The 273517-nt window shown below is 50.5% G+C and overlaps 4 protein-coding genes, 1 long non-coding RNA gene and 1 other non-coding gene across 12 annotated transcripts; 2 read left to right on the top strand and 4 right to left on the bottom strand.

The window, feature by feature from the left end:
- The first annotated feature begins 15321 nt into the window (after window positions 1-15321).
- CD40 (CD40 molecule) lies at window positions 15322-25444 on the top strand. Its single transcript, XM_015237763.3, has 9 exons — window positions 15322-15461; window positions 18777-18855; window positions 19129-19254; window positions 19516-19662; window positions 20022-20115; window positions 22753-22814; window positions 24370-24456; window positions 24573-24601; window positions 25157-25444. Exons 1-9 carry the CDS (start codon window positions 15411-15413, stop codon window positions 25301-25303), a joined length of 822 nt encoding a protein of 273 aa, XP_015093249.1. The 5' UTR covers window positions 15322-15410; the 3' UTR covers window positions 25304-25444.
- Window positions 23603-23675, top strand: TRNAV-AAC (transfer RNA valine (anticodon AAC)). Its single transcript has one exon. It is a non-coding gene; the product is annotated as a tRNA-Val (tRNA).
- Window positions 25445-63453: 38009 nt separating the features above from the next.
- Window positions 63454-183661, bottom strand: CDH22 (cadherin 22). Of its 2 annotated transcripts, XM_072944316.1 has the most exons (12): window positions 183376-183661; window positions 132336-133001; window positions 123002-123296; window positions 109965-110084; window positions 100835-101002; window positions 96027-96220; window positions 93146-93399; window positions 84403-84539; window positions 73983-74104; window positions 73748-73865; window positions 67657-67908; window positions 63454-64731 (listed from the first exon to the last, which is right to left on the bottom strand). In XM_072944316.1, exons 2-12 carry the CDS (start codon window positions 132600-132602, stop codon window positions 64178-64180), a joined length of 2481 nt encoding a protein of 826 aa, XP_072800417.1. In that variant the 5' UTR covers window positions 132603-133001; window positions 183376-183661; the 3' UTR covers window positions 63454-64177. The 2 variants fall into 2 exon arrangements, with proteins under 2 accessions (XP_072800417.1, XP_072800419.1); XM_072944318.1 differs by lacking the exons at window positions 132336-133001; window positions 183376-183661 and adding an exon at window positions 124592-124654.
- An 18199-nt stretch (window positions 183662-201860) lies between these two features.
- Window positions 201861-203190, bottom strand: LOC140687305 (uncharacterized). The gene is made up of 2 exons (XR_012061505.1): window positions 202945-203190; window positions 201861-202396 (listed from the first exon to the last, which is right to left on the bottom strand). It is a non-coding gene; the product is annotated as an uncharacterized lncRNA (long non-coding RNA).
- Window positions 203191-221993: 18803 nt separating this feature from the next.
- SLC35H1 (solute carrier family 35 member H1) lies at window positions 221994-234063 on the bottom strand. The gene is made up of 10 exons (XM_006202467.4): window positions 233976-234063; window positions 230059-230411; window positions 229305-229455; window positions 228301-228364; window positions 227537-227609; window positions 226832-227000; window positions 226662-226745; window positions 224200-224375; window positions 222919-223048; window positions 221994-222582 (listed from the first exon to the last, which is right to left on the bottom strand). Exons 2-10 carry the CDS (start codon window positions 230176-230178, stop codon window positions 222455-222457), a joined length of 1095 nt encoding a protein of 364 aa, XP_006202529.1. The 5' UTR covers window positions 230179-230411; window positions 233976-234063; the 3' UTR covers window positions 221994-222454.
- Window positions 234064-235635: 1572 nt separating this feature from the next.
- Window positions 235636-273290, bottom strand: ELMO2 (engulfment and cell motility 2). Of its 6 annotated transcripts, none has more exons than XM_072944319.1 (21): window positions 273206-273284; window positions 261874-262000; window positions 261522-261562; window positions 261001-261073; window positions 260423-260473; window positions 257109-257290; window positions 255417-255516; window positions 254185-254336; window positions 251852-251930; window positions 248648-248698; window positions 244534-244656; window positions 244117-244251; window positions 243460-243564; window positions 243258-243366; window positions 242692-242828; window positions 241396-241559; window positions 241167-241279; window positions 240871-240978; window positions 240059-240141; window positions 238349-238426; window positions 235636-237195 (listed from the first exon to the last, which is right to left on the bottom strand). In XM_072944319.1, exons 2-21 carry the CDS (start codon window positions 261949-261951, stop codon window positions 236995-236997), a joined length of 2163 nt encoding a protein of 720 aa, XP_072800420.1. In that variant the 5' UTR covers window positions 261952-262000; window positions 273206-273284; the 3' UTR covers window positions 235636-236994. The 6 variants fall into 6 exon arrangements, with proteins under 6 accessions (XP_072800420.1, XP_015093244.1, XP_072800422.1 ...); XM_015237758.3 differs by having other exon boundaries at window positions 261874-261997; window positions 273207-273282; XM_072944321.1 differs by lacking the exon at window positions 257109-257290 and having other exon boundaries at window positions 273206-273290.
- Between the last annotated feature and the right edge of the window lie 227 nt (window positions 273291-273517).

The raw sequence follows: 273517 nt of genomic DNA on the forward strand, positions 1-273517 counted from the left end.
CCATGAAACCCTCTGGCTCTAAACTTCATGATTCTTAAAAATAGTTGCAAAAAGTAGGACAAAGAATTCCTGAATATCCTTCACCCAGATTCTCCAAATGTTGAGCATTTCACCTTATTTGCTTTATAATAACTCTGTTTCTTTGTATTACCTAATCCACAGTGTTAGATGAAATACTTAGTATCTCAGTATTATCTCTATAGTATCTTTGTATCATCATGCCTATTATTTGAATTTCACCAGTTGTCCCACTAATGTTCATTAGAGCAAAAGAAACTATTTTTCTGGTCCAGGATCCAGCCTAGGGTTACATGTTGCCTTTAACTTTCAAGTCTCTTCTGTCTCCTTTAATCTGCAACAGTTCCTCAGTCTTTCTTTGTTTTTTGTGACCTTGACTTTTTTGAAGAGTTCAGGCTGTTTATTTTATAGAACGTCCCTCATTGAGGCTTGTCTTATATTTCTTCATTGTTAAGTTCAGATTATACACTTTTTGGCAGGAAGACACAGAAGTGATGCTCTGTCCTTCTCAGCCAGTAACTTTCTTTTGACTAGAACCCTCTGCAATATTACATGCATAAATGCATTTTTTTCCCCAGGCTGAAGGGCTAATATATCTTATTTTCAAATCTCAGAGGAGTCACCTGATCAAGAAACTCTTCATTCCTCTTTGCTGGTCTTGGTGGGGGTCCTTGGCCTCTGAGAGAGGTGAGGAGAGAGGCATTGAGAATGAGGGCAGACAGGGTTGCCACTTAACACAACAGGCTTCACAACATCCCTCTCCCTGGCCCACCCTGGACCCAAACTCTCTGTTTGGGGAGTTTACCATTTATGAAGTGGATCACAATCAGACTGTCCCACATCCACAACTCCACTCTACCACTTCCCAGCTGGGCCAACTTGAGCTTGTTCTTTAACTTCCCATGCCTCATTTTCTTCATATGTAAATTGGGGATAAGAATAGAGCATACCTCATACGGTCAGTATAAAGTAAGTTAAATGAAATGAAGTAGCACATATCACTCATAAAGTTCTTAGAATCATGTCTGGCTCACCACACGGACTCATCAGCTCATAGATCTCATGTAGGTTCATTTTATGACACCATAGTTTTTGTCTTTCTATAGGTTTGCTTGTGCTAACTGCTTGTTACACCATCCCTAGAAAATAGAAGCCCTTGGGTTTTCATGGACTACTTTGTTCATAGGTAGAATAAATGCAATAAATGTCACTGGAAGTTGATCAGTGAGTCCTTGTTCTTCAGGACACTTGTGGTGGGTGTGGAGGGGACTTTGTTTGTGGTTATACAGAGTCTTAACAAAGCTAATAGCTTCTCAGAGGAAGATTCTGACAATAAAGTGGATCAGAATGGGTCTGGCCCCACTTGGCAAGTGCTGTTGTATGTTGAAAGAGTTGGCTCAAGAGCAGCAGAGCAGTCACTAAGGTCCCTCGCAGCCTTCAGGGACAGCCTCCATGACAAATCCATTCATATCAGGATGGCTCCATACAACCATGGTAGTCAGAATAATGTCCTCCAAAAGATGTTCACATTCTAATCTCTGGAACCTGTGACATATTCACAGGTTATATGGCACAGGGACTTTGGAAATGTCACTAGACTAAGGATCTTGAGGTGGGGAGATAATCCTTGATTAATCAGATGGGCCCACTGCTATCACAAGTGTCCTTATAAGAGGGAGGTAGGAAGGTCAGAGTCAGAGAAGAGACATGATGATGAAAGCAGGGGCAGGGGAGAGAGATGGAGTTGGAGATGGATATAGAGAAACAGAGGGAGAGGGGGATGAGGTGGGGTGGGGAGAGAGAGAGAGAGATGGGAAGATGTTACTGCACTGATGGCTTTGATGATGGAGGATGGGCCATAAGCCAAGGAATTCAGGAGGCCTTTAGAAGCTGGAAAAGGCAAGAAGACAGATTCTCCCCTGGAGCTTCCAGAAGGAACACAGCCTTGCTGACTCATTTTTGACCTTTGACTTTCATCCCTCCAGAAAAATTAATAAATATATACTTTTCTTTGCTAATTTTACTATGATTTACTTTCCCTCTTTTGATAACTAAATCTTAAATTAAAATTGATTTTCATGTATGATGTCATACGTAGGTGCTTTTTGGTATCACTTCTTTATTATATAACTCTCTTTTCTTTAGGAGGATTAAATTAAGGGCTATTCATTGTTTCTGTAATATCTCTGTTTCTATTTGAGGAAATTCACACGGTTTCAATTATTGTTACTCTAGATGGAATATACTTATTTTATTTCCAGAGCCCTGTGGAATATACTTGCGAAAACATTTAAAGATAATTATCTTTGATGTAAGTAATTGAATCTTGTTTATGCTGCTCAGATGACTAGGGAATCTGATTAATGCCCCTCTTCCTTTGAAATTCTCAAAGGATCCATCTCCTAATTTGCCTACATAGGTTGGGGTATAGAAATAGAATATAAGTAATAATAATCATAAAAAAAGGTTAAGGATAACATCAGAGAGTAGCTGAGTCAATGGAGATAATGATTCAGTGAGTCTAGGGTAGAACTTGAGAATCCACATTTTTGTTAAAAAAAAAAAAAACTCTCCCAGGTTTGCAAACCATGTGGCTAGGTAATTAAAATTGCAGAGATAACATGCCTAAAAGCTATTTACCGTATTTCAGAGTCCCTCACAAATAACCCAGACTGAGAATGTTAAATCCCTCTTACGAGGGTTAGAACTGGATAACTGGCCAAGTCAGTAGAAACAGACTCTGAAGGATGAGTGAATGTCCAGATTCCATCTTAGTGAGGTAAAGCAACCATGTTATCCTTGTTCGTACTTCCTGCGAATCAGGAAGTTGGGAAGGGTTTGTTTGAGAAGGTCCAGCTCAGAGTTAGTCTGACAGCAGGGGACAGAGCAGCTGCAGCTGGCTGGGCATCTCTCTTTCTTCATGTAGTCTCAGAGCCTCTCCACATGGTCTTGTCACATGGGCTAGTGTGGGCTTCCTCACAGCATGGCGGTCTCAGAGCACCTGTATTGCTTCAGTGGGGCTCAGGGCTCTGAGAGAGTGGCTGAAAGAACCAGGCAGGAGCTGTATTGCCTTCTATGACACAGCCTTGGTAGTCATATAGCCTCATAAGGCTGGCCAGATTCAATAGTATCCCTTAAAATATTCTCCCAATCCTTTTCCTACATTTTCATCCCCCTTCCTCCCTTCTCTGCCACTTCTTTAACTAACTTCTATTCATCCTGACGGTTTTGATTTAAATCTCATTCTTTCTTCCCATTCAGAGTAGAGAGAATAGCATGGTAGCTAGGAGTGCAGACTATGGATTAAGACTACTTGGGTCCAAATCCTGGCTCTACCATTTGCTACCCGTGTGACCTTGAGTGTGTCACCTAACCTCTCTGTGTCCCAGTTTCCTCTAGTGTAAAACAGAGATAGTGATAGGACCTATCTCAAAGGATTATTGTGAATGTTGCTGATTAACATACCTAAAACCCTTGAGCAGTATCTGCCAAGTACTGCCCAATAAGCATTAGCTGGTAGTAGTTTGTCAGCCTCTTGCATACCCTTACAGGATGGTGGATTTCTGTCTTGAAATTACTTTTTCAATCAGAGGCCATGCAATGGGATTTGAGGAAAATTTTGGGTTACTTCCTAATCCCACAGCTGAAAATAAGGGGTGCTAAACATAAAGGAGGGCCCTTTAACTTGGGGTTCATGAACTGGGAAAAACCTACTTCCTTATTTTCATTTACCTGTAACTGAAATTAAGTATTTCTCTCAACTAGGAATATAGTCAACAAACAGCAGTATTAGCAGAGCCTGCTATGTTGTCTCCAATAGAAGTCGCAGATATTTCATCTCACATTACAGTTATTGCAGATGTCTTGAATTATTGTTTACACTCATCATTACTTTGAAATTATGTAAATTTTAGACTTGCCACCAGATCTTATTACTTAATCCATTAATAGAAGCACATGCAGTGCTATAGCACACATTTGTCTTTTTAATATTTTGATGAATGTATTTCAATATAAGTGGTTTCATTTATAACTCTATTTATCATATTTTATGCATTTACAAACATTTTTCTGAGAAGTTTCCATCAGCTTCTCCAGATGGTCAGAGGGGTCCACAACACAAAAAAGCTTAAGAATCCTGCTCTAAAGAAAGTAGATAATCACTTTGACAAAAATTGTAGCAATATTTTTTGATCTGTCTCCTAAAGCAAAGGAAATAAAGGCAAAAATAAACAAATGGGATCTAATTAAACTTAAAATTTTTGCACTGCAGAGAAAACCATCTATAAAATGAAAAGACAACCTACTGAATGGAAGAAAATATGTGCAAATGATATGACTGATAAGGGGTTAATATCCAAAATATGTAAACAGCTCATACAACATAACATTAAAAAAACCCCACCTGATTAAAAAATGGGCAGAAGAACTGAATAGACATTTTTCCAAAGAGGAATGCAGATGGCCAACAGGTACATGAAAAGATGCTCAATATTGTTAATCATCAGGGAAATGCAAATCAAAAGCACAATGAGGTATCACCTCACACCTGTTGGAATGTCTATCATCAAAAAGAACACAAGAAACGTGTTGGCGAGGGTGCGGAGAAAAGGGAACCCTCGTACACTGTTGGTGGGAATGTAAATTGGTGCAGCCACTATGGAAAACAGTATGGATGTTTCTCAAAAGACTAAAAGTAGAACTGCTATATGACCCAGCAATTTCACTCGTGGATATATGTCTGAAAACCCCAAAAACATTCATTAAAAAAGATACATGCACCTCAATGTTCATAGCAGCATTATTTTCAATTGCCAAGATACAGAAGCAACCTAAATATCCATCAACGAATGGATAAAGAAGATGTTTTTTATATATACAATGGAATACTACTCAGCCATAAAAAAGAATGAAATTTTGCCATTTGCAAAAACATGGATGGACTTGGATGGCATTATGCTAAGTAAAATAAGTCAGATATAGAAAGACAAATACTGTATAATATTACTTATATGTGGAATCTAAAAATTACAACAAACTGGTGAGTATAACAACAACAACAAAAAGAAACAGACTCACAGATATAGAAAACAAACTAGTGGTTACCAGTGGGGAGAGGAAAGGGGGAAGAGCAGTATAGGGGTAGGGGATTAAGAGGTATAAACTATTATGCATAAAATAAGCTACAAGGATAAATTGTCAATACAGGGAAAATAGCCAATATTTTATAATAACTGTAAATGGAGTATAACCTTTAAAATTTATGAATCACTATATTGTACACCTGTCACATATATTACTGTCCATCAGCTATACTTCAATTAAAAAAAAGAAAGTAGTCAATGACTGGGTTGAGAAGCTCTCCTCAGGGCATACTAAGGTGAGTCAGTCACTGAGGACTGTATATATATCCTTATTTAATCCTTGCAACACCCTGATAGGTAGATAGGTATTACTATCCCTATTTTATAAATGAGGACATTGAGGCTCAGAGGAATGGGTAAATTACTCGAGGTGACAGAACAGTATCCTAGTGGTGAAGTCCATGCTTTTAATGACTTCAATATCTTGTTTCCTGTATAAATCCTCTTAGTCCTTTCACTACCCTGCAAAGTAAGTATCCTATTCCTCCATTTTACAGATGAGGAAACTGAGACTCAAACAGGAGAAGTTATTTTATTCTGATAGTTAAACAACATGGATTAAAATAGGATTAAAACCCATGTCTGTCAGGCTCCAAAGCCCATGTGTCATGTGTCCCACTGTGCCCCGAGGAGTTAATTAAAGATGCCATGGAAATACAGCCTGGGAGAGTTGATGGTTTATCAGATACATGACTCAGGCAGACCTTCCCATGTCATCTGTCAGGATTAGACGGTTTGAAAGAGACTACTTATTGCTATGGGATTACAGAGCAGTGTGGGGAACGTCTTTGTGGATGCGAAAAACATACTGACACTTGGAAAACTCCATTAGCTGCTATCGTCTAGACAGTTAAAAGTAGGAATCAGGAGATAAAAGAATACTCAAGTAGGAGGTTCTGTATTGAGCTCATACTGAAATGGAAAGAACCATTATTTTGAAACCATTAATGGTGAACTTGGTAAAGATCAAAGTAGTCTTGTGACTTGTAAATCTAATGAAATGAAAATGAGGCAATGGTATGTTTTATAACTATTGAGGATCTGAGAAGCTGGAAATTATCTCAGTGTGAATACTGTAAGGAACAGGGAACAATGGAAGCCATCCAGAAAAGGATCTTTATTCAGCTTTATTTATAGCAGGCATTCGTCTTGTCTTTCAACCAGGGGATCAAAAAGGAGTTTGTTTCACCTGGCTGGGTGTATGAAAATACAATGATTATCATAGTTCCTATTGCTTCCCTCCATAGAACGTAGCATACAAAAAGGAGGGAAAGGTGGAGAGTGCTATGAAGCTGAATAGCTGGGGCTAGGAAAGGTGACAGGAGGAGAGAGAAAACAGGGGAAGAAGAAAAGAACTAAGATTCTTCCTACCATTGCTGAGCCCCCATTCTCTAGACCTGAGCTCTCCAATATGGTAGCCATTAGCTATACGTGACTATTTACATTCATTATGAGTAAATAAAAAATCCACTTCCTCAGTTGTACTAACCACATCCTAAGTGTTTAATAGGTGCAAATAGTTAGTGGTTACCATACTGGATGGTGTAAATATGGAATGTTTCCCTCACTGCAGAAAGGTCTATTGGATAGCAATGATAAACATCCAATTCTACCTATTAAGTCTAGGAGAATTCAAAGTCCAGGACAAGCAGAACTCCATAACTGTAACATCCCCAGCCCATGGGAAGACAGAAGAGTCTTCTGAAGTGTGGGACGTAAGAGTGTCAGGTTCCTGGTGACTGGGCACACGTATGCTCTAGGGCTCAGTTTTCTAATGTCGATGATTAATACAAATTTTAATGGGATATTATGAGATAATTACAAAATTAATTTAATTCTTATGATAACCATGTGAGCTATTAGGTCCATTTTAACAGAGAAGAAGTCAGAGATTAAAAACGGGCTCAAGGCCACATAGTTAGAAGTGAAACCAGGCTTTGGACTCAGGCTTCTGACTTCAGAGGCCACATTCCTATCCATCAAGCTACGCCACTTCCTGCTGCTAGTTCCTCATATGCAAATGAAGTTGCCTCAGTTGGATTCTCCCAGAAACAGAAACTGAGACCGGGAGTTAAGTGCAACTAGTTCATTTGGGAGGTGGCCCCAGGAAGTACCTACAGATGAGTGGGGAAGTGAAATAGGGAGAGGAAGAAAGCCATCCCAGGGTGGATTAGTGACTAGATTACACTGTGGGATGTGGAGCTTTATCTGGGTGGGCAGGACAGTGTAGAACACACACCTCTCAGTTGTCCCACCTAAGGAACAAGGGAGCTGGGATGTTCATTCACCAACACCTTGTCATTGGTAGGAGGCTGCTGTCAGTGGCATTAACTCTGGAACTTTTGTCCTGATCCCCTCAAGAGCTAAACATACTCCTGCAGCTATAAAAGGTCCCCCAGGCAGAAGGCTACACATACTTAAAGTAGGGAACAGGCACATATATATGGACGGCATGCGAGTAGGTTACCAAAAAGGCGCTACATAGGAGATTGGATTGAATGCTCTTTCTATTCTAACAAACTAATGACTAGCTGAGCTTGGCATCCGTATTTTTACATCATAAAATCTGAAACCATAATGATTAACAGTCTGCCAGAAAATGTTTACAGGAAAAGCCTGGAGGTACAATTAGACAGCTGAGCTGATTTTCAACATCGATGACAGAGGAAAGGGTTAATGTTGATATCCGAAGACCTCTTCACTAGGGCTGGGAATTTGTCTAGTCAGTAGTATAACATTTAACACGTGACACATAGTAAGTACTCAATGAATATTTACTGAACGAATAAATACATGAATGAAACTGACATAAAAAAGACAATTCAGTAAAATAGTGGACAAAGAATATATACAGTTCATAGAAGAGGATAACCGTTTGATAGGCTATTTCCTAATTATTAGTGAAATTGAATTGATAGGCTGTTCAATTTCACTAATAATTGGGAAAATGTAAATTAAAGCAACACCCAACAGATTGTCAAATATGAAAATTAATGATAACATCTAGTGACGGTGAGAAGGCAAATTTAAGGGTCCCTTCGTATATGTGAATTTCCCAATTTTTTGGAAAGTATTTTGAAAATATCTGTTAGCATTTACAAGATGCATACCCACAAATTCCACTTCTAGAAGTCTGTTCTATAGAAATTAAAGCACAAATACCTAAGCACATGTGTATAAACATGTGTGCTGTTACAACGTGCTTTGCAGTGGTAAAAACTTGGATGCAGGCTAAATGCACATCAACAAAAGAATAGTTGAATCAATTGTGACAAGTCCACACCATGGAATATTACACAATTACTAAAAAAAAGAATGCATCAGGTCTGTGTGTACCAGCCTGGAATGATTTCCATGATATATGGCTAAGTGAGAAAGTGACTGCAGAAAAATGATTAAGATTTCTTTTTCTATGAAATGAACAAATGTAACCTTAGATGTGTAGAAAGATACCTACCAGGGGAAAGTTAAGGGTAAGAGGATGAAAAGACAAAGAAAAAATAGATATTTACAGAAGTGGAAATAATACTTATGGTATAATGTTACAGGTAAATATAAAGCAGAAAAATTATCTATGATATCCTTGAGAAAGAAAAATCTGATGGTATACGTGGACAAGGAAAACAAGGTGGTGTGTACAAATAAAAACATTGATTTAATTTCAGGATGGGGCCATAGGTAACTTTTTTGGCCTGTTTAAAGTGTCTGCTTCGTATATATATCAATAGCAGGAAAGGTTTGATTGTTCATTGGGCTTCAACTATACGAAAAGATGCAGAATTGTATTTCTTCATCCTGATTCCCAAACTTTATTTTTTCCCCCACCAATTCACTGAGAAGACGTGGCCTTCTCATAGTTCCTTCCTCAAGGTTTGGCATTTCTGAAGGCAACAGATTTTTGACTTTTAAGGATATCTTCCCTACATCATTGGGCCAAGATACCATCTGCTTCTTTTGGTTTTGGGGTCTGGTGTGTGCCCAAACTAAAGAGGAGGAAGGGGAAAGGAGAAAATGCCTTTCTGTGTGGAGAACTGCAGCTCGTGGTAAGTGTTCTGAAGGACACTGTAGTGCAAATGGGCTGTTTTGGCTGCTCAGTATCTGAACATCCTTCTTATTTGAAGGGAATGGGGCGAGGGCAGGACCCACTGAGAAGGCCAAGAGGGCACAGATGTCTTTCCTACATTCTGGGAGCCAGAATATGGGGTATCAGCCAAGCGTGGTCACTCTGTTGCCCCTTCCCAAGACTCTGAGCTTTGAGGGAATGATGCTCAAGTTCAGGGTCAGTTTAGAGATGATATCAGTTATCTTCTGCTGTGTTAGAAATTACCCTGAAACTTCGTGACCTGAAAAAACAAATATTTCTTATCTCACTGGATATCTCGGTCAGGAATCCAGGAGCAGCTTGGCTGGGTGGTTCTGATTAGGCATCTCTCACAAGACTGCAGTCAAAGTGTCAGCTGAGCTGCAGTCATCTGAGGCTTGACTAGGGCTAGAGGAGCCACCTCTAAACTCTCTTATGCAGCTGACGGCCAGAAACTTTGGTTTCTTGCTATCCAAGTTTCTCTAGACAGCCTAAGTATCCTCATGACATGGTAGCCAGCTTCCCCAGAGGGCCTGATGGGGGAGAGAGAGAGAGAGAGGGAGAGACAAGGGGTGAGGAAGGAGAGGCAGGGAGGAGAGAGGAAGAGAGAGAGAATACGCAACAGAGCACAGAAGACCGAAGCCTCAGTAGTTTTTAAAACTAACCTTGGAAGTGACATCACTTCTTGTTTCTATTGGTCACACAGACCAACAGTGGAGTAATGATGGAACTACCCAAGGATGGAAAGACCAGGGGAGAGGATCACTGAGGGCTCTTGGAGGTGGGCTCACACAGAGCTGGCTTGTAAGACCTGTTCTGTAGAAGTCTTGACTATGTCCTGCCTCCTTCAGTCCCTGCCTGAGTTTGGTTCTTCAGCCTTCCCGTCAATTCTGAGTTGCCTGATACACTTACAAGAATGTTCTCTTCTATTTAAGTTCACCAACATTGTCTTCTCTTGCTTGCAATGGCAACCCTGACTAGAACAGGTGCTACAAGAGAGGACAGCAGTGGGGAAGGAGGGTTGGTAGAGGAGGAACTCACTTTAGATAAAATGATCAGGGAAGTCTTCTCTGAGGAGGTGCCATCTCCCCAGAGACCTGAATGGTAGAATAGTTAACAGATGAAGAGTAGGAGGAGAGGCATTTTCAGGCAGAGGGAGCAGCCCAGGCAAAGGCTCTGAGAGGGGAACTGAGAGGCTTGGATGTCTAGGGTGTAGCAAGCAAGTGGGCAAGTGAAGGGAGAGGTCAGCAGAAGCCAGATCACACAGGATCTTGAGGTCATGGTAAAGAAATTGGATCCCTTCCCCCAGCCAAAACCTTCTCTTATTCCACACATCAGAATCCAAGAAGGCTGAAGACCAGCCAGACCTGATGTCTCCTTGTCTAGGAATCAGGATCAGCCAAGTCAGTGAGTGGCTTTACCCGGATCATGATAAAGAACTTCTATAATTTGAAGGCTCACTCATCTGTTTTGCTGGCACTTGGAGTTTCCTTAATTTCTGGCTGGGTTCTTTCCTAAGTTTCTTAGTTCCCTCTGATAAATCCCAATCCAGCTCTGCTGAGCTGAAGGGAAAGATTTTTGTCCACACCTGGGCCTGGGGATCCCAGCTAGAGAGCCCAGTCATCTGGTGGAGACTGGCAGTTACTTAGGACAGCGAGGGGACGAGTAGGTGGATTCTGATGGATCCCTTCTGTCTCGTTATTTCATAGTCCCACATTTACTCAACAAACAATTGTTTAGTATTCAGCATGTGCCTGGGCTCTGTGTGGGCCTCAGGGTACAAAGATCCTCTTTTCTAGGAATCAAGTTACATGTGAGGGATGCCTCGGTCCAAATATGATTGAGTGGGAGTTCCCTGTTACTTAGGAGTTGGCCCACAGCCAAAGCCACAGGCTCTGTGTAGTCTGCATTCCAAACGGGAGCCAGATATTTTCCCTCCAAGGTTTACTAAAGGGGGAAAAACTTGTCCTAAATCTCCTAGCCAAAATCTCACTTTCCTTTTCCTTGCACATATAATAATCCTGGGGAGAGAAGAGTTCTTTGGTTTTATTGAGGAGTACAGTGTTTGTGGCAGAAGACAGTGTCCCTCTGTAACTGGGAGTCCCTCATGGATATTGAGGGGTGATTTCAAGAAGGGGTTGCTGAAATGCTGTACCTCACTGGGGGTCTACTTGGTAGTGAACTTGCTGATGTCCCCCTATGCTTATTTTGCTTATTTGAGCCGGGGAGAAGAAATGGGGAGGGGGAAGGGCGAAGTGGAGCAGCAGGCCAAGACATGTGAGTTTCTCAGGGTCAAGTGGACACTGCAGTGGTTAGCCAGGCTCTCTGGTATCCTACCCAAGCAAGCTGACTGCTGATCAAGAGGGTCCCACCAGTGGCAGGAGCCCTGGTGGTGGGGTGAGTTAGGAAAGCTCAAGTCTGAGCCAGACGCCCCTTGTCAGAGAACTGTGCAGTGCAGAAGCCCCTAAGAAACTTACTCATGTGCCCCACGAGAAACCATGTCTGGCACTCTGGGGTAGCCAGGAAAGCAGGGTCAACCAACAGGGAGAGGGCTATTCCAGGGGGCTGCTCCCACTCCATCCTCCCAAGTTCAATAAGAGGGAGGGTGCTTGGGCATGTCTCCCAACCAATCCATGCCTCTCCCTCCACCTTTTATCTAAGCAGGTGGGAGCAAGTCAATTTTTAGATAAGTAAGGGAGAAGATAAAATGAGATTTAAATTGAGTTTGAGAATAAAGCTTTCAAGGATGGAGGTTTAACAACAGAAAGTGATCCAAAAGTAATGTAATCTGCCCAGGATGTCATTAAGGGATGGAAAATGGAGATTCAACACAGCAGGGCTGAAGGCAGAGTTTAGGGGGGAAGAAAGCTTCATTATTATGTCCTATTGTGTTGAATTGCCTCCATACACTGGTTCTGTGAGTAAACAGAATAATTCAACTATGGTGTGGTAGGGCTGGAGTCTTACTTAGGCAAGCAGCTCCAGGGTTCTGAGAGGGCTTGGGGAGGCAGGTGTGCACATCCCAGGCTGGCTGATAGAGAGGACTTTCCGAGAAGGGGCACCTGAGCTGAGCCTTGAAGAATGAGAAAGAGTTGGTCTAATGAAAGGACAGTGGAAAAGGGTTTTCCAGGCAGAGATGCCAGCATAGTCTGGGGCAGTAAGTTGACAGCAGGAAGGACGGTTAGAGAGGCAGGCCAGGAAACCCACGGCCTTGAGGCCCTGGGAGCTTAAGGAGTGAGGGCTCTGGGGATTTGCTTCAGACCTGGGAGCAGCACGATTGGGTTTGCATATTAGAACCATCTGGTAGCCAGATCCTGGCAGTGCTGCGGACTTGACCTCCAGGCACGCTTCTCACCTGTTCACCTTGGCCCTGGGACCCCTACCTCCCTACAAAGGCCATTTCCTCTGTGATCCCAAAATCCTGGGTCCCCAATGTTTGCAATGTCCTTTGCCTTACTCCCATCACTGAAATCCTCCTAGTTCCACTCTTTGAAGAAAGTCTGAAATATTGCCACCCTCCCCCAAGTCATCTTCTGTCTTTCCTCCTCCAGCATACTCTTCTCAGCCCAAAGAGATTTTGTGCCTTCTTTGGGCCCATGCCCGCCAGCCCATGTCTCCTTGGGATGTGCATACACTAAAATATCTTCCCTTTATCTCATCTGGTCTTCGCCCCATGGGGCAACACAGAGGCTACTATTTATTCCTTTCACACATTAATTTAAGCTGCCTTAATTGCTGCTATGATATGTTTTATATAATATAATTAATGTTTTAATTCTGTGTACTTGCTTCCCAAGGCAGTTTTATGAAGGGCCCAATTTTAGAATCAAGCAAATAAAGAATAAGTAATGGCTGAAGTTATTATAGCAACGCCCCTCCTCTCCACCCCCACCCCCCCAGAATTAAAACTGTGCTTGTTTTTTCAAAGTGGGCTAAAAAGGGAAAAGATATTTTAATGTTCTCTTCATCCCAGGCATGCTGGTGTGGCTTTCATGAAGTTCCCTGGTCTCTGATTTCAAGTGTTCCTGGACTACTGGTGTCTGACTACCAGTTTGAGGTCTGTGTTGAGACAACCCATTTTGTACCTCCTTCTTGATGGAGACTGTGCTTAGAATGAGAACTTATGGAACCTCCTCACTTATTTATTCATTCAGCAAATGTGTCTGGGGGCCCAGGGCTGAGATAGATTCAGTCCTGCCTTCAACAAGCTCATAATCAAATGGGGCCAGGCAGATGGGGGTGACAGCCCAGCATGCTAATGATGTGGGAATACAGGAGGGTGGGTTAAGATGGGGTGGAGTATCTACCTCTGTATCAGGGAGTCAAGAGGAGACAAAATTTAAACTGATCCCAGGAAGGAAAAGGGAAGAAGGAAACAGCAAGAAACAGTAAGAAAAAACAATTGTGAGTTTGGAAAGTGGGGAGAAGGTGAGCATGGTGAAGCCAGCATGCGTGGGCAGATGTGGTAGGGTGTGAGTGTGAGGAGGGTGGAGCCTGAGTGGAGACTACATGCTGCACCATCCTGAAGGTGTAGTGGAGCCCAAAGAGGTTTCTGTAGGGTTTTGGGGACATCTCATAGGACAAGCCTTTATTACTTTTCCTTTTTTTTTTTTTTTAATTGAAGGATAGTTGATTAACAATGTTGTGTTAGTTTCCGGTCTACCATAGGGGAAAGGGGAAGGTAGGGATAAATTGGGAGTTTGGGATTAGCAGATACAAACTACTATATACAGAATAGATAAACAACAAGGTCCAAAGAGGTTTTTAAGAGGGAAGTGCTCTGATCAGACCAGATCCTACAAAAGACTGCAGTGGTGTGAACAACCAGACGGGGGTGGGGTGGGGGAGAAGAGAGAGAGAGAGAGATCACTGGAACATAGTACTGGCTCAACAAATACTTATTGAATGAGTGAGGATATTGGGACAGCCCAAGTGAAAGACGCTGAGCCTCTGAATTAGGGTAGCGGCAGAGGAGATGTAAAAGAGGGGACGGATTCCAGAGGTAGAATCTACAGGTCTGCAAATGTGCTCTTTGTGATTGGAAGCCAGGAGAATGGGGTTAACAGCCCTTTTTCTTTCCTCCTCCCTGATCTGTGCAGCTTGGCCTTTTGGCCCAGCCCAGAAATTTAGAGTTTGGAGATTAATTACCCCAATCGCTGTCTAGTTCAAGTTCCTCAGGTTTCATTGAAGAAAACTGAGGCTCAAAGAAACTCAGTCCACAAAGGCAGAGCCTAGACTAGAATCCAAGTGTTTCCTGCTGCAGAGCAGAGAGTGTTAACTCTGGTTCTAGAATGGCTTGGAGGCCCCGAACTGAGGAAATACTGGGTACAAGGGTGTGCATGTTTCTGCAGAAGGAGGGGGTCCCCAGTCTCCTAAGATTCTTAAGGGGTCCTACGTCCCACGAGAGGCTGGTCTACGCTAAGTGCCTGTCTCCAGGGCACGGATGTGAACTGGGATGGAATAGAATCTGATGGGGATGAATAGATGGATGGATGGATGATTGGATGGGTGGGGCGCCTGGGACTCTGCACCCACGCTAGGGAATTTCCTTTGAAAAGAGAGCGAAACTGTAAGCTGGGAAACATTTTTCCTGGAAATGTCTCCCCAGTCCTCCTCCCACACCCCAGCTGCGGCCTTCCCGTTTTCTGGGAACTTCCTCAGGCCCCTCCATCCGCGGTGGGAACGCTTTCAGTTCTGTCGGAATTGCCCGAGGCGGCGGGGAAGAACCATGGGGGGGGGTCTTCCCGACACCCGGGGGGGGGTCTCTCTCCCTCCCCTTCGCCCCCCGCCCCATCTCCGAAGCGGACTGCCTCCTAGCCCACTTAAGCTTGGCCTTCGTAGTCCCAGGGGACGCGGAGTCCCAAGAAGGGCTCTCCTTGGGGTCGCGCCTCCCGGTTGTCCCGCCCGCCGCCCCCACGCCCCCGCCTCCGTTCCCCCCACGCAGCGCGTCCCTAAACTCCTGGGGGAATCAGACTGCTTGGGAGTGTCCTGGGGGAAATCCCAGGCGGGAGAGCCGCCGGGAGCGCAGCCCCTCCAGCGAGCTTGGCAGCGATTGGGCCCCGAAGACCCCGCCCCCTTCCTGGGAGGGCCCACGGGCTGGGGCAGGGGAACTGGTAGAGGCCCAGTCCCGGCGCCCTCTGCTCCCACCGCCTGGTGCTCACCTCGCCATGGTTCGCCTGCCTCTGCAGTGTCTCCTCTGGGGTTGCTTTTTGACCACCGTGAGTAGAATTTCTGTTCCCACCAGAGGCGAGAGTTTGAGATTTGAGAGTAGGGAATGGGAAGAGGAGAAATTCTTCGCGGGAGGGGACCTTTCAGCTGATTTTGGTAGGATGCGAGGGTGGGTGGAAGCTGGGTAAGGTACCACGGGTCCTGGCTGAATGAGGTGGGCTGCCTCGCTCTCCTCCCAGATTTGGTTCCCAGGTAGCCCACATAGGTCACGTAGTGGGGTCACTGCAGGAAACGTCCCTAGCTGGCAGGGATGGGATTGGTGTTTTAGAAGCCTCAAGCCTCTATCTGGTCAAAAGGCTTGAGTCTGGGTCTGCCTCAGAGGCTGGCCGAAAACAGACCGATGAGGGCTTTCAGAAACGGAAAGAGAGGCCAGATAAGGGAAGAGGCGGGTCTGGCCAGATTCCTCTCTCTTTCTTATTGTGGACAGATGCCAGCCTCTGAGTGGTTATCATCTCGTTTCCAGCTGGGGCTGCCTTTTCCCAGGGCGTCCTGTGGGAACAAGGCATGAGTGCAGAGGCCCAGGTGCTTCTTTGAGAAGGCAAGGAACTTTTAACATTCCCACCCTAGCCCCAAATCCTGGGTGATCCAATTTAGGAGGAATACCCAAGGCTGTTTCTATGCCTCTGTGAATTTAAGATGTCATAGGGGACTCTCGGGCGAGATGAACAGTTCATGGGACCATGAAAGGGTCAGGACCAGGGGTTTCTCTAGGCACCATAAGGGCTCAGACATGCCCAGCCAAGCATATCTCCGGGATTTTCAGAGGTCCGCACTTGACTCACTTTTAGTTAAAAACGTATTTTTGTAGTTCCTCATTCTGGAGGTTGGGAATCCCCCTGAGTACCTGACACTCTCATCCCAGCCCCTCTGGTCTCCCCCTAAGTTTCAAGGATTGTAGTTTCTGGCACGAAGGCAAGGTAGGAATGACACATGAAGTTGGGAGGGGGGTGGCAGCAAGGGAAGAGAGTCCATGGGGTCTGCTTTGGTCTCAGAGCTTTTCACTCTAAGCCATGGCTCTTAGGGAGAAAGGACGCAGAAAGAGGGCAGAGCTGGAGAGAAGAGGAAGAGGGCTCTTGGAGGAGGACTGGGGGAAAAGCCAGGGGAGGTAGGGTGAAGGGTGGTCTGTGCCTTTCAAGAGAAAACTTACAATTTTAGCTCCAGGTAGAGGCCAGGTGGGGACAATAGCTGGGGCTATTGACTAAAAGCTTCATCTATGTCAGTTTCCGAGCAAAATGCTTTACATGCTCTCTGGGGCTGATTTCTTTCAACTCCCTCATAAAGATGAGCAAACTGAGGTTCAAAGAGAGCAAATGTCTTGCCCAAATTCTCACAGCTAGGTGGAACCTGCATGTCAGTCTACATCTGCCTGATTCCTGAGCCCGCCTCTCAGATGATGAGTCTCCAAGCCTTGACCCTGAGCTTCTTGGTGTCAGCAGGATTGAAGCTGTGATGTGGGAGCTGGCGGTTGACAAATTTTCAGAGGGGGAGCTGTATTTCTCATGTGTTTGGAAAATGGCATACATGACTTTTCATTGTTCTAGGAGTGTGGTGGGAGGTTGCAGAGGGCTGCAGGGAGCACATTCATGGGATGGTGCGTTGTGATGTGATGGTAGGAGCAGCAGCCGGTTCCATTTCCTTCCCTACCTGGGGTGATATGCATTTCTGTAAGTAATCTGCCCACCCATGCTGAATGAGGGCCATCAATTAGGTAGGATCCTAGATAGCCAGCCAGTTAGCCAGGGTGCTAGGTATCCAAGCTGATACTCACCAATGTGTGATAATTAAGGGGGGAAGGGTATAGCTCACTGGTAGAGTGTGTGCCTAGTATGCACAAGATACTAGGTTTAATCCCCAGTGCCTCCTAAATAAATAAATAAACCTAATTACCTCCCGCCAAAAAAAGAGATTAAAAAAAAGAATAAACAGATCTTTAAAAAATTTTTAAAAACACAAATGTATAATCATTAAAACTGCCATTTTTTGAGCACCTTACTGTCTTCTAGACACTATGCCAGGCCATATACATCTATTCTTTCTCATCTTCACAACCTAATATGTGGGGCATATTACATATATGGGGGTATTACTCCCATTTTAGAGATATAGAAGCTGAGGCCAAGAGAGGCAAAATAACATGGAAGTGTTACAAAGTCAAGACTGGCACCTTAAGCTATTTGACTCTTAACCCTGTGCTCTTTTCACTGGCTGTTCTCAAATTGTGGGATGATTTTAGGGAGCACGTGGATGTAGAATTAACAGCCTAGGTTCACTTTCCAGTTCCGTTTAAAATCCTTTTTATTTTTTCAAGGAGGAAGTCTCTGGAGCTAGAATATAGTTAATACCTCTCATTCGCCTGCTAATCCTTTTTAAACAAAAATCAGGAGCAGGCCTGGGGTGGAGGGTTGTCAGCAAGCAAAGCAACCACCTGAGGTTTAATAACATTGTTTTGTTTCTGTTGAATTTATTTTTAGAGTTGCCTTTTATTTAGGAGAAGTGATACTGGCTTTTCTCTTGGGACAATGATTTGAGGTTTACATTGAAAATAAATGTATTTAAATGAAGAAGAAGTCATTAACAGCAGGGGTGGTACTTGGATGTAGTAAAAATCGTGCAGGTGAGGCCCAAGTTGATGGTGAGAGGGAGTATTGAGACCTGAGTTCTCACCCATATTCTATTACTGTGTGACCTTGAGCAAGTGACCCTGCCTCCTTGGTCCTTATTCTCATCATATGTAAAGCAAAAGAGTTGGATTTTGTCCTTCTGGCTTCGCAATCTTGGCATTTCATGAGGGATGGGTCAGATAATCAGATGATGAGGGGCTGGAGGGAGAAAACATGATGAGGCTTGGAGAGGGGAAGGGGCTAGGAGCAGAAGGCTAGAAGGAAGAGGCCATGTGCTAAATATAGCCCAACCAGAAAGCAGACCAGCCTAAGCCAGCCAGCCTCAGGACTCCAGCGGAGGTACTGGAGTCCTCATGTCCTTCAGGTCTTGGGGAGAGGAAGGACCCAGGAGTCAAGCCCAAAGGGAGATCTGTAAACATATATTTTAGTTTATATTGTGAGGTTCCAGTGAAATTACTTTGTAAAATACCAGAATGACTCTCTGGGTGCTTTTATAATCATACCAGTTGGCAGTTTAGTTTAAAACAAACACACCAAGTAATACGTAGGCTCCATTTTTCTGCTTTGGACTCTCACTTTCACACAGAAGTTCTAACCTCTGTCCTGGCTGATTTGCACCTTCCTGCCAAGGAGGCTACGGTGGAGATTTCAAGATCCCTTCAAATTGCCCAATTCTGTTTTTAGGTCCACCCAGAACCACTCACTAAATGCAGAGAAGACCAATATGTAATAAACAGTCAGTGCTGTAATCTGTGCCCACCAGGTGAGATGCCAACCCTCTAGCCCCATGTGTCAATTGTAAACTCATGTCTTAAATGACCCCTGAGATATCCCATCCCTGCCCTGGGATGTTCTGGGGTCCCTCTCTGCCTACCCAGAACTAGGGTTCCTATCTCTTCTATGTCCCCCACCAGACTGTGTAGGCTGGAAGGGTCCAAGACTGTCATCTTTGGCTCCACCTCCCCAGCCTCATCAGTTTTTGATGTATCTGACTCATGTGTTGGCTGGAGCTACCTTCATTTCTGCTGTTTTCCAGGAGAGAAACTGGTGAATGACTGCACAGAGGTCACCGCCACAGAATGCCTTCCTTGCAGTAAAGGCGAATTTCTAGCCACCTGGAACAGAGAGAAACACTGTCACCAGCACAAATACTGTGACCCCAGTGCGTGGGCTGCTGGGGAAGGGGCACTTGGGAGCTGGGCTGATATTCCAGCTCGTTCCTGACAGTGTAGCCATTCTGTTTTTTTAAATAGCCAGGGTCTGTTCTGATTGGTTGGAGTCTGGGTTGTCTTGGTTGTTACCTAATTTATTACCATCCCTACTTGGAAGAGGGTCTAAGAGAAAAAGAATAGGAAGTGTGAGGAGTGGGCCCCCGAGCATGGCCACCAAAGGGTTCCCATCCTCCCCGCCCATCTCTGCGCAGACCTAGGGCTCCTGGTCCAGAGGGAGGGCACTTTGAAAACAGACACCATTTGCATATGTGGAGAAGGTCAACACTGTACCAGTGACACCTGCGAAAGTTGCACCCAGAACAGCTTGTGCCTCCCTGGCCTCGGGGTCAAGCAGATCGGTAAGTGGCCTGTCCAGGAATCAGCTCTAGCGGCAGGAGAGAGAAGGCGAGGGCCAAAGGAGAGGGCCTGGGCAGTGGGCACTCGGCCCTGGAGATGGAGGGACCAACCTACGTTGATATCTCCACTTGAGTGGGTGGGAAATAGAACCTTTTCCTTCCGCCTCCTGCCAAGGGTATCTGCCTTGGGAAGGCAGTGGGAGAAGCCTTCCCAGGGGCTGCGGTAGTTGGGGGAGGGTATGTGTGGTGGGAGGAGTGTTTAGAGCAGCACGCTCTTCCTGTCCTGCCTGGCCACCTGTTCCCTTGAGAGCCAGACAGGTAGTCCACTGTGATGATGAATGCCTCCTCCTCCTCCTTCCCAGCTACAGGGGTCTCTGATACCATCTGTGAACCCTGCCCGGTTGGCTTCTTCTCCAACGTGTCATCTGCTTTTGAAAAGTGTTACCCTTGGACAAGGTATAAGGGCTCATCCCTTGTGTTTCCTGCCCCAAGAGGAGCATGGGACCTGCTTCCCTTCTGTCTGGCCACCTGTCCTTCAGCCCCTGCTCCCTATGTCTACACACACTCATACACCTGCAGAACTTCTAGAGTGACCTCGTGGCCGACCACACGGACACTTCCCAGCACTTTCTTGCCTCCTCTCTCTTGGTGGTGACAGACACCGTTGATCTCTGATCTTTGGTGAAACACTCCCTTCTCTGGGGGTACTGTGACCTCTCTTCCTCTTCTTGAACTCCTCCTCTGCTCCTCTTCCCTCCTCCTTAGCCGGTTCTCTAGGACTTTGTTCTAGGCTCTACTCCCGCGTCACTTTGCCTGCCTTCCCTGGGGTCTCACCCACATCCATGGCTTCAGCTACCATCTCCCTCAGATGGGTCCGGATCAACATTTCCCTTTTAGACTTGTCTCCCGGGTCCCAGACTGTTGTATCTAACTGCCTAGGGTACACCTCCACACAGTGACCCATAGGCACCTGCCTGTTGCTCTCACTCACTGTGAAAAGCACGAGCATAACTCTGGGCACCTGTTCCAGGATCCTCCCACTCCAACTTCCAACCCCGAATCAGTCACCAGTTCCTGTCCGTACGGCCTTCCAAATGCTTGGGGACTCCTCCACCTTCTAGCTCCACTGTCACCACTTTCATTCAGGCCTCAACGTTGTGGCCTGGATGATGCCTTGGCCTCCTCACCGGCCTCTCTGCCTCTGCTCTCTTCCCTTCAGGCCACCAAAGGGTTCTCCATCCCTTCACCGAAGTGAGTTTTCCACCATTCAGTCTGGTTCACAGCACTCCCTGTTTAAAATGCTTCATGGCTCTCTGTGCCTTTAGGATGAACCCCAGACTCCTGGCTGGTGCCTCTGACCTTCCAGCTCCATTTCCTGACCTCTTCCCACATCCCGCTGCTTGCAGTCCCCTCAACACACTGTTCATTCTCTTGCACCAAACTCTTCTGCCTGGAGTGCCTTAAACACATGCCTGATGTACTTTTCACATTTAATTTGAAAAAATGAATAAGACAGGTGTGAGGACAGAAGGCACAAAGGGGCCTATAGTGGTATGTCTCCGATCCACCTTGGCCCTCAGCCATCCAGCAGCCACTGATCTTGTGTGTCCTTCCGGAAATTCTATGCACAAACAAATAAATGTGTGCACATGCAAACATATTTTTCACACAGAGTAGCATCCCATATATACTTTGTTATTTGTTTACTGTCTGCCTTTCTTTGGTAGATTGCAAACTTCTTAAATGAGACTTGACCTTTTTTTCTTCCACGGATGCATCCCTTATGCCTGGAACAGTGCCAGGTGCATAGTAGGTGCTCAATGAATCTTTACTGACAAATATTGACTGAAAAGTGGCAGCACCTTGGTGTAATAGAACCAGAACACTGGGTTCTGGCCTCACTCAGCTTAGAAAGGGTGTGACCCTGTGGAAGTGTGACCCTCATCTGAGCCTCAGTGTCCTCATTTGGAAAATGGGGTATGACTTTCATCTCACAAGGCTCGAGGAAAAGCCACATAAACATGTTTGGTAAACACTTAAGTACCTTTCTCATGTGTGTGCTTTCTTTGAAGCTTCTCTTTCCCCCGCTTTAGATCTTTTTTTCCTTTGTTATGTCCTTCTCGGTCCATTTCTTCCCATTCCTCCTGGCACCACCTTGGCCCAAGTCTTCGTCATCTCATGTTTTGGTTCCAGCAGTGGCCTTCTGACTGGCCATTTTTCTGTAATTTTTCCTCCTGGGAGCTCTCTGGCCACCTGAGTCCTCTCACAACTTGTCATCTGCTTGGATGCTGACATAACCCACTGGCTGAATCCATTTGAAACCTTCATGGCTGATTATCAGTGATCAGGTTCTAAAGACCCAATTTTCCATAACTCCCTAACACTATCTAGCACATCATCCTCCTAAACCCTGCTCTCCTACTTAGCTAGAATATACTGCTGCCCTAAATTTTACATCCCTCAGGGCCCACTCAGATCTAACTTCCCCAGGGAAGTCTTTCTGGACAACCTTTAAACCAGAGATTCTCAACTGAGCAGTTTTGTCCTGCAGGGGACATTTGACAATATCTGGAGATATTCTGGTTGTCACAGCCAGGGAGAGGGATGCTGTTGGTGTCTTTTGGGTAGAGGCCAGGGATGCTGTTAAATATCCCCACCATATAGAGGACTGTTTCCACTACAGAAGAAGAATTATGTGGCCCCCAAATGTCAGTCATGCTGAGGTGGAGAAGCCCTCACCATCTCTCCAATCCAGCTATCAGGGATTCTGTCTCTTCTCTGAACAACCCCCAGTTCACTTTAGCCCATATCACAAAGCTGGGCACTCATCAGAGACTCTCCGATTATCACTCCTTCAAGATGCACAATACTCTTTTCTCTGCACTCACAGGTTCCATAAGAACAGAGTCTGTGTCATTCCCATAATAACCAGCACAGGAGGGTGTGCACAGAATATGTGCTTAGTGATCCTGGACTTGCTGGATGTTGGCTGTCTCCCTCTGGGGTTGGAAAGCTTATGTTTGGGGAAACTTAATGTCTCTTTCTCTGTGTGTGCGTGTGTGTGTGTGTGTGTGTGCACGTGTCTGTACACAGCTGTGAGAGCAAAGGCCTCGTGGAGCAACGTGCAGGGACTAACAAGACTGATGTCGTCTGTGGTAAGTCCTGGAGAATGGGCCCTCACAGCAGGTGAGGAAGATGGGGAGCTGAGGGGGTGACTGGGGCCCCCAGAAGCACTGATGGGGAAAGAGGGAGGGAAGGGGAGGCAAGAGGAGGAAGAGTTTGGGGTTGTGGCAACCAGCTCTGTCAATTATCTGTGGAGGCTGAGCAAGTCACCTCCCTCCTCTGAGCCTCAGTTTCCTCATCTGTAAAATGGGATATCACCACCTCCCTTCATAATTTGGTGTAAGTGCCTGACATGGGTTCTGGCACCTTGGGTGGTCCATCAGTGCTCTTCTGCCATCCTGCACGTCATGGGTACTCTCAGGGCCTCAGTTTTGACTTTAGAACCAGGAGGCTGGCCTACAGCATAGATCACAGACTCAGATAACTCCAAGGGCTAGGCAGGGTCATGTTAATGAATGAAAAAGGTCAGGAAAATACACTCTCTTTGCTTTTCCTTAAACATCACTTTCCTCTTGGCAGGGCTGGGACTAGTGAGGTGAGGGAGGCACTTACCTTGGGCACAGTAGTTAAGGGGGTGCCAGAAAAATGCAGTCATCAAGATAAATAAAAAATGCATCATCAAGATAAATAACAGTTGATGAAGTATTTTTTAAAAAAATCAAAATTAATGCAAGAAATCCATAATGAGCAAAAGAGCAAAATTTTAAATAAAAACAGGATCTCCAACCCTGCTCTTGTACAACCTTGCCTTACTTGCCTCACCCTAATTCCGGCCCTGGTTCCAATAAAACTTTATTTAAAAAATAGGCAGCTGGAGGGTGGAGGGTATAGCTCAGTGGCAGAGCATGTGCTTAACATGCACAAGGTCCTGGGTTCAATCCCCAGTACCTCCATTAAATAAACAAAAAATAAATAAAGAAACAAACCTAATTACCTTCCCCCAACAACAACAAAACAGGCAGCTGGCCTGTGGGCCAGAGTTCGCTGATGTGATTTTTCAAAACATGACATTAAAACATGACTTAATCTTGATTACTGAGTTTTTTGGTACCCTCTTAAATTTTGTCCCAATGAGAGAGCCTCACTTGCCTTACCCTAAACTCTACCCTGTCTCTTGGTCTTTCTTTCATCTTCCTGTTTAGAATAGATACTTAGGTACAAGAAATACTTTCCTTTCCCCTCCAAAGGCGACAGTAACAAAAGCAACAATGTAGACATAAATGGTGCTGGGTCTTGGTATTGGGCAAAGAGTAGGGAGGCATGGAGGTACTTGTTACCCCCTAGTTCTGGCCAACGAGGGCCAGATAAGGCTGGATCTTCCAAATTTCTAAAAGAAACCAAATATCCAGATTTTTAAATATGCAATCTCCCGATTTTAAAATGTTGGCAGATATTTTTTTAAAATTAAAAAAATAGTGTTGGTCACACCAAAGACATCTGCTGGCCGCATTTTCCCTGGGGCCAACTTTTGTAAACCTCTGATGTAGACGAGCTTAGACACGGAAGGATTTGGGAGTTCAGCAAGGCACAGTAACTCTGGGAAGGGGCGGGGTGGGGAAACCATTGCTGAAGTCTCAATTTCTCCAGGTTTCCAGCATCGGATGAGAGCCCTGGTGGTGATCCCCATCACGATGGGGATCCTGTTTGCTGTCCTGTTGGTATCTGCCTGTATCAGTGAGTCCCCAGGTTGGGGGGTGATGGGGAGGAGGAGCAGAAGGTACAGTAGAACCGGCCACCGTTTCCTGATCTGGCCTCACTAACTCCCCAACCCATTTTTGTTTTCTCTCTAGGAAAGGTGGCCAAGGAGCAAGAGACTAAGGTAGGTCACCCCAGGGAACCGGCTCAGAGTTTTGGCTAACTGGAGAGAAAGGCTGATTCATTGTTGTCTCTGGGGCAGCAAAATTGATTCAGGGTCTGCATCTGTGGCCAGCGGGGTGGCAGCAGAACTGGCTACTCTCCCCCTGCCCCGCCATTCCTGTGCTCCAGGGTTCCTCCTATCCACTCCCTCAGCACCAGCCTCTGTCATCTCCAGAGCTCACCTTCCCACAGAGCCGCCCCGGCTCCACTGGCAATATCTGACATTTGCGGTTCTTTCATGGCATTCAATACGTGGGGGAACCTCGTTTTGGGGGACTTGGTGTGGGGGGGTCTACGAATGGGTACTAGAGGGACAGCTCCTTGAACCCACTGGCTCCCACTATGGAAGCTTCTTGACAGCCTCGGCATGGCCAGCAGGGGGCAGGAGACACTCATGAAATCAGCACTGACATGCCTTTTGGGAAAGGGGGAAGGGGCTTGGGGTGAGGGGTGGGATTGCTTCCAGGGAAAGGCTCAGAGGTGTTGCGAGGGGTAACCCCAAGCCTTGTCTCCCCAGATCCTCCACCCTAAGGCTGAAAGGCAGGATCCTGTGGAGACGATTGATCCTGACCCCACTCCAGTGCAAGAGACCTTACACTGGTGCCAACCGGTCACCCAGGAGGATGGCAAGGAAAGCCGCATCTCTGTGCAGGAGCGAGAGTGAGGCTGTGCGTGCCCAGGAGCATGCAACATGGGCACGTGGCCGGAGAGCCTGGGGCTGCTGCAGCGGTGTGAGGGCAAGGGGTTGGCAAGCCCCTCTCTGCCTACACCCCTGCAGTCCAGAAACAGTTCACCTCCGGGAGACTCTCACCCCAGCCCTGGAGCCCATTCAGTCTCCCAGTTTGCTTTCAAAGATGGAGACAAAACTTTGGGGGAGACCATATAGTAATATCCACTAAACCTAACCCAGAGATACAGTGCCTACAGATCTAACGGGTGGCTTCTGTGAGCCCAGGAGGCATATACATGAATATCCATCCATCCCAGCATTGTTCATGACAGTGAGCAACTGGAAACTGCTTAACTGTCTATCAACAGGGGACTGGCTAAATAAAATTGTAATATATTTATGCAACAGAATCTTGAAAACACTGTCGTGGGGTGGGGGAAAGCAGGTTGAGGAATGGTTTATTTTTTTTAAAGCACTTAACCCAAAACGGTATGATATATTGTCTCTGGATAAATGTGTATAAACATAGTATATGTTATATATGTAAGTGTAACAAAGGGGTTCTGGAAAAATACACAGAATATGCTCAGCTCAAAGAATTGTCATGCCTTGGTTGGGGAAGAAGTGTCCGGGGGAGGGTTGGTTAAAGAAAGATTTGACTTTCCCATAATGCTTCATTTTCCCCCCCAAAAGGAGAGTGAATTCACACACAGCTTATGTAATTAAAAAGTCATCAAACATGTAAAAAGAAAAATGGGGGTGGACATGCTGGGTGACATGAGCTGCTTAACATGCTGGTAGGCTCACAGAATTAGATCACTTTCTGAGAATAAATAAGAAGGTCCCCAGGCTGCTGCCCCTCCAGGGCGGTTTCCATGTGCACTAGCACTTGGCACCGTGTTTGCAAAGAATTCTTCCCATTTGATTCGTGTTCACAGCAACAGCCTTCAGGGCAGGCAGGGCCAGCATCCCTCCCTCCCTCCCTCTCTTCCTCCCTCCCTCCCTCTTTAACGGAGGTGGGAATGGAGGCCCAGAGAGGTGAAGTGACTTACCTATAGTCACACAGCAGTTCAGGATGTTGCAACTCAGAGCTCCCCACTCCTGGTCCTGTGCTGCTTCCCCCAGACCCACCTGCTCTCCGGAGCCTACATCTGTAGCCTCTTCCCTGGGAGCTCCTGGGCCTCCCACCTCCTTCGACCTCCCAACTGCTGCAGGAGCTGCTGCTTCTTGGTCAGATGGCGCCCCCTTCCCCCCAAGCAGTATCTTAGGATAAAAATAAACCGTCCTGTTCTCTTTTCCTGCTGTGCCAACTGAGGGGGAGCCTAGCCAGGAGGAGCAGCAGATGGAGTGGGAGCAGAGGGGAGGGGAGGAAGGTTGTAGGACGAGAAGGAGAAGGAAGAGCGAGGCGAAGCCCCAGCACAAAGATTCATGGTGAAGATGAGGCCGGGCTGCTTTAACCCTGGGGTCTCACCCTTGCCCCTGTGAGAAGCTGCTCTGGATTTTCTCAACGTGTCCTGCTATCTGGAGGGTGGGGGTGGAGAGGGCTTGTCCCCAGTGGAGGTTGTGAGGGCAGCTAGGAGCCAGGAGAGGGGCACCTGGCTTGGCAGGCTGCCCGGAAGAGCTTCAAGGACCATTTGGATGCACCAGGGGGAGATGACTGGTTTGGAAAGCAGGACAAAGCGGTGGCATTGTGCGGTTGGGGGAGGGGAGCTCGGGGACCTCACATTTATCTCCTACCTAGAGTCTAAATGCTGGTTTTTCTTCTGTATGTGACAGTATTGTGGAAAGAGACAAAAGACCCATCTCTGCCACCTATTACCTGTGTGACCTTGGGCAGGTCACTTTCACCTTTCAGCGTCACAATTTGCTCATCTGGCAAATGGAGACAACGCCTGTAGCAGATGCTCCTTTGTTTTCTCCTAGGTCATTGGTTCTCAACCTGAAGCATGTATCAGAACCACCTATAAGAGTTGTTAAAAGACAGATTGCTGGGCCCCACCTCCAGTGTTTCTGATTCAGTAGGTCTGGGATGGAGCCCAAGACTGTCTAAGAACTTTCCCAGGTGATGCTGATGCTGCCGGTCCAGGGACCACCCTTGGCATTCACATTTCTAGATAAGCAGCCCGTTTCCTATTGCAAGCGCTTGGCATTGCTTGCCTCGGGGCTTTCCTTGGTTTAAAAACATGCTTGGTGCAGGCGTGGGCCAGATAAGATATACCTGGGGGCAGCTGGTGCCCTGAATACTCTCAACCAAATAGGAGTGAAAATTGAAGGGTAAATGCCCCAGCTTCCTTGCCCTTAGAAGGGACAAATCTGAGGTGTGCTCTACACTGTCTCCCAGGTTCCTTAGAGGGATGGAACCACAGGCACCCCTCTGCATGGGCTTCCTTCCATTCCCTTCCCTTCCCTGTCTCATTCCTCACCGCTCCACTGATGCTTCTTGGGTTCAACTCCTGAATAAACTACCTGCATTCCTGCTTTGTTACAGAGTCTGCTTTTGTAGAAGTTCCCCCTAAGAGTTAGCAGAGGTCAGGCATGAAAAGGTACAATTTTGTGTGTCTTGGTATCACCGACAAAGGAAAAGGGTTATTCTTGGCAGTTGTAGCAAGTTCTGGGTTCTCAATGGAGCTCAACCAGGAACTTTCTGTGTGACCTTGGGAAAGTTGCTCTCTGGTTCTGAACTTTTTTCCCCTCTAGATGTGATGAAAGTTTGGTCCTATGGGTTCTAAGGGTCTTGTCAATTCTAAAAAGAAGAGGATGAGCCCACTGTTGTAGGGTCTGCTCTGGCTGGTGGATGAATGGGTGGGTGTGAGGTTCACGTAAGCCAGAAGGTGGCGCCAAGTTAATGTCTGAAGACCCTGGCGGCTGGTTTTTGCAGATTCTCATTTCTTCCCTTGGCCATCAGCCTGAGCCTCCTGTAACCTCTAGTCTACAATTTCATCCGTTCCCCAGATCGCCCTCTCCACTGCTTCCTTCATTTAACAAGCATCAGCTGCATTCCTACTGTGGCCTCCCCTCGAGCTAAGGTTGTGCAGTGACACCACTATGAACGCAGATGAACTGAGTACTCACTGTGTGCTGGGCACGGTGCTAAAAATTTCATATGCATTTCTGAATCCATATGACACCTCTGCATAAGGCAGTACGGTATCTTCTAATGCCTATTTTACAGACGGGGCTCAGAGGCTAAATGACTTGCTAAGGTCCAAAGAATTAGAGCTGGAATTTGCACCTGACTAGGTTGATCCGAAAGCCTGTGGTTCCTACCCACTCACCAAGTAAAAAAAAAAACCAGACATGTTATCAGGCCATTAAAAGACAGTGTGCCCAGGGCAGAGGAAAAGCCCAAGGCAGGAACAGCCCATCTCTAGGGCATGGGTGGCAAACACACCAGTGCACAGGAGCTAAAAAGTGAGGCAGCCCAGTTCAGGAGGAGTCAGGACGGCACAGACTGGCAAAGTGGTGAGGCTCTGCCCATCTTGGGGTGGGGGCAGCATCTATGGATTCCTTCCAATGGCTGCCATCCAGGAATGAGATTTGTGTATTGCTGGGAATCCAGATTTCAATGTGAAATCTCCCAATGTTTAAATGCTACCAATCCCCCAATTAAAACTCCGTGAGAGCCCAAGAAAGCATGTCACAGATGACTGGAATTAAAAGAGATTGGGAATTTCATTGTATCTGACACTTTTGTTTTCTATATGGGGAAACTGAGGCCTTGGAAGTGTCCAGAACCGAATTAGGCAACATACCTAAACAGGTAGTCTCTTTTTTCTGCACCCCAGCTGGGAGGCTGGAGAGAGCTCCTGGGGGTTAGGCTCTACCCTGCAACCCTGGTTAACAGGGCCTAAAGCATTGACGCCCGCCTGAGGACTGAGGGGCTGGGGCTGAGCTGGGTGAAGATGTTCTCTTAATTCTAGGACACTCCCCCATCCCAGTCTCCCAGGCATGGACTCATGTACCCTCCCCTTGAGCCTTCAGGGCGCTGCAGTCGATTCCTTGGGCAGCAGAAGTTAATTAAAGACTCTGCCCCGAAGGATTTCTCTCCCCAAGAGTGATCCTGGCACAGAAAATTACAAACCCACCTACAGGGGTGGGGAGATACAGTTTTAATTTGTAAAAAAAATTTTAAAAAGAAGAAAGAAAAAGAAAAAATAAAAACCCATGCTGTGGTTTTGGAGTCTGGGGGATGGGGGAAGCTCAGGAGGGGGCTCCTCTGGGACAGGTGGCACTCCTGTGGGGATGGGCTCAGTAAAGTCAGTGAGCAGGTTTTGCCCAAACAGACGGGGGGGGGCAGTGAATGGGGGACTGGGGGTGGAGGGCCCCTCTCGTCTATTCCAATCCCCTCTCCCAGTCCCTGAGACTCTCTGCCTCTCTCCCTGTCGACTGGCACATCCCTGGCACATCCCGCTGGGCCTTGGCACCCAACTAGTTCCCTGCCTCCTCCTCTCTCCAGGACTCCCTCCCACCCTCTGCAGTCTCTGCCCATCCCCTCCCATCCCTGCATTCTGCGTAGCTCCCTAACCAACCACCTCCTTTCCCTTCTCCCAGCCCTTCCACCTCACCCTTGTTCTCTTGAATGCATACTATTGTTTTGGCTGATCACGAAAGTCACACCTAGCCATCACACCTCGCCCCCCAACCAAGCAGCACACAGGAAAATAAGCCCACCTTTAGCCTCCCCTCCGCCCCTGCCAACCACAAGCTACAGGTCTTTCCAGACTTGTTTTCTGTGCCCAAAATATTTTCTAAACTTGAGCTATTATTATATACACTGTTTTGTAAGCAGCCCTCTTTGCTTGGCTGTATACGCAGACATCTGCCAATAAATATAGATTAACAACACGCTTTTTAATTGCTGCATAGGATTCCATTGTCTGCCTAGAGCCTGATTCATGTAAGGGCTCCATATTGATGGACATTTAGGTGGCTTCTCTGCCCTTTTCCTCTTGAGTCCCTTCCTGCTTCCAAGGTGCCTACACCCTACCCTCCTGCCTTCCTCCTCTCCGCTCCTCCCCAGCATCCAGCCCTCTCCATCCCCTCAAAGCCTTCGGCCCCCTGCGGCGGGGGTAGGGGGTCACCGGTGTTTAACAGTTGCTCCCCGGTGTCAGACATGTGCCATCTCATTAGTGCGCCTGTCCCCCCAAGTGAGGCAGGCAGGAGCCACAGTGGCAGCAAGAGGCCTAATTGAATGTAACTAATTATTCACTCCCTTAAATGGGCCTGGGAGGGACAGAATTACTCACTCTGAACTGGGGAGACAGGGAACTGGCCGGCTGGCAAACAGATCCTGGGGCCTGTGGAGCCAGCTCTCCTTGGAATACTAATTAGGCGGGGGGGGGGGGGGGGCGGGATCAGGATCAGAGCTGCCTCTCCTGTCCCCCCTCCCATCTGGGAAGCCAGGGTCCCAAGGAGAAACCAGTTCTTGTGTGGATCTAATTGCAGGCCTGATCCCACCCTGGACCCTGGGAAGGGTTAATGGGGGGGTGCCCCCCCCCGGGGGGGAGATGAAATGCTGAGCCTTCAGCCTGAGGAAGGCAGGGGGCTAAGGATTCATATGGAGAGCGGCAGGAGGGCACAGCAGTGCCTGGAGGGGACAGCGAGAAACCCCAGTCCCACCTGGAGCTGAGGTGACCCAGCCGGCTCCCAGGAGGGTCCCGGTTGCTCCTGAGCACAACCAGGGCCAGACCCCGTGCTGAAGACCGATGCCCGCAGCCCTCACCGCAGCCCTCCTGGGGTGGGGGTGGGGTGCGTGTTCTCCAAGACACTGAGGTCCAGAGAGGGGAAGGGATTCCTCCCCAGTCAGAGAGCCGGCAGCGTGGGACAGCGCCGGGGCTCCGTCCTGTCTGGCTACCAGGCTTGAGCTCCTAATACTGAGAATGACCCAAATCTCATTCCCGACAAATTAAAATGTCCGTGGGGTAGGGGGTGTGATGGTAGCAGTTCAGTCTTCGGTATATTTTTAGAGATTTCTGGTGATTCTAACATTCAACCAGGACTGAAAAACCACTGATTTAAACCTTAGTTCCCTGAGTCTCTGCTCTGGTGGTGGGCTGGGGGAGGTGAAGGAAGAAGACCTGAATGTGGCCCCAGGTGGGGGTCTATTCTGGGCAGCTCCTGGAGGGCAGAGGTGAAGCTATGGGGAGATACAGAAAGGCGAGGGCAGGGGTGTGTGTGTGTAGCAAGCAATGATTCTGCCATTTATGTGCAGGCACTTCTCACACATTATCTCATTTGATCCTGACAACAACCCTTTGGAGGGGGTATGGTTATCCTTGCAGCTGAACCAGATGAGGCTCCGAAAGGTTGAGTAAGTGGCCCTAGGAAACACAGCACAGCCAGTATCCAATTTCTGGCTCCTCTGGATTCCAAATCCCGTGCTTCTTTCTCCTATGTGGTTTTGATTCTGCTATCACGTTTGTGATCTCTTCTCCAGCAGGTGTTAGTGTGGGCGTGCTACTATTCTGCGTGTGTGTGTGTGTGTGTGTGTGTGTGTGTGTGTGTGTGTGTGCATGCATGCTTTTCCCTCCTGAAAGGGGCTAGCTGTTCACAAGCTTCCCACTCCCCGCCCAGCGCAAAGCCTCCCGCTGACAAGTGAGAGGAAGGAGGGGGCATTAGACCGGCTCCTCGCCCCCTTTCCCCTCAGCCAGCTCCAGTGCCCACCCAGGAGACGGCCTCCCCTTCTGGCTGGGAGCTGGTGAGGGGCAGGGGAGGGTGGGTCGTCCTGCATAACAAGTGATAATCAGCCTTGCTTGTAATGAATGTAGAGAGAACTCTTGGCAGTTCTAGGCAGCAGGGAAATTCCCCGTTTCCCCTGAAAGTGCTGCCCCCTCTCCTGTCCCCAGCAAGGGTGACAGGAAAAGGTGGGTGAGAGCCCATTAACTCACCTGCCTCCATCTACCCTCCCCAGGGGACTTCATGGGGGCTTCATAGCAGGGCAGCAAATTTATGAGCCCAACAGAGATTCCCCAATCACCTTGCTGGCTCATCCATCTTTCTGGAGTGAGGGATGAAATGAAATTATCGTGAAATAAATCTACAGATGATGGAGGGACTAGCAGGATGGGGCAGCAAGGGTGCCAGCGGCAGAGGAAACTGGGGCTCAGGTGGGAGGGCCACTGCCACTCTCCCTTGGCCAGACCCAGAGAGGGGACTGCTGACCTTCCTTCCCTTTGAGGTCTTTGTGGGGCGGCTCTATTCCATCTATTCCATTTCTCCAACTCTCCTTTGAAGCCGCCTGCCCAATAAGACTCTTACCCACAGGGCTGGATGCAGGACCCTTCGGCTGTGAGGAGGCCCTGAGTCACCTGTGCTTCCAGACTCCCACAGTCAGAGAGAGAGAGGCAGGGCAAACTGGACAGGAAGCTGCATCGGGGGAGGGGTTGGGTCCAGGGTGAGAAGTAGGGGCAACAGAATCAGGGTCAGGACTGTAGTCCTGGAGGATGCTCCACATCTTTAGTTGCTGACCTGTAATCATGGGCAAGGAACAATGAGAAGGGACCTCAGAGGGACAGGGTCCTTGGAGGCCCCCTGCTGTGCCAGGTGTTAACTCTTCAGTTTCTTGGAATGAGGAGAGAGTCAGGGAGGGGACAAGTGGGTTGGGGTTACTTGAAGAGCTTGGGGCAGCATCAAGTTAGCAACATGTTTGGAAGTACAGTTGACCGTTGGATAACGTGGAGGGTTAGAAGTGCAGCGGAAAATCTGCATACAACTACAGTTGGCCTTCCATACGCACAGCTCCTAATCCAAAGATTGAACCGATCCTGGATTGAATGGTACCGTAGTATGCATTTATTGAAAAAAAAATCTGCATATAAGTGGACCTGTGCAGTTCAAACCCGTGTTGTTCAAGGGTCAAGTCAAGTTCAGTATTTTCACATCCCCTACAGCAGGATGGTGTGTTTCAGCTGAAAAGGGCAAGGGTTTGAGGCAGCAGGTCTCCAAAGCCCTGTGCTCCCTCTGTCTTCTCTCTGGCCAGCAGCACCTGGGTCCGTTCCCCAAAGACCTGTGTGACTGACCGCTGGTATTTGGGCCATTGAGTCAGGGGGTGAGCCCAGGGCTGCAGGGCACACAGGGACTCGTCCAGCCCGGAGTGCCAGAGCCCTCTTGCCTCCCCTCCCACCCTCCAGCTCTCAGGGGACCCCTCCATGCACTGAGGCAGAAGAGGACGCAGCCAGCCGACTAGGATGTGATCATCTGGTCTCCTGAGCAAGGCCAGCTCTTCTTGTTGGAAACGGTGTGTGTTAAGGCTCTGGGGTGGGGGGGTGTCACAAGGCAGGATGGGCCCTCCTCCCTCCCCCGCCCTGGGCCTCCCATCTGCCAGGAAGGGGCACAGCGACTTTGGGGGATGATAAAGGCCAGAAGCCAGGCCATCAGCACCTATTGATGTTTTGGGCCAGGTGGGGGGCCTGGTGTGTGAGCGCAGCCCCGAGGCAGCGGCGTGGGGGTGGGAGCCAGACACAGACGCTCTGGAAATGAGATTTGCGTTGTTATCTGCGCTCGCTAGGGCTGAGGGCCTTGGGCATTAACTAACCCATCCATGGAGTTAAGAAGTGGGGAGGGGCCTGGCAGCAGAGGGGTGGTGGGAGCTGAAATAAAGGCTGGAGCGGAGGGAGCACCTGCTGGAGTGTGTGTGGGTGTCCCTGGGTGGTTTATATTTGTGCCTTCTTGTCTCCCAAAGTGTGTGTGTGTGTTTTCCTGGTTAATGTGGACGTCCTTGAAAAAGATGTGCTCTGCTTCCTGCTCCTGTGTTGATATTTCTTTTGTGTGTGTGTGTGTGCACAACCACACACTCCCGGTGGTTTTGTTTGTACATGCCCCAGTCACACTGCACCCCAGCCTCCTCGGAAGCCTGCAGACCCAGACACAACCTAAATGACAGAGCAGGGGGTGGGGGGTGGGCAGGGCACCCAAAGAGCCATCTGGGGAGAGCTGGGCCCTGGAGGCAGCACTGGCCTGGCAGGGAACAAAGGGACAATCAGTTGAGAGGCTCTGAGAGCACTGGCTGATTGAGGAAGAGGAATTAGTGAGGAGCCTCCTGGGGCCCTGCAGGGGGGTGGGGGTTGGGGGGGCCCTGGCATCCTGATTAGGGAGCAGGTGCAGCTGGGTTCACCTGAGCCGCAGGAAGGCAGGCAGCCTGGGGCAGAGGGGGGAGCCCAGGGATGGGCCAGGGACGAACCACAGCAGGGTCTAGGCTGAGGACCTGGACTGGCAGCCAGGGTCCCCGGGGATGGTGGGGACAGACTATACAGAGCAGATATGACCATGACCCTAGCAGCTCCCACCTACCCAGAGCTCTCGGCGGGCCTGGTGGTGGACTGAGCATCTGCCACTCAATCCTTACAACCCGGAGGCAGGTTTTATCATCAGCCAGCCTCCTAAATGAGGAAACAGATGCTCAGAGTGGGCAAGGGATGCTCATCCAGGTTGGCTTGACCTCAGAGCCCTCCTTCTATCTTTATGCACCATCCATGCCAGCCCCCAGCCCTCTGCTGCCTCTCCAGTGGGGAGAAGTTCTAGGGAGACAGACTGTAGGGACAGAAAAAGAAAGATTTACGAATCAACCTGACAGCAAAGTAGACTGCCCTGGGAGGTGGTGAAATGTCCGTCACTGGAGGTATGCAAGGAGTGGCTCACTAACAAAGGGCTTCCTTCAGAGACAGGAAGGAGACATTTTCTCCATCACTGTAACACGAACTTTATTCAGAGCCCCTGGGTTTGAATCCTTACTATGTGACCTTGGGCCACTTGTTAGCCCTCTCTGTGCTGCAGTTTTTTCATCTGTGAAATGGAGGGGTTTGGGGATTGAATGGCACATAGTAAGCACTCAGTAAATTCTAACATTGTGTGTTAGGTGTGGGGCAGAAAGGGAATGGGTGGGGGCTTGCGGGGGTCAGAGAGAGCTGGGGGAGGAGGTGGGACTTGGGAGGAACAGAAAGCAAGGTGGGAATGTAGGTGCTGGCTCTGAGACTTGAGGGGTTAAGCAGTGGCTTCAGGGGACCTCCTGACAATCTCTAGGTTCCTCTGCTTTAGTCTAGACCTCACATCTCTTTTCAGGGCTCCCTCCCTCTCTGCTCTTCCTGCCCAGTTTCTCCTTCTCTAGCCCATTCCCCAGCCCGCCAGTTTGACCATGTCACCCCCTTGTCCACAGCCTTCAATGACTCCCTTTTGCCTGCAGAAATGGCTCTCCATGTGCACTAGGAGAACCCAGGGAGGTGGGGGTCTTAGGTGGTACATGATCTGTGGTCCTTTGGGAACTTTCCAGTTCTCTTTCAATGCCAAGGGGGACATTTCAGTTTGGTAGTGGTTTGTCTTTCACACCTTTTACCAAAGAGAGATCAGGCTCAGACTCCGAGCCATCAGCAAGCAACTGCCTCTGTCAGAGCTCAGTAACATGGATGTGTTTTCCAACAAGATTTCAACAACCATTTCCTTCTTCTCAAAACACCTCTCCTCTTGGGTCCTCAACTCCATGCTTTCTTCTTTGCATCCTCTTCGCTAGCTGCTCTTCCCCAGTCTCCCATTTTAGATTCTCCTCTAGGGCCAGTGCTCTAAAGCTGGTGGGCCATTGGCCCCCTTCTTCTCTCGGGACTCTATCCAGTCCCATGGACTTCAACACCACCAGTGATTCCCGAATCCATCTCTCCAGACTCAGAGAAATGTCCAGATGCTTTCTCGACATCACTACTTGGATGTCCAATAGGCATTTCTCCTTAAAAGTCCAAAATGGAGCTTGAGTTACCCCCACATCTCTGTCTCCACTCCTGCCCTCCCTGTTGAGGAGATGCTTAAACATCTAGGAGCTATCCCTGGTTCCTCCCTCTTCCTTGCCTGTCCTATCCAATCCATCCAAGCCATGTCTGTCAACTTTACCTGCCGAACATATTCTGAAACTGTCACTTCCCTCCGTTGCTTCTTGCCCTGGCCCAAGCCATCATCGTCCTTTGCCTGCCTGTAACAGTAATCTCCGCACTGGTCCTGCTGCGTCCACCTTGCATCCCCACAATCCACCACACTGCTGCCAGAAGGGCTTTTAAAAACAGTCCGATGATGTCTCTCTACTGCTTGAAAGTCTCAAAGGGGATTCCCGTGTGCTTACAAAAACCCAAGTCCTTTGCTCTGGTTTATTACACCTTGTATTACCGGGGACTTTTTCTGTCTGTTTCTCCCACTTCATCCCATATGACTCTCCCTGTCACCCACTCTGTTCCAGGCACACCAAGCTCGGTTCCATTTATTCCCTCAGTCCAGGAAACTTCTCCCCTTGATCTTTGCAAGCTCAATATCTTCTCTTCCCTAAGCTGTCAGCTTGAGGGTCACCTCCTCAGAGAGGCCTTCCCTGACCATCTAATAGCCGAGTCATCCCCAGACATGACTGCATCTGTCTCTTCAAGCACAGCAGAGCATGGGGTTTTTTTTATTTGTTTCCTTTGTTTGGTTTTTGCTTTTCTCCATATAATTAGAAACCAAGAACTTTAGTTAGTAAAATGCTTGGTAGTAACTTTAACGGTCTGGTTCATTGCTATGCCCCCAATGCCAAGAATAGTGCCTGGATCATTGGAGACGATTATGAAGTTTTTGTTTCTTGAATTAATGAATTGTATATATTTTTACAATCACCTTTGATTTATGACAGCTATCACTGTCCCCCCCCCCATTTTTGATAGTGCTATAAACTTTCCTTGTAGGAATAAAGCAAAAACGATCTTATAAAAGACTTGTATCCAGAATATCTAAAGAACTCTTATAACTCAACAATAAAAAGACAAATAACACAATTGAAAATGGGCAAAGAATTTGAATACACCTTTCTCTCCAAAGGGAACATACAAATGGCCCATAAGCACATGAAAAGATGCTTAACATCATCAGTCATTAGAAAATGCAAATCAAACCACAATGAGATGCTATTTTAAGCCCATTAGAATTTAGCTACTAGGATGGCTAAAATGCAAAAGACAATAACAAGTGTTAACAAAGATGTTGGAGAAACTGGAATGCTCATCTATTTCTGGTGGGATTGTAAAATGGTACAGCCACTTTGGAAATGGTTTGGCAGTTTTTCTTCCTCAAAAATTTAAACATGGGCTTACAATATAACCCAGTAATTTTGCTCCCAGGTGTATATCTAAGTGAATTGAAAACATTCATCCACATAGAAACTTGTACATGAGTGTTGACAGCAGCATTGTTCGAAAGAGCCAAAAAGTGGAATCAACTCAAATGTCCATCAACTGATGAATGTGGTATATCTATGCAGTGGAATATTATTCAGCAATAAAAAGGATGGATCTTAAAACCAGTTTGATAATTGAACAAAGCCAGTCAGAAAAGGTCATATATTATGATTCCATTTATATGAAATGTCCAGAATGGGTAAATCCACAGAAATAAACAAACAAACAAACCAGATTAGTGCTTCTCAGGGAGGCTGGGGTGGGGAGGTAAGAAATGGGAAATGACTGATAATGTGTACAGGATTTCTTTTGGGATGATGAAATGTTCTGAAATTAGATAGTGGTGATGGTTGTACAACTCTGAGTATGCTAAAAAAAACCCACTGAAATGTACACTTGATGAATTTTGTGCTATGTGAATTCTATCTCAATAAAGCCATTATTGAAAAATAAAGTAAAAAAGTGATCTTTGAAAGAAAAAAGCCAACAGTAGTACAGAAACACATGGATCTCTGGCAAAATCATGGGAGAGGAGTGTGAGAGATTGAATTTGGCTTATAGGCTTACAAGGATAAAGTCTAGACATTGTAGTTTAACATTCAAGGCTTAACTCCAGCTTTGTACACTGCTCTTCTCCTTAATCTGGCCACATTGGGCTGCTCCCTATTTCAGAAACACTTAGGAATCTTTCGAGCTGCCTTGCCTTAGAAATCTTGGCCCCTGACTGGGATGCCCCTTCTCCTTTTTTCTAGCTGGTTTAATATGATCCAATCAATATCGCTGGGATTGATAGGTACTGAGGCACATGCCAGGCCCTGTCTGGTGCCGGTGATACAGTGCAGAGGAGTGAGACAGACACAGTCTGGGCCCCAGGCTGGCTCCCAGACAGGATGAGGAAGACAGAGGAATACGGGGCAACAACCAAGCTGGAAGAAGAGTCTGGGCTGCAGGGAGCACTGGGGCTGCAGAAATGCAGTGGAAGGAACTAACACAGCCTGAGAGATCCAGAGGGGATGGAGGGGATGTTTCAGCTGTGGAGCTAAGCCTGGCAAAGAACAGGGGGAAGAGTGTGGCAGGCAGAGGGAACAGACTGGACGAAAACCTCAGAACAGAGTGCAGCAGTTTGGAGGGAGTCACCAGAAGGTGGATGTGGTTGGAATGTAGCCCCGGAGGTGGGGAGAGGCAAGAAATGATCTTGGAGAGAAAGTGATCAGGTGACCGTGGTCAGGGCCCTTGCTGGCCCTGCCAAGGACTCTGGGTTTCTAATTTCAGAGCTCAGTTAGATTCCCCACTATACAATATTATGGTTATTTTTGCTTCAAATCACTGATCACCCCTGGCATTACACATCCATCTGTTTACTGCCTGACCCCCTACTAGAAAGGACACGAACTTTGTGCTGTTCACTGCTGTGTACTCAACAGCCAGAACAGTTCATGTAGACGCTCAATAAATACTTTTCAAGTGTATGAATTTACGTGCCTGTCTCCTCTGCTTAACAGTTATTTAAAGTTAGGGAATGATTGGATTCATCATCATGTCCTCAGGGCCCAGCACGGAGCGTGGCACACACATGCTGCTTAATAAACATTTAGAGAACTAAGTGATTGAATGATTGTCTTCTCCGATAGGCTACAAATCCCTGAAGGCCAGGGACTGCCCGATTTATGTCCCCAGTGCCCAACACATTGCCTGGCAGAGAGCAGATACGGAATAAAGATTTGTTGCACTAAATCAAGAGTCTCCTCTGGATGGGGACTCTGGCAAGCCTGCTGTGAGAGCTAAAACATGCACACCTTCCACGACACTGGCCCCGGGGCAGGCAGGAAGGGGAGATTCCCCAGCTGTCAAAGGGTCTCAGGACCTGGGGTCGCCCTGACAGGATCAGCTTGGATGTGCCAGGTAGCCAGGGAGACTGGGGGCATCAAGGTGGGCTTCCTGGGGATCAGAGACCAGTCCCCCTAGCCCCACCCTCCTCTGGTGGCTGGCAGGCAGCTCCACCAATGAGGTGTGAGTGCAGCTGCGGGTGGTGGTGGGATGGGACAGATGGTGGGAGACAAGGAAACCCCCATGTTCTCCTCCATCTGTTACATTTAATTGACTTCCCGCAGAAAGAAAAAAAAAAACAGTTGCAAGGATGAAATTGCTAATTAAAAGGCCCTCTGATTAGATAGACAAATATTTACCAATTATGCCTGACCCTGTCTGTCCCTCTTATGTCTGCAAAGTCCCCCAACAGCACCATGGCTGCATGACACCCAGCTGGTGGCTCTTCCACCAATCGTTCTCCTGGGGCTCAGACTGGCTAAGGGTGAAAAAGGGTAGGAGAGAGGCAAATACTGACAGATAGTCATTCAACAAACACAGTGCCTATTGCACATTCAGGCTCAGTGCTGCACCCCAGGGAGCCAGAGCAGGATTTCCACGCACAGTTCTTCAGGTTGTGTGCTACACAAAGTTTCATCCCTGGGAGAGTGGGGCTCCACTTGTCAACCTGGGACCCCTGGTACCAGAGGAAAACGACTTTTCTTCTTTTTTGGCACAATGGGCCATTAGCTCGCCAAGCTATGTGCATGGGAACGTGCCTGCTTTTTCCTAATCCACACAGAATGGGTTAGTAACAGCTCTATAGAGATGAATTCAGTTCCTGAGTCAAGGGCTCCTGGGAGTGGGGGAGAAAAATATACCTATGAGGAATAAACAATCATTTAACAAACATTTATTGAGCACCTAATGTTTGCCAAGCACCATGTTAGGTGCTGGGGGTGAGAGAGATGAGTAATATACAATTTCTGCCCTCCAGGAGCCCGGTCTACTTGGAAGAGATGGATATACATCCCTGGGTCTGTCTTTTCTATTTTCTTTTCTTTCCTTCATCCCAAATAATCTTTAGGAATGCCTGGGAGATAAGAGAAATAGCTCTGGACTCACGTGGCCTGCATTCGAACCTTGGCTCTACTAGGTCCTGGCTGTGTGACCTTGGGCAAGATACCTCACCTCTCTGGGCCTCAGGTTTCCTCTCTGTAAGTTGGGCTTAATATTGGTAACAGCATCTTGCATTCTTATAATAATCAAATGAGTTAATGCAAATAACTCATGCCTGACACAAAGTATGTGCTCAGTAAAAGTTAGCTATTGTTATTATTATTATTATTATTATTATTATTATTATTATTAAGTCCTTCTGTGTGTCTCTTGAGAACACAGAGCTGTCAGTTCAGTTTCCTCTCCCCTTAGAACTCACAGCATGGCACACACACAGAGAAAGGCATTAACCTACACAATCTCACATGCACTCAGGCTGTGCTGAAAGAAAGCTGTGCCGGCAGAGTGTGGTTCTAGAATGAATGAGTCTTAGTTTAGAATGGGTGGAGTTTGTCTTAAATCCAGGCTGCAGAAATGGCACGATGGCCCGCTAAGGTCATGAGCTCTCCATCACTGGAGGTATGCCAAAATGAGGGGTTTGCCACAGAGAGAATCCCAGCTGTGGGAGGAAGGCAGCTCAATTCCATCAGGCAGACGCTGGTTTGGAGCGTGACAGCCCCCTCCTGGGACAGTGGGACAAGTTTTCCAGGACCAGCTGGGCAGGCCTGGAAGCCTGACACCAGGCCATGTTCTGGGGGTCCATTTCACCAACAAAGGGACGGCCAGGCTTCCCTCCGTGCTTGTCTGTTCATTCGCTGGGGCAAGACCCTGAATGTGGGGACTGCAGGCAGAGGCAGAAAGTGGCAACCTCCCACAGGAGGCCCACATCGGGGTGGGACAGAGTTGGGATGGCTCAGTCCTGAAGGGGTGACTTGGAAACCCCCTCTGCTGTGTGACCACTGTCTACTTACTCCCTATCTCAATTTCCCTACCCGTAAAATGGGAAGAAAACGAACCAGAAAAATATCAGTGTCCAGCCTGTGTTCCCCTTCTCCCATTCCCAAATTATAGACAGCACATACTAAGTGCCCACCGCATGCCATGCACTGGGCTAAGCCTGTTGCGTGGAGTGTCTCATTTAAATTTCACATCAACCCAGGAAGCAGGCACTATGATCGTCATGCCCACTTTACAGATGAAAAAGCCGAGGGCTTAAGAAGTAAAGGAAGTTGTCTAAGTTCACCTAGCATGGAAACGACAAAGCCAGGTCCCAAATTCAGGCCTGGCTGACATCGAGGCCTGGGATCCCAGTAACTCTGTCCTCCTGCCCGCCAGTCCTGCTAGGCTCCCCAGCACGGCCCCCACCCTATGCCCCATCCCTAGGAACGCGCCTCCGCTCCCTGTCCCCCTTCTGAGCTCATACCATGAAAGCCCCATACGGAGCCGTCTACTCTAGAGGGATATATATTATCTAAATTTGATAAGACAACTTAATTTCACTCCGTGTCTGTTACCGGCGATAAAACCAGGAGACTTTTATGACCCAGCGTCCTCGGCAAGATTGTCAGGAACTTATTATACAAGGTCTAACTGGATTTCTCTCTGCAGATGGCTGGGAGCCATAGGCTGGAACGCAATTCGGCAACACATTTGGGGGAATAAATGCAAAATGCTTGTTCCAGAGGCTTAGATAAGGCAGCAGGCCCCTGAGCTCCCCAAGAATCGGATCTGCCTTTCCAAGGCCCTGAAGGGTGATTCAGGGAGGATTTGCCCTGTTGGTGGAGGAGGAGATGATGGGTTTTCTCTCTCCCTCATCTCTTCATCCTCCTCACCCAGGGAAGGAATGTGGGGGCACCTGAGACTTGGGGTTCAGAACAGCAGTTCTTGGCGAGTGCGCAGTTCAGGGCATAGATGGGGGTAAGGAAGGGGGATGAATAGGCAGTGGAGGGTGAGACCAAAGATAAGAGGATTGTGTGCACTGAGAGAGGAGTAAAGGATGAACAAAAGGATGAGGAATTGGGTGGTCTTCACTAGCTGCCCAGGATCCTCCCAAGACTCATTCCTTACAGCCCTAAGATGCCTGCTCCTTCCCAAATGCACCTCCAGGGCTGGGGTAGACCCCCGCACACGGGGCTTCTAAACAGACTCCATCCCTCGGATGCAGGGTTCACATGCTTGGGCTCACAGACACCCTGACAGTTTAAGGTTCATTATCAGCACATCCCACATTCAAAGCTCACGTCCAAATCTGATATCTCCTAGGCTTGGGCTCACAGACCAACCTGGGGTTCAGCTCAGTCTTGATAACACCAAATGCAGATCTACAGCCTCCCAAACCTGTAACTTCACGACTGGAGTCAGTCCCAAGTTCAGAGTTCACTCTCCATACCAACATTCCCCAAATGTGGGCTCAAACACAGATTTGGCACAACCCTAGATTCAGACATCTCCCCAAACTAGAATCCAGCCCCAAGCTTGGGCACCCCAGCCTTGGGCTACCGCCAGAATTCGAGGGGTCGCCTTCAGATTCAGGAAGCCCCGCTGCCCCAAACAAGCCCATATAAGCCTTGGGGTCATGGCAGGCCCTGGCTCTCCCGCTGCCCACCCAGGTGCAGGGAAGCTCTCTCACTGGCAGTGACTTAGGAAGCAATGACCTGGGACCATTTCTATTAGGCCAGGGAGGCAGCTGAGATATTGTCATCTGTCACCCAGCCCCCTGATGCCCTTATTTATCTTCCTTTCAGTGGACTCGGGACTCCATTAAGGGAAGTCTTGTCTCATCTCTTCAGCCCTCTCTTGCCTCCTCTTCCATCTAGAATCCTCATCCCAGCTGGGCCTTTCACCTCCCAGTTTTTGGAGGGAAGAGGGCAACATTTCTTGAGCATCCTCAGCATGCCAGGGCCTGGCATGACTGTGATCTCATGGAACCCTCACCCCAACCTTTCAAGCTAGATTTTTATCACACCAATTCTAGAAATGACAAAACAGAGGCACAGAGAGGTTAAGTCACTTGTCCAAAGGCACACAGCCCTGAAGGCTGGGAGATTTGTCTCTGCCAGGATCCTGCCCCAGGATTTGGGAATGCCCTCAGGCTTTGGGGCTTGGGGAGGGGTACTGTCACCTATGTGGGAGACAGGCTGGGGTAGGGGGTGGGGCACGGCTGTTGTCACTGAGCCTAAGTCTGTATTGTCTCCACACTGGCAAAACAAATTATTTCTGGCAGACAGGAGAATGGGGGTGGGCGAATGGGAGTGAGGGACACAGCAGTGAGATCAAGGGCACTGGTAGCCAGGGCCAGTCACTGTGGGGATGTGGTGGTGGCAGGAGCTGGCCTTTGCCAGGAGACAGTGATAAATGTGCTGGGTCCCAGCTGCAAGGTGCTTAAGAGCAGAGATCCAGTTCCTACGTGTGTGTGTGTGTGTGTGTGTGTGTGTGTGTGTGCGCGTGCGTGTGTGTGTGTGTGTGTGCGCGTGCGTGTGTGTGTGTCAGAAATCACTGCCTCCCTGGAGAAGCCAGGATCAGGGCTGCCCCACCCTGAGTGAAGGCCAGGAGGTCCATGGGACCTCTGGAATACTAATGACCTCTGGCAGGCCCTGCAGGATGCAGAGGACAGGCCGGAGCCTGCCTGTGTCCCCCTCCTCAACTCTGCAGTTTCCTGCAGGATCCAGAGTGGGCTTGAGGCTTGGACCAGGATCTGGGGCTTAGCAAGAGCCTGGCCGCAGTGAGGAGCATGTGACTGTTGGAGCCAGGGTCTACCACTTCCCAGCTGTGTGACCTCAAGCAAATCATTTCACCTCTCTGAGCCTCAGTTACCTATCAACAGGTGCTATGATGCTAATCTGCGGGGTGGTGAGGGTTAGAAGGTACACACCAAATGCTCATTCAGAAAATGGTGTTTTATATTATAAAGGGGTTACCACGCATGCCCTCTAACAGGCAGGCCCTGAAAATTGCCTCCACGGGGGATAGAGATGGAATCCAAATCCCTCAACTGAGAGTGGCTTTTTTTTTTTTAAGAGAAACAAGTAATATAATCCTCAAAGGATTTTCTCTCTTCCCTCTTAAAAAAAAAAACCTAATATCTTCATTTCCATCCCCCCTTTTAAGCTAATTTGTGGAAAATTAAAACGGGGAACTTACAGTGGCTGGCATTTTAATTGGATCTTGTCTGGCGTCCTCTCTAGGATTCCCTGATTAGCTTCCTCTGTGAAATCCTCCGTGCTCCATTTAGCAGGGTTCTGGGCAGGGCCTGGGACAGGCAGGGCAGAGAAGAGGGCTGCAGGCTGGCGCCCCAGAGGCTTTGAGGTCAGAGCGACCCAGGTTGAAATTTTGGCTCTGCCCTCAATGGCTGTCCGTGCAAAGGACTTGCAGGCTGCACCTGTGTCCTCATCTGGGAACCGGCCTCACCCGAATGACCTCACTTGGCACACACAGATCATCAGTACACGGTGTTTCCTTCCTCAATCCACCTCCAAGATGGCAGAGCCAGGCGGGGGGGGTGAGGGGGGAGCTTTCATGGCGGGTTGTGGGGAGAAGAATGGCCATCCCACCCTGCCTGTAGGCCGCAAGGGCAGAGCTTTCTCCTGCATCCATCAGCCATCCAACCTCCGATTAAAAAGATAGTTCGCTGCTTTTCCCACTTTCAGGGCTTTGGATAATACTAATACTGTTTCTTGTGTTCTAACTTCCCGTCAGAACTATTTTGTCCTCATGACAACCCAAGGAGGAAGGGGCTATTATTATCTTCCCATTTTGTGGATGAAGAAAACAGAGGCTCAGAGAAGTTAACCTGCCACACAGCTAGTTCAAGGGGCAGAGCCAGAATTAGAGTTCGGGAGGTTTGGGACCCAAAGCTCCCTCGACCAGCCTCCGTTTCCCAGTTTTGGATTAAAGTGGGTTTCTCCCAGCCCAGGGTTCCCAGGGGCATCCTTCCAGGGCTCAGAACGAAGCCCCCTGGGCTGGCAGGAGACCACGTGGAGGAGAGAAATCCCCAAAGCCCGCAATCCCCCTCCCAGCAAGCCCATCCCCAGGCGGGGCTCCCTCCTCTGCCCAGCTGGGGGTCCCCGCAATCAGCGCTAATCAGCCCCAGATAATTACTCAGTCCGTAGGGAGGTGAGCGCAGCGGCGGCTCAAGGAGGGGCTTGCTCAGTGGGACGCTGGCACAACTCTTCCTTTCTGGGTCTGGGTTTCCCTGGCTACACTTTGGCGTGGGTGAAGGCTGTAGGTCTTTGAAATGCAGGAGAAAGAGGCTCCCCGCCCACTTCAAGGAAAGCTAGGATGCACACCTCCCCACTTGGGGTGTGGCCTCAGCCCAGCTGTCTGGATTAAAACCTGGGCCTGCCCTGAGCTGCTGGGATAACTCATTTAACCTGGTCAACTCTCACTTTTCCCATCCATTAAATGGTGATAAGGTACTGACATCTGATGAAAATGATTGATAGGAGCATTCAGTATGGTACCTGGAACAGTTCTGGAAATATCATAAGTGCTTAGTAAATGGAAGCTGTGGTTAGGGAGCATTTTACTTGCATTATCTCGTTGAATTCTCAGAACAACTTGGTGAGGAAGGCAGTCTTCCTGAAGGGGAAACTGAGTCTTAGAGATAAGAAACTCCTTTGCTCAGGGGAGCTGGTGTCCATTCACTCTGAGCATTGAGTGGACACTTACCCTGCTCCACGTCCACTACTGAAACAAACAAGCAGCTCCCACCCTGTTGGGGCTCCTGTTCCAGCAATTTGAATTTGATCCCCCTGGCTTTCTCTGGGAGAGACATCTCCCCACCCTCTTGCAGCAGCTGCGGAGGAAATAAGGGAGGGGGGGTCCCGGCTAATGGATATCCTTGGGGTTTGGGTGCTTAATGATCCCCCTTCCCCTCATAACCATCTCATGTAAATTTCTTTTATAATTACACTGAAAGCTATCAAACTATCTAATTTAATTTCTTTGCGAAAATAAATAGCTCAAGTGGCCCTAGGTACCGGCATAAATACTTCAGGCAGAACAGTACGGGATTGCTGCTTGTGCAGGCCTGACTGGCTGCAATACACACTTCATAAGTACATATTTATTGGGCCTGGGTTCCCCCCCTCAGAAGAGGCAAGGATTCTGCTGACTCAGCCAGAAGGAAAGGAAACTGATTGGGGCCATAGTGGTAATGTGGAGGAGGAGGGGAGGGGAACGGAGGGAAAATATGCTGGGTAATTAATTATCCATCTTTGTACATCCATAACTTTTTATTAAACAAATATGCAAATACTGCCTATCGGCTGCCTTTGCCTGGGTCTGCCGTGGGGATGACTGTTAATTTGCAGCTGGGCCCATGGGAAGGAAGCCTGTTCGCAAAGTGGGTCAGGGCCGGGCCAGCCTCCCCTCCCTCCTTCCCTTGCTGTGGCTCCCTTGGTCCATTGGGTACAGCATCATTACTCTGATTTGCTGACGCAAGGCCAGTGGCTCATTCCATCCTCATATCACCCCTCGATATTTCTACCTTTCTTCTCTGCTGCCAGTGCTCAGGGTCAGGCACCACCTTCTCTTGTTCTGGCTTCCTTTTCCTTCTTCACCCTCATTTCCTGTCCTTCTCCCTCTTGGCTAGTATGCCTCAGCCATACTGGCCTCCAACCAAACCCGTTCTACCTCAGGACCTTTGCACTAGTGGCTTCTCTCCCCGGAAGGCTGTGTGCCCATGGCCAGCTTTTTCTTGTCATCCAGGTTTAAGGTCGATATGGCTTGTGGGGTCACTTTGGCTTCTGTGCTCCTTTGCTTTATTATTATTTTTTTCATAACACCTATCACTTGGGTGATTTTCTTTTTTATTAGTTTTGTAAGTTTATTATTTTCTCCCACTAGAATATGACTTCCAAGAGCCTTGTGTTATTTTTGCTGTATCCCCAGTGCCTAGAATGGTACCCATAGTTGGCCCTTGCTGAATATTCACGACCTGAATGAATGAATAAAGGAAGGAAGAACCTCCTCACTCCTTTCCTTGTCCCCAGCCACCCTCTTCCATCCTCCACACCATTCAGGATAGTCTTTTTAAAAGACAAATCTTACTATGGACAACCTTCCATGGCTACCTAGTTCTTTGGAATAATAGCCAAGATCCTTTACCTACCCCTTTACGACCAGGCATCTGTTTACCTTTCCAGCTCATCCTTTACCGCCCAACCCTCTTCCTCCTGGGCACACATTGACCTTCCCACAAAGAACCCATCTTCCATGTGAACCTCAACACAAATTGTTCCAGCTGCCAGATCTCTTCAATCCTGCAGATCTCTTCTATCCCCCTCTTTGCTTGGCCAACTCTACGTTGTCTTTTGCTTCTCAGATCAGGCATCTCCTCCTGCAGGAAGGCTTCCTGCTTAATCTGTTCTGCTTTCCTCTGTTGATGTACCTTTCATCTCACTCTCTTACTTCTTTGCTTCTCCCTCTAGATGGAGAGCCTCAGGAGGGCAGGGATGGTGTCTAATTTATCATCTCTCAGGCAACAGTCGTGGAGCTGGAATATTAACCAGATTCTGGATTAAGAATGGATTCTGGAGGCAGCCTCCCTGGATTCACGTCCCAGCTCCTCTATTTACTGGCTGGGCTGGATACCCAGTAAGATGGCCCCCAGTGGGGTGGTGGCATCTGGTATTTGTGCCTTTGTGGAGCACCTTCTTCTTGAGTGTAAGATGGACCTAGTGACTTGCTTCTAATAAATACAATACAGCAGAAGTGATGGAATATCACCTCTGAGAGTAGGTTATAAAAGGATGAAGGCTTCCATCTTGGGCACCCTATCTTGCTTGCTCTGTATGAGGGAAGACAGCTGGCCTGTTGCAAGCTGCTCTATGGCCCATGGAGAAGCCCATGTGGCAAGGAGCTAATACCTCCAACCAATAGCAGTGAGGAGCTGGGGCACCCTGGTATACTGTATCTGGATTCCTGACCTACAGAAACTGTGAGATAACAAGTATTTATTGTTTCAAGTCATTAAGTTTTGGGCTACTTTGTTACACAGCAGTAGATAACTATTGACTGGGTGGTAATGGGCAAGGTACTTGAGCTTTCTGTGCCTCAGTTTCTATATCTGTAAAATGGGGCTAATAACCATCCATCTTGTAGGATTATTGTGGGGAGTAAATGAGTTACTTAGAACAGTGACTGGCATACACTGAGTGCTGTCTAAGTGTAGCCATTATCATATTCTCAGCACTTTGGAGGTGCTTAATAAGCAGTGAACAGAAATAAACATGGTAAGAATAATAGTTACTGCTTATTGTCCTCTGGGCATGAAGTTCTAGCTTCTCGAGATGGCACTCAGGGCCTTTTATGATTCCTTAGACTCCTGCCAGCTTCATGGCTGGGGTGCTAGCCCTTTGTTCAGCTCCACATATCATTCATCCTTACAACATCCCTGTGAGATAGGGACTATTTTACAAATGCAGAGACCAGGGTTCAGAGAGGTTAAGTAACCTGCTCAAGGCCACACAGCCAGAACAAGATTAAACTAAGTTTTGAATTCAGGAACATCTGGCTTCTGGTTCAGCTTATATCTGTATGGCCTCAGTGCCTCCCACAGGCCTGGCATAAAGTAGGAAATGGGTACATGGTCACTGAACTGCCTGCCTGCCTGGATGAATAGTGCCCCTTCCTCTACCTCCCATTTGCCAGCTGAAAAAGCAACAGAAAAGCTCACCCCCGCCAAGAGAATTTGGAGAGCAGTGCTTAACCCAGAGGACTGACTCACCAACGGGGCCCTGGGGCATCAGCCCAGCGACCCTGCTCGGTGGCTTGCTCTAATAGAGGAGGAGGAGGCAGCAGGAGCCAGCAGGGAGAGCTGCCCATTAGCCCTAATTAGCAGCCCGTCTGGAAAAGAGCTTGGGCTGAAATTAAGATGCTGTCAGTGGGTCCCAGCTGGGTCATAGCAGAGTGGCAGCTGCAACATTTCTAGAGCCTGAGCTTGAAACACTCAGCTGGGAAGTCCTCTCTGCCTGATTCCACCTGGCCCTTGGGAGGCAGCCAGACTCTCTCCCAAAGAGACAATGATGACTGAGACCCCCGCATGCATCCAAGCACTCCCAAAGCCCCCACTGCCTTGGTTATCTCCATGGGTCCTCTCACAGTTCGGGGAGATGGTAACTCCATACCCATTTTTCAGGAAGAAACAGAGGCCTTGAGAGTTTTAATAGTGTGCCCAAGGTCACACGGCTAGGAAGTGGCAGAGTTCCAGGGGGCCCTTGAGCCAGCGCCCGGAGTTCAAGGTTGAGGGTGGCTGGGAAGGGGAGATCCTGACTAGGGTTTGGGTTGGGGGAGTCACCAGGAGGACAGGGGCCAGTGCCTGGGCTCCAAGTCATTATCTTTAACTCCACCCCCTCTTTGTCTCCCAGGGCCGGGCAGAGGTCCAGGTGCAACCCACTTTGTGGGAAAAGACAAGTTATGTAGAAGAGGTGGGCTGGGTTTGGGGGTAACATAGGGTGAAAGAACAGGAAAACCAAGTGTCAGGAAGGATCCAGCCTGTCTCCAAATCTCCGCTTCCTCTTTTAAGATGCTAAGAATAAACCAAGATTTAAAATCAAACTAAAAGAAAAATCACAAAATCCCTAATGCTGCCTTCCAAGAAATCAATGGCAGTGATTTGTGTAGCAGATGTGCCGTGGGAAATCCCAGCGGGACGATGCATGGGGCTGCATTTTGCAAGGTGGGCCAGGAGGTGCCTGGAACAAAGGGTACCCCAACCTAGGTTGTCGATGTTATTTGTAATAATAACAGGCAGCATGTTGAGGGCTTGGAATGAACGGGTGTGCAATAAATGGCAGGTAGACTGAGCATTCCCCATCTCGGAATGGCCCTCTGGGAGGTACTGGGCTCTGCCAGAGGTCATGGCTGGATCTTCACAAAGCTGGCGTCCTCAGAGAGGCTGGGATGACTCCCACAGCCAGCACACCCCTGCCTCAGCCTACTTGCCCACCCCGCTGCCAGGGTGGGTTGGCAGTAACTGGCTCCCCAGCCGGCAGGCAGCTACTGACATTTTTTATGGGCAGGTAATGAGCTTTTCCTCCAGGACCTGGGGATATTCTACAAAATTGTATTCGGGTTGGAGAGTGGGAGGGTGGGAGAGTAGGGCCAGGAGGTAAGAGAGCCTCCCTGCCTCTGCCCATCTCCATACCCACCCCCATCCCCACCGCAAAGGAGAGAATCAGGTGAAGCCATCAGGCCCAAATGGAGAGCCCAGAACCACTAGGGGTTGGGCAGAAGGCAGGTTTGTCTTCTCTCTGAGGATTACTTTGTTCTGAACTCTTATCTTGGAGGCTGATTGCCTGGAATTACAGATGGCAGTGACTGTGCTCCCAAGGTCATCCTTTCTTTCTTCCATGCATGCATCTACCATCCATCCACCATCCTTCCATCCACCATCCACACACATCCATCCACCCATCTAGTCGTTCATCTACCTACCCACTCATCCATCCAACAGAGAGTTATGGGGCACTCTCCTTGGCTGGGTAGTGGGCAAGGTAGATGAGGTGGTAGGGTGGTGCACCCGAAAAGAAGTTCCTGTCATTCCTAAGAACATTCGCTCATTCGTCTATTCTAAAGATGTTTACGGAGCTCCTACTATGTGCCAGGCACTGTGACTAGAGGAGATAGAGTGATGACCAAAAGGACATAGTGCCTATGCTCGAGGATGTCACTGAGGATGCCAACCAAAGGCTTTGGGGATGTACTCTGAGGGGTACTCCTGAGAATATAGGTGATGGACCTGCAAGGGCACTGATGATGAACATCGATGGTGCCTGAAAGTCATCACTGATGAGCATGGATGGTACCCTCTGGGTGCTGGTGCTAAGCGATGTGCTCCCAAGGACACTGGTAACGGGCATTGATGGCTGCTCCTATGGCATCCAGCGTGGGCACTATTTCGCTCTCAATGACATCAGTGTTGGGCACTGGGGAGAACCAGTCTTTGCTTCTGCTGGAGATCTCAGCTCACCCTCCCCATTCAGTCTCCTTTTCCCCACTTAAAGCTCCTGCAGGCAGACAGACCTCACGATGACCCTGCAGCTCTCAATGTGATGTGTTGGGGGCCTTCTCATCGTCTCCTCCCATCTGTAGGACCGGTCTCTAAACTGGAAACCTATTGATCCCCTTCCCAGGGATTCTCTCTGTGGCTACAGTGTCATTTTCCACCAAAAACCCTCTTTCTTGCAATTGCTGAGAATTACTTATGAAGAGAGAGAGAGTGTGTGTGTATTGATTACCACCCGTGAGAAGCTCAGGGATCATTTGGAGTAGATTAACCTAACTTTCTTTTGCCTTTTGGGAAGTTGGACTCCAAGTTATTTAAGGAAATTAATCAGCTCATCGGAGAACTAGACAGTCTTCCTACTTCTGTCTCTTTCAGCTGGGAACGTGTCATTTTCACCTGGCCTTCAAAATATCTTTTTCCCACCACCCTGCCTGTATTACCACCATTACAACCCAGTTCAGTTAATCAGGGTCCTCTGCCAGCTCCTCTTTAGGGGACAGGTGGGCACATCTCTGGCCACCATTAGTTTACTTGGCTGGCCTTGTTGCCTGGATCCCAGTCTGGGCGCAACCTCAGAGAGGGCTGGACCACCCCAGGCCAGTCTCCCCTATCCAAGCCCTGACTCAATGCACCTGTCACATAGGAAGGGTCCAAACGCTCCATCCACCAAAAGGCAGTAGCTTCCAGAGGCTTTTCTGTGAGGCTTGCCCATTGATTCTGCAGATGTCCACCCCACCCATCCACTCTTCTGAGTCTCCAGGTGCAGCCCAGGCCTCCTCCTCCCTTCCAGGAAGTTGTCCTAGACTGCCGTTATTTTGGGAACATTTGTTCTTCTTAGAGATGCAGAGAGGGGATATGAGAGAGGGAAAGGCAGTAAGAGGGACTGGGGCGGATTCAGCATCTGCCTGACTCTGTAATGCATCTGACAAGTTCACCGTGTGCAGGTGGAAAAAGCACCAGTTCTGGAGCCAGACAGGTGTTTAAATGTCAGCTCCAGCCTTTCTTGGCTGTGTGACCTTGACCGAGTCACTTCACCTCTCTGAGTTTCAGGCCTGTCATCATTCATATGGGACAACAGTTCCTAACTCTTAAGGTTGTTACAGTTGCAAGTGAGGTCATGTATGTAACATGCTTAAAACAGAGCCTGGCGCTTAGTAGGTGCTCTGCCGACAGCAGGTAGCTATTGCCGGGTCCCACACTTGGAGGGACTCATGGCAGACCCTCTATGAAGGCTTGCTGTATGGTCTGGAACTTCATCTCTGCCTTGGACCTCCATTCCTCTTCTCCATCCTCCTGCCTCCAGGTAGATGCAGACGGGGCAGCCAGTGCCCGGGGGTCTCTGGGAGGAGGGGCCGGGAGTCTCCATTCCTGGGGTCTGGGCTGGGAAGCAGCTCCTTTTCAGAACATTGCAGGCTCTCCCTGACCCCTCTCTGCCATTTCTCTCCTCTTCCAGGAAAAAAAGTTTGAAGTTGAATGGGTCCCGAGGTGGAATATTTTCCAAATGTCAGTGCAATCTGTGGTACATTACTGCTAAATGCGATCATCTCAGTGCCGGGCTCTGAATGTCAGCGCACGGGCCATGATGGAGTGACAAACAGCAGGTTGACAGGTGGGGTCTCGGCCCCTCCTCTTTTAGGAAGTCGCTTTGGTTGGGGAGGGAACCAGGCTATCTCTGGGTTCAGCAGACGTGGACTGTGGGCCTCTGAGGGACACGCAGTGGGCCAGTGAGGGTCCTGTATGTTTTGTGTGTGTGTGTGCAGGTATGTGCACACCTGCTCCCGTGTTTCTGTGCCTATATACTTCTTCATTGTCACTGTGTGTCAGTGTGCACATGCTCAGACACCAGGAAGGTGTTCACTGAGCCCCCACTGAGAGCTGTGTATGGCCGTGTATATGTGTTCTCCATCTCAAGGTGTCTGGAACGATGTGCACACATTCATAACACAGACTAGGAGACCGTGTGTCTTTGTGGATAGAGACACCATCTATCTCACGGTGCCTTTATCTCTGTTGTGCCTCTACGTGTAGTTGTGTGTGTACATGCAATTGTGTGCTTCTGTGCATACATGACTGTGCGTGTGTATGCAGTCTCAAAACCTCAGCCTGTGTCTGTGTGTTTGTGTGTGTGTACATATCCAGGTTTGTAAATTCCATCTCTGCTACAAAGGTGGATGGTGAAACCGGAGTTGGGAGGGGTCTCTCTGCCTCGCTGCCCTCGTGGTGGGGTATTTTGGTGGCTGCCTGCTCTGTGGAGCCTGTGATTGGCTGGGCAGGATGGGGATTAAATTGCCTCCAATTACTAGGGAGTGGTGGTGAGCTGTGAGGCCAGAGGGATGGTGCGTGCATGCCAGGGTCTGCCAACCACAACAGAATTAAAAAGTCCTATGTGTGCAGGTGGCCCCTGTGCGGGTGTGTGCGCACAGGAATGCCTTTGTCCATTTGTTTTGTGTCTGTGTGTGTGTGGCTCTAACAGCCTGTGAGAATGCACAAACTGATCTGCATCGTGTGAGATTGGGAGGTCGTAGATGCATCCCTGGGCGTCCATCCATGTGGCTGTCACTGTGTCTGTGTGAGTGACATCTGATGTGTGTGAGTTGTAGTCTGTCTCTGTGTGTCTCCACGGCTGTGAGCATGTGTATATACATGTGTGATTCTTTATGTACGAGGGTTCTGCCCGAGTGTCTTTGTGCGTGTGTGTCTTTGTGTGTGCCCACATGTAGATGGGAGGGGCTTTGGGGCTTCCTCTGAGTAGAGAGTCTGAGAGTGTGTGTGTCTGTCTATGGTTAAATGTGAGGTTCTGAGTGAATCAATAGGTAAGAAGGAAGAGGAAGGGAGAAAACTATGCCCCACCCCACCCATCTCAGCTGGTGATCAGGGTCCCAAAACCGCCTCCCTCAGACCGCACAAGTTTCCTCCAAGCGCGGAGGACCCACTCAGCTCCAGTTAAAGAGCCTGGGGAGGGGTCTGTGGTGACAGTTGGTGTGGAGCCTGGCACAGGGGAGACTATGGGCTGAATTGTGTCCCCCTAAAATTCACACGTTGAAGTCTTAACCTGCAGTACTTCAGCATGTGACCTCATTTGGAAATAGGGTCATTGCAGATATGATTAGCAACTTCAAACTGGAGTCGGATGGACCCCTAATCCAGTATGACTGGTATTCTTCTAAAAAGGGGAAATCTGCATATAAATCAATGAAGTTAGAACACTCTCTCACCCCATACCCAAAAATAAATTGAAAATGGCTTAAAGACTGAAACATAAGACAAGACACCACAAATATCCTAGAAGAGAATATAGGCAAAACATTCTCTGACATAAATTGCAGCAATGTTCTCCTAGGGCGGTCTACCCTAAAAATAAACAAATGGGCCTAATTAAACTCTTAAGCTTTTGTACAGCAAAGGAAACCATGAACAAAAAGAAAAGACAACCTACAAGATGGGAGAAAATATTTGCAAACGATGTGACTGACAAGGGCCTAATTTCCAGAATATACAAACAGCTCAAACAACTAAATAACAAAAAATCCCAAACAACCCAATCCAAAAATGGGCAGAAGAACTAAACAGACATTTCTCAAATGAAGACATACAGATGTCCAATGAAAAGGCACATAAAAAGATATTCAAGATCGCTAATAATCAGAGAAATGCAAATCAAAACTACAATGAGGTATCACCCCCCACTGGTCACAATGGCCATCATTTTAAAGTCCACAAACAATAAATGGGGAGAGTGGGGGGGAAAGGGAACCTTCCTACACTGTTGGTGAGAATGTATTTTGGTGCAGCCACTATGGAAAACAACATGGAGATTCCTTAAAAAAACGAAAAATAGACTTACTGTATAATCCAGCAATCCCACTCCTGGGCATAAATCCAGAGGAAACTCTAATTGGACAAGATACACTCACCCCAAGATGCATAGCAGCACTATTTACAATAGCCAAGACATGGAAGCAACCTAAATGTCCATCAATAGATGCTTGGATAAAGAAGTTGTGGTGTATACACACACACACACACACACACACACACACACACATGCACACACACACACACACAAGGGAATACTGCTCAGCTACAAAAGGGAATGAAATAATACCATTTGCAGCAACATGGATGGACCTAGAGATGATTATACTAAGTGAAGTAAGTCAGAGAGAGAAAGACAAATACCATATAATATCACTTACATGTGGACTCTAAAAAAAAAAAAAAGATACAAATGACCTTATCTGCAACACAGAAATAAACTCACAGACATAGAAAACAAACTTATGGTTACCTGGTGGTGCAGGGAAAGGGAGGAGGGATAAATTGGGAGTTTGAGATTTGCAGATATATGTTACTATATATAAAACAGACACACAACAAGTTTCTACTGTATAGCACTGGGAACTACATTCAATATCTTGTACTAATGTATAATGAAAAAGAATTTGAAAAAGAATACATAGGTGTGTGTGTGCATAACTGAATCACCATGCTGTACACCAGAGACGAACAACATTGTAAATTGACTCTACATCAATTTAAAAAAGAGGGGAAAAAATAAAAAGGGGGAATCGGGACAGAGAGATGGACACGTAGAGAGGAGAGACGACAGGAAGAGACACATCCATCTACCAGCCAAGGAGGGCGGCCTGGCTCTTACGAATCCGTCCCTCACACAGCCTCACGTACGTGCGCCTGCCACGGGCCCACATATTCACACGTAAGGAACCAACTCTGTTGACACCTGGATTTCAGACTTGCAGCCTCCAGCACTTGAGAGAATAAATCTCTGTTGTTTAAACCACATAGCTTCCGGGGCTTTGTTAGGGTAGCCCCAGCAAGCGTATCCAGGGGATGTGAAGTGTAGAAAGCGCTTCTCCATCTAGCTGGCTCCTGCTTCCCGCAGACCCATTACGCAGGCGCTGGTACTGTAATCGGCAGGCTGCCGCATTCCCCCTCTGCACGTGGGATCCACAAGGCTTTCTCCAGCACTAAGTCCTCTGCCCTTGAGGCCTCAGGTCATCAGCCCCTCCTCTGGGCTTGACGACCCCACTACTGCCCCTCTTCCAACCCCTCCCCTGTCCCTGTCTCTTAGCTTCCTCCAACTCTTCCTGACAAGACTGGACTTGACCAACTTACCGAGAGAAAGCATATCTTTGTCTTCCCATATCCCCCCTCTCCCCATCTGGCTCTGTATTCTGTATACAGCAGGTGCCCGCTAAAGGTCTCAGTGAGGGGCCCCAGGCTTTCCGTCTCTTTCTGGGCTCAGAAGTGGGAAAGAGGACTCATCCCCATCGCTCCTTTGCTCACGCCAAGCCCCGGTGTCTGCATCCTGCTCTTACTCTAGACCAGGGCTGAACAAGGTGCTAGTCGGGGGCAGTTCATCCTCCAAACAACCCTATGAAGCAGGTAGTATTTTAGCCCCTTTTTCCAAAGAGGAAATGGGATCACAGGGAGGAGAAATAAGTGGTCTAAGAGGACACCTTAATTCTTGAATGTTTGATCAGGAAGGAACTTTAGACCCAGTTATGTTATCCTTCTCAACTGCCCCCATTTTACAGCTGAAGAAACTGAGGTCCAAGTGGCTTCTCTCCCTTCACCTGCCTCTGATGCTTCCTCCGAGTTCACCCTTGACCTTCTGATCACTCTACCCTCCCTTGCCCTTACGACGTGCTCTCCTCTGCAGAGGAGGGTGACCAGCAGAGCTCTCGTCAGCCCCCCTGTTTCCTGAGCTCCAGCCCTGAATTTCCACCTCCTGTGCACTTGGCCTGCAGGCCCCTCAAACTCAACATGTCCCTCGCCAAACTGACTTCCCATGATCCCTGATCTGAGGCTTCTCCTGGGTTCCTCAGCTCATTACCAACTTCTCTGTTCTTGCCACTCAAGCCTGAAGCCTTTGATCTGCTCTACCTGCCATCCCCACATCCAGTCAATTGCTGACTCCTGCTGGGTCCTCCTTTTAAATATTTCTCATACCTATTGTAGCTGACCCTGTTTATGTCTCAACTTCTCTCTTTCAGATTCCTGTATTGTTTTAGAATTAGGCTTGGCTGCTTGGGACAGAAAATCAAAATAATAGTGACTTCAACCAGTTGTAAGTTTATTTCTCTCTCTTATAGACCCAAAGTGTGGATGTGGGCAGTTTAGGGCTAGTATGGTGGTTCCATGAGGTTCAAAGAAACAAAGTCTCCTTCTAGTTCACTGTTTGGCATCCAAAGGGTCAGCATTGTTCTCATGGTCCAAGGTGGCTGCTTGAGTGCCAGCCATCTCAGCTGTGTTCAGCCAGCAGAAAGAAAAAAAAGAGCAGGAAAAAGAGGCTGAAGGCTTGGGTCAATAGCCTTTTGAGGAGGTGTTCCTAGAAGCTGCCTCTTACCCATTCTGCTTAGATTGTGTTGACTAGGACTCAGTCCATGCAATACATAGTTTTGATGGGGACTGGGATATGTGGTCCTTGTTATAGATGTCCATGTGCCCAACCAAAGATGTGTTTTTCTGATTAAAGAAAAAGGTGAAAATTAGAGCTCCTTACCTCTTCACTGCTCTCCTTCTCTCTTCTTTCATCCTCTAATCTACCCTGAACACAGAAGCCAGAGTAATCTTTCTAAAATCCAAATCCGTACATAGGGCTGCCAGGTTTAGTAAATAAAAATACAAGATTCCACTTAAATGTGAATTTCAGATAAACAATGACACATGTTTTATTTCAAGTATGGCTCAGACAATATTTAGGACACACTCATGCTAAAACAATCATTTGTTAATTGTCTGAAATTCAAATATAACGGGGCACCCTGTAGTTGATCTGTCAACCCTTTCAGCATTTCCTGGACAAGTCAGGCACTGCTACTGTGTCTCCAAGCCTTCAAGACTTTGCTTAAGCTGTTTTGTCAGCCTGGAACGCTCTTCTCTATCTGAGAAGCCCTGTGTATCCAAGAGGGACCATGGCCTCTGTATCTCTGCCTTCCTGGGACAGGGTAGGGGTGAGAGATTATTTCATGAGAGAAAAGACAAATCCAAGACCACACAGCAAATGAGGAGCCAGGTTGCAGTGGACACCTGGACTCATGACTCCCTCCCCAGTGCTCTCTGCGCCCAGCTGGCTCACGTGGGCCCAGCGCTGGAACCTCTGTCTCCAGGAACTTCATTCTCTGAAAGCCCACATCTGAGCCCAGTGCCGCCAGCACACAGGGGGTTAAGCCAGCCTTGGAGTTGGGAGCTGGAGCCCATGGAGTCCTTTCTGACAATAAAGCTAATGAATCCCTCCTTGCCGTTTTCTCTTGCACAATAACATTTAATCATCATTTGCACAGCAGATGAGAAGTTTGAGGCAGATGCAATTCTGCGTGAGTGGCGATTTCTGTGTGTGGGTACCATTCCTGCTGTCCCCAGCACACCTGACAATCTGGGGCTGGGACAGGTGGCTCCCCAGAGGGGGTCTGTGTGCACCCAAGTGCCAGGGCTCTGACCCCACTCATGTGCGGAAGACGGGCTTTGGTGGCACGTGTCTGTGTGTGTGTCTGCTTATGTGTGGAGTCAGACACACATGGCATGGCTGTGGGTGAACCATGGTGGGTCATCCTGAAGGCGCACGTGGACAGAGGTGTTGGGGTGCCTGAGGACACGTGGTGTGGAAGTGGAGGTACGTCAGTGTAGGCAGGCAGACGTGTGGGAGTATCTATCATTGCAGGGATGTCTGTCCTTGGTGTAGATCCAAGCGCTTGCTGGAGGATGTCTGTTTGTTTGGATCCTGTAAGTGATCATGTGTATTATATACACACAGACCTCTGTGCTCACACGTGCATACACATCTATGGGCATCATGTACTTGAATTTAGAGTTTGTAACTGATGGTTCCTGAGGCTACACATATCTTCCTGTGCATGCGTGCAAATGTGCATATGCATTATGAAAGTGTGCTATTAGTTCATGTGCATGGGCACATCTGAGAGGATATGCATATGTGTACCATGCACTTGCATGGGAGTGTCTGGGGACACACATGCTTGTTAATGTGTATGATGCATGCCTGAATGGAGAAATGTGTTGGCTCCTGGAAGAGTATCAGTGGACACACATGTACGTGCATGTAAGAGAACACAGGTGAAGAAGGCACGTGTATGCTTTGTGGACAAATGTGAGTGCATACATGAGAGTGTGTCCTGAGTACGTGCATGATGCGTGGGCCCGTGACCATGCTGGCAGACCTACAGAGGGATGCCCAGTGTGTGTGGCTGGGAGCATGCATGTGGCTGCACTGTGCACCCAGCTAGGAACATGTCTGAAGATAACACACGTGCCTACATCACGTGCTGGCCTGAGTATGTGGGCGTGCTGGTACCCCGGTGTGCGTGCACTGAAGCGTGAACCCACTTGCCTCTGAGTGAGGGCTGACAGGATTACATTTTCCAAAGGCTCAGCGGCCAGTGACAGAGCTGGCCTGAGAGCGCTTGCTGGCAGGAGGTAAGTGGAGTTGCTGATTCGTGACCTGGGGGTGGGCAGCAATGACGGCTGGCTGACGGATGCAGCGCTCAGCCGCCTCCTATGACAGCAGCCGGCTCTCTGAGCTGCCTGAAGCAGGAGGTGGGAGGTTAGTTCTTGACCTGTGCGCTCAGCGCTGGCATCCCACTTCCCTAGTGCCTGCCCACAACCACGTGCAGACACACACACGTTGGTACATAATAGAGATGCAGACCCTGGCTTGGACTGCGGCCTCGGCCCCACCTCCAACTTGCTCCCCAGCTCTGCCATTTGTCTGAAGAGCCTCCCCTTCTCACCAACTGCTTCTCTCCCCCCCCCCACACTCCCCCAGAAACTCCACTCTGAATCCGAGCTGCCCTGGTTCTGCGCAGAATCGTGGTGGGGTGTGTGTGAAATGGTCCTGTTCTTTATAAGCTTGGCGTCCCTGAGCTAGCCCCTCCCCATCTGCGAGTACTGGCTTCCTCATCTGTAAAACAGGGCTAATGATGTGCCTGCTTAAAATTAAACAAGGCAACTTAAGTAAAGCGCTAAACACAGTAGAGTCCACCCTCCATGGGCTTTACCTGTATTAGTAATAATTATGTACAGTGCTTCGAACAGTGCCTGGCATGCAGCAAGCGCCATGTAAATGTGCTGTCATCATCATTATTACCATCATTGTCATTGTCATTAATATCCCTGGTTCTAAAATTCTTGGCCAATTATACACCCATTCTTGCTCATGACCCTGAATGCTCTTTTTATCCTGTACCAATGACGGTGACCAAGATGATGACAATAAAAGATGATTTTTTTTTTCGCTTCACGTTCCCAGATGCCTTGAAAGGAGGGCAGACCTGGTAAAGGGAAGGCTTTTTGTTTTCTGAGCTTCTTGATAGGGTTGGGTGTGCCCAATTAGAGCCTGGAACCAAGGTGGCTGTGCTCTCTGCATGACACAGGGAGAGGAATTGGAGCTCCAGTTCCCTCCAGCTGGTGAGAACCAATGAGACAGGTGTCCAAAGGCTGTGTACGCATGATGAGAGCCTTGTTTGTGACCCTCAAATCATCAGGAAAATGTACAAAGCTCATAAAACACTTGGCATTTGTGGATACCTTGTGGAACTCAGCGAAGAAGCCAGACATACCCATCTCCCTCCTGGGTTGGCTCAGGGGCAGTGCGGGTGCAGGAGCTGGAAGCAGAGGGGACTGAGGAGCGTTCCCTATCCCTCCATCCTCACCCCTGGATCGGCATAAGTCATCAGGAGGCCTGAGGACTGGCACAGGCTGCAGAATGTGCTGGCGAGTGGAGGACTAGGCTCTCCCAGGGCACAGGTGGTGACATCGGATATACCCAGGTCACATGTCCAGTGCTTCCGGGGCCAGGCACTGTGCATGCTGGAGGTGGTATAGATTCTGGGGGCGAGAGTGCCCCTGTTGAATCTTGGCATCTCCACTTATTAGCTGTTAGATCTTGGGCAAGCTACTTAACCTCCTTGTGCCTCAGTTTCTCACCTATAAAATGAGGGCTGCCTCATTGAGTGGGTGAGGGATTAAATGAGTTAATTCACATGAAGTATTTAAAGCAGTGTCTGGTGTGTGGGAAATGCTTGGTTAAGCGTTAGCAGTTATTACTGCATTTTATCCTCATTACAACCTTACGGCGAAGGTGTCCTAGCGCATGCACTTTATGAAGAAGAAAACAGAGTCACAGAGAGGGTAAACAACTTGTCCAAGGTCACACAGCTGGAAAACGGAAGTGCCAGAGGCTCAAAAGGTGAATCTGGATAAATAATGTTTTTTATTTCTGGCAAGATCTTTAACTCTGTGTGACCTTGAGAAAGTCATTCCCCGTGGATGGTGTTTGGACAAGATGTCCAAGGGTCTTTGTGATTCTGTGTTTGTATGTCCCTCTGGATGCGTAACCTGGTTGTAACCTCCCTCTTGGCAGGGTCAGAATCTTTCAAGGCAACTGGCACATGTGGATGGAACGGAGACTTGGAATCAGAGATCCTGTGTTGTCCCAGTTCTGTCCCCTACCAGGTGGGTGACCTGGAGCCAGGCACTTTACTCCTCTGGGTCTGGGCCTCCGTTTCCCTCTCTACAATGGAGATAGCAGTAACCAACCTGAGACTTGTTGGGATTTTGTTTGTGAGAGTTGGGCACACATGGGTGAGAGAGGGGATCACAGTCTCTCCACTGGCCCCCAAGTTACAATACCCATTCATAGCATGTGCTATGGGAACTATAGGTTGTCTCATATATGGATCAGGGACCCAATGTGCTTCTACCTGGGCTGACCACACTAACCCCATATCCCTCAATGCACTTTAGGAGACATGGTCAAGTTGAGCAAAGCATCAAGTTTCTTGACCTGGCCTTCAAGGTCTTTTCCCAGCCCGCCTCCAACCAGCCTTTCCTGCTCACATCTTACTATTCCTCTACCCAGTAATTCAGCCCCGGGGACCACACACCACTTCTGAAGCCACTGTATCTTCATGCTGCCCCCAGCCTTTGCCAATGCCCCTCTGCCTGGAATGCTCTTGCTTGCTTGGCCATCTCGAACATCTCATATTCATTCTTCAAGATCCAGTTGGAGTCACCTCCTCCAACTGGATTTATTCAATCTTTCTTCTGTGTTTCCACGATCCTGTTTGGCTAATTCTGCTACAACTCTTACCCAGTGCATTACTACTGGCTGCTTCTGGTACCCCTGCCTCCAGCCCCCACCCAGTTGGGTCCTGAGTTCCTAGAAGGCAGGAACTGCTTATGCTCTGTGTAACCTGGTCGGGGTTACTCCTCTCTGAGCCTCAGTTTCCTCACCTGTGAACTGGGGCTGACAGTAGCTAACTTAGATGAGACAATACAGGTAAGGCACTCAGGAAATAATAACTATATCTGCATCTGTCACAGTGGACCTTGGCAAATGTGGAGGGAATGAATGAATGCTTCTTGGGAGGGTAAAAAAAAGTAAGGCGAATGAACATTTATTGAGCATTTTCAATGTGGCAGAAAGGCACTGAGATCAGAGCTTAACATTCATTATCTCCTTTAAGCCCCTCAAAAACCCTTTATGGGACTATCATTAGCCCCATTTTACAGATGAGGAAACTGAGGCTTCAGCAGTTAAGGACCTTGATGAAGGAGCCCTGCCTCACAGGAGCTAGAGTTCACAGCCAATCAACGTGGAATGAATGAATCACTTGGGGGGTGGGGTGCAAGACAAAAACCCTATAGTCAAATGGTTTTAGAGCTGGAGGCTTTTAGAGATGACTTAGCCTTAGGGGTCCATGGATGGCAAGACTGCTGGGTTTCTGGGCCAAACAAGATCCCATCACATCCAGTGGTGTCCAACCCCTCCATCTCCCACCAACCCAACCCTCCCACCTCATCCAAGTCCTGGAACTTTCCAGCTTGTCCTCTTTTGGCACCCCTGCTAGGTGTCCTATTCCAGTGTCACCTGAGACTCTGGAAGACTCTCCAGTCACTAGGAACTTCCTTATCCCCCACCTGAAGCAGGAGTGACACCGATAAGACTATCCCCCCCGCCCCGAGATGCTAGGAAAAAGGGGAGAGAGCTCAGATCAGGGAGGCAGATGCTGGGGGATGCTGGGCTTCTAATAACGACAAAGATAAAAACAGTATCAAAGGCTAACATTTATTGAACACCTACTATGTGCCAGGCACTGTCCTAACCACTTGACACGCATGAAACCTATCTTCACAGTTCTTCGAGGTAGGTTCTGTTATTTGCCTCGTTTGACACAGGAGGAAACTGAGGCCCAGAGAAGTCAAGAAACTTGTCCAAGGCCAGGTAGCCAGTAAGTGTCATGGCTCCACTGTATACCGGCAAGGTGTCCTTGGACAGGGCACAGCCACTTCTCAGGTGCCTTTCTCCATCTGTTACCTGCGGGGCTCCACCTCATGGTTTCTATGACAACTAAGATGGTCTCTGTACAGTGTCCCAGCACACAGTAGGCGCTTAGTAAATGAACAGCCTGTCCCTCCTCTTAACTGATGGAGGGTACCTGGGGAGGTATGTCCTCCCTTCAGCAGCGTCCTACCTCCAGGCTTCTCCCCCAAGGCAGGAGGGAGCCACACGGCCCTATCTCCCTGTCTAACCCCAGAGCCACGCGGTGCCCGTTCTCGCTGCAGTTTTAATGATGTTGGTCATAATTCCCGCACCTCTGGGTGCAAGCTGCCCCCATCCCACCCCCAGGAAGGGAGGCGGTCGGGGAGTCTGCCCCCCAACAAGTCCCTCCTCCTGTCCGGCCGCCTTGGGAGGTTGGGAGGGCTGGGAAAGGGGGTGAACAGGGGACGTGCTTTGTCTTGGGGTCCAGTCGGGTCCTAGGTGGCAGGGAGGGCAGGCTAGGAGGCCTGGGCCTCGTCGTCCGGGCGGTGGCCGGCGTAGAGCGCGGCCAGGGGCCGGAAGCGCGGGCCCCAGCTGCTGAGATAGGCGAAGTCCTGCTCGGAGCCCGACGAGCCGCTGTGCAGCGAGCTGAGCGAGGCGGCCGGCGAGTCCGCGCCCTCGAAGGCGTAGGTCTGGAAGGCGTCGTAGGGCGGCACCGACAGGTCCGCGTCCGCCAGCGCCACCTTGCGGCTGATGAAGTCCCTGAACACCGAGAAGTCCGGCTCCGGGCTCTGCGGCCCCTGCGGGAGCGAGTGGCGCTCCGAGGGCAGGTGAGTCTGCGGAGGGCTCCCCGTGCCCCCGCCTGGGCCCCCGACGCCGCCCCCGTCGCTGCCTTTGAGCTCGCCGAAGTCGTACAGGCTCCGCAGCGCCGACATGTCGTAGGCCTCGGTGTCCTGCTCGCCGCCGCCCTCATCATTGTATTTGATGACATTGTCCCGCATGTCCTCGTCCTCGTCCGAGCTCAGGTGGCTCTTGTGGTGGCGCCTGAGGGTGAGGATCAGCAGCACCAGCACTGTGCGGGAGACAGCAAGGGACCAGTAAGGGCCGAGCATCCCCCAGGGCATTCGGGGACCACCCCTTTCCTTCTCCCCAGCAGAGCTGGCTCAGCCTAAATGCTCATGCAAATTTCCTAGAGTTCTGTGCAAAAGAAACCTTTCTCACAGTCAGAACAGAGATGGCTAGCTGGATAGATAGTGAGCTACCCATCTTGGGAGGTGTGCAAATCAAGGCTACATCACCACTGGGGGTGGTGTGGGGACAGAGAGCAGTGTTAAAAGACTTCATGGATGCTGAGGGCTAGACCCAACCTCAGAGGTCTCCACCCTCAACTCTTCGAAGAGATACATCCCTGTGAGGTCTCTCGGTGCTTGGGAGTGGGAAGGGGTCAGCTGTGGTCTGGAGGAAGTAAAATGACCTTGACCCTGACCTCTCTTTCACTCGCACCCTCCTCTGTCTGCTCCAGAAGCTCTAGGCACAGTTAGCCCTTTGAGTCTCAGCTCAAGATATCTCCTTCCCTGAGAGCTCCAGGTCAGGTTCAATGCCATCACCTCCAGGCTCCCCTGGCGAGGGGTTTCTCTAGCACCCTGGCTTGGTCCCCGGACCAGCAAAATCAGCATCTCCTAGGAACCTGTTAGAAATGTAAATTCTCAGGTCCCACCCTATACCTACTGGGTGGGTGCCCCTCCCCACCCTGCAGTCTGTTTCAATAAGGCCCTCAAGTGATGCCGAGGCAGCTCAGGTTTGAGAACCACAGCTCCATCATAGCATAGATCCTGCTGTGTTAACATGTGGGGCTTGCCCCATCCCAAAATACTCAACTTAAATTGCCCTGGAGGCCCCAGGGAAAGTTTCCCTAGTGTGGTGCCTGGTACGCAACAAGCCTATGAACTGTGTTTGTTGAATGAACGACTGAATGAAGTATTGGATGGAGACCCGGGTAAGTACAAGGATGAGCGAGTGAAGGACTTGCCCCTTCTTGGCTTCCTTCACTTGACTTCCAGGACTCTGCATACTCTTCTTCCCCCTACCTCACTGGTAACTTGTTCTCAACCTTCTAAGCAGGGTTTTCCTCTCCTCTTCAACTTCCTGACACCAAATGTCCCAGAACTCAGTCCTTGGTATCCACACTCCCTTTCTTGGCGCTTTCCTCGTCTCATGGCTTTAAATTCCATTTAGAGGCTGACAACTCCCCTACTGCAACCTCCAGCCTGGACTTCTCCCCTGAAATCTAGATGGTACACCCAGCTGCCTCCCCAGCAAGTCCTTGGGGTTGACCAGGACAACTGTGAACTTAATGTGTCCAGATTTGAAATAATAATAGTTCCCTCTTCCCGCCCTCAGTCACCCCATTTCAGTGATGACAATCCCAACTTTCCAGTGACTCAGGGCTTTTAGTCTCTTTCATTTACTGATGAATCCCAGTGCTTAGAATAATTTAGCACATGGAAGGATTCACTGGATGAATAAATTAGGAACTGATAAGCAAATGAGAGAATTAAATGGAGAGGTGGGTGGATGGATGGACAGATATGTACTCGGTACCATGTCAGGCACTGGATTCTTCTTGCTGCTCCAGTGGCCAGAGCCAGCTGCTAGGGCCAGGGGGCAGGGTGCTGGCTCACGACCTAACACGGTGGCTCATGACAGGGGAGGAGGTGGGATCCGGGGACAGGTCGGGCCGGAGGGAAGGGAGGTGTCAGAAGAGAAGTTGGGAAGATGGATGGACGGCTTTCAGAGCTGGAGGCTGGGAGCTGCACAGGGGGATGCCCGTGAGAGCAGATGGTGGGGAGTGCGGGCGGCGGGCGACAGATGTGCCAGGCCTGATCAGCGATTCCGCCCGTCACCTTTAGAGCACTGATGTGCACTTTCTTCGTTTGTGGGCAATTAGGCAGAAATTTGTTTGCACTGCCTCGGAAAATGAAACCGCTGTAAAGTGCACCCTCTGGAAAAAGGGTTTCTGAGCCATGGGCTGGGGAGGGGAGAGGAGGGGGGTCTCTTAGCTAGGAGGAGCCTGCCCAGGGCCTCTGCAAGGATGGAAGAGGTGCAGCTCAGCCACAGGCAGCTTCCCCAGGGGTGGGCAGCAAGGCGTGGGAGGCAGATGAATCTCCCAGGGAACTGAGTGAACAATCTGGTCCTTTCTTGAGTTCCTTGGGCTCTGACTGTTCCATGAAGTCCAGTAATCAGGACTGAGGTGAGGCCTTTCTGCTTCGACAGTGAGAGGAGGCATGGTGACCACCTAAATCCAGTTTAGCTCCTGGAACCTGACCTCTTCATTTGACCTCTTCACTTGAAGGGCTTGACTGGCTGCTAGTGGAACTAATACGAGAGTAGATTTTGCCCTACAAAATGTCTTCAGATTTTACCCCAGCTTCCCCAAGATTTTGCCCCCAGTTTAGATTCATAGCAGGTGGGGTAGTTAAAGGAGCAGTGAATATAGAACAAAAAGACCTGATTTCAAGTCAGAGGACTAACTGCGTCCCCTTTTGCAAGCCACTTAACCTCTCTGAGCCTCAGTTTCCTCATCTGAAAAATGGGGATGATACATCTGGCTGACAAGATGGTTCAAAAGAGCTCTTTTTACTACATAGAGAATTAAGTCCTACATAGAGAATAAAAGAGGACAATAGACATGAGAGAATTTTTTTTAAATATGCCTGCTTTTTAAAAATTACGGACAGTTTCGGCCATGGAGAGAGTGGGCCAGCATGAAACTTAGTCTCCGGTGGGGGTTGACACTGTCTGGAGCTGGTGGTGGGGGTGCTCTGTATTTAGGAGACATCTCATAGGATCTGCATGTTAGAACTCGGAGATCACTCAGGCCAGCCCTTAATTGCGCGGAGAGGGAAAGTGAGACCGTATGGGGGCTACTAGGGAAAGAAACCCAGGGTCCGAGGATGGGGCCCAATTGGGGAGAGGGGCTGGCTCTTGGCAGACTCACCAACCAGGATGAGGACACAGACCAAAAGGGCGATGAGGGCGCCAGGGCTGAGGGAGGCAGCCATGACAAAGGCGGTGGTGTTGCAGGACTGGATGGTGCCGGAGCTGTCGCAGCCACAGATGCGGATGGTGAGTGTCCCCGTGCTGCTCAGTATGGGTGGCCCACTGTCCACCACCAGGATGGGCAGGAAGAACACGTCCTGCTCCTGCCGGTTGAAGCCCAAGTGCTGTGTGTGCACCGCGGCCGTGTTGTCTGCACCAGGAAAAAGGGAGTGGCGTGTGACTTGGGGTCTGGGGGCAGCCTCCCCTGTCCCAGCCACCTCTTGATTCTACTTTAGGATCTGCCTCCCTCTGCCCCCAACTACTGCCTCCCAGCTGACCCCTGGGTTTATTCCCTGATCTCCCCAAGTTCTGTTACCGGCTGTCCCCAAATTCTGCCCCAGCTGCCTGAAGATCCTGTCCCCCGCCATACAGCCCACAATTCTGTCCTTAGCTGTCCTAAGAGTATTCCCTCCTGTCTCAAAATTGTTTTCAGTTATTCCAAGATTTTGTCCCCAGCTGTGCCAAGGTCCTGTCCCCAGCTATTCCAAGATTCTGTCCCCTAGCTGGGCCAAGGTCCTGTCCCCAGCTATTCCAAGATTCTGTCCCCAGCTGGGCCAAAGTCCTGTCCCTGGCTGTGTCAATTTTTTTTTTTTTTTTTTGCCATCTGTCTCAACAGCCTTTTTTGGTTCCAGATTCCACCCCAGCCACCCAATGCATCCTGACCCCGGGGTCCTGTGGTCCTTGGGTTGAGGCTAGCTGGACCATGACAAGTCCTGGGTCATCAGAGAAGACTGGGAACTTGGGCTGCCACCTGCCTTTGGCTGAGGGAAACTTCTGTCAGGAGTCTAGGAGCTGAGCCTGGAGAGCCGGGGGCATGGTCCCTCAGGCCTGATGGAGAGACCCTAGGGCACCAAGGTCTCCTCTCCCACCTCTTTCTTTTTGATGCCTGTGGCCAGAGAGGACAGCGAACTCACATGAGTCATACTCATCGCACTGGGAGCGCCCGTCAGGACTCGGGGGACGGGTATCTGAACGTGGCGGGGTGGGTGTAGAACATGGGCTGGGGGGCGGGTGTGCCCACTTCCCTGCTCCCCTGACTCCGCCACACCTCTCCTGTATGGCTCAGGCCTGCACAGACCCGAGATCGTTTTGGTGGCTGCCAATGGAGTGGTATAGAAGGACTCTGAGTCCAGCCGGCTGCTGCCCCCACCCTCCGCAGCCAGCTGGTTCCAAGAAAGGGGGCCCTGCTTCCTTCTGGGGGCCCAGGCCTCCCTCCTGAGTCCATCTCACCACCCTTGCAGTCTTCAGGCTGGTCTCTCTGGCTTTAGACTTTGACAGTCTGGGCCCCTTCCGCAGTTAACTCAGCTTCTTCCCAACAGCCCTCAATTCAGTGTGCCTATCCTGGCCTCCATGGACACAATGCAGGAAAAAGAGCCTTTGGAAGGGCTGACTTGTGACCTTGGGCACATCTGTGACGTAGATTGGAGGTCCCGCTGAAACAAGACTGGTCGTGGGTTGAAGCTCTTGTGATAGGCACATGAGGGTTCATTGTGTTATTCTATCCACTTCTACACAGATTTGAAAATTCCCATAAAAATATTACAAACTAATTTAGCTGCGTCGATCATGTACTAGCTTGGGAAAGTCACTTAGCTTTTCTGGACCTCAGTTTCCTTACCTGCAACTGAGGACAACAGCATCACAGAGGTGTGAGGATTTAATAGTACAATAATGCTTAGAATAGCTCCCAAGACAGAGCAATTCTCCATGAATGCTACCTGTTATTTTTGTCATGCCCCACCCCCATGGGCTGCACCCCACCTCCACTCTCTGTCTAGTCTGCTCTGCCTTTATTCACCAAGTTCCCGCTAGCTAGAACACCCTCTCCACCTTCTTGCCTGGGCAAATTCCTCATCTGTCATGCTCCAGCTAAATGTCACCTCCTTTCTGTGGCCTCCTTTCTCCGCTTCCCTGGGAAGGAAGGATTTATGGCTCCCCACCCCCTGGCTCTGACTATACAGGTGCCAGGCACACTTCTATTACAGTACTTGTCACATTGTGTTAAGGTAGAAGGTGCCTGTCTCTTCCCTGGCACTGAGCCAGCCTTGAAGAGTGGTGCTTGAATGAACCACATCTTTGAGGGTTAACTGGTGGTCCGGGGTCAGACCCTTGAGCTCTGGCTTGAACTTTAGCCCTTCTGTCAAAGGGTGAGTCAACCCCAGCTGTGACAACATCTGCCTTCCCCTGGGAAAGAGAGGCTCAAGAGCAAGATGAGGAAAAGAAGGGATGGGGTGGGACTCCTTTGCACTGACTGCGTACTTTTGATGCATCGAGGACTGGGTGGATGCCTTAAGTATGTCATGATGTTTAATCCTCAGAACTGTCAAGAGTTGTGACAGTATTCCCATTTTATATACGTGGAAGTTGAGGCTCAGAGAGAAGGGACATATCTGAATTTATCCTGTGAACTGGTAGCCTAGCTACCTTTTCCACCTATCCATCCAATCATCCATCCAGCCATCCTCTACCCATCCATCCATCCTTCCTCCACCCATCCATCCAATAAATCTTTACTGAGTAACTACTATGTGTTAGGCACCATGCTAGTCACAGGGGAAAAATAAAGCAGAGCTAAACCAACTACAGTCCTGGATCTGGCCTTATGGCCTTATTGAGAGACAAATGTTACTCATATAAATCCACAATTTAGTCCACAATTGCAAACCATGGTAAGTGCTAAGAAGGAAGAATACAGGAAAAGTATCTATCAAGAGGACCTGACCCAGTCCAGGAGGTCAGGGGGAACTTTTTGGAAGAAGTGGTATTATTGCTGAGTCCTGAACAATGAGTTCTAGGAGTGGGAATAGCCCATGCAAAGGTCCTGAGGTTGGAAGAAGTATAATACACTCAAGGAACTGAGAGCAGTCCTTCGCGGCTGGAGGTGGGAGGGTGATGGCTACAGTGCACCAAGCAGAGGCTGGAGGGGGAGGCAGGCGCTTGCTATGGAAAGTCTTAGAGGCCAGGGTAAGGAATTTGCATTATTTTCTTAAAGGCAATAGGAGACCATTGATGGGTGGGACTTAAGCAAAGAAGCAACCTAGTGACATATCATCCATCCATTCAACAACAAATACTAATTAAATACCTTCTACAGGTCAGGATTATTCTGGCCCCTGAGGATACAGCAATGAACAAGACAGTCATGGTCCCTGCCCCCACTGAGCCTAGATGCTAGGCAAGGGAGCCTCTAATCCAAAACACAAGAGTGGATGCAGAAGACCAGTTAGGAAGCTATTGTGTGTTTTAGATGTGAAATAATAGTGGTAGTGGAGGCAGAGAGAAGTAGACAGATTTGAAAAATGAGACGCTGGCTCTGGCTCAGCCTCAAATTCCCAAGCAAGAACAGAGAAGGGGAGAAGAGATGTTTGTTTCTCAGGGTTGCTGTCTTTGACCATGGAGCCATATGTTTTGAGAGCTCTGGTCCCTGCTACTCTGTCACTCCGTCAGTGGGAATCCCTGAGCATCATCCCTGTACCCCTTAGCTGCCCTCTTAGGCAGCAGCTGGCTTCATTTGGGAAGCCACTGGCCACCCCAGACCCCTACCCCACCCTTCTAGGCGGGATCTGCGCCCAGCACTGCATCCATCCATCTGGACTGACATACATCAGTGTCAATCCCTGGCTGCAAAAGCAATATTTATAAATCACATTTCCAAACTGGCTACAAATTTGTACAAAGAAACAGATGGGTTGGGGTAGCCGTTTGTCAACCTGGATATTTATATGGTGAGGAGGAGGGGGCTTGGCATTCCGTGGGAAGGGGTTGGGGGATTGGAGGAGGAGCCCTTCCCTGACTGTGCTGACCTCAGCACGCTGCCGCCACCCTTGGTCCTAGGGCTCCTATCAGGTGGTCACACTGGATGGGAGCCCTGGTAGCCAAACCAGACCCCCATCCCTGGCCAAAGAGAGGCAGTTGGGGCAGAACCTCCGGCCCCTGGGGTTGGAAAGATTTCTGAACTTGGTGAGGTCAAGCCAGGACTATTTATGTCTCCTGGGGCCAGCTTAGGATACCATTGCTATAATAAGCAGGCAGGGCAGTACAGGTCATTAAAGTTGTTAAAATACTGAAATAGTTCCAAAAAGATTTAAGTAGCCATGATTCTGAGTCCCCCAAGTCCTTCCCTGCTGCCTCAGCCTCTCCCTCAAGCACACCCCCAACTTTAACACAACCAGGGCACTAAGGGTTTAAAGCTTGGCACAGCGAAGGCTCCAGGGTCCTACTCCAGACTATTTATAGTCAGTGTCCTTCTGATGGGTTATCTGAACTGCACAAGTTGTTAAATATTTTTAATATGACTCCTGGAAATACAGATGGGTCTGGCTTCAGAGGTCACTGAGGAAAGTGGTGTCAAGGTCTTGGGGGTAATTCCAGACCTGTTCCAAGGTCGGAAGGAACCCACGTGATCTGGCTCCTAGTACTTCCCTGACTACATCTCCTCCAGCATTGTCACTCACTCACCCTAACCACGCAGATCTCAAACATTCCAGGCCTGCTCCCACCTCAGGGCCTTTGCACTTGCTGTTTCTTGTACTTGGTTCATTCTTTGTCCAGTTGTCTGCATGGCTCACCCTTTCACTTCCTTTAGATCCGTACTCACTATGGATTCCTTCAGAGAGGCCTTCCTAAACCCCCTTATTTAAAATACCTTCTACTTTTATCTTGCTTTCCGTTTTGTTTAACATATTTTATTCAACACCTACTATGTGCCAGGCACCCAGGGTCCAGCACTAAAAACAAAGTCCACACTATTGTGAAGATTGCATCATTCCTTACTGCTGGCCACTTGTCATCCCCATAATATTATTTATTTGTTCAATTTCTGTTTCCCCTCTGTAGAATGTAAAATGCCATGAGGGCAGGAATTTTGCCTTGTTTCTGCTGTTGCATTTTTGGAACCTAGAATGGGGTCCTGACATGTAGGCACTGTGTTTCTTTCTTTTAAAATTTAATTTATTAAAAAAAATTGAGGGGGGATTAGGTTTGTTTATTTATTTATTAATTTATTTTTAACAGAGGTACTGCAGATTGAACTCAGGACCTCGTGCTTGCTAAATATGCTCTACCACTGAGCTATACCCTCCCCCTCAGCACTGTGTTTCAATAAATGCTCAGTAAATTACTGCTGAATGAAGTTACTGCCATGTTCTAGGTTCTGACAATATACCTTGTTAGCCCACATCTCACTGGGGCCACCTGGCTGCCTGAGGTGGCAGGCATTTTCAGCCCCATTTTACAGGTGATGAAACTGAGGCAGAGCATAGGGTTGCATAGAAAGCCATCAACTGAGCCTAGGCTGGGACCCAGGTCCCTCACTCCCTGTCCCCTGGTCAACATCTCAAAGATTCATACTTCACCTTCTTGCTGAAGGGGAACTTGCAGGGCAGTGCCTCACCATGGGATCAGCTCAGGCTGGGCTGGGCAGTTTGCTTTCAAGGCAGCGAGCTAAGGCAGGCAGCACGCTGCCTCTGAGACAGGTGTGGGTCTGAATCCTGGCCTCACCACTGACTCCCTATATGACCCTTATCCTGTTAAAGTCTCATCATCTGCAAAATGGGGGTGGGTAAGCAAACCACCTCCCAAGGTGACAGTGAGGATGCAAAGAGAAACATGAATGGGTTAAAGCACATTTTAAACAGTAGGGTGGGAGGGCGTGCATGTGGCTTATTCCAGTCTTCACTTAGACCAGGGGCTCTCTCCATCCTGGACACTGGCCCACCCACTCCTCATGCATCCCCTCTCTGGATCTTTCCACTACCATTCTCTACCCTTAGGATGCCACCCCCATGGCTCTGCCAAACCACCTCCTTCTTCAGTGTCTGGCGAGCGGTCTGGGTAACAGCTCTCACTTGGTCCAGACTTTGTGTGATCTTGGACCCAACACTGGCCCCCTGGGTGCCTCAGTCTTTCTATCTGTAATATGGGAAGGCGGCAAGGAGGCCAGGCCCCTCCTTCCACGGATCCTTGGATTTGGTGGTTCAGAGGTAACTCACCTTGGATGTCGAGCAGTGAAAAATGAGGGTTGCTGGGAGCTTCAGGCACCAGGCGAAAATAGAAGCGGTGCCCATTCTGGGGCTCGTCTCTGTCCACTACGCTGATGGTCTGGATGAGCTGAAGGGTGAGGAGGGGGCAGGGAGCTGATGTAAGGCTGGGGCCACTCGGGCTTGAGTAGAGGGTGCCCTGGCCAGTCCTGGCAGCCACCCCCTGTCCCCAGGCTGTCAGCGGTACCTGGCCTGGCTTGGCATCCTCACACACAGCTGCCTCGTAGGGTGTGGCCAGCTCTGGGGGATTGTCATTCACATCCAGGATTCGGATCCTTAGGGAAGCCCGGGATAGCTGGGCATGATTGTCTGTAACAGGAGCACAGGAGTAGGGTGAGAGGCAACAAGTATGAGATCCAGACAATCCCCACCTACTGCTAGGACAAGATTAGGCGGTGGGGTCACACTGAGAGAGAACTGTGGGTGGATCAAGCTCATACTAGGACCAGGACTGAGGACATCTGGCTAAATGGGTCATCATCACCATAGCTGTTACCACCATCACCACCATTGCTATCATCATCACGACCATTAGATCATCAATGTAAACACCACCATTACTGTCACTGTCACCATCACTGCCATTGCCATTAGTAGTGCTGGTACCACTGGCATCACCACAACCGCCACCACCATAATCACCAGTACCACCCCATCACTATCACCAACAGCATCATCTCCACCATTACTACCTTCACCATCTCCATTACTATTACCACGACCACCATTAAATCATTATTGCCACCACCACCATTAGCATTATCATCACCACCTGCACCAACATAACTGTCACTACCACCATCACCATCCTCACCACTATCACCATCACCAATGCCATGACCACTCCTCTGTTACCATCACCATTAGATCATCACTACCATCACCATTAGAATTATCGATACCACTACCCCCCTATCCATTAGTACCACCTTCCTCGTCTCTGCCACCAACACAAACATGAAAGCCACTGCTATCACCACCCTTACCACTACCACCATCCCCCTATTGCCACCATCACCAATATCACAACCATCACCAATAAAATCACTGTCTTCACCATCTCCGCCACAACTGTCATTACCAGCCCCGCCAAAACTGTCATAACTCCCGCCATCATCACCCATATCATCACCACGCCCACTCCCACCCCCAACAACACTATCATCACCATTGCCATTTCCATCCTATCACCATAGAGGGCACAGGGTGATCCTGGAGCATCCTCCCCCATTCTTTCAGGCATGCTGGCACAAATTCGGTGGTTTGGTACAATTCCTACCTCCATACCACAGAAGAGAAACTAAAACATGGGAAAATTTAAAGAAGAGGTCAGCTGGCAACTGAAGTCCCAAACCTGTGCCCTTTCAAGACCCGATCCTGAGAGGGCAAGACAAACCCACCCGAGGAGGGTCTTGGCCAGGGTCCTCAGCAAAATCATGACGTCCCCACTCCTTCCACTGTGACGTCTCTGAGGTTAAGGCCTCTGTCCTGTTAGTTCCTGGGGCCCCAGCATTGTGGGGGTGTGGCACAGAATAGGTTCCAATAGGTTTGCTGAATGAATAAATGAATGAAGCCTGGTAAGGAGCTATTTGGGGGGCAGCCTGGAAGTTTCCAGGCAGCCAGGAGCCCCGTGAGTTTGCGGGGGAGTGGGGCTGGTCTGCCGCCTTTTTCTCTGAACTCCAGGGCCCACTGGCTGCCGACTGCAGCTGCTTGTGTGTTGATAAAGAGAGAAATGGAGATTGGGAGGCAGGTGCGGCCACCTCCTGGGGGTCAGGGAAGGGAACAGGGGAAGGGGGAGTCCTTAATTAACTCAGACCCTGACACCTCTCTGGAGCTCCCCTTAGCCAGGGGCACCTTATCTTCTCAGCTCACCCAGATCTGCAGCTTCAGCGATTAGAGGGGGCTTTTCCGGGGGCGGGAGATGGAAGTCGTGACTGGGAATACCGGGTGAGCTGTTATTTTTAAGAGTGTTTTGCCGGAGAACTTAAACAGCCAGCCGGTGGGTGCTTTCGGGAGGAGGGGAGGAAGGAGGGGAGGAGGGGAGCGTGAGGCCGGTTGCCAGGAACAGGCACCTCTCTCCACACTGAGGAAGAAGGGAGACCGCAGAGTAGTATGCGACCCTCACTGGGCAGATACCCTGCTGGAGGGCTGGGTCCACTGCTGGTGAGACCCCCATTATTGTGCCATTCCTTTGGTTCTGCTGGGTTTCTCCATCCTCTTTTTTTTTTTTTAATTTCCAGTTTTTTGAGACATAATTGACATATTGTATAAGTGTAAAATGTGATGATTTGATACATTTATATATTGCAAAATGTTTACAGTAAGATTAGTTAGTACACCTTTATCTTACATAATTACCATTTTGTTGTTCTATTTCCTCCTTCTAAATGTCACAGGTCATCTCTTGGGAAAGCCCTGAATCCTTTGGCCTGAGTGAGGGTCTCAGATCTAAGGCAGGGGCCAGGGGCAGCTGAGAGGTGTGCCTGTACATCGCCAAAATTGCCACCTACAGAGCTTATCCCAGCGACCTGTGAGTTGGGGGCTGGCCTGGAACCTTTAGAGCTCATGGGCAGGCCCTAAATCAGCATCCTGTGTCCTTGACATCATGGAGGTCTCCAGCCTGGCTCATTAGAACCACCTAGGAAGCCTTTAAAACATACAGATGCCCAAGACTCGGTCTTTGATGGTTTTTTAACCATGCCGGGTGAATCTAATATGCAGCAAGTACTGCAAACTACTGCCCTGGGGTGACTGGCTGGTGCTAGGGGAGGGTCCCATCGACCCTCGCCTCTGATTGGTTTCCTCCAAAACCCTCCTGACCACAGTTAGCATCATTTGTAATAACTGATAATAATGCATAATTTTACCACCTGCAATGTTTCTGGTCTAAAACAGTGACTCCCTCAATTAATTAATCTTCATCTCCGTGCAGGACATTCCAACTTATAACAAACTTTCTTATCTATGAGCTCATTTGAGACTCAGAACCTAGAAAAGAGATCTTTGTAAACCCATTTTGTAGATGGAGAAACTGAAGCCCAGAAAGGGGCAAGACCAAAGCCACAGGTGAGTCAGTGGCAGAGCTGGGGTTGGGTCCTGAGTCTCCCAACTCTATGTCCAGTGCTTGGTCTAGATGCAATGCCAGTGGGCCTTCCAGCTGCCTGAGTATTTGTCCATCCAGCTGCAGCTACTGCTCAGACCCGGGCCCAGGATGACCTCACCCAACGCCCAGCAGTAGGTGCCCTCTCCGGGGGCTGGGCCCCCCCGGGTCCCACCCCCATCTCTTGGCATCTCAGTTCAGCTGACTGACATGCAAATTAGTTTAATTATTTCTTCTTCTAAAATAAATTATATTTTGCAGTAGCTGCAATATGTTGTGTCAGGCAAAATTACATTCAATATTTTTAAACTAATTGATGCAGCCTTGAGGAAGGCTGATTGACAGCCCAGTGCTGAGCAGGCCTGCAGCCTTAACTGATTCCTAAATTAAAATTAAACGTGCTTCGGCCGGGTGCTTCCTCTCTGAGCTGGCTCACCATTAATCTGCAGAGGTGGCAGGGAAAGCCCTGGGGGTCCAAGGGGCTAAGGAGGGTGGGCAGTTCTGTGGGTGCCTTGGGAAGAGAGCAGACTTGGGCCGGAGAGATGCCATGCAGTGTGGACAGTGTGCCTCAGAGTCCCTTATGTGTAACAGATGAGAGATTGGATTGGGCAATTTGAAACAGATTTCTGGTTTTTGCTGACTATTACAGTTTGAGTGCCTCCTTTGTACAAAGGACATAATGTTGAACAAGGCCAACACAGTCTCCTGGTCTAGCGGCAGGGACAGACACCATTCCGGACTGTGATAAGATTTGAGAGAAAAAAGTTCAGGAGTGGGAGGGCGTGGGGCAGGGGCTCCTACCCTGGTGGGGTGCAAGGATGTTTGCCCTGGAGTCAGTGACCTTTAGGCTAAGATCCAACTAGGAAGTAATCAGGTGAAAGGGACAGAAAGGAAATAGTGCTCCAGGCAGTAGAAACAGCATGTGCAAAGGTCCTGGGATGGGAGGAAAGGCTGTAGATGATGAGACTCTGGCTCCCTTCCAAAGAAGACCCTCAGCCCCTGGCAGTTACTCACCTGGTGTCTAGACCAAACTGGGCTTGGAGGGCTGGGGGCCAGCGGGAAGGGAAGAGGGGACGGGGCCTGGCCTGGTGACCCTGTTAGGGCACTCCTAGGAATGAGCTCCTTCCCAGAAGGACGCCAGCAAACATATATCGAGCACCTGGGCCAGGGTCTGTTCTGCCTCATTTCATTTTGTCAGTCACTGTGGGAGGTAGAGATTAGAATTAGAGCTGTTTTGCTGATGAGGAAACCAGCTCAGAGAGGTAAAGGACTTGCCCGAGGTCCCACAGGGAACTATCAAGGGAGCCAGGACTTGAACCTGGGCTTCCAAAGGGGGAGTTTTAACCATCAGATTATACTATTTCTCTTACCATCTTTAGCTGCCAGAGTTCTACTTGCCTCAAGACCCCAAACAAGTGTCTCTGTCTCCTCCAGGAAGCTTTCCTTGACTGATTTCTGTCCTGGGCAATCAGAAAAAAAGCCCAAGACCCACATGACCACAAGCCACCCCTCCCCCGGCCCCATCCCTCACCCCTCTCTCCCTTTGGCTCTGCTCCAAGCTTCCTGCTTTCCCTCCTTCAGATCTTTGTCCAGAGTGACCTCCTTCAATGACCTTATTTAAATTTGCTCCTTGCTATCTGACCAGATACCCCCCTCCCTGCTTTATTTCTCTCCATAGCACTTATCCAATATCCTCTATGCTTTCTCTCACTTAACTTGCCTATTATCTACTTCCCCCACTAGAAAGGAAGCAGAATTTTGGTCTCTTGGGTTTACTGCTGCATCCTAAGCCCCTGTGTGCATGACACACAGTAGGTGCTTCATAAAGTTCTGTCCAATGAATGGATTTCATCATCTGTGGCATCCTTGACTATGCTGGCATGCCGGGAAGGTGATGGGGAGAGGGGAGGGGAGGTGGATTGTGCCCCCTCCAGGATCCCTCCATCCGGGGAGCAGTCTAGCTCTGTGACCCTGTTCCTGCGTCTCTCTCTCTCTGCACCAAGGTTTTCTCATCAGTGAAACAAATGGAGTTGGACTCTAAAGTTCTCCTTGGCTGTCACAGAGAGAGAGAGAAGCCCAGAGAGAGAAGTGAGGCTGCAAGAGTGGAAGTGGGAAGAGAGTGAGAAGTGGGGAGAAGGAGGGAGGGAGGGAGGGGGAGAGAGAGGTGGGGGCAGCTGGAGGGTACCTCTTTCTCACTCACTTGCAGTGTGCCAGGTGGGGGGAGCAGAGCCTGGACCCTCTTCTCCGCCGTCCCCTCAGCACCTCCCCCTTCCCGAGGGAATTAAATTGCATCCAAACACCAGGCTCTGATTAGCGCTGGCCAGCTGGGCAGGAAGATTTATCATCCCAATTACGAGCTGTCCAAGACAAGCAGGCAGGACGGTGAGGAGGCTGGGTGAGTAGGTGGGGTGCTCCGGGGAGGGGTGTCAGAGCTGTTAGAAGCCAATGGCTCGAGCTCCCTGCCCTGTCCTGGTTCACCTCCAGTGGAAGCAGGAGGTTAGTGTGCCCTTTTTTGTCTCTTCGATGATCTGCTTGTCTTCCATGTGGAGATTGGAAGTTTGACCTTGTTGGGGTGGAGATGTTTAGTCCTCCAAAGGGTGGGGGAGGACTTCTGGGTGAATTAGGGGCCCTGGAATTGGGAGGGGGTGGGAGAAAGTTTTCCTCCCTAGTGCTAAGCTGGTTCTGATGTTCTGGGCTGTCCTACAGAGACCTCGTGGACATCACAAAATCTTTCTTCCTGCCAGCATCCGTTAGGTACCTAGGTGGTACAGGATCCTGGGAGTTACCGAGTCCAAGAGGAGCCTAGGCCTGATTTACACACCTCTGGTGATGTGGAGCTCACTGCCTTCTGAAGCCTCCCCTTCCATGCAGGGCTGTGGCATGCCTCTTTCCTAGACGGCACCGTCAGCCTCCCTGGTGCTTCCTCCCGCCTATCCCAGCCTGCCCTGCACCCTCGGTGCATGTTTAAGTCTGAGTCTTCCTGACAGCCTCCCATCTGTTCTGCTTCAGGCTGGCCCCCTCCCACCCATCTTCCCCTATGAACCCGGGGGACAGTCCATCTGACCATCTCACTCTTCTGCCCTAAGTCTTCTATTGGCTCTATGTTGTCCCCTGGAGATGGCCAGCTCCTCATAGGACATCCGAGGCCCTTCGGGTAGAAGCCCAGGGAGCTTCTGTGCATTCACCTCACCTTGCCCGCTCCCACCGCTCTCCAGCCCCAGCCTCTAGCCACACCCAACCTCTCTGTTCTCAGAATAGACAGGAGTCTTTTTGCCTCCAGGTCTTGGCACACAGGGGTCTTCCTGCTGGGAGTACCCAAACCCCCTTTCCCCCACTCCGAGACCCAACTCAGCCTTTGTGCCCTCCTCTAGGGAAGGTTTCCTGCCTTCTTGCCCTCCAGGGTTGGGGGTGGGGGGCAAATCACTCCCTGCACCTCATGAGTGCTCACCACCCACTTCGTTCCACTCTGCATTGTCACTGATGTCTCTCCCTGCCCACCTGTGGGCTCCCGAGGTCAGTGGCCAAGAATTTTTACCATCAGATCCCAGTGCCCAGGCCAGGTAGGTGACAAGAGGCCCTCAGCAGACCCTTTATATAAAGCATTCAGCACAATAATGGGCATATTGTGAATTTCAAATCAACAGAAGCTGCTCTTATTAATAGTTAATAATAACAGTTATTATCCTTCCAGCCACCCAATACGGTACTGTTTAAGAGACGGGAAAACCAAAGCAAGAAGAGGGGGAATGACTGTCCAAAGTCACACAGCTGGGAACCGCACCACTAGAACCAGCTTTTCTCCATCACATCACGCTGCCTTCCTAACTGGGCCGGCAAGCCCATTTCTCCATCCATTCAGGAAATATTTATGCACACCTACTAAGCGCCAGGCCCAGTGTGAATGCTACAGGTACAGGTGAGACCCTGCCCTCATGGAAGGTACTGTTTCCTGGGGAAGAGAGATGAACTAAGTATGCACACAAATTCATATATAAATCACAAATTGTGCTCTCTGGTAGGAAGGAAACGTCAGGGTGCTGTAAAACCATGACTTGGTCCTGGGGTGACCCAGGTGAGGAAGCTTCTAGCTAATCTGGTTAACTCTTTGCTGTCCCAGGCAGCTAGAGACCACCCCTCCAGACCAGCTTGGGGCCTGGAGGAGGGGGCCAGATGCAGCCCCCTGGCACCCCCCTGACCCCCACGCTGACTTTCCAAGTCCCCACCCCCACCTTGTCTCTTTGAAGACTGTCCCTTTACAACTGCCCTTTCCACCGAAGGATTCAGACACAAATTGTACTTTAAATTCAATATCGGTCATTAATATTTCATGATTACAAAACGTTAAAGATAATGTCAGTGGAAGGAGCGTCTGCATGGGCAGAATGGATGACTCAGACGTTCGGAGAGAGGGGAGCTGGCATACTAAGTGGTTTGGGAGTCTTTGAGGTAATCCAGGATGACAGGCGGTGGCTCCGGCTGGCCAAGCGCTGCCTTCTCCGAGGTGCTCGCAAAGCTTGGCCGCTCTGTGTAAATATTTCTCCTCTGATTCTCGTCACCTCATGTTTGTTATGCCCGGAGCAGGTGGGGCGCCAAGACCCCGCCACTGTCCCTTGTTTCTGAGGAAGCCAAATGGATTCTTCAGCAGGAGGGCATGTGCTGGCAGACCCATGGGCATTGCACTTGGGGCCCCAGCTGGCTGCTGGCAGCCCTGGCCCTCTGTGGACTTGCTCTGTGACCTCAAGGCCATCACTGGTCCTTCCTGAGCCTCTATTTCCTCATCTGCAAAGTGGAGATAATAATTCTGTCTTTGTCTCACTGAGATGGCAAGAAGCTGGAGTAGGTGGATTATTTGTGACGTTCCTGGCTTCGTGGCCGGCACCAAAGACATACAACTTGAGGGGCATCTGGGTGAGAGCTGGGCTGTGGAGTCAGACAGTCTGGGGCTGGGAATTTGGACAAATGACTTCACCTCCCTGAGTCTTAGTTTCCTCATCCACACATTGGGGATAATGGCAGAATTGACACCTGATAGGTGGGAAGATTCAATGAGCACATCACTGTAAAGTGCCTCGCACAGATTTGGTGCTTAAGTCAAGTGCACAGAGTCAAGATCAATAGAGCCCATTAACTGAGTACTTACTAAGTACCAGGCTAAGTTATTTCTGTGCATTATCCTATTTAATCCTCCCAGCAGTACTGTGAAGTGGGAACCATTCGTTTTCCCATTGGTTAATATCCCCAGTGAAAGGTGGGCAGGTGTTGTGAATTGCAGCTCAGAGGGGAGTGGTCTTTAGCCCAGCCACCAGTCTTTCCCTTTCGGAGATTCATCTCCTTCCTCACGCCCAGTTGGGGATGGTCAATTTCTGGGGATGGTGGCGGGGATAGGAGTGGGGCCCAGAGAGCCGAGTACTGGGAAAAGGGAAGCCATGTAGCAAAGCTGTGGAGGGAACCAGGTAGACCTATTCTAAATCCCAGCTCTGCCACTGCACATCCTTGGGCAAATCTCCTAATGCTCTGAGCCTCGATTTTCCCACCAGTAAAATGGGTGCTGATCTGTAACTGGTCATGATTCAGTAAAAATATGTGCTACAAAGCATCTAACTCAGAATACCTATTAGGTAAACACTGTAAAATGTTTGTGGGGGAGAGTCCTCCCTCCTCTCCCCCCACCTCTCACCTGTGAAATGGCAGCATTACAGACTTTGTACGCTGCTCTGGCAGTTCTCTGAAGGAGACTCACTGGCTAGAAGCACAATGCTTAACCCAAGAAGGGATCTGCTGGGGTGGGCCGTCAGGTGGTGTGACAGGCTGGTGGGGGAGATGTAAATGTGGGTAGGGAGAGGAGGCATCTCTGCCCAGCAGCCCAGTCATTCCCCCTGGCTGCCCAGGGAGCAGGTTCAGGGAGGCAAGGAGGGGGAGCTCTCTTCCTGCCAGTCCAGCCACCACTTCCTCTCCAGCCACCTTTGTTATCTCCCTTTCATGCGGTGGAGAAGTGGATTCAAAGGCTCCGGAGCAGCAGGCACTGAGGTTTGAGCCAGCTTTGTATTTTCTTTTAAACCAAAGTTGAAAGAGACGAAGGGAACTTCAGCCGAGGGACTTCCTCGGCTGGAAGGGGCTGGTGGGGCCCGGGAAGTCGGAGGTGGCATCAGGGGGAGGAGGAAGAAGGCCACCAGGAGGGCTCGAAGGGGCAAGAGGAGCTTGGGCCCAAGGCATGAAGAGGGGAGTTTGAATGGTGCCCGCCGGAGGCTCAGAGACTCCCGAGTATTCCTGTTGTCACCATTGCTTACTGGCGGCTCTGCTGGCTCCTGAGACCTTGAGAGCTGACAGGGAGGGGGAGCCTGGAGAGCAGGTCCCGGCAGTGGCAGGGGCAGCACTGCTCTGGTTGTGGAGGGGGCCTGGGGCTGCACGCCCCCATGCTTTTAGCTCGTCACCTCCATGGCCTGACTTGTCTGGATCCCGTGTCTCAGGGCCCCCCTCTTTCACTCTCAGCTCACACGCCCCACAAGCTGCACCAAAATGCCTGTGACACACACGCACATACACACTCTTCTAGAAACTCAGGCTAAGCACCTTGGAGTCATCCTTGACCCCTCTCCATTTCCCCCGTCCACATCATCTCATCAGCAGGTCCTGCGGGCTCTAACATCAGCCTGTCTCCCTAAGCTGACCATTTCTCACCTCCTCCAAGGCTATCACCCTGGGCCAGGCCATGGTCTCATCTTCCTGGCACTGTCACCTGTAGCTTTAGCTAAGCCCCTGCTTTCCCCCACCGAGGTCCCCAAACAGTCTATGCTCAATGCAGCAGCTAGAGGTATCGTGTCAGGCAACCTCTCTCCTCTGCTCAAACCTCCCACTGACTCTCACTTCACCTGGAGTCAAGTCCAAACACCCCGCAATGGTTGACCACTTTGCATCCTCACCCCTGCCCTCAGCCAACCACACTGGCCTCCTTGCTGTTCCTCCAACGCACTAGGCAAACTGCCACCTCAGGGCCTTTGCACTGGTTGTTCCCTCTGCTTGGAACACTCTTACCTCTGATGGCAGCATGACTCCCTGACTTTATCGAGATCTCTGCTGAAATGTCTCCTCAGAGAGGCCTTCTACAAAGAGAAACACCCTCTTCCTCCCAATCCCCTTCCCCTGCTTTCTTCTTTCCTGGTTTCCTGTTAGCACTTAGCATCAGCTGACATGCATACACCCTTTCTCTCAGTTAGTCTAGCTTTCCCCCGTGAACGCAGAAGTTTTTCTATCTTGTTCAGGGTTGTATGCCCAGGCTCTATGAAAGGGGTTGGTATGTAGTAGGTGCTCAATAAATGCTGAAGGAAGAAAGCCAGCCTCAAGACTGGCCCTGCCTTTTTGGCTTGGGATCCTTCCCAGGTTTTGTTCCTTCTGATCAGCTTTTGCTGTCCCCTCATCTTTGTCCAGTTGCTTACTCTTTGCCCTGCCCACAGCCCCGTCCCTCAGCCATCACCCCTCCCTCCCACATTCACCCTGCCCCCTGGCTCACCTGCCTCCATGGCCAGCACCGTGATGTTGTGCCAGCCGGCTGTCTCTCGGTCCAGCCCCTTGCCTGTCACAATGGCGCCTGTGTCCGCATCAATATCAAAGATCTGGTCCAAATCCGAGTCGCGGTCAATGGCATACCTGAGGAGGGCAGGGCGGGTTTGACTGAAGGTGGAGCCCGTGCCCTCCACCATACTCCCAAAGAGGGACCACCTGCTTGGGAGACACAAGGAGCAAGAGAGATCCTTTCCAACGGAATGGAAAGGGATCTGGTTTGCATCTCAGTTGCCCTAGGTACCTGCTGTGTGACCATGGGCAGCTCTCAACCTTTCTGAGCCTCACTTTTCTCTGCTGGGTAATGGGGCTAATAATTTGCATACCACAGCAGTTGTGAGGGCTGGAAGAAGGCAAAGTGGCCAGCACAGAGTCGGCACTCATGGACTATTTAATTCTTATGTTTCTGTAAGAGGTGACCCTAGAATTGGGCTTGAGAAAGGGACAGGGACGGCATGCCAGACAGGGGGAACAGAAAGTGCAAAGGGTGGGGAGAATCATTCAGGAAAGGGAAAATGGTGCAAAAGATGGCCAGAACTGGGAAGTAGGGAGGGGCAGCACCGGAACACGGAGAGTGCAGAATTCAGGGGGGTGACGCGGCCCAGGGAGCCAAGGGGAATTTTGAGCAGGAGGGAGGGGGTCAACTCTGCCGCTGTGAGGCTGTCTGGAGGCCCCAGGGCAGGGACAGGGGCTGAGCAGAGGGCAGGGCGGAGGGGTCTGGGGGGATGGCCGCCGGCCCCTCCCCGCCAGCCCAGCACGCCGCGTGCTAATCTGCGGCTTTTCAGTTGCCGCGTGAAAAAGCCCTTTGTTCCGCCTTCTTCCCGGGCCTTTGTGCGGCGGCTCCAGGCCTGAAAGGCCCGTGTCCAACACATGTCTCGGGCGGCGGCGGCCCAGAGAGGCCCCGCCAGCTCTGGCCGCCGCTTCCCCGCGCTGATAATGCGGGCGGGGGCGCCGCCAGGCTTCGAGACCGACAAAGGCCCGGAATGCCAAGCAAGGGCGCTTTGTGCTGCCAGTACAAAGGAGCGTGGTGGGGCGGGGCTCCGCCCCAGCTCTCCCGCCGCCCTCTCCGGCAGGAGAGGGGCCTTCCCCCATCTTCCAGAAGGTGAAACTGAGGCCCAGGTAGGGGAGGACACCAGAAACTGCCTCTACTGGGGACCCCAAACCCCGAGATGACCCTTCAGTAGGGCCCTGGCTGCATTACCAAACCTCTCTGAGCCTCAGTTTCCTCATCTGTTGAATGGGGATAATGGCACCCAGGGGGTACTGACAGATCTGGGGGCAGACAGAGCTGGCTTTGAATCCTCTGTACTTATTTTACCTGTGTGACTTTGGACAAGTCATCGGACCTCTTGGACCTCTGTTTGCTTGTCTGGAAAAGGGGGTGATTCATACTCACCTCACACAGTGTGGGTTAGAGGTAATTTATGGAACTCGGTAACAGCCCTTATTGTTTTCATATTCACTGTTGTGGTGGAGGTGAAGGCTTGTGGCAAACTGTAAAGCGCTGTATCTATGAGTGTAGTGGGCATTACAGTCTGTCTCCTGAGTCCCCAGTTCATTGCTCCTTCCTGTCCCTGAGATGCTAAGCCCACATCCTCTTTGGCCCTGATCAGCCTGGATCCTCCTGACCTGGGTGAAAGTGTGTGGGGAGGTTCAGACCCAAGATAATAATTCCTCCCATGAATATAGGACTGAACAGTTTGTAGCTTCTTTTTTCTTCCAGCCATCCCTCAGTTTGTTTCTTTATGCCTAAACTTCTCTGTGCTGCTCTGTGCTAAGCCCTGGGGATAAAATGGCAAACAAGACAAACAAGTTCCCTCCTTGCCTGGCATCTTGTGTGGCTGATGTGATCTCACCCCATTTTGCAGATGAAGACACTGAGGCTCAGGGAGGAAACCTGCCAATCTTAGGACTACCGAGTATGGTTGTGTGTCCTGCACAAAGTTACCAGGCTAAAGAGGGGAAGTGGCGGGGGAAGTCTAGCCAGTGTTCTGCCCGCCCAGTTGTGTGTCCTAGCCCAGGGAGCATCTTCTCAAAGTGGGGACCTTTTTCCTATTTAAGTCAAGTTTCCATATGGGCTAGCAATAACCCTCGCCAAGGTTGCACAGGGACTGTCACAGAATTGGAATTTGTACCCCAATTTGGGACTCTATGCCCAGAGTTCTTCCTAGTGTGCTGAACCATCCAAAGTGGCAATGCATGGAGCCTCAGGTTCCCTTTGCCCCAAGCCCGACCCTGTCAGATGTTCGGGTCCAGAAGAGGTAGAACCAGATTCTTGAGTGTTGGCTTAGCTGGAAGGAACCATGGAGACTTCCTCCTGATTTTACAGGTGGAAGAACTAAGCACAGGAAAGGGCCAGGAGCGTGGGCGACACGGCCTGGGGCTCTGATTGCTGCACGTGAGGCAGGGCTGGTGGAAGGATGCCCACCGCCTTTTTGTTTCTCCTCCCCTCTCTGCTTAGACCTCTCTCCTCTCTTCTCCCTCCTCCTCGTCCTCCTCCCCCCTCTTTTGTTCCCTGCTAGAGGAGAAGCGGGGGCTGGAATGTAAGTGGAGGCAGCTGTTCTCAAGGCCAGGGGGCGGGGACCATGGGGAGGTGCCATTAACCAGCTAGGGACTTGGGGCTGCCGGTCAGTGTGGCTGGCTGAGCCCAGGTGGTTTTTTGTTCCAGCTCAGGGAGCCAGCGAGTAAGTGGGAGGAAGGGGTGGAGGGGCATGTCGTGTGGCAAGGAGCGTGGCCTGGCAGACATGGAGGGCAGCGGGGGAGGCTTGTACACCTCACATGTAGGTGCATGAGTTGTGGGTCTGGTCTGTGTTGGGAGTGGAAAGCGTGTATATGTCTGTGTGTGTGCGTCTGTGTGATGCTGTGTTGCAGTTGGAAGAACAAAGCTACAAGAGGCAGCCGCTCAGCCCTGGGTCTGGATCCAGGTCCACGATGTCCCTGGACAAGTCACCTCATCTTGAGCCTTAATCTCTAGCAAAATGGAAATAATTTTACTGCTACCTTGCAAGTGGTTGGGAGGATTCAGTGCCTTGCTGAGGGATAGGTGCCTAGCCAAGTTCTAGGAAAATGACTCTGTGAGAACATTGTTATTCTAATTAGCATTTAGAAATGTCTGGTACACAGGAGACCCTCCAACCCAGCATGTGGTCTGTGTGCCGGGGGTTGGGAGGCATCATGTCTGGACATCGGACAGTGGTCTCAGAAGGACAGGAGGCAGCTGTGGGTCTAGAAGGTTCTCTTTGAATCCCATTGTCCTACTCATTTGGTCAGCCATGACCTGGAGGGCAGGAAGGGGAACATGAGCAGGTGTGGGTGGAAGAGCGCAGTGAAAGAGTGTGGGTGTGTCAGTGAGTGTGTGCATATGTGTGTGTGCAAAGGAGGCCTGAGAATGGTGGTCAGGAGATCGAGCTGTGTGACTTTGAGCAAGTCACTTAACCTCTCTGTTCTTCAGTTCCCTTCTCTTAAAAATGGAGCCAATAATAATGCCCACCTCGCAGGGTGGTTGTGAGGATTAGACAAGTACTACCAATAAAACACTTTTAATAGCGCTGGTCATCTGCCACATGATGTAAGGATTAGCTCTTATTCTTTGTTCAGCAAGACTTTGTGCCAGGCCTGTGGAAGGGCTTCACCTGCATGAGCTCCTCCAATCCTTGCAGATAATGTCGTCGCTGCACTGCCATTTTACACTCGAGGAAACTGAGGCTCAGAGAAGCCAGGTGTCTTGCCCTGAGTCCAAAGGGCTGGTTAGTGGCAAAGCCGAGGTCCCCAGCCACAGCTGTCAGTCCAGAGCCCCAGGTCTAACTAAGAGAGCCCTCCTCAGGACCAGCAAGTTCTACCTGCAGCCACTTCCACAAGGTAGGAACATGGAACGCTGCTGTTGTCAAGGTCAGGGTGAGAGAAGAGGGGAGGGTACGTCTTCCTGGCTTGAGGATGCACATGGTTTTTCTCCATAGAAATATGTGCACATATAGCGCACACAGACATGAGAAACATGAAAGTCAGCAGGCTCGCGTGTATCCAGGCTGCCCGGGGCTCCTGAGTCCGGGCTTGTGTACATAAAGGTCTACGTGCAGCAGGGCTGAATGACCCGGCCTCCACCTGAGCTTCTAGTGGGGGCAACTCTTCAGATGCCAAAGGGGCTGCTCCCTTGCCCAAGGGATATCCCCCTCCACTCGCTCCATCCTGTCTGTGAGTCTTTCCCCTCCCCCACCCTTTTTAAAGCACGCACTCAAAGCCCCCACTTGATGTCTAGAAATTTGAATATAGTCAGTACTGGCTGTGGAATGAAGGGGAGAAACGGGTGTCTAGACAACTGAGAAAAATGGTAAAGCCCATTTCCTGAGGGCCTACTGAGTTTGAATAACATGTTTATGATTTTTATGAGTGACAGTCACAGCTAAATGTGCCAGCAATTAACTGTGAGATCTTTGGTGATGTTATAATAAAATAATAATAATAAGTCCTAAAAAAAAAAAAACCTCCAACTTCAAACCACCAAACACAGAACATGATACATAGTAGAAACTTAATACCTATTTTTTGAATAAATGAATGAGGCAGGTGCTACTGTGACGCCCATTTTAGAGATAGGAAAACCGAGGTTTGGAGTAGGTGCAATGATTTGCCCACAATTCTACAACTGAGCTGGGATTCAAACCCAGGTCTTCTCTGATTCCAAAGCCCATGTCCTTTTTGCTGGACCCGACTGTGGAGTGCTGGGAGGAAATGAAATATTTGCTCCCTCTGGTCCAGCGCGGGCTTTCCTGTTTTTGATGTTCAAAGGAGACTCACAGTGGAGCTGGGGCTGGTAGGGCTGTGGCTGGGCTGGTAAATGGCCAGGCTATCTTTCAGGCTGCCTAATCCAGAGATGAGCCCATCTGAGCCCTCTCCTCCTCCTCTCAAAAGCCTTCCAAGGCTTCCCACGGCCTAAGGATAAAGTTCTATACCTTCATCAAGGTCCTTGGCAGCTTGTCCCCAAGTGCCCCTCCCTGATCTCATTTCCCCCTCCCACTCCCCCCTCCCACCGCCATGTGAACTTATCCAGCTGAGCTCCCTGCTCCTGAATTTAACCTCCTGGCTCCATGATTCTGTTCCTGCCACCAGGCCCTCACTATCCCTTCACCCTGGAGTGCCCTCTTCCCATTCCAACCTCATCCTCTTGGTCCTTACTCAGGGGCCACCCCTCCTTGGTACCCAGAGTCGTCGCCACCCCCTCCACCCCGTGGAGCTCCTTAATCCTTAAGCCCCTGCCTTAGCCCATTCAGATCTGTCACTAGATTCACTCACTTGGGATCCCAGCCCTTGCATCAGCCCATGTCCGACTCATCTCTGTGCCTGACACACAGGGGAGGGCATGGCATAAGGTCGGGAACTGCTCTAACGGCAAAGAGAGTCCAAGCATGGATGAAATGACAGGAGGCTGGACTCAGGAAGCAGGTCATCATTGGTTAAATCCCATTCCTTCCCCTGACAGGTTACATACTGACCAAATGTAACATAACAGTATGACACATCCTCCAATCTCTCCAGTGCAGGGACTCAGAAAATTTACTCTGTACACCTGCATTTCTGTATTTCCCAGCTGCTGCTATGCTAGGCAAAATCTCCCAGGATGCCACTTCATTTCTTCATTTCCAGAACATACTGAGCTTGTTCCTGCCTCAGGACTTTTGCCCTTGCTGTTCCTCCTACCTGGAATGCACTGCCTCACATCTTTGTGTGATTGACTCTGTCTTTCTCATTCTGATGCTCATTGGTCAACTCCTTGACCACTCAATCCAAAGTTGTCCCCTGTGGCCCCAGTAGTCCTTATCCTATTATCCTGCTAATTTTTTTCATAGCTTTCATCAGCAATGACCCCTTTTAACCATTTGCTGACTACTTGTTGACTGTTCCTCTCCTTCCCCAAGTGAGGGCAAACTTCATGAGGGGAGGGACTGGGTCTTATCATCACTGTTTCTCTATTGCCTAGATCAGTGCCAGACATGACATGACTAAAGGCGTAGGTGTTGACTAAGTCCCTGAGCTTTGGAACTTGGGAGCTGGAGGATAACCCGGGCTCTGGGCCACAAATGTGGTCTGTGAGGACCCCTTGTCTGGCCTCCCATTTCTACATCTGTCCTCTGTAGACTAGGGACTCCTCCCCGGCACTGCCCTTCGCTGAGTCATCTCAGGCCTGGCTCAGGGCCGGCACGGAGGAGGAGGAGTTGAGTAAATGTTTGTGGTGTTAAATTGGACCTGTCTCAAGCTCCTCACCGCCTCCACATCTGAGGAGCCCCAGGGAAGGGGCGGCAAAGAGAGATGAAAGGAGGTGAAAAGCAGGTTTCAAAGTTGGCCCTTTCAGTGCAGATAAAAGCAGGGGGGAAGGGAAGCCAACGGAGGGAGGAGGGAGAGGACTGAGAAGGGGTGTGGAGAGCAATATTGGAGAGGAAGGGAGCAGGCAGATTGGAGCACCTACCTGGGAGGCCAGGATCAGGCTCTACTCCTGGTTCTTAACTCCCTCTGAGAACCTGGGGAAGCCTCCACGCTTCCCAGGCCTCATTTCCCTGATAAACATGGGTGATAAGGCTCTCCTGGGAGAGATCTGGGACTGAGCTAGAGGCTGACAGAGATGTTTAAAGCCTGGGCCTCCCGACAGTGGGGATGGAAGGGCGGCAGAGGAGTTCAGAGGCGGTGGAGGGCCATTTCTGCCACGAGAAGGGTGGAGACAGCCCAGGAGGCATTCTGAGCTCCGTAGCCTAACTTTAAGGCTGTCAGAATTCTGCCGGCTCATTCCCCTCAGTCTCCAGCAGCTATCAGATCTAGTCTTCTCTGCGCACACCTACCATGCCCTCTGCCTCCACAGCCCTGTGCTTGGAATGCCCTTCTCATATTTACATCTGGCCAGACCCACAAACCCAGCACAGTTCAATTCCCACCTCCTCCAGGAAGTCTTTCTAGATCCCTGAGGTGAGTTCCCAGTCTGGGAACCCATGGGTCGTTAAGCAGAATGGTATCTTTGTGTCCTCATCTAGGGTTGCCATGGAAGGTTGCACAGGCTGCATATAGCTACCAGACAGCCAGCCATTCACACAGACGACCATGGGAATGTTATTCTCATCCATCCCACCATGCCCATTTGCCCCACCCCAGTCTCCTCCTCTGGATCATTTTCTATCTGCCATTCTTCCATCTTGGGCCACAGTCAGGGACTCCCCAACCCCTGCAGTTCCCAAACCCTTTTAGGGCCACTGACAGCGTGGCAGCATCCCCTCCCCTCCACCCGCCTGCCTCCCTCCCTGCTCTTCCCCTCTCTCTGCCTCTGTTTCTGTTTCTTCCCCTTTCTGGCTTTCTCTCCAAGTCTCCTCTCTCTGTTCCCACAGTGCCACGTAGGTCCTTCTGTCTTCAGTTATTCCTGCCCTCTTTCCACTGGCTCTCCTCTCTCTCAGATCACTTCCTCTCGCTGTTGGTCTCTCTTCCTCTCTGTGAGTCTCTCTGTCTCTTTTCTCTTTGTTTTTTACATTTAGTTCATTTGCCATGCGGCAGTGAGTGTCCACCAGGCAGTGGGTGAGGTCCTGAGGATACCAGGACACAGTGGACACAGACAGTGGACACAGACATGCATCCCCACCCTCCTGGAGCCTCCTGTTCAGGGAGGACAAACAAAGTCAGCAGAAAAATAGGCAGTGTGTTTGATGGTGATGAAGACTGATGAGGACAAAGGAAAATGGATATGGAGTCTGGGGGCAGGAGGCTGGGGTGGGATTGACATTTCATAAAGAGTGGTCAGGAAAGGCCTCACTGAGAAGGTGGATCCTGAGGAAAGTCCTGGAGGAAGTGAGAGGACCAATCATGGGGATATTAAGGGGGAGAAGATTCTAGGTAAAAGGATCGGGAGTTGCAAAGGCCCTGAGGTAGAGGAGGGTGTGGTGTATCTGTACAGCTGTGAGGAGGCCAGTGTGGCGAGCAGAACGAACAAGGGAAGGAGGGCAGTGGGAGGTGGCGTCTGAGATGTTACAGTGAGGCCACATCACGTAAAGTCTGAGGGTCATTATGAGGGTCTGGTAAGAGAGCCAGAGAGGTGCCTTTGGAGGGGTTTGAGCAGAGGAGGGCCACACCCTGCTTTACATTTGGGTGGGATCAGTCGCTCCTGTGCTGATGCTAGATTCAAGAGGGGTGAGGACAGGGAGACCAGCGTAGAGGCAGTAATCCAGCCAAGAGAAAGCAGTGGCCTGGACCAGGGAGGCAGCCACGCTGGAAGTGAGAAGTGGTTAGATTGTGGAGATGTTTTTAAAGCGGAGATGACAGGACTTGCTGATGGATTGGAGGGAGGTGTGAGAGAAAAACAGAAGTCAAGGATGTTTTCAACATTTTTGACCTGAAAAGCTGGAAGGATGAAGGGGTGTGTATGTGTGTGTGTGTGTGTGTCCCAGGCTGAGCCCAGTTCCCGCGCTATCTGTTATACCTGGTTCTCCCTCCTTATCCTGAGTCCCTTGTCTCCCTGCAACTGTTCTCAAATGTGTTTCCTTTGTCTCTTTGGCTCCCGGCCCGTTTCTCTGCTTCTCTGTGTCCATCTCTCTCTCTCTCCCCTCCCCCGACCCCGTCTTCTCCCCTTTCTCTCCCCGCCCCGGGCCCCTCCCCCTCTGCCCGCCGTCTGTCCGGCGCTGGCGGGATAGCAGGCAGCAGGCGTCGGCCCCGGGCGGGGGTCTCACCGGACGGGCCGGTTGGCGGCGTCGGGGTCCCGCGCCGTCACCACGCCGACCAGGGAGCCCACCTGCGCGTCCTCCTGTACCTCCAGGAGGCCGGAGGGCGGCCGGAACTCGGGGGGCTCATCCACATCGGTCACGGCCACGCGCACGATCGCCTGGTCGCGGAACGTGCCCAGGTCAGCAAAGCGAGGGTCCACGAACTTGTTGAGGGCCTCCAGGACCACGGTGTGCACGGGCTGGGACTCGAAGTCCAGGCGCTGTTGAGGGAGAGAGGAGAGGGCCGGTGAGTGGCCTGGGATCTGCTCAACACTTCGACAGGACAGATCCCAAGTCAGGGGCAGGTGGGCCCAGAGAGGGCGGAGCTGGCCCGAAGTCACAGTTGACTCCGCAGGGGCGCCGGAGTACCAGGGCTGCACCACGCAGCTGGCTGTCCAAGACCCACACCAACCCTCTCGGGTTACAGTTGGAGAAAGTAAGACCCTGCTGGGGACAGTCTTGCCTAGGGACACCCAGCCAAGGACTGACACCCAGACTTCCTGCTACTGGGCACAGTATGTTGGGGGCGTTTCATTAATTGATTAATGTACAAAGCACTTACTATGTGCCAGTGTTTTAAATATATTGACTCATCTAATTTTACAACATCCACCCCAAGAGGCTTGTATTATTATGATCACATTTTACACATGAGGAAACTGAGGCCCAGAAGGTTCTGTAACTTGCCCAAGGTCACTGAGCAGTTAGTCACTGGCAGAGGCAGGATTCAAACTCAGGCAGTACCGCTCCCAAGTTCCAGCCCTTAAATCCATGAGAGGAAAGGGTGCTGAAACTGCTGCTGACCTGCTGTGTGTCTGTGGGCCATCTGTCTGGCCTCTCTGGGCCTCAGGTGGGAGGGTTAAATGAGCCCCATTCCTGGTATATTGGTGGCAGCTACTAATGTGAGTTGAACCCTGATAAGCCAGGCTGCCTTAGAGCTTTCCTCAGAGATCTAACTAAATCCATGCTGAGCCTTGCTTCTCATCAGGGAGTGCTGGTGGGTGACCCTCTGATGAATGAGCTCCATGGCTCTTTGGCTCTGGCCTTCGAAGGACAATGCCTTAGAGCAAAGAGGAATTGCAATGGTGGAGCCATGGGCACTTCTGTTACATGGCGGGGGAGCCATCTGAGTGGCAAGGGTAACCTTCCCCGAGACCTGCCTTATGTGTAGGGGACCTCTTATACCCCCAACCCCTTCTCCAGCAGCAAAATATTAAAAAAAAAAAAGGAAGAAAAAGAAAGAATGGCTATCTTCCTCCTCCATCCTGTTGCATGGGAAATCAGGATGCAGGGAGGCAAGTGCTGGCCTGGCTTGGGAGTGAGCGATGGGCTCTGGAGCCAGGTCATCAATCAGGCAGGGGCTCTGCTCCCTGAGCCAGCACTGACTCCACAGAGACACCTCAGGCGCCACTGCTGGAGCAGGCGGGAGGGGGCCTGGGAGCCAGGGAGGAGAGGGTGGACATGGGGCAGCCCTGGGGATGAGAGCAAATGCTGTGCTGCGGTCCCCAGGCGGGGTTTGTGGCCTGAGCATGCTGCTCTGTGATGTAGGGCCTCTCTGGGGCTCCAATTCCCCATCTGTGAAATGGGCTCATCTTACAGTGAGGACAAGTGGAGATCAGAGGACTAAAAACCACATAATGCTTAAAAGAGTAGGTTCTGGAGCCAGACTGCCCAGGCCCGTATCCCTACTCTGCTCTGTAAGATACATGACCTTGGATGCACCTGATTGAACTTCTCAGGGCCTCAGTTTGTCATCTATAAAATGGATAATAATAGTACCTCAGAGGGTTTTTGTAGGGATTAAATGAGTTAATACATGGAAAGCAATTGAAAAGCGCCTGGCATATTGTAGACACTTTATTATAAGCATTAGTATCATATTATTATCCTCTGAGGAGTAGTTGAAGAAACTGGGAGTTTTCTCCATCCTCAAACCCTCAAGGCCAGGTAGAGAGTGGGTCATAATGAGCTTATTGAGTGAATGAAGGGCCATCAAGAGCAGATGTTTCTATGGGTCCCAGAGGGCAGAGCCCAGACTGTAAGGAGCAGAATTAGGGAGACAGATTCTGGCTGAATGGGAGGAGGAAGAGCTGGACAATGGCAGGGGGTGCGCATCCCATTCCCAGAAGTGTACAAAGGCCTATGGCCATTTGAGCACCAGGGCAAGGTACTCAGACCTCCCGGGGGAGAGCAGGGTTGGAGTGGAAGGTCTCAAAGGCCTGCACAGTCCAGAGTTGCCAAGCCTGTGAACAAGTCCTGGAAGATGGATTTTTGCTTTTTTATTGGACGTCTGTCCCCTTCCCCTAGGGCTCACTGAGTTTGCTGTTTTGGCTTCTGGCTCCTGGGCTGGCCAGTGAGTGAGGAGGCTGTTAGACTCAGGAAGGAAAGAGCTTTAAAGACACCACACCTGGGTTCACATCCTGACTCTGTTCCTTACAGGTGTGATCTTAGGAAAGCCCCTTTCCCTCTCTGAGCCTCTGTTTTTCCACTTGTAAAAATGGGCATAACATCTTGTGCAGAGGAAAACATGAGGATTAGAGGAAACGATGAGTGTAAAGGGCCTGGTACAGACTTGAAGAAGCACAGTGTAGTGTTTAAGAGCACAGATTCAAATTTGGATTGAATACAACTAGCTGTGCAACCATAGACAAGTCACTTAACCTCTCTGTGCCTCATGGTCTCATTTGTAAAATGGGAACAGCACCATCAGCATTTTCCCAGGTTGGTCCAGGGTCTCTGGAGAGACCTAATCCCTGGAGTGGAGTGGGGTGGGGGTATTTGGCCCCTCAGTGGCCTCCCTGACTCCACTGCCCTGGGGCCTCCCTGCCCCCTCCTGGGGCAGCCATACCTTCTGCACTACGATGATGGCCTCCTGAGTGTCGCTGTCTGTGGTGACCTTGAACACATGGCCGCCGCTGCCACTCTCCTCCCTGAGGTGGTAAGTCATGTCTGTGTTCTCGCCCACGTCCGAGTCCTCGGCCTTCACTCGTCCCACGGCCGTGCCGATGGGAGCCGACTCCTGAATGCTGAACTGGTACATTTCTGTAGGGAACACAGCTGTGAGCAGGGATGGAGGGGCAGTCCCTCCCGCAGCTTCCACCAGTGCTAGGGAAGAGGAGGTGGGTGGGTCTCAGATGGACTCCTTGGAGGGCAGTGTTTTAAAGGACCTCCTGCCTCACCAGCATGAGTGCTGGGGGAGGTGTGTCCTCTGCAGAAATGAGGGACACAGTGCAAAGAAGAGGGCTGTAATTCTGATCCTGACTCTATTCCCTGACTGATTTGGGGAAATGCCTGCAGTTCCTTGGGGCTCAGTTTCCCTACCTGCCCATTGAGGGGACAGAGGAGCACAGTGATCAAGGGTAAAGCTCTGAAGCCAGTCCTGGCTGTGTAATCCTGAGCCTTGGTTTTCCTCATCTGTAGAATGGGAATAATAACAGTGCCTTCTTAACAGCATTGTTAATATCACAATTATCTCAGACGATGATGCATATAAATTGCTTAGCAGAGGGCTAGCACCTGATAGCTACCCAATTAATGGAACCAATTGTATTAAAATGCTGGGGCTTCATGCTGATTTTGGGTTGCTGTTGATGTTAATAATATAGATGCCTTTAATTCCACATATTTATTGAGCATCTGTGATGTCCCAGATGCAGCTGTAGGCACTGGGGTTATAGCAACAAGCAAAACAGACCAAAATCCCAGGGTTCACAATGCTTTCCTCTTAATGGAAGGAAAAAGACACTAAACGATCACATCAGTAAAACATGCAGTATGTCAGATGGTACTTTGGAGAAAAATAAAGCTGGGAAGGGGAATGGGGAGTTCTGATGAAGGTGTGTGTGGAGTCATAAATAGGGTGATCAAGGAAGGTCTCACTGAAAAGATGACATTTCTGCAAAAGTCTGAGGGAGGTGAGGGAGTGAATCAAGCAGATATTTGGGAAAGAGCATTCCAGACAGAGGGAACAGCACATGCAAAGGCCCTGAGGTGGGTGCAATGCCTGGCATGTTTGAAGATGGGCAAGATGGCCATTGTGGCCAGAGGCGGGGAGCAGAGGGGAAACCAGACGGAATGAGGCCCAGGTGGGACACCAACAGCTTCCTACTCTCCTCCCAGAGCCGAGATGAAGGTGAGAGTGATTTGCTAAGTGATGGGCCAGCCCAGGTGAAGCAGGGGCTGTGGAGATGGGAATAAGTCTTCTGGGACCCCCACAGGTCTAGATACCCTGGTGTGGAGTGACTGCCTCTGATTCATTCTCACGCAGCGGTGGGGGGCGGCTCTTGCTAAAACACAAGGTGACTCCTCCACTCCCACGTGTTAATCCTTGCCATAGCTCCTCGCTGCCCTGCGGATGGAGTTGTACAAGCCCCCTTGGCCTGCCCTGCAAGCTGCTTGTTTTGTAGCCCCTGCTGACTTCTGTAGCCCCCTGCCCCCAGCCCCCCAGCCCAGCTTGAGCTTCAGCCTGGCTGAAGTTCTTGTAACTCCTTAAATATGACTTGCTCTGTTCCACCTCTAGACATTCCCTCTCTTTATTTTCCTCTCTGCCTTCACCTCCCTGATTCCCACTCTTCCCTAGTCTCACTGAATATTACCTCCAACAGAAAAGCTTCCAGACCTCCAGGCTCTGCTCCTGTGTGTCCGGGGACCCCAGACTTTTCCCGTTGTAAGGATTACTGCATGTCCCTATCATTTTCTATTTATTCTCTCTCTCTGTCTCTCTCTCTTTCTCTGTCTATCTCTCTCTCCCCTTCCCTCCCTCCCTCCAGGATGTGAGCTCCTGCAAGGCAGGGACCACATCTCTTATTCATCAGGCATTCACAGTGCCTGGCAGAACACCAGGCTGTCACATAAATGAAATGTGTGAGTGACTAGTGAGTGAATGAATGAAAAGGGGCATGAGTTACTAGTATACACTCACCAGATTAACACGAATGAAAGAATCTGACAATAACAAGTCAGTGAGGATATAGCACAGTGGACATGTGCATTTCTTTGTGTGTGGGGGGGACAATTTGGCTGTATTTAGTAAAGCTGAAGAATTTATCCCACAACCCAGCTATTCCACTCCTCTGTATCCTAGAAAAATGCATGCAGAATGACACTAAGAGACATGCAACAATGTTCAAAGCAGTATCCTCCACGATAGCCTCAAACTGGAAACAACCCAAATGGCCATTGACAGGAGAGTAGATAAAGCATGGAATACTCTACAGCAGTGAAAAGGAATACATTCTAGCTACAAGCAGCAACATGTGATTTCACAAATGTAATTCTGAGAGACAAGAAAGCAAGATAGAAATCATTTATATGGTATGATTCCACTTAAATAAGGTTAAAAAACAAATGAAATTAAACTATAATGTTAGGTGATAATTACATGGGTGAATCAACCCTAAGGACATGAAGAAGAGGTGGTATATATATACAATGGGATACTACTCAGCCATAAAACGGGAGGAAGTTTTGCCATTTGCAGTGACATGGATGCACTTGGAGGGCCTTATGCTATGTGAAATAAGTCAGATGGAGAAAGACACATACTTAGGATATCACTTATGTATGGAATCTAAAAAATATAATAAGCTAGTGAATATAACACAAAAGAAGCAGACTTGCAGATATAGAGAACAAACTAGTGGTTACCAGTGGGGAGAGAGGAGGGGGAGGGGCAATATAGGGGGAGGGCAGTAAGAGGTACAAATTATTGGGTTTAAAATAAGCTACAAGGATATATCGTCCAGCATGGGGAGTAGAGCAAATATTTTATAATAACTATAAATGGAGTATAACCTTTAAAATTTGTGAATCACTATACTGTACACCTGTAATTTATATAATATACATCAACTATACTTCAACATGAAAATAAAAAATAAATAACAGCAAGGAGGTAATCATCACAAAAGCAGGTAGAGTGGTTAACTCTGGAGGAAGGGTTGCGGGGAGAAGTTACAATCAAGAAAGGGCATGTGGGCATAAAAAGAATGAAATGATGCCATTTGTAGCAACATGGACGGACCTAGAGATGATCATACTAAGTGAAGTAAGTCAGACAGAGAAAGACAAGTATCATATGGTATCACTTATATCTGGAATCTAAAATATGATACAAATGAACCCATTTACAAAACAGAAACAGACTCACAGACATAGAAAACAAAGTTATGGTTACCAAAGGTAAAAGTGGGGGCGGGGAGGGATAAATTAGGAGTTTGGAATTGGCAGATACAAACTACTACATACAAAAGAGATAAACAAGGTCCTACTGTACAGCACAGGGAACTATATTCAATATTTTGTAATAACCTATAATGGAAAAATATATGGAAAAGAATATATATGTACAATGGAATCACTTTCCTATACACCTGAAACTAACACAACATTGTAAATCAACTATACTTCAATTTTTTTTTAATAAAAGGGGCATGTGGGGACTTCTGAGGTCGTGGTGGGTGGTTCCAGAAGTGTTTGCTTTATAATAATTTGTTGAGCTGGACACTGATGTTTTATGTCCTTCTGCTTGTGTGCTGTATTTCACAATAAAGAAATAATGAACACATGAATGAATAAACGAGAGTCTTCTGGGGGTCCTAGCTTCTCTTCTCTGCTCTGCTCCCCCACCCTGGCTCAGGGCTGGCACAGAGCCTCGTACAGTTGGGCAGAGACTGGGTGTCCCCCACTCCCCACCACCTAGTGCTTCCAAGCTTCCCCATCAGTGAGTGGGGTTGGGCCGGGGCAGTGGGCAGGGGGCCGGCCATACCAGGCTCCCCAGTGAGTGGAGCTGCCTGGCGGGCTCTGCCCACCCCACTCTGTCTGGGCTGAGGCGCTGGGCTGCGATGCGCTCTCAGCTAAGGGATTGGATTCCCTTATCTCTCGGGGGTCAGTCCCCTGTGGCGGGGCCTAATGTGAGAGCAGCAGACCTCAAGTAATGACTCGCCCGATAGGAATCAGCCCAGCTCCCCACGGCATTTAGTCTCTGCCAGCCTCGCCGGCTTCCCTGGCTGCACGGCTCTCGACAGAACCTGGGATGGAGGGGCTGGTGGGTGGGTGGCTGGGGAGGTGGGGCCTGGGCACAGCCACTGGGGGCTTGGCGGGGAGCAGAGAGTGGAAAGGCCTCCTAATTCAGAAGTACAGAATCCTGCTCTCCAGGCTCAGAGGAGAAGGGAAAGACCTGTCACTCCAGACCCCAGCTTCTCCGTGCACAGTTGTAGGTGTCCCTCAGCCTGGGCATGGCTGCAGCCTCTGGCTATAACACTGTGATATCCCTGTATCAGCTCCCCGCCCAACACCCACACCAGGATCCCTTTGCAAGCTTGGGTCAGTAGCGGGCCACACGCAATAAGCAGGACAGGGAGGGGCCGGTGGACAGATGGGGGCTCGTTCTCGGCAGGAGGCAAGATGAGGGGTGGGAAGGTAACCGCGTTACTTGGATATATGAAAAATCAGACGACTTTGGGGCCATCCTCTGCAAGAAGTATGGTTGGAGTGGGGCAGAGGTAACTGGGTGATTTGGGTAGACAGAAGGACCACTGGGGGAGTCCCTCTTTTGGTGGGAAGCCCACAGGGCAGCTTGGGGTCTGAGGACAACTTGGAGAGATGATCAGACAGACACACAGATACGCCTCCTTCCTCTGGGAAGTCCTCACTCACTCTGCGGGAACCGGGGTGGGTTGTCATTGACGTCAGTGACCACGATGGTGACGGTAGTGGAGCCCGAGAGGCCGCCCAGCTGGCCCGCCATGTCTGTGGCCTGGATCACCACCTCGTAGCGCTCCTGGCTCTCGCGGTCAAGGTCGGGAACAGCCGTCCGGATCACGCCTGTGGGAAAGGGAGGGTGAGGCCAGGGATGCCCCCCCACCAGCTGCCAGCTGATATGGAGACCAGTCCCAGGCAGGGGCTGGGCTCATTCAAGTTTAGGAGGGGAACGGCTGACACAGCAGACAAAGATATGGCCACCGTGCCAGCCACCACCACACACATGTACATTCATACACACACATGCTTATACAGATAACTCACTCATACTCAATACTATACACACACACTCAATACTACACACGCTCACACACACAATATTCTTTCATGCATACACATACAGCTATCAGATTTGTACACACACATTTTTAAACACATACCCCTCCTCCCACATATACATACACACACTCACACACATTTATACCCAGACATACTAACACAAACTCGCTTTCACACACACTCTCATACATGCTCACACACTTTCAAACACACATTCACACACACCCATATTCACATGCTACACAAAAGCAATGGGATATGGACTATTTGGTTTACTGAAAAGAGGTGTAGGGACTAGAACCAGCCACTGTGTGATCTCCAGGGGTGACCGATCCTACTTTGGGGGCCTCGGTTTCCCCCAGGGAGGGTGAAACCTGACCCTCTTTGCCAGGGCCCGCCTGTGCCTGACTTGTCTGTGTGGGCAGCACTCAGTCCAGAGCCAGGCCTGGAGCAGCAGCCTGGTGAGTGTGCAACAAAGTGAACTGGACTCACACTCACATGCATCCACACTCACTACGGAGTCACACTCACCTGCACATGAACATTGATGTGTCTCACACATGTACTACAGGTCACACGCACACGCACGCTCATAGCTAAGAACACACACTCTTATTCTCACACATACTCCTCCATGATTAAGTCACTCCAGCCCCCTCTCCCTAGGCCGGGCCCTAGATTCTCTGTCCAGGCACCGGCTGGCCAATCGCTGATCAGACAATCCTTCAAGCTGTTTGTGGAAGCAGCGGGAGGGGCAGCATGAACGGGGTGACTGCAAGACTGATTCTGCAAAGGGAAAGGCTCAGCTTCTTGTCTCCCTGCCAGTGGGAGCCCAGGGGGAGGAGGGAGTTGATGAGGCATTCAGAGCCTCTCCCACCAGCCACTCCAACCTGCCGAGCACCAGGTGGTGACAGGTGGTGCCCAGGGCCTGAGCGCCAGGTGGAGTCATGCACCAGCAGCCCCAAGATGCGCCCCATAAAACCCAATCTCTGACTCCTGATGTCCCCAAATGGCCCCTAGACACCAGTAAAGGCAATGGAATGGGAGGAGAGGCTGTAGAATGTGTGTGTGTGTGTGTGTGTGTGTGTGTGAAGCTGGGGGAGCCCGGGGTGGGGCACCTAGGGGGTGGCCCTGCTTTTGTGGGATCACATGGAGGTATGGAATACGCAGTCTGTCTAATCAGGGGTCATACAGACCCCCTATCAGTGGCCTTTGAGACTTCTCAGTAAGCTCCTTCCTGACCCCTCCTTGGCCAAGACTCCTCCTTTCCAAGGGCAGGCGAATCTTGGAAGCAGATGAACTTGGGATAAATCCCAGATCTGCCATTTGTTGACTATGTGATCCTGAGCAAATCCCTTCACCTCTCTGAACCTTGGTTTCCTTATCTGTAAAATGGGACAACCACAACACCTCCCTAAAGAACAGGATTTCTCCAAACTTGGCACCACTGACATTTTGGGCAGGATAATTCTACCCAGTAGATGCCAGTAGCAGCACCTTCCCCCTACCCCAACTCTAGTTCCAGACATTGTCAAATGGTTCCTGAGGGCAAAATTGGTTGAGAACCACTGGTGGAGAGTTTCATCTCATGAGAACTGCACATGACAATAACAATAATGGACATTGATGTGCATTTACTCTGCACCTGGCACTGTTCTAAGCACCTTCAGTGAATTGTTTCATTTGATCTTCTTGACATACCTATGAGGAAGGTGCTGTGACAGTACCCATTTTACAGGTGAGGAGATGGAGGCACAGACAGCTTAAGTAATAGCCCAAGGTCACACACGTAGAAAGCACACAGTCAGGATGCCAGCAGGCACTCTGGGGTCAGAGTCCTTGCTCTGAACTGCTCTGCTGGACCACTGTAAGGATGGAGGGTCCCTGCCCAGACTGCTGGGTGTCCCCTGCCCCACCCACTATGAGGTACAAGGGGAGAGCCCAGGCCTCTGAAAGAGTGACACTACTTATGTGGCCCTGTCTCAGGTCCCGGGATATCCTCCTTGCTCGTCTTAGTCCTCATCAGGCAAACCACGTTCCAATCATGCAGCAGGCCCTCCTTGACCCATCCTCAGGGGCTGCACTCGACACTGGGATTGGGAGAGGGATGCCCTCCTGGGGATGAGGGTAGACTCAAGGGCCTCAGCTTGTCTCTTCGCTGATTTGCAGCCCCGAACCTCAAGGGCTGTACTGGGAAGGTGGGCCTGTTGTGTCCTCTACCCTGGGGGTTTGGAAGGAGGGAAAGCAGAAAGGGAAGAGAGAGGAGAGGAAGAAGGATGAAGGTGGCAGAGAGGGAAGAAGAGAGAGAGAAGAAAGAGAGGAACATAGTGAGAGTCAGACGGGAAAGAGTCAGAGAGAACCTTGTGCCTGGAGACAGAGAGGAAGGGAAAGGAGGGGAGGAGAGGGGAGGAGAGGGGAAGGGAGGGGGAGGGAAACCTACAGAGACAGAAAGAAAGACAGAGGACAGCAGTGAAGCCAGAGAGAAATACACACACCTGGGAGGAGGCACCTGGAGAGAGATCCACCTGGAGAGAAACAGAAAGGAAGGAAGGAAGGAAGGGAGGGAGGGAGGGAGAGAGGGCAGGCAGAGAGGCAGAGTGAACAGACCTTCTCAGGGATGCTAGAGAGGCAGAGGGACAGGGAGGGGTGGAGACAGATAGTGGGAGGGAGGAAAGGAGAGCGCAGACAGGCAGGTTGACAGGGGAGTGATCACCGGGTCAGAGACAGGAGCACCCTGCATGAGCCAGGCAGAAAGGCAGCAGGGGGGCAGGCCAGTGGAGCACTTACTATGTGCTCAGCTTTGCACACATCCTTTACATCTAGGATCTCACTGGTGCAGAGGCTGGTGATGGAATCAGGGCCACTGTGCATCTATGAGCTTGTGGACCAAAAGCTCAGTGACCCTGGTTCTGAGTGGGGCTTGGAGCAGGGGTCTGGCTAAGGTCCACCCCTGTGGGTGAGGAGCCACACTCGTGTGGCTGGCCTCCTTGCTATCCCTGCCACTTCCAACTCCCGAGGATCTGGGGACACTAAAGTTTTTTCATTTGGAAACTGGCCAGGAAGCTTTGTTGTGTGTGCTGAGGTGCCATCTTTGGGCAACTAGGAGGTGGGTATCCAGAGGCCACGTGGCCTCAGGCCCCTGCTCCCAGGGTTGCAACCAGTGATAGGTTGTTATGGTGATACCTCCTGATGAACTATACCCCTGCTGGGATCCACGCTCTTGAGTCATTCCTCACTCTGACTCTGGCCTTGGCCATGCGACTTGCTTAGGCCAATGGGACATCAGCAAGTGGGACAAAAGCAGAGGCCTGATAAGCACGTGTGCTGGGACTTGTCCTCTTAGAATCCTGAGACCACTATGTTGTGAGGAAGCCCAAGATGAAAAGCCACCTGGCGGGCCCAGCCGTCCTAGCTGACCTGCCAGCTGACTGTTGCCACGTGAGTGACCCCAGCCAAAGAACTGCCCAGCCAATCCCCAGGATTGTGACAAATAGTAAATTGTTGCTGTTTTGAGCCACCATGTTTTGGGGCAGTTTGTTATACAGCAGTAGATGGTTAATAGAGAAATCAAGTCCCCCAGCTCATTCCTCTTCTGGACTCAATCGTGCAGCCGCATTTAACTGGAGGGTCAGCTGGCTGGAAGGTCCCAGATGGCCTCATGTACATGCCTGGCTGTTGGTCCTGGCTGTCAGTCAGACCTTCTCTGATCCTCCAGAGAGCTGGGCTGGCTTCCTTATATGGAGGTCTCAGGACCATGTTCCCAGAGAGGAGTGAAAGTTGCAAGGTCTCTTAAGGCCTAATCTGGGAATTTGCTGATTGTCACTTCTGCTACGTTCTACTGATCAAAGCAAGCCATGAGGTGGCCTGGATTCAAAGGGTAGGGAAATAGAGCCTGTCCCCCACTTGACAGGAGGAGTGGCACAGCCATTTTACTGAGAGATCAGTTCAAGGACAGGAGGAATTGATGGCATATTTTGCTATCTACTCTGCCTCACTCCCACTCTACTTTGTGATGCTGGGGGAAGCGTCCCAGAGGCTGGTGCCCAATTCCCAAATCAGCCTGTGAAGTTGTTCTTAAACCATCTGGTTCTGAAAACTCATTCACTGACTCATTTATTAGACCCTTCCTGAGGGCCTGCTATGTGCCAGGGTTTCATAGACTCAGATATGAGGCAGTGCAAAAATGAGAGATTTTTGGAGTCAGACGGATATGGGTTCAAGTCTTCTTTCCACCACTGACATGTTATCTGACTCTGGGCAAGTTCTTAACTCTCTCTGAGCCTCAGTTTCCTATTCTGTAAAATGAGAACCAGTTAGAAGGGCTGTTAAGAGGGTTAAATGAGACAAAGCTTCTAGAAGCTGGTCCCACATTTTGAAGATACCTTGAGGGTACCCCTCCTCAAGTCCTGGACTGAGTACCTTACATAAAGAAGTTCCATGAGGGCAGAGATCCACGTTGGCCTGGTTCATCATCTTATCTATAGGGCCTGGTACATAGTAGGTGTTCAAGAAACATTTTGACTTATTGACCTACTCCCTTAAACTCTCTGCCCACCCTCTCGCAGCCTGAGTGTAGCTGTCTATTTGTTTCTGGCTTCTCTGTTGGAACAGAAGCCCCATGAAGGCAGAAACCAGATCGAGTCCATCAACCTGACCCCAGGATCTGGCACTTACAAAGGTTCACTTCATTCCTCCCCAGTTGAGAATTTGCAGCCGGGAAATTGAAGCCTCTGGGAGAGGCTTTCTATTCTTGCCGAGGTGGTGGTGGGCGGGGGCTGGTAATTAGAACCTGGCCTCGCTCCCCACAGCCTTGTCCTCTCCCATCACCCCCGGTTCCTGCTGTTGTCCTCCCTGCCCCCGCTGTCCCCTCCAAATGCTGCAGAAGGGGCCCCGGGGCCCAAGGGATGCCTCATTAGCCCGCAAACGCCACCCCTATTTTCCCCGTGGGGGGCCTTGCTGGCAGGTCTGGCCTTTAAAAACATACAAGTTAATTCTTCCTCTGGCACAGGCCTCGTGGCGTCCCGCCTCCTCCCTCCCCTCACACCTTCCTCTCAGGCCCTGTTCCGGCTCTGCTCCCTGCTATCTGCACAGCGAGAACAGACTGTACCTCGCAGCAGCTGCTAAATATAGACCCGCATCAGCGGAGTATTCCTGGCTGGGGAAACGGAACTGGGGCTGGAAATGGCACCAGGGTGGCTCCTACCATGCGGCTGAAGGCAAGGGGAGGACAAATCAAGTCCTTCCTGGGCAGTGTCAGCAAAGACCCTTTCTGACTGAGACAGCCATAGGACCCTAGAACAAGAACCCTATCTGTGTTGTATCACTTGCCTCGCCTGGTGCCTACTTTCTGGCTTCTTGGTAACTGTTGCTGCCCTCCCAGGCTTCACGGCCTCCCACTTGCCACCCTCCTCCCGACTCTCTGCACTGGGGGATGTTCCTTCCAGAATCTGGCCATCCTCCTCACTCTTGGAGTCTGATGCTTCATCTGCCCACCCCTGCCACCTCCCAGCCTCAGTCCTGGCCCTTCTCTCATTTCTGTGTTCTATCTTCCCCTCCCCACCTTAAAGCTGGTCAGCTCTAAGGGTCTCACCTCCTCGGGTTGGATGGATGAAGTCACCACCACCACCATCATCATCCCCTTGGTTTACATTTATGTACCAAGTATGGCACTGAGCACGTCACACACTCGTTGTTCCCCAGCCTGCATGTTCTTTCCTAGAGAGAGTGGCCCACATCCTCACTTTGTTCAGGACTCAGCTTCCATGTCACTTCCCCAGAAAGGCCTGTCCTGATGTCTTCCTCTTAGTCTATTCTCTTACCCTGTTTATATGCCTTCCAAGCACTCATTGCTGCTCAACATTATGTGCTTACTTTCTATACTTCCTACTTGAATAAAAGCTCCATTGGGGCAGGGTCTTGGATTTGCTTGCTGCTTCATTCCTAGAGCCTAGAGCAGAGCCGGGCACATACAGGCACTCAGTAAAGAGTTGTTGAGTGAAGGAATGAACTCTCCCATTGGATCCTCACGTCATGCGAGATGAGTATTATTATCTCTCTCGTGCATATGGGGAAACCAAAGCTTAAAGAGCCCCAGCCGTTCTTGGAGCTCCAGGCCCATATTTCAAATGGCCTATTCTGGATGTTTCTTTCCTCTTCTTCTCTCATTTTTAAGAAGCCGATATCATTAAAGCTCTGCATCAGATCTCGGAGCACATTCAGTAATTCCTCTGCCTGTAGACAGTTTTCTTAATCCACATTCCTCTTTCTGTTTCTGTAGGTGGTACCTTTTCCCATCCCAGGCCCCAAAGTTAAGAATCCCCGGGTTTTTCCCTCAGCCTAGTCCCGTACATTCATCCAGGTCCCCCCAGGTTTGCCCTTTGCAGGATCTCACTGCCATCCCTCATTCCCCCTCCTCAGCATCTCAACTAACCCTCCCTACCAATCCTATAGCATCTCTGGCTCCCTAACTAGATGAAGTAGGTTAAGGAGTCTGGGTGGGTGCTGAGAATGGGCGAAGGTTTTGGTTTTTGCCTTCGGGACTCTCTACTGGGCACCCCAGACTGCTGGGTCTCCCTGAATTCAGTTCCTGCCTCTGAGCCATGCTATACGGCAGCAGCCCGAGGGATCTTGTTAAAATGAAAACCCAAGCATGTCACTTCCCAGCTTAAAAGTCATCAATGAACCCACAGTGTTCGTGAGGGGGAGGGGGAACAGGCTCTCTTGCATGTGGCTCTCGGGAGTGTAATCTGGTATATCTTGGCATTATCTATCCAGATTCCAAACGCACCTGCTCTTTGACCCAGCTTTTCTACTTCCCGAAAATTATCCTGCAGATACACCCACACAAGCACAAAATGATATATGTATGAGGTATTGTTCGTTGTAGCAAAAGATTGGAAACAGCGTAAGTGTCCATCAATAGGGGACTGGTGAAATAAATTTGAGTATATCCACAACAGCTGTTAAATAAAGGAATGAGGAAGCTCTTTATGTACTGATATGGAATAATCTGCAAGATATATTGTTAAGTGAAAAAGGCAAGCAGTGTGTATAGTGTGTGTTTATAGCTACCATTAGTGTAAAAAAAATAAAACAAATACATGTACCTATTTCCTTGTACATACATAAAATAGCTCTAGAAAGAAACACAAGAAAATTACACTGGTTGCCTTGGGGATACAGACTGGGTGGCTGGGGGACAAAAAAGGGGTGAAGAATTTCCACTAAATACAAATTTGGACTTTTTGAATTTTGAAGCTCGAAATATATCGTCTATTTAACAAAAACTTAATTTTTTCAAGTGAATGAGTTCAAGGTCTCATAGGATATATACACCAGATTACTGGGGAGGAGGGTGGGAATCCCTTCCTTCCTTTCTTCCTTTTTAAAAACATTTCTTTAATGTGTGAATGTGTTCCAAAATGTATTAGTTTTGCAAGGAGGAAAGAATAATGCAGATATTATGTGTAAGAGAATGCAATTATAGACTGGAATCCTCAACCCCTCCCCCTCAACAAAACAAACACACAAACAAAAACCTCAAGCCCAAATCCATCAAACACCCTCCCACCCCATTGCCCTTAGAATAAAATACGAGCTCTTCATTCTGCCTCACATGCGGCACAGTCAGGCCCCTGTCAGCCTCTCCACAGCTCCTCTCAACAAGCCTCTTCCCCAGTCCTGAGTTGCTTACAATTCCCCTCATGCCTCAGGCTGTTCTCTTCCTCTCCGCTTTGCCTGCACCATGCCCTCTGCCTGGAATGCCCTCCTCTGAATCTCAGTCTGGCCAATACCTTCTTATCCTTTGGAGATTGCTGCTACCGCCTCCAAGAAACTTGCATCCTAATTACCCATGCAGATGCCTGTCCCCCTGCCCCCACTAGATTGTGAGCCCCCTGGTGGCACTGGATAAACATTCTGTCTGATGTCTCATCCCCGCCTTCTCCTGTCCCAGGGGCAGGGAGAGTACTGCCCTTGGCTTCGGCAGCTGCTCCCAGCTGCAGGACCTTGAGTGAACCACTTCACCTCTCTGAGCCTCAGCCTCCTCCTTCTGTCGTCCCAGCCTCTCTCACCAGGCCCCTCAGAGATGTACTCAGGTTCCAGGTTCAGAGTGAGTAAAGTGGGGGACGGTGGGTGGAGGTGCTGCACTATTGCTTACTTGTGGTAGGGGAGGGCAAGTAAGCCGGGAAGCCATCCTTCCCTAAGGGGCTCGGATTTTGTCTTCTCATCAGATCTTTAACAGCTGCCACATGAACAGAGCTTTCATAACTGCTGAAAAGGTGCCCTTCACCAGCCGACATTGCGTTCTGCGCCCCCAGCCATGGGCCCCCAAGCTACCCTTATAACCATGACCAATCCCGTATGGGCTGTGGACATGCCTTCCTCAGTTTAGCTCCAAGTGCAAGAAGGGCCACTGAGTTCAGATCTCCAAAGTCTTTTCAGAGGACCCATAGTAGCTGCCTCCTGCCTTTTTGTTTTTGCGCCAGTCTTGCAGGCATCCCCTGTTCCCATTCTTTTCTTTTCCCCCCTCAGTTCTTCTCTCTTTCTGCCTGGCTTCCCCTTCCTCTCTGAGACCCCGGGTCTCAAGGAGCGGGCAATTTGCCTCGGTGTGCCCTGTCCCAGCCTCAACGCTGTTCGGTTGGAAGGCCGAGAGCAGATTTCGGCCCGCCCAATCTGACCCCGCCCCTTGTGCCACTCCTCTGGTCCCGCCCCCGCTCCACCCCTTTGGCCTGGTCCCACCCCTCACCGGTCTTGGGGTCCACGGTGAAGTGGTGCTCGCCATCCAGCACGCTGTACACCAGCCGAGCGCTGCTGCCGTAAGTGGGGTCATCCGCATCCGAGGCCATCACCTGCATCACCGACGTGCCTGGGCCCGGGGGACCAAGCGAGACATAGGTCAGCTGGGGCCACTGTGCCCGTCCTCCCTGCCTCTCCCCACCCCCAGAGAAGCTGGGAGAGGAGACCTAAGCGGCAGGTTATTGAAGCCAGTCCCCTCACAGTCCCCGGGCCCACATTAAGCCCCAACCCACTTCCTGATCTGGGGCCTTCCTAATGGCACAAGCACTACCATGGAGTCATCTGGATTCAAATCTCCCTTTGGCGGTTCCCAACTGTAGGACACTGGCAAGGGAAGGCAGCCTCTCTGAATATCAGTTTCCTCTTCAGCAAAATGGGGTAATCCTAGTCCTTGGTTCATGACAGAACACATTTTAAACTCCCAGTGCAGAACAGGCTCAGAGCAGCCTCTCAATAAGTGATGGAAATGGTGATTTTCACCAGTTAAGGTCATCACAGAGTTAGAGATAGGAATGGAAATGAGTCATCTTCCTCCCAAAGCAGGGGTCTTTCTAGCCCCTCCGGATTTCTCAAGGGAATTCTGCCTTCTCCCTCCTCATCCCCGTATCCCCCTATCCTCACCATGGAGAGGTGTGAGGGGGGACATCCCAGAAGGACAGCCAAGTTCATTGGGGTTCAGGGGGCAGTGTCTCCTGGCCCCTAGGCAGAAGAATAGCAGCATCCAGCTTTCACTTTGGGAAGTAGTTGGCTGTGGGCCCTGGTGCCCTCCTCGCCCCTCCCCTGGGTACAGACAGTCCCCGCCCCCCGACACACACTTCTCCTCATGCTCTGCACGTAAGCTGCTGGGGAGAGTATAAATTGGATAAAAGTCCATCAAACAGCGGCAATTAAGTTATTGATTTTCGACGCTGCCTCATTAAACTGGGAGCTTCTCTCGGCCTGTCCCAGAGATGGCTCTAATTTGACATCATGTTCAATTTGACGAAAGCAGGGCTTGGGACGTGAGGCTGGACAGGTGGGGGTGATGGGAGCGGTGGGGGAGGGGTTAGATGGAGGGGAAGGCAAAGCAGTGTGGTCCATCCAAACCTTTCTAGATAGAAAGGGTAAGGTGGAAGACCCAGGAGGGAGTCTTCGGGGCTCAGGATATAACCCAAGCGGGATGAGACTTAGACCTCAGCTTCAAGGAGATGCCCTCTTCTAGGTACCCTGCTGGTGAGGGGGTGGAACCCAGGTCCCCTGAAGTTCTGGGTGGGGCCCTCCCGGTGGGCTGGGCTCTCTGGGCCAGCAGGGTGGCATGCTGGGTTGGGGGGTGAGGCCAGTTCACTGCCTGCTAATGAGTGAGGCACTGGAAGTGCTACTGCAGCAGTTCTCTAAGCCCAGCCGCTGCCTGCCTCTCCCGCCTCCAGCCTGGGGCCCTCGATCATTCCAGACAGACACATGTATTTATTTTTCACTCTTTTGCATTTCTCATTTCCCTCTCCATGTCCCCCTCCTCCCAGCCTGCTAAGCCGGTCCTGCAATGCGCCTCTTTCTTTGGTGGCTCCAGCTCCACATCAACCATGTCAGAGTTGCCTGGAGAAGCGGGGGAAGAGGTTTGGGCAAGGCCCCTTCCTCTTGATGTTTGGTAACCCAGGGATCTCCTATTTAGGGCGAAGGCAGGATCCTAGGTGCCTCCCAGTATACAGAAAGAAGAGAAAGAAATAAACCCTATTGAGCACCCACCACATGCCTGGCTTCACCAGCCACTTAAATCCATCATCTCTAATTCTCATAGCACCTCTGAGAGGCAGAGTGGGCCCCTCTACATCACAGGTGAGGAAAAAGGTCAAACAGGGGAAAAGACTTGACTGAGGGCACAGAGTGAGGAAGCAGTGACACTTGAACTCAGGACCCTTCAAGGCTAAAGTTTGCTGGGAGCTAGTGTCAGCACAGGCACAATGGCTCTGGATGGTGGCTTGTGTACTGAATCACAATCAGTGATGACTCTGCCACTTATTAGCAGTTTGACCTTGGGCATGTCATGAACCCCATTTTTGCCTCGATTTCCTCATTTGTGAAATGAGGCTGATAGTACCACCAAACTCCTGGGATTGGTTTCAGAATTCAAGTAGATTTCTGTATTCAGCACCGAGGACAGTGCCTATCCCATGCTAAGAACTCGATAGATACAGGTTGTCCTCTCAGGAGGCACTGCATGCCTGTATACAACGAACAATCGTGCCTCCTGCAAAGACAAACTGAAATGAGAGAAGATACATAAAGCATTAGGCTCATGGTGAGTGCTCAACAGAGACTGTTGTACTGTTATGAGAGAGGGTCTCCCTGTCACTCTCCTCTGCATGTTCCCCCCACCCCAGGCAAGGCACAATGCCAGGCTGAGTGACTCCCCAGGGACATGACTGAGCTAGCTCTCTCTTTCTTTCTCTCTCTCTCCCTGGCTGCATCCCAGGGACTCCCGCGGGGATGATGGAATCATTTCCCCAATCTGGGATTCTTTATTGCAGCCATTACACTTAATGCCAACACATGGGGATAGTGAAGGGTCAGTGATTCACCACTGGTTCCCCAGGCCTCACACCCCCTCCTCCCTTCTTCACAAGTCAGGAGCTCCCCAGAACTGGCAGAAAAAACGATGCCAGGCTTGTGGCTGCTGTAGGACCACCTTGTGCCATGCCCTCAGGTTCAGCAGTTTGCATTTTACATTGCATCATCATGTACACTCTCTCCTTCAGTCCTCACACCATCTCTATGATGCAGTGGCATGCTGGCAAATGTTTAACCATTGGCTCTGGGGAATGGAGGAGTGGGGAGGAATGCCCTGCTTTGTAGTGTTTGCTGATTTCCACGATGTAAATACTCTCACCATGGCCAATTTCAATCTACCAATGTGATATCAAGTCACTCATGAAACTCCTAAAAATCAATATTTGGCTCTCATGAGCTGATACAAGCCAACTCCAGTACAATCCTGCATCACTTTTATTTTACAGATGAGGAAACTGCTATGCAGAGTGAAGGGTGAAAATGTAAATTAATAATAAGTAATAACAATATCCATTATTATATATTTTATTCAATGATAATGATAGATTTGATTAAATAAGTACTTTGTGCTAAGTACTATAATAAGCCCTTTATGTATATTATCTCATGGAATTTATACAATAAAGCCTTGAGGTAAGCTCTATTAAGATTTCCACTTTGCAGGTGAGGGAATAGGGGCTGAGTGAAGTTTAGTAATAACCCCTCTTGTCTCCATTTCATCATTTGTGAAATGGGGGTAATATTATTACCAAACTCAGGATCGTTGTGAAAACTCAAATAGATATCTGTGTTCAGCACCAAGGACAGTGCCTGGCTAAATCCATCTGGCAAGGAACTAGGAAAGGCAGTATTCATACCCAGTCTATCTCATGTCAAAACACATGCGTACCGTGCCTTATAAAGTATTTGGGGGTCAACTGGGGTATAAGTAGACAGACAAGTGAAGGAGGAAGGAGTCAAAGAAAGGAAAAGAAGGGAACAGCAAGGAACTGGATTCAAGGTTCTCCCTCCCTGGAAGGTGGTTCAAGCCCAGATTTGCAGAAGCAGGGCTGGGATTGGCTAGGATGTGCTTTTCGCTGTCTGTGGTACTGCCACCCATCCCTTCTGCTACGTGGGGTTAATGGACTAATTCCAGGCTATCATAGGAAGGGTTGCCCAAAGGATTCTTGGGTAAATAGGATCTTAGAGCCCAGGGCTCCATGTGGAATGTTGAAAACGGAAAGGTGGGTCCCTGGAGAGCACAGAAATCAGTGGTTCTCAACCTTGCTGCACATTAGACTCTCTTAGGAGCTTTAAAATAAAATGATGCTGAGCCCCATCCCAGACCAATTCAGCAGGGCTCTCCTGGGGCAGAACACAGGCAAGGGTATTCTTAAAAGCTCCCGCAGTGATTCTAAAGTACGTTCCAGATTGAGAACTGATGCCCTAGACCCAAACTCTGACTGAACTGATGAAGAAAATGAGTCACAGAGAGGCTCAATGACTTTCCCAAGGTTACATCATTAGTTAGTGGTAGGGAAAGATTCAAACCAATGTCTATGTAGCCAGCATGTCATACTTGTGGATTCATTGTGCCTGTACTGAGACTGACACCCAGAAGGAAGCAAGAAGGATGACACATGGCACCGAATCAGTATGAGAAGTCAGACACTCCTGTAAGGAGGTGCCTCTCACAACTTCATGGAGGCTGGGTGGACTTTGGCATCAGGGACACTTGGGTTCAAATATCACCACTTCACTCTGTGCCCTCGACCAAGTCTTTTCACCTGTTTGACCTGTTTCCTCACCTGTAATTTAGAAGGATACACTCTGCCTCTCAGAAATGCTATGTGGATTAGAGATGATGGATTTAAGTGGCCAGTGAAGCCAGGCATGTAGTAAGGGCTCAGTAAGAGTTTCTTTCTTTCTCCTCTCTCTGTATGGTCAGAAGATCTCTGGGGCTGTGTCCTTGGTTCTGAGTAGGAGGCCCTTGGGCACCAGTATCAGGAGGGAAGGGGCTTGCCCACCCTCCACCTCTGATTTACCTGGTTGGTTCTGACATGTTTTGTCATGGAGCCAGAATTGGAATCCATGCTCTGACTTCCAAGCCAGAATTCTTTCTCCTTATGTCCCTTAATCCTTGCTGTCTGTAAGACCTACCTGAGGCCCAAACTTGGGCTGCAGAACCCTCAGCTGCTTAGGGTGGAGGTGGTGCCATGTACAGTGCAGCTCAGAGATTAAAGACAAATTCTCACTCCAGCCCTGTCCATGGCTCTCTCTGTGGCTGTGGGAAAACTACCCAACCTGACTGGGCCTCAGTTCCCCTCTGTAAAATGGAGATAACACTTTTATCTTTCTTGCCTGCCTGGGTGAGGGAGACCCCTTTATGAGATGAAAAAGACGAAACTCTTTGGAAAAGAACAGAGTCCTCAACTGAGGTGACCAAGTGTCATTATTATGAAGATGTTTGTAATTATTATCATCCTGCCTCTTCCTTACCTCCCTTGGCTGCCCAGCTGGGCTTGGGGAAACCCTCAGCTTACATTTAGCTTCTCAAACATTTATGAAAAATGAGTCCCACCCCCTGCTGCTGCTAGAACTGCGTGGAATGCTTTCTATTAAAAATTAAAAACCACTTGTCGAGTCCTTGGGAACGCTCAGATTACACAGGAAACAAGCCCCTTCTTAAACTCCTCCCTCACCGCCCTCCTCCCAACTCCCTCTTTGATCATCACTTACAGTGCCAACTCACTGGGCTGGCCTCAACCCCACTTCCGGCCGCCCAGCCAGGGCAGCCTAATGTAGATGAATGATACACAGGAGATGCAGGGAAGTGGCTGCATGGGAAGGGGAGGTCGGAGGATAGAGGGGGAAGAGGCAGGCCCAGAGACAAGGGACAGAGAAGGTGGCATAGAGAGATGGGGCCAGAAAGTGGGTCAGAGACAGAGATACAGAGAGATGGACAGAGAGAAAGTAGAGAAACAGAGGTACCCAGACACATCGGGAGAAATTAGGACAGAGACTGAGAGACGAGGGTCAGAGAGGCAGAGACAGAGACATGGATTGAGAGTGGGACTGAGACAGTGTGACAGAAAGAGGTAGAATTACAGAGATGAAGTCCGAAAGGAGGGTTATATACAGAGACAGACAGAAATACATAGGAAGCAAAAGGAGAGTGACAGAGAGCAGGAGTGGGGCAGGGAGAAGAAAGGGGAATTGGCCTGATAGGGTTAGGCACCCCCATGTCAAAAACACTTCTCCAGAGTCTCCAGTGAACCCCTGAACAGCCTCCCCTCACTCTTTCCGTCCTCATGGATCCCAGCTGCGGACTCACCTAGGCAGGCAACGCTTGTGTGTGTGTGTATGTGTGTGTGTGTGTGTGTGTGTATATCTCATCTGTTCCCCCGAGAGAGGGGACTCTCCTACTATCCCAAATTGAGTCCCATACATTCTTCTGTCCTCTCCACACATAAATGGGGCCCTTTATTAAGTAGTCTGGTCACCTTGTTTGCTGGGACAGCAACATTCTAAGTGCCTGCAGTAGCATCCCTCTGCCAGTTGCAGAAAGCAAACATCTTTGGCTTACAATTCAGTTCCATACAGTCACTCAACATCTACAGAGCACCCACTATGTGCTAGATCTTTGAGGGCAGGATGGGGGATTTGTCATCCTTGTACCCACTGCCATGTGGGCATAGAGCCTGGCAGAGAGAGGGTGCTCATGTTGGTTGAATGATTTGTTGATGGAAAAGACAAAGAAAGATATGGGTATTCCTCCCTGTCCAGATGATCTGGGCCACGTGGCCAACTCCTGAGGATCAGGGCTTCTGCTCCCCTCTGCCACCTCTCCACCAGAAACCTCCTGTCCCATTTCCCCCCATCCTAGGTGGTGAGAGTCAGTGCCGTTGCTAGGCAAGGAGATATTGCACATATAGATCTTCCTGGACTTTAATTAAAAACATCTTTAGAAGTTGCCTCTGCAGAGGCCAGCGATTGATTCCTGGTGTGGGCCTGAGGGCTGGTGAGCCACACTCTCTCTGACGGCAGATGGGACAGTTGGAGGCTCCCAGCCTGCTGCTGCCCTCCCCAAACGAGACCCTTGGGGGACACACTGACTCCTGCCTCCTTCCTTTCCTCTCTGCCATTGACCCCCCAAGCACTGGACTTAGGAATCAGATTGTGTGCCCTCCCAATTTTATTTCCCTTCCCCTCTTGAGTCTCAGTTTCCTCAGCTGGAAAAAGGAGGTGTCAACACTTAAGAGAGTTCCTGGGAGGATGAAATGAGATTAGGGATGTGAAAGTGCTTTACTCGCTGTGAAGTTCTGTGCACACGAAAGAAATGGCTGTAATTGTTTTCCATGCGTAGTGAGGCAAATAGCTTGGGTTCTGATTCCAGGTTCTGAGTCTGGTTCCGGCTCCAGTTCTTCCTGTGGAATCTCAGGCAAGTTACTTCATCTCTCTCTGCCTTTATCTCCTCGTTGGTAAAATGAGGACAGTTATACCTGCCCTGCTTATCCCCTAGGATTGTGAGAATAAAGGGAAATAGCTTCGTGAAAGCAGTGTTGGCTGATAGCTATTATTCAGTGAATGTCCCAAGAAGTGCAGACTGTACTACAAAAGCGTCTTTTCCCATCTATTAAAGATGCTGCTCACAGAGGGACCGGGATTCACAGGAGAGCGGCTGTGGCAGGGCCCCTGCCCATTTCCACAGTTTGTTGAGCCTCAATCCCACGGTCCAGCAAGGCCAACCCTATGGCCTATGTGCCACCACATTCTCCTTCCTCTGCTCCCAGCAGACATCAGATTAGACACCTAATCGATTGTGGCATTCTTCTCTACTGAGCCTGAATGAGACCTCAGACTCCTTCTCAACACTGCCCTATCGTCACTACCAACTGATCAGAGTTGGCACCAGAGATGAAACTGATCTGCTACCACTCTGAAACTGTCTCTTTCTTATTTTTGCATCCCTACATACCTAGCAGAGTGCCATGTACATAGTAGGAAGTATTACGTACTTACTGAATTAAAGCAACTGCTTATTTTTCTATCCCCTTGGGGGCTATTTATTTAAAGTGCTAATAAACATTGGCTTAGTTGGGTGACTCATCTTTGCAGTCCCTCCAGAGCCAAGCACACTGGAGGCCTTGAATATAATGGTTGCTAATAAACATTTGTGGATTTAATTCAATTACTTATCTTTACATCCCCTGAAGTGCCCAGAATAAAGCAGTGGCTAATAGATGTGTGTTGGATTGAACTTCTCATTTCTGTATCCTCAACAGTGCCAAGTATTTTGTCTTATACATAGTTGGCACTAATAAGTAGGTGGAGTTGAACTGGGCATGAGGGCCCCATAAAATTCTCTTGCTGTCCAGCCGACGGAAGGGGTCTGACCCCTTGACATCAAGAGATTATCTAGTCCAGTTCTTCTCTGCCGAAACTCAATCCCTTGTTGATTTTGCCCAGCCTCAAGCTTTAAATTCTCTCTCTCTGCCTGTGACTTCCAAAGTTGTAACTCTAGCCCTGATCTTGTTCCTGACCTCCAGACTCAGGGATCCAACTGTCCCCTTGACAATTCCACTTGGATATCTAGTAGATGTCTCAATCTTGACATGTCCAATCATGAATTCTTAATTTTGTGCTGCAAACTTGCTCTTCCTGGAGCATTCCCCATGTCAGCAATAGCAGCTCCATCCATTCAGTTGCTTGAGTCAGAAACTTTAGCATCATCTTTGTCTTCTCCCTCCCTCCCCACATCCAATCCTTTGCAAACCCTGTTGGTTCTACCTTCAGTGTACATCCAGAATCCTGTATCCTGTATCTTCTCACCACCCACTGATCCAAGTCACCATCACCTCTTGCCCCGATGATTGCAGTTGCCTCCTGAGTAATCTCCCTACTTCCAACCTTGCCCTCCACAGTCCATTTTCAACATGGCGGCTAACAAACCATGTTTTTAAAATGTACATTGGATCACGTCACTCCTCTGCTCCCTGTCTCACTCACAGTACAACCACAAAGCTTTCAATGGCTACGAGGTCCTATGTGGTCCAGCTTCCAATACCTCTTCCGACTTCCTTGGACATTCTCCCCCGCATTTACTCCTCTCTTCAGCCAAACTGACATCCTTGCTATTCCTCAAACATAACAAACACAGTATGCCTCAGGACCTATGCACTTGCTGTTTCCTCTGCTTGGAACATTCTTCCTCTAGCTTAGTGCTTCTCTAAGTGTGGCCCTGGAACCGGTAGCATCAGTATCACCTTTGATAGTATCTTTGTTAAAAATGCAAACATTTCTAATAGCCCAGACCTACTGAGTCAGAAGCCCTGGGCAGGGGTTGGGGTGTGTGTATGTGGGTGGATAGGGGGCACCATCTGTGTTTTAACAAGTACTCCAATTAACTTGGATGCACAACAAAGTTTGAAAATCACTGTTTCACATAGCTCCTTGGTCCACTCCCTTGGTTCCTTCAGATTTTTCAAATGTCCTCTTATAAAAAGAAAGAACTTCCCTGAAATAGGACTCCCCCAGTATAACTCCCAACTCCCTTATTCTTCACAGCACTTACACCACAAGGTGTATTAGATATTGGCTTGTACATTTCTTTCCTGTCTCTCTTCCTGCCCTAGATGTAGGCTCCCTAAGAATTCCCAGTGCCTGGAATACTGCCTGGCACAGAGTAGGCACCCGATAAATATCTGGGCATGAATGGACCCCTTCAGTGCTCAGAAAGGAAACTGGGACTCAGAGAGGGACAGGGACTTTTCCAAGGTCGTGAAAGGAGCTGGGCCTCCTGACTGTCAGATACAGGATCCGCTTCGCTGCATTAGGCTCAGCGTGGCTGTGTGGCCCACCTCAGAAGCGTGGCTCATTGGAGGCCCCCCGGCACACTTCCCTTCCCTTTTAAGCTGTGAGTGGTTTAATTTGCGAACGCTGCTGCCTTTCATGTCCCAAGCTGCGTCCCCGCTCCCTCTGATCTCCAAAGCCACCCAGGTCCTAGTGCGGCTTGTCGGCCCCGCCCCCCTCAACCCAGATCAGGAGGCTCAGTAATTGTGACTGATTTTCAAAGCCGCCTGGAGTCTCCATAAGCACCCCGGTGTCAGATTCGCTTCCCCTTCAAAAAGTTGCTCAAATGAAATAAACTAATTTAATTTCAGTTTCCTCCCTCCCCCTCCTGGGTTCCCCTAGCTTGTCTGAGTTAAGTCCCCACTTTTTCCTGAGTGGAATGGTGAGTCAGTGGGCTGGGAGAGGGAGGTGGGGCAGGACTGGGGCTCCTTGGGAAGCTGGGGGCTGGCTCTGCCTCCTGCTCCCTGGGTGACCTTGAATGAGTCCTTGCCCTTTTCTCGGTCTCATTTTCCCCATGTATGACACGAGAACCTAGCCACTCCAACAGTCCGGGAGCCAAGCCCAACAACTTGCTCAGTCACTGACTCGCTACGTGACTGTCAGTACATCTCCCCGACCCAGAACCTTGGTGTTCCCATCTGTTCAACGAGGTTGCTCACATCAGTCCTGCCACCTCTCAGAGCTGAAGTGAGAATGAAGTGGTGATGGGCAAGTCACTGTGGTGGATATGGGGCTGCATCTCCCTCTGAACCCCTCATTCCCTTTCATTCTCTATCCTGCAGCAGAGGGAGATTTCTCAAAGGCAAGTCTGCTCACATTACCTTCTTGCCTAAGCCTTCCCCAAGTGCTTTCCTGAAGAATATAATTCCAGCTTTCTTCTCCAGCCTCATCTCTCTGGCCTTTACCATGTGGAAACATGCAGTTTTGGGTGAAGAGTTTGAGTTCAGTAGTGGGGGCTGCTGGACCTGGGAAGTCAGAGGCTTAAGTCACCTCTGACTTGCTGTGTGACCTTGTACCCATCACTGCTCCTCTGAGCCTCAGTTTTCCCACTTGCAAAATTGATTTCTAAGTACTCCCTGAGCTGTGAAAATCCATGGATCTTTGTTATGGACTATCTCCCAATTGATCTCTCCAGTTCAGACTTTCCTGCTGAACCTGGGTATTGAACTGCCTTTTTCAAGAACTCTACTTGGCTTTCTAATAAGTACTTCCAACTTAGCACATCTGAAATCAAACTCCTGATCTCCCTCCATCCCCCAGATCTGCTCCTCTCACTGTTTCTCCCATCTCAGTAAATGGAGATTCCACCTATTTAATTGCTCAGGTCAAAATCTCGGTAGCCATCCTGGAATTTTCTTTCTCTCACATCGCACGTCTAATCCATTAGCAAATGGTTTCAGTTTGACTTTCAAAATAGATCCAGAAGTCGACCGCTTTTCAGTCCCCTTACTGGTACCATCTTGTTCCGAGCCACCATCATTTCCTGCCTAGGTAATTGCAATATCCCTCTCAGTGGGCAATCTGCTTCTGCTCTGACCCTGTCCTCCCCACCTAATCTTCACAGAACAGCCACAGGATCATGTTAAAACTAAATCAGATCATGTCACTCTTCTGAACAAGCCCCTCCACTGACTTTTCAGCTTGCTCAGCATGAAATGCAAAACCCTGACTACGACCACCTTGCTGCATGATCTGGTCTGCTCAGAGGGGATTCAACTTTGGGGCCTTTGCATATACTGTTCCCACTGCCTGGAACCCTCTTCCTCCAGGGCCCATGCCCTCACTTTCTTCAAGTCTTTGTTTCAATGCCATCTTCCTAGACCCATGATCTGTTTGTTAACTTGCTTCCTGCCTGTCTTGCTTGGCCAGAATGTACCCTCCAGGAGAGCAGGGAGTCTGGTCTGTCTTCTCATTGCTGTGTCCCCAGTGCCTATGCATATTTGTTAAATGAATGAATGAATCCATTCAATAGACACACAGCATGTCACACGTACGCACAGGTCTTAAAGACTGTGCACATGCACATCTGTACATGCATGAGAATACATATGCACACCAGATACACGTGCACACCCCTGTGTGTGTGATCACCCCCGCCCACATTCACACCCTTGCCGTTCCCTCTTTTCCCACCATCCCTTTGTGCACACCATTTTCTCTGGTCCACTCCCTTCTCTTCCATTACTGGCTACCTGCCTGTTGCCCACCAATCTGCCAGATTTGGCCCAATCTGGGGTAGCTGGGGATGACTGCACTCTTCCCCAAGAACCCAAAAACCCTTGGCCCCTGACATGTAGCTGGAGAGCTGTAAGGCCAAGAGAGAGGCAGTGCCAAGCCCTTGGCCACCGTACATCAGCAAGGGAACATGTTCTAGGACCCCAGGCCACTGCTCCCCGTCCAGCCTGGCTGGCAGGTGACTCAGGCTAACGTTGTGGGGATGGAGATGGCGGCTACCAGTTTGTCCCTCACCCCATGACTCCAGCTCCTACTAAGAGCCCCAGGCTAAGTGGGCTTTGATGGTCAGTCAACTCCTGTGGGCCCCCCAGTGGGAGGGACAGATTCATCCAACCTTTCTTTTCAGGGTCCCACTGCTGTGTGAATGTGTTGCTGAGTATGGCTGCATCTGAGGTCTTCTTGCAGATGTGTTTTAGTGTGTGTCCTGCCTTTTCTACATGTACAACGTGTGTGTGCAGTGCCTCTGGGTGTTTGCGGACACATCCAGATACAGGCGGCTGAATCTGTCTGGGGACTTGCCACCTCTGTGAGCCTGTGTCCCCAGGTGGCTGGGTCTTGGTGTGCTGAGGCTTCCTGTGCACAGCAGATGAAGCTGTCTGGGTGTTACTGCATTGACTATGCCCATGCCTGTCTGCTCGACCTCAGGATGGTAGTAATGTCTGGTTGTGGCTTTTGCCTGTGTCTGTGGAGGTGGCTGTGTCTGTGCATAAGCTCTTTCTGTACCACCAGGCTGTCTCCTGGGTGGCACTGTCTGTGGCTATGTAGGGTAGGGGGCCATGTCTGACTGTGGGATGGGGCCTTGTTTCAGCTGTGTCCCTGGTTGATTCCGGTGGTAGGTGTGCCCGTGTTCAGCTATGCCTGCATTTATGTGGGGGTGGCGGCTGAAGGCCACGCTGTATCTGTGTGGAACTGAAGTCTGTTGGAGGGCCGGGTAAAGGTGGACAATCGTGCCTGTGTGTGTGACTGTCCAGTTGTTGCTGGTGCATGGAGCCATGCCTGAGTGGTGCCAGGGACAGGTGGACAGCTGAGTTTGTAAGTGGGGCTGGGCCTGTGTGACAACGTGTGGGGGTATGAGCATGTCCAAGTGTGTTGCTGTGTCCACATAGAGGTCCATGTCCATATTGGCACTGTGTCCATGTATGTGCCTGAGGTCATCTGTGTCCCTCTGTCCAGGTGGCAGCAGTGACTGCCCAGGACTATGTTGAGCCCATGTGGGCACCTGGGCTCACACCTGTAGCCTCTGCCCTGGGACAGCAGTTCCTGTCTCCCCTGTCCCTCCCCGAGGCAGGCTCCCCTCCCTTCTGCTGTTCTGCTGGCTCATCCCATTGCCCCCCTCCGCCTCCCCCTCAGAGCCACCAGAGCCCACAGGCAGCCCACCTGTGGGTGAGAGCTCGGCCACGCTGCCGATGTAGGGCCCGTGCAGGAAGCGGGGCTCGCTGTCATTGATGTCCTGCACCTTGATGATGAACTCTGACTCGGGCTCCAGCAGGCGGTTGGTGGCGCGGTCCCGAGCCTGAGCCCGCAGCGTGTAGAAGGTTTTCTGCTCCCGGTCCAGGCGCTCCATGGCGTGGATGTCGCCTGTCAGCTCATCGATCAGGAAGATGGTCCCAGCACCCTCGCCTGAGATGGTGTACTTGATGGCCCCGTCACCCTCGTCTGAGTCCGAGTGGATCTGCAGAGGCAGAGAGGAAGGCATCGTAGAGACTATGGTGGGAGCTCCTCTGGGCGTCCCCCACTTCAAGTCCCACGTCTCTTCTTTAACATACCCACTCTTCAGCGAAGACACTGAGGCTGGGAAGCTACGCATCACCCCAGTCCCAGGCCTCACTGACAGGTCTGGAGTGTTTCACCAGCCCTACCCCTGAAATCTACCTTCCCCTCTGCAGCCAGAGCAATCAGCCTGAGGCAGATCTGAACACATCCCCACCCCACTGCTTACAACTCTCAATGGTTCCCTGTTGCCCTTACAAAGAAGTCAAAGCCACCTCCACACCTCTTGGCTCCTGCTTTGAGGACCCTGTCTTTATCTCTCTGCCTCCTGAAAGTTTACTCATCCTGCAAGGCTCAGATCAAATGCTACCTCTTCCCTAAAGCTTTTCAGGATAACCCCCCGCCTCTGCCACCCCATTTCCCTCCAAAATCTTTGTAATACATCAAGCCACCATCATCGTGTTCAGCCTGTAGGATAACTGTAGCCATGCTTTTCAAACCTTAATGTGCATGTAAATAACCTCAAGTTCTTGTTAAAAAGCAGATTCTGACTCAGTAGGTCTGGGGTGGAGCCTCACAGTTTGCATTTCTAACAAACCTCCAAGATGCCGTCCAAGACCTCACTCTGAGTTACAGGTCCAAGCTCCCTAGGCCCAGAGCCCCCAGAGGTTAGGGCTGGGAACTTCTTACTCGTCTGCTACCCAGAGAGCCAGCCTCAGGGCTTGGCACATGGTGGGGACAGGGAGTCGAGGGACAGAGGAGGAAAGGGAACCCAAATTGGAGGAGCACCTAACACGCCAGGCATTGTACTAAGCAATTCACACACTTACCTGGTTCAGAGTTCTTTAAAAAGAAAATCCCTACTAGAGTAGGTTTTGCTATCTGTACTTTACAGATTTTTTTTTTCCATTTTCCTGCTGAGGATTAGAGAAGGAGGATGATTTGCTCAAGGTCAGACTGCTGGAGAAACTGGTCTCGTCCACAGCCTGGGCTTCCTCACTCTATCCCCAGCCCCTGGGGAGGAGCCTCTTGGTGGGGGGAGGGGGGAGAAACAGGACATCCTGGCCTAGCCTGGGTACCAGCATCATCTCCCTGTTGAGTCCTTGCACAAGTGGCTATACCTCTCTGGGCCTCAGTCCCCTCCTCTGTAACATGTGGAACATAATAGCACCTCGCTCCGAAAGGTGCTGTGGGGCTAATTGAGTGTAAAGCCCACATAAAGCCTTTAGCACCTGCTTGGTACAAGGTGACACTTACAATATGTAACAGCCAGCTTGGCAGAGGCACTGCCCATGGAGCGGTACCACAGCTCCTGCAGGGCCAGGCGGGGTGCCCTTCGGTTGCTGGATCACGGAGAGGTCGGAGGGGCTGAGGGAGTTGGAGCAAGGGAGAGGAGAGCGACTATTGACCGCAGGCAGGTAGGGAGCTTTTTCACTGTGTTAAGAACCACTACAACTACACTGGTAGCTACTAGCTGAAAATCAGCCCTGCCTAACACATAATAAGTGTCCCATAAATGGTAGTGATCGTTATTATTATATTATTACTAAATGTTAGCCATATATAACTGGGATTTAATCCAGGCACTGTTAAGCTCCAGAACCCAGGCTGTTTTCAGTGCACCAAGATCTCCTGGGCAAGGAACCAGCAGAAAGATTGTTCTCCCAAATAGAAACACCCAAGTCCTTATCCACCAATGCCCAAATCTCTGGGCAGCTCTCAGCAGAGGAAAACGCATTCTAATGAAACCGGTGACCTTGGGCGGGTCCCTGCTCCTCTCTAAGCTTCTGCAGAGATGGGATGTGAACAAGGACATCCCTAAAGCCCCTTTCAGGCCAGGACGCCATGCACCCCAGCCCACTCAAGTAGGATAACAGGTGCCAATGAGGTTGTCACGAAGGGGGATGAAAACCCACCCCCTGCCACGCAGGAGGAGCCTGGGTATAAATTCTGCTGGTGGAACTTTGTGTCTGAAAGGTGGATTATAGAAGTGCCATTTGGAAGATTGAATGGCCCATAAACATTTTCATATTTCATTAGCCGATTAATGGGCATCTCTCTCTTTTTGGCGAGTCTGCTGATTCTCAGCAGAAATTGCGGGGAGTAAATGGAGGCGTCGGGTGGAACCTTTCCGGGTCCCCGTTCTGTTATAGATTGCCCCAATTAATGCCCGTCCTGGGCTCCACCGAGAAGCCTTCTTCCTGTCCAGTTACTGTTAATAGATTTCTCATAAGTGGCTGGATTGTAAAAACCTCATAACTCAGTTTAATACCTCCAATAAAATTATCTCAAGACATCAGCCCTGAATCATTGGCAGTGCTGAGGATGAGGAGACCTGTCTCTCCTGTTGGCTGTTTGCACTTTTCTTCCACCTTTACCCAGGGGAGATGGGGATAGGAGAGGGTAAATTTGTTCCCTCTTAGGATGCCTCCACCCACTTCCTAGTCAGACCTGTGGCCGGCTTATTTCATCAGCAAACATTCCTGAGCAGTGTGGTGGAAGAGACACCATTCGGGGGAAGGTTTAACAGCTATCATCTTATTTGTCTTCCTCACTGTCATATGAAACATCATTATTCTTCCCATTTCTCAGATGAGAAGAATGAGGCCCAGAGAGGAGAGGTCATTTGCTTTGACACCCAGCTAAGTGCGAGAAGCCAGTCTCCTGACCTCATCGCTCACTAATGTTGTGATCGTGGGCTTGTTCATTTGACCCCTCTGGGTCCGTTTTTCCATCTGAGAAATCAAAGCAGGTCCTACCTAGCATGGTGAGGAGGTGGTAAGGATGCGGTGTCATGAGGATGAAACACGAGCATGTTTGTATGGCCTGAACACTCTGGAAGCAGTTGTCTCCTCTTTCTGTCTCCTGGGTCTCCAGCATGTCCCTGAAGCCAGCCATTGATATTTTATCTCAGACCTGGGCCAGGGATCACTTGCCAGTGAGGAGGGGGAAGGAGAGAGTGGAACCTAGTGGTGATGTCATTGATGGTCTTCCGTGAAACATGACACAGAGCTCACGCTGGGGCCCAGGGACTATTCTCTGGGGACTGCACAGTCAGACAGGGCTGGTCAGCCCAGGGAGGAGCTAAGAGCTTGGAGCTGCAGATTTGGGCTGGGCTGGGGCTGCCTTGCCTGCCTGCCTGAGTGGCTGGCTCTGGAATGGAGCGGAAGTGCCTATGACTCTACCCCAGAAGGGTATTTTCAAGACTCTCAGTTGTGAGCTGGGGGCTGGTGAGTGCCTACTATGTGCCAGTTGTGTTGCAAGCCTCTGCAGAAATCTAAGTTAACCTTGTGGTATATGTAAATGTCTTCCCATTTTCCAGGTGAAGAGACTGAGAAGGACTGAGGTGTTTGACTCCAAAGCCCAGGTTGGTCCCTCTGCAGCCTCTGGAATCTGTTTAGTCCGCTTACAATGTTTCTGGCTAAGGAAGAGGGAGAAAGGCGGAGGGAGTGCGCTGCAGGGCAGCCACTGGGCTGCATGGCTGGGGAAGAGGCCCGCACCACCCTGTACACGCAGGCCATAGTCATCGGCAGCCTCTTCAATCTGAGCCTCTATTTCATCATTTGGAAAAGGATTTCAAATCACTCATCAAGAGAGGGGGTGGGCTTTGGATTCAGGAACGGCTGGGTGCCAGTGTCAGCAAGACGTTACGCTCCTCTGAGCCTCAGTTTTCTCATCTATAAATGAGACTGATGTTGCTTCCCCACAGATTCCAAAGATTCATCAGATAACATGTGGGAGCTCCTCACACACAGTAAGTGCTCAGCGCTGATGAGCTTCACTTCCTTTTTCATCACCTGGTCTCAGGAAGGACTGAGGGTCACCTAGTTCATCCCTCCACCCCATCTGACACAAGAACCCCAGGCTCAAATCCCAACACACTAGAGACACAGGGGCCATCATGCAAGATCTTCTTGTCTTTTAAACTCATCTTGTTTCTTCATTCAGGCAGCCTTCCCAATGCCCTCCTATTTGCCCTCCCCCTGCTCTGTACCCTTGCCCCATGCACACTCCCCTCTGCTCCACACTCCTCTGTAACACCTGTGTGTTGCAGTCCATCTGACCAGCTGCCATGGCCTCAGGGCCTTTGGTTTGTCTTTGTCTGAACTCCCCACGCCTGGCCCACACTCGGTGTCCTGACAATGCGTGCAGAGAAAATACAGGGGGAGTGGGAGAGGTGAGTGTGTGTGTATGTGAGCACACATATGTGAGATTGTGAGCTCCCTGAGGATCAAGCATACATCCGTTCGTTTCTAAAGCACCCAGTACAGGTCACAGCACCAAACATTTGACTAAAGGAATAATGAAATATACAACTGTCATTAGAATTCCCCAGCTGTCTTTGGGGATTTCTGGATGATCCAGTCCCTCTGTTAAATCTCGGATACACAAGAGGCTAGGAAGGAGACTCATGGGGCACTTCTAGACCCTCTACCGCTACCTCCTTGATATCCCATAGTGATCTTGTGACTCAGAGATGATGCTCTTCCCATTGTATAGATTGGCAAACTGTGGCTCAGCGAGTGCACACATCCTACTGAAAGCCACACAGCTGACAAAAGACAGCCCGAGGCTTGTCTGACTCCATATCGTGAGCTCCTTCTTCTGCCTCAAGTGCCGACAGCCCCAGAGTGAATTCCCCCTCCCAAAGCCCCAGCCCTGGATCATAAACAACGTGGAAAACACAAGAGTGATGGCTTCTCATCCCGGGGGGCTGAAAAATGGGATTTATGAGGCCATTAATTACTTCCTTCTAATTACATCAAAATTAAGTGCGAACAGAGGTACGTTTTCCTTATTAAAGACAATTAAACGGACAGTGCGGCTACGCAAATAAAACGAGTCCAGGATTTAAACGGAAAGCAAATCAAATAAAAAGCCTCCCCCGGAATGAGGGGGTCTGTTCATGCCTGTGCTCCTCGTAAACCAGGAGTTCATCAATTTTCTTTAAATATTAGCAACTTAATTAAATCTGCTCTCCTCCCCACTTTAATCCTGCCGTATATCTAAAATAGATCTCACCGCCCACAGGAGTTGGTCCTAAGTGCTGACCCCATAATTCTCTCTTTTAAAAAAAAAATTAAAAATCCTACAAAATCCACATCCAGCTGACAGAAGCCTCGGGGGAAATTACAGTTTGGAAAAGAGATTAGTCTAAGTACCCAGATTGTATGGAAATGTTGGGAGGTTGCTTTGAGGGTGGGTGTTGTGAGGTGAAGGGAAGAGGTGGGTCGGGCTGCCAAGGGGGGCAGGACAGTAGAGGGAGCCGTCGGTGTGGGGCCCTGGCGACAACCACAGGGGGCCCAGTGGTTCCCGCAGGTGCCGACAGGAACCTGGTGGTGAGTGATAGAGGAGGCGGTTGTAAAATAGGTTACTGTTGGGCGCCCGGGGTTCACTGGCGGATGGTGCTGTTGCTAAGCTACCTTTGGAATTCGACAAGGACGGATGCTCCGAGCGGCTCGCTGGGGCGGGGGACGGGGAAGCAATGAATTAACTGAAACCGTGGAGAAGTCCTTTCTCCCTGAAGAGCCAGAGAGCGTGGTATGAGTGAGTGTGTGTATGTGTGTGTGTGTGTGTGTGTGTGTGTATGCTGGCATGTGTGCACCCACAACCACTTGTACAAATGTGGGACTCAGCTGGAAAGGGACAGGTTGTTTTCAAGAGGCGGAGCTCATATTCCTAGAGCGAAGGGTGGGCTGGCAACCACCTCCTCCCACTTTGTAGTGAGAAACTGGGACATCAGGTTGCCAAGAAGGCTTTTGGGATTTGGGGCCGGGGTTCATCATATCTGTGTATACTCGAGGTGGTGGAAATATCAGGCAACACCTATTATAACAGAAGATGATACTTACTGAGCACATACCAGGAGCTGTCCAGGTTCCTGACACACACTAACTCACTGAATCCTCACCACAACTCTTTGAGGAGGTGCCAGAACGGCCTCGCTCAGCAGACAAGGAAACTGAGGCACAGAGGTTAAATAACGTGCCAAGGTCAGAGAGGGACTAAGCAGCATGGATTTGAGCCCTGGCAACCTGGCTCCGGTTGGCCCCCAGCATGACACACTCTACCATCTTTCGTAAGAAAGGGCGCTTTGGGCAAATTTTAAATAGAGATGGAAACTTCTCTTTCCTCCCTGCATGGAGTGCTTTTCTGGACGTGGCCTTGAGAGTAAGAGAGGAGGGCTCTGGGTGAAGATGACGGAGGGGGAAGATAATGTAGTCACGACAGCAGTGGAGATGCTGCAAGAGGTTGTCGTGAAGAGGAGAATAGAGACCCCCGAGGCCAGGCACAACGCTTGGCTCATAGAAGACGCTTAATACAAGACAGCTAAACTGCACTGGGTCCAGAGCCAGTGTCAGCAGAGCCTCTTCTCTTGGGGTTGGTTCTACCACAGTGTTAGTCTCACCCCATCTCTGCTAATCAAAACTCCCTAGAAAGCTGACTGGCCTTGGCATGATGTTCTCTGTCTCTAGCCTCAGTTTACATCTTACAATGAAGGGATTTACTAGGGCCCTCCCATCACCAACAGACTGTGGTTCAAGGAGACAGGGGTGGCGTTTAAGATAACGGCTAGGCGGACACAGATGGAAGTGGTGAGTCAGCGGCTGGTTTCTCGTATCTTTCCAGGATGTGGGTGGCTGAGGGGGCCATCTCAGAGCCCCAGCTGCTGGGCAGACAGCCAGCTGGGCTGAGATGCCTGCGACCATGACAGCGGACATTTAGGCAGATGTGTCAGAGTCCTTCGTCGACTTTCTGGGGTTTTCTTGGACCAAAGTCTCTCTTCCAGGCCTGGAGGTCTTGGAGAGGTTTGGAGAATCAGGCTGGGAATAGCCTCCAACACACTCAAGTTCAAATCCTGGCTAAGCCACTTGCCCACTCTGTGACTCTGCCCTACCTGCACCTGGAGTTTCCTGCCTTACAAAAAAGATTTCCACCTTGCAGTTTAAGGGTTAAGTGCTCCATATGGGCATAATGAGAAAACAACCATAAACAACCAACCAGGCGGCAGGCTGAACACTTTCTGTGCTCAGATTTCTACTTTAATCCTTTTACAACCAGAGGAAGTGGGCTCTCCTGGCCCCACTTTCGCAGAAGAGACTGAGGTCCAGAGAGGGGATGTAACTTGTGTAAGGTAATATGGTTAACGGGTTGGCAGAACCAAGCCTCAAACTCAGGTGTGACGGCTCCAAAGTCTGCATTCCTAGCTACCTCATGCTCAGCTGACACTGGTTCCTCCTTCCCCCTCCCCTCACCCCATTCCACTGTCTTACTGTCTTACTCTCCTAGGGTCTGCCACTAGTTTGCTTGGTGACCTTGAGCAAAGACGTGAACCTCCCTGTACTCAGTCAAATCCTCGCTTTGCTCAGTTTTGGGGATCAACTTCAGCCACGTGTCCAGAGGGGAGTGTAGCCAAGGACCAGGGATTACTGTATCTAGACAGGTGAAAATCTGGGTTCCTGGCAAGACTAACGCACAAGTTTACATCAAGACTTTCCTCTCCTTGTCAAAGGTCCTGAGCCTTGAGCCTTGAACTGAGCAGCTTGGTCAGCCTCCCAATTCTCAGACTCATTTAAGCACACAGGAAATTCCACAGTTGGTCTCCCTCACATCTCTGCTGACCAAAACTTCCTGGAAAGCTGGCCTCAGCAGAAGCCAGAGAACTGTCCCTGGGCACTGCCCAGCTTTCCTTGCCCTATAAGCACCCTCCACCTCAACATTGTAACTTCTGACAAGTCTCTGAATAAGCCAGGCTCCCTCAGGCCTCCAAGTCTTTGCACAGTCTATGCCCTCTTCCCCATTAGCCTGAACTCCTACTCAAACATCAAAACCCAGCTCAGGCATTTAGAAAACGCTTCCACAAAGCCAGGCAACAGAAAACCAGTTATGAAATGCCTCGGTGTCCAGGTACTGACCTGTGAAACTTTTTATGCACCAGGGTATCTCTGCTACTCCGGGGACCCCCCAAATGGCAGAGGCTGGTTCTCACTTGCCTCTGTGAGTGGGCAAGTGAGACCCAGCCTCTGCCTCTCCAGCACTGCACCTGACAGGGGCTCAGGGATTGAATGGATGAACGAATGTCTTTCTCCACTCCTTATACTCTTAGGGCACAATTCTTCAGCCGTACTAACTAACATTTATTCAGAGAGTTTGAGAAAGCAGCTTTCATTCATTCATTCACTTAATGAACAGTTTGTGAGCAATGCCTGTGCTAGGCGCTGGGGGTTTATGGTGAGCAAAACAAACACAATCTACTAGGAAAGACACACATTAACTGCGTAATCAAACAAACACATGCACAATTAAGTGTTATGAGGGAAAGATACGGGGACCTCGGAGGGCACACAACAGAGAGGGATGGCCGCATGCAGGAGGATCTGTCCCAGCCTGGTGTGGTCAGGGACAGCTTCTCTGAGGAGGTAGCATTTGAATGGAGGCCTGAGTGTGAGATACATAAGCAGTAGAAGGAGCAGGACTGAGCAGTTCCTGAAGAATCTAAGGAGGGGGGTGGTGCTGACAGGAGCCTGTGGGCATCAGAGGAATGGACCATCAGAAGGGCATCAGAAGGGTGTTGTGTCCCAAATGGGAGTGAGTATGGCAGGCGTGGAGGCTGGAGGGGGAGCCGAATTTTTGCAGGCAATGGGATGGAATCTGGGCTTGACCCCAAGTGAATGGAAACTATTAAAGAATTTTAAGCAGAGCAGGGCGAGTTTGTGTATGACATGATCAGATCTGCAAACTCGTTCTAGATGCATCTAGCTACAAGACGGACCGGGTTTACTTATGAGTACTCTCTACTCTGAGATGCAATGGGAGAGAGACTACATAAGGAGGCGGGAGCAGAGAGAAGACCCAGTTGTCCGCCTCCGATCAGGGGCAGCTGGGAGGAGGCAGCAGGAACTGGGATTTAGTGGGGAGGGGAACTGGAGTCCCTCGCGTCCGGCAGCGGGCGTCTCTGGGGTCCTGGGAGCAGGACAGAGGGTTCGGGGCCCCACTTTACCTTGCCCACGTACAGGGGCTCGGTGCCCGTGTACTCCTCCACCACGAAGAACTGGTTCCACACCCAGCCGCGCTTCACGCGGCCCGCGCCCGGCGCGCCGTACTGCGCAGCCCCGGGCGCCGACGGCGCAGGCGTGCCCGCCGCCCGCAGGGCTCCCGGCAGCGGCGGCGCCGGCGGCGGCAGCAGCAGCAGCGTGAGCGTCAGCAGCAAGGCGGGCGACAGAATGGCTCCCGCCCGGAGCCCCCGACCGTCGGGTCGCGGTCTCATGCTTGGCCTGCGAGGGGCCCGGGCCCAGGAGCATGGACGAGAGGCACCGGGGCGTCGCCGCTCGGTGGCACAACGATGCGGCGCCGCGTCACATGGTGGCCTCAGCGCGGCCGCCGGCGCGCCGCCCCCGACGGGGCACCCGGACAGGCCCCCGGCCCTGAGCGCCGCCCAGCCGCGGGGGCGCCCGGCTGGAGGGGGAGGGGGCGCGGCCGCACCCGGGGCATGGACGGCCCCCGGGGGTCCCCGCCCGCGCCCCCCTGGCGCCGCCGCCGCGGCAGGATCACCAGGCGGCGCCTCGGCGGCTCCAGAGTCTGGGGTGCGCCATGCTCTCTGCGCGGTGGGGTGCTGGCTGGGGCCCTGCTGATCCTTCGGGCACTAGTGGCCGTCCCGACCAGGAGCCTGCGGGAGAAACAAGAAAACATAAGAGGAAGCTCTCTGTGGGGACAGGGCAGGTTGGGTCTATCTCTTTATCCTTTAGCTACTAATTAAACACCTATTGTGTGCCTGGCATTGTGCAGAGTGGGACAAACAAGACATAGAAATCCCTGCCTTCTTGGACCCATATTCTAGTAGTCCTGCCCCTCCCCTCCCCCGCCCTACATGCTTCCTTTCCACTCCTAGCCCACACTTCTTCTTTTCCAGCACCACCCCCTTTCCTTGCACCCCCACCCCAAATCCAGCTCTTTCTCCTGGTTCTCCACCAGCCCACGTGCCTACAGAGGCAGGACCTAATCAGCCTCTTTCCCTGTGCCTGGCTGACCATTCTCTCCAGCCCAGCCCACCCCCTAGATAAACCCCATCTCAGAGAGGAAGGAGGTCCTTCTAGAAGAGGTCTTCAAGAGCTCCCAGGACTCAGACTCCTGGGTGCACAATCCGGCACCCAGCCTGCCAGCCACCACTCCTGCCCTCCCACAGCAGCCCCTAGAGGTCGTTCCATCCAAAACAGGAACCCAGGGAAGGTCCTCTGAACTCATGAGTCCCTCCACATCCCGTGTCATGGATGGGGCACCTGAGTCTCAGAGGGCCTTGCTTGGAGACTCCCTTGTGTGGCTTTGGGTACAGTCACATCCCCTCTGAGCTTGCCTTTGGGGTCTCCCACACCACCCCCCCCCGAAGACCTTCATTTCCCGGAGTCTGAGAGACACTTCTCCCCCTTTCTAGACCAGCACTGCCACCCCCAGATCCATCCATCTCTCCTTCCCTCCCTCCATCAGATCCTGCTTTCAGCAAGAAAGGATCTGAGAGACTGACTCCTACTCAAACCATAATGATGAATAATGGCTTAATGTGGATGTTTACAGGGGACAGCAATGCTGCTTTCGTGGAGGAGTTTCAGGCACTGAGAAGCATGTTTGGGGCTGAGGGGCTCAGTCCCCACTTATCCTCTCCCTAAGCCCAGTTCAGTTCAGTTCAACAACTCCATTCCTCTAAGCTTTGACTCTGGGCCAGGTTTGGGCGGGGTGCTAGACAAAGATAAATAAGCTCACAGTTTAGCAGAGAGAGACAAGACCCCCAGTAACAACCTAAATGCTAGGTGGTGTGTGATCAGGGCTATAAGAGGGAGGGGCAGCCTGGCCCGTGCGGGGCTCAGGGAAGGGAGTGGGTACAGATGTCTGGAAGGGGGAGGTGGGCAGGAGGGAATCAGGGCTGCTTCTTGGAGGAGGGGGTATCTGGTTGAGTGGGAAGAAAGGGATGGGCATTATGGCAGAGGAGTATGCATCCAGGCTGGGGGTAGTCTGTCTAGTTTGGGGAGTCAGGTTGGAAACGTGAGATATGAGGTTGGGCAGAGTATCTAGGAGTGACTGACCTAGCCCCAGCCCGGTCCTCAAGACAAGGGAAGTGGCTGGAATCTTTTGGGCAGAAGACATACTGATCACCTTCTGTGACCCAAGACCACAGTGGGCAATTCTCATCCCTTTAACTCACTAATTTACATGAGTCACAACAACTGTAAAAGTTGGTGTCTTATTTATACCCATTTTGCATATGCTCAATTCCCTAGTGCTCTTTCCCAGTATCAGCTCCAGAATTCCTTTATAGAAGGGGTTCCAGGGTAGGGAGTCATGTGTTGGGAGGTGGGGGTGATGCTGAGGGGATTAAAACTGCATCTTAGGGCAATGAGAATGAGAAAACATCAGCATCATCCATAGGGAAGAGTGGAGGGGAGGAGTCAAGCCAGCTGTTCCCTCTAGGACCCACCCTGAATTAATGGATGTCTGGAGGATCCATGAGCCTGCTGTAAGCATCCCCAGCACCCCCATCACACTCCCTCCTCACCCCCTCTGTGGGGCCTAAGCATGAAGGCACAACCAAGGGATGTTGGCAGACCCTCCTCCACCCTGGCAGCCCCACTCTGCAATCCCCGAGTGCTGCTGCTTCTGGGGATCCGGCGTTGATTCCCCACGTTATGGGCTGGTCATAACGAGGCTGGAGTTATGGGCGAGGAGGAGGCATTGCTCCGAAACCTTCATTTCCTGGAGCTTATGACTTCCCTGTGCGCTGCAGGAACTGGTCCCCTGACTCCATCAGGCAGTTTCAGGGCCCATCACAGCCCTGCAGGGATGCACAGGGGAGGGAGGGTTTGGGCGAGGCTGGGGCCATCACTAGGGGGGGTGTGGGGGGCGCAGGAGGTGGAAACAAGGGGAGATCCCTCAGTGTTCACAGGCACCCCACTGTGGTTCTCTCTCCTTCCCTGTATCCTCCCTCCCTCTCTTTCTTTCTTTCTTTCTTTCTTTCTTTCTTTCTTTCTTTCTTTCTTTCTTTCTTTCTTTCTTTCTTTCTTTCTTTCTTTCTTTCTTTTTCTTTCTTTCTTAACCTTTTATAGAGGAGGGCACGGTAAGAGTCAATCATTCATTCACCAAACATTAGTGTCTACTACAGGTGGGGAGACAAAAATGCCTTTCTTTCATTCATTCATTCATTCATTTATTCAACATACTTTAAAAACCATCTCAGCAAGATGCAATCAGCCGCTCAGGTATATGTCAGGAGAGAGATGCATTTCTTCTGGTTATTCATTTACTCTTTTCACAGATAATTTACTTACACCTCCCTGATGCCAGCCCCTGTGCTAGGCACTGGGGACAAAGTAATAAAATAAAGTTCTGGCTGTCAAGGAGCTGACCTTCTGGTAACAAAGGAATGAAATCTACCATATACTTTCTTAATATAAGTATTAAGAAAGAACATAAAGCAGGAAAGAGGGAGGAAGAGGTTGATGGAAGGGCTGGGGTGGGTGTTATAGATAGGTTATCAGGGAGGACCTCTCAGAGGAGGTGACATTTGGCTGATCTGGAAGGATGAGAAGGAGCTGGTCACACCAAGGTTCCACACAGAGGGAACAGTGTGTGCAAAGGTCCTGAGGGTGGAACAAGCTGAGGAACAGTAAGAAGGTCACTGTGGCTCGTATGGAGCAAGGGGATGTCTGAAGATGCATCAGGAAATGGGGGGTACAGGCCAGATTGGGCAGGACTGGAGGAAGGAAAACAGTTTCCATTTTATTCTGAGTGTGCAGAGAAGCACTTGGAGGGACAATAAAAACCCTGGGAGACTGAAATGGCACACAGCCATAAGGGAATTTCATGATGTGAGTCCTCCGACCTTGGAGGGCCAGGCACAGTGGGCTGTCGAGTAGGGACAGGATCATAGAGAAGGTGGCACTTGGAGGTAGAGTGCCAGAAAGATTTGGACACGTGGAATTTGGGGTGCTGGGGAGAAGCACTCTCTTTGGAAGGGCTGCAAAGGTCTGAGGTGAGATCCCACTTTTTAAGGGAGCAGAGTCCAAGAGTGTTGTCCAGAGTTGCATAGGATACTTGGTGATGGAGTGGGGCCTCGAACCCAGGACTTGGAGTCCCCCTGTCAAAGGGCACCTTTGAGGGGATGGGAAGAGATGCTCGTCTGAGTGGATGCAGCTCAGTGCTGGGGGCACGCTTGATAGGACAAGGGTGGCTGCGGCCCAAACCCTCCACCCCCACCTTGGCCGGACACCCTCGTACAGGGCACATCCTGCATTGTCATTTGAGGGGCGAGGCCCTCACAGCCCCGTCTCTCCCTCCCTCCCTGGGCCTTCATACCTCAGCCCACTGGGTCCTCTTTCTGGCGGGTTGGCCAGGTTCCCTGGCTTCTGGCCAACTCTTCACCGCTCTGCACGGCCCTGCCAGGGCTGCCGCAGACACTCCAGCCTCTTCCTTCCCTCCCTTCCTTTCTTCCCTGCTCCAGCTGCTTTTCCTGAGTGGGTGTCAACTACAGGACCCTGTTCTGCCATTCTGAGTCCTTCAGGGGAGGCAGCTGTGGCCCTTTGGGGCTGTGTTCGGCTCTGCTGGGCCTCCCCGTGAGATCTTGGGCACATTGGTGGCCTTCTCTGGGGCTCGTCTCAACCTGCTGCACAGTTGTTTAATCCCAGATAGGATTTAAAGCCAAGCCCTGGTCTGGTTTAATAAATATTGGCCTTGCCCTGTCTACTCTTCAGCCTCACCTCCTATAATCCATGTGCCCTCAGGCCTACCCACATAAGTGCGTGTGATTCTTGTGTGCATGTGGGCATGTGTCTGCGAGCATGGATGCCAGCGTTTGTGTTTGTGTGTGTGTGTGTGTGTATCTGGTACACATTCATTTATTCCACGGAGATTTGTGAGTTTCTACTCTGTGCTGTTCTAGGCACAATGAGAGGAAACAGGTAGAGTCCTTGCCCTTGCAAGTCTAGTGGGGGAAAGACAATAAACAAATAAATAACATGTCAGATAATGGTAAGTGCTACAGAGAAAAACAAAGCAGGATAAGGGGCACAGCAAGTGCTGGGGTGGGGGGATTTGCTCTTTCCTACCCTTTCTCTCAGTCATCTATTATAAATGATAATTTATACAAGGTGGTCAAGGAAAGCCCCACAGTTAAGATGATACTTGAACAGAGATCCAAAGTGAGGAGAGGAGAGAGCTGTGCACATAGTTGGGAGAAGAGCATTCCAGGCTGAGGAAAGAGGAGGTGCAAAGGCCCTGAGGTCAGCACATGTTTGGTGCGCAGGAGGAACAGTGAAGAGCCCAGTGCTGCTGAAGCAGAGTGAGTGCAGGGGGACAGCAAGAGATGAAGTCAGAAGTGCAGCCGGGCTTCAGAGCCCGCAGGTTCTCCTTTAAGTTTTTTTGTGAGTGAGATGAGACCCTTAGGAGGTTTGAAAGCAGAAGAAAGACGTGATCTATGTTTTAAAAGATCACTCTCATTGGCTGCTGTGTTCAAAATAAAGGGAAGCTGGGGCTGGGGTTTATTTCAATAATCCAGACGAGGAGTAAACGTGGCTTGGACCAAGTGGGAGCTGCAGAGGAGCTGAGAAGTAAGGCTGTATCACAGGATATGCTGATGGGTCAGAAACAGTGTGTGAAGGAAAGAGAGGAACCGAGCAAGGCCATACCTGCAGCCTAAGCAGTGGAAACGATGGGGTGTCCTTTCTCGAGCTGCAGACATGTGTGGGCAGAGCAGACTTGCGGCGATGATCACAGACTCATTTGGACATGTTACAGTCAAGTCTTGGACGTATTACATTCACTGCCTATTAGACACCCAGGGGAGACATCTAGCAAGCAACTATACTTACAGTCAGGAGCCCAGGGGTGAGGTCCTGGCTGCAGATAGAAAGTTGGGGATTTGGATGGTATTTATAGATAAGACTGGAAGAGGTCCAGCACCTCAACGCATAGAGATTGGGGAGATAAGGAGGAAACAGCCGAGAAGGAGGCTGAGAAAGAGGGGAGAGAGGAGGAGGGAAGACAAGGAGAGAGGAGGTATCCTGGAAGCCAACAGAAGAAAGGACGAAGAAGGCATTAACTAGTGACCGCCTGTCCACCTTTGCCTGGGATATTAGCACTTACATCTGTTGTCCTGGCATAACTGTGAATAGTGTCCTACCCGCTTTTACTCTCATTTTGGAGGATAAGTTATATAGTCATCCTATTGATACGGCAAGTCAGATGCAGACTTTGAGTTAACCATCGGATTTAGCAACACGGAGGTCATTAGTGGCTTTAATAAAAGCTATTTTGGTTAAGTGGTGGGTGTACAAGCTTGGCTGGAGTGGATTCAGGAGAGACTGGGAAGAGAGTAGGTGGAGACATGTGTGGGTGAGTGGCTGATCCTCTAGAGATTTTCGAAGGTTTGTTTGCCTGCTCCCCCAGCTTCCACCCCTATTTCAGCAGTCTGGCTGGGTTTTATGATGTGTAAAAGAGATTTATGGGAAATATAAAAGATGGGCTGGTTGCTAACAGCTAATTCGTCCCCCTATCCTTCCTTCTTGTTTCAATTTTGTTTCCATATTCACCCTCCCACAGCTTGGCCATGTGCTCAGCCCCTCCCCTTTTAACAGTGATTAGCCTAAGCCAGTAAGAACCATTACCCTCCTCCCCACCAGTGACTGATTTAGAAAACATCACATGACACAATTCTGGCCAATGAAAAATAAAAGGGTAACTCCTGGAGAGCTTCTGGATATATATTTTTTATTCTTTAAAAAGAGATCCCTTGAAGAGAAGTTTTTTGTTTTCTGCATGTATAAGAAAGTGGTGTCTGGAACAACAGCAGCCGTTTTGGGACAATGAGGGGAGCCACTCAAAGAGGCCAAGGGAACCTACTAAGAAATGATAGAAAAATCGGTACCCTTGATGTTACTGTTGAACCACCAAATGTATCCATTCTGGGCTTTGACAATCCATTTCCAGCCCCAAGTTCCTCCAGACTCTTTTTCTTTCTCTCCTCTGAACTCCCTCAGACCTATATGGCTGGGTCTTCCTCTGGTGTTTGGTGTCAGCTGTGATGGCAAACTTCTGGAAGACAGAGATCACGGCTATTCCTTCCTCTATTCCTCCCCTGGCCTTCACAAACACACCTGCCAGAGCTAAGCACGGAGCTGGGGCCTGGGAGGGGTTCAGGAGAGTCTTTCCTCAGATAGATTTTGGGAGCTGCTTGGACAACATGTCTTTTCCTCTCACTGAGGATCTGCCAACCTTGCTGATTTGCTGTGGCCCCATCTATCCTGTGGGCATCACCTCCACTGCCTACACTGTATCCTTCCAGAATCTGGGCTGGGTGACCAGCACGTCCTTTCTTGACTTCTCAGTGCCCCAGTACCATTGCTGCCAAGGCTGTATGAGCTCAGTGACTCTAGGCCCTCCTTTGTCATCTGGCTGTCTCCATGGGGAAGGAGGAAGGTAGGTCTAATCTTACCCATCTTACATTTGTTTCCCAGCTTCTCACTCTGCCAAGACGAAAAAGAGAGGTTGGGCTCAGTGACCCTCCCCATCACCCCCTCACACATGACAAAGCAGGAGAGATTTCATGGTGCAGCCTGGAGCTCCTCATCCTCCTCCCCAAATTCCTGATAATCTTCTTAGCCCCTATCTCTGGGACAGAACTTTATATTCAGCGGAACTCAAACCATGGGATCCAAAGTCAGACCAGGGTTTGTGTCCCAGTTGCATATGCTACTGTATGTGACCTTAGTAATTTTTTCCATTTCTCTGAGTCTTAGTTTTCTCATCTGAAGAATGGAGATCACAGTGCTTACCTCCTAGAGCCAGTGTGAGGAATAAATGAGATGATGCATGTTAAGGGACCCACAGTGTTTAATAAATTTTAGCTAATGTAATGATAATGACTTGTTATTATTATTTCTGGTCACTTGAACAATACTACTGGACCCCTATTATGTACAAAGTATCCTGACTAGGTAAAAGGGGTTCATAGATATTTGAGCCCAGGAGTGCACCTCGTTCTGAGAAGAGTGAAGACACATTCTGGGTAAGGGTGGTCCCCCTGGCTCTGGGGCTAGGCTGGTGCCTGGGTGAAGGGTGATGCAGGAAGAGACAGCTCGTTCATCTGCTCATTCATTCACTCCCTCTGACCCGAACACTGGTTTGACACGTACATGTCCTCTTTCCATGACCACCTGGCTCGCAGGTCTGCCAGTGGGAGCCGTGCCTGGCAGTCTGGCTCTTGTCTGCCCTGTCTGAGTCCCAAGGGCACTGTGCCTGCCGAGTCCTGAGCCCAGAGCTCTCTGCTTGGCTGCTGCCTTCTCCCTGGGGTGACGTTATCTCTACCAGCTCAGTACTCTCCCTTCAGGCCAGAATGGCTCCCAGGGTAATGCAGGAGCTGTTGAGGTATGGAGCGGATGCTGGGCAGAGCCACCTTGTCTCTGTTCACCCATCATTGCTCCCCCGCACCCTGCTCTGTGGAAGACAGGGTGGAGCCACGAACAAGAAAGCAGACCAACTACCACTTCGGCCTGCCTTGACACATATGAGCACGTGTGTGCCTGAGCACATGTGTGCATTTGCATCAGTAATGATGTGTGCAGGGGCAGCACGCATGTGCACTGCATCCTAGCACCTAGAACAAACCCCCGTACCTAGCAGGCACTCGGTACATGTGGAGCGAGTGACTGGCTAGTGGCCTGCTCGCTGTAGGCTGAGCCCACAAAATGTTCCCGGGGCCCTGGGGGTGATGCACATGTCCTATAAGCCCAGCACTGTATTGGCAGGTGGGGCCGGGACTGCCTCTCTGTGTTTGTATGGTGGGGGTCAGGATATGTCAAAGCTTCTGGACCTGGTAGCTGACCATTATCCATTATATTGCTTCCCATTATCCAGGGAGGCAAATGTGGGAGGTCAGAGGAGAGGGGCTGAGCAGGGCTGGGGCCATGTGCACCCCATATACATGGCTGGTCCAAGGGCCCCTAGTCTTGCCCACAGTCTATGCTGGGCATGCTGCCAGATGCACCTTCATGAAGCCTGGCTCAGTCCGGAAGGTTCTGTTCAAAACCTTCCCCAGCTCCCTTTCACTTTCAAGATAAAGTCCAACTCGGGCCTGGCGTTCATTAGTTATCATTCAGAGTATCTGAATTTTTCACACTCAGTGACTCGGCCCACAAGGAATCCTTAGTGGTAAGTACTGTTACTTTCCCTTATTTTCCAGGTGAGGAAACTGAGGCACAAAGAATTCATGAAAAATGCCCAAGATCCAACTGGGAAGATGTGAAGCTGGGATTTGAACTCTGGGCTGTCAGCTCCAAAGCCTGTACCTTTAGCCACTGCACATGTGGCCACTCAAAGCTCTGTGAGATCTGGACCTGCCCACTCTGCGTTATAGTCACTGCATCTTTTCATGGACTCATCTCTCTGGGCACATGGAGCCACCACTGTTGACTACATTCGTTCTGGGCCTTTGCTCCTGCTGTTCCCTCTGCCAGGAATTCCCCTCTCCCGTGTTGCCCCACATCCAGCCCTGGCCCACCTCTCTCAGGGCCCAGCCCAACTGCCTCTCTTCCATGCAATCTCTCTGCCTCCTCTGCACCCCTTCCCCCATCCCAGTGAGCTCATTCATCTGAGCAGGTGGCTCAGAGCCAGGCTCTCTCTCGTCTAGGTCTCAGCACCCTCCCAGCTGCCCGAGGGCACCTCCCTTACTGCTCTCTGCCCTTCAGCTCAGACCTCTGTGCCGTGCTCAGAGTGGGTGCTTGTGAATGTGTGAGTGAATGGAAGAAAGAATGCTTGGATGGATGGATGAATGGACAGTCAGAAGGTCACGTGGTGGGGTTGCCTGGTTACCGCTACACCACCTCCCCCCACACTGTCCTATGGCATCGTTTCCTTCTGTGTGTTCCATTCATTGATTCGTCGAATATTTATTGAGCACCTACTCTCTGGCGGCAGTGTGCTGGAGGCTGAGGATGTAACAGTGGGCAAATCAAAGTCCCTTGCCGCAAGCCTTCTGTTCCGTGTGTGTGCATGTGCGCTCGCAGGGGGACATACTCATCAATCCAATCATCTCACAAGTAAATGTACTATTACCAAGAGGGTCGTGTTCCACAAAGAGAAAGTACGGGGGACTCCTACATTTAACAGGTGGCACAACCTCTTTAGGGATGGGTGGGGCCACGGGAGGGCACTTCCCTGAGAAAGAGGTTTTTGAGCTGACAGGTAAAGGATAAGAGAGATCCTGGGGCCCAGTAATAGAATGTGTGAAGCCACATGCCAGGGCCTGAAAGTTCAGGGGCCAGAGCATAGCGTGTCAGGGGGAGGGGTGGCTTACAAAGGGGCTTAACGCGTTTGGATTTTGTTAGATTTTGGCCCCAGAGCAATGGGAAGGCACTGAAGGGTTTTTAGCGAAGACGAGGAGATCAGATTTGTGTTCTGAAGGAGATCAGAAGCTTGTGGCTTAAAGGACAAACTGCGCGTGCGCGAGATCGGAAGCCGGAGACCAGCGAGAAGGCGGTGGCGGTGCCTGGGCGAGAGGTGGTGGTGGCGGCTCAGACCAGGGAGACCGTCGTGGGATGGAGAGACGGTGACAGATTTGAAATATTTAGGAAGTAAAATGGACCAGACTTGGTGATGGGTCAGACGTATGGAATGAAGGGGGAGCGACATTGGGCATGACCCGCGGTTTTTGTTTTAAGTGACATTTTATTGATCACCGACCTAAGAGCCAGGCACTCTTTTAGCACTCGATGTGCATCACCTTGCTTATTCCTCACAATAGCCCTATAAGGTAAGTTACCATCACCCCCCTTCACAATCTCATTTCACTCTGATAAGAATGCAGTGGCGGGTGGGCATACCAATGGGACACAGTGGGGTTGTTCCTTTGGGGGAACAGCCTTGGCAGATCAAAGGAATAAAGAAGGAAGAGAGGGAGGCAGGTTGCATATATTGAGCTGATTCTGAGTCAGTGAGAATAATGATAGATAACATTTCTAGAACTTTTACTGTGTGCCAGGCTCGGTGCCATCCAATTAACCAATAATGAGGTAACACTTAGTTCCGTGGAGGGCACTGTATATCAAAGATCTTACTGAAATCTCACAACAGCTCTCTTTAAAATTTCTGTTACAGAAAAAGGGGCTGTTGTGGCTCAGAGAGGTGGAGGGACTTGCCCAAGGTCACACAGCTAGCTAGTGGTAGTTGTGGAATTCAGATGGGCTGTGGCAGAGAGGGAGGGTGAGGATGGGCCCAGAGGTACTTAGTGGCTGCTGGGAAGGAAAGGCCTGCATTTGACTCTAAGCATGAACCGTGTCCCTCCCTCAAACACCTCTCGACACTGCTTACCGCAGGCCTCTTAAAGCTGGATCTCCCATGAAAGTTATGAACATACACGTGTATGCATGTTCACACTTAGACACACGTGCACATGTGCACACACACACCCTTTGGCTGCCACTGTTCACCTGCCCTGGGGTGGCCAACTGGACTGTCTACTCCAGGTGCCCCGGGCGCGCACCTGTCTCCCCGCCCTGCCCCCGCCCTGCTCGCCCGCTGGTGCCGCAGGCAGAGCCCGCTGTACATCATGTTGACAGTAGAAATTACATCCGAGCTGCTGTTTTACACCTCGCCCTGTCAGAACTCACCGCAGCCCAGTGATCAGGACAAATTGAATACCATCCTGGCCGTGTCAATATTTATTCCATTTTACAAACTCGCTGAATCGGGGGCAGGGCCCTGCTGTGGTGCCAGCTGCGAGGAGCCCCGGGAGGAGGCCTTTCTCCCACTCACGCCTGAGCTGCCCCCTCCTGTCTCTCCTCCTCCTCTTTCCCGACTTTTGTGACCAGTTAAAAATTGGGAAATTAAACAGTCATGCCGAAAAGGGCACAAAACAAATCATTATAAAATGGACTCCATGGATCACCTTTTGATCAAAACACTGAAAATCACCCCTTCTTCAGCACTCCCCCACTGTGTCCCTCCTTGATCTAACTTACTGCTTCCTCCTTCCTGGCTTTTATGATAACCAGTTGCCGGCCTTTTAATAGAGTTTACCACCTAATTATACATTTCTAAAGTCTTAGTTTACTTTTGTTTTTGAACTTGAGATAGGTGGAATCATCCTGTACACACCCTTTTGCACCTTGTTTGTATTGTTTTTGAGATTCATCTTTGTTCTTGTGTGTTTCCTTTCCACTGCTATATAGTACTCCATTGCGTGCATATGCCACGATTTATATATCCTTTCTAATCATTCTCCTTTTCCTCTGCTTTCCTCCTTTCTCCTGCTCTTCTTTTTAGTCTATCTCTTCTTTCCCTTCCGTCTTCTTCTCCCTCTGTTTTGCCTCCTTGGTTGTCTCGCTCCCATTGTTCTGTCTGCTACATCTGTTCAAATCACATACACACCCGATCCCAGCTCCTCCATCCTACCAGCGGACTGAATACTCTCTCTGAGTCTCTCTCTCTCCCACCTAGTTCCTGGAATACATGGCTGCAGACAGAAAGAGTTTCCCCCAGATCTGAGTCTGTTAAAGCTTATCTGTCACAGAGGATCCCTAGAGGCAGAGACTTGGGGTCCACAGCAGGATCCTTTGCCCTGCACATCAGCTTCTACTCTGGCTCAGACAAGTAAAACACTACCCTCTGGGCTGGGGTGAGAACCCAGGTGTTCCCAAGTGGCCCTGCGGCCGTCTGTAGGATGCACAGATGGGTTAGGAGTGGGGACTGGAACCTGGGCCGGCTAAGTGTGAAGCCCCACCCTCAGCTCTGCTCACTCAAGGTCTCTTGGGCCACCCGTCCTGTGCCTAGCATTGGGTCTCACTCAGGCTAGAGCAGAGGATACCAGCAGTCTGATGGGGGTCCTCATAGGGTGGAGGGCCCTCCAAGGAGTCATGAAAGAGACTGCTTGGATCCCCCAGGAGCACACATGGCACCTCTTGCTTCCAAGCTCTGTCTTGGAGCTGCGTTGATGATGCACATATTCAGGGTAGTTAATTTTTATTGCAACCTGAGCAGATGACATTAAGGGATCTGTCCTTTTGCAGCATCAGAGAAAGCTGGAAAGGCAAGTGGACTAAGTTGGAACTTGGCTTTGATTCCATCATACTGGATGACCTTGGGCAAGTCCCTGCCCTCTCTGGGCTTCTGTACAATGGAAGGTCAAACTGCAGTTCCCAGGGCTTGTGGAGGATCTGCTGGGGGCAGGGTCATGCTGGCAGCAGAACAAGAGGAACTCTTTCAAAACACATATCAACAGGTCCCCAGAGCATCTGATTCATTAACAATGATAATACTAACAGGCAACATGTATAGGGTGCCTTCTATGTGCCAGGACTTGTGTATTTGATGGGCTAAAAATAAGAAGGTACACTTGTTGACCACTTTACATGAATTACCTTATTTAATTTGTGCCACGGACTGATGATGATGATGATGATGATGATGATTTTACAGATGAAGACACAAGGGCACAGAGAGGTGAAATGACTTGCCCAAAGTTACAGCCAGGAAGTGGGGATCTGGGACCTGAACTAGGAAAGTCTGGCCCCAGAGCCTGTCCTATGTCTGGGACAGCCCCCTGGCAGATTCTGATACTGACCCAGGAGTCCCTGGACCAGGTAGCCAGGAAGTTGTGTAGCAAAGATCAAGCATCGTGTACCTACGACAAGCCACACATTTTCACAGGGTTCATCAAGATGTGTGTGAAGGGCTCACCCAACACACAACCAGTACGAGCTCTTATTGTTATTATTTTAGGTAAGCTTCACACCGTCCTCCTGAGATGCGCTTCAGTCTCTCCAGTTACTGATGAAAAATAGGCACTGAGAAGAGGTGGCTTGCTCGAGACCGTGTGGCTAGGGTCCAGCTCCAAAGCCACGAGCTTTCACCCTAGCACACTGCCTTCATTCCTGCAGTTTCCCCTGCACCTTATAATAGATGCTGAATTGCATCCCCACACTCTCTGGGCCTCAGTCTTCCCATCTGTAAGAACGAGGGGCAGGACTAGTGGGCGGGGAGGCTGGCCTCCTAGCTTCTGCCTCCAACACCATGTGTTCTTGGGTAAGTTTCTTGCTTCTCTGGGCCTCAGTCTCCCCATCTGGAAAAGAAGTTTCTATGATCCTCTTCCAACACTACACACAAAAGCTGCTTTACAATAAGCCTCCTGGTGATGGAAGGTCTTAGATCTGGTTCCCTGGAAACAGGCTTCCTGGGGTAAGGATTTGCCTGCAGGAGGTTTGTTGGGAAGAGTTGAAGACAACGCCGTAGGAGAGGTGAGAAGTTGAACCCCAGCAGAGGCTCCAGCTGCTCCCACAGTCGCTCTGCAGCTTGGATGCCTTGAATCTATGCATCTACCAGATATTGGACGTGAGTTGTCCGCCTCTCTGGGGGCGTGACCTTGCGCTAGACAGCTCCCTTTAGCTGAGGCCAATCCCAGAGAAGGGGCTCAGCTGAGGGCTGTCAGCAGGCACTGTCACAGCTGTCCTGGGCAGTAGGTTCCACTACATAAAACTGGCTGAAAAGTCGGGGCCTGACCTTGGCTCTGGAGATGACAGCAGACAAGACATGGCCTGAGCCTGGGGCTTAGCCAGCCAGGCCCTGGCCCTGCTCTGAGCCCTGTGCCCCGGGTCGGCCACCCGCTGTGATCACAGCGGGATCAGCGCCCCAGATCTCGCTTAAAGCCTAGCTGCCACTGCCTGCCTCGCGGCTTGTCTCCCGCGGCTCCCCGAGGTCCCAGCGATTATGCCACTGAAAATTCCGCTTTCATCTTGTCAACCTCGCAGTAAATTACAGGCCAGGGGAGGCGTGGGCCTCCTCCTTAAACAAGATTCAATTCCACTTAGCTGCCCCGCTTCCCACCCCACACATGGGTTCCCTCCCGCCCGCCACCCCAGGCTCAGGATTTATGGCCTCTCCTTGCAGGCAGCTGGTAACCATGGCGAGCTCCTTAGGGAGGCTTCAGGCTGGAGCCTACTCAGCCCCAGATTCCAGGGCGGCCGCTTCCTCCTAGGATGGAAGGGAAGAGAGGCCAAGACGGCAGAATGGGCTTCTGGGGGCCAAGGCAGAGAGACAACAGTAACCCTAGCGATAAAGGTGCAAGCCGATGATGCTATTCCATCTAATCCTCACACTAACCATGATGCAAACACCATCATCACCCCCATTTTATAGATGGGCAAACTGGGGCCCAGGAACGTGAGGTCAACTGCCAAGGTCACACACCAAGGAAGCAGTTGACTCCAGGGCTGTGGCACTTAAGCACTACAGCCATTGCCTCTTCCCCCCGCCGCTGCTCCTAGAGGGCTGTCATCTCTTAGACAGTTTCAGGCTCTCAAAGACCTTGGCCCACCCATCTGATGTCTGAATCCTCTCTTAGATCTCAGCCCCTGCTCGCACTACTGGGGGATCACTGCCTCTCTGGAGGGCCCATTATCTCTCTAATGATTAGACACAGTCTCCAAATAATTGATCAAGTCCTGTCACCTCTCAGAAGCATTGTTTTGGCATTTAAGGTTCTCCGTGATCTGGCAGCTAACTCCTTTCCGGAAACTTACCTTTTGTGACTCACCAACCCAGTAAGCTTCCAGGGGGTCTCCTCCCTGCTTAGGGTTCAGCTCTGCCCCAGGGTCTTTTCTTATACTAGTTCCCTAGCCCCTGACAATTACGACCCCTCTTCATTCCTATCCCAGAATATCAGACCCGGAAATCCACAACTTTCCTCATTTTCATGATGGAGAGAGGCTCAGAGAGGAGACAGATTTCCCTAGTGCACAGGAGGAGCAGGTCATGGACCCAAATCTTCTGCCAACTAAAATGATAATAGTAATAAAACAGCTAACATCCACTGAGGGCTTGACACCGCCATCCTCAGCATCTCATATATGTAATCCACTTAATTCTCAAACAAGCCTATGAGGTAGGTGCTATTTCTACTGTCATTTCGCAGAGGGGATGAGGCACAGAGAGGTCATGTGACTTGCCCAAAGTCCCACAGGCAGTCTGACATCAGAGCCAGGCTCCTCTCCAGGTGCTCCCCTGCTCCACGTTGCCTCTCCCCACCCCACCTGGCTTGTTTGTAAATGGTTGAGCAGACAGAAGATGCCAAGAGGGGCCGACAGACCAAGGAAAAGTAAGGATGGCTGCTGTGTCAGGGAAAGTGGCCTATCACTTACATTTTCGGGCCTGGGTCCTGAGGTCAGCACTCCCCCTGCCCCAAGTCTGCCCATTTGGGGTTTTCACTTCCTGCTTCCTCTGCAGCTTCCCATCCACGTCCCCAGGGACCTCCAGCCTTGTCATTTCTTCCTACAGGACTGCAACCCTGGACCTCTGGAGGCAGAGCCTGGATCTGATGCATCTCTGTGCCTAACCCAGGGACCAGCCCATAGTAGGTGCTCAGTAAAGTCTTGCTTTTCTCTAAGGAAGTCATGTGGGGCTTCCTGTAGGAGGTGTCATTTGAACTGCTCCTTGAAGGATAAGTAGGGGTTCACCATATAGAACAAAGGGGACAGGGAGTGCCAGGCAGAGGAACCTGCTTGAGCAACGTCTTGGAGGAAGGACTATTCAGTGTAGGGTGGTCTAGGAGGTGGGGAAGAGGGCAGAAAAGTAAAATGTGGCTGGGTGGAGCACCTTGGCAAGGGGCTGGGGCCTAACATAGAGGTGGAAACATTCATTATGACCTAGCTGTGTCTGGAACAGATTGGGGAAGGGAACAGGGAGAGAATATTTCTCACGGGTCCTACATCCCCAGGTTGGGACTGCTGGAGCTGCCAGCTGCAAACCAGTTCGGCCAAATCGCACCCCCTAAACTAGGAGCAGGGCCTCATCTGGGGTGACAGCTAACTGGCACCGATGCCAGGCCTGAAGGAGGCTTCACTTTATTCTCTCTCCTGACAAGCGATGGAGTTGGCAGATAGGACATCTTCTTCCTAATCTCCTGTCTCAGGCTGGAACAAGAAAGCAAGCTGTGCTCGGCACCTTGTTCAAAACTTAATCCTCTCCTTCCTGAGTTTAAAGCTATAGATTCAAATCATGGATTCCCCATCCTTTTCTTCAGGGGACACTAAGACTATTAAAGGAAGCAGAGCTCACACACAGGGCTGTCCTGTAAGGGCTGCATAGAGGGTGGTGAGACCGTAAATCTGATTTCATCTTTGTGGAGAAGGCAGGAGCTGGTGTGGAGGGAAGGGGACTTGGGCGTTAGACCTAGACTGGATTCCCAACTCTACTGCTACCAGCTGTGTGACCTCGGGCAAGTCACTTTACCTCTCTGAGCCTCAGGGTTCTCCTCTGTCAAAATGGGGAAATAAGTCCTCCCAGGTTGGCTGTGAGGTTCACGTAGATGAATGTAAAAGTAATCCTCTGGAAAGAGTCAAGTGCTGTAACCAGGTGAGGTTCGATTATCATGATCCACGAGCGAGAGGATCAGAGCTTTGAGAGTGAAAGATAATCCTAGTAGCTGCTGTCTGTAGAGCTTTAAGCACCTGCCATTACTATCCCAGGCTGAACCCATCATGAATACCCACTCATAGAAGCCCCACCCCATCCACCCAGAGGTAGGCATTATTATAATCCCCATTTCAGAGAGGAGAGAATACATCTCTGTCTCTCCTCTTTCTTACTCTTTGCAAAAGAGAAAATGTCTCTCCTGTCTGAGGACAGTCCCTTGATTTGAGTTCTGGAGCCCACTCACACCTTCCTGGCATCTGAGAAACCTTCCCCTGGAAATTCTCCCTTCTCCTGCCTGATCTTCACCCCTCTCTGATGGGCTCCTGGCATTTACATGTGCTCAAGTAGGTTCCATCTTAAAACAAACAAACAAAAATAAGCATATACCTGCTGTCACCTCTCAGCCCCTTCCCTTAACAGCAGAACTTCTCTGCAGACCGGTTGTACTCACTAACTCCCTTACTCACCTCCCACTGTCTTCTCAACCCAGTGCCTTCTGGCTTTCATCCCCAGCACTGCATCAGGATGGCTCAGAGAGGTCACCAGCGACCTCCGTCTTGCTAAATCCAATGGATGTTCTCCACTCCGCTCTACTCGACCTCTCAGCAGCATTTGAAACATGAAACTAAACAACTGGGTTCCTTCCCCTCTTCTAAAATGCTTGCTGTATCTTCTTTTTAGGCTTCTCTTTCTCTGTCCCATTTTCAAACTCCTCAATCTCTTCCTGGGCAATCTCAGCCATGCCAGTGGCTCCAATTACAATCAGTACTATAATGACTCCCAAGCTTTGTCTCAACCTCCCTTCTGAAGAAGTCCGGAGGTAAAAATACAGTTGCTTCTCAACACTTCCACTCAGATGCCTCAGAAATCTCAAACCCAACTTGCAAAAAGCCAAGCATATGTCCTCCTTCCTCCGTCCTGGTCCTTCTCCTGGGCACCTCACCTCCGTGAATGGCACCCATACCTGTCAAGTGGTCCAAGCTAGAAGACTGGAAGTCATGTTGGACAATTCTCATCCCTGCTCCCCCAGTGGGCAATCTATTATTAAGTCTGGTTCACTTTACTTCCTAAACAACTCTCTAAGCTGTCCACTTGGCATCATCTCCATTACCACCCTAATTCAAACCAGGGTGACTCTTAGATCTTTGGCTTATCACTGGATGGTGTGACACATGATGGAGCAAATGAGAGGAGGAATGGTTGGGGGAGGAAGCAAGAGTTCTTATTTAGGTATATTAGGTTTAAGACACTCATGAGATATGCAAGAGGAGATATGTAGCAGGTAGTTGGATGGAACAGTCTGGACTCCAAGGAGAGGGGATATAAATCCAAGATTCATCAGCATGTAGGTGATATTTAATGCTGAGGGAGTGAATGAGATCACTTGGGGAGAGATAGAGAGCAGACCCGGAAGTGAGCCCTGAGGAACTCCAACATCAGAGATGAAATAGAGGAGAAGAAGGAAGCAGAAAGACTGAGAAGAAGCTGCCAGTGGGGTTGGAGGCCATCCAGGAGACTTTGGTGTCATGGAAACCAAGAACATAATGAGAGGTCGGCATGTTGAAAGCGGCTGAGAGGCAAAGCAAACTGAGGATGGAGAAGTGACTCCACTAGGGGATGCAGAGGTTGTTAGTGGCTTTGATCGGAGTGTTGAAGTCTGTCTTCTTTGCTACACTGTAAGCCTTATGAGGCAAGGGATGTCATGTATTTGCTCACACTATACCTCTGGTGCTTACTTAGCTCAGTAGCATCGCTTTTTGGCATGTCTGGTTATCTTTGACTATGTGTTGGCCATTGTGATTGGATTTGTTTTTTTTTTTTTTTCAGGAAGATTCTTTTTTAGGAAGAATTTCAAGCTTAGGATGAAGGTATTTGCTTCTAAGAAGGATTTGCATTTAGCTGTGGTGCTACCATTCTGGGATTGCTTTAAATAAAATTCAAGGTTTGAGGTTCCCAGGAATACCCAAGTCATGTGGAGAAAGCTGTCAATCCATGATTCAGGACTGGGTTACCTTTGGCTCACCGTTACCCCAAGGGTGAAGCCCTCTGGAGTCCTACCTTGTTATGGTGAGGATCTCCTACTTGGTTGCCTACTTTGTGCAGGCCATGGACTTTGCTGTGAGATCATAAAAAAGAAAAAAAATTCAGAATTTCCAAGATCAGCAAATGCCTTCAGGACAAAAACAGATTCTATGCTCTCAGACTTCTCTGGGTTTCTGTTTTCCCTTCAGTTTTGACCTAATAATTCCTGGTAATTCCTTACAAAGAGCTTACTTGTCAGCTCTTTGATGCTTTAATAAGATGCTTTTTCTATTTTATCTAACATTCTTAGCTCTTTCCAGCTGAAGGGTTGTTCCAAAAAACCTGTCTCCTGTTTCTAAACACAGAAATTGCTAATCCCTAGGGCTTGGCAACATGCATGGCACATTGTCATGACTCAATGAATATTTGTTGATTGAATGGATGAAGTGAATCCCGGTCTCCAACATCCCCGTTCTTTCTAATGCATTGGCCATCACACTCCCAGGCCGGCGTACTAACAGAGAGCTGTGGTCAGAGAAGTGAGCTGTGTAGAAAGGTAGGGCTGTAAGTTCAGAGAGGGGAAGACCTCTGTGGGAATGGGGAGGGACAACAGCAGGGGACAGAGGATAGAGCGAGGGTGAACACAAAGATGGAAGTGCATCTTGGCAGAGGGGCCATTGGGTTGGGAAAGGAGAGCTTATAGGAAGTGACGTTGTGAGTGAAGGCTGGAATGCGTGAGGAATCCAGGAGCTAATAGTGGACAGTGGGCAGAGTAGCAAGGATCAGCCAGGGAAAAGTTCTGGAGACCCTGGGAGACCCACGGGTCCAGCGTGAATTTAGAAGCAGAGCCCCAGCAGGGGCAGTTCCCTGCAGCCGGCAGGAACAGGGAGGAGAAACAGCTTTTGTTGAAATGCACACATGGTAATTGCTAAGAAGAGTCTTTCCCCCTCGTTTAAAAAGCTTTCTCCTCTGCATTTTCCTTGGTCCCAGTTTCAAAGGAATTTTAATTGCAAAGAAAATTTTGTCATCTCCCTGGGGGAAGAGGGCTCCGGAGCTTCGAACAGTCACGCCTGATGCGGATTCTTCTCCACACTGGGGATTTCTACGCTTTGGCTGCGTGGCAGCTGTCTGGGGATTGGGTAGTGTGGAGGGACGGGCAGGGGTGAGACAGGCCTCCATATGCCTTTCTGGGGCTGGGAAGGCTAGGTTTGCAGCTGGGGTTCCCTGGCCTGGGTCCTCCATGACGGTCTTCAGCGCCAACCAGATGACAGTTCTAACTCCTTTCTCCCCAGACCCAGTGGGTTTCTTTAATTACTTATCTTAGTTAAGCAACTGGTGTCTCAGCTTCCATCCTTGATCTACTGTAGACTTCTCCACATAGCAGCCCATTTGGAAAACAGTTTGGGAGTTTCTTAAAAAGCTAAACATAAATTTACCACACAATCCAGCAACTCTATGTCTAGATAGCCAAGAGAAGTGAAAACGTATGTCCACATGAAGACTTGGATGCCTGTATTCATAGCCACATGATGCAAAATAGTCCAAAAGTAGAAACAATCCAAAAGTCTATCAACTGGTGAATGGGGAAACAAAGTGTGGTATAGCCACACAAAGGAATACTATTAAGCAATAAAAAGGAACACACTGCTGATATATGCTATCATATGGAATAAAAAACATTATGCTCAGTGAAAGAAGACAGATGGAAGAAAAACCACACATTGCGTGGTTTTGTTTATGTAAAATGTCCAGAAATGGCAAATCTAAAGAGACAGAAAACAGAATAGTGGTCGCCTGCGGCTGGCAGTGAGAATGGGGATTGACTGCAGATGGGCACAAAGGATCTTTCTGGAATAAAAGAAACGTTCTAAGAACTGGGTACTGATGGTGGTTGCACAACTCTGTAATTTACTAAAAGTCATGGAACTGTACACTTACAATGAATGAATTTTATAGTATGTAAATTACACCTCAATAAAGCTGTCAGGGGGAAAAAAGGCTCATTTCTCTCAGCATAAAAGCCAGAGTTTCTACAAGGCCCTACATGATCTGCTCTCATGGCCTCTTTGACCTCATCCACTCCCATCCTCTCCTTCCCTCCCTCTGCTCCAGCCCTGCAGGCTTCTGGGTTTTCCATGAACACAGCAGATGTATTCCCACCTGACAGCTTTTGCACTGGCTGCTCCCTCTGCCTGGAATATTCTTTCCCTAAATATCTGCAGGGCTCTCTTCCTTACCAATTTTAATATCTTTGCTCAAACATCATCTTTTTGGTGGAAAGCAACCCAATCACTCCATCTGAAACTGCAGCCCCCGCCAAGGCTCTGCCAATCCCCCTTTCTCTGCTCTTTATTTTTCATAGCATTTATCACCCTCTAATATGTGATTTACTTATTTATTATGCTTATTGTCTGTTCCTCTCTCATCACTAGCATATCTGCTTCACTGGGATAGGAATTTGTGTTGATTTGATTCCCCAATGTACCCTTAGGGCATAGAACAATAACTGACACAAAAAGGAGTTAAACAAATATTTGTTAAGTGGAAGAAGTAACACGTGATTCAACAGACTTTTCCTGAACACCCTCTCTGTGCCAGGGGCTGAGCACAGAGCGGAATGGGTGAACAAATCTCTCACCTCTAGATGGCTTGCATTTTAGTGGTCAAGAGACCATAGGAAACAACAAATCTTAGACCAGTAATGGAGGGGAACCCCCAGCTCCATCACCAAGAAATCACAGGTGTGGTAAACTTTACAAAAGGCTGTTAGAGGAGTGGGAGGTGGGAGGGTTTTCCTGGAGAGTGAACTGTTGGATCAGTGGGAATTGGCCAGGTGGGAAGGAGGGAAAGAGGATTTCAGGTCCAGGAAATAGCGTATGTGAAGGCCAGAGGTCAGAGAGGAAGTGTGTCTGGTTTGGAGACATGTAAGATATTTGCTCCAGTTGAAACATGAACTGTAAGGGGGTTGGGGGAGAGACGCAATTGGCGAGGTGGGCTGGGGCTGGACTGCACAGGGCACATCAGAATATGTAATGGTCAGTTCAGCAGGGCACCAACCAATCAGAAAAGACACTGACCATTCACAGTTGGGACCTTCCAGCTGTATCTCTGTTGTGCCCTAAGCCACAGGAGAGACCGTGGAGTTTAAAGTGTTGATGATCACTGAAAGGTTTAGGGGAATGACCATAATTCGATTTACCTTTTGGAAGGATCACTTATGAGCACAAAAGTTTGGAGGGGCCTGAGTTGATTGGGGGAGGCTGGATGGGAGTGTTTAAGCCAGTCCACCTGGGAGAATGGACAGTCACAGGTGACTGATTGGATAGAGGTGATCAGAAAAGGGAGGGATCATGGATAATATTCATAACCACAGCCAGCATTTCTTGGGCAGGTACCATGTGCCAGGGAAGGCTCTGAGCACCTGACAGGTCCTATCTCTTAATCCACACACCAGGAATCTGAAACATATCAGGGGCTCCCCGACCAAAGTGGTGCATCCAAGACTCAGACACAGGCTAGAGCTAGGCTTTCCGGGGTGAGCCCGGGTTGCTGGCTTGGCTGAGTGGTAGAGACATTTGGGGAAACGGGGGTGGCTGGGTGTGGGGGGAAGTGACAGGTGGAGCCAGTTTGTGAGGGAAGATGCTAAACCCACCAAAAGTGGGAGATGCTACCCAAGCAGAGATGCCAGCTCTACGATTGAATATGTGGGTCTGGAATCCCAGCTGGCAACAAGTGATTTGGGCGTTACGCCCACCACCCTGGTTCAAGACAAGAGTGAGGAGTGAGAAAAGGCTCAGGTCAGCCCCAAGATTTAAAGGATGGCAGAAGCACATAACAGGGTGTTAGGATGATCTTTTTGGGGTAAATAAAAATAAGTGTCTTTAAACAAATTGAGGGGCAGGTGGAGGTGGTGATGGCAAAGATGATGGAGAAGGAGCGCTCAGAGAGGCAGGAAGAAACCAGGAGAAGGGTCCCAGAGGTCGGAGGAGCGAGATTTTGGAGGATGGCGTGGCCACAGGTGTCCAACATTGATAAAGGACCAAGGCGATGAGGGGGCGGGGTGCTGGGATCCGAGGTGAGGAATGGAAACATCGTGGTACAGGACAGCACCAGGGAGGCCGTGGGAACCCTGAAGTAGTTGTAACAGGGAAGGGGGCGGACAGCTAAGCGGAGTGGGTTGAGGATGGAGGGCTAGGGAGTGAAACGGAGACAACTTGGTAAGGTAGGCTAGGAAGGGAAGAAGGGAGCCAGGCAGTAGCTGGAGAGGAACTCGGTGGGGAGGGAGGGAGAGACTTTTAAAGGAGAGAGAATTGAGTGTGTCTGTACTGATGAGGAGGAGGCTCGGGAAGGAAGACTGAGGGCAGAAGCAGGGGAGGGGCCTGGAGCACAGGCAGAGAGAGGACAACTCTGATGTAACAGGAGGGGAAGGGCGGAGCTGGGAGCAGAAGCCACGCCTCCTCTCCCTGGGACCGCCCCTCCCGCCCATTCCCATGTGGTCGTGGCCTCCTGGGGACAGTGCTGGCTTTGAGTCTCACGTTGGCCACTAACCTCGGCCGAGGCTTCCAGGCCACTTCACTCAACTTCTCGGGCCCCTGGACAGTAGGGAGGCGGCCTCCTGACCCTGCTCATCCTCTGGTTGGCGGTGTAGCCATCTGCGAGTCCTCCCCACCCCCACCTCGGGCCTCGGTTTCTCCTCAAAGGTCCAGCTCCAGTATCTTACGATTTCACAGTTCAGTGTCCCTGCCAGTCCCCCAACTCTGCTACCTCAGCCTCTGATGTGCCGATTAAGGAAAACTCAAGAGGGGGGAGGTGGTCATCACAGCTGACAAGTTGAGCCTCCTGTCTCAGAAATGACCTGGACACCTTTCTTATCACCAGAAGACACTGCCACATGGAATTTTGTGGATTCTGTGTCCTGGGTCCAGAATGGCCCAGTTGGTTTTTCCAGATAGTCTTGCCCTAAACCCCCAAGAGCAGAAGGGATACTGTCACTGGGGAGGGTGTGTGCGGGGCTGAGGAAAACCAGGTCATGATGCAAACTCTGTCCCAACCCAGCTGTGTGACTATGAGTAAATTCTGTATGTCTCTGGGCCTCGGTCTTCTCATCTGAAAACCGGATGCGATTTTCACTCCCACGTGGTTTTATGTGATGGTTAGGTGAGATAATGCACACAACACTTCTAGAATACAGCAAAAGCTCCGGACAGGACAACTATTATCGTTATTAACAAGCCCCGCCCCGATCTATTTCAACATCTGTGCTAGAGAAACACCAGCACATGCTCCAGGAGGTGTGCACGGAGACAGTCACAGAAGCACTGCTGGTAATAAGCGGGAAAGAGAAAACGTTCCACATGTCTACCGGTAAAAGAGTGGACACATAAAACGGGGTACCTTCATACCATGGGACACAGTCACTTAAATGGAATGAACCAGAGCTAGACCTATCAACACTGAGAACGTTCAAAACCATTGTTGGAGAGAAAAAAGCAAGCTGCAGAGCGATGCTGTATCTAGTATGACTCCATTGACATTAAAAAATACAAAACAATGCTACTTATTTTCTGTAGGTACATATCACGAATGCTCAAGTATAAAAATGCTACGCAATGATATACATCAAACACATCACAGGAGTGATTTCTAAAGAAGTGGGGAAGAGAGCAGATTGGAGGCGGCGGATAAAGGGGACTTGCGTTTCATCAACAATGTACTGGTTTCTAAGAGAATGGATTCATGTATTTCTTATAAAATTAATTTTTCAAAAGAAATTAACTTTAAAAAATTCCTGCCCTGCCTATTTCACTAAATTGTTTGGAGGACCAAATTATATGTGCACAGAGAATGTATAATTCATTTTCCAGTTGACAGAGCAATTTTTTTAGCCACGTGACCTTACTCCATCCTCTCAATGAGACTTTGAGGGATGGATTATAATTCCTGTTCTAGTGTGGAGGAAATCAGTGCGTGCAGACGTGAAGTGATTTGGTTGGGGGGTTGGCAATTAGGTTTATTTATTTATGTATGTATTATGTATTTATTTTAATGAAGGTACTGGGGATTGAACCCAGGACCTCATGCACGCTAAGCACGTGCTCTACCACTGAGCTCTACCCATAGGGTGTGTGGGGACAGAACTGGGATTCCAGCCTGATAGCCTAGACCCTTCTTTCTACTGCTTCAGGCTTTGGCATGAAAATGGCTTTTAAATAGTCTCCAGGTCTCTGTTGTCATAGGATAATCATGAAGGGGGCACCGTCCAGACTCTGAGCCCCCTTTCCGGAGAACCGGCAGCCTCTAGGCAGAAGTCCCACTGCCCAACTTGAGCTGGTCTCAAAACCTCGGCAACATGGTCTGGGGGCTGCTCTCTCTAGAGACCCTCACTGATTGGTTTCTGGCAGGCAGTATGGTGCTAATATAGACCTTAGATATCACACTCGGAGAGATTGGAATCCCAGGTCTGTCACTTACCAGCTGGTGACCTTCAATAACCCACTTCCTTGCTTTGCAAAATAATACCTAGTCTGCAGGTTGCAAGAGGCAAAATGTACACAGAAAGTGCTCTATGAGTGTTGATTCCTGCTTTGTACCTCTTTCCACAGCTCTCTCAACTCTAAGCAGGGGCCTGAATCACCTCTAAACTCTTGAGACACAGTACATGACATAAAGTAGGTGCCCAGGGAAGTTGTGGCTTGGCTTCTCCTGGGGTTAAATCACTGCTGACAACAGGAAAAATCACCACAATCTAGTGGTGTAGCAAACCCCTCTCATAAACAAGGGCCATCTTGAAAGCTACTTTAATGGCAGTGGGAGCCATTGAAGGTTTAATCAAGAGAGTGGCATGGTTAGCTAGGTCCCAGAAAGCACACTCTCTGTGGAGTATGGCTTTGGAAGGGACAAGCCCGGAAGCAGGGAGACCCTTGGCAAGGCTCTGGAGGACAGTTCAGATGAGAGTTGGGCCCTGAGGTCCTTTCTGATCTTGTGAGAATCCTGGTGGACTGGAGAAAGCCAGGGGACAGTAGGGTGGCTGGCTGGATTTTGAAAGATCCTGGGATTTTATGGGAGGTTGAGATAAAACACATGATGTATATGAGAATATTTTTAAAAATCACATACACCCACTCTGATGCTCTCATTGTCATAGTCACAGGCTTTCTTGGGTGTACAATCTCCCTGCCCCTTTGTATTCAGAGAGCATCACCAAGATCTCCAGTAAATTCCCAGCTCACCTGAATCACTTGGCAGAAACAAGTTTTTATGTCAACTCACAAACCGACCAGTGTAAGCCCTCCGACAAACACAGCACATTATTGCAAAAGCAAGTAGCCAGCGAAAAAGAAATGGACCGCTTTCCTTTTCCTTGTTTGTCACAGACGCCTCTGTTGACCTACACCTGGCATTCAGGATAATATCACAAACGCTCGAAACTTCGGACTCAAGGGAGAGGCAGGAAGGAATGTGGACAGCGTCGAGAGAGGGAGACGGTACTTTAGAGTGAAAATAGCAGGTGCCGGTGTTTGAACACTCACTGCATGCTGGGCACACGCAGGGATTCTCGCATCCATCTCTGATGTGGGTGCTATTTTAATATATACCTTGTACAGACAAGGGAGTACAGACCTAGGGAATTGAAATCTTTTACCCACATTCACATAGCTGGCTAAGTGGCAGAGCTGGGGTTTAGAGCTTGTCAAGTGCACGGTCCACTGTGACCGCTCACTCTCATCACCAGACCTGACGAATACCAATACTTTCTCTTTTGTCCCCTGAGACACCGATACTGATGATTTTAATGATGTTGCTTCATATATTCATTCAAAAAAGAATTATTAGAGAGCCTCCTCTATGCTTGGCAACAAAGAATAAAGGTGGCAGACGAAGGGCATGGATAGAAGTTGGGAGACAGAGGGGTGCGTGTGTTATGTGCCCAGACACCCTGGACTTGGTGGGTTAGTCCCCAAATAGCCTCGCCTGGGTGAGGGGGCGCAGTTCAGGAGAGAGAGGGGTCCATCAACAGTGGGCACAGGTGGGGGTGGGGCAAGAGTGCCTGGAGAGAGCAGAGAAGGAGTCCTGCTTCCTTATTTATTACCTCTGGGTTCTCAAATGCATGACTATGAGGCAGAAGTGACAAAATAAAAAGGGAAAGGAAAAAATGCCAGCTACAGCCAGAATAAAATCAGGGCAAATAGAATAAAATCTGACAGCCAAGTATAAATAAATATTCGTAAAAGAGTTAAAGGACAGATTAAAATAAAAACACCAAATGCAATTCTTACCCCTTGACAAATGCAGTGCGAATTGGGTTCTTTTAATCAAATGTTTGGCAGGTGTATGAATTATTTATAATTCAATATCAGGTGGTTAAATGGAAAATGGAAGATGTTCCCGTCGTCTTCTCAGGTCTTATCCGCCTCCCCCAGTGAGTTTTCCCCGGGGGAGGGGGTGGGTGGTGGCCCCACCCCCACACCAGGTACCAGGCTGGACGCTGGAGTCTGTTATCCCTGCCGTGCTCTGGGTGTTGCCATTTGTCAGTCTGCCTTCCTGCATCTCAGAGCCTTGTTCAAGAAGGAGGTCCCTGAACACCGGGGACAGGAGCCGGGGCAGCTGACCAGAGGTGGGGGAGGTGGGAGTCTGGACATCTGGGTTATTGTCTCCAGCTTCCGCAGACTCTGAGCATGCCCTTGTGTGAGTCTCTCCCTCTCCTTGGGTCCTCCGCCCTCCAGTGAGCTTTTCCTTCGCCATCCTCCACCTGGCTACCTCACACTTCGGTTCACAGAGTGCATTCCAACATGTGGGCCTTGACACATCCTATGGTGGAAAGTATGATAACCATCCCCAATGCACAGAGGAGAAAACCAAGCTCAGAGAGATGCCTAGAGGTGTCTCTGGTCCCATCACTGGTACGATCTCAAGTTGGGGTTGGAGCCCAGGTCTTCAGACTCCATGTCTACCTGGAGTGCCACTCTGGGAGGAGATGGAAGTCCAGAATCCAGGCAGAGTGGACAGGACATGTGCTCCAGAATCAGACAGACCTAAGTTCCACCTGCAGCTCTGAACTCACTGTCTGTGTGACCTAGGACATGTTATCTAACCTCTCTGATCCTCCACTTTCTCCTCCTCATTTGCGCGATAAGTTCCTGCCTCCACCTCCCCCAGGTACACACCCACCCCTGATTCTGAATAGGACGCCACCCTCACCCCTGATGCCTGCCCATGGGACACTCTGCTCTGGCTTGTACACACACACACACACACACACACACACACACACACACACACACACCCTGTGAATAAAAGCAAGAGTGGAGAATCCCATCGCAGCCAAATGTTGACTGACTTCCCTGAGCAGCAGATGAATGAGTCCTCGCAGCTAACAAACGGCTGTCGGAAAGGTGGGAGAATGGAGGTAATTAGTCCCCTTAATGCCGATTTCAGACTAATCTTTCACACTTAAGGAAATTGTTCCAATGATTTTCTTATTTTCGGGGAAGCTCGTTAAGTAAGAAATAGAAAAATAGATATGGTAAGAGATAAGAAAATGGATTTTGTAATGACAAGCTGCCTAAACACACTGAGAGGGGGGCTGGCTGGGCCAGGATGGAGTGACAGATCCAGGTCCTCCTGGGGTGAGTGACAGTTGGGTGTTCCAGGGCCCCTGGGGGCAAACGTCTAGTCCCAGCCTGGGGCCTTTGCAGAGTAAGTGCTCAATGCATGCTGGTCGCAGTTGATGTATTTGGACCCTGTGCTTCTCTCCAGCCTCCGTGCTCCTGAGCCCGGGCCGGCGGGTGGAGCGTAGGGTGGGGGGAGGACTCATTAGACAGCTTCCTCAGCATCTGGAAAGAGAGAAGTCTTTGCTGGGATCCAGGGCCCACTGCGGGGTATTCAAACCTCAGCACCTTCTGCGTCCTCTGGGGAAGCTAAGGGACCTTTATGGATTGCCTGCTGTATGCAAGTTGCTGCGTTGGGAACTTTTCTTACATTTCTTCCCATAGCCCCACGGGGTGGATGTGTCACTGTCCTGTAGAGGTGGAGACAGAGGGGCAGAGGCAGGGCTGATGGTGTATAGCCTACCAGCTTTATTTATTTTTTTTCAGATGTCATCTGTTCTGACTGGTCAGTGCCTGTGCAGTTGTTAAATAATTTGAATGTCGCCCTTGGTCATGTGATGGGGTCAAGGCCACAGGGAGTAAGATCCAATCTGCAGTTGGAACCCTTGGTGTCCCACATCAAAGCATCCACCTTTCCTGCCCCTCCAGGCCACCTCTGTGTAATGAGTCCCAGTGGGAGGGAGGCTTGCAGGGAATGACCGGAGCCAGGGGAACTGTGTTCCCTGGGGAAATGGGCTGGCTTCCCCAGGTGGGAAAGTGGGTGGGAGGGCCTACTGGAGAAGGAAAGATGCCCTGGTGTCTATCCTTCTAAAGGCCATTTTCTTCTTCAGTCCCTACCACCGCTCACTCCTGCCTCCTCATCTTGGCTGAAGCTGTACCTGTCCCCTGACCTGCCTACCGCTTTCTCTTGTCTCTCCAAACCTCCAGAGCCTCCCTAGAGACCAGCCATTCCTGGCCTTCATCCTAGACAGCCTCAGATCTCTCCTTCACCTCTGAACCCACTAGGGACCCAGCAGTCCCTGGTTTTAGCTGCAGTGCATTCTGGGAAATTCACCTTACCCAAAGTAAGAGACCCATGTGTGGACCAGGTTACCATCTTCAGCAGAAACTGCCAGGCAATTGGCTCTGGCGAGGAGAAGAACTGACCTCTAACAGGCCAAGTGGGAAACTGTAACTCTGTGAAAATATCAATATGACATTTCTTCTTGGGGCATGGCTGGGTTATGAGTTCAAGTCTCATCTTCCCCTTCTCCCCAGACCTCCACAACATAACTCTGCTGTGCAGAGTTTGTGTGATGTTCGGGGAAAGCTCTTAGACAGTGGTTCTCAACTAGGGGTGATTTTGACCCCCGGGGACATTTGCAATGTCTAGAGACATTTTTGCTTGTCACAACTGGAGGGATGCTACTGGCATCTAGTGGGTGGAAGTCAGGGACACTGCTAAACAGCCTATAGTGCACAGAACAGTCCCACAACAGAGCATGATCCAACCCAAGATGTCAATTGTGCCAAGGCAGAGAAACCTCTCCCTAGAGTCTTTTGATCCAATGTCCCCATTAGCTAACTTACCTAAAAGGTGGGGGTAGGACCTAGCTTTTGTGTCTAGACCTCTAAGACTCAGGGTTCTGACACTTTGTTTTCAATTTAACAATCATATATTGCACCTCTGTTTAGTGTCAGGCAATGTGCAAGGGTGCTGTGCATTCAGTGGCAGATAAAATAGATACAATCTCTGCCCACTTGGAACGCAGGTCATAGTGGAGTTTGAGCTGGATCACCTTCAACTTGTCTCTTCCTCCTCTGAGACTCAGTTTTCTCATCTCTAAAATGAGAATGATACGATGTCTCCCCTCTGTGTTGCTGTGAGACCTTCAGAAATTTAAATGTCAAATGACAACACAACAATGTGTATCCTTGACACACTTTGAATGCTACTCCTTCCTGGAGAGGACTGGGCAGGTGTTGGGGACAGTTTTCCATTAGAAAAAGAGAAGGTGGAGAAAATGAAGACATTATTGAGCCTTTACTGCATGCTTCTCATGATCTTCCGAACAACCCTGCAAAGCAGGGGTTGTCTTACTCAAAGTGCAGATGAGGAAACTGAGGCTGGGTTGGAAGGAGGGGGAGAGACATGGTCTCAAGCTGGCCAGGCGGAGAGGCCGGGACTTGAACTCAGCTCTCCTGGCTCTTTCAGCTTTTTGTCCTCTCCAGGGCCTTTTAAGATGCTGCCAGGCAGGGAGTTAAGGTTCGAGGCTGACCAGGCCTGGCCTTCAAGACTTATTCCCCAGCATCCCCCCCGGGTCTTGGTCTCACCCCATTAGTGCTGCTTTAAAAAGTGCGGACCGACCGGGGCGCGTTATTGCCCACATAAATCAGGAGGTTCCAAGTACGGAACACCTTTAAACAAACAGCTGATGGGAGTGAAGTTCCAGGATCATTATTAATAGCTTTTCATTTCGGTGGCCGCTGTGCTGTGACAGGCCTTCCCAGCAGAAGCCCCGCACAGCCAGCCCTCGATCCGCTGATCCCCTGAGTCCACCAGTCAGAATGAATGACTGTACCTTTGTGTTAATTGTGGAGCCCAAGCCACACGCGGAATACTAATAGGGCCAAGTGGGAGGGGGCGGATGCCAGCCTCGCCCGGCTGCTGGGCAGGAAAGGAGCCCACCTCTGGCCCTCCTCCACAACAACCAGCAGCAGATCTCTCTCACATGCTTATCTGAGCTCCACCCTCCTCTGCTCGAGAAAACCCCGTGGTTCCCATGGCCCATAGCCAAGTCTGGACTCATCTGGTGGCCATACAGGGCCCCTCCTGTCTCTTCCTGTCTCATCCTGTCCAATGCTTGCCTCCCTGCTTGCATTTGCACACCATGAGCCTTGTACCACTCAAACTCCTATTCATTCATTCATTTATTCATTCAACATTTACAGAGTCTTCTGAAGGATGCTGGGGACAGAGCTGTGAACAAGACAGACATGGTCCCTCATCCCATAGGGTTTAACATCAAGCAAAAAAGACAGATGTCTGTGAGCTCTAGAGCCACGTGGCCTGGGTCCACACCCTGGTTTAGCTCTTTACTATCTGTGTGATATTATGGCACAAATAACCTCTTCTGGGCCTCAATTTATCCCTCTGTAGAATGGGAATAATAATAGTAGCTACCTCATAGGGTTGTTTGGGCAACTAAATGGCTAAAAATACATGAAAACATGTAATGTACTATCACTTATTATTGAGCATGAAGTTCTCAATCATTGTTAGCTATTACTATCATTAACTCAGGACTGCATTAAAACAGGATGATGATGACAAAATAAAGGTACGCGGAGTGAATGGGGCATCAAACAAGGAGGCTGGCCCAGTCTGAGCTCTGGAAACGGTTCCCCAAGGAAGTCCAATTTTCTCAGACTGGAGGGTGAGTGGGTGTTAACCAACACAGTGAGGGTGGGGAGGGAGAGAACAGCAGAGGGAACACACAGGTAAAGGCCCCGAGGCTGGGTGGATTGCAAGTCGAGTAGGGAAACCTGAAAGGCAGCAGGAGACTGGCGCATCACGCGCAATGGGGAAGGAGGGCTGAAATGAGACGGGGAAGCAGGAGGGAGACCACACCGCACAGGGCCTTGCGGGCCTTGTTAAATTTTAAATTTTGTCCTGAGAGTAATGGGAAGCTGTTGAAAGGTTCTGAAGCAGAGGATCAACATGAACCTTATTCCGTTTTTAAACTCACCCAGGCTGCCGCGTGTGTAAAGCAGACTGGCCTCCCTCACCCTGCGGGGGTGGCTGAGACAGAAACAGGGAGATGGGAAAAGAAGCTATTGTCCGGGTGAGTGATGATGGTGACCCGGTCCAGGGCTGGGGCAGTGAGGGTGGAGAGGAGAGGGCTGTTTCTAGAGATCTATGGGAGGCCGAATCCTCAGGACACAGTAGGAGTGCTTCGGGGAGGTAAGGGAGAGAGGCCTGTCAGGGAGGACTCCAAGGTGTCCCCAGCAGTGATGTGGGGAGCAGAGGGAGAGTCAGTAGCAGGTTTGGAGGGTCGGGAACCATGAACTTGGTTTGCCTGCCCTAGTGGTCGTAGGCCTCTGAGCCTTTGCATGTGCTGTGCCTTCTCTCTGGCATGCTTTTCTGCAATTTTGTCTGATGGGAGACTTTTTTAAATTAATTGCTCAAAACCAGGCTCCAATATCACCTCTGATACATGAAGCCTTCCCTGGCTGCTCAAGATCTGGTGTCTCTCTTCTCTTCTCCCTTTGACCAGTATCAACTCCCTTCTCTGCTAGCAACTTCTCTGTTGCTGACGACTGCACTAAACTGACAACTTCATTAAAAGGTATGATGACAACTACAAGAGGGAGCGGGGACAGCACCACACGCCCCTCCCAGCACCCTGCTTCTCACTGCCTGGTGCTCCTTTACTGTCCCGGCTTTGTTGTTTCCAACTCATCTACCCCCATATGTTGGTGGGGCCTGGAGCTTAGTCCTTGGGCCGCTCATCTTTTCTGTCTCACTCCCTAGGTCACCGCATGCAGTCCCACGACTTGAAACCCCATCAATTTGCTGATGACACCCAAGTGTGTACCTGCAACTCAGATCTCTTTCCCCAGCTCCTGTGTCCACTTGCCTGTTCAACAGCTCCACTTGGATGTATAAAATGCACTTCAAACTCACCATGTCCAAAATGGAACTCCTGACTCCTATTCTCCTAGCCACCCCCAGATAAAGGTAAAATAAAATAAATTTAAAGCTGCCCCTCTTCCAGCTTTCCCCATTTCAGTAACGGGCAACTCCGTCGTCCCAGCTGCTTCCACCAAAAGCCCTGGGGTCCTTGTTGACTTCTGTCTATCTCGCACTCTATATCCAATCCATCAGCAAACACCACCAGCTCTACCTTAAAATAGATCCAGAATCTGACTATTCTCACCACCTTCATTGTTAACAGCCTGGTCCAAGCCACCGTCATCTCTCACCTGGGTGATTACAACAGCCTCCTCCCTGGTGTCCCTGCTTCTGCCTTTTCCCCCTACAAACTGTTCTCAGTGATGGTGTTAAAACATAAGTCAGATCATAACACTCCCCTCAAAATTCCTTTGGCTTCTCATTTTACTCCGGGTAAACGGCTCATAAGACCCAACACAATTTGGCCTCCTGTTACTTCCCAGCCTCCTCCTACCAAGCCTGCCTCCCCTGCCCCCCTAATTCCAGCCACACTGACCTTCTGGCTGTTCTCTGAATATAACGGGCATGTTACCACCTCAGAACCTTTGCATTTGCTGGTTCTCTTGCCTGGAACACCCTTGTCCCCTGATATCTGCCCGGCTCACTTTCTCCCTTCCTTCAGACATTGGCTTAAATGGCTGAGCCCCGTGAGACTTTCCCTGAGTTGAGATAAAGCAGCTCCTGCATCCTCAGGACCTCCCTATCCCCTCACTCTGCTTTCTCCTTGCCCCACCCCCATACAAATTAGCCCTGTCTGATACAGTACACATTCACTGATTTACTATCTGCCTCCTTGCCCTTTAATGGAAGCTCTACATGTAGGGGTCTTGTTTTTTGTGCTCAGGGCTGCACCACCAGCACCTAGAATGCTGCTTGGCACATAATAGGTGTTCAGTGGCCATTTCTCGAATGGCTCTAGAACCACTGTTTTTAACACTCTGTCTACTTGTTTGTCTACTTCTTTCTCTCCCTCAGAGAGTAGGCAGCAACTGGTTCCAATTCTCCACTGTTTTTCTGGTGTCCAACACAGAGCCTGCACAGAGTGGGTGCTCATTAAATGTTTCAATAAACAAATGAATAAATAATAGAATTTCCAGATGGGTTGCCTGGGGTGATGTGAGGGAGGGGTTTTGAGGTAGACAGTGTTGCCTCCCGGAGCCTCTGACTCCTGTAGCCCTTCCTGCCTCTCCCCGGGACCTGGAGCTACTTTGGAGGGGAGGAGCTAGAAGCTTGACCAAAGAATCTCCAGAGGCCAGAAGGGACAGGGGATGGGATTGGGAGCTGGTGCTGGAAGGATCTGGAAGTGGAGGTTCCCTGCTGGGCTACCCTTTGGATTTAGAATTCTGTTTGAAGTTAAGGAAGCTGAAGTTTTGGAAGAGGTCAGGAGTTTAGGATTAGGATTTGAATTTAGAATTAGGATTTAGGATTGAATTAAGGTGTGGGGTTGTGGAAACAGGTTGAAGTTCGGGATTTAAGGTTAAGATCCAGGGGCTTTGGTTATGGCTGAGACTTTGGGAGTTGGGCCTGATGTTTGTGGCCAACTGGTTTAGACAATGGGTCAAAGGATTGAAATTTCAGTTGGAAAATGGGATAAAGTTGAGAGTGGCATCAGGGACCCAACTTAAGGACATTCATTAGGTTTTAAAAGCTTCTCTGCCAGGTTATTGTAAGACAGAAACTCATGTTATAACAAAGTCATAAAGAGTGATTCTCCACCAAAGATGATTTTGCCACCTAGGGGACATTGGGCAAGGTCTGGACTCACTTTCGGCTGTTGCAGCTGGTGGAGGGGAGCTCTTGGTATCTCCTTAGTAGAGACCAGGCAGGCATGCCACTAAACATCCTACAAGGCACAGAAAAGCCCTCTCAACCAAGAATTATCCAGCCTCAAATGTCAATAGCGCTGAGGTTGAGAAACCCTGTGCTACAGAATTCATCCATTCTCTGAAGGGTTAGCCAAGCGCTAATCCAGGTGGGCCGAGGCTCAGGATACAAGTGTTCAGGGCTGAGGGCTGGTGTGACGGGGCCTGAGTTACAGAGTGAGCTGCAGGGACCCACATGTACCCCTCCCCATGAAGTCAGCTTCTCAGAGCTATCTCTGGCTCTGGCAGACTCAATAGGAGAAGAGGAGGGTGAGGGTGGAGATAGGACTCATGAAGCTATAGACCAGGGGGGTGGGAGCTGTTGAAGGGGAGGTCAGCAGCCTTGGCAGGGTCGCAGAGGGCCTCTGCTGGGTCCATGAGAGGCTTGGGTTGGGAGGAGGGACAGGCAGAAAGCTGTCGAGAGATGGCATCTGGAGAGGCCTGTGTCTGAGGCACCTTCTGCAACTTGTATGAGTGCCTTGTGCAAGACAGAATCGATATGATAATAATAATAACAACAGCGACACCCACCACCATGACAACAGTAGTAGCTAACATTTGCATAGCACTTGCTCTGTTCCATTCTAAGTGCTTTACATCTGTTAACTCATTTTTAATCTTCCCACCAAGCCGGTATGGGAGGTACTATTGTAATCCTCATTTTCAGATGAGAAATTGGGGCCCAGAGAGGTTAAGTTGTTTAAGATCTGATAGCCCTGAGTGGCAGAACTGGCTCTGGAGTTTGAGCTTAAAGGCTCAGGGCTTGTGTTTGCAGTAGAGGGGCTCAGGCTGGGGGCCCCCTGGCTTCCCGTCTTCCTCTGCCATCTGCGTACATGATCTCATCACACCCTCTCAACGGTCTCCTGAGATCGGTGCTATTATTACCGCCTCTGTTTCACTGATGAAGCAACGGAGGCTCAGAGAGGTTAAGTACTTCTCAACACCGCTGGGTCTGCCCAACATCAAGGCCACTGCTGCTTCTCTACATTACAGCTTGGGCTAGATGCACCTCTGCACAGCCCTCAATGTCCACCCTTGTGGCCTCATTTGCTCCTCACAAACAAGGCTCAGACTACAGGGCTTCTCCATCTTGGCACTGTTGACATTTGGGGCTGGATAACGTGGTGGGGGCTGTCCCGCACATCGTAGGATGCTCAGCAGCATCCCTGGCCGCTACCCACCAGATGCCAGTAGTACCTCTGGCAACCAAACTGTTTCTAGACACTATCAAATGTCCCCTGGGCATCCAAACCATGCCCCCGCCCCACTGGCCAGTAAGAACAATTGCCCCAGACTGTAGGCAAGGAGGATTCTCCTAAGATAGAGATGATTGTGGAAACTAAGAAGTGGAGAGGGGTAATGTCTCACCCAAGGTCACTCAGAGAGTCAGAGGCAGGACTGCAAGCAGGACCAGGCTCACTCCAGCCAAGAGGAAGGTCTTGTTGTTGAGTTTTCCTGCTGGAGTCATACTCCACCTGTGCAAGCATCGAGTGCCAATAATGGGATAGGAGCTGGCCCAGGCTGCCTGTCCCATACACGCACGGGTCCCACTGGGGCAGCCTGCCCTTGCCCAGCCTTCTGCAGCTGAGCTGAGATGGCCTCACCCTGCTCCCAACTTTGGTTCTGTGAAAAAAGTTCAGACTTCAATTTCAAACTGACCAGATTTCAAATCCCAGCTCTGCTACCTCCTTACAGTGGGACCCCAGGCACAATACTGAACATCCCTGATCCTCTATTTCCCCATCTGAAAGATGAGCAGTTTGGACTAGAGTCTTTCAAAGATCTGACTAGCTCTGAAGTTCTGGCTTTCTGACAAAATAAGATATTTTGTAATTTAGCTGTGCCCCAACTCAAGGTGACACTTTGGACAAGTCATTGCCCCTCTTCAGAACCCAGTTTCCTCAAAGGCAGCTGACACTTGAGCCGCACAGAACTTCTCGCCGTTCTCTAAACTGTGACTAGTTCCATTTCATTGCTTATGCTGCGCCTCTAAAATGCTATTTGCTCCATTATCCACCTGGAGAACTCCTATTTATTCTTCAGGACTGAGCCCAAGTTGTTTCCTTCACAAAGGATGCATGTGTGCTTGTGTGTATGTGTATGTGTCTTCCCCACACTGAAAGACTGAAAGAGTCCTTGAAGATGAAGACTGGGTGTCCCTAATTCTCATATCCTCATGGCTCACACAGTGCCTGGCACAGAGTAGATGCTCAATAAATGTTGAATAAATAAGAATGAATGAACAGAGGGAGTAGATGGTTGCCAAGACCCTTAGCGGTTCCAACATTCTAGAGTCCAGGAAAGGAAGCCAACCTTTTGCTGTTACCCAGTCTCACATTCAGAGAACTGTCCCCATCCTCAGTCCCAGTAAGTGCCAGCAACCCCAGCCACCCACACAGCCTGCAGACCCAGCTAGTACCTTGGACAGCAGGCAGACTTTTTTTTTTTTTTTTTTTTTAAGGCTTTTATCTTCAGTAGAGCTTCCACTACAGGGAGCTGTCTGTGCAGACCTGCATTGTGTGCATGGAGACATTTACTCATAGAAGACGCCTTGCTTCTTCCATTTTTCAACACATCCCAGACTGAGGACTGGGCAGGGAACTGCGTAGTTCACATTTATGCTTCTGAATACGCAGCCTCTGACTCAAGCTAGGGGTGGGTGGGGGAGTCAGTACTTCAGAAATTCCCCCTCCTTTTATTTCCTCCAGGAACCACTCCTGCTCTTCCTCTAAGCCACCTGTCCCCAGATCACCCTCAACCCCCTCCTCCAGGAAGTCTTCCAACTGAAGAAGCCAGATCTTAGTTCCTGGTTGGCAGGGAAGGGATTGGAGAAAGAAGTGATCTATACTGTTTGAGATCTACCCACTCAACAAGTATTTTCTGAAAAGTTATAAAAACACTTGCATTAAAATTAACTTCTCGGGACCTCAGTTATTCACCTGTAAAATGGGGGTAGGTAAGGATGCGTACAAGATCAAGTCCTTAGAGGAGGCAGCTCTGTGGTCTTCTATCAACCCCTCAATGCAACACATCAACTCCGACTTTCACTGACAAACAGAACTGTATGTCTTAGTTCAGCTGTTTCCTTCTCACGTGACTCTGGTTAAGTCCCTTCCTCCACTGCGCCTCTGGTTGCAAAAAAAAAAAAAACAGGGGGATTCCAGTTTCTAAGTTCTAGCTCAGCTCTGGGGGCCTGTATTTCTAGGATTTTATAAAAAATTTACCTCCTTTTTCTTCCACCAACCCAAGGAAGGGGCTGGAGCCTCAGAGAGGAGGTAGGGAGGGGCCAGAGCTTCCTGGGGTGGGATCTGTCCCAGCCTGGGTGTGAGAGACGAGTTAACAGCTCAATTGTTATTTCAATTACACGGATTATTTGAAAACAATGTTATGAGTTTCATCACTGACAACCTCAGGAAATGGCTGCTATGGCAACCAGGGAAAAGAATGGCCCTGACCAGCCAATCAGAAGTTCCAGTCATGCCCTCAGTTTGTACAAACTCTCTCGCCTCCCTGGGGGCCCCTCCCATCCTCTGCTTGGGGAGGAGCCATGAGAGGAAGAAAAAAAGAGAGGGGCAGGTGGAGAGACCACCTTATAACAAGGAAGAGGACAAACGAGGAAACAGGCCCAAGGAGAAGAGGGACTCCAGGAATTGGCTGTTTCTCCCAAATTCCTCAAGGGCAAGGACCTCGCCTGGTCCACTGCACGTTCCCAGGGCTGTGGTGAGGAGTGGATTCCAGGACACACCCACCAGTCCCTGCTCAGCCAGACTGGGAGGGAATTCTCTGAGACCCCCTGACAAAGTGTCTTGGTCCCCCTCCATCATGAGAACACAGCAACGGGTCTCACCTGTCATTGACAGGAACAGAGTAGTCATGCCAGGTGCCCCTTCTGGGCCAGAGAATGGGCAAGTCAGACCCTTGGGGCTCAGAGATGCCACTGAGAACCCTGGATCCCTTTCTCTGCTGCCCTCCACAGAGGCTGCCTCTGTATGTAGTGTCCTTGGGCCCAACCTTTTCCAAATGAAACACTCCAGTGGTGTCCAGAAAAATCCCTTTTACTTCGAGAGCAACCCATGCTCTCCTTATTCCGAAAGAGGCCAATTTGAAGAGCAACTGGCTAGACTTCAGTTCTGCAAAAACCCAATTCTGAAAGTCCATTTCCTTTCTTGCTTGAGCTCCCCTGCTGTCCACTCCTATGTCCCTGAATCCTTCATCAATTTTATTGGACAAGTACTTTTCCAGGGCTTAGTAGGTACCAGGCACTGTTCTAAACACTTTACAAATAATATCTCATTTAATCCTCACCATGCCCAGTGAAGCAGGTGCTGTGGTATCATTCCTATTTTACAGATGGGGAAACTGAGGTGGTTAAGCCACTTGTTCAAGGTTAGGCAGCTACAGAGGGACAGCACAGGGACTCAAACCCAGGCAGTCTGGCTCCAGAATCCAAGCTCTTGGCTACTGTCCTAATTCCTCCTGACTCAAATTCCTCCAGAAGACTCATAAAGTTCAACATTTATTGCTTCATCTTCTTATATCAGGAATCCCCAAGTGCTTGTCCTGAAGCTCATGTACCATCTTTTTGTATCGTCTCAGTAGAGGAATGATGGGCAAGAAGGTACAGAGCAAGTGGCTGAGGATGTGGCTGATAAGCGAATATTCATAGATAAATGCAGGCCCTCATGGCCCAGTGTTCTGAACTGGCTATAAGGTGGGGAGGGACATCTTCATTATTTTGATACCTATTGTGAGAGGGTACCATGGGCCCCTTACCTCATTCATTCCTAGTAACAACTCAGTAAGGGAGGTCTTACTCTTCCCACTTTACAGATGAGGAAACTGAGACTCAGAAAGTCAAAGGGATTTGCCCAAGGCCATCCAGCCAATATGTATCAGATGAGGACTGATACCCAGATCCAGCTGCCCATCTGCCATTAGTACAAGAGTTGGTTCTCATCCTTGAGGGAACCATCAGTGTCCAGACAGGTAACAGTGGCTTGTGAAGAGCTGGAAAGGGGCACTCAGACTGAATGGGTGGACGAGCTCAGCCCAGGTGAGCAGAGGTCCACAGGTGAAATGTGGACCTTGGAATGATGACTTAGCTGAACCAGGTGGGTGTCAGTGCTCAGGCAGTGACCATATCAGATGATGCGTTGGAACCTCAAACGCCAAGCAGATGGTTTGGAGCTGATGGGTAAGGCCACGGGGAGCCATTGCTGGTTTAGGGCCTCATTCCCTCCCTCTCGAGGCGGCCTCCCTCTCACGCAGCAGAGCAATTTCCCAAAGCATTTTCTCTAATTTGTGATTGTTTTCCTAACCCAGAAGCAGCAAGTCTCCAGCTTCTCCAAGCCCACGAACTGAAGCTGAGCTGCCAAAACTGCTGGTCTCTGCCCCCAGTCGGGCCCATTTGGGGACCTATGAGTCCCTCCAACCCCAAAGCCCCCCAGGGCACTGAGCAGGCTGGCGGGAGGGTCTAGTGGGCTGAGGGAGTTGATGCAGAACCCAGAGACGGCTGGAGAGCTGGAGCCACCACCTGCTGACTGACAGAGCCTGGAGAGCAAGGTCTGGTCCCTGGGATGGGCGTGGCATGAGAGTTCCGTGAGGAAACAGGGTGCTCAGAGAGGAGACTAGGGTTCAGAATGGGGACAGAAATTCTGCTAGAGAATAGGGGAAGTACATGCAGAAAGCGACCAGGAGCTAAGTGAAGTGGTTAGGTGCTCCACGAGGGGCTGGGTGTCCAGGAGGGGATGGGGCTCAGGGAGAGGATCTGGGGCTCCAGGAGGGGGTGGAGGCTCTGAAGGGGGCTGGAGCTCTTGTAGAGGGGAGCAAGAGCTCTGCTGGGGATTCTGAGGAACGGAAGCTCTCTGCCATGAGAGGAGAGAGCTTTCCCAAAGAGGTGAGCTCAGAGACGAGGGGGCGCTCTGTGAGAGTGGGGGATTCTGGACAAGGGTTTGAATGGGGGCCTGGGATTTGTGAGGAGACTGGGGGCTCAGAAGAGACAACACGGGTTCAGTGAAGGGATCAAAGGCTAAACCGAGGAAGATAGAGGCTTTGGGAAGGGGTCAGGGCTGTGTAAGAGGGTGGGGGCTCAGAGAGATTTTGGCTTATGAAGGATGGAGGCTGAGTGAGGGGAATGGAAGGGCCCTTCCTCTAAGGGTTGTTTGAGAATTAAGGTGCCCTATTTTGGTTTGGCTCATCCCAGCCACAGGTTTGTCTGCTTCCCCTGAAGGTCCCCTCACCTCGGTCCTCCACTCTTCCACTCACTCATCCCCATCTTTTTTCAAAGCAAATCCTGAGTCCTTCTCCACGAACAGCTCCATAAATGCCCGGTCTGTACCCATCCCCTCTAAGTCACCCCTATAGATGTTGTATACCCCTTTAGCCCAAACACATTATCGGGGAGGTGCTTCAGAAATCTGTAATGATCAATAAAGTAGTTCTCCCTCCAAGCTAACTGCAATCCCTCCAGCTGTAAGTGCAGCCAATCTCCTCTGTTCTGTCCTGGGAATAGAATACAGCTGATCTGCAGGCCACCTTCTTTTCGGGTATCCTCCATAACTTCAGAAACATAAAGTGTCCTCTCAAATTTCTTTCTTCTAGGTAAAATGATTCTGGTCCCTTCCATTGGTTTTTCTAATCACTATCTTCATTATCCAGCAAGCATCTCCAAATGTTTCTGGTAAGATTTTACCAGAGCCTGGCACATTGTAGGCTTACAAAAAATGTAGGTTGGATGGATGAATGAGTTGAAGATCCGGAGTGAATAAGTGTGCATAGATAACTCGCAGAGGATGGAGAGAAAGGCAGTGGTACAGGTGTGCTGGATGACGGGTGGATGGATGGAGGGGTGGAGGCGGGGGAAGGAGTGGCGGATTGGGCAGATGGATGTTTAAACAGAGGAGGGTGGGCAGGAGGAAGATGGATTGGATGATGGATGGATGGCTTAGATGGGATGCTGGATGGATGTATAATCTTAGCTGGCATCCCAACTTTTCCCCATATCTCCCAAATGCAAAGCCCTAACGTGGTTGATGGCACCCCATTTCTCCCAGACACCCAGACTTAAGACCTCGTCATTTTTCACTTCTCCATCTCCCTCATCTTCCACAACCAGTAGCCCTGTGATCCTATTTCCAGGCTACCTTTTCCCTCTGGCCCCTGTTCTCCATGATCTCATTCTAGCCCCAAACACATTTGTCTCCACGACTATTTCACTTCCCTTCTCTTTCCTCCAAGTCGATCCTAAAACAACGCCATCAGCCTGATCTTCCTAAAGCTCTACTCTTGTCTATAGCTCCCTATTGCCTGCATTCTCAGCCTAGAGTCCAAGCCTTCTGAATTCTACCGAACCTCCCCTTTCTCAGCCTCTCATTCTTCCTCTTTACCTACGCTGTGCTCTGGTCACAGCCGGCAACGAGCTGTCATGCAAATGGTCACCAAGCTTCCCCCCTTTGCTCATGCTGTTCCCACCACCTGGAATGCCCTCCCTGCCACCTCCAACGTGGCAACACCATCCTGGGCCTCAACAGTCAGCTCAAAGGCTCCCTCCCCAATATACCTTCCCGAATCCCTTCTACCAATTTACAGTCAATGAGCCACTTCAAGACACATCTATTGGGCACCTACTATGTACATGCCCAACTGGCTAGAGGAGCCTGGCGGTGAGAGGTGAAGATGAGATATAGGATGAGAAACGTGTTTTCTTTGCCCACAAGGGGACACAGCCTGCTTTGAAGGCACCTGTGAGGATGCACGTGCACACCAACACATACAGGATTCAAAGGAAAAAATAAGGGCAAATCGTGGTGATGTTTAGTAAAATATTAGTAGTTAATGCTCATGGAGCACTTACTGGGGGCCAAGCACTGTTCTAAGGGCTTTACTTCCATGAGCTCATTTAATCTTCTCAAACAAACCTCTCAGGTAGGTGCAGATGAGGAAACTGAGGCATGGCCAGGCCCCGGGGGGGGCGTGCTTTCAACAGCACACAGTAGGGTGGCAGAAAGAGAATTGTAGGAAGGGAAGAGACAGAGAAACTCACGACAAGGCTTACTCTGACCTCCCAGTCCCCCTCCCGTGCTGTGCTGTTATCTCCCATCTCTGCCCACCTGGTCCCCTTTCTTTCAAGCCCAGGTGAGAGGTTCATTTGAAAAGATGGAAGTGAAAATGGACTACGTTAGAGGCAAAGGACTCAGTCTGTGGCTGAGACACTCTGGGACCCTGGGCAAATTACCTTCCTTCCTGAGCCTCAGTTCCCTGTCTGTATAATAGAGTGGGGCCCATCAACGCCTAAAGATCCTTTCAACTCTAACATGCTTCGTCCTAAACAGCTGCTTGGATGACAGAAGCAGCCCTGGGAGCCTCTTGGCCTCAAAGTCTGGCTGCCTCTCCTGGGAACTCCTCGTTGTCCCTGAATGCAGGATTTCAGCTCCTGGTTCCTGTGGGCCCCACTGTGAGGCCACAGTCCTGTCTGGTCACCTGAATCTGTCCAGCCTGTCACTGCCCAGTGACCTGGATCCATCTGTTTCAGCTACCCATCCATCAGCCTGCCCGGGCCCATCCACCTCATGTCCCCCGCCTGCCTGGTGTCTGTCACTCTGCCCATCACACACGCACAGAGTCCGCCTCCCCACCCCCACCCTGTTGCCTTACTCTGCAAGCACCACAGTGACAACAGAGAGAGAGGGTGGGGCTCTTTGCTTATAGGGAAGTCCAGTCTTAACAGCAGAGCCTGCTTTCCAGGGGCCAAAACAGTTCTCTGCCATCGGGCATCCTCTCCATTCCCTAGGGACCACCCCCCAAGCCCCCTCCTTGCTGGGCCCAAGGGCTTCTATTTGATGAATCTGGTCAGGGCCACATGCCTCCTGCCAAAAATGTCCAAAGTGGTCTCTGAGGAAATCATCGGACAAGAGCGTGAAGATGTGTGTACAAGGATGTTCATCGCAGAATTGTTTGTAATCGCGAAGGATTGGAAACAAACCAAATGGCCAACAGTGGGGGCTGGTTGAATGAATTATGGTCCAGCCATACAATGGAGAACCATGCAGCTCTTAAAAAATGATGATGTAGATGTATATTTATCGAAATGGCAAGACCTTCACAATATATTACAGAGTGAAAAAAAAAAAAGCAGGTTACAAAGGCATATGTATAAAGCAAGATGCCATTTTTTTAAAATCCATATACATCAGAAGGATATGCACCGAAATGTTAGCCAAATGGTTGTAGGATTATGGCTAACTAAAAACACTTTCATATACAAAAGGATGCATACATACATATACATATAAATGTACACATACATACGTATGTAGTGGCTCTAAATTGAAGACTTCCTACGAGACCAGCCCTGGGCTAAGCCCTTTGTCTATTTCATCTCATTTACTCTTCCCTACAATCCTACAAGGCAGGTTTATTAAAACTATTTTACGGATGGAGACAGAGCCTCGCTCAGCTAGTAAGTGACCGAGCCAGGATTTGAACTTGGCTTTCTCTAATTCCAGAGCCCGTGCTTTTAATCAGGAGGTTGTTGTGTTTCTCATATTGTTGATCTATAACTTGTCTGTTTAAAAACACAACATATATTTACTTAGGTGATAAAGAAATGACAGAAATTAACAAGACCAGGGGAAAAACAAGGCCGGTGAAATATACACAGCAACATACCCTCAACCTATAGGGTCTTTGGCAACTTTTCAGCAGGTTTGCCCCATGGGCCCATCTTACCCTCCATCCTGTATAGTAGGCTGATCCAGCCCACTGGAGAGGGTCCAGGCAACCCTGGGTAGGGTTGGGTCTCTCCATCAGGCATCTCCACTGCATGTCCCACCAGCATCTCATGTACACTCTGTTCACAGCTGGTCTCCGCCTCTTGAAAGCCTTGCTCCTTGCAGAGCTCCACACCACCTCCCAAGTCAGAAACAGGGACTCTTCCTGTCCCCCTGGTCCACCAAGTCTCCCAGCCCTGTCCATTCTACTCCTCCAACCTCACCATCCTTCTCTACACCCCAGGCCTGGCTCCTGGCAGTGCTGGACCCCGTCTTCCCCACCCAATCCATTCTCCACTCAACAGCAGAGGGAGGCTTCTTTAAAGGCAATCCCTTCATGCCACTCCCCTGCTGAAAACCCTTCAGTGGTACCCTACTGCTCTTAAGATGCAGTCTGAGCTCCTCCTCATGGCTTTCAAGACCCACAGGACCTAGCTTCCTGCACTTCCGCACCTGCATCCCAAGCTCCCTGAGTTCCACTTCAGCCAACTGAGCTTACAGTTCCTCCAATATTCTCTCTCACCTCTGGACCCTGGTATCCCTTACTCCTTGGCCTGGAGTCTGCTCCCATCCTCCCTCGGCACCCGCTACCCTTCATCCCCTAGATAGCTGCTAATCAACCTGCAGGTCTCTTCTTAACCACCACTTCCTTCTGGAAGCCTCTGCTGCCCTCCACATTGGCTCTTATCATGGCTTATGAGAATTGTTTAACTCTCTGTCTCCTTCCCAGGACCATCAGACTCCTGTCGGCTGGGATCTTGTCTGCTTGTTCTCTGTTGTATCTCTAGCATTTAGCACAATGCTTAAACATCGAATATGTATGTGCAAATATATATATTTAAATTGGATAACAAATGGATGGATGGTCAGACAGACAGACAGATGAGTGGAAGCGAGGGATAGATACTATCTGAGTTGGGTCTTTAATGCTTTGAAAGATCTTCAGGGTGTTCAGGTAGAAGGGCAGGTGTGGCTGAATGCGGGAGTGTCGGATTGGAGGCACAGTGGGAGATAAAGGAGGATGCAGACGGATTACAAGGACCTTGAATGTCACGGTGTGGAGTCTGGACTTAATTCAGTAGGCGATGGGGAGCCATGGAAAGGTTTTAATCAAGCAAGTGACACGATCCCACCTGCGTTAGAGAAAGATCGCTTTGGCTGCAGCAGGGATTGTGATGGGGAGGGGATCAGAGGCTGGGAGACCAGGAAGGAGCTGCCACAATGGTTTAGGCAAATCCACTGAGGTCTGAGCCAGAGCAGGGATCTTGGGATGGATGTGAGAAGAGAAAAGAGGTTGAGACTAGGGTGAAATGGATCTGTGGGGCTCTAGAACATGTTCTGATGCCCCAGCCACATGCAGGGACTGGCCAGTCCCTTGAAGGAACCTGAGGTCAGAGACAGATCCTGGTGGTCCTGACTCATCTTCACCCTCCTGCAGGGCTGTAGGCAGGCAAAGTCATGTGCAAAACCAAACAGGGGAACAGCTGCCTTCAGCTGCCCCATGGAAACAAAGGGACGCAAACAGGGATAATAACAGTAACAAGACTGCTTTGTTGATGGAGTGTCCTGTGTACCAGGCACTGTGCTAAGTACCATACATACTCATGCACATATAATCTCCACAACAACCCAATAAGGTAGATATTATACTTTTTATCCCTTCCACAGAAGGGGCAACTGAGGTTCAGAGAAGTAAAGTAACTTCCCCGGAGTCACACAGCCAGCAATTCACAAATCCAGGCTGGTCTTAACTCCAGTGCCCATATTCTTAATCAGCTTAAATATATGACAAAGGAGGGAGCTGGTAGCAAGTGGATGGCTGAAGGGTGTGGGTCTGATGAGGAAGCAAGAAGCTCCCAGCTTAATCTGATGGAGCCTGGAAGGAAATGTGGGGGAGGAAGGGAATTTCTCTAGGTCCCTGCACCCCATGTGTTCAGACTCAGGCTCACATATTCAGAAGTGTGTCCCCACTGTAAGAGAACTGGGCTAAAGATGTGTATATCCTTAACCACCAGTTGAGCTACTTTTGTGGGAATTAAAAAAATACCCTCCTCTGGGTGCAGGTAGCCCAACAACCCATGGCTAGTGAGTATACAAAGCCTTTTGGTTTTTTTTTTGTTTTTTTTTTTTTGCAAATTAGAGAAAGGGATCCTTCCCTCCATAGGAAGGAGTTAGCTTGCCTTTAGGGCACTGATTTGTTGAGTGGAGCTTAAGACGGACTTCAGTCCCTACTCTCTTCTTGTACTGTAGTGCCCTTGGACAGTCAACAACATGCCCAACTGTACACAACAGCCATGCCTCCATCCACCTTGTCCCAGCAGCCACTCTGCATCATCCTCAATGAGAAAAACATTCCCTCTGGCAGATACATAGAGCTCAGACCAGGCAAGTTTCTTGTTAGTCCTTGCCTCCTCCATGGGAGAAAAGACAAAATTCGATTATGCCCATTGCCCTGATGAGAACGTTGATGTCACAGCCTGTCTTGATGGTTTAAACAACAAAAACAAAAACAAAAACAAAAACAAAAACAAAAACAAAAACAAAAACAAAAACAAGGCTTTCTCTAGAGAGGCCTGTATCAAAACACAAGTTTCCAGGAAGCAAAGTCCTCTAGTCAAGAGCTCCATCTTAAGCATGCTCTGAGGAGTCCTAGAGGATGGGGAGGGTATGCCCACCTTCATTGGGGCCTGAAACTTTTCTCCCTGAACCTGGCCTGAGGCCTGGGGCTCCTCTCAGCCTGACAGGGTTGAGTTCCCTGCCCCCAGTCCCTGGCATCCTGCTTGGGCCACCTCAGGGTAGTATGGGGAGCCCCCAGTCCTGAGGCTGCAGCCCAAACCATCCCCTCAGAGTCTCCTCTTTCCCTGGAACCACCTGACTACATCTTCAGCTCCCACCCCCTCCTGGGCCGAGCTGCACCGGCTGCTGCCCAAGTTATATAAACAGGAATCATTTTCTCTCTCTCTCTCTTTCTCGGAATACCTGAGGCTGCATTTCCGAATGGAGCTTCCTGGTGGAAGAAAAAGGGGCAGGAAAAAAAGAACAGAAAGAGAGGCAAGGAAATTTAATTGGCTGACTCCCATTGCCCATGTGATAAATAAACTCCAAACTTTGTTCACTCAGAGGAGACAGGCCCTCCTGGGCCCCTGCTCAGCACCCCCTCGAAGAGGGCTGTGTCAAGCAGAGCTCCTGCAAAGGTCTCAGATAAAGCAGAGCCTTGGGAAACAGCCGGGGGATTGGCAGTCTAGGCTCTAGGCACAATTATTCCAGACCACCAGAAATGTCCTGGTGATCACAGCCAGCCCCTCCACACACACTCTTTTTATAGAAAGGCTGTGACTTGCCTGGGGTCACATCGCACCTTTAGGGACTGAGCTTCGTCCTCCGAGTCTGTTATTTAGGCTTCTCTGCAAAAGGCATTTCAACAGTCTTCCCTGGGTCCTGGCCGAGGAGCATGGGGGGCTAATTTAAACACTTCTTGCATTTAAACAGGTGTTGTCTTGTTTTGCTTGCAATGTGAAGGCTAGAAATTGCTTTGTTTCCCCTAGACCTGCTGGATATGCAAGTGGAGTTGGTGAGGCCTGGAAGTCAGGACACCTGGGTTCCCATTCTGGCTCTGGATACAGCTTATTGTGTGACTCGGGATTCTGAAAGGGGAAAGAGTGGGTACCAGGTGGTCTCTAACATGCTCATAGTCAAGATTAGAGGAAGGGGTTCCTCATCCCCAGGAGCTGGCTGAGAGGGCTGCTCAGGAGAAGCAGCAGCCCCTTGGCTGAGAGAGACCTGGCTGGCTTTGCAAAGAACCTGCCCCAGAGGTGCTGGCTGGGGTGGTCCCAGGTAGGCACGCAGACACCCCCAGGAAGCAGGGTTTAAATGTCAACAGTTGCCTTCCGTTACAGGAGGAACGGAAGAGGAATGTCCCAGACACTGGGAGAGGGAGAGGCATAGGAGTGGAATGGAGTGGAGAAGTAGCTGGGCCAGACGGAAGGTGAGGGAACAGGTGACTGCCACAGAGAGAAACTGAAGTAGGCAAGATGGAAGGTGGGTGGAGGAGAAATCGTCATAGATGGTCAAAGACCAAAGGATGAGTAGAGACCAAATCCCAAAATGAGCTGTAGAATAGGGGTAATTAAGGGGGATGGAGTGGGTACTGATGGACAAGTATAAGGGGTACTAATGAGGGACAGAGGGCCACGATGGTTAGGAGGAGCCTATGGGTTCCAAGGCAATGTTGATGCTGATATAGGGCAGTGGCGCTGACTAGTGGGGGAAGAAGAGGATGAGATCCAGAACCCAGCAGGAGGGGCCGACAGAGAGCAGGCAGCACGCAAGCCCTCACATGAGCCTCTGCTTGTGCCGGGAGCACCTTGGCCAGACCTAAGGACTCGGAGAAAGCTGAATCAGACCCACGGGAAACAGTTGGTTTGCCCAACCTCAAGTCAGGCCGGAACGCGTAGACGGGAGGGTTCCCAGAAGCGCGAGTGTTGGAAGCTTTCGGCCGGCTTCAAGCGGCGGCTTCTCTGCCCGCCACCAGAGGGTGCCCTTGCAGCTCGGGGAGACCCCGAGGGACTCCAGATTAGCTCCTCGCGCTGCAGCCCCTCCTGGTGGTCTCCAGCCTCGACCCGGCTGGGCAGGGGCCTGACAACTCCAGGGAAGGAGAGGGGAGGTCGAGTCCAGAGGCTCTAGTGAGATGGGTCCCGACCGTACCCACCACGGGTTGCCCAGCCTTCAACATGCCCACACAATCCACAACACCCCCATCAGCGCCCCCGCCCCCTAGGGTCAGTCCCAAGTGGCTCTCCCTTTGGACGTGAGGCCGTCAGCCCAGTCCTTCGGTGGAAGGGACAGCATTGCTGGAACCCGGTGCTAAGAAAAGGGGAGCGCTGCCCCTAGCTCTCCGCCTGTCCTCCCGCCCGCCCGACGGCCCGAGGGCAGCGGGGTCGCGCAGGTGGGGCCGGCGGGGGCTCCCCGCGGGCCAGTTCTCCCCCTCCCACTGAGGTGGCCGCAGCCGCGCGTGTCGCCGCGGCTTGAGTCAGCCTCTGGGTGCCCCTGGACGCGGCACGACCTCGCGCACACACACACACACACACACACACCCGCGCGCACACGCTCATGCCGTGCGGTATTTCCCGGTCCGGACCCCGCCTCTGGGAGGGGCCCGGGAGCTGACACCCGGCAGCAGGGGGTGGGGGGCGCCGGGAACGCCTAGGTCCCGACCCCCGCGTTGAGGCTGTGTGCCACCTCCCAGGCCCCTTTCGGCGCGCGGGCTTGGCCCCGGGCGCTGCCACCCGGCAGCCCGTGGGGGTCTCGGAGGCTCCGGGGCGCGCAGCGGGCGGGGTGGGGGGGCGGGCGGGCGGGCGGGGGCTGCGGGCTCCCGGCCGACAGGCAGCTCGGCTCCGCGCCGGGGAAAGTTTGGACGTGGGAAACTCCCTCCCTGCCCGCCCTGCCGAGAGGAGGGGGCGTGCGGGGGCCAGGCGCGGGCACCCGGGCTCCCCATGCGGCGGGAGGCTCGGCCCCCCCGCGCCGCCTGCCGGGCCGCTCCAGCCGGCTGGGGGGCTCCCTCCCGGCTTGGGCAGCCTTCCCTCCGCGGCGATCCGGCCGCCCCTCCCGCGGCACCCCGCACTCTTACCTCGGGGAGCGGCCCGGGGCTCCCCCCAGTGCTGCCGCCTCGGGACGCTGCTTGTGGCGGGAGCCCCGGCGCGGGCTGGCGAGCGGGCGAGTCCGGAGCCCGGCGGCCGCCCGGAGGAGCCGGAGGGAGAGCGGGCGCGAGAGGGGGAGCCGCGGCGGCGGGTGCGCGCGTGTGTGTGAGCGAGAGAGCGAGAGAGAGCGAGGGAGTGAGCGAGCGGGAGCGAGGGAGTGTGCGTGTCTGACTAGGGGGGAAGTGTGCAAGGGACGGATCCCTTCCTTCCTCCCGCAGCCTCTGGTGGAGACTCGGAGAATGCAGCGCCCGCCGGGCAGGAGCGCCGCGCCGCGACGCAGGCGGCCGCCGGGCCGGGACCCCGCAGCCGGGGAGCCCCAGCTCCTGCCCCCAGATCGCCCCCTCCCCCTCCGGGAGAGGCCCGCCTCTCCGTCCCACCGGCTGCCGCGTGCCAGGAACCCCTCGGGGGTCGGTGCCCCTCCTTCCTCCAACCGCAGATCCGCGCGAAGGGAGCGCCCCCAGGAGGGGCACCATCTCCCTCCCAGCCTGGCAGCTCCCCCGGAGACCCCAGTTTCAGACCTAACCCTTCACCACTTGACTTTACTGCGTCCAGGGCTCCCTATTTCCTTCCCACTACTATAGGAGTCGGGCTTCAGAGGACAGGGGGCGCAGAAGAGGGTGGGGGCAGGCTCCTCTAGTGGCCGCCCCTGGCTGGCTGCCCATAAAGGCCCCCCGCACAGAGGCGCCAGTTTTCAGAAGCAATCACTGCACGTTGAGGTGGACAGAGGCCGGAGCCTAGTCTCCAGGGAGGTGGGAGGTCAGGTGTTAGGGGAAGAGAACCCGGGCTCCTTCTCTTGGTGAGGGGAATGCGGAGGGGGTGGGAATTGGGATGCTGGACATCCTGCAACCAACAGAGTAAGCAGGGGAGACATCCTTATTCTAAATTTAGCACCAGTCCTGGCCCCCAGAGCCTCCCAATAAAATCCCTTCCCAATCCTGTCCCTTCACTGCCCTGAAACACTGACTAGGTGGGTTTTCCATTCTCTTTAAAATCCAGCTAGCTGGCACCCTGAGGTCTTTCTGCCTGGCCCAGTTTCTTTCTCCTGGCTGCCTGGATTTCTCTAGTCTCATCTCTCTAGGATGAGGCCGAATTAAGGAGACTTCTGGCTCCTTAGTTCTCAGTATCAGGTTGTTGATGGTGGGCTAGGACCAATGACTTCCATAGACCCACCCTTTGTTTTGGGTTAGGTGTCCCCTTAGGACCCTCCCAAAGGGCAGTCAGATAGCAGGATAGCAGAAGACCCCCATATACCTCTGTCCTGCCAGGCTGTCAGTGACCAGACACATAATGATGTATGAAGTTCAAGGCCAAGAGGGAGCAGGGACCCCAAGGGCCCCTGAACTCCTGTGGGTCCTCAGGGATCCAAGTTCTACCTCACACCCATCCTGCTTCCTGCCTTGCCTCCTTCCCTAATTTCCATCTCCAACCCCACCCCCTGGCCCTTCTCTCCATCTCCCTGGTGATTGGAATCTCTCCCACTGGCTGCCACTCAGGCCCCTCCCACTAAACTCCATCACTCTTATATTTATTTTGAGATTTATCCTCCATCTCGACAGCCAGTTCGGTTCCCTCCCCTAAGTCCTTCTCTTGGTTTATTCCCCTTCATTGATCTCTCCCAGCCCTGCCTTTGTATCACCCTCCTTCTCTCGGTCTCTCTTCCCTCTCCTCTCTATTCTTAGCCTCCACTCTTTCATGCTTTCAAAGACCAGAGGCTAGCCCTTCCAGATGCATCTCCTCACTTTCTGCTCTGCCCCTCCCCTCCGACTCACTTTGGCCATGCACTCCATCTGCCCCTCTCTCCCCTCCCTCCCTCCAGGCACAGGTGTGTGCCTTTCATCTCAGGCGTCAGATCTGCTTAATCAACTACAGGTTGTTCTGGCTGGGATGCTGTTGCTCTCACATCTGCATTCACACAGTAGGTGCTCAATAAATGTTCCTTGAATGAACTGACACATCTTTCTTTTGATCTTACTCTTCTCTCCATGACTCTTACTAGATCTCCTGTGTCTCCTCAGACTCACTTCCACCATTATTTCTAATTCTTTCTCCCTCCAACAAACCTCTGAATGTCCACGCTGGGCCAGGCACTATGTTAGGCTCTGAACACAAACTGAGGTCACCATCAGTGATGACTGAACATTTGCTGTATGCCATGATTTTGCTTTTAAGTCCTCACAACAATCGGATACTAACTAGCATGAGCCCCATTTTACAAATGGGGAAACCGAGGCACAGAACACTGAAATGTCAAGCTCCCACCACTGGCAAGTGGTGAGATCAGGTTGGTACAGGGGCTTGACCTTGGCCCCTGGTCTCAAGAAGGTAAGTAGGGACTTTTGCTGCAGTGTGACAGGGGCAGCAAGAGGCTGTGTGGTAGGACAGAGAAGGCACTGGGCTGAGAGCAGGTTGTGTGATATTGGGCAAGCCACTTCCCTCACTGTTCCTGTGCCAACAAAATTATGTGATAATAACAATAGTTAGCATTTAGTAAGCACATGCCACATATCAAGCCCTGTGCTAATGGCTTTACATCAATCATTTCATATGATTCTCATAGCAACCAACTTATAAATTTATAGATGTGGAAACTGAGGCACAGAGAAACTATAGATTTGCCCCAAGTCACCCAAGTAGTTTGTGGCGGAGCAGGAATTCAAACTGAGGCAGGCTCGGGCCAGAGCCCACACATAGAACTCATGTGCAAGCGATACTGGCCCTGGGCAAATAACATGCCTAAGGCATTGTAGGTGCTTAGTTAGAAGTCTGAACCTGTGTGTGATTATATTATAGCCTGGACAGTGTACGAATGAGGGAGAAAGTACTCTTCCAGGCATGAGGATAGGGTGAGGGAGGATGGAGGAGGGTGGGGCCATGGTTAGAATGATTCTGCAAAGGGGTTTGTTGAAGTCCTCCTCTCACCTCCATCAGAAGAGAGTTCGACACCGTCCGGATGCCCTAAGCATGTTTTCCTTTGGAGCTGTCACCTAGGTCCAGGGTTTTTTTCCTCCCTCTAGCCCATAGTTTCTCCACCTTGGTACAACTGACATTTGGGGTCAGATAATTCTTTGTTGGGGGAGGGGAGCTGTCCTGGATATTGTAAGATGTTTAGCAGCGTCCCTGGGCTCTACTCACTAGGCACCATTAGCACATCTACCTGCCCCCGCCCCACCAGCTGTAACAACAAAAATGGGTCTGAACATTACCAAACATCCCCTGAGAGGCAAAATCACCCCCTAATCGAGAACCACTGCTCTAGCCTGAGCACCTTAATGACAGGATCTGCTTCAGGACACCTGGAGAATTTGAACAGGTGTCAATGGAGCGGGAAGGCTACTCTTAGCTCCAAGCTCAGCCTTTCTTCCTGGCTCTTCTCTCCTTTTCTTCTTCACACCATGGCCTGGCTGGAGCCCACAGGGCCTCGCTTCTCTCTGTGCTCACCTGCAGCCCATCTCCATCTTTCTATCTCCCAGTTCGTTTCTTAATGTCTGTCTGTTGCCTTCTCACCCACTGTCTGATTGTCTCCCCTGCTCAACCCCCTTCACCTCTGTCTCCTTCTGTCCATTAATGTTTCTGGGTCTCCCTGACTCTTTCTCTCTTAGTGACTGTCTCCTTATTTGTCTCTTTCTACTTGTCCTACTCTTCTCTCTGGCTGCTCTCCCCCCACCCCCTGCCCCCGCCTCCACCCACCTCTCTCTCTCCCTCTTCCCCTCACTGTGTCTCTGTGTCTTTCTCCATCCACTTCCTACTTCCTCTGTCCACCCACCCTCATTCTCTCTGCCTCCCTCTTTCTGCGTGTCTCTGTCCCTTCCTAGCTCTGTTTGTCTCCTTCCCTCAATCTCCCTCTGTCTCCCCTCTGACTGTCCCATTATGGCTCTCTCTGTCCCCATCCTCCTCTTCCCTCACTCTCCTCCCTCCCCTCCTGTTCTCAATGTCTCCCTTTTCCCTTTCTATCTTCTCCCAACCTTCCTTCCTTCCATCCTTCCCTCTCCCTTTCCCCTCTTCCCCTACTCTCTTCCTCTGCTCCCCTCTCTCTGTTTTTCCTCTCTTCTCCCACCCTCCTTTCCTCCCCCTCCTCCCATTTTGTCTGTAGGAGCTGGAAGTTAAAAGCTTTTCCGAACTTGCTCTCCAGTCGCTGTTCCCGGCGCCTTTCATCTTGCCAGCACATTTGTAAAACTGCGCAGACTGAAGGGCCGTGACATGAACAACCAAAGAAATGTCAGCGCGGGGACTGGGGCCTCTAGCCCGCCGTGGGGCCTTGGCAGGGAGCAGTCAGGACGCACCCCAGCCCCTCCCAGAAGGGATGGGGATGGAGGGCCCCCCACGGGGGCTCGAAGCCCTTTGTGCCTCTACGGACCCCAGGCTTCCTCCACCGGGCCGACGGGAGCGCAGGGGCGGGGCGGGGTGGGGCGGGGCGGGGGCGGGGGAGGCTGCCCCGCCCCGGAGAGAGCCGGCTGGCTTTGAGCCGGCAGGGGAGCCGCACGTGCTACGCGCCCGCTGCGCGCTTGAACACCCCACAGCGTTCCTCCCGGGGCCAGACTGTCTGCATTCAAAACCCATCACCCCACTTACTAGCTGTGTCATCCTGGGCAAGTGACTTCACCTCTCCACCTCTCAGTTTCCTCGTAGGTAAAACGGGCATGATGATAACAGTGCCTACGTCAAAGGCTGGATAAATGAGCAAATCCATGTAAGCACTTAGAATAAATGTTTGCTGTAATTAAGGAGAACAATATCTCAGCAGTGTGGGATTATCAGCCTCATGCTCCAGATGGGGAAGGTTTAGAGACGGGAAGTGACTAGCCAGAAAGTCAGAGTTAAGTCAGGGGCAGAACGGGGGTTAGAGCCCAGCTGCCTCTCCCCCTTTCTCCCCAAGGGAGTGGGCACAGAAGTGGAAAACAAGTCCGGAGTTAAAGACTCAGTTTTGTTCACTGCTGTATCCTGTCCATACTGCATAGTAGATGCTCAACAGATATCAGTTGAATGAGAGAAGGAAGGAAGGAAAATGGGTGGAAAGGTGCCAAAGCTAGAAAGTGGAAAGCCTACTTTGTTTGGGGGTAGGGGTGGGGGTTAGTTGATGTGGAAAGAGCCCAGTGCCTAGGAAACTTTTGGGCAAGGAAAGTTTGTCCAAGTCTGGGACCGCCACCCGGATCCGGGCTGCGGCAGCACCACGGACAGCAGACACGCCCCCAGGCCGGGTGAGTTCTTCAGCCACCCTGCCTGGACTAGCCCTCCATCTCTACTTGCATTCCAACCCCTGGACCCTGCTCTCGGAACCTCACTCTAGGACTAGACCCCAACCTTCCGCACCCCCCCCACATTCTGTCCCTCTTCTTCTCTCTGGATCCAGATCCAAAGTAGCCCACTGGGAAAGGCATGCCTTCCCCTTCCTCCCCTCTCGTCGCTTTAGCCCTAGACAGTGTCTGCAGCCCTGAGGCCCCACACTGCAGGTGGCTGCCTGGGTATGGGAATAGGGCTCCCCTGGGCTTTCCTGAAAAGCCCTAAAGACACAGGGAGAGTAGAACAGGGCCCAGGCACCTGGACCATCACTCCTGCGGCCCTTTCCTAGTGTGGGAGAGTGAGACAGCCCTGCCACACACCCCCCAACACTTCAAACACTCGACTCTTCCTGAATTATTCACCTGCATCTCCCCAGGGCCGCTGCAGAGCGCCCAGCCCAGGTGCTGAGGAGGAAAAAAGCAGGAGGGCCCATTAAATTTAAACACTGCTGAGGATTGTCAGATGTGAGGTTCTATTCCTGGCCTGGAGAAGAGCAGCCAGCAGGAGGGGAAGAGGGATCAGCAGGGGGCCTGGGGGAAGAGACCCACCATGGGGTGAATGACTTGCTGAGCTCCAGTAGGGGAAGGCCACTTTGCTGGAGAACCTGGGCCTCCCCTCCCTGCAGGCCCTCAGCCATAAGGAAGTGGACCTTGCTGTACCACCTCACTCACCTGGTTCTGATAAGGCAGGAGGACCCATCTAAAAATAGCTCCTCTGCAGTTGCCTGAAAGCCCACCATTATTGCTTCAGCACGAGGAACAGGGCATCACCTTTCTAGCTTTACCTCTCACTGCTTCCTCCTTGCACCTTACGTCCTGGTGATGCCAAATGCTTTCAGTATATGTTGTTTAAAATCACACTCTGAGCTTTTATAAAGCTGTTCCTGCCCCTTGGGTATCTCTTTCTTCCTTTGTCTTGCTGGGAAATTCCTGTTTATCCTTCAAAACCCAGATTAAGTACCCCTCCACCAGATGTCATTAAGCTTACCCACTTCTGGCCTCCTTTGGACCTGGGACACACGTCCTTTGCCTCCCACTTTGGGTGGCAGAGTCCTTGACTGTCAAGTTGTTGAAGCCATCATGGATCATGATCCTATAAGAAGCAGTGGAGAGGGAGCTAGTCAGCCTGGAAAGTCTGAGATCTCTGCCCAGTCCTGGTTCTGGCTCCAATTCTGTGAATTTTTGGACAAATCCTTGGCTCATTCTTGGCCTTGGTTTTCTATCCTGTAAAATGCAGGAGGAGTGGCAGGGGATAATTTCATGATGACTGAGGGCCCTTCCAATTGTGAGTCCAGGATTCTCTGCTCAACATCTGCTTTTTGAAACCGTTCCTTGCTCTTTCCCAGGTCGATGCTGTCTGGCCAGCCCCCTTATTGATACCTGAAGCAATGGTGGGCTGGAGCTGGCTTGTACTGGATCATCAAAGCAAATTGTTGGATTTTTCAGGAGTTTTGCAAGCCCTTGAAACTGAGCACGTTGAGAGTATTTACACCATGGAAATTGGCAAACACTACAAATCAGGGCTTCCCTCCGACCTTCTCCCAGAGCCAGTGTGCTCTGCCTCAGTATATCTGTTCCCACCTCCAGGTCTTTGCTCCCGTAGTACCCCTACTCAAGAGGCTCCACCTCATCCCCTGCTATTGGTCAGCTCCCACCCAGGCTTCAAGCCCCAACTCACACATCATCCACTCTGAGTGAGGACTTCTTACTTCCCTTTATAGTCTCCTCACCATCACCTCACTCCTCATGGAATGCTCGTTTTTAGTAGCAACACAGTTTAATTGGGGAAGAAAACACCTTTTGGAGCAGACTCCTATGAGTGGAAACCCTGGTCCTGCTCTGTGTCCATGAGGCTGTCTTCTCATCAGTGGGGTTTCTGCTCAGTCTCCTTCTTCTAGGGGACTTCCCTGACCTGCTCAAATACAATGATGCCCCCTCTCCACCCCACTCCTGCCATCACCCTCTATCTTTTCACCTCAATTTATTTATCTTCTTAGCTCTTGTTACTTCCGGGCATTTACATTTATTTCTTAACTTGTCCTGTGTCCATTGTTACCGAGTCCAAGCTTGTACTGCTTGCCCCATGACAAGCCAAAAAATTGAGGGACGAGTTGTTGGGGAAAGGAAAAGTGACTTTATTCAGAAAGCCAAGAATATGATGGACAAGTGCCCCAAAGAACCATCTCACCTGAGTTAGAATGCAAGCTTCTTTTACACTAAAAGGGGAGGGAGTAAAGCCAAACATTTCCTGGTTCCAGTCAGCCTCCAGAGGGGGGTGTGTTAATATCTGCCTTCCTGCAGTCACTCACAGGTGGGCCTGGTCAGGATGCTTCCTGTGAGCTAAACAAAGGTATTTTACCTTAACACTCATTTCCTGGGAGGCAGGGTTCCAGAGATGAGCCATTATGTATAACTTAAGCTTATAGGCAACATCCCTTTAGTAATCAACTTGTAGCAAAAGCAATAGAATACAATATGGAGAGTCAGATCCAATATGGAGTCTGATGTGTTCTTCCCTCATACAAGTCCTCCCTCCAGACTGTAAGTTCTGTGAGGGCAGAGATCATATCTGTCGCGGTCACTTCTCCTAGAACTGTGCCTGGCACATGGTAGATACACAGTCATTTCAGTGAATAAATCATTGTGACCTAGGGCAGGTCATGCCACCACCTTGAGTTTCAGTTTCCCCAGTGTCTGGTCTGGAAGAATTCCTATGAGGTATATATTTCTAAGGTGGCCTGGGATCTTAGTCCCTGTCACCTTGGGCAAGCCAATCCCCCTCCCCACACCTTGGTTTTGCCCACTTCTCAGGGATTGGGTGAGATATTGAGCTGGACTGAGAAATCATTTCAATCTTTGGACCCCATCTATTGTTTCCTCCCATCCTATCCCATCCCCACCTCATTCATTCACTCAACAAATATTTACTGAGCATCTACTCTGTCCCAAGGCACTGAGGATACAGCCATGAAAACGGGGATACGCTCATGGACTTCCATTCCAATTGGAGAAGACGATAAAGAAGATAAATTAGTAAAATAAAGAGTACATTAGATAGTGATAATACTAAGCAGAGATTTCAAACAGGAAAAGGACACCAAGAATGGTAAAGAAGGGGGCTTCCTGTTTTGGGAAAGGGGGAGTCCAGAAAATACCTCACTGCTAGGAGAGACATATGAAGAAAGACACTAAGGAGGTGGCTCTTTAGGGAAAGAGCCTTATGGGCAAGTGCAAAAGCCAGGAGCAGAGGCTGGCTGGGTGTTTGTGAAAAAGCCAGGAGGCGGGTGTGTCTGGAGCCCAGTGAGCTGGGGGGCAATGATGGAAGGACAGAAAGTAAGGATGACTGGTTCTCTGCCTCCCTCCCTCCCTCCCTCCCTCCCTCCATCACGGGGAAGATGGTCCCTAAGTGTGCAGCATAGGAAGCTGGGGGCTCCCCTCCCTCTGTCCCCCACCCCTCTCCCTGCCTCCCTCCCTGCCTGCCGAGGCCCCTCCAGAGCCAGTGGGGAGCCCAGTCTCCCTGCAGGTGCCCACAGCTTCTGGCTCAGCCATTTATCTCCTGGTGCCACGAGTTTCCTGGATCCCGGCACTTCCTCCCCACTCAGCCCCGCTCCCCTGAGTGGCAGAGACAGGTGTGAGGAATTAGCTGTGGGGACTAATGCCGTGACAGGAACCGGCACAAAAGAAGAGGACAGAGTGTAATGTTTATTATGTTTGAAGCAAAGCAAACACGCGGCCTATTTATGTATCTATAGAGAATTAATTGGCGAGCGGCAGCAAGAAGCAGATTATAAATTAGAATCATTTTCGCCAACTGAAACCCATTCATCTTGCTTCAGAATGGGCCTGTCACCGCCTCCTGACTAATTCCTTTTAAATTCGTTGCTTTTTCTCACCGGCCCCCCACAGCTCTCACCTTGAGACCCAAACCCCAAAAGGTTCCACGCGCCTTGGGGAAAGGCCAGTGTTCAAGCTCTGTGCTTCCCGGAGGTCCTGGCTCTCTCCTGACTCCAGCCCTCCTGGAGCCCCACCCTCACCCCGCCTGGCCTGGGTCTGAGCCCCTGGTGCCCTGGCCTTACCTTCTTTCCCCTTCTCTCCTGTGGCCTAGAGCCTCCCTCAGCCCATCTCCTGCTCTGGCTGGTCCCCAAGGATCTGGCAGGAGGGGAGCCCTGGCAGTGGCTCAGGCTGGGCAGGTGGAAGGGGTCAGCCCGAGGCTGCCATCCTGGGGACCCTGGGGCACTGGCCACTGCTGCCTGCTTTGGATTCAGGCAGCCTCCCCGGGAATCAAAGGGAAACCACACTGCTGGGTTCCTGGCAGGTCTGGCTCTGGCTTCTCTCACCTGGAGCCCATGGAGATGAAAGGCTAGGGTAGGTGCTGGCAGCTGCCAGACCCAAGGGTGATGCCATGGCTGCCCTGAGGGGTGTGGCCTGGTTAACCCTTCCCTTTCTCCCACCTAAACTGCTGCCCTTTGAGCTGGAGGCTGCAGTCAAGGCCTTTTGGGGGAAGAGAAAACAACCAGAATGCTAAACATTAAGGAAAAAAGCCTAATGGGTAAAAGCATGACCCTGGACTGAGGCAGATCTAGGTCTGAATTCAGGGAGCACCTCCTGCTGAGAGGCGGCCAGTCACCGCATCTCTCCAAGCCTCAGTTTCTTTGACCGTAAAGTGGAGATGATGATAATGGTGTCCATAACCTGAACTGACATTCAGCTGGGCTTGTTCAAATACCGCAGCACTTCCATAGTGGGCAGCGGATGGCCACTGGATCCAGCCCTCTTCCCCGCTGCTACCCTAGTCCCACCTAGGACACCTCCTCCTTCCACGATCCAAAAACTAAAGGTCAGCTCCTCTGGGCACCTCAAGGACTTGCTCCAGCATCAAGAGAATGTTCTAATGAATCCACACATGCTGTGCTGGGTGTTAAGTATTTTGCCCTGCCTGCATCTCGCGGGTGTCATGAAGATTAAATAAGATGATGCCTGGCCTCCAGCAGGTGCCCAGTAGATATTGGTTGACACCATGTTTAATCTGGACCAGGGCTCTAGGCCTGGAATCCTGGCATTTGAGGCCCCAACTCATCCCTCTTCCTCTCTATCTTAAAAAAGAAAGAAAGAAAGAAAGAAAAAAAGCCCACCAATTACTTCCATTTTTCCACCAGGCATCCCCTACCCTCACCCCAACTTCTAGTCTCAGAGAGTCAGTGTGATGACTCCCTGCAGCCGGCAGGAGCACACACCACCCAGGCCGGGGAGCCTTTGCCTCTGGGGATGTGGAGGGTCAGAGGCAGAACTGGGGCCCCTGGAGGGCAGGTCCCCAGGGGACTGACCTCTGTGCCCTTCCCCAGGCCAACTGAAGGTCTACCAACAGCCCATTGTTGAGGCAGAGGGACAGACTGGGGTCCAGTTGCTAGCAGGGCCCACTACTCGAGGGAGTTGTTCAGGCATTCAGAAGGGTCCTTGATCTTGTCAAAAGCCTCCAGAAAAATTAGAGATGTGAAAGGAAGAAAAAAAGAAAAGAATAAAGAAAAAAAAGATGGGCTCTAAAATACAAAATGAAAACTGCAAAATCAAAATTAATGAGTGTTTAATTAAATGTCTACCAAACCTAGCATTGTGCCATCTAGTCAACAGCAGCTCAGCTCACCTCTCCGTACTCATGCATAAAAGATGAGCAAGGTGGGGGTAGGTGCAGTTTACTGCATGCGCTGTGTGTGTGGATGGAGACCCTTCAAAACAGGAGAGTGCTGGGGCTTGGCTCCACCTTTGGACTCTCTTGGGTCCCAGCTCTGCTCCTCATTCACTGCGTGACCTCAGGCAAGTCAGTCCCACTTTCTGGGCCTCGGTTTCTTTATCTGTCAAATGGGGAGAACCCCTCCCTAGCTCTCAGGGGGGCTGTAAGGAACATGCAAGCATGTTTTAGGAGGGCACAGCAGTCCCTGAAGTGCTGGCCTCATGGGTGGAACTCCAGTAAGGGAAGGGGGCTTGCCGGAGAGTGGCTGGGGAGGACTTGAACTACAGCCTCTGGGGCTCTTCTCTGGCTCTTTCTCCTACGTAGGGTTGTGGACAAGGATGATATTCAAAATACATAATAGTTGGAAATGGACACGGAACCAGAGCAGGACCCTGGTGGCCATTTCTGGATGAGGTGTAACCCATTATTTGCTAGATCCTGGGAAAAGTCAGGGGCTCCGGGAGGAGCTGGAGGTCAAGGAGGTGGGCTGAGCCCTTGGGAGACTCGGAAGACAGGGAAGCAGCTTTTTAGCCTTCAGAGTGGAAGAGTCTCAACATTTTAACACCTGGGATAGCCCTATTGGTGTGGGCCGGCTCTGCATGGTCTGTCGTCTCCCAAGATGGACTGGGACACCTTTGTGAGTGACATGAGATTTAAAGATCATGATTTATATGATGACCTTATGACCCAGGAATTCTACTTCTGGGTATACATCCTGGGGAAATTCTCAGCATGTCCACGGGGAACAAGTCTCAAGGTGTCCATCCTGACATCGTCTGCGGTGGATGAAGTTGGAGGTGACCCCGGGTGCCCTCGTGGGGAGTGGGCAGGAAGATGTGGGGACACACACTGTGGAGGTCTGGGGAGCTGTTAGCACAGCAGACATGTACACAGCAACAGACATGGATGGGTCTTTAAAACATGAAATACAGGAGTAAGAAACCAATTGGGATCTGCAGCATAATACCATTTATGTGAATTCAAGGTGCATTCAGATGGTGATTACGTGAATCTATGTATTGAAATTTATAGAACTGAACATGAAAAAAAGAATCAATGTTACTGTATGTTAAATAAAATAAAATAAAATAAAAATGAAAAAACAAGAGACAATAAAGGAAGAACCCCAGAGCACGCTGTAGTTCAAGTCCTCCCCAGACAGTCTCTGGCAAGCCCCCTTCCCTTACTGGAGTTCCAGAGGGTTCAGTCTGGAAGGGGAGACACAGTTTAAAAAAATGCATTCATGCAAAATTGTCCTCATTTGCAAAAACACATACAAACAGAAAGATCCCTTGTCACCTTGCCCCTCCAGGAACTCCCAGGCTAATGCAGCAGACAGAGAAAAACAAAACACCAACTCACTCTAATATCATCAGGGCTACGCAAGCATACGAGGTACTCTGGGACCACAGAGGAGGGAACAATTGATTCTGCCTGGAGGAACCCCAGAAAGCGGCCCCTAAAGAAAGATGATATGTAATTTGCGTCTTCAACGCTGTGGAAGAGGAGTTCAAAGCATATGATAGAGCAGGCAGTGCTTTACCCAGGAGAATGCAGCTGGAAAGGTGGGATTTAAGGTGACAAAAGGGAAGATACAGTCGGCCTGGGGGCCTTTCAGGCTTGGGTACTTCTTGCCTTATCAGCTCCCGGCGGCTGGGCCCCCTTCGGTCCAAGCTGGGCTTGAATCAGCAGGCTGTGCTCCCCCCCCCCCCACCCAGAGGCCTGGCAGGGCTCCCCATGCCCTCCTTCTCCTCCTGCCTGCCTGCTTGGAGACTGCTGGTCCCACCTCCTGGACCCTTCCCTCCCCTGCATCCTCCCTCCGCTTGCAATCCATCACTCGTTCTGCCCTCTTTTACTTCCACATCACTTACTGAATTTGCCTCCTCTTCTCCGACCCCAGCAGCACACAGCTTGAGCCCAGTCCCTGGCCAGCCCTTTCCTGGCCTATCACCAGCCTCCCTTGTGTTTCTCCCTACAATCCCCCTTCATCCTGTAGCCAGAGGGAGCTTCCTAAAGTCAGGTCTTCTCTGCTGCTCTCCCTGCATGGCCCCCCATAGCTCTTGGCTTAGCATCCAGCTCTTCTGGTCCCCCCAGGTTGGTCTCTCTTGGTTCCCCACCTCACTTCTTATTCTCAGACATCACTAGACCACTTGAACCCTGCCCTTTCTTATCTCTGTGCTTGCTCATGATTCCCTGTCTTTTGGAATTCCTTACCATCTCCAGTTCCCCTAGCGAAATCCTGTGCATCCCTCAAGGCCCTCTCAGACCCCACCTCCTCCTGGAAGCCTTCGCTGATCACCCAAGACTGCATGACATGCTTCCTCTGTGCTCCTGCAGCCCCAAATGTACCCTATTCTAGCATGGCTCACACTGACTCAAAACTGTCTTTTTATTTCTCTGTTAGAGGTTTTGCGATTAAAGCAGCTGGGCTTTGGACCCAGGCTCCCTGAGTCCACTACTTGGTTCTGCCTTAGTGTGACCATGAACAAATTACCTGATCTCTCTGTGCCTCAGGTTTCTCATCTGTAAGATGGGGATGGAAAGAGTATCTACTAAAGAACAAAAAATAAAAAAAAATAAAAAATAAAAAAACCCAGCCCAAAAAAGTACCTACCTCGTGAGTTTCTTGGGAGGAATCAATGAATTTGCGTAAGTTCTTAGGACAATAAAAGGGAAATCTCCATAAATGTTAGCTGTTATTAACCATTTCCTTACACAGAGCTATGAGTTCCTGGAGGTGAGGTGCCCAGCACCTCCCTGGGGTCTGCGTGTTGAATGGTCATCTTCTGGAGACCCAGCAGCTGGTGTGTTAAGAGTTCCCACATGGGTGCCCACCATCAGCTAATTCTGAGCCCTGGGTCTCTGAACTGATCCTTAAATTGGAGTTGATCCACACTTGTGTCTTGGGGCCCTAAAGTGCCTGTGGCTGTGGTGAAGGGGCCATCACTAGCTAGATCTCTTTCCCTGCCTCCTGACCTGGTCCTAGCTTCCCTCCAGCCATCACCTCTGAATGATGTAGCAGATGCAGCAGAGTTCAGGGTCCCCCAAGCTAGGAGCCAGACCACCCAGGGTCCAGCAGGCTGACACTTTCTTGGTGCATCACCTCATACCCAGCTCCTGCCTGCTCCCCAGCGGAGCTACAGCTTTACCCCAGGCTGTCCCAATCAGGCTCTCCCGCCTGGGTGGTCCTCAGCCTCTGTAACAAAGAAGTTTTGCTTGGCAGTGTTACTAATTAGCAGCGAAAGACGATTAGTGTCATTAACAGCCTCAAAACATTTGTATTATGAGCTCCTTGCTGGATGCAGGGGTGCCCCAAACGGAAGTGGAGGTGGGAGCCTTGGAGTGATCAGGCTTGGAGGGAGCTTGCGGGAGAGGCAGCGAAACAGAGGGAGGGAGGGAAGGCATTGGCAAGAAAAAACGAAATTTAAAGTGGATGAATTATTTACTGCAGGAAACAATCCCGAACTCACTTACTCTCACTCGGAACATCCCAAACTGTAATCCGTGGCATTTTTCACATCTCCCTAGTGTGCTGAGTGATTTTCTTTACAACTGGCTATCAGAGGCCAGGGTAATCTTGTAGGAGATTGGCTTAGTATTGATCATGTGTGTCTTCCTGGGCTCCAGGTTCCCATCCACACTTGATGCTGGCGTTCCTGGCTTGGCTCATACCCCAAGTCTGGATGGGGCTGGGGTCAGCCCCAGGTGGAAGCTGAAGCGGTGGTCATCTCCTTTGCGAGCATTTGGGACCCCCCAGATGGCCCTCCTTGTCCACGAATAAGCCAACCCCCCCAGCCTGAGTCACAGCAGCGATTTTTGGTTTCGACCCAGGATGGTCCTAAATGAGCCTCTGATACTTTGCCATGTGCTTTAGACACATCATGTCATTACTGCCTCCCAAGAACCCTCAGGTAGGTGTTATTAATTTTCAGTTAACAATAGCAGCTCCTCTTTATCCATCTCCCCCTATGTCCTGCATAGTGTGCTAAAACCTTTCATTTATTATCTAAATGTTTCCTTCCAACAGCTTTGTTTACTGAAAAATTCAGAGAGGTTACATGGCTTGCTTGGAGTCACACAGGAAGTGACAGAATCTGGCCCCAAACCCTGATCTCCTCATTGCCAGCATGGGGCACACACTGTGTTTTAAACAGTGACTGATGGAGGAGTCAATAAGATAATGTCCCCTCTAGGGACTTCCTAAAGGGGGCGATGCTTAACCCAAAGGGTTGTGTGGCTAATTACCTCTGGCAGTGCAGAGCACAGAGTCACTCACTCTGGGTCAGGGGTTGTCTTTACAGCAGAAACAAAGGCTGGCTGGGAAGACTGCTGGCCTGACACCCGACAAGACTTCTACTGCAAGGTGGTCATCGCCCTGGGGGAGGATCGCTATGGAATCAAGGAAGAGGAGAGGGAGACTGGGAGGTGAGGGCAGAGAGGCAGAGGACTCCCGGCAGCTACAGAACTCCGGTTCTGCGGCTGTCTCTGGCCTCTGCTTCCATTCAAAGAGAAAGAGGAGGAATACAGGGACCAGGGCTCTCGTCCCGACTGGGCTGGGGGAACTTATGTGAGTTCCTGCTCTTCTCTGGGCCTCTGACTTTCCGTCTGTAAAGTGGGACCTTTGTCCTAAGTCTCTTGAAAGGACTCCTTAATTGAGTTCCTGTTGATTAGGTCAGCATTGGCCCTTCTGCATAGAAGTGAGGGCAGGGAGGATGGTAGGTGCCAAATCTCCCCCCTGCTGCTCATCCTTCACCTCAAATCTTAGCTCATCAGTGTTGGTGTGACTTCTGACATAATCTGCCAACCCACCCATTTTACAGACAGGAAAACTGATGCCCAGAGGAAAGGGCAGAGATCACACAATCAGGAGCAGGTCCAGGTGTCCTGACTCCCCAGCTATGTCCCACTTGGTCTGTCCCATCCAGGCTGCAGAGGCAATTTGATGCTAAGGCCACTTTGCTTAAGACTGAGGGACCCACAGGCACAAGGCTGGGTATGGGGAAGGGAATGGGTCCCACCACGGGGCCATGGCTCTGGCATTTGGCCACCTTCTGCAATTATAACTGTAAATAAGGCATCTGGGAGGACTCCCAGCACGTTAACGGGTTTAACAAGCAGTAATGTGTGACCTGCACTACAAATGGGTTTTTTAATAATGAATAAGCATTTATTTAACAAGTTATAACAGTTTTACCACTCTCAGTATCCTCAGAGTATCCAAAGCTCTGGCATCGAGTCCTTAGACTGGTGCCCTCTGCTCATGTCTTTTATTCATAATTTTTTCGGATTGTCTGTCTTTCTCTTATTGATTGGTAAAAGTTCTTTGTATATGAAGGCTATTAACCCTTTACCTGCTATATGCAAATATTTTCTCCTAAGTCCATACATTTATTTTTTCCTTAGGTTGTACAGAAATTTAAATATTTTATGCAATGAATCCTGTTTGTTTTTTAACATTGAAGCTTCTGAGTTTTGAGAATTGCTTATGGTGGATCTTCTGTTGGGGAATTGCGGGGTAACATTGATACACAGGGGTGGGGGAGTGGGGGTGATGCTCAGCAGAATTCAAAGACAGGATCCCTGGTCCTGGTTACAACCTTGGGTGAGTCCCTGTCTCTCTTAAGATTCGATTGCCCCATCTATAAAATGAAGGTGTTGTAATGGACAATCTCTCAGCTGCCTCCCAGGATGAATATCCCAAGGTTCTATAAGAAGAGGACCTTCTAGGGAAGATGCTTCAGTGTATTCTGGGAGGGGTCCCAGTCATACTGTCTTTCATGCATCTATCTCCCCCACCAGTTCTCCAACCCCTTTGAGAGCAGGAACTGCATCTTTTTATTGCAATGTCTTTAGCACCCTGCAGAACGCTGCCCACCCCATAGAAAGCCCTCAGGGGAGAAATTCTGAACTGAGCTGTTGATCACACCTGGAAGTGAATCCTGGCTCCATTTCATGCCTCTGCCTAGAGGAGGTGGAATGGAGTGGATTGGATAAGAAAGTGGGCTGCCTGAGTTTGAATATTGCCTCTCATTTGCTGGCTCTGTGACACTGGACAAGTTATTCCACCTCTCTGAGCATCTGTTTTCTCACCTGTAAAATTGGGACAGAACTTTCCAGAGATGTCTTTCTGCTTGAATTAAAAATTGATCCAGGAGCAAGAAACACACAGTCTCTGCACATAGTAGGCATTCAATGTCCCATTTCTGTTGAATCTCCATTGCTGACTATAGAGCATTACATCTTGAGATACTAAAATGTTTGGTGAGTGTCTTAGTTTGGATTCCTGCAGAAAGAGACCCGAAGAAAAGGATCCAAGGTCAAGTAGTTGATTATGGAGGTCAGAAGCACCAGCAGGAGGGTGGAAAATTAGGGGAGAAGGGAGACAATCAATGAGGGGTGATGATCTAGCCCATAATAACCACTGTGGTAACTGGTGCTAACTCCAGCAAGGAATTCTGAGAGCCACTGCACACTTCAGAGTATCCACCCCCACAAAGGGTGAGAGAGCTGGGGTACTGATACCCCAGCTCCAAAGAGTCAGTAGTTAAGAGCTACTCCCTGGACATTAGTCCATGGCTCTTCCAGTCTACTATCTGGGCAGCCAAATGACTGAACCAGCCTCAGGTAAAGAGGTTCAGGTGTTGGCAGCTGGAAGTTGGGCAAACATGCAGTGAAATGCTGAGAGCCAGGGGATAGGGTTGGGGCCTGGCATTTCTTCTGGAAGGGCAGGTGACAATGTCTCAAGTGGGATGGCCCCATGTGGTTTAAGGGGAAGATTAGGTACCAGAGGGGGGTTTACCAGGACCTGGTTCTTCATCACTTTCCACTTTGGGCGCCACCTGAAATTGATAGCTGGTACCAAAGGGCAGAAGTGTCACCTCTCAATAAGATGAAATCTATGTCTTGGGAGGATGGAGACGACAGGAAGATTTATCAAGGCTCTGGCAAAATTAACATTTGGACGGGGACACGGCAAGAGCAGCCTCCAGAGGGGGGTCTCTTTGCATTTATTCCAGCAGGTTCCTGCCAGCGGCTGGACTGCAAAGGGCTGCCCAGGTCAGCCATCCAGCTGGCCTCCTACGGGAGGGATGACTGGACAGACAGATACGGACACTCAGGGCAAAAGGAGACTGGAAGGAGAACCGTCACCCTGGTCGGAGCAAGGAGGCCACCAGGAGCCCCGGGGCTGATTCCTGGCCCTGCCACTCCCTTGTTGTCACCCTGGGCCTCAGTCTCCTTATCTGAAAGATGAAAGCCTTGCGCTTGATGCTTCTAGCACTGACCATCTCTGAGACCGTGGAGCAGGGCAAAGCTCTTCCCCATGTGTGACTCCAGCAGTCTTGGGAGGCTGGTGTGACTTCATCTGGGGAAAGGATGGCTAGCTTTGATCCGGTACCTACTGTGTGTCAGGCACTATGAAAAATACTTTATTTATAGTTCCTGGAATACAATCACCCATAAGGTAGGCACTATTCTTATCTCCATTTTGCCATTGAACTCAGGGAAGTGACGCATCACACAGTGAGTCTGGGGCTGAGTAGAGGTGTGAACCCAGGTTCCCTGGTTCCCAGCCTCAGGCTCCTTCCACTGGGATCACGTCCTTGGGCTCTGATCCCAGGGTCTCCATCAGTGGGACTTCCAAGTTCTGACTCCCCCCTTGCATGGGAGAACGTGCTGTGAAGAACTCAGGTCCTGGATTCAGACAAACGTGGGTTTGAATCCCAGCTCCACCAGGTCCTCACCATGACCTTGCTTCACAAGAGCCTCTGTTTTTGTTTGTTTGTTTTTTTTTTGTCTGGAAAACGGGCATGTGAGCTGCACGGGCCCATGGGGCTGTCTTGAAGATGTAGCGAGGTAACCTGTGTAGAGGGCCTGGTTCGAGGGTCACTAGGGAACAGGATCTGGTGGAGCTGGGACTTCTCTCCTCTCCATCCTTCCACTCTGGACCTGTGGAAGCATGTGATTTGTAGCTATGAAGGTTCATCTGGGAATGAACTTGTTCTAAGGAGAGGAGGCCCTCCCTCCAGCTCAGCCCTTGTATGGGAAAAGGGGCTTCAGCAGGCCTAGTGGATACTAGGATTGAGACCTGAGTTCGGGGAAGGAGAGATGCACAAGAGTTGGGCGCATGGACCCCTGCCCCACCCCAGACATTGGTACCAAATACACACTCTGAAAACTCGGACTTTCATCCCTGGAAATGTCAGCCCTGGACCCTGGGAGGGAATGAAAGGGAGCTTTCATGAGAGTGCTGTAATCCTAAAGCTAAAAGCAGCTTCAGACCAGGCCTCCATTTCCCCATCTGCAAAATGGGCACAGGGAGCACCACCCCCCAGCTCAGGTCTATTTGCGGGTAACTGGGCTTTTATGGTTGGGACTACAGGCACGAGGCAAACCTGAAATGTTTATTGTGGGTAATATCCAGACTCTGGGCAGGCTATTGGACAGCTTTGTGCCTCAGTTTACTCAAATGCACAACAGAACATGATAATACTTACGCACTGGGCTGTTGCTGGGATGAGAGGCATACTGTCATACCGAGCACTATGAACAGCACCAGGCACCTAGGAAATGCTGAGTAAGTGATGGTCCTTGTTGTTGCTGTTATCATGATCATCATCATCATCGTCTCAGATGAGGGAATTCAGTGGTCTGCAGAGGGGCAGAGGCTTGTTCAAGGCCAGACAGCAGTCAGGATGTAACCAGAGGTCTGGACTCCAGGACCACAGCCACCCACACTGAGCCCAGCCCCCAGCCCAGAGCCCCAGCATCCCCTCCCCAAGTCTAGGCTGCCCCAGCCCCCACCCCACCCCCTTCTTTGCCCAGGAGTGAGAGGAGGCCCAAATCCAATTAGCCTGGGAACCGCCTGCAGAGCGTCGCCCCTTTAATATAGCTGGAGAAGCTGCAGAGATAAATGGGAAATTAGAATTCTGCTGGGGTCCCTGAGACCCGCCTGGCGTCCCCACCGCCCCCTCCTGAGCTGGAGCTGCGGCAATTCTCCTAGACACCAAAGGAGCCGCCTGAGCCCTAATGGAGGGGCTGCCCCTGAGAGACGCTGGCGAGGGCCCGGGTTCCCACCGGCCTCTCAGCTGGCCTGCCTGCATCTCCCACTACCTACCTTCCCTGGGACCACCCGGCTTCCCTACTGCCTGATCCCACCCCTCCCCTCCTCCACAGACAGAAATAACCGCTCCCCTCCTCCCTCCTCAGCCCCTTCTCCCTCCCCAGCACCCATGGGCAGTGTTTGGGCTAAGGGGGGTGGACCAGGCCAAGGTCTGACCCTCAGTTCCGGGTGCACGCCCCTTTCCCTTCTCCCACCTCCTCGGCCCTAACCAAACCCGGATCCCTCCCTCCTTTCCGCGGAGACCCTGGGAGGGAGGAGCAGGGGCCTGGGCCAGGACTAACTCCAGGGCTGAGGCCTCCGCTGGGCTGGGGGCTCGGCCACTTGTGGGACTGGGACCGGGCCTGGTGGGACCGCTCTAGTTACCCTCACTCTTCATTGGGGTCTCTTTCTGATGTCACAAATGGGACATCTGGAGCTCCCTTCTCTAGAGGGGTGTGGGTGGTTGAAGGAAGTCCCTGGTCACCACCACTGTCTCCCCATGGTCTTCTATAACTCCCTGACCCGCACAGACCTCAGTTTCCCCTTCGATGGAGAAGGGGTTGACATCCAGTGGAGACCAAAGACTGGGCCTGGACTCCTGAGGCCCATATCCTGGACTGTAAGTGGCCCCCCCACCATCAACCCAGCCCCGCCCCTGCTTCCCCCCACTCCCTCCCTCCGGGGACACATTTGCTGCTGGGAAAGTTAATCCATTACAGTTTAAAGGCTCTGTTCCTCGCTGGCAGTAAATTACCTACTTTGCATTTTGCAGCAACAACTTAACGGTATTAATTTATTGTGCTCTGTCTTTAACAAACATCATTATCATATTGCCAGCCAGGATTATGTAAATGGGAGGGACAAGGGAGAAAGAGGCCGATTCTTGTCCCCAAAGTCACCTTGATTTATTAACTTTGGGGCCTTGCAATTGGCCAGGCCTGGGAGGCACAGGTGAGCAGGGAGGCCAGGAGGACCTGGAAGGTCTGGGGAGAGTTTTGAGGCCAGTAGGGAACCCTCAACGGAAAGCACCTCCTGGGAAAGAAGGACTAGCGGGGCTTAGCGGGATTTCCTTGTCACGTGACTTTGGACAAATCCACTTCCTCCCTGGGCCTCGGTTTCCCCACCTGTAAAATGGGGCTTGGATTAAGCGGTGTCTGGAGTTGATTATATATGAACTTGAGATTCAACAACACATTTCCAATGATGCAAAAGAAGGTGTGTGTGTGTGTGTGTGTGTGAGTTTGGGGAGGGAGGATGGGCTGAGTAGGGAAAGGTCTGGAACCACATGATCCTGGGCTGGGGTCCTCCCCCTGCTGGGTTCTCTTGCTCCCAGGACTGCCCACCCCAGGCAGTCTGCACCAGAGATGGGTGGATACATGGAAGGGAGATGCGGGAGCTGGGTGGGGTTGAGGAGAGAGTGTGTGAGGGAGGGGACTGCTGCCTGGCTAAAGGTCAGGTACCAGTTAACGAGAGAATCTGAGACTTTCAGGCTCTGGATGGAGATGCTAGCTTGGGAAGGGGGAGCCAGCTTCTGGCTTGCCATCAGGCCTGGGAGCTGGGCTCGAGAGGGTTAGATTCTGGGTCCCAGCCCCCTCCCAAGACTCCTGTAGCCTCTTCTGAGTTTCCTGGGCACCAAGGCCCCTACTTGGATACTCCAGGTCCACCTCCCTGGGGAGCTGGAGGCAGCTGGGGCTGGGCCCTCCCTGTGGATGTGGTGAGCACCCACCTGATTACACAGCTGGCTGCCCCAGGCTCCCGTGGCCCATTCCCCACCACCTGCGGCCGGGCATTGCCCGGAACTCACTGGCGCTGCTTCCAAGCACCCGTGGGCTCCAGCCCAGGGTTCTGCCCCAGCCACCAGGGCCCTGCCCTGGGCCTGCGTAGGCGCCAAGGCCGGGGTGGAGAGGGGCCAGCAGGAAGAAGGCCTCAACCTGCCATCTGGGTGCAGGGGCAGGTAGGGAAATGAGCAGGGAGTGGGCTGCCTCCTCTGTCCTACAGTCCCCCATCACCCCCATTCCTGCCTGTTTCCACCTCTGCCTCCTGGCTCCCCAGGAGCCTGGCGTCCCTGCCCACCCCACTCCCCTCTTGACCTTTGCTTCATTCCTGCACCTGTGTCTCTTGGTCTCTCCCAACAGGGCTTTCAGAGATGGGGGTTGGGGTGTGGAGGGAACTAGGAGCCCAGGGAAGGGGTGGGGGAGGGGAGGCAGGAGACGGGGGAGGCAATTCAATTTCCAGAGTTGGTCCTGTCAGTTCAGGTCATGGTGTGATAAGAAAGTCATTTCTGTGATGGGTTTCTAATCCAAGCCCTCCTGCCTGCACATCCCTGCATCCCGAGTCTCCCTCCTCCCTCTGCTCAGGGCCAGAGGCTGGAAGAGACCTCTGTTCCCCGACACAGAAGGGGTCATATCCACTTCAAATGAACCAGGCTGAGGGGCGTCCCCATGGCTGGGCCGAATGCCTGGGGAGACTGAGCAAAGAGAGCAAATCCAGGAAGTACCTGGATTTGATTCACATGGGCATGCACAGTTGCAATCTAATTTGGGCCATGCAGAAGCCCTTGAGATAAGTAGGGATCACCCCCATTCTGCAGATGGGGAGAGTGAGGCTTGGAGAGGTTTGAGGATTTGCCTAAGGTTGCACAATGAGAAGGGTAGAGAGAAGAGAAAGCTGAAGTGCGCAGGCATGAGCTGGCTGCCTGAGCTGCCAAAGGGCTGGGGGATGTGGGGCAAGGAGAGGGAAGGGGGATGGACAGGGAGAGGGGGGGAGATCTGTGCCTTGGACAGAGCTTTCCCCTCCAGGCAAGGAGAAGAGGATCCCCTCCCTCACTCCGGGCCTCCTTCCAACCCGGCTGGACCCACCTGGCCTGGCCAGGTAGATGGGGGAAATGGCATGGACTTGCCATCCCTGGCCAGCAAGTGCCAATCTTGGATTTTAAGGGGAGCAGGCCAGTGGGCGCCCAGCCAGGCATGAAGTCCCAAGGCAGCTCAGGACCACCAGAGTGGCTTCGGGAGTGGGTCACTGCTAGTTGGGCAGGCAGTAGAGAGATGGGAGGAAGATGGTTAAGGAGACCCACGTGAGCCTGGGGCATGGTCAGGGAGGCAGCTGCAGCTGTCAGCAGGAGCCCAGGGCAGGGCAATCCCCACCACACCCTCTTCCCTTTACGGGACATTTCCAGGAGTCCTGATGTCAAAGGTGTCTCTCGACTCTCTCAGGGAGCCTGCTTGGGTACTCAGACTTCCCTGAGTTTCCCTGCCAGGCCCCTGGAAGCTTCCTGGGCGCCAGAGGACAGGGACTCCTGCTGGATTAGGGCTGAGCGGCTGAGCTGGGTCCTTCTGCCTTCACTGGCCAGGACAGCATCAGGGAGGCCCAGGACTGGGCCAGACATTCGTGCTGGCTTCCCAGTGGCTCAGGGGAGCAGAGGTAGAGGGAGTGCAGCAGGGCTGGACCCTTCCTCCGGCTGGCTCCCCACGCCTGCCCTCCTCCCCGGGATTTTACGGGAGAAGTGGCAGAGGGTATTTCCTATTTGCTCCCCCAGGAGGTTTGGTGGAGAATTGGTGAGGGATACAAAGCAAGGAAGGATCCTTAATCCTGTTTGTCTCCCTCTGCCTGTCCCCCTCCCCCTGCTGACTCCAGGAGGTCTGTTGGCAGAGAGGAGGCAGGGCTATAAAGTTGGACAGAATCCTTCATCCTCTTTCACTTGCCCCTGGCTGGCCCTGAGTTTGATAGGGGTGTGGGGGGCGAGGTGGCAGCGGCCAGGCTGGGCCCACCAGGCTGTGGGAGGCTCACCAGAACAGCTGGGGGCTGCGCAGAGCCGTGGGTGGTGGCAAGTGGGGACTTGCTTTGGCAGGCAAGCTAATCTCATTTGGTTGCTGCAGCCTGCACAACCAGGGCTGCATGCTAAGTGGCCGGAGGCAGCAGCAGGACTGGGACAGACCAGGGAGAAGGGACTGGATCCACGTGCACCCAGAACCCAGAGGGCAGTCCTGATTTGGACAAGGAGCCACACTGGGTGGTGGCAGGGGGACTGTGAGGGGGACAGTGCATCCTGTGTGGCAGAGGTTCCTCCCTGGAGTGGTGGGGTGGAACCTGTTGGAAGATAGGGTCACCAGGGTCATCCAACTCCTCCTTCAATTCTCTGTCCTTCCCCCATCTAGCCCTCCTCTTTTGGGGTCCCGGGTGAGGAGTTCACAGCGATCTGTGAGTACGTGCCACTGGGCAGGAGACGTCTGGAGAGTGAGCTGGTCCTGTTTGCCAGGGAACTGTGACTGGAGGGAGGGAACTGTGGGGCGGCAGGGAGCAAAGGAGCTGGTGGAGGAAGGAGAGGGAGACTGGGGGTGAGGCCTTGAGCCTCAGGACCCTGCTCAATCACCCCACTGCTCTGTGTCTCCAGTGACTTATTTAGAGGGAGGCCCAGTGAGGTCCAGAAAGTGGACCCAGCTGCTAAAAGATGACTGAGGCTAGAACTCTTGTGAAATGATCTGCAACCATCTTTAGCTCAGAGAAGGAAGGATGAAGTTGCCAGGGATGTGGGGCCTGGGTTGGTATCAGGCTGGGAGTCAGGGTGTCCTGACTGCAACCACATTCCTGACCCTGGCCACCACCCCTCAGGGTGCCAGCACCCTCAGCCTCTGGCCTCTGGGGAGAATCTTGGAATCACACAGGTAGCTCCAGCCTTTGGACAAAGATATGTGGCTCCTACACGGGGAGCCAACTGCATCATGGCAAGACTTAGTGAGTGTTGATGAATGCAAACCCTGCTGCTCAAAATCTGGGCCTTGAGGGGCTCATCACTGAGTGCTCTATGCCTCAGTTTCCCCATGTGCATCCAAGGGATTGCTGATGAAACAAGATGATGTGTGTCCAGTGTCTGCCCAGTGTCCAGTGTAAAGGAAGCCCTGTTAACATTTTTCAGCATCACAGCCAGCACCACACTGGGCACCCAGAAGGCACCCGAGAAATACTCAAAGCACCACGAGGCTCTGTCATTGGAGTCTGATGGGCCTTTAGAAAATGGCTCTGTCCTCTCTTGCTGTGTGGTTGTGGGTAAATATCTTTACCTCTCTGAACCTCAGATTTCCCATCTGTAAAGAGGAAATGAGATTACTTATAAGAATGATATAAGGAGCTAAACATGAAAAAGATGATAAATGTAAAGACAGGTGGTTTTCAGTACTCAATACGTGCTCAAAATGCTCCCCCTGTAGGAGCTCCCTGTCCACCACTAACTCTCAGGGGGTACACCAAGGTCCAGATAGGGGTAAAGGCTCAACCAGGACGCAGGATTGGAACAAAGGTCTCTGACACCTGCAAGGAGGTTGGCGGGGAACACGGGAGGCGAAATCTCTGGCCCTCAGGTTTACCACCTGTAAAAGGAGGGCTGGGTGGATCTTTGGTTTCTGACTTGACTCTGGGCTCTCAGGGGCCACTTTTGGGGTCATTCTCAAGCCCACAGGCCTCCAGGCCCATCTTTTCTAATTCACCCAGACCACTCATCACTAATCACTCACCACTCACCCCTTTCACTCATCAGGGTCCGCAGAAGACTCCCTTTTGAAAGTTTTAGGGGCTGTTAAACCTCAAATGCGTGAAGGCCTCCCTGACTTGTGACCAAAGGTGCTGGCAGATGAGGCCACCTGGGATGGACAGCCCTCAGCCTGCCCCTGCCTGTGCAGCCCCTCCTCACCCCTGCCTGGGTTGGGGTGGGCTCACCTGCCCGGCAGGGGGTAAGTGGACACGAGAAGTGACCCCACCCCATCCCTAGCCAGCCGGAGCCTGAGTCTTGGATGCTGGCTCCATTGGCAGTTAAAATCCCCCTGGTTGTCTAATTTAATCACAGCTGTGTGCACGGCGACTCTATAAATAATTTTTAGTGCGACATAACCATTATTTCACTAATTGCTTCACGCGCACCCCTGGCCTGTGAGATAAATTAAGGTCTGCTGAGTCAGCACCTTTGGCCAAGACCAATGCTGTTTGGGGGTTTAGGATACGCAGCCCACCAACTGGGCTGTTCCCACGCCTGCCTCTACCCGGCACCCTAAGGGGAGGCTGTCGTTCCCATGAAGGGGATGAGGATGGAAGGAGTGAGGAGGAACGAGGAGACAGAGGCTAATAAGGTCCGCCACATACAGTTGCACAGGTTGTAACCTGCACAAGGATTCTTGGCCAAGGGAGTAAGGGGGCTAAAATTCAGCCCATGCAATCAATGCTTTATCAATCCATGTGCCCTCATGTGGAATGTTGTTGACCCCGGAGAAGGAGGCACCTTTTTGTAATCTGTGCAAAGGCACTGCATGGACTAGTAGACCCTAATCACACCCACCCAGCAGGTTGTTAGGGCCGCCTTCTGCAAAGTGCTATGTACCCTAAGGATACCTTTCACATCAACTGAGTGGAGACCTGGGCTCTAAGTCTGATGCTGAGTGACCTTGGGCAAGTCAAGTCCCCTCTTCAAGGTTGTAATGTTTCGATGGTTTATCAAGTGCCAATTACATCTAAGGCTGGGCCTCAAACCCAAGTCACTGGCTCTAGACACTGTGCTCTTTCCACCACCCTGGCATATTCCCCAGTGAGCAGATGTGACTTGGGAAAAAACAAACAAACAAAAAAAAACCCTATTCATGTGGTTAAGCACGATTGAGAAGCATCGAATTAAACTGGTTTCTTTTCTGCAGGATTTTCCAGAGAGCCTGCAGGATGTTCTAAAGCTGCATGACTCTCAGAGGGTGAAAGATGTATGCCTTTTCCTGAATGCATCTGGCCAGGGAACCCTTTATTTTAGGACTCTTGTTCATGCTGGGATCCTAGGGTGAATCTCTGGGCTTATTAACAAGTAGACGTCATCCCTGAGGACAGAGAAGTTTTCTATTCCTGGACCACTCACTGCCCAAGGTGCGCACCCAGAGTCATGACTCTGGGCTCAGGGAGCACCCTGGACTATCATCCATGAACAGATATGGGTCTCCTCGCGATTAATGCAGAGTCGGAATTGGTCTCTGCATCCTAAGTCCACCAGGCTCCAAGTTCAAGGGCGGAAGTCGTGTCTACCCATTTACTCCCATATCCCTGGGGCTTAACTCAGGGACTGTCTGTTGAGTGGATCAACCAAGCGGTTGATCTGAAAATAGATGGGAGTTTAGATACCTGGTTTCACGTCCATCCCTAAATCTCCCCAGCTATGCGAGCTTTGAGCTGATCGCTTCTGTGAGTCCGTGGCCACCGGAGCTCTTGTGTCCCCGTTTGTCCAGTGTGGATCAAATTCTCGGTCCTGTTCATCGTGAAATGCTGGAGTGAGGCTCACATGAAATGATGGATGTGAAAGAGTGCTTTCTTTAAAAAAAAAAAAAAAGAGTGCTTTCTGAAGTGTGGACCTCTTGCCAAAAGCGGCGGATTATTATTATTGTCTGCATCCTCCTTGCCCTGCGTAGGGCTGGGACTGTGATCATGTATTCACAGGCTCTGCAGATGGCCTGCTTCCCTCCACACAGCCTTCTCGTCCGGTAATTCTCACCGCACTATGGTAAGAAGGTACTACCCTTTTTTTCTGAATGAGAAAACCCAGGTTCAGAGACGTGATGTGGCTTACCCAAGGTCACACAGCTGGATTTGAACCCAGATCTGACTCCAGAAATAGCTTTTTCTCGCCACTACCCACTTGTTTCCTATGGTACTGCCTCCCCACCGCCTCTTTCCAGGCAGAGTGATAAAGTGGATTGTTAAGGAATGCTAAGAGTAGAGGGATCACGGTCCCCCTGTCCCATCATTTGCTACATTAACAGTGACAAGGACAACCGCTTGTTGTGGTTGTCTGCCACACACCTGGCACTGAGCTGGCTGCTTTAGATCCATCACTTTCCCCACTAAATCCTCCCCCACCCTCATTTTCAAGGTGTGGAAACGGAGGTGGGGAGCGTTTATGTGACCTGTTCAACTGCGTGCAGTTAAGGAACAAGTGGCCGAAGGCGGGCTGGTTCCAGAAGTGTGTTCTTTCTCCAGATTCTCAGGTTGCTGTAAAATCCCTTCTTCTGCATAGCCAGTCGCGATCTGGGAGGGGTGACCCTTCGGCTTCTCCACTCCAGGATCTGACACACCAGGTCCCTCTGCAGGAGCAGCCTCTGAGGTGGATCTTGGGGCCTCTCCTTGGTCCACCCCCGGGGCCTGCCTCCTCAGCCCCGGGGGCCCTATCTCCTTGCCTGGCACATCCTTATTGCCCCTGGAAACACTGAGAAACAGTGGCTTCTCCGAGGTTCCTGTTTCACACCCAGGGGGGGCAGAAGGAGCAGGCGGGAAGGCAGGGAGTGAGTGAATCCACTAGTGACACTCACGATTGACGCCTGGTGGTTTATGCCCGAGCCTCCCTCAGAAAGCTGCCTCTGGAAGGCAGCCTCGGCCGGTCCCTCCCCTCCCCAGTCATCCCGTCAGCCTGGCTGACAGCATCCTCCCCCAGGCAGATCTCTCTCAGGGGGAGTCCATCACCACTGGCCACGGCCATGTTCCTGAGTGTGGCATTCAAGGCCCCTCAGATCGGTCTCTAGCCTCCCTGTCTCTCCAGCCTCATCCTTTGCTTATTCACTTATTTTTTAAAAAATACACACACACACACACACACACACACACACACATATATATTGACCACTTATGTGTCTGGCAGTGTCCTGGGCACTGAAGATACAGCAGAGAACAGAGCAGATAAAGTCTGCCCTCCTGGGCGGAACCGACAGTAAGCAAGTGAACAAGTAAATGTGTCGCGTCAGGGAAAGAAAGGGGCTTTCAAGAAAACCAAAAGCAAAACCAGCCAGGCTCCTCCAAGGGAATCTACAGACAGAATTCGGGGGAGGGCGAAGGTCAGGGAAGTTAAAGGGGGTGAAGTTACATTTTTATTTCACTAATTTCACTGAAATATAGTATTTCTCCTCAATTAATAGTATTGGCAACACATCATGGGGATATTGGCATTGCCTGTGATTTTGTCACCGCAGAAATCGGATATTTCCCATCCCATTAGGGGGTTGCAGACATTTCAAAATATCATTGACACTCATCACTGCTTCACAATCGTGGGGGTTAACAGAGATGCCATAACGCGTTCATACAGAAGTATACATAGCGCTCCAGCATGTTTGTTTTGTAAATATTTTGAAAACTGTACTTCAATATAATTGGCTTCCTTTGTAATTCTATGCATCTTCTTCTATGGATTTAAAAACGTTATTCTGGGAAGGGGTCTGTAGGTTTCACAAGTGACCTAGGGGTCCGTGGCCCCCAGTGGGTTAAGTCCTGGAGTCGAGAGTGATGGGGGGAAGGGGGGTTAAGTAGAGCCGTGTGGGGTGGGCTCTCTGGGGTAGTGACATTTGAGCAGCAACTTGAAGGAGGCAGAGGAGCTGCCATGAGAAGGTTTTGAGTCAAAGTCATTCCAGGCTGCTGCGGGAGCGACAGGTGTAAGGGCGCCAGAGTGGGAAGGGGCCAGGGGGCCGGCGAGGCTGGAACCCAGTGGCTGACAGTGGGAGAGGATGGGGAGGGCAATGGCCACATCAAGGAGGGTCAAGCAGCCCTCTGTGAGGACCTGGGGTTTCATTCTGAGTGAGATGCGAGCTTCCGCCAGGAGGGAAGCAGGGAGCTGTGAATTCTGACTTATTGATGAGGGGGTCACTGTGGGTGTCGGGCAGACAACGGAGCACCCAGCAAGGGGCCAGAGGTGGAGCAGGGAGACCAGGAGTAAAGCCACTGCAGTCACCCAGGTGAAATATGATGGGGCCTGGACCAGGGCGGGGGTGGGAGAAGTGGTCCTATTCAGAGGTATCCGAGGCTAGAGCCGACAGTGAGTCCCGAGCTTTCACACCTCTGCGCCGTAGTTTATGCTCTTCCCTGGGACGCATCTTCCTGCTGGGTCCGTTCCCAGGGCCCAGAACTCTGCTCTGAGCCGCCACCCATGTGGCAGGGGCTGCTAGTCGCCTGCTCTGTCCAGCTGCCTGTTCTTCCTTGTTGATAGAGCCCCAATATTATCTGGGGGAATAACATACCTGTCTTAAAAGCCACACACCCCAGCCTCCTTTGCAGCTAGGGGTTGCCACGGAGATCTGATTAGAAGTCATTTGGTGGGGCCTCCAGGAACAAGCTCCTTATAGGAGGTGGACTCATCCTTTTGCCCCATTTCTTCCTCTTTCTTCCTCCCTATTACACGGACTTGATGGTTGGAGCCCCTCCTGCAACAGCTTTTTGGAGACCGCGAGGGAAAGGTTAAGGACATCACAGTGACCTCAACCCTTGTCATCATGAGAAAAAGAAACCCTTTCTGGATTTAAGCCATTGTAGTTGGATCTCTGTTATTAGCAGTTGAGTAAGATTCCCACCGGATACAACCACAATCCAACTGCCTATGAAACGTCTCCATCTGAAGAACATGGGCCCCTCAGACGCAACGTATCTGATGCTGGGCCTCCCACCTTTCTCTGAAGGAGCTTCTTGTTAGGGAACCCAGACACCTGGGAGAAAAGGGAACTAACAGTACAAGAGTGGGGTCCATCCATTCATCCACCACCACCACCCATCCATCCACCCACCCATCATCCTTCCATTTATATATCTATCCAAGAAACTTTCATTGAGCATCTGCCAGGGCCCTGTGTAGACACAGGAGCTGGAGATGTGAATAATACATTTTATTTGATGCCCATCTGCTTCTTTAAGAGCAGACTATCTCTGAAAGGATACATCAGAAGCTGGAAACCATAACTGTCCCCACAGAGAGAGGCTGGGTGGCAGGGGACATGGGCATTTACTCCTTTGGAATCTTTGAATTTTGCATCATGTGTATGTACTATCTAAACATGTTTTAATTAAAAATAAATGTACATCTCATCTGGATTATCAGAATTTGCCTTGCTCCTGAAAGGCTCTGAGGCAGCTTACAAAAATACACAGAGATGAATAGATGTGGCCCTGCTGTCAGGAAGCTGACAGTCTCTTGGGGAAGAGAGCTGAGTAAACAATTCCGATACAGTGTCACACGATGGGTAGGGGGGTTGGGGTTCCACTTACACGGTCTCCAATGATCCTGGCGGCTGCACTCAGCTATGGCCCCCAAGCAATGACCTGGCGTGATGGCCATCTGCGTCTTGCCCCTGGCTGGGATTGAAAACTAAGATGCCCACCTCCGGATTATGTGGCAGGGACTCCCCTCCTCCCCCACCCCACCAAGTTCAAGCACTTCTATGAGCTGACCCCTAAGTCATGGAGCCACACTTGTGTCCATATCCCAGGTCAGGGATGGCTGGGAAAGCAGCCCATGGCAGGGGAGCTTGGATCCTCCTTGCAGGCCTGTTGCTTTTGTGTTTATTGCGTGCGCCCTCTGGGCCTGGGGTGAACGCACAGAGTATGGGAGGGAACTTGCCCCCAGTGCCCTGATATCCAGCGTGGCCAGGATCCTTTCCATGGCCCTGGCCTGGAATGTGGCCCTGGAGGCTGAGGCAGGACAGGAGCCGGGATTGCATGGCCAGCCGGGCCAGGGGAGAGAGAGGACCAGCCGGAGAATGTGGTCTTTTCAGAACAATCCTTTGAAATCGAGCAAGAATAACTTTAAACAATAAGATGCTTCTTGCTCCCCCTCGGCTGTTGCCCAGGCAACGCCAGAGTGCTCAACAACTGTTTAGTTTTTTTAAGAAACCAAATCTCCCTCCCTTTGGTCAGCTACCGCCAGGAAGATGAAGAGGCGGCACAGGCGCCCCTCGCGGCCCATTGTGTGGGAACCCGGGTCAGCCGCCTGCAGCAGTGACATTTAAATCTGACGCTACATATTATAGATGAACCCGGAGCCGCACTCCTCAATCTCCCACCCCAGACTCCTTGTCCATGTGTGGGTCTGGCAGTATGGGGGGGGTCACGGTAGAGAAGCCAGCCTCCGCTTGCAAGACAGCTGGTGGCTGGCATGGGTGTCGGGAGGCCATCTGTCCCCAACCCTCTGTATCACCTGTCCCAGGAGAGCCCCCATCAGACCAGGGGTCATCGTGTCCACTGGGGCAGTGTTTAACCTTCAGGGGCTGTGGGAAAATCCCTGCCTTTGAGTGGCCTTGGCCAAGAACCACAGCAGCTCACCTGTTCCACAGTTTCCCACTTGCAAGGCAGACTGATGCCCATCATGCCCATGGGGCCTCCAACAACCCAAGGAGGGAGGTTTTTGGTATTCCAGGTGCAGAGAGTTCTCAAAGAAGGCTATGAAATGTCAGGCACTTGCAAACAGAAATCCTTACATCTGTGCAGGGAGGTAGGTGTGACCATGAGCCCATTTTGCCAGAAGTGGAAACTGAGGCTCCAGGGACCCATGTGATGGCTAACAGCTATGGCAGGATTTGGACCTGGGTGGGCCCAGCTAGTCTGTGCTCCTGTGTCTCAGCCCAGGCTGGCTGGGAGAAACTCTGTGACGCACATGGGGACAGAAGGGCAGATCTTTCCTGGCTGCTGGGACTCGGCCAATGAGGAGGAGAGACTGGCTCCCTGCTTCGCTTCCACGGAAGGAAAGTGATGAGCTTTGGCAACGTGAAGTTCTGGATCACACGTCCTGGAACAAGCCAAATCACGGATTTAAAACCTCACTTTGCTTATCTGTAAAATGGCAGCATAGTTGTGAAGGAGATAATAATAGTAGCTGCCCCTTAGACAGAACTTACTGTATGTTCAGCAGTGTTGGAAGTACTTCATTTAATCGTCACAGTAACTCCAGACACCGGTAGCATTATTCACTCTCTTTTCAGACGAAGACTTGGAGACCCAGGGAGGTGGAGTCACTGGCCCAAAGTCACAGCTTAAAATTAGAAAGAAATCAACATAAACCAGCAGACCAGTCCTGGCACATAGTAGGTTCAAAGCAAATGTTGGCTTTCACCTTCCGGGAAGATAAATAGAGGGGCTTCTGTCTCCGGGGAAACAAAACATGGAAGAAAGTTAAATTTAGAAAAGCCAAACCGGGTTAGAACAAGCCCCGTATCCAGCTCAGCCGCAAAATCAGGACGGCAAGTTGGCTGCAGTCACAACAAAAACCTAGCCCAGGGAAGGGAAGCCGGTGAGATGGGAAAGACGGGAGTGGGGGAGGGAGGCCTTTCCTGTTTCATTTCTCTGAGGCCAGAGCTCCGGAGATCTGCTCCTCTCTGCCAGGGAGACCCACACCTGGGACAGGTGGCCTTGCTCTGGACTGGAGCCCCTGGGGACTGTGCTGAGTCCCCAGCAGTGGCAGGGAACACGGCCGATGACAACCACCACAGTGGGGGAGTAACATCTTGCAGCTCACTCACACTTCTCCACACCCTCCTCGGGCCCTTTCTCTCGTTGGATGTTCTTCCTCCGCTTCCCGCCTCTACCCTGAGAAGGTGCCTGTCCCCTAATCGCGCCCCCCCTCCCCTCCACCTCCCCGCCATCGTTTAGCTCTGCTAAATGGCGAGCCAGGAGGTGTAGCGAAGGGAGAGGGGGTAATGAACTCCCACTGGCTTCCTTCACGAGATCACTGCCTTAATTTACAAGGCCTGAGTGAGGCTCATTTCCCCAGTGCGCATTGAGTAATTAACTATTAATAAAAGCATTACTGAGTTAACCACGGGGGCATGTTTAATTCATGGGGCAGCCCTGGAAGAGGACGGAGGCTCTGGCTCAGTGGGGGATTCCTCCCAGAGCAAAACGTGGTCAGCGGGGATGCTGCCCCCGCCAGACCCTTAGACCCCTGTGGCATGCAATTCTTTGCACTCCTAACCAGAGGAGCCAAATTCCCTGAGGCGAGTGAGATCGCTGGCATCCCAACAAGAGGGGTTCAGAGCAGAGAAGTGGAAAGCAGGGCACTGGGATGTGTGAGTCCCGTAGGGATGGCTCCTGGCTGTGCTTGGGAGCAAGGGAGGTGAGTGACCTTGGGCAAGTCACCTGGCCTCTCTAGTTTGTTTCTCCTCTGGAAAGTAGGGTGGTTGATAACACCCAACCGCCAGGGGTGGACAGCAGGAGCAAAGAAGGATGGGAAAGGAGGTAGTAAACGATCAGATGCTCTTCACTTGTGTGGGATTATCTTTAGGACCTCCCCCTCCCCCCACCTAAAGACAGGGCAATTGTTAAGTGTTGGTGGGGGAGGGGAGATACCGGCTTGTTCAAAAGCCCCCTGAGCAATTCCTATCAGGATACCTCCTTGGAACCTGTGGGCTTTTCAAAGGAGGGAACCCCCTTTCTCTTCCTCTTACCCACATGCACCTCTGGCCAGCCACGTTGAACTAATTCCTATGGTGCCAAAACACACCACCCCCATGTTCACCCGGACCTCCGTGTATTTGCATCTGCTTCCTGCCTGGCATGCTTATTTCCTTTCTTCTGCTTGGAAACTTATATTCAGTCTTCAAGTCTGACTTCATCAGCTCGCTGCTCCTGGGAATCTTTGCTCTCCTCCTGCCCCAGGCAGAACTGGTTGCTCCCTCTTCTGTCTCCCGCATATTCTTCTATTATGGCATCAATCCATCCACTCATCCATCCATCCAGCCATCCGTCATCCATCCATCCATCCATATTCATTGAGCTCCAATAGGGTGCATCTTTGATCATGTTGTTTTTAAGTTTTGGACAAGTCTGGCTTTCCCTAGACCAGTGATTCTCAATCTTTTGGAGGGCCAAGGAAACCTCCCCCAGGGAATGGCACACATTCTCCAGATGATGCTTTTCTCTTCAGAGACCCCTGGTTGTTCCTGAAGCCAGGCTGTGGACCTTAGGCGTGGTAGATTCTGTGACGGGCTGCTCAGATCCTCCTTTGGGAATTAAAGACATACTCCCCCAGATGCAGGAAGTGTGGCTGGAAGGCAGCCCTCTGAGTTTACTTCCCAGGGAACCCGCTGGATTTAAAAGCCCTGCAGAAGTTCCTCGAGGACAGCAACAGCATCTCAATGATTTCTCTATCTCCAGCAGCTCTCACTGGGCAGGGTGTGTTGATGCTCCAGAAACATTTGCTGAATGCATTTGAATGCATTTCCTCCTAGTTCTGTTCTGTCCCTCTGTTGTCCCAGCAGGAGAGTTCTCAACAGACATCCAGGAGAAAAAGATGGGCCCACCAGCAGGATGCCAGCCAGACTAGGGCCTAGTGTCTGGGGGAAATGTACCAGTTGCCAAAGAAACTGTAAATGACCATGGGAACAGAAGTCAAGCTAATTGGTTACTACCAAGCAAGGTCAAAGGGGCCTGGCTAAGGTCAGGGCCATGTGGTTAGGATGAAGGCTCAAGGGGATGGCTGGGAGGAGGGAGGCTGGCAAAAAGGGGTGGGTTGTGGGGGCAGTGGACAGCCTCTTCTTGCAGGGCAAGTCATTTAGAAGTTAAACTGGTCCCTGGAACCTGGAAAATTCCCACTTGTTTTCACTACTGGAAATTCCTTCATAGAACAAACATCTGTTAAGTGTCTCCACTGTCCCAGACACTGTGGCAGGGATGGTGACCTCAAAAGGCCAGGACTCCAATGCTTGCTCCTCCTCTCACTTACTTTGTCACCACATCCTCACTGCTGACATTTGCTGAGTGGTTACTACTACATGCCCAGCACTGTGCTAACTACCTTACATACATGATTTTATTTCATCTTCACAATAGCTTCGTTGGGAGATATATATTATTATTCCATCTTTATAGAAAAGGAAACAGGCTCAGAGGAAATCAGCAACATGCACAAGACACACAGCTGATCTCTGGGCAAGGGAGATGTGAATCCAAGCCTGGTGGCGTCCCGAGGCTGTGTTCTTAGGCGCCATTGTACTTAACCTCTACGAGCTTAGTTTCCACGACTAGGAAATAGGTGCAATCAATTCCTACTGCACTGGGTTGTTAGCGATTAAATAACCGATGTGAGAGACCTAGAAGGTGCCCAGTGAACGTTCACACTGTTCTCCTTCCCATTTCCCTCGTCTCCTGCGCCTCAACGCTTCCGTGGGCTGGGAGGAATGATGGCCCCATTCGCCATCTCTCCAAGGACAAACATCTCTATCCGAGGTCCAGCAGTGTCTGGCATGCAGCCAGCACTCACTGAATGCTGTCGACCCAAATGGAGGATCAGGAAGTCCCCACCCTAAGTTCCCTGGACTGCAAATTGGGGACCCAACTCAGTCCATGATACAGAAAACAGAGGCAAGTACCACAAACAATTCTCTTGGTGCCATGCAACTCTACTCCCAAGCCACTGGAGGTTTTAGGTTTTTCTCAGCAGAATGGAGCAAAAAATGGATGGAGGTGATCTCCTGAGCCTGCCTGGCAGAGGAGGTACCAGAATGAAGATGAAGGTAGTCCAGGTCCAGCCTGATGTCTCAGCTTTCTCCCACCGGCAAACTCCAGCTCGTTCGCATCCCCACCACGCCCCCGACTGCAGACATCCTCATATATTGGGGGCATTAACCTTCCTTCCACCAGAGGCCCCCAGGAGAGGCAGTGGGCTTGTAAGCACTTAAAACTCGAACCTCTAGGTCAGCCCTCCTCCCTTCCACCCTCCTCAGCAGAAGCCCTGGAGCTGGAGGCTTCGTGGGGACAGATGCCACAGCCTTGGAGAGACAAGTCACATCCTCAGCTTCCTTCAACCTGTACAAGCACTGAGTTGCTATGGTGATGCTGCAGCCCTGAGATGCAATGGCTGCAGACAGCATGGGTGCTTCTAGGGCTCAAAGATGAGGGTGACGCTGTCTGGCCCAGGAGGCCAGGCGATTGGGCGGGATGGGTTGGAGAGGAGGAGGGGAGCCCTCCTCTAGGCTTGGCTGGTAATTGCCGCTAAGTGAGGGGCTGTCACTGAACCCAACATGCGGGTGGTGGGGGCCCCTGCTCTGCACCCTGTAATTACTGCACCAGACAGCACTTGCTTCCTGTGTGGGGAGGCAGGGATGGAGGGGGGAGCAGACAGGAAGCTCTCATCCACCTGAGCCAGCAGGGCTCTGGCAGCCTCTCCCTACCACCCAAGCTTCCTGCATCCCAAGCAGCCTCTGCAGCAGAGGCTGGGACACCCCCAGCCGGCCACTCCTTTTTGCTGGCTCTCCCCACATCAGCCAGGGTGGAGCGTAAGTTTCCTTTAATCCTAGCCTTTGAGCTTGCAGAATCCAAGGCGGGCAGAGGTGCAGGAACCAGATAAGACACCACTTCAGGGCGTCTTATCTGGGTGTCACACCTCCATTCCAGAAGTCTGAGTTGTGAAGCTGAATTGGAGGCAGGAAATCTTGGTTCTGATTCCTTTTGAACCCAGAGGCTCTGGGGACCTTAGGCTAGTCACTGCCTGCCCCCTCCAGGCCTCAGTTTCTCTCATCATAAGGCTGAGAGTGGGGCTCACTCTGCAAGACTGTTCTACAGCAGGGGTTGGCAAATTACAGCCCACGAGCCAAACTGGTTCGGCAAGCAAGCTTTCACTGGAACACAGCCACGCCCTTTCGCTTCTGGACCTAAAACTGTGGCTCCTTTCCTGCTACCATGTCAGACCTGAGTAGCTGCGACGGGGACCATATGGCCCCCAAACAAAAAATATTTACTATCTGGCCCTTTGCAGAGAAAGTTTGCCAACCAGTTTCTGAAGTATTAACCTTCTTCTAGACTCACTGGGCTGAGCTATCGTGGCTCAGATCTACAACAGTTCATAACAAGTCCCAACCTGGTCTCCACCCTGCAGACACCACCGTCCTCCCAGGATCCCTACCTGGGTTTGCATAGTGGCGCAGGTTGGGCAGTTATGGGAGCAGAAGTGTGGTGCAATAGCGCCACCTGCTGTGAGTGCCTAAAAGCACTTCTGCCCAGAAGGACGGGGACCAGCAACTCTCATATGACGGTAGGGGAACCAGCTCACGGGAGCAGGCCAGGCGTCAGAAAGCACATTAGAGCTGGGATCTCACCTCCTCCCTCTACATTTTATAAAGACTGCAGTCTAGAGGGGCAGCGGGACATGTCCAAGGTAGGTGAGCAGAAGGCCCAAGTCCCAGAGGCCCACAAACTTCTACATTGCTCCTTGGACGTGCAGGTGGGTACACAGCCCTGGCTGTGAATCCTAATATGGCCACTCATTCAAGGCCTTGGTTCCACAGATGATAAAAGGATTTTCAAAATACATACTTATATAACGTTTAACCTGTTACCAATATTGACTCAATCTTCAGAACAACTCTGAGATAATTATTATCCCCATTTCACTGATGAAAAAACTGTGGTACAGAGAGGTTAAGTAATTTGCTTAAGGTCACACAGCTAGTGACAGAGCTGGGATTCAAATCAGGCTGACATCCCCAGGATTGATGCTCAGTACCTGTTTTTTCCCTGACTGCAGGTATGGTGGGGCCCCAGGAGACAGCACACGCACACAAAGGACGTGGGAGGCCTGGAGTATGACCAGTCATCTGAAGAAAGTCCCCAGGCAGGGAAAGGAGGGGAGAGGCCAAACCCACACTGCCCTTCCCTGCCCCGCACCTCCAGGCAATACAAGGCAGCCAGTGGACCATAAACCCTTTATTTCCAAACTATAAATAGACCTGCTCTCTGAGAAAAGATGCTCTCCAGGTGATGAGGCCCCAGATCCTCCATCTCCCATATCTAACTGCTCCGCAGTCCAAACCCAGTCCCCTTAGAAACCTGTTATGCCTCTGACATTGCCATTTTGGCGCTCAGAGCCTGGCAAGCAGCTGAGAACAGCCCACTCTCTTCCCCTGCTGTGAAGCCAGCACAGCTTGGACCCGCCTCCGGCCCTGTCTGAGGCTGGCCTGGTGCTCACCCCTGTTGGACCAGCTCCCTGCCTTGGTTCCACCGTGTGGTCATGTGTTCTCCGAGGCCCAATGCAGGAGACTCCTGCTCCACCGTTCCCTGGCAGCTGTGAGGGGCCATGTGGGTCCCAGAGCCGCTGACAGGTGTGAAGGCTGGGGAGCAACCTGTTTCCAAGTTGGTCCCCTGGCTGGTCATTGCTGCCCCTGGGCCACAAAGTACTCCTCCTCATTGTCCTCCTCATCTGGCTGGCTGGTCCGGAGTAGTAGCTCCAGGTCAGGGTTGGAGCCCAGCCCCTTCAAGGGCTTAGGGCCGCCATCACCTGGAGATAAAAGATAGCCCCATTACAGACCCAGTCTTTTTCCCCTGGCATGTGTGCTGAGTCACCCAGGGCTTCACCCACCCACCCCCTGGAGGTGACCCCTATGACTTGGGGGAATGGTGGTGGCAGAATCACCAGGCAAACTTCCTGACTTGAAGGGACAGCCAATGCAGAGGCAGCTGAACTGTACAGACAGCCACGAGACTGGAACTGCTCTGAGGAGTCAAGAGCCACCTGCCTCTTTCTGGCAGGGCTGGGTAGAGCAGAAATCAGTGGGGCAGAGTCACAGGAGAATGTTCTCAGGAGACAGGCCTCTGAAAGGGGAGATCTGGTTACCTCTGGAGTGCAGGGCTTTGAGGGCAATGTGCAGGGATATTCCCGAGAGGCAGAGGGCAAAGCCCAGCCAGTTCAGAAGGCTGATCTGATCGCCCAGCAGATGAGCTGCCAACAGCAAAGTGCAGACTTCCTGTGGGCAGAGAAGCAGGAAGGGGACGTGACCAGCCAGAGGAGGTGGAACCTTCATAAGGAGGGGGGAGGGCAGGGGCACCGGACACACCCAGAGGGTAGAGCCAGACCTGCCCAAACTCCTGGGCCCCGGCAGGCTGGCCTGCAAGGCAGTGGGGAACGCCTCCCCGAGCTCAGGGGACCAGGCCTGTCTGTAATGCTTTCCTCCCTTTGTGTTACTGGGATGCAGCCAGGGAGGTGCTTCTCACAGAAGTCTGTCAGGACTGAAAGAGGCAAACCAGATCCAGGCTGGGAGTGCAGGGAGTCAAGCCCACAGCCATGTCCACAGGGATGGACAGCTGCCCTTCCAGAAAGCAACTGTGTATGGAGAGCCCCCTGCTGCCATGGGAGAAATGCAGTCACACTGGGCTGCACAAGACACACACTGGTCAAGGAGCTCTTCACACATACTGGCTGCAAATGGGATGGGTCAGATGATTCTGAGGATGACAGCTTATGCCTCATCCTTTGGTTGGTAACCAGAAGACCCTCAGGGCAGACCTAAACTTCTGGTTTTCTGCACCACTGCTCTAGTATCACTGTTTGCCTGGTCCGTGGCCCCGAGCAGGGAGGAGGGAGAGATGGTGGGGGAGGAAAGGGGAGAAGTGATGGAATGAAAAGGCAAGGATGCTGCTAGTAAAGGCAGGCCTGGCAAACACAGTGCACTCATGATATAACCATTCCTTACTGTGCCCATGGCAGGCATTGCCAATCAATCACAGAACTCTTTACTGATGTCTGGCTGGGGGCTTCTCTACCACTGGCTCCAGGCCACTGCCAACGGACCAGAGTTAGCATTCCTGGTACAATGTAAATGCATCCCAGGCCTAGTGGAGTCAGACCTGGCTTTGAATCCCAGCCCGGCTACCTCCTAGCTGTGTATCCTAGGGTATGAGAAGCTCTTTACACCTGTTTCCCCATCTGTGAAGCAGGGATGCTCATCCCCACCTCACAGGGCTGTAGTGACGGAGGGAGTACAGGTAAGAGCACAGCACGCAGAACCCTGACTGGGCACTTCTGTCCCTTCTCTGCAGGGCTCTGGGATGCAGGAGCTGGGACACCCTGGGGGGGCTCCCCTCTAGGACAGGACTGGGGTCACCTCCAAGACTGTACCTTAAAAATGCCGGCAATGGAGAGAGTGAGGCTGGAGGTTCTGGAGACCAGAAGGAACTCAGAGAAGCCCAAACCAAAGGCGAGAATCCCGCCAAGGAAGAGGCTCCCAAGTACCCGCAAGAGTAGCCCCGTGTCCTGGAAACGGAAGATTTTCTCAGATGTGGACAAATGGAGACCTGAAAGCAACAGGGGGGAGTGGAAGGCCACGTCCTGGGTGTGCTCGCCCAGGAGCCTCACCCTGCCCCCCGCCTGCGTGCGGTCTGCGGCTGCTGCCGCGCACGCTCTCTGAGCACCTGCCACCTGGGGCTCTGAGCACGAGGATGGGAGGTGTCAGAGAATCCTGCGCAGATGGCCTGAGACTTAGGGAAACCAGGGAAGCAGTAATGGCTGTCAGAGAGCCCTGGGTCAATACAAGCCAGAGATGGTGATGAGGGGCTGCATCGCAGAGGAAATCGGGAGGAAGCACCTTGCTCCTTCACAGTGTGTACCGACCTGTCTGTGGGGGGAGGCGGGGAAGGTGACTTCACGTGGCTTTGGCAGCTGTGAAACCCAGTGGGCCAGGGAGATGGGGTAGCCCATTACATGAGGAGTGCCTATGCCCTGAGCCACTGGAGGAATCCCTTAAATTTCAGGTGGGCCACCTATAAACAGGGATGAAACTCTATCCTTATAAACCTCTATTTAATCTGGGTCTTGCTATTACATATCTGTGGGTTTCAGCTGAGACATGCCCCCTTTCTAGACCTGTTTCCTCGATGACAAAATAAAAGGGCTGGGATTAGACCAGACTGTATAATTTGATGAACAGCTCTCAGAAAGTAAACACACACACATACACATATATCAAGATATTACAAAACCATGGTCCCTTGTTCCAGAGACAACCACACGGGCATACCCACACCAAGTGTTGCTTAGACTTCAAAGGACTCTCAGCCCTTCAACACTGTCCATCTGAGAGAACAGTTCCTTGGGTCCCTCCCTGCAGGAAAGGCCCCCTGAAGGTGAGCCCCAACTAGGCACAACGGACACTTGCGCAAGTGGGAGGCTGGCTGAGTACTTTGAGATTTTTGGAGGGAAAGACCAAAGAAATGCAGCGTGATAGTCCCCCCGTCCCCGCCTCCATGGCAAACAGCCTCCTGATGTAGGACATCTCGTCTGGTGCTGGGCTCAGCAGTACTGCAAAGGCGTCGGCAAATTGAAGGGAATTCGGGGAAGAGCAACATAGTAATGAAGGCGCTTGGGGGATTAATTTACCAGAAAAGATTAAAGGAGCTAAATCCATGCAGCTTTGCTAAGTGATGACTACCAGGGGCTTTCGGATGAGGGTTTGCAGAGATGGGGAATGGTGTAAACACCCAGGAAGGGAGGGAGAGTGCAGCATTTGGTACAGGGGGCATAAGGAAGGGATGGCGAGAGATTTTGAAAAAGGTAAAAAAAAAGAGGCTGCAGAACATAAGTTTCCTGGACAACGGGGCTGCAGAATAATTTTCTCAGAGAGGTTTGAGACGCTTCACTGCTTGAAACTTAAATGGATGTGGGACAGAATTCTCTGTAATGACCCTGAGGACAGAAGGGACTCTGGGAGGAAGGATATACAGACAGGGGACAAAGATTAATTCCAGAACACTGGGGAAAGGGAGGTGGTGTTGCATCTCCGGCCTGGACAATTCTCCCTGCCTCGGCTCTTATGTGCCACCCACCCGACCCAGACCTCGGGGCCCCCAGCAGACCCCTGCCCAGAAGTGCACACTCCTCCCCACGTCTGAACCTACTCTCTGTCTCCTGGGATGCCTGTCCTCATCAGGCTGTCAAAATCACATTCATTCTCCAAAATGCATTGTCTGGGAAGCCTTGACTTGCTTTTTTACCCCCTCATCCTGAAACAATTCATGACCCTCTGTTCCTCCTAAGAGAAAGAAGGCGTAATGGTCAAGAGGAGGGACTCTGCTGGCTCCACATTTGGGGCTTGTTTCTGAGCTGTGGGACCTTGGGCAAGGCTATCTTTACTTCTCTCTGCCTCAGTTTCTTTCGCCTGCAAGATGGGGAGAGTAATAGTACTGCCACATGGGGTTTTGGGGAATATTAAAGGAACTAATGTTTAAAATGATCAAAATCAACTATACTTAAATTTTAAAAATAAAATAAATAAAATTTTAAAACATAAAAAATAGAAAATAAAATAAAATCATCAGAACAGCTCTGGTATACCTTTAGGGCTTGTCTGCATTCACCATCATTACCACCTGCTATGTTTTGCATATACCTTCTAGGTAGCATTTATCGTGCTGGATTCTAGCCATTTGGTTTAAGTGTCTGACCAGCCCCCAAACCAGGCACTGCCAGGGAAGGGACAGCATCTTTGATCTCCGTAACCTTGCAGCTATCACCGTGATGGGCTCAGAGCAGGGATGGGAGATCTGCTGCACCATGGTGGCCCTGCTGTGGATGACCCAACATACCTTCAAATATGGCAAAGAGCGGGAAGAGCCCCAGAAACATGAGTGGCTGCAGGTGGAACATGGTGTCAATGGGGTTCTGGAGCCCTGCAGAACGCGACATGGGTGAGCCATTGGGCCTGACCTGGCCTGGCCTGCCTCCACCCGGCCTGGTGCCCGGGCCCCTCTCTCACCGAGTTCCGCCTTCTGCAGGAGCATCTGCGTGAGGGTCCAGCGAATACCACCGATGAAAGAGGCACCCAGCACCAAGGCAAAGCCCTCGGCATTGAACTGCGTGGACTTGTAGGTAAACATGAAGAGGCCCCCGGCAATGAGGAGAACCACCAAGACCAGTGCCGCACGCTGGAAGGATGGGGAGCAGTTGCAATCAACTTGAGGGTCTCGAGTGCCTGGAGTTTGGGGGTCAGCAGCCATCTTGGTTTGCCCTGAGGCCAGACGCCCTTCTATCTGCCCTAATCCAGGGTCCTGGCCAGCTCCTTCCCAACGATGCACACGGCTGACATCCAGTTGGCATGTGCCCAACATCCTGAAATACTGCAGAGCTTTTCTACAGCTGTCCTGGGCCCCCATGTGGCTGTACCACAACCCCCCGGATCTAGCGAACAAAGGGCTCCTGCCCCACTGCAGGGAGCGTCCAGGACCCGCCGCTTGGGCCCTCGTCTTTGAACCCTCTCTCCTTTGGTCACCGCTCCTGCCACTCTGGTTTCTAAGTATTCTTAGTAGTGCCCTGTGTCTAGGTCCTTCCTCAGAGAGCTACTGCCGCCTGGGCTGGCCTTGTCTCCTCGGTCACACACAAGGACAAGCCACTGCTCAGGTTCCCCTTTTTATTCTTAGCATCTATGGGGGTAGGAGGGACACAAGGAAAGCCGGGGCCTCACCAACTCCTCCAGCTTGAAGATCAGAGAGAAGATCAGGATGAAGAGGATCGCCGAGGATTTGGTCATTGTGTACCTGGAAGGGAAAATTACTCACGATGAGCTGCTGGAGCCCGGGGCGCAGACCCACTGCCAAGAAAGGAGCCGGCAGCACCTTTCTGGAAAAGGCTGGGGGAGACCCCTGACTTTCCTGAGGGCAGCAGGGCAATCTGGATACAGACCACCAAAGAAAGGTGGCCTGAGTCCTCTCGGCTGACACGTGACTTTTAATCACAAGAAATCTCTGACTAAGAGGTCTCTGATTATCACCAGGGAGAAAAGGCTGCAGGTCCGACATTGAGCCTATGGCGTCCTACAACCTGCCTACCCCTCAGTGAGACCAGGATAAGGTGGGAAGAATGAAAGGAGGGGAGAAAAGAGAAGGCAGGGGCTGTGCTCTCTGAAGCACAAAGTCAGAGATAAGAAATAACTGTTCTGCCGGCCCCTGAGCAGCCGTGTGCACCACACACCCATCAGTGCCCTTTCTCCTTTGTCCTGTCGCCGGGCCGCCTGGCAAGGAGGCACACATCCCTTCCATGCCCGGGTTCCTGAAGAGGCTGGAGACTCCTGGGAGAGCTGCTGGGTGTCAGGGAGGAGTGGAGAGACAAGGGCTGGTCCCGGACAGTGGCTTGGTGGCTGGCCCGCCGCCGGGTACACAGCCAGCCAGCTGGACAGACAGTGAGAGCCGGAGCCTCAAAGGGAGGTGGCGGGGTGGGGTTGGTACTCACAGCGAGACGGTGATGTAGAGGAAGCTCCAGTTGGACAAGCCCACGTCAAGCGCTGTCGCCAGGGCTGTGGAGACAAGGGGTGCCCAGAGGACCCGCAGCCAATGATAAGAATACTGCCATGAGGCGCCTGAGTACCCCCCTTCTTTGGCCTCTTTGTCTTGGCTTCCTCTTTTTCTACCCAGCAACTGAAGGGTTAACTCCTGGCCCCCAAAAAGGTGGGTGGGGGCTGCTGCAGTCCCTTCTGACTGTGCTGTTCCCACTTGTTAAAAACACTTTGAACATCCCCCTGATGGAGGTATTAACCTCATCCTGCTGATCCCTTACTGGAAGCTCTTCAGAGTGGTTCCCATCTCCCGCGGGATAGACACACACTCCTCCCAGAGGACCTGGTCTGCCAGGATCTGACCCCAGAGGACTTCTCATTTCTTGCAACTCCACTTCCTCTCAACAACACAGAGTCCTCAGTATCCTGAGATGCTTTGCAGTTCCCTTTCAGACCCACCCACACACTGAACCTCCCCCAGGCAGGAATGCCTGCCCTCCCAGGATCCGCCAGACCCACTCCCCGCAAGGTCTCAGCCAACTCAGCCCTTGCTCTGGGAAACCCTCCCTGTGCATCCGCCCACGGGCTGTGGCTGGTTCCCTCCCTGGTGCTCCGTGGGCCCCCGGTGCCTGCCTGGCAGAACGCATGCAGGCACTACATGCTCTGCCCACTGCTGTCTCCAGGCCATAGTGCCTACTCAGTGTGTGTTCAAGGGTGAGGGGACTATAAGGCCACCGCTGTGCCAAAGCTTCTCTGGGTGTGCCTGGTGGGGTGGGGAGACAGGATGGCTAAGAGGCAGAAGTGGGGGTCAGGGAGGCAGGCAGAGGAGTGAGAGGGGAAGGGCCTGAGCTTCAAGCCACGAGGCTTCCTTTCTGAGGTTTCCATTCGTTCTGGACCTCTGGCTTTCCGAGCTTCCTCCGCCCACTCAGGCCCTCCCCTGGGCCGGCCAGTGGGCACATACCTGTTGGAGCGACCCTTCTGAGGTAGTCGGCCCAGCTCAGCACCACACGGGCCCTGTGGCTGGAGCACTGAACCAGGGCCCTGGACAGGGCAGAGAACAGGAAGATCACGGCCAGGTGCAGCATCGTCATGAACAGGGGGAAGTGGAAGCTCTGTACGGAGCCCAAAGCACAGAGGGCGCCTTTACAGCCTTGCCCGCGGGGTCTCGCCTCCCTCCTCGCCTCCCTCTGGTGGTGGCAGCGCTAATTCAGTAGTTCCTGGGGCTCTGCAGTGTACGTGAGGCCTTCCCCCACATTACATTCTCCCCAGTTTTGGAGGTCACACAGACAGCAGGGGGCAGAAGAGGGGGCAGTCATAGACTGGTGCAGTCGCCATCACTTTAACAGGACTGTGAGCTCCCTCCAGCCCAACCCCATGGCACATACCCAGGTAGGAGTTGAGGTGGACCCATATGACTGTGGCAACTATCAAAATACTGAACTACTTCACTGGCTGGCGAGCAGCTGCTGGCTTTGGGCTCAAATTCTCCAGCTATCCTCAGTGTCTCCCTTTTCCCAATTTCCCCTTTACCCAAATATTTAAGGAGAATCCCTGGCATGGCCCTGTCCCATCACTGGTGTGACAGGCTTTCAGTTAATTGAATTAGTTGAATCCAGGGCCTTCCTGCTGTTAAATATCGGGGTGGGGGGCGGGCACTGTAGCCTTGGCTGCAGCCACCTCCATCCAGCCCTGGCACCGTGAGGCCTCAGCCTTACCTTGGTCAGCCACTTGTTATAGAAGGTGATGCCAATGGAGAAGCAGTAGTAGAGAAGGACCAGCCCCAGAGTCAGCCCCGCCTTCCACACGAAGGCCAGGTCGAGGGCCCACCTCCCCATCCGGGGAAGCTGCAGCTTCCTGGCTCGGGTCAGCGGGGGCAGCACCTCTCCTGAAGACGGCCGGCAGGAAGAGCTGGAGGGCCGGGCCCACAGCTCTCAACGAGAAAGTCTCCTGGCCGGTACTTTCTCTGCCTCCATGATTCAGAACTGTCCACAGAGCCGCAGGCACCGTCCTCACCTGAGGGGCTGGTGGCCCGCGTTGACCCTCTCCATGATTAACCCCAGGTCTGAGGCTAGAAAGATGAAAAGGCAGTTCCGGTGGCTCAGGCAGGGGGAGGGCTACCTGACTCGCCCACCCCAGGCCTGCCCCGCAGGGAACAAGCAGACAGGACAGCAGGAAGGAGCCCGCTGGCATCCGGCCCCAACATATCCACTCCCCTGTCACCTCAAGTGGTTCTCCATGAATTTCCACCAAAGTGACCTTTTGAAAATGTAAATCTGATCATGTCAGATCAGACTGCAGCCCTTCAGGAGCATGCAGGGCTCTTATGATAAAGACCAAAACTCTTCCCGTAGCTAAGAAGGCCTGCTCGGCCCGGCCAGGCTCTCCGGCCTCAGTACCAGGTCTCCTGCCCTCATCCTGCCGGAAGGCTTTCCTTTCCCCAAACACACCGGGCTCCTTCCTGCTGCCAGACGGAACCAAACACTCCGCTTTGCCTTCATTCCCTCCTCAACTGGTCCTACTTATCTTCAGCTCAAACGTCACTTCCTTGGGGAGCACAGCCCCCTTGATGGGTCCCCTACTTTTCCTTCATCACACATGTGCAAAGCCTGATGATCTGCGTGCTGGCTGTATCCCCTGGGGGGCTGTGAGCTCCACACAGATGGGAGCCGCGGTATCTGTGTTAGTTTACATTCACCTGACACATGGAAAGTTCACCGTATGGATTGTTGGCTTGATGCAAGAGAAGGCACGTGATTTTCAGGGCACTGATCTGGCCTTGAAGACAATGAAAATAGACCAGAAAACTAATACATCCCGTGCCCTGGCCTCTAAAAACCACTCCCATAGAGGCGGTGCCTGCCTAGGGTCTTGCCAAAGGCAACCAGCACCACCACCCCTGGCCTCCCTATCAATCCAGCTGAGCCTAATGAGTGGGAGACCAGGCCACCCAGGTCCAGTGGTTTTCCCCAGCTGCTCCATCCGTGTGTCCCTCTTCCTCCATCTCCTCCTCTGAGACATTCTCACCCTGCTGAGATGCCACCTCCTTCTTCCTAGAACCATCTGATCAGATATACCCTAGCTCCCCCACCCCTAGCCCTTCCTGAAGGGAGAAATTCCATTCAGCTCTGTACTCTGGAATCTGGCTTATCGTCTCCCCTCCCCGAAAGCGAACTCAGAGCTGGCACAAGGCTTTGCCCGAAGGACACCCTAGGCTGTGGTTCTCTTCAGGGGAACTCTGGAAACCCGTGGTATTTTGGGAGCACTCTAGCTTTTAGTGAGTGGAGACTATGGGGGAACCACCTACGTAACCAAGAATTGTTCTGTAACCTGCGTAACTTTGACATTCAGGCAGGTAGAAGATCTATTTATAATTCCCCAAACCTAGATCCCAACTCTGTTTCGCATGGAACACGGAGCAAATTTTCCATGGTTCTACCATGCACTAAAATGTCCAAGAATGCATTTGCCACAGACACTGACAGGAGATGGAACAGTTTTTGATAAGACAGAACGACGAGTTCCCAGCTGGGAAAAACGGTATCATCTAACAGCAGTGGCACACGTGGTACTCAAGCTGTCACACAACACGGCTGCAGCAGTCTGCACCATGGCTTTCACGTTCTAGAAAGTTCTACAGAGAGGTGAAAGCAGGGACTGCTTCAATGCAGCTTCCAGTGCCCAGGAACTTACATACTGAGTTAATAATTTTATTTTATTGTCAATTGCTTTCCTTTTATTTCTCTTTTATATTATAGTTAGAGCAAATGCAATTAAAAAAATTCATGTGTAGGATATTTTTATTAACCATAAGTTTCATTTGAGGATAATAAGGGGGGTTGTTAATGAAATATTTGTCTTGAAAAAGAGGGTGTTGTATCCAGTGGGTTGAAGACGCCGGTGCTAGGTCACCCTCTGCGGTCCCATTCCTTGAAATGTAAGCTTGTATCTCCCCAGCGTGTATCCCTCCTTCTGAACCCCCAGTCAACTCCAGAAGAACATCCAACTGCCTCCTTGTAATTTTTGCTTGGATGGCTAACATCAAGCATCTCATACATAGCCTGTCCAGGACTCCCGTTTTCCAGAAGTCATCCACCCTCTGTCCAAACCTGCTCCTCTTCCCACCTCAGCCAGGGGCCCCCTCACCTGGTTGCTCAGGCCAGAAATCTTGTTCTCATCCTTGACTCAGCCCACATTCAATCAACAGACAACTATCAGCTCTATCTTAAAAGAATATTCCAAATAGAGTCCCATCTCCTGACCTCCACCACTACCATCCAAGTCACCATGCTCTCTCTCCTTCACAATGCATTAGCCTCCTCTATGGTCCTCCCTGCTTCTGCCTACACCTCCCACAATCAGACTCCTGCTCACAAAGCTGAAGAGTGGAGCATGCGGGCACCAAATCCACATCTAACAGAACTCCAGGCCCATCCATGCTCTTTCCTCTATACCATTGTTTCCCAACTTTGGCATTATTGACATTTGGGACCAGATAATTCTTTGTTGGGAAGGGGCCTTCCAGGGATGTTTAGCAGCATCCCTGGTCTCTACCCAGTAGATGCTTGTAGCATCCCTTCCCTCTCATCCCAAGTGCTGACCACCAAAAATGTCTCCATATCTTGCCAACTGTCACCTGGGGGGCAAAATGCTCCCTGTTGAGACCAATTGCTTGCATCCCACAGACAAGCACAGGGGCATGCTGGCACTAAAAGAGTTTTCCCCTGGCACTTTCTCCCCAAGGTTCCAAGTCAGGGCAGTCTGCACCCTTCTATGAATGGACTTTTCATTTTCTGGCTTCTGGTGCAGTTCGTACTCCAACACTGCAAAGCCCTCCTTCCACTGTTTAAACCCTGCCCTTCCTATAACAACCCAGTCTAGGTCCCCCACTTGCAGGAAGTCCCCATGACTATCCAGCCTACAGGGAGCACCTTCTCAAAGTTAACAAGTCTCCTAACTGGTGTCCCTGCTTCCTCTTACCCTCTTACAGCCTGGAGCCCACAATTCAGCCAGAGAGATGGCTTGAGCCCAGAAAGCAAACCAGGCCCTCACAGCACTAATCCCAACCTAGCAGGCGTGAGATGTAGGCCTCCCACCCTCTGGCCTTTGCCCACATCTGCAACCTCACTCTCCCCTCCCTTCCCTGCCACGCTGGCCGCTGGCCCCTGGCCCCTTGTCCAACACACCAAGTCTGTTTCCCTCTTTGCATTTGCTGTCCCCTCTGCCCAGAACACTCTTCCACAGACCTATGCTCGGCTAAATCTCCTGGGCCACCCCCTCCCACCCCAGTACTCGTGGCACCTCCCACTACGTGTCGTTTCCTTGTTTGCACACGTGTTTACTGCCCGTTCCAATTCCCACCCCACCGCGAGATGCGGCCCCTGCAAGCGCAGGGCCAGCAGGTCGGTGTGATGCCTGCCTGGGCCACGTCGCGGGTGCTCAGGAAATGCCAAGGAGAGCGCGCGCGGAGGCCCGGGCCCTCCACGGCGGGGAGACCAAGGCCCGGGAGGGGCAAGACCCGGGTAGGCCCCAAGCCGCGGCGCGCGTTGCCGGGCCGGGACCCCACTCCCCGCCCCTCCCCAGTTCCCTCCCGGACCCCGGGAGCGCGCGGAAGGCCTGCCGCGCCCTCACTCACCTCAGCCGTGGGCGTTACGGGCCGGGATCCTCCTGCCGGAAGTGCGAGCGCGAGCTCCGCCGTCGGGGGTGGGCACTTCTGCCGGAAGCTGCTGGGGGCGGGGCGGGGGCGTTGTCAGGGGCGGGGCCGGGGCGGGACCCACCGCCCTGGGCGGTCCGCCGCTGTCCCGCGCCGCGCACCGTCCTCCCCGCCCCGGGAGACACTGGAGACTGGTGCGGAGCACCCCTGCGTGCTGTGGTTTTTGTACCTCTTGCGCTCAACCACAGCCTCGGCCTGGAGCCCTGGTGCCTGCAGCAGAACCCTGCGCACTGCGGGCAGCCAGAAAACAGTCGCCTACTACTGTTGAACTAATTATTTACCTTTTTCCAACCCAGTGCTGGGCAACCATGGAAACACCAAGATAGATCTCTCCTGGTCTTTGTCTTCTGGGACCTCAAGCCAGCTGGGGAGTGATGTCAGGGGCATTAAATTTTAGGACTTGGAAGATCCATGGGAGGTGGTAAATATAGACATTTGTGAAACATTTTGTGTGCCTGAAACTTTATAAAAATTATCTCAATTTCAATAAACTGGGGGGAGGGCATCCCAGGCAGGAAATAAGGAGACGAGAAGGTTGGAGCCTGGCTTGGAGTCCACTTGTTTATAAAGAGTTAACAAAAACCATGGTTGGAAAAGTAGCCAAGGGGCAGGTTTCAGTGGTCCCCAAAATGCCAGCTTGAGTTAAGATCTTACTCATCTTGCAGGATGAATTAAGAGGTAGAGCATGCGGGGGGGGGGGGGTAGGCATCTGGAGGCCAGGCAGCCTAGGGTTGCAGATTGAGGCCCAGTCTGGGGAATTTTTCCCCTCCCTCTCCAGCCCCTCCTGGATCTGTGGCTCTAAGACTAGCTGCAAACAGGAGTCCTTGCAAATGACTCAGCTGGGCTCCCTGGCTTCTCTGAACGGAAGGCTCAAGGCTCAAGGCCAGAGTGTAAGCAGTTCATTATGCAAACCGCTGCTGCCCCGCCTCCGCCAGCTGGCATCATGGGGGTATTTGTTCTCTTGGTACTTAACAACACCTACGATGGCACCCAAGCTCTTGGCTTTATTCAGTCCTCAAGGCTTCATTCACTTTCCATGCCTTTTGAAAGAGCTTGTCCTCACCCCCTTCTCCCTCAAAAGCAAGATAAAGCATCTATTTCATCACTGCCCTCATTCAAGCCTCCCAGCTACCAAAGCTGAGGTTTGAAGCAACAACTGAAACACCAGCTGGCAAGCTGGGCACTAAGTACTGGCAACACACAGGGTGAAGAACATGTCTTCTTTGTAAGGCACAAGTACTCGAGCTGTTCCCTGGCTGTGTCCCTGGCAGGGAGAAGAGGGAGAACACGTCCACAGGGGTGTACAGTATGCCTTTCCCTGCTGTACCTGGCAGGCCTGAGCAGAAAGCTCTTTGTCCTGGCGTGACAATCTGTGAGCATCCTTAACCAGCAGGTGTGTGTGACAGCGCATGTGTGCAGGCTTGTGCGTGGTCGGGGGCACAGTCACTGGAGAGGAGGAAGGGGCTCTCGGAAGGTGGCTGAGCTCTCCAACATCCTCCAGACACGAGATGAAGGCTTGTCAAGGTGAAAGCTCCCTTGGGCAGGGAGCTAATACAGACAAACAGCTGTTAACAGGAACCAGTTTGTACATGAAAGAGTATTTATTGAAAACATGGTTACTGACAGGAAGCTCCTGGCCACTCTCAGGTTACAATCCTGGCTCACAACTGGGAGGGTTACCTTTTTTTTTTTTTTTGGCGGATCACATTTTATTTTTCCTCAAACATTCCATCCTAGGATAGGCAGATCTTATATAAATATATATACATGTCTGTATAAGTATGGCCTATAGTAAAGAAAATATATAGTACACTCTTCATTGGGCAGTACCACCATGCCAAGCGACCAATACTGAATGCCACTGTGCTCACACGTGTCCAAGGAGAGAGGCTGTGCGTGTGGTTTGTAAGTGCTGCAGCACCAGGGAAGCCCCACTGGCACAGCTGTGGCCTCAGCTGGCCTCAGCTGGCTCCCTGAAATCATGGCCAATGGCAGAAACCACAGCGCTGGGCTAGGAGGAAAGGGAGGCAAACCTCCTGAGGTCTGGCAGGCCAAAGGAAAGCAAACCAGAGGGGCTGCAGGGTTAGGTGGGAGGTTTCTCTCCGTGGAAGGAAACGATGTAAGTGTGGGAGGAGGGGAGTAGAATCTAGTGACCTCACCACAGTCTAGGCCCAGGCCTCATCTGGGCTCTCCCTGCAGAGTTCCTTGAGACTAGGAGGGTGGCTTTAGCCCACATGTCTCTGACTCACCTGGATAAGAGACTGAGAGCATATAGGGAGAAATGTCCATCCACCCATACAACTGCGTGGTCAGGAGGACCTGGTGGCCCTGGAAATCAGAGATGTCAGAGCCAGACCTCAGTAGCAGCAGCAGCACGTTGGCCCTGGACAAGGCCAGGGTGAGCCCTCACGAAGACGGCAAAAGCTACGGCAAGGCATCTAGTAAGCAAAGGTCGAGGCCTCCACTTGGATCTAAGACAGAGGCACAGCTCACCCAAAGGTAGCCTCTCCGAGGCTCTCAATACGCCCAGCACGTCTGTCCACTGCAGGCAGCCTTTCCTGGGCCAGCTCTTGCCCACTCGGGGATCCAGCCAACCAGCGAGCAGGCTCAGGGAGAAAAGGTGAGTGGTGGTTGTTAACTCTGGCTCAAGAAGCAGTTTCTTGGCCTGGAAGGCAGGGGCATCTACTGTCCACTCCTCATGGCCCGACCCCAGGCTCCACGGTGATGGGGAGGGCAGAGCACCCAGCCTTCACGACTCAGAGTAGACAGGGACCAAGAGGAAGCTCTGGGTGGTCCGAGGTGGGTTTGAGGAGTGACTGGCATTTACTGGCCACCACGGTCACTAGAGATTCTGTACAAGCAAAAGACAAGGCACCAGACTGTGAATGTTCCTCCTGGGCCCCACGTCCCTTGCTGGGCACCGTGGCCTCTGGCTCCAGGCTCAGCCATAGTGATAGACGAAGTCGTAGCTGCTGGGCTCCTTGGGCACGGGCGGTGGGGCCTCAGGGATCTGGATGTTCTCCAGGTCCAGCAGCCGCAGCTTCATCTCCATGCTCAGCAGGGTGTCCAGGTCACTCTTGGTCAGCTCGCTGGACATGTCCTTCCCCAGAAGGGCACTGAGGCCGTCAATCCAGATGCAGTACTATGGGGAACAAGTTGCAAAATGTCACCCGGCAGCCCCTGGTCAGTGGAAGGCCCTGGCAAGGTCTCTTTGCTGAGAAGGCTCACACAGTCTCTTTGGGCCCTTTTCAGTACAGGCAGGACTGATCTGGGTAACAGCAAAGAAAAACTGGGAGATCGTTCACTTTCTCAAAAGACCTTTTAGTTTTTATGAGGGATTTATACTTAAACTCCCTAAGGTAGTATGAAATATGATTAAAAAAAAACAAACCAATAAAGCAAAACAAGACCTGAGTATTGGGACATCAACTACCTGAAATTGCCCCCGAAATTCATAATGGTGGGGAGGAAATATATATTAGGTGAGAAAGCAGGACATACAAGGAATCACTGTAGAATCTCAATATTGTTTCAAAAAAAATAAATAAAAAAAAAACTCAGTCAATAAATGTTAAAAATAAGTACTAGAAAAATTGAACTTGAGGGTCTCATGATAAAAGGGAAAAAACAGAATTCTCAACTCATCCCTAACTCCTCTTGTTCCATTTTTGTCCATGACTTTGCTCACCTGTCTCCCACCTGCTAGTTCTTCATTTCTTCCCAGTAAAACCCCACTGGCAGCTCAGGCCCTGCCTAAGTGTCTTCTCTTCCAGAAGCCCTACCTCCAGTTCCCTCCAATGGCTCTCAGAGTTCACCAGACATGTACGCTTTCAAACACAGTTAATCTTCAATATTTAGTGTCTTCCAGTGCTACAGATGAAACTGTAGGCCCCATGTCAGGAGGGCCAGATCTATTTGGCTTCAAAGCCGGGGGTCAGGTCCACCACACCAAGTACCCAAGAGCCCTGAGGAGGGACGATCTATCAGGCTCACTTGGGTGGGTGGTCATGCAGAAACGGAAAGGAGGAAGGTTTCCCTAGTTCCAGGCAAGTTAAGTTATCCCTGGTTGACCCTGTCTTTCTAACGACAACTTATTACTGCTGCTAAGAGTGACACGGAGAACCCAGCTCAGGGGGAAGGACCCCCAGTGTAGCAGTTCCTCGGCGTCAATAGCCTTCATGACACATTGTGGGCCCCTGACTCTAGGGAGACATTCCTGTTCTGCCCACTCCTCCCCTCCAGCTGCAGAGTCACAGAGAGGGCCGGGCTGTCCAAGGCAGCACCACACCGCTCACCTCATACTTATTAGGTGCAATGAAGTTTAAGGTCTCATCGGGGTCATACAGGATGGAGAAAGCCAATTCCAACACCTCCTAAAGGAGAAAGGGTTTCAGGTTTCAGTTATTTGGAGCAATGGAGTGGTCTGGGCTCTATACACCAAGATCTTGGCCAAAGTCCTAGTAACTTGGCTGCCCCACCAAATGTGCTGATTCAAATGTGATGTCATCAAGGTCCCAGGGCTCGCATACAAGTGTGGCTGGAGATGAGACCTGGGTAATCAACCTTCACTTACCCACTCCCCACTCAAGTCACACCTAAGGTGTGGTGATACTTTCAAGATTGGAGAAAAGTCATTTCTCAACACTTGGAACCTCTGAATGACAGAGCCCATGACTATATTTCCTTAAATATATATCTGGGTAATTGAAATGAAAGCTTTAACAGTTTAAAAAACTACCACAACAAAAACAAATTATGGCCAAAGACAGGACAACTTGAGCATCAACACATAACTGTAATGGATTGAAACAAATACAATAGGCTTAAATCTATGAATTCATAATAATACTAAAAAACAAAAGAAAACAAATACACACAAAATAGGTCACTGTTGGATAATATCAGGGACATGACTCACTGTTTTAAAAGTGGGTACATAAAGGAAAGAATCAAGCATCTATCCTCCATTCTTATATAAGCTGAACCACTGAGAAACCATAGTAGTTGACAGCAAGTTTCTCTTCAGAGTAGTATGTCAGCTAATAAATGAAAACGGATGAGTGCACTGGAAGATCATTAGTTTGCAAACCTTAATTTACTAATAAAATGAAGCACTAAGTGTCAAGAGTCTGCCAACATCACAAAGAGTGAGACAACCAGACAATATAGGCTTCTTGACAGAATATAATACCATCTAGGAAGGGGTCTTGCCCCTCCCCCGCAAAACTCAAGCCTGAACTGGATCAAGCCCCTGGATCTCTCTCCCAATTTACAGATCTGGGACAGAGGAACAGGTTAAACTATACCACGAGGAGACAGTCAGCAGATTTCAGACTCTGGGAAACTACCAAACAAGCAACCTGGTTTCTTCAACTAACAAACTGCAGAGAGGAAAAAAAGAAAAAGACAAAACAGAAGAAAAGATGGAGGGGAAACTTATGATTAAGAAACTTAAAAGACTAATCACAATGTGTAGACCCTACTTGGATTCTGATTTAGCAAACAAAATTGTTATGAGTGTGTGTATGTGTGCGAATACACATAAACATTTACATTATTTTTATAGAGAGAAAAACTATGACATTTATAAGCCAATTAGTGAAAAATCAAACATCAATGGAATATTTAATAATGAATAATAACTTTTAATACCTAAAAGGTATGAAAAATGATATTGTGATTATGTTAAAAGAATCCTTATAATTTAGAGATATTTCCTACATATTTACAGATGAAATGATACAATACTTGGGATTTTCTTCGAAGCAATGAGGAGGGACAGGTGGGTGGGTGGGCTTTGCCACTGCTGATGAGGCTCAGCGAGGCGTAGGCGGGGGTCCTATCTGTTCTGGTGCATGTTCAAACTGCTCTTAATAAAACATTCAGGAATAATTTAAACAGAGATTGGGTGTGAGGGGCCACGCACCTCGAAAGCAACCACCACCGGCTGCACGCCAGGCATCACTGTGACAGCAGCTCAGACTCAGGACTGCCTCTCTACTCACCTTGTTTTGTTTCAGAGCACTTTTCTCCTTCATGTGGGGACAATCCTTCCCAGTGACAATGGCCTTAATGTCTGCAACAGGAACTGATAAATGAAGGTAATTAGTTTCCAGAGCTTTATGCTGCAGGTTGGCCCCTGCAACAGTGCTGGAAGGGATGCCCCAGCCCCCAGACTCCTGTACGAGCTCAGGGCGGGGGGCCTGTATCCTCCCTCCTCTGCGGTCCCTCCACGTGGACCATGGCCTGCTGGGCTGTGTCAAATCCAACTGGGGGGTCAGTTCAAGGCTTTTGCATTGTCTCCCTAAGGAACGGGGCCTCAGACACTCACCTCATTTCCACTTCACCGTAATGAAGGTGACAACCACCACCACCGCAAACAGCAGTGACAGCAGCTAATAATTATGCTTACACCCTGCCAGCCACTGCTCTGAGTGCTTTACATACAGATCTCATTCAGACAACAAGGAAAATGTGGCTATTATTCCCATTCCACAGAAGAATCCAAAGCAGAGAGGAGAATTAACTTGTAATTAATTAGAATTAACAGCAAAGCCAGGATTTGAATCCAGGCAGTCTGGCTTCAGAGCTTCTGCTCTTAACCATCGCCTGCCTTTAACTTAATCTTTCACAATCTGCAAAACCCATTCATATCTCTGATCTCACTGAATTCTCCAACCTGTGAGGTAGGCCAGGTAGAGATGTCCTCTGATCGATGGGGAAATGGGTTTTGAAAATAACCGTTTGAAAGAGCCAGGACTAAAACTCAGGTCTCCTGACAGTGAGTCCAGCTACCATGACAGAGAAGTGAACCTACTTTTCTCCTGCAGGGATTCGAATGTCACCTCCCCTTGTGGGTTGTCGTCCAAATCACCATAGTGCAGGACCTTGTGGTTCAGGGCCAAGCGGCAGTACCAGAAACGTTCTGGAACACAGGGGAAGCCGGGCAGGTGAGCAAGGACAGTTCTGGGAAAGGCCTGAGCACACGAGGGGCAAAAAGATGACTCATTCTCTGCCTGCTCCCTGCGGAGACCGTCCAGGCAGGTGCCCTCCCAGGGCAAGCGGCTCCGCACAGTGAGGACAGACAGCCCAGCGCCCAGGCCCTGGGCTCACCTTGTCTCCGGCGATTTCCAATCTTTCGGAAGCTGCTGCCCTCACAGAGCCTGTTCAGGCGCTGCTGCTTGATCAGCTCAAGGATCTCGGGCTGGATTTTCTCCCTCAGCTCCCTGGGGTGGACATGCACCCAAGTCAGCAGAAGGTCACAGGGACAGCAGAGCTTGTGAAGGGAGACGGAGCCGGCACCACCTCCCCACAACCCCCACCTCCCCGGCTCGGCACTCACACAATTGGCGGGGACTGGAAGTCATCCTGACTCATCCTCTCGGACTGGCGCAGTCGCAGAATCTCAGAGTAGCTCAGGCTACGCAGTTTGCTCTTGAACTGATCCAGAGAGTTGGGTTTGGAGGGCAAAGCTCGAGTGATCTGCTCTCGGACGACTTGCATAACCTGAGAGGAGAGACAAAGGCAGCTGCCCCGCCCCTGCTCTGACAAACGGACACCAGGCTCTGCCCTCCCCCGGGGCCCAAGCACAGTGGGGACCACAGGCATCTGCTGGCTGGGCGAGAGTACCGACTCTAAGGCACACCTTCTTAGACGGTTAAGCAGGACAAATGACTGATGGTGACAAATGCTTTATTTCACATATATTTCAACTAGTTACTGGTGTGGTGAAACGAGCTGGAGTCAGAAAGAAATGGGGTCAGATCTTGACTCTGTGCCTTACTCTGTTCCTTGAGCAAGTCACTTAACATCCTCAGGCCCCCACCTACTCATCTTAAAAGCGCAAGGAAGGAAGACACATCTGATATAGGCTGCTGTGAGGAACATGAGATGCTACGTGGATGCACAGTGCTTGGTACACTGTAGCATGCTCCAGATATGTGTTAGTTCCCTTAAAACAACGACAGCTAAAATAAAAAGCAGGGTACTATCTGCACATCCAGTCAACTCTCCACCAATGAAGGAAAATAAAGGCAAAATGTATAGGAAAAAAAGGCTACAGGGAAACGCATAAATATGGTCATCGCAAGTCGGGGAATTATAGATAAAATTTTCTTCCTTATAATTCACAAATGTTTTATAATGAGATAAGCAGCTTCAAAAGAGCCAGCTCCTAGATTGTCAGCTTTTGAGGGCCTAGCAGTGCTGTCAGGGGTGGGGTACTCAGAAAGCATGGAGGAGTGACTACTGGTAGGTAGTAGTACTCTAACACGCATGTCACACTGACCCACTCCGACCCCTCCCTAACATCTGCAGTTCACCAAAATGCAACAGTGCCTGCACAGAGGGGTGCTCAGGAAACCACAGCTATCACTGTTACACTTATTCTCCCGTCCACTAAGGAAGAGGAGAAGGGCGAGTACTGGTCCACTGGGCCAATGAGGGGCCCAGGGCACGAAGAGGGAGACACCTGCTCAAGGTTACAGAGTGAACTTAGGGTCTCAGTGCCTCCGTCTCTGACTCAGCACTGCAGCCCACGCTGTCTCCCAGCTCAGGGATTCCCCGGGCTCTGGCTAGCTGTCACAGACCGTCACAGGATGGTCTCAGCCCCTGGGCCTCACAGCTCTGCGACACTGACCTTGTTGAAGTCCTCGGCTGTGGCCCTCATCTCCTTCCAGGTCTTGTTCAACAGCTGGATGCAGATTCCAAAGAGCTCTTCAAACGCTCGGTCGTGGGTGAAGAACATTGGGTGGTAGTCGTTGCGCCCTTCGTTTGCTGCAGAAGAGAAGCAGGTCGAGGGTGAAGCTGGGTGTGCACTTCCAGAAACCTGAGACCCTCTGCTCCAAAGTCTGGAGGAACAAAGCCAACTGAGGACCCTGAGGGGTGTGTGGTGGGCCTTCCTGCACTTCCTTAGCTTTCTTTCCCGGGCACTTTCCCGTGGCCTGGCTCTGCTCTGGTACGGGCTCAGCTGGCCCTTACCACAGGGGTAAGTGGATGGTGACATCACTGTTGAACATGCTCAAATCACCAGCTCAAACAAAGCCACAGCCAGGACTCCCATAAAGAAGGGTAAGACGGCTTACAGCTCACTCAGTGATTTTTAAAAAAAGCACAGTCAGGCTGTCCAGTCCAGTGGACACCTAGACACCAGGCTCCTGAGTACAAGGAATGGCTGAAGGGAGAGGGGGAGCCGCACAGACTTACGCAGTTCCCCGACCTGTAGGATTTCACAGAGCATTTTGGTGAGTTCAATGGCACTGCGGCCAAAGGGGCACTCATGTTTGTCTTCACGGCTGCTGTTCTCCAAGACGATCTGTGGGGGGAGAGGAAAGGGAGGATGAGGGAGGGGGAGAGGGAGGCAAACCGTGTGGCATCAGCAAGGAGAAAGCTGGCCCCCAGCCTTTACCCGGATGTAGGTGTCTTGATGGACTTTAGCCAAGTACAGCATGTTGTCCAAGGCCAGCATTCCAGGAGGAGTCTGGGTAAAGTCCATTGCTGGGTTGATGTGGTTCTGGAGAAATAAAGAGACCCGACTTGAGGCTCGGCAGTATCCTGTGTGTGGTTTCACCTGAGGGGCTGCCAGCACTTCACGCTTCCTCTGTCGTGGCTCCTATGAGACTATATCCCATGTCTACTACGAGACTGTGAGCTCAAGGCCACGGGGCTGTGGCTGACTTACCTTGAGCCCCCAGCATTAGGTGTACTGCTGGGCACTGAGGAGGTGCCTGATAAGTATTTAATTGAATTAACTTCATTCTCAAGCTGTATCCTCACAAAACACCCACTCCAGCTTCTCAAAGACCTAGCTGCTTTGCCCCTCTCTACCCATGCGGCCAACCTCCCGGGCCCACCCACAGATGGGTTTGCTCCATGGGCCAAATGTTGCACATACACTTGTGAACCTGCCACAGACAAAGCAAACCAAGAGTCGAGGCCTCTCCAGCTTCTTAGTGTCATCTGTAACCATTACGTTACGAGGGAGGGTTGTTAGGGCTCTGTCCAGGCGGGACCTCTGACAGTCAGGGGAGAAGGTCTACTACCATCCATGCTCTGGGAAACTTACAGTAAATCCCAGCATTTTGTAGTCCTTCGTATACATGGCTTTGCGTTTTTCAGTCCCACTCCCAGGGGCGTTGCTAGGGTCAGACTCCGCATCAAATGCAATCCTCCTAAGTTCAAATATAATGTCTCTTTGAGCCTGGGAGGTGAAACAGACAGTCAGCAGGTGAATCAGTTAATCAAGGGAAGTAAGGAAAAGAAAGAGTGGGTCAGGCTTTTCTGGGCATAACTGGCCTCAATGAATCTGAGGAGGCATCACCTCTACCTGAGCAGGACAGAGATGGGGTTAGCCCAGAGAGTCACCCAGCAGGAAGGGATCACAGGGAGGCACACAGCAGGAGCTCAGTACGTGGGGTGGAAGGCATCCGATCAAAGAGCACACAATTTGAGCCAGGAAAGCTCTGTCCCACTGAGCACCTACCTGATCATTAGGGTCCATCTTGGTCATCATCCTTTCTTCCAGAAGGTTAAAGGTCAGGACTTGCAGGACGTATAGCTGATGGGCCATCTCGGTTTTGATTGGGCGGTTCCCTCGGATCACATGCTGGAAAAAGCAAAGGCAGGGAACAGAGGGTTGAATCAATATTCTTTTACTGAAGAGTCACATCCATGCTGGTGAAAAAGGAAGTGCTCCAGGCAGGGAGAAGGGCTTTCCTCCCCCACACAGGGACTTGACGTTCAGAAGGGGACGGAACCGGAATGGGCCTGACTCCTGCCAAGATGATTCACTGCAGGCCCAAAGGGCACCATCTTTTTTCCTGGACTGCCCTGGGCAGGGAAGCGGGATGAGGGGCGGAGTTTGTTCTATTGAGATGTGGGAGACCAGTGGCTGGACCTCACTCCAAACAATCCAGACAACAGAGAGTGCATGGAGGAAGATTTGCCTGCACCATTGAATGGTACAATTCTTTTGTTTTCTCTGAGAAAAATGAAAATGCTTTGGGTGGCCTTATCAAGCAGAGAGGTTTTGAAAATATCTTCTTTACATGATCTCAAGACACCCACACAAAGGGAGCAAAGAAAAGGGGGTGATATCTAATGCTCCTTGTCCAACCCCCTCATTCACTCCCTTCTCTCCCACTGGTGTCCCTCCCCTTCCCTCTGATCACTGTGTATGTCCCCCTCCCTGGGTTCCCACACCACGGCCCTCTCCCTCCTCTAACTCTGTCCTCCCCACTCTCTCCTCATCCCACTCAGCTCATCACCTCCTCCCTGATGCCCAGCCCACCTGAAATCCTTCACCTCCTCTCACGCTCCATCTTTGTCTTGCTCTACATGTGACACCCCTGCCCCTCTGCGCTAACCAACGCCGATCCCCTTCCTGTCTCTCGCCGTCCTGTTCTCACAACCATGGCAACCTCCTGCTCCCCTGTATTCCTCGCTCCCTTTCTGTCTCACCCACCATCTTGAAGCCTGTCACTCTTGGTCTTTTCTTGCCCAAATGAAGTTCTTGCCCGGTTTCCCACACGTACCACCCTCTGTGCCCTTCATCATTCTCTTACTCAGTATAGCTCGTCACTAGAGCTGTGCTGTCCAATATGGGAGCCGCTAGCCATACGACCTACATGCATCTAAGTCAGTTAAAATTAATTCAAGTTAAAAAATCCAGGTCCTCAGTCGCACTAGCCACATTTTAAGCTCAGGACGCACGTGCTAGTGGCCACTGTCCAGGGCAGAGTAGATACAGAACATTTCCATTATCACAGGATGGCCCACTGGACAGCAGCACTGCTAGAGCACTCTAACTCTAGATCAGCTCTTTGTAGAGCTTGCTCTGATTCTGGATCAATCTCTTCAGATCTGTGCATTCCAATTTGCGGCTGGTGAACACTTGAAATGTGGCTGGCCTAAATTGAGATGTGCTGTAAATATAAAACGCACACTGGATATCAGAGCCTTAGTATGAAAAACGAAAATGTAAAATACCTCATTAATAATTAATAATAAAAATCCCTCAATAATAACTGATTACATGTTGATATCACAGTATTTTGGATACACTGGGTTAAATGAAATACAGTACTGAAATTAATTCCCCCATTCCCTTTTTAATGCTGCTTCTAGAACATTTACAATGGAGTAGGCGGCTCGCATTATATTTCCACTGGACAGCGCTGCTCTAGGCTTCCTCTCTCCACCGTGCCACTCCAGAGAGTTCTTCTTTCCTCTGCACAGCCCAATACAGTAGCCACAAACTACAGGTGGGTATTTAAATTTAAACTGAAATCTTAAAGAATTACAAATTGAGCTCCCTAGCCACACTAGACACATTTCAAGTGCTCAACAGCCACCCGTGTCCTGGGGCCACCATTCAGGACAGCACCTCAACTGCAGGAGGTTCCACTGGACAGCGCTGCTCCTGGCCGGCCCCCAGCTCGTGTGCGGTGCCCTCACCTCCTCCCCGAGCGCTGTCCAGCTCCCTCCGCCACAGGCACGCCCTCTTGTCTCTCCAGAATGAGCTCTCTCTCTTCTCAGCTTCAGCTCAGTTGTCTCTCTGTCGCCCAAACTTACTTTCCATGGTCTGCTCCTCCTCTCCCTCCCTGCCCCAGGGTCTTTTCTCTGCCACCTCCTGCCCCCTCCACACCTCCTCCTGTGCCTCACTCCCAGCCTCTTCCTCTCAGTGTTCCTCCCTCTGCCACTCTGATTTCTCCCTACCTGTCTATCCTATTCCTTCCTCCTCATCTCTCTCCATAATTCATAAAGCCACTCTGAAGAGAGGTTAAAGTTAATGTGATATTGGTTTTCATTTACTTTAATCCTCCTTTCTCAAACTTAGAGACATCCTAGCGGGAGGGTAATTACTCGAGCCATCAATGGCTTAAAGAGGTGCAGCTCCAGTCCGATGAAGTCTTATTTGACTGTCAAGCATCTCGAGGCCTCTGCTGGCTGGCTCGACTCTGTTAAGCCCCTGGACTAAGTGAGCGAGCATTAACCTCTTCCTAGCCGACCATTTCACTCCTGAGTCCTGACACGGAACTGTCTTCTGTAGTAGATGGAATTTTTGCTTGTTCACCAGGTTTGTCCAGAAATGAGCTGAACTGCATTTAGGTAAATAATAAGCCTGGAAATTCATTAAAGTTCCCTCAGAAGGGCATCCACCCCCACACAGGAGAGGACGGCGCTCAGGTATGTGGATAAGGATGTGGGGACTCGTGTGGCAGGCAGCGTGGGAGCATCTGGTCAGGTTCCTCCTGCCATGCTGGCAGTGGGGCTGTAACCAGGGAGACGGCCCACAGGCAGGAGCCAGTTCTTGCAGGTGAATCTGGCGGGCTCTGTGTGGTTAGGGCAGCTGATCCCTCCACTTCACAAGTGCTCAGTGTTGCTTCTTGAATCCTATCACCTTTGTATCCTGTTTGCAGTGAAAGAACTGCTCGTGTGAGCTGAGTGCTTACCAAGCACCGGGCACCGTGCTAAGCCCTGTATATATATATTTTAGCTCATTTGAGCCTCACGGCCAGATGAGCAAATCGAAGCCCACAGGAGTTAAGTGAATTGCTCAAGATCAAAGATTGGTTAACGGCAGAGCGGGGGCTGCTGACTCCAAAGTTCATGTTCAGCATTATGAAGCCTTTCACACTTGACTCCTAATTTCTCATTTTATTCCCTTCACTGTGGTCTCCCAGTTTTATCTTGTTTTTAAAAACCTCCTTTCAATCCAGATCCTTGGGTCTCTTCCCCTGGCTCCCACCACCCTCACCCCCACCTCTGCTCTCCCCACGTAGCCCCCCTACATCCCCGTGCAGAGCAGGGACTGAGATCTCCCTGCAGACACCTCCCCCTCCCCACCAACTCCTGCTGTACTCTGCTCCCTCATACACCCCGCAGGAGACACCCAGATCTCGTAGTGTGATCTACAGTGCCAATCTAGTTATTGCATGGCCCTTGCTGAAGCCCCTCAGTTGCTTTCGGGAAACAGACCAAGGCCCTGCTTGAAATCTGGTCTTTCATCCTCTCCAGCTTCACTACAAATCCTCGCCCCACCCTTTACCCAGTCACACACTCCTTCTAGACAACCCCATCCCCACGCAGGAATTCCTTTTCTGACTGTCTGCTCACTTATCCTCAGCCTCACCTGAAGACAGGCCTCTCAAGCCTTCCTGACACGTCTCCTGCAAGCAGGACTGACTGCTCTTCCTCTGAAATCCCTACTAGTGCCCCACACGACTCAGGTTTATGACTAATGTCAGCTGAGTGAATTCCTCTTCCGTGCCTATTTTAAAACATTCCCTCTGGAAAAAAAATTTTTGGAGTTGTGGGGCAACAAACAGTATAGCAGGCCCAAGTATTTCCTTAGAGGCTCTGCAATTCCTGGTGGGATGGCCCCCCAGAGACAACTCTGCTCGCAGAAGATTACAAAACACAGCTTTCCAGTGTGAGAAGTGTTCAGTTCCTTTGATAACTTCCCTCTGAGTGCCCATCCCACTCCCTGGTAATTTCAATAATAGCAATAACACAACTATAATAATAGTAATAATTGCTGTTAGGAGTAACAAAACAATAATAGTAACAAAATATAGCTTGTTCTGGGAACTTACGTTGAGGATTATGGACCGAAGGTGCTTCTGTGCAAACGCATTGGCCATATCCTGCGGGGAAAAAGAAGCAAACATGAGGCAAGGTCGCAGCCATGTAGCTGTGACAACTATCAAGAGGAAGGTGATGTCACAGCTCTGGGGCTTTTTTCCCTTAAATTTGTTTTCCTGTCAAGTTAAAAGTGGGCAAATGGAAAAACATTCATAGACTATCAAATACACTTTAAACTCCGAAAAGTTCCCCACACATTGTTTTTGAGTACAAATTAACACAAACAGGGTTTCCTTTCCCAAGGGCACAATCAACTGTGTCATCTTCAAAGAGGGACAAAGACTACTTCAGGACGAGACACTTGTGTTACAAGGATGCTGGGCGATGGACAATGAGCACAGGGCACAGAGCAGCATGATGGTCCCCAAGCCACATGCACCGTTCCAGGCAGACACCACTGCCAAGGCTGGAACGGACTCTAACGAAACACTGACATCAAATCGAGGAAAGGACTTGGGCCCTAGCATCCTCCTCTAGCCCCCCAGCAACACACCAGCAGACGGAGTCAGGGCAGGATGGGCTGAAACAGCAGGTGGTCCGTGATTCACTTCTGACCAGTTTAGAGAACAATGTGTTGGGTGCTTTGGGGGTAATCTTTCATAATAGGGTCACTTTTTTTTTCTATGTTTGGTCAGATTTTGACAGTAACACTTTATTTATTTTACACACTCAGGAAATAAATTATCCTAAATTAAGTGAATCTTCCAGGGAATGAAGCTTTAAGGGTCTTCTCAGAACCATTATTTTGACCATTCTTATGCAAATCTTCTAAAAATATATACACTTCTTTATTTCTGAAGAGACTATAATGATTATAATTTAATCGTCGTCAAGGGCTTGGCTTCATCAAAAAAAAAAAAAAAACCATCAGTTACCATTCTGTGTTGCAACACTGTAATACCCTAAGAAGCTCCTGAAATGTGAAGCTATTTTCCCCTAAACAAAATGGTCCCAGATTACTGTGCTTTTAATTTTTCTGGCAGCTTTTCATAATTCTTCTGTCTCCTCCTTCCAATGTCAGCCATCACTTCTTATAATGTTAATTATTATGACTTCACTTTCTAAACTGCTGCCTTAATTTAATTTTATACATAATTCTAAATTAATGGGCCTGAGGGAGCTGTCACACCTCTCCCATGGAGCAGTATCTGTAAGTGTTGTCATTTTTCTCAGAGCTGGAAGGCTCTTCTCTCTCACTTATAGATTTCCAGCCATATTCCACACGGCTGACCCTCCCAGGAACATTAAGCTTTACTTTGTATTCCTGAGCACACATGGGCTGGCGGAGGAGGCAGGTAGACTAGAAACTTCTTTGGTAGCTATGGGATTAAATCCTGCTGTAGACCACACACCAAGTGGGGAATTGACAATGGTCTACTGCTAGAACATAAAGGCCTTTGACCAAAGTCTTCTCTGTGGTGCTGAGCAGAAAGCACTCATCCTCCTTCATATCCTTGTAAAGCCTACTTCTCTAATGCTCCCTCTAACCAAGAAATGAGCATCCAAATTCCCCTCCGTCAATTGCCTAAAGCTTTTCCAATTCCTACGGTCTAGTAAGTGTCCAAAAGGGTACGGATTTACCTTTACTTTTGGCTACAGCAGGCTGGAAAGCAATGCATACAGTTTCATCTAGATGAAAGTCACAGGCTATTTCTGAATTTGATCTTCCCTGGCTGAACCACAGACCATGTGAAGGCAGGTTACAAAGGAGAGATTGGGCCACTCACCCTGGGGCAGGCATCCCCTTAATCCTTTATGTGACTCTGATGTGCATTACTTCCTAAGTGTCCTGACAAATGAGATTTACAGCTTACAACCTTTCCCTGCATCTTGGAGTTCCCTGAACAGCTAGATCAGATCATGAGATTCTTGCCCAACTTTGACCTCCCCACCTGGAAGAGAGCGGGGCCCTTTCCACATGGCAGCACTACTTACAGTGACAGGCAGGTCTAGAGGATTAAGGTGCTTGTCCTGCCGGCAGAAAGCAAAACGCACAGAGAAAAGCAGATGGAATGAGCTTTCAGCTTACATTCAAAACAGGACTAGGAAGGAAGAGGTTAACAGAGCAAAGCCATCCAAGAAAGACAAGGACAGACAGAACCACAGATGCTCCTGGTCCTCCCACCAGAACTTTACAAGAACTTGGTACACGATCCGACAGGAATTTCAACGTACTGGGCCCATGGCATTGACAGAGAATGACAGTCTTTCTTTTCTACATCTCTTGGACCTCCTACCAGAGAAATTTAGAGTGGTAGTCCTGGAAGGGCCCTTAGCTTTTGATTTGGTCCTTTTATTTCACAGAAAGAGAAACTGAGACACAGAGAGGTAAAGGCACTTGCCCAGCAGTGGCAGGAAAAGTATGCAGCCTCGGGGGCCCTGGGCTCTTAGCTCGGCGCTTGCTCCACTGCCCAGCTGACCCTTGGTTTCCTCACTTGTGAAGTAGGGGTCTGGCTTCTTCTCAAGACATCCTTACAAAGTAAACGGGGCAGACATTTGTTGTCCCCACATTACAGGTGAGGAAACTGGGGTTCCAAGAAGTAGAGCAATTTGCTTCATGTCACACAGCTAATTCACAGGGAAGAAAAGTTTAGAACCTGGATCAGAGGATCTTCAAACATGAAACTTTGACCTAAGTCCCTCCACCCCTGCTTCCTTAAGCAAGGACCTCATTTGTTCCTGCCTCCTGGGACTCGGAGGTGATGCCCAGAGGGTCTCCTCTCCCTGCTCCTTGATCCTCTAACCCAGGGGTTCTCATACTAAGGCCAAATGACGTCTGACACCTGTCTGTGTATTGAAGGTCTTAGGAGGACAGCCACACCCACTTGTCTGCCTATTGTTCGAGGCTGCTTTTTGCTACAGTGGCAAAGTTGAATGGCTGCCACGTGAACCACAATGCCCACCAAGTGAAAAACATTTACTTGTCCTCGAGAGGAAGAAGTTTGCAGGCCTCTGCTCTGCCCTAAGACCCAGTTGGTTTCCCTCCTAGTTCCTCCCTGGGTCTTTCCTTAGCAGAGGCACTCTGATGGGTTCTGACCACAGAGGGACAGGAGGAAGGACTCTTGGGAAAATTATGGGAGGGGGGCGGGGGGGCGCAATGAGAAGTCTTCTCTCGGAAGAGCCCAGATGAATAGCTTGAAAAGACAGCCACAGACCTGTCGCTTGTCCTCAGGGGCCTTCAGAAAAAGTGCGTTAATCAGTGCAATGGCGTAGGTCTGAATCTCCTGGTTGGAGCTGTGTCAACAGAGAAAGAAGGCAGAGGGAGATTAGAAGACTGACCAGCAAGACGATACTCAGAGATGGTTTAAAACAATCATGTGCAGACTGTAATCAAATAATTATCCGAAGCTAAGTCTCAAAAGCTTTCAAAGAGGGCAGACTCCCTCACTCAGCAATTCCACTAACAGGAATTTACCCAAAGACAGTTATCAGAGAGCAGTGCAAGGAGTTTCACTGAAGTACTATTAAAAAAAGAAAGAACGGTAAATAATGCAAATGTCCACAGTAGCAACTCTGTGCATGTATGTTGAAATTCTAAGCAGCCGTTAAAAATCATGTTTTAGCAAAAAGGCTCTTCACCTGGGATTAGGGATGGGCTTAGAGCGTCTGTGAAAACTGGAAATGGTGCATTCCATGAAGCTGGCGGACTGCGTGACATTTTTTCCAGGGAGGTCAGAATCCATATTAGATTTTCAAAGGCATCTGGGATGCAAAAAATTTTAGAACTACCCTTTTAGAAGGTTCCTTGACATGGGGAAATAGTCAAGCTCTATTATTCTGTAAAAAAGTCAAGGCATGCATAGAATGTGTCGTAAGATTCCAACTTTGTTAAAAAACATGCATAGGAAAAAAAAAAGACCAGTGGGACAGTCACTTTAATGTTAACAGTGGTTATGTGTGGAGGTGGGATAATAGGCAAATGATTTTTTTATGTGTGTTTTTCTGTATTTTCAGAGTTTTCAACTATGAAGTTATTTTATTTGAAACAAACAAAATAACTACAAGCCTTCTCTGGAATCTCATAATCCTGCCACTTGAGGTCGTCGTGGGTGCATTCTGTGGTCTTCTTTTCAGAGGGGCTGCTGGGCTTCCTAGTCAGGTGGGGCATAATGGACATCTAAAGGAGGGCAGGCACTAAGTGTCCCTCAGCCCAACAGCAGAGGACATAATTTTTGGGGACAGCAAAGGGCTGAAAGTTTTCATAGACTGACCCCTAAGAAATGCCATGCTCTCCTACCATCCCTAAGGAGGTAACCGGGTCATTCTCAATTCAGAAACAAAGAAATCTGAGGTCAGGAAAATCAGAACTCTCCACCTGGAGTTTGTATGTCCCCCTGACTTCAATCAACCTTTCTCACTTTCTGGGCATGAAAACAGAGGCTGAAGAATTCCTCAGAGAAGTGACAAGGAGAAATCAGAGCTGCAAATCTCCCTGTGCTTTCTTTTTACTTGGACGAGTGGGAAGGTACAGGCTGAGAGCACAGCTGAGTGAAGACAAGGCTGCTGTAAACAAGCAACTCCGGCTCCCCCTGGGACCAGCAGGGCGTTCTGTCAACGGCCCGTATGCCAGGAGGGAGTAAGAGTTAGGAAAGAGTCAGTGGTGTTATCACCACCCCTGTTTTGGGAAGTCCAGTCCCCTTAAATTGTGTGGAGTGTTTGAAAGCGAAGTAAAAAGAATGAGGAGGAGAGGAACAGGGCTCCAAAGGGTTCATCTATCTTCAGTTTTGGTTTACTGTCTGGTAAAATGCTTCATGATGAGATAAGTTTCTTAAAAAAACAGACAAAAGCAAAACCCTTTTGAATTTATTGAATACTTATCCTTTGCTGGCCTCTATGCTAGACCTTTTATCTCTTTTGATCCTCACAAGTCTGAGAGGTGGGGATGATTAACCTCAGTCTAGAGACAAGGAAATTGAGGCCAGAAGAGATTAGGTAACTTGCTGAAGGCAGAGACCTAGTTTGCAGTAGAGCCTGGATTTGAACTCACGCCCTATACAATACTTCTTACTATCCCCCAGCAAGAGTTCAGCAAGAGTTCATTCAACAAATACTAATTGCTCTTCTACTTAAATTAAAACAAGGGATACAAAAATGACTGGTCCCTGTTCCCAGAGAGCTCAAAGTTTAAAATGGGAAACAGATAATACAAATACAGTATTTTATATAAATATAATTGTCATAGGTACAAACAGAGGCTATTTGGCCCACAGACGAGAAGGCATCTAATTCTGTCTGGTACCATGGTGGGAAAAACTTCACTGTATCCTACGAGGTGAGGAGAGTTATAGAGGATTTCAAGCAGGAGCATACAGGAACAGGTCTGAGTTATGGGAGGAGTTCTGGCAGTGGAAAGGGGATGAGTGGATGAACAAGCAGACCAGCATCTTGGAATACAAGCAAAGCAGAAGTAGAACTGGAAGACTTAAACAGAGAAAGAGGGGAGAAGAGAAGAGGGAGGGTAGGGAGGCTGGGCAGGGTCTCTACTTACACCTGGAGGTGTGAGATGAGCTGTCCCACGGTGATTTCCTCTGCAATCTTCTGGTACAGACTCTGGCTATTCAAGACCATGCTTTCCAGGATGGCCAGGGACCTCTGAAGGATTGACACATCCACCGTGGGCTGGCTCACGTACCCTGCAATCTAAAGCCAGGGAAGGCAGGCCAGTTAGGAAGCTCAGGGCCCCAGAAAGCTGAAGGCTTAGGTCTTGGACTGCCTGCTCACCAAGGCTCTCCTCTTGGTTGTGCTGCCCACACTTGGACAGCTGTCCCTGAGTAGGCAGAGGTATCTCATTTATGGCTACCTTGGCCAATGTGCCAGGGAGTCCCTAGGCATGGATAGCTCAATTTCAGATTACAGTATCCAGTCAACTGTGCTTCTTTAAATCAAAGGACTTAATTCTTTGTTTTCAAAAGAAGGGTTCAGGCATGAGAAAGTGGAGGGTGGGAAGCAGAGGATCTGACTGATACTGGGGTCTCATTTGCTCTCCATGACACTTCGTCCCCATATACAAGTGGAACAGCAGGGACCTCGAAGTCTTGTAATCTAGTCCCTTTTCTCAATCACCATTGACACATGTGTATCCTTGACACATGGTCATTTCACTTTTGCCCAAATATCTCCAGCATGGGAAGCTCTCAACATCCCAAGCCAATGACAGGCGTAATTCTAGGTCAGCAGATATGTCATTCTTTGGTTTTAATTCAGCTTTCTGAGTTGACACTGACCCTCCTTGTAGAATAAAGGAGGACAAAACCAGAAGTATCTCTTCGCACCCACTAAGTTCAATTTGACAATCAAACAGGCTACCTTGCAGACTTGTAAACAGAAGACAGAGTAGTAAACATAAGGCAAACGAAATGAACATTTTTTTTTTTTCTAACCAAAGAGGAGGGAAGGCTCAGGAAGTAGGTCAGAAGACTGAGGGATGGTTCTGCTTGGCTGGCTGGCGCTAACCCAAGGCTCACTGACAATCCAGCTCCACTTTGGCCATATGCAGTTGTGAGAACACAGTTCCACCTTCTCAGTGCAGGCCCTGTGAGTATAACGAGGTACATCTTTCAGGAGCCACAGGAAGGCCAGAGCCTGAGGATGAAAAATCTGGCCTCAGGGACCAGAGGCCGACCCTTACTGGAACAGCTGTGTTGCCTGCGTGTCCCCTCAAGCCTGGAGAACAACTGGCAACTGAGGGAGGAGAGAAAGACGGAATGTTAGACGCCTCACCTGCTTAATGAAGGTGATTGAAACCATGTCCCAGGAGACAATGCCATGGTCCATGAGCTCTAAGAAGGCAGTCAGGGTGAATGCCAGCATCTCACTGTAGCTGAGACATGTACAAAACACACACACAACAACGCAGTGGTTCAGAACCGGGGAGCACAGGCATGAAGGCAGCCACAGCAGGGACAGATCTCAACGCCAGCACCGCGTGAGGAACCGGCGGGCGCCACTGGGAGCCAGCACCTGTGCAAACACCTGGCCAGGTGTGGAGCAGGTTCCCCCCACGCATCTACCACTGAGGAAAAGGCTGCTGGGTCTCAAGGAAACTGGATCATTTATCCTTTTCCCAAGAACAAAAAAGACATCAGACCTTTGTCAAACCCAACCCTTGGTGGCGGGACCTAAGGGGGCTTATGTCCCAGGTTCACCTTTAAGGCCAGAGGGCGGCAGAGTGCAGGGGAAAAAGGGTTGAACTCTGGACATGGGTTCAACTCCTGTTCAACTATTTACTAACTGTGCAAATTTTATGTTTTCAAACTTCTATTTTTTTTCTTTGTAAAACTGAGTTCATCTCACAGCATTAACCTCACGCGGTTGTGGCGAGGACAAGATGATGATGTATGTGAAACCCTTCCACAGTGCTGACGGAGAACAAGGGTAAAATGTTTTCTCCCCTTTGTCTCCCCTCTGTATACATTTCATCCTTTATACATCTGTACAGTGCTCTATAATCAACAAATTATATTCCCATTTACAAAGCATGTTCTGGTCCATTCTTGTTAACAATACTCCTCAGGACAATATAGCCAGGGAGGTATCACTCCTATTTTAAAGAGGAAGAAATGAAGGCCAATCCTGCACTCCTGGGACACTGCAGAACTCCTGGGTCGGTGCTGATGGCAGCCAAAGCCTTCAAGATTTCAATGCAGCTGGAAAATCCAAGATTTCGAACAAATACCCAGGATCTGTTGCTCAATTTGGCTAAAAATTTCAGTAGCTGATCCATCAGCTAAAAGAAGACTTCTGACTCCCTCTCTGCCAGCTTAGGTTCCACAGGCTTAGAAACTAAACATCTGTTTATTCACTGCTGATAATGGCAAGGCAGTTTCCCGCCACGTTCACCTTGGCACTGGAGTTATCACAAAGATGTTCATGGTGCATCGCAAAGTTCTAGATCTCCCTCTCCCTGTGAAAATGGGCAGTAGGGAGATGGCGAATTGGTGGGGGTGAGCTATGGTAAACACAGAGGAAGGCCTGTGCTTGTCTGTGTGCATATGGAGCGAGGGGGTGACTGGCGAGGGAGGGAGCAGGGGCAAGGTTAAGAATAGACAGATACCTGTTCTAGGTGATACTGACAGTCTGCTCCCTAACCTCTGTCAATCATTTTCCAGAAATGATTTCAGCCATGCATTGACCTCTCTCTTTCTGACTTCTGCAGCCCTGATTTTCACTCCTCACTTGGCACAGTACTGTTTTGTACCATCATTTAATTTGTGAGAGCCCAGCTAGACTACAAGAATTAGGACCACAATAGTGAATTCTACCCCTCTGTGGGGACCCTGATGCTTGGCGCGCTGCTCTGTATACAGAAGGTGCTCAATAAGCTCATTTGACTCAATGGAGGTGGGACTAGGATGCCCTGCGGAGTGTGTGGATCTCTGAGAGTCCCCATAACAAGACCTCAGAAACACTCACTGGGACAAGAGCTTGGTTCCACTTTCCACGAGCCGCGTCAGCACAACAATGCCATCCATGTTGATGAACTCAGTGGCGAAGGTCACATCAGCAGAGAGCTTGGCCAGCTCCTTCATGGCATCCAGCCGGGTCTCCATGTTGGACGACTGGGTCCTCTCCATCAGCTGGCGTGCAGCCCGGGACTGTGAGACCAGGGACAAGATACATGCCATCTGCGCCTTGTGGCAGGTTACTGCTCTGTGAATAGCTCACAGGGGCCTTTCTGTGGACTTCCAAGCCTGAGGCAGAACTATTTTTTCACACTGCTTAAGATTTGCTAAATAAATGTTTACTGAATCAATTAGCGTATCCCCAGTATGCCAAGACCAGTCTGTGGTTACATTCATCCTTCCTGTACCACTCTGGTCTACGGATTAAAAAACTCACCAAGGGAATACAAGGGAGATTGGGCGATGACAGTCCACTAACTACAACAAGTCACAAAGAAACAGACATTGGTTCAATATAGGAGAGCTTCCTATTAATTAAAGCCGTCAGACAGTGGAAGAAGTTGTCTCTTTAAGTACTGGGCTCTCGGTCACTGGAAGCAATCAAGGACAACCTGGACAACCACCTGTCAAAGATGCTATCAAAGGGATTCTTGCACTAGCGGGGAGAATTAAATGTGATGACCTTCAAGAGCCTTTTCAATCTGAAAATGTGATAAGCCTGAAAATTTTCTTTAACTTTCCTTCAAAGCCTGTATCATTGTTCCTCAAAGTGACAGCCCTGGGGAAGTTTTTAAAATGTCAAGGGGCCAAAACCAGCTAATTTCAAAATAGCTTTTGAAGATGATGGCTGGTTATGGAGCCTCCTCCTAGCACGGGAACTTTTCATAGGGGAACAGCCGCCCGCTTCCTGTAAGCAGCGGCTATAATCCCTCCTCTCGTGTTCACTTATCTTTACTGTTGCTGAACTTACTACCTTTATAGTTGCTGCCTCACAATTGACCTTTTCATCATTCTCTATTTTTTTGTGCATTAATTTAATGTTCTCGGTTGGAATGGAAGAGTCTGGAGAGAAAAATGCTCCTGGGGTCTTTATCTTCCTTACAGTGCTAAGCAAGCGACCGGAGCCCAGCTTCTGCTGCTGCCAAGGAGGCAGGCCTGCCCGGCTCTCTCCCTTTCCCTGTAACAAAGACGGCTTTTTACCAGCACACTGCTGGTGAGCACACAGAAACCCTCCATTACCTCCACGCTGGAGAAAATATGCTCCACGAGAAAAGGTCACAGGACAGAACAATTTGAAGAGCACTGGTCTGCATCACAGTTAGAAGCTTCCAACTCCAAATGTTAGTTTTCCTCTCAAGACAGCCATTTCTGGGCCGCCACCTCCTGCTCCAGAGAGATGTGCTTCCGGGAAAATCAGCTACTCTGGGTGAGAGGTCTGTAAAATGCCTTGGCACTTCTATAAAAGTGCACGGCTTGCAGACTGCCACATTAAACTAGCAGAGCTTAGAGGGGAGAAATGAAGTCCTCAGGACAAGAAGAGCTCAGGAGGAGAGAGGGGAGCAGAACACTGGCCTAGAGGCGAACACACCTGGGTCTGAGAGGTGCCTGCCGTGTTTCGGGCTGTCAACGGCTGGCGAGGTATTTAACTTCTCAGTCTGTTTTCTTGTCTGAGAAACGAGGCTATCAAGAGCGCTCATTTCATGGGGTTTGCCAAGATTAAGTGACATCATATACGTACAGTAGTTAGCAAAACAGAGGTGCTCAGCAAATGTTAGCTGCTTTACTCCACACCTCCCTTCCTCTTGGATGGCTAGTCTCTCACCTCACAAGAAAACAGGTGCCATCATGCCCTTAATTTTGGCAGCCTTTCTACAAATGTACCTAAGCTGCCCCCACAACACTGGTCCTCCTCTGAGGCTGAGCAGTCAGGGCAAATCCCTCCCCTTGGGCTGTGGGCGCCTCCTGTCCTGACCTAGTAAGGTTCTGTTCCATTACTTACCCTCTCTTTCCTGCACCATCAACCTTCCTCTCTTCCATCCTAACATAGTTTCAGGGACATGTACAAAACTGTGACAGAAGTTAACCACTGTGAAGGGCTGGAGGAGGCAGGGAGCAGGGTAGAGGAGGGACAGGAGTGGGAAGGAGACCTTTCACCGTATCTCTGTCAAACCTTTTTGATTTTAAAACACACGAATGTTTTTACCTCTTTTCAAAAAGCGTATCTTTTCAACTCCATATCCCAAGCCAGGACTTTCTCTAGCTATTTCCTTTTGTAACCAAGCTTCCTGATAACATAGCAAACTCAAGGTCCTCTTACACTCAAACCTCTGCAGTCTGGCTGCCACCCAAGCATCCCAATGAAACTGTTTTCATGAGGATCACCAGTGACTGACTGGTTTTCCAGATCACAGACTGCTTTTCTGTCCTCAGTTTACTCTCTCCCTGCTCACTGCAGACCACGTCGTCCTCCATCCTGACACCCTCACTGTCCTCAGCTCCTAAGCCATTTCAAACTCATTTTCTTTCTACCCTTCTGGGGGCTTCCTGAGTCACCTTGCAGGGCTGCTCTTGCAGAAATCAAGGAGCCATCCTGGATTCTCCCACTCTTTCCACAGCCTGTGCATGCCCTCCTTCACCAAGTCCACCTCCAAGTACCTTTCCTGCCCATCTTCTCATCTCCACTGCCATCACCTCCATGGGCTGTTGACACTGCTCAACACTGCTTCTCAAAAATTCCTCCTACCACAATCTTCCTTTTTTCAGCCCATCTTCCACAGTCACTAAAGTGATCTTTCTAAGACGTAAATCTAAGCATAACATACCTTCCTGCTTGAGCTCTTTCAACGCCCCCATGTTGCCTTCTGGATAAAGTCCACCCCATACACAGGCCACCCAGGAACCTTCAGCTGGCTTCTGGTTGATTACCACGGGTCCTCGGCCACTCAGCGTTCCTGCCTCACCCAGACAAAGCACATCTCTCTGCTTGGAATACACTTCCTTTTCTTCTTTCTTCAGGTCATTCTTGCTTATCCTTCAGCATCTGAGCCAAGGGTCCCCTTCTCTGGAAAGGCTTTCTGGGAATCTTCAGGCTAAGTTAGGTGGTCCCTTTTCTGAGTTCCCAAAGTTCCCTAAGCAACTTTCTCTCAAGACCCCTGAGAGAGGCCTTATATTGTATTTGTTGGCTTACTCTCAACCAGGCTGTCAGAGCAAAGATTGGGTTTTCAGCCTTCACAAGTCTTAGTTTCTAGAACAGAGTCTGTTCCATGGTAGGTGTTCATACATGCTTGTCAAATAAAGGAATTCCTAAGGAAAGTGAATACCTACCGGGGAGATAGCCAGCTGGAGGATTGTCCCATTCTTAATGTCGCTGCGAGTCTAGGTAGTAAATAGAAAAAAAGAGCAGCTGATAAACTAAAATTGTGCACGCAAGCTGAATCAACAAGAACATTCTTTTTTTTTAATAGGATCATGCTATCTGTTTTTTTAAATGAGTTTTTTTTTCTTTTTCTCTTTTGTTTCTCCCTTGACAGAAGCACTGTGGATTGAACCCAGGACCTCATGCACGCCAGGTACACACTCTACCACTGAGCTATACTCCCACCCCTCCTTTCTGTCATTTTTAAAGTAGTTGTAACTGAAACTCTTCAGTCAGGCCCTCTTCTCCTGCTTATTTCTTGGCAAAGAACTTCTAAGATCCTTTACAAGCACCTCTCAGGAAGCAGAAGCCGCATTTTCCCAGCCACCACAGGAGAACAAGGGCTGGCACTCCCTGATCTGCCCAGGAAGCAGCTCTTACCCTGTGAGTGGATGCACCCTGGATGTAAGGAGGGAAAACAGCCCGCCCCCTTGGCTGGTTCCCTTCAAAGCAAAGCCTGTACTGGTTTTGCTTCCCCGGTACTAACCTGTTCGGTGATGTAGAGCTGAGGACCATCTGCGTAGCGGAGCGTGTAATACTCTGGGTTTGGCAGTGACCACCTATGTAAGAGAAAAACAGTACAGCTCGTTTGGCCATGCCTCGGAGCCTGTTTAGAAGCTGCAAATAAGTAATTTTCAATAGAGCTGCTTAAAGGAATGGGTGGTCTATTTGAAGTACAGGGGAAAGAAAACAAAGCTCTGGGTTGAGACGTTGAACAGTAACCCCCTCAGCCTTCTGTAAAGACTGGCCCCACAGTCGGTGGCTAATAATTCACCACGGGTCTCAGATCCCACCAGGACCTCAGGTGGGGCACTGTTGGGCTTAAAGGGAAAACTAAAGATTGATAGGTGGTCTTAGGGCCGTCCCCACCTGCTATACTTCCTTCCTAAGACAATGATCCACAACAGCCCCGCCCTGGGGATCCTTTGGCAGAATTCCCTTCAAGGTCTGGCAGTCGCCTTAGTCTTCTGTCTGTCACAGTCCAAAACGAGGGCAGTTTCAACTTACCCATCACAAACTTCCTTGATGATGGATGCCAGGGGCCGTTTCTGAAAGAGAAAGCGAGAGAGATTCTTCACCAGCAGCCCCATCCCAGCAGTGCCAAGGCCCATATGAGAGGGTCTGCCAAGCAGGGTCAACCTGCGGCCTGAGCACGGACTTCTTTTCTGAGAGCTTTTCTCAAAGAGGAAGCCTCTCTAGGTCCTGGGGACCAAACTTCCATAGGGTGGGACAGACCTCAGCTTTCCTGCCGCTGGTTCTTACTCATGATGTGAGTGGTCCCCACCCCTAAAGACATCCTCTGCCGTGCACTCCCCAGGCCCCTCTCCTTGCATTGCTACTCCTCATTTCCAGAGTTTACCTGGTCGATTTCGAGGAGCTGAGCATTAGCACCTGGCCACTCAATGGCCACTTTGACGATGTCTGATGGTGGTGGCATCGTCCCCACTGGGTCCTGCTTCTCTAAGACACACACACAGACACAGCTGCGTGGGAAGAAAGAATCAGAAAGAAAGAAAAGGTCAGAGTTTGCCTTCATTTTTCACTCTTAGTACTTATTTCAGAAAATCGGAAAATAGTGTCCAAAGAAACATATGGAACTACTTGGCTTGAATTTTTCTAGATCACACTACACCTTTTCTTTGGGGTTTTAGTCTCTTTAGATTAAATCAGCAAGTAGAAATGGGACAAACCTATCTATCAACTGTAGATAAGCCAGTAGCAGGATCTGCCAAAGAGACACTTCAGTTTAAGGGCCAGGAGGGCTCTGCGGTAGGGGAGCATATTTACTGCAGTCTTGTCCTGGGACCCTGAGAGGGAGAAGCATATGCCCTAAGACAGATAAGAACAGACACAGCCTTTTCCTGGCTGAGCAGTTGGCTGACGGAGCCAGCTTGCTCTGTTCCGCAGTCATCCCAGGAAGAGCCCGGAGTCAGCAGGGCTGGGCCAAATGCTCTCTTGCTTCCTCCCTACTTATTGCTGCCATTCTTTCCCTCTCAAAGGACACAATGTGGAGCCTCCTCTGTGTGGGATGACACAGAGTTCAGAAAATGGGGAAGAGAAATGGGACAGGAAATGCTATTTTAGTCCCAACTGCCAAGGGCAAGGGCGGCTGAGAGCACAAGTGTAGGGAGATGAGGATACCCCCACACAAAGGTCCCACTCTAGGAGGACAAGGCTCTGGAAGAACCTCTGACCCCCTCCCCCACTGCTCTCCAAAATAAAGGAAAATAAATCATTCAGAACAAGTCTGTAAGATGGGCCCATGTGACTGGTATCCTAGGCAACTCTGTTAGCTTAGTGGTGCTCCAAGCAGTAGCTAAAGCATCCTCTCTCCAAGGTCTGATGAAGGGAAGTCACTCCACTGATGGATTATTTCAATGTGTATTTACATTCCATGCCTGCAGGTCCAGGAGAGGCCTCTCTTTTAATGAAAAAGACTTTTCTCCTGCATCCTCCAGGTTTAACCACTCACCCGCTATTCATGCTTCACTAATGGAGACCACCTGCCCCTTCTGGAATATGCAGCTAAGCTGGTGCTAAGCCAGGGTTCATGGATGCTATCATTTTTTTCAGCCCAAACAGATGTCAGTTCTCACAGACTCGTTAAGCACAAACCTCAGTGAAAGGGGTACAAGTCCCTTCCCCTACAAGCCAGATCTCAGAAAGAGAGAAGATTCTGTGACCATTTCCTGAAAAGGGTGGGCTGCTTCAGAAGTCAACTGTCAAAAATACCAACACTGCTAAAAGATGGTATTCTTTTTTTTTTGACTTTTATTTTTATTTTATTTATTCATTTTTTATTGAGGTATAGTCAGTTTACAATGTTGTGTCAATTTCTGGTGTACAGCACAATGCTTCAGTCATACATGGATATACATATATTCATTTTCATATTCTTTTTCACCATAAGCTACAACAAGATATTGAATAAATTTCCCTATGCTATACAGTATAAACTTGTTTATCTATTTTATATATACCAGTCAGTATCTACAAATCTCAAACTCCCAGTTTATCCCTTTCCACCCTCCTCCCCCCTGGCAACCACAAGTCTGTTTTCTAGGTCTGTGAGTCTGTTTGTTTTATATGTAAGCTCATTTGTCTTTTTTCTTGTTTTTTAGATTCCACATATGAGTGATATCATATGGTATTTTTCTTTCCTTTTCTGGCTTACTTCACTGAGAATGACATTCTCCAGGGCCATCCATGTTGCTGCAAATGGCATTATTTTATCATTTTTTATGGTTGAGTAGTATTCCATTGTATAAATATACCACAACTTCTTTATCCAGTCATCTGTTGATGGACATCTAGGTTGTTTCCATGTCTCAGCTATTGTAAATAGTGCTGCTATTAACATTGGGATACAGGTGTCTTTCTGAATTAAGGTTCCCTCTGGATATATGCCCAGGAGTGAGATTGCTGGATCATATGGGAAGTCTATATTTAGTCTAAAAGAAATAGTTTTCAATGTGTTTTCATTTATTTTTTTGAGTCCTCCCAGCAGCCTTCTGATGTAGGCAGAATAGGATTATTACCTCCATCTGAGGATAACAACACTGAAGCTCAAGTTTGGTTAAGTTGCCCAAGTTCAGCCAGCTAATAAGTAGTAAAGGGGACAAAACTCTGGCCAGTGCTCCTCCCCTTCCTGCTGAGCTACACTGAATTTCTGCTCATTGCAACTAAATCAAGCCTAAAGGTAAAGTGGGCTGGTCTCATGGCCCCGAGCGCTCCCACAACTTCTGCAGCTCCAGGCAGATGTTTCACGTGTAATTTTTATGTGCCTAGACACTCAACAAACCTCTGAAAAGAAACTGGCCCACTGGAGTAAGTCCTGGCTGAGATGCTTTGCTCCAGTGACACAGCAAACAGGGGTGGTACCATGAATCTCTGGACGTCTAGCGCAGGAACCTTTATCCTTATCTCGATCTGCCATAATTAGGAGGTATGACTGTATAGATGTGAGATCATTTTTTTAAATTGAGCTATAATTTACATATAATAAAATGCACAGAGCTTATGTATATATGTGTATATATACACATAAAATAGAAACACACACACACATCCTCCTGTAACCACCCCCCAAAGCAAGACACTGAACATTTTCACACCCTCCAAAACTCCCTACCTCCTTCCAGTCAATCCTCCACCTTCCAGCCCTCCAAGAGGCAACTTCTTTCTGACATCTATCACCATAGATTTGTTTGGCCTGCTTTTGTACTTCATATATATGGAACTGAACAGTATGGCTTTTTAGACCATTTGTTACTGAGGTTAGTCTCTTCTTTTTAAAAATAAGTAGGCAGTGTAGGTACAAGAGGAAGAGTGCTGGGCTGGGATGATTTTTCCCGCTGAAGAAAGCAACTGGATTCAGACCCAGAGGCCTCACGACCTAGCCACAGCTCCATCGCTAAGTGTCTGGGTGATGCACATGTGTCCCTACTACCCTAGTCTCAGTTTTCTCCTACTGTGAGGTGAGAGCGTTGAACTAAAGCACGTGTAAGGTGCCATCAAAGATTCTGAAGTAGAGCTTAAAACTCCAGATGAAGATTGCCAGTTTCAAAGTCCTCATCAAAAGAAGCTACACCTTTATTTCAATGGTGCTGCTAAGAAACAAACCGTATTTTGGGGAACTCCTTTCTGAATACTGTCTTTGAAGACAAACAAAGCTAAAGCTCATTATTTTACAGGTATACTTTACTTTGACCCCACATGGCATTTCCTAAGTTGATTCTCTCTTTTTTAAAGTCAGCCCTGACTTTAATTCCAAAAATTCACACCTATTCTAAAGCACGGGGATTTGCAACCACCAGGACTATTCCAGAGATGCTACAAGCCCCTGTTCTCAGCGACTCTGCCCTGGTCCATGATGTCCAGGCAGCACACGTGCGCTGAGTGGCACTCTGCCCACCCAGGCCACAGCCAGTGGGACCGAGGTGAACACAGAACCTTAGCTGGACTAATCCAATTCTTTCTCATAAGCTTAAAGACAGACTAAGGGAGATGGATGACAATGGGCCCTGGAGCAGAAAGGTCATGCTCAGCTTCAGAGCAGGTACCACTCCAAGTCAAAGATACGGAGAAGTAAAAACCAAGAGCCTTGCAGAGGAAGCTGTTCAGCAGGAAGAATACAGAAATGTGTGGATGACTGGAGGCCAGAAACTACAAAATCCCAGAAAGAGATGGAAAAAGCTTGCATCTGAGGACTTTCCAGGTTCCATGGCTACACCTCTTATACTTGGGGTACCTGAAATTCCCCTGTATTCGGCCAGTAAAACTCCTTTCAATTAAACTAGCTGCATTTCTATTCACTGCAACTAAAAAGACTAAGGTTGACCTCAAGCTTTGAAGGAATTCTAAACGGAGGTCTGAGCAGACAGCAGCATAACAGGCACAAGATGATAGCACTGAGCAGGCCCTCAGTTAGCACTGGCTGAAATGATGATGCGCAAAACCTTATTAGATAAGTCTGGTTTGTTTAAAACAGACCAATTATATGGTGACTTTATAGTAGTCATCTTGCATATAATAGTAACATGGACACAGCCTCTTTATAGCTGATCATTCACGTCTGTAGCATTTTTATGATGCTCCTACGAATTGTGAAAGTCATCTCCATTTCACAGATGAGGCAACTGAAGTTCAGACGGGTTGAGAAACCTGTCTTCCACATGTCTCCTTCCCACCTCCCCCCCACAAAAAAAGAAAGAAAGAAGTCACATCAGAACTGGGTCTCAAGACTGGGTCTTATGACTTCAACAGTTCCCTTCCCTCTATAACACTTCCTTTGATGAGGATGATGACATGAGCTAACAATTACATACTGCTAAGGCAGTGTTAATTCATTTAATCCCCACAGCAACCTGTGAGGTATATTATTACCTCCATTTTACAGGTAAGAAAATGGAGGCACAGAAAAATTAATTACCATCCTCAGTGTCACACAGCTTGTAAGCGGCACAGTCAGAATCTGGCCCCAGGCAGTCTGGCTGTTTGAAAGCCACGTGAAAGCAGGCGGTGCTGTACCTACAGCAGGAGCTCAGTGGAGGATCTGGGTCTGGGCACCTGAAGCTAAACACACTGAAGCTCGAAGACCAACGCCAAGAGCTCACCACCGTACCAGTAACAGAGCCCACGACCTAAAGTGATCCCCACTTGCTTGTGCAGTACTCAGCCCTTCACAGTCCAGCCAGACTCTCCTCACTGCTTGCTATTTCTACAAGGCAGGCCATGCTCCTCCTTCTCTTCTCTACTTCTGCACCTTCTCTTCCTTCCTTTGACTGTCAGAAGAGCTCGTATTCAAGCTTCAAAGCCCCACTCAGATGTCACTTCCTCTGTACTAGTCTCAGCTTTCCTCACGTCTCCCCAGCAAAGCGAAAGAGGAGGGGCCCTGTGTTCCTCTGGGAGGCTCCTGTCCTGCTCCGTTATAGTCAGGTATTCACACAGCTCTCTCCTTCGCTCTCTCCTTCACTCTCTCCTCTGGGGCAGGTCCAACTCTCCAGTCTTATCACCAAGCACAGCACCTGGCACACAGTCACGGTTCAGTAAGCACCTGTATCTGCTCAAATCCCACAGCTCTGACCTCAGCTCCTACAAACCAGGGCTGGCTCTGCCTGGAAAGGGACTGGCATGAAGCGCTCAGGTTGTATGGCGTTCCCTCCACGACCCACCACCTTCTACCTCCACGGTATCTCCACCGTTTAAAGTTTTGTTTTCATATCTAACATCAGGACGTGTCTCACCGGAATATCAGATTTAGCACCCCTGACTCCAGTTAAAAGAAGGAGGGGAATATCCCTCTGCTTTGATCCCTATGGAAACATCAGGAGAGAGGAGACTAGAAGAATAGTATTCACCAGGTAATAGTCCCCGGATAAAGGATCTCCTTCTGGGGAACCCTTCCAGCACTCGTCTGCTTACTCTTTTCATTTTCATTTTAGAAAGGAAGTGGAAATTAGGTCGAAGCAGTTCAATAACATTGCAAAATTCTCAGGGTTATAAATAGCCTCTTGCTCTACCACTCAGCAGTACTATAGAGTTCAACAGCAAACAGCCAGTATAGGGAGCAGTAGATTCACAACCGGGCCCAGAAGGCAAAGAAGTAATAAACCCTTCTGGATTAATCGACTCTCCATCCCCTCCTCCCACCTCTTTCAAGTATTACAGATACAAAGACAATTTGGAAAACTCTAAATGTCACCAAACAAGAAAGAGGCACACGCTGATCTGACGAAGATAATTCTACTCTAAGGCATGAGAATGAAAGCCCAGGTTTTCAAAGGCAAAGCTGGGGAAACAAGAGAAAAACACCATCAAGGGTCCTCTAAGCAGCTTCTGGAAGGTGTGCGTATATAATGAGCACAGTTACAAAAGGTCCCGTGCAGCTCCATCAGTCCACCACCCCAGCAGGCCCTGCCCCAGGGAGCTGGGTTCTGAGAGCCGATCAGAGAGGAAGTGAAAGATGATCCCTTCCCATTAGTAAGGAATCCGGATGGAAGGAGGCCAGAAGGTCTCCAGCTCCCCTCCCTCCCACTCATTCCTTTAAGGGTGAGATTGCCACATGCTTTTTGTTCTGTTCTTTAGCTCTTGATTTCGTGGGGGAGACCTCAGTAAGTTTGGTTTAGTTGCCTACAACACAATGCACTGCACCAGGAAGGGACCAGAGGTCACACCTCTTTCTAATCGAGAACAAAATCTCAACAGAGGCTTCTCCCTCTGAAATCTAGAGTGAGAAGTGACTCAACTTCCCTCCGTTCAGACCCTTGCATGAGGGTGAGACTCTGAGGTGCAGAGAGGGAGACTGATTCACAGATGCAGGTTGTGACCAGTACTGCCAGAAATGCTAAGAAGGACCATCATACCCATGGCAGCCGAGGTCTCCCTTTTTCGTTGAAATCTGTTAGACACAAGACTCACCCCAACATGTAGTCAAAAGCCACTTAGAGCCACGAGCACGGTGAGGACGGGTGTGGGAACAGGGTAACTGACTGGGCTTCTCAACACCTACCCTAAGGATTGCCTACGTCTCCTCTTCTCCTGCTCAGAAACCACAGCAGGGTTCCCCTCCTTACAGAGCAGAGCTTAGATCCCCCAGGAGAGCACCCAGCTCCTTCCAGCCTCACTGCGGCCTCCAGACCACCCTCGGAGACACTGTCACAGGAGGCCACCTTGTTCCCTCAAACATCATGCTCTTCTTCCAAGTCCTACTCTAGCCTCTGTCGTTATTCCCTCTACCTTGTCCAGCTGACGAGCTTCTTTTTTAACTGAAGTACAGTCGGTTTATAACGTGTTAATTTCTGGTGTACAGTAGAGTGATTCAGTTTTTATATATATATATATATATATATATATATATATATATATATATATATTCCTTTTCATATTCTTTTTCATTATAGGCCATTACAAGGTATTGACTATAAGCTGCCAAACTTCTGCTCAGGCTTCAAGGCCCAACTCAGAAAGTCACTTTTCCATGTGGCCCTCCTAATCCTCTCACCTCAGGCAAAATGAACTGTGCCCTCTTCTGTGTTCCTATCTTTTATCCAAACCATTACAATCCCACTGATGAATAATTCTCCACATGCAGCCTTTTGTCTTGCTATTCAAAGTGTGATCTGCACTCCAGCACCATCGACACTGCCTGGGAGCCTGCAGTCATGCAGAATCACCCACTCTGGCCCAGACCCACTGGATCAGAACCACCCTTCCAACAGGATCCCCAGCTGGCTCACATGCACGTTCTGGTCTGAGAAGCAGACTCTAGACCAGCGGTTCTCAACTCAGGTCGTGCCTCATCACTGCCCCTGGTCACTGTCAACCCCCCCTGGGGGGTTCTAATGATTGGCCAAGCCAGGAGCCAAGGGGCCAGGGCTGTTGGCTATCAGGGCAGGGACTCATCGAGTCCACGTCTACTCCCCTGCCTGCTGTTCCCTCAAGCTGGTAGCACAGTGCCTGGCACAGAGCTGTGCTCACAGAATGCCACACCCAGAACACCCTCTACGAGGCCCCGAAACCAGTTTGTCTTTAAAACAGAATAAAACACTCGTGACAGAGGATCAGCTATGTCTGGAACTCTGTAAATCCCTATCTACAGTCATCGAGAGAGACGTAGAAGGGTCAGTGTTTACTGACCACTTGCCCCAGTTTTTGGAAATCAAACAGAATCTGAAGTGGAAAATACTGATGAAGTGGAAGAAACCAGCTGCCTTCATGGGGCTGCCATGGCTGCAGCAGGAAGGCCGAGCTTGAGGAGGGAGGGAGTGTGCCAAGCTGAGGAGGAGTCCGGGGTTATGACTGAAATCCCGGGCTGTGGGCCTGAATCCTTCAACCCTTCAGTGCCGACCACAACAACACAGCATTGTTCTCACAGAAAAATCAGGCCAAGCCTCTCATTTTATAAATAAGGGAAATGAGGTCCAGAGAAGCCAGCCACACCACCAGTCAGGGATAAAAGAAGGCCTAGCCCCTCCACCCCCGGTCAACCCGCCTCTGCTATGCAGGAGACCTGACCGCCCAGCTATGCCACCAGCATGAGCCTCTATAGATCTCAGGTCCTGATCTCCATGAGGAGACTGGACTAGACGTTTGTGAGGTCTCTTCCAGCCCTGACCTTCTAGTGAGGCAGAGTAACTGAACGAGGCTAGGAGCTGCTGTCCTGGAGTGGGACAGACCTAGAGTAGGATCCCAGCTTTAAGAATGTCCTTATCTATAAAATGGGGATTCGAATCAACCTTACTCTATAAAGTTGCTGTGAACATAAGGTGGGATAATATATGTAAATCATTAAAGCATAAAACCTGCACAGAGTAAGCCAAATTCCAACACTGTGAAGTTGAAGAAGATGCAAAAACACTGTAACTAAGTTTCCCCAGTGTTAAAAAGCCCCAGCTGCCAGGCTTTAGTTTACTGATGACAAAATGAGACCGCATACTCGACCGACGGTAATCGGGAAGGAAAACTAACATAAAATTATTATTATTTATCTCCTAGCAGAAGAATCTTGGGAGTTTCATAGTTCCAGAACAGTGGCCAATACAATGCCTGGCACACAACAGGTGCTTCACAAATCTTTTCTAGTGACTCAATTAAAACCAGTATGTTTAATGGGGTTACAAATTTAAATGTCTTAAGCAGCCCGGCAGGTAGGTAAATAAGCTAAGTAGTATCTATGTAGGAACTGTGGTCAACTACAAAGTACCCGACCTGCCTAGAGGAATTCAAACTCAGCACTTCTAAACACACTACGCAGCCTGGCCTAGACAGACACAGCAGCCTCTGCACACCATTTCCGGTTCATCACACCGCACGCTGTCCCGCACCTCATCAAATCATTGTGTGATGTGCTCTTGTCTTTCCAAGTACACAGCAAGCATCCTGAAGATGAGGGCTACGATTTATGCTCCTCAGTCACTCTAAATGGCCCAGAGTGGTGCTGGCCTCACAGTAGTGAGGACCTCGGTCAGTGAGCAATTGTTGAACTGCACAGCTGGACTGCTAACTCAAGCCCTGTAGGTCCAGCACCTTTGAGATGCCGCAGATATTAGGACCAGGCTGAGCTGGTGCGGGCTGTGCTGAGCTATGGTGTCTGGATCAAGAAGCACTTGCCTTGCAGATTTTTCCTTCAACGGCATCAAATACACTTGTTCCTGAGCCACTAAGGCAGGTGGTACTGATGCATCCAGAAACACTGTCTGTGCATGGAACTAGACAGAATACGCAATACTCATAGGTGCCATAGAATACTCATAGGTGCCATTGTTTTCAAGAAGTTTAACCCCCACTTCCTGCACCCCCAAACTTCCCGAGAACCTCCTAGAGGCAGCACAGGTACAGAAAGATCAAACTCCAGATGAACAGATTGGGGTCCTGGTCCCCATCTTGCCTCCTCTGCTCACAAACTCTAGGATGACTGCTGGCTGACAACATAACTTTTAGGAGCTTCATTAATTTTATTTGGAAAATTCAGATAATAATTACCTCAAAAGGCTAAAGGCAATTAAATGCTGCAAGAATGTAAAGCTTCCAGCACTGCACACCCCCGATAAGTGGCTATTGAGCACCTGAAATGTGGTTACCACGAGTTGAGATGGGCTCTAAGTGTAAAACATGTAAATTTCAAAGACTTAGTACACACACAAGGATGTGAACTCTCTCATTAACAATGTTTTTATACTGACTATATGCCAAAATAATATTCTTTTGGAATCTACTGAGTAGATTCCAAAAAGTAATCTCACCCGTTTCTTTTTATTTTTGTAATGTGGCTACTAAAATTTTTTTTAATTACATATAGTGCATTCTATTTCTGTTGGACAGCATTGCTCTCGCACAGAGCCTGGCACACTTTTTTGTGTAGGACATCAGGGACACGACTCACACACTGTTCCTCCTGCCAAAGCCAAGTCATCCATTCATTTATTTAATACATTTTTTTAACAGTGCCTGGGCCTGTGCAAGATGCTGGAAAAACAAGGAGCAAAACCAGACACTGTCTTTTTCTTTGTGGAACATATTAATCTGGTGGGATAGACAGACATGAATACTTTCATAAATAAGTGTAAAACTGCAGCTGTTAAAGCACTGTAAAGGAGAAGTACACAGTGTGATGACAGTGGGGAATTCACTTGGTGGGGCAAGTGGGGACCAGGGATGCCGCTGGAGGAAGTGATACTTGAGTGAAGATTTGAAAGATAAAGAAGAGTTTACTGGAATAAGCCAAGCAGGGAAGATAAGCCAGGGGAGTAAGAAGGTTAAGGGTGAAGACCCTGAGGAGGGCCAGAGCTTGGTACGAGGAGGAACAGGAAAAGGCCAATGTGACCAGCGTATTGAGCAAGAAGGGTAAGTACACTGAGATTAGGGAGGAGAGGTCGGCGGGTTCACATCTCCAGGGCTTGGGTGAGGATCTAGCGCTGGCCCCGCAAGAGGTGCAAGCCGGCCAGTTACAAACCGCAGAGTATCCGGATCTGATCTGCATTTTGAAAAGATCCCTCTGGCCAAGGTGTGAGGCCCACTGGGGAGTGGCCCGAGTGCTTGTGGGCTGATGGGTTAAGACACTGCCTCAATCCAAGTAAGAAGCGAGAGAGGCCTGAACTGGGGCGAGGGAAGCAGCAGAGATGCAAGTACATGGACTAGGGGCTACTGAGCCGGCCGGATCGACGGGTTGGGGTGATGAGCAGTGGCCGTATGTGTAGGAGGAGGGGTGGCGATGTCAAGAGAGACTCCTGGGCTTCTGACGGGTGCCACCCAGCCCCAAACACTCTCCGGGCTCCTATCGAGCCCTCTCCCATCCGGTCCCTCTCCCTCCCCTCCCCCCACCATCTCGATGCGCCCCCAGGTTCCATCCTCCCACCCTCCTCCTCCCCCATCGCCCCCACCCCGACCCCTGGCCGGCCCAGCGCCCGCTCCTCCAGGCCTGGGCCGCCCTCGTCACCACCCGTCGACCCTTCCCGGTCGGAGACGGTGCCCTCCCCCCCAACCCCGTCCTCCTGGCACGGAGAACCCAGCTGGGCCGCGACCCCTTGGGGGCCTACAGAACCGGCACAGTGCAGCCCAGGCCCATTCTCTCCAGCTCCTCAGCCCCCTGACAGAAGCAGCCCACAGCCCTCCGCCCACTTCCAGGCCTGGCCTCCCCTCCCTGCGTCCCTCCGGCCAGGCCCCTCTCCGCGGCCCGGCGCGCCCCTCACTCACCAGGACGCCGACCTAGGCCCAGCTCCCGCGCCCGGCTCTCACCGCCGCCGCTCCTCCAGCCTCCGCCCACCCCGCCTTCCAGGGACCCCGCCCCGCGTAGGCTGACCCGGGCTCCTATTGTTCCGTTTCGCTGTCGCGCTGAACTCTCTTTCTTCAGTTGGGTTGCTTACCTGTCACTCAAGAGAAGGCGGGCCCAGCTGCTGGGGGAAACTCCGGCGGTCCCCGCCCGGCTTGCCGAGGCCTCTTAAAGACACAGGCTGCCTCACCCGCCGCAGGCTATGGGCTTTGGAGGAATGGGATTTGTCAGCAAA

This window comes from Vicugna pacos, chromosome 19, assembly GCF_048564905.1.
Source record: "Vicugna pacos chromosome 19, VicPac4, whole genome shotgun sequence".
Classification (NCBI taxonomy): Eukaryota; Metazoa; Chordata; class Mammalia; order Artiodactyla; family Camelidae; genus Vicugna; species Vicugna pacos.

Bases quoted from the DNA above. Each gene is read 5' to 3' on its own strand.
- CD40 (XM_015237763.3), top strand. From the start codon at position 15,411: ATGGTTCGCCTGCCTCTGCAGTGTCTCCTCTGGGGTTGCTTTTTGACC. The intron at 19,663-20,021 runs GTAAGTGGCCTG...CCTCCTTCCCAG, and splicing joins CCTCGGGGTCAAGCAGATCG to CTACAGGGGTCTCTGATACC. The intron at 20,116-22,752 runs GTATAAGGGCTC...GTCTGTACACAG, and splicing joins AAGTGTTACCCTTGGACAAG to CTGTGAGAGCAAAGGCCTCG.
- CDH22 (XM_072944316.1), bottom strand. From the start codon at position 132,602: ATGAGACCGCGACCCGACGGTCGGGGGCTCCGGGCGGGAGCCATTCTG. The intron at 110,085-123,001 runs GTGGGCTGCCTG...CCCCGGGCCCAG, and splicing joins GGCCGAGCTCTCACCCACAG to GCACGTCGGTGATGCAGGTG. The intron at 93,400-96,026 runs GTATGGCTGCCC...CTCCCTCAACAG, and splicing joins CCATCATCGTAGTGCAGAAG to CGCCTGGACTTCGAGTCCCA.
- SLC35H1 (XM_006202467.4), bottom strand. From the start codon at position 230,178: ATGGGGAGGTGGGCCCTCGACCTGGCCTTCGTGTGGAAGGCGGGGCTG. The intron at 227,001-227,536 runs GTGAGGCCCCGG...CCATCCTTCCAG, and splicing joins TCTTCAAGCTGGAGGAGTTG to CGTGCGGCACTGGTCTTGGT. The intron at 222,583-222,918 runs GTAACCAGATCT...TTTTATCTCCAG, and splicing joins CAAAGCCCTGCACTCCAGAG to GTGATGGCGGCCCTAAGCCC.
- ELMO2 (XM_072944319.1), bottom strand. From the start codon at position 261,951: ATGCCACCACCATCAGACATCGTCAAAGTGGCCATTGAGTGGCCAGGT. The intron at 257,291-260,422 runs GTAGGTATTCAC...CTGGTCTCACAG, and splicing joins TCCAGCTGGCTATCTCCCCG to TCCCGGGCTGCACGCCAGCT. The intron at 242,829-243,257 runs GTAAGTCTGTGC...TCTCTTCTGCAG, and splicing joins CCTACAGGTCGGGGAACTGC to CAAACGAAGGGCGCAACGAC.